The following is a 288,358-nucleotide window of genomic DNA, read 5'->3' on the forward strand; positions in this document are numbered from 1 at the left end:
GTTGGTGCCTCTTACACGGACATTGACACATTTTTTGTCCGATGAGCTTATTTATATATATAAATGAATGTATATATTGTCACGCATATGCGCCTGGGGATCACATGCCTGGCCATGTCAAGGTAAACAGTACCACCCCGGAGTGAGAGGGGGCGCTGTCACCAGCATTATCTTCCTTTTCCTCCCACACTTCCGAGATGCAGCCCAAGAAAGGAAGCCTAGTGCCCACCTTCATACCTGAGCAGGCCCCGCCCCTTCTGGTTAATACACGATAAAAGTGGGTGGTCCCCGGGAAGATGGCGGCTCATTTCAGACCCAACCGGCAATGGAGACGGAGCTCCTGCTGATGCAACCCTTCTTTGCCTTACTGGCTGGCCTTACGCTCAATTTGTGTTCACAGGTAAAGCGACTTTCTTTTTGTCTTTTTCTTTGACTAGTCGCCCACAATTCAAAGGGGTAGCCCGGCTGGCACCCCAACTGTCCTTCCTGGCTCCTTCACTGTCTGCCCACCAGTCGCTACTTGTATTTACACACAGCAGATTCAGGAAGTATTTGGAGCCCTTCACTTTCTCGCTCAGATGCCAACCTGAGTCCCTGCCCTTTCAAAGGGTGCAGCGGTGCCTCCATGTTTACATGCTTCTGAGGGTCTTTATCTCGACGCTCTGAGAGGCTCCCGAGGCCCGTGCTGCGCCCCTAGCGATGTTATCAGCCGCTCTCCCAAATTCCACTCCACACTGTTTATAAAGCACAACACTCGTTACTCTGTCCTACCAGATATCTGATCTCCTGCCAAGCCTCTCACAGTAAGAGGAGAAGATCCTGGATGATAACTTTTATTCAGAGCCCAAACCTGCACGTCCGCAGACAGCTATCAGGCCGATCAGGCGCAAGATTAGGCTGCACGGAGGGCATCAGTGATGGCATCCTGAACGTGCCGCCTACCTCCACGAAACATCAGGCATCACAAGTCTGCAGATATCGTGACCCGGAGAGTCAAGACGGGTGCAAAAATGAGCCAAGCAGATGTAAAGGGAAAAGAAGATGTCACGGGATGGCAGTGGCACCTCCCAGAGCTGCTGGGCTTTATGATCCTGGGACATGGCAGTGCCAGCCAAGACAGGTGCCCTGAAAAGGAATGGAGACCTCAAAGGACATCATGAGACCACCCACCAAATGAGGACAAAAAAGAAGCACAGCAGGGCAGGAAGGGGAAAGCAAAATCGAAATGAAGAAATTCACATTTATAAAACACTTTAATATCAGAAGGCTAATGTTTAAAGTTCTGCTTGCGTAATAAAAACTGGCCCAGAATTAAAGAGGAGCAACCATCAGGACCGAGCTCTGTGGGCTTTAATAGACTGGAATCGGATTTGTGTAATTTATATACTTAAAACGGGTACCAGGGTGGCATGATGACTCAGCAGTTCGAACGTCCGCCCGACTGGCCAGGGGCTGTTTACATATCTATCTATCTATCTATCTATCTATCTATCTATCTATCTATCTATCTATCTATTATATAGTGCCTTTCATATCTATCTATCTATTATATAGCGCCTTTCATATCTATCTATCTATCTATCTATCTATCTATCTATCTATCTATCTATCTATTATATAGTGCCTTTCATATCTATCTATCTATTATATAGCGCCTTTCATATCTATCTATCTATCTATCTATCTATCTATTATATAGTGCCTTTCATATCTATCTATCTATCTATCTATCTATCTATCTATCTATCTATCTATCTATTATATAGTGCCTTTCATATCTATCTATCTATTATATAGCGCCTTTCATATCTATCTATCTATCTATCTATCTATCTATCTATCTATCTATCTATCTATCTATCTATCTATCTATCTATTATATAGTGCCTTTCTATCTATCTATCTATCTATCTATCTATCTATCTATCTATCTATCTATCTATCTATCTATCTATTATATAGTGCCTTTCTATCTATCTATCTATCTATCTATCTATCTATCTATCTATCTATCTATCTATCTATCTATCTATCTATCTATCTATCTATCTATTTTTTGTCTGCTCCTCTCTCTCGGCCTGCAGTTTCCACGCGTACCCCAGCACATCGGCCCTCTCATCCCAGCTCCACGGCCCCAGTTTATTACCACAGGAATAATTACACGCTTGTTTGCTTTGGCCACAGAGCTGTAATTACGCGTTTAGGACGAGCGCTACAAACTGTCGAATCCATTCTTTCATTCCCTGCAGATGGGAACAGATAATCCACTGTAAACATGCAGTGAAACATAACAAGGCGGCCTTGTCCTTAAGTATAATTTGCCGATCCTATTAATGTGCGGAATACGGCGAAATGCGGAGGTTAACTGTCACCCGTAGACGCACGAAGCGCCTCATTGACAGTGAAGGGTGAACCACACGACTGACAGAAGGCCTCTGAAAAGTGAAAGGAAGTAATGGCAGGATTCTCAAAGGCTGGTGGGGCACCTTCTGAGTGATGCGACTCGCCCAGCCGATCAGAGGTAGAAGGAAGCCTTCCTGTTCTAAACGCTTTCTGCAGTCGACGTCGCTGTGTCACACCAAATACAACGCACACAACCTGGGAGTCCAAGGAAGGTACAAGTCAATCTGTCAATGGACTTTGGTTTACAGTACTTCTCTAACGCAGTGTTTCACAACCTTTTGGTGTCGCAACCCACTTTTTCCCATGTAAGTGTCTTTGCGACCCAGCAAGGGGGGCAACCCACCGTGACCCACTGCCATTATAAACAACAGCAGCTCATGGCCCAGTAGTTGAGAAACGCTGCTCTAAAGGATTTTTGCCACAATTGCAGAAGTTGGCTGAACTTTCCTCCGTCTCATGGTCCGTCTGACATCCCTTTCAGTCTCCGCTGCCCCTTCTCCAGTTGTCGCCACTGATCCTCTCAGATTGTCAGATTTTGTTTGTTGCTGTCAGTAGTGGCAGCTGATAGATGATGTGGTCTCATGTTTAAAGAATTTGGCATCACTAGCACCCAAGGTAGGTGTGCTCTTAAGGGCACTGGGTACTGCCAAGGTGACAAAAAAAAAATGATGCGAGGTAGATGTGAAAGTGAAAGGCGCTATGTAATAGAAATAGAGGTAGATGTGAAAGGTGCTACATAATAGAGATATAAATAAATGTGAAAGGCACTATATAATAAAAATAGGGGTAGATATGAATGGCATTATATAATAGAGATACGCATAAATAGATGCGAAAGGCGCTATATAATAGAAACAGAGGTAGATGTGAAAGTGAAAGGCGCTATGTAATAGAAATAGAGGTAGATGTGAAAGGCGCCATATAATAGAGAAATAAAATGATGTGAAAGGTGCTATATAATAGAGATATGAATAGATGTGAAAGGCACTATATAATGAAAATAGGAGTAGATATGAAAGGCGTTATATAATAGAGATACAGGTACATGTTAAAGGCACTACATAATAGAGATACGCATAAATAGATGTGAAAGGTGCTATATAATAGAAATAGAGGTAGATGTGAAAGACGCTATATAATAGAGATATAAAATGATGTGAAAGGTGCTATATAATGAAAATAGGGGTATATGTGAAAGGCGCTATATAATAGAGATACGCATAAATAGATGTGAAAGGTGCTATATAATAGAAATAGAGGTAGATGTGAAAGGTGCTATATAATAGAGATATAAAATGATGTGAAAGGCGCTATATAATAGAGATAGAGGTAGATGTGAAAGGCGCTATATAATAGAATTTTCATGTGTACAAAGTTGCTACTCTCCAGATCCATCATTAGTGACAGAGCAATAGATCTGAAAGGCACAGACAGACATTCTAGCTGGCAGAAGCAGGGCAAAGTGCTGGGTTGCCACCCCGGTAACCACGTTGGATCAAATAAAAATTAAAAGAACAAAAATGGGTGCTGGCGTGCACAACTGAAAAGGCCCTGACGTCGGGTCTCTCACTCCGGCCTCCTCACATTGGCTTCTCTCTTGTAAGCGTCTCTGGCTCTTAGTGGGCTCAGGTCCAGGTAGACAGAAAGACCCCACCTTTCTGTGCCGTCACTGCCTTATGGTGGATCAGCTGGAAGGGGCGGGGCTTGCCCCGGATGCCACGCCCCTCGCTGGGTGTCTTCTCTGGGCTGTGGATAAAGGCACAGCGCCCCCTTTTGTCCCGGAGTGGCATTGCTTACCCCAGTCGAGCTTGTCCTGGGGACCCCCGGATGCACACGTGTGACAGTGTGAAAGGTGCTCTATAATAGGAATGTCGGGTGTACAGAGTCCAGTAAAATTCTAACAAATACGCCACTCAGTAATGGGGTCTGTAATCAGCTTAGTCATCTCCTGGTTTTCTTACCTGCACCTGCTGCCATTGGTACTTTGTGCCCGGCACTTCATTCCTTACAGTACCCTAGTTAGGTGGCTCACTTTGTGGTGCCAGGATCATCTCCAAGCATTCCATAACAAGTGCGTCTGAGCGTGATGTTAGGTCACGAGTGAGTTGGCAGTGCCAGGGTCAGGCAGCGCTGGATCAGAACACGCCAGCCTCTTTTAGGATTCAGGTGTCCTCCGCTTGCCCCTCCATTTTCACGAATCTCTCGGATCTGCATGAGTGGTGACCTCAAGTCACTGCGCTGCCACCCAGGGTCGGTTCCTGCTTTACGAATGCTGCTGTCCAGCAAGGCTCTGGCTTCCCGAGGTCCTGGCCAAAGCCACCCCAGCACAACAAAGGGCTGAATCAGGCCAGGCCTGAAATAAAAAAAAAAAACAAGGAGAAGAAAAATGAGAGCGCAGTGCCAGCCCATCAGGGTCCCCCATTGTGGCGAGAGCCGAGCTATCAGCAGCTGAGCGCTGCGTTTTATTTATAGCCAAGGTAGGTCATCGGATGTCATTGAATTCCCAGCAATCCTCTTCCAAGAACGCAGTGACACAAAGAAGAGGGCCACTTCATCAGGGAAAAAAAGAAGAAGAAAGAAAAGATCAGACGAATCCACTCAAGCAGAATGTGAAGCGTCGCTCTGGAGCTGGCAAGGACCGCCGCCGTGTTAGAGCCCCTCGTTGACTGGGAGAGCCAAACAAGAGCGTCACGCAACTGCCATGTTGGCGTAACCCACTCACCCACCCGGCCATTCGCCACACCCACCGGAAATCAGACCAAAGTGAGCCCTCGAGGTTAGGCTTTGTGCCACCATGCCACCCACCACTGGAGAATCTGAACCAAAGCTCTGCCACCCTCCTGGTGCGTTTGGATGTGTGGACTGCGTGGCGGCTCGGTGACACCTACTATCGGTGGCTTGTCTGTCCTCTCCATGTTCAATGCAGTGTTCCTCAGTCTCCTCCAGGTTAGATTGACTTGTAAATTAACCCTGTAGTGACTGCGGGTGTGTGGGCACATGTGCCCAGCCCGAGAATGGACTGATGCTGTGTGCCCAACGGTACCAGAATGGGCAGCAGATCAGTGGCATCCTCAAGTGGAAAATCGGGTTTTAATAAAAAAATGGAGGTGTGGATTTTAAAATGCAGGCTTTGGAGACGTAGACACTGGCCAATCAATCAGTCAATCAATCAATCAATCAATCAATCAATCAATCGATCAGCCTTCACGTTCTATCATGCCATAGAAGGAGCTTTAAAGAAGAGACCCGATAACCAGAGAGAGAGAAGCACCAAGTGCCGTTCCCGCTCAGCGCTTTAAGAGACCACCACGCGGAGGGGCCGCGCTCCCATAGACTTGACACCAGTGTCAAATATTTCCTTGCAGCTCTGAGCTGGCGCCACTTGACCCCTCAGCTGAACTTTTCTTCATTTTTGTTTTTATTTCTTGTTTTGTTTTGTTGAGGGGTCGGGAGGGGGGGGGGTGCTGGAGATTTGTTTCTGGCAATAATTAAACCCTTATGTGAAAATAAAAACAAAAACAAACAAAATAAGAAATTAAAGTCGAGCAGCAAATTTCAACTCTGAAACCCACCGACTCGAGCCCACCCTCCAGAAAGTCTCCCATTTACTTGAGCAGGGCAGGGCAGGTCAAGGCGGCTCGCTCGACGGTTATCCTTACATCTCCACACAGGCTCTCCGGAACTCAGCCAGAGTGACTGTTGGGGTCCTTGGTCACCCCTCTCAGCGAGACCCTCAGTTTGTGTTGGTGGGCAGGGATAGGAGGAGTGGTGGTTGTTCCAAATTTCTTCCATTTAGGAATGATGGAGGCCACTGTGTTCTTGGGCTCCGTCACTGCTGGACCGTCACCAGATCTGTGTCTCCAAGCTCTGCTGGCAGGTCCCCCGACCTCCTGGTTGGCTTTGTGCCAGGACTGTAAGCATCACATTCAGGGTCCGTCTCAACATCTGATGACCAACTCACGGCGCTGTCACGATGGCTCGAGGCAACTGATGGTTCAGCTTCAGTTTGTTCTAAAACTGGCTTTACGGCTCCTCGTTTACATGCCACTGGGTGTTTAGCTTGAAGGCTCCACCCCACTCATGAATATTGATGAGATTCATACAGTGGCAGCATGCATAGAAATAGTCACCATTTTGTTCAGCATGATGTTATGCTATCCACTAGAGGGCAGTAGAAAGCTCTCCTGAGCATTAACACTGTGTTCTTTACATTTATATAGCACTTTTCAAAGCTCTCTCCATGAAGGGTGGACCCAAGACACAAACCTGCAATCCTCCTTACCACTGCGCCACCTGTGTGATCATAACAACTTAACTCAAGGGATACTCGGGATTAATGCTGTTTACACAGAGCTAGCTGTACTACTCATCTAAGAAATCTAAATAATCAAAGTAAACCTCACAGATTATGTTTGGAGTGCACCATCTGTTGGAATGTATTTTGTAAAGCTTTTAGTAATAAAATTCATTGTGTTTTTCATTTCAACACATGGCACATCACAAACATTTGTAGTAATAAAATACATTGCTACAAATGTTTGTGACGTACCACCTGTTGAAATGACAAATGCAATGCATTTTATTACAACAAATGTTTATAATGCGCCATGACAAACATAATAACTGGACAGACACACAGACATGTATCCTTTAATTATGGTGGATTTTTCACAATACTGGTATTTAATTATGTATTTGTTTGGGTTTGTTTGAAATATTCCTCCAAACAAATCACACACAGATGCTTATGCTTTAATTAAGGTGGGCTAGCTGTTGAAATCTAAGTAATCAACAGAGATGTCAGTGTTAATTTTGCGGTGCAATGTGTCCATCCATTTGCCACGTCTCTGTTAAATACCATTTCGTGTGGTATTTGTAAAAGCAGTGCTTATGTCTCTGAAGCACCATCTGTTGGAATGACAAATTCAATGCATTTTATTACTACAAATGTCTGTGATGCACCATCTGTTGGAATGACAAATTCAATGTATTTTATTACTACAAATGTCTGTGATGCACCATCTATTGGAATGACAAATTCAATGTATTTTATTACTACAAATGTCTGTGATGCACCATCTGTTGGAATGACAAATTCAATGTATTTTATTACTACAAATGTCTGTGATGCACCATCTGTTGGAATGACAAATGCAATGATTTTTATTTCTATAAATGTCAGTGGTACAACACCTGTTGGAATAACGAAGGCACACAGACACTTACTGTGCCACCCGTCTAAGAAAGTTGAAATCTAAGTAGACGTCAGTGTTGATGTTTGCACTGCAGTGTGTCAGTCCAGTTGGCGTGTCTCTGTTGCATACTGTTACAAAAGCAGTGCTTATATCTATGATGCGCCATCTGTTGGAATGACAAATTCAATGCACTTTATTACTACAAATGTCTGTGATGCACCATCTGTTGGAATGACAAATTCAATGTATTTTATTACTACAAATGTCTGTGATGCACCATCTGTTGGAATGACAAATTCAATGTATTTTATTACTACAAATGTCTGTGATTCACCATCTGTTGGAATGACAAATGCAATGATTTGTATTTCTATAAATGTCAGTGGTGCAACACCTGTTGGAATAACGAAGGCACACAGACACTTACTGTGCCACCCGTCTAAGAAAGTTGAAATCTAAGTAGACGTCAGTGTTGATGTTTACACTGCAGTGTGTCAGTCCAGTCGGCGTGTCTCTATTGCATACTGTTACAAAAGCAGTGCTTATATCTGTGATGCGTCATCTGTTGGAATGAAAAATTCAATGTATTTTATTACTACAAATGTCTATGATGCACCATCTGTTGGAATGACAGAAACACTCAAATACACAGACACACAGACACTTGTCCTTTAATTAAAGCCCAAGATAGGCTCAGGGTTAACGCCAAGGACTGGTCACCCTTGGCATGTCTCCTAGTCAAGTAGACTCGCCACTCATTCCAGTGGTCTGTTTGTGTCCCCTCACTTATTTTGTCCGCTTTAGAAGGGTGCACATGTGTAGTTTTGGTCAAACAAGAAAGAAAGAATATACAGGTAAATCAGCTGCAGAATGCCCGGTCAAACCTTCTTCTCTTTTAGAGTCCTAAATGTACTCGTTCCTCCCAGTCCAGGAAGGCTCACAGAATGTAAAGCATCCCCTGCACCCCCCAGCCCACTCTGTTCTGTCCTCTTTCTGCTTGTCATAGATGACAAAGTGCGCTTAAAAAAACGTCCCTGTGTCTAATAACATACGTGTTCAGCAATCACTTCCCTGCATGTTAGACATTACAGGTGTTACGAGCGTCTTATACTTGATATTATTCTCCATGACGCCGTGGCTAAGGTGCTGCCATTCAGACCACTGGGCGGCTACTTCAACTCACACCTCCGACTGCCAAGTTAGTTGGCTTGGGCTGTAAGCAGTTGTAACGTATCACCCCAGATGTGATGTAATATGTAATAATACTCATCATCATCATAATCAAAATAATAATAATCATAATAATAACAACTATAATAATCATCATAATCCCGACTGATCGGAGAGCTGATAATTTTCACAGACTGATCCCACAACCCGAGCAGGTGGAGCAGCAGCTGTAGAAGATCCTCCAGCACAGGCCTTCCCACAGTTCTCCTGCCCCCTTGGTTGATAACTGGTGAAAGGGCGGACCCTCCAAGTGCTGAAGCAGCCATCACGGCTCTTTGTTCCAGCAGTGGTCTGCAGAGGGCGCCAGAGCTCCCCACCTCTCCCTGACCACGCCCCCTCTGGTTCAAGCAGCCAGCACAATGTCCAGGTGTTGATGGCCCCCTTGTCCACTGCGCCACCTCATCGTTCCACCTGCCATCGCTGCTCTTCGTGGAAGTCTTCCTGCCAGGTGACGTCCCCACAGCAGTAACAGCATTCTTCTTGGATGACACAGCGCAGTTCCCGAGACGCTCCTGTGATTCACTTTGCTGGAGGCGAAGTCCTGATCTCCTGACTCAGCCGAGGGCCGTCTTCACCTGCAAGCCGACAAGCCGATCCAGATCAAGGCGGCTCGAGGACCTGCGATTCGGTGCCCTCCACTAGGGGGGGCTCTAACTGAGCGGACGCCTGGACCTCCAGCACTTGTTGTTGTTGTTTTTTTTTTGTAGACTTTAAAAACATTTTGTTCCAATGAGCGGCACACGTCTGAGGAGCGTCCCCCCGGCAGTGACTCAGTGCTCTGCGCGTCGTCTTCTCACGACTTTGTGTTGCCAGTCATCAGAGCCTCACTCTCCGACGTCAAAGGGAACACACTCATTGGGAAACGGCAGGATTGGCATCCGGCTGAGCAGTACGTGTGGTGGTCCGGCTGCCCCTCCTAAGCCTTCAGTGTCTGTTACTCCCTTCCATTCTTTTCTGCTTTCTTTTGCAGAACATGCAGTGAAAGGCACTTTATAAATCAGTTCTTTTGTTAGTTGTGATAATAGAAGGGGACTGACCCTCTCCGCTTGTGGCCCCTTAAGGCAGACGAGTCCACACTGCGGACCTCCAATTAAGAAACTGATTGGCTGACGGAATCAATGACTCAATCAATGGTGACTGAAGAACCGATGGATGAAACGGCTGACGGCTTCACTGACTTTTAAACTCAGTGACAGATGAGCTGTCGGTTTAGTTAATTGATTGATTGATTGATTGACTGATTGATTGATTGATACTTGAGCAAATAATGGGTTAGTACATTCAGGGTCTAACTGACTGATTAATTGAAAGAGCGATTGAAAAATTAAGTATATGAATGATTGACAGACAAGCTGTCTGACTGACAGTGGACAGAAAGACAAAAATGTGAAAGGCACTATATAAAAGATAGACAAAGAGAATGAGAAGTACTCTATAATAGATAGATAGATAGATAGATAGATAGATAGATAGATAGATAGATGTGAAAGGCACTATATAATAGATAGATAGATAGATAGATAGATAGATAGATAGATAGATAGATAGATAGATAGACAGACAGTGGTGTGAGCTTCAAGAATGTGTCTTTTGTCATTTAATACACACAGACACACACACCTTCACAAGCGCACACGCATGCCCGTTACACACTGCACATCCGGCTCTGAGCTCACGTAGTGTTTGCTGCCCTCTAGTGTTCGAATGGCTAAAAGCGCCGGAGTTCTCTTTATTATTGTCATGGTAAATTACGTGAAAGGCGCTACACCGAATAAATGAAATTAACGGGAACATCGTAAAAACACAACTTCTATGCCACGTTTATTTTGTGATATGTGACAAATAAACACGTTAATTTTCTTTAATGTTCTAGCTCGATTGACCTATATGTAAGGCACTATATGATAGATAGATAGATAGATAGATAGATAGATAGATAGATAGATAGATAGATAGATAGATAGATAGATAGATAGATAGATAGATGTGAAAGGCACTAAATAATAGATAGATAGATAGATAGATAGATAGATAGATAGATAGATAGATAGATAGATAGATAGATAGATAGATAGATAGATGTGAAAGGCACTATATAATAGATAGATAGATAGATAGATAGATAGATAGATAGATAGATAGATAGATAGATGTGAAAGGCACTATATAATAGATAGATAGATAGATAGATAGATAGATAGATAGATAGATAGATGTGAAAGGCACTATATAATAGATAGATAGATAGATAGATAGATAGATAGATAGATAGATAGATAGATAGATAGATAGATAGATAGATGTGAAAGGCACTATATAATAGATAGATAGATAGATAGATAGATAGATAGATAGATAGATAGATAGATAGATAGATAGATAGATAGATAGATAGATAGATGTGAAAGGCACTAAATAATAGATAGATAGATAGATAGATAGATAGATAGATAGATAGATAGATAGATAGATAGATAGATAGATAGATAGATAGATAGATAGATAGATAGATAGATGTGAAAGGCACTATATAATAGATAGATAGATAGATAGATAGATAGATAGATAGATAGATAGATGTGAAAGGCACTACATGATAGATAGATAGATAGATAGATAGATAGATAGATAGATAGATAGATAGATAGATAGATAGATAGATATGAAAGGCACTATATAATAGATAGATAGATAGATAGATAGATAGATAGATAGATAGATGTGAAAGGCACTATATGATAGATAGATAGATAGATAGATAGATAGATAGATAGATAGATAGATAGATAGATAGATAGATAGATAGATAGATAGATAGATACTATTTCCATATAGCTTTTTTTCTAAATACTTTGCTGCGTGTCTTCAGTTCATTTCCGGTGCCACAAGGATGTCCTGATCCACAGTTTCTTATTAAGACATTATTATTATGTACTTTATTACTATAAAGTTATTATTCATTCAACAATCAGTGACTTGTATATGAAGAAGTCAGGATCAAGCGATTGTCATTTGCCGCTGTTCTCCATGAAAAACTGCCTGCATTCACATTTGTTGGAGAATGCTGACTACTGAGTCAACTCCAAGCCTTGCCTGTGGCTCTGTGCGATCTCGCTAACCATCGCGCCATTTCAAGATCGCCTGCCATTATTAAATCATTTTAAGTCAGTTCAGGGTCAGAGAGAGCCTGGGCCAACCTCACAAGGTGTAAGTGTCAAGCAGTCTCCATGTCCTCCATCACACACACCAAGAAGTTTAGAGTCGCCGTTTCATCCCCGTTTTCTTAACCCGGCAAATCTCCTCGCAATTTTCTAACACTAGGAGGTCGCTATACCTCAAAGCTCCACAAGAGGGAGACATCACGGCGCTGTAAGTGCGCATCTCAGGGTGTCCGTCAGACCCGATTGGACAAAATCTGCGCAGGCCAGGAATAATCACGGAGTGCTGGGGGAATCACAGACAAAATGAAACAAACAAACAGAAAACAAACAAATAAATAAAAATAAATGTACTGTGAAATAAATAAATGTGAGCGTAAACAGTGTGTTTGGGTTGTTTATTTCTTTATGTATTTATTTTGATGTTTCTTTAATAATTCATTACAGTGACACCACGTGCAACCTGAAATGCCCCTTGAAGTGCAGAGTTGAGTTGGTGGGCTCTAGCGGGTCCTTTGTTTTTTTAGGCATTGGAGCAGACCACAAACAAATCCAAGTACAAACTTCACTAATTACTGAAGACGTAACACACACACACACACACACACACACACACACACACACACACACACATAAAGAGCCGGAGTTGTTTAAGCGCACAGTAACATAAAGCAGCAGTTCCAAACTGAGGAACACGAAGGGGAGCCCAGCAATGTCTGCCATTAACGTTATTGTTGTTGAGCTGTGGCCAGTTGACAACAGAGGAGAGGAGAACAAAAACAGCAGCAACAATGGAGGAAGTAAATCTGGGAGGTCCCTGGTCAGTTAGAACAGACAAAGTCAAAGGTGGCTTCAGTCCTGTAGACCTCGGGCACCTGGCCACTTTGATATTCAAGAACAGAAGAAGAGGAGAGAAGACCACCATAACACCCCTGGTCCACAACAAAAGAAGAAGAGTTGGTTTGATTGGAGATATTTCTTCAACAAACATTCAAAAACAATAATCAGGAGTAAAGAGGAATTAAAAAAATGAAATGCCGAATGCAAACAGAACGAAGCTGAAATCCCAAAATCTCACAGCCAAACAGCAAAAAGCAGAAAACAAGGAAAGGGGCAGTTACAATAAAATAAAATAAAAATCTCAAAGCAGTTACAATAAAATAAAATAAAAAAATAAAAATCTCAAAGTAGTACCATCCATCCATCCATCCATCCATTTTCCAACCCGCTAAATCCACACAGGGTCACGGGGTCTGCTGGAGCCAATCCCAGCCAACACAGGGCACAAGGCAGGAACCAATCCCGGGCAGGGCGCCAACCCACCGCAGGACACACACACACCAAGCACACACTAGGGCCAATTTAGAATCGCCAATCCACCTAACCTGCATGTCTTTGGACTGTGGGAGGAAACCGGAGCGCCTGGAGGAAACCCACACAGACACGGGGCAAAGTAGTTACAATAAAATAAAATAAAAAATAAAAATCTCAAATCAAGTGGAGCGCAAGAGGAGCTGACACAACGCAGAGGTGGAGCCATATATAGACATGTGGGCGGGGCTACCGTGGCTGACTCGTCAAACCACGCCCCTTCGCCTCAACAAGGCACAACAGAGACAGAAGGCATCTGGGCGCTGGCAGTGCTGATGGTGCCACCAGGGTTCAACATAAAACGCCCCCCTTTATTTTCTGCCACATCCTTGCAGGGTCTTCCAACTGATGTTTTGCCCTTTCTTTGAGGTCATGGACTGGTGTTGGGTTGGCGCTAAAGTGTTCACTTTGGTAACAAAACGGTTCTGTAGGACAACTGAAACCGTTCACCCCCCCCCCCCCCCCCCGCCAGCCCCCAACACCTTACTGCAGCCTCCCTGGTGTGCTGCTCAAACGTGTGTCCCCCTAATGTGCCTCGCCATCACACTGCAATCCTTCCCGTCACATCAAACCAATCTGAGCAGGGGGTCCCCCGACCGTGAAATTCCGGTCATGTCAAAGAGTCCAGGGGTCCCCATAAAGTCCCAAACACTTTGAAACAGTAAAGCTTCTTAGAAAGTCCAAATCGCATTGAAGCAGTTGGGGGGGGGGGGGGGCGCCCATGAACTCCCAATTATTCCAATCAGGGTTGGGGGGGGGCACAGATCCCTTTGAAGCAGGAATGCCTGCCAGAAAGCAGGAGGGGGTGGGCAGATCGGGTTGTTGGGGGGTCCGGTCCCATTGAAGTGTGTGCTGTCGTTCTGTGACGGACGTTTCTCCACAACTCCACAGGCTGAGGGGTTTTTAAGGGGAAAGTTCATATTCTGGGACTGAAAATCCTGACATTCTGCTAGCGTATCGTTTTAAATTTGTTTTTTTGTGCTTTTCCAGTGCCAGTGTAGCCCACGACCCCTCCATGGACTTCTCTGATCTCTTCAGCCAGGGCTTCTTCTTTGCCACTCCACCGTGGTGAGCATCCCGTCCAGTGGCAGTCACTGCCTGGTGTCCCCACTGGTGTCACAGTGCCAGCCTTGCACTCGGCCTGACCTGGTGGTGATTTTCCTGTAAACCCCCCCCCCCCCCCATATGGTGGTCTGCTCCGTGACTTTCGAATACGCAGAGTTACCTGCCATCTCTCACCTCCATGTCGGCCTCTGGGCGCAGCTCGGTGGGTGCGGGTGCCACGTCTGTGCTGGCAGGTGCCACCGCTGGACTGCATTGGCGCATCCTCAAGGACAGCACAAATAGCGAAGACCCCACAGCACTTTTAGTGATGAATATCTGTCTTTATCAGCACCCCAGCACATAAACCTGTGATTGAAAATGAATCGCAACAAATCAAAAACACAGACAAAGACAGAGGTGGGCACCGTGAGGGTGAAGGTAGGCAGAAAAAATGAAAATAAATTCAAAGTTTAGAACCTGGAAACAAGAAAGCTGGCAAGCTGGAGACTCACCAGGAAAAGCAAATGGAGAAGAATGTGAGACAGAAGTGGAGAGAGCAGAGGTGAGTGAAAACGTAATTGTAATAATCCCCCCTTTGTCGTTTAATTTTACGTATTATGTGCTAAAGAATAAGCACGAAGAAAAGTCGGAGTGCTGCGCCATGAAATCAGCGACTCGCTGGTCCTCCTTTACCGTCACCTGCCTGTCTGCACCCGTCCGTCGGTACATCAAAACCTCCTTTGAATCCCAAACCAGAGATCATCACCCAGTAAAGTGCACCCCCCAAACTCTTAATGTAATGAAGACTTCATGGAGAACGAGGCGGACAGTTCTTCAAAATTTCGAAATATTTTAAAGCACTTTTTAATGTATGCCACTTGAGGGCACTCTTGTTCAGCTGAAACGCAAACGGGAGGCTGCAGTTCTGCTTACGAACAGATGGCGTCGCTGTTGTCCTGCCGTCCAATTTAAAGGGAAAATTTTTTTTTAAAAAAAACTTAAAAAAAAAAAAGGAGCTCTTCGGGCTTGGGGTGCGCGCGCGCGCGTGTGTGTGTGTGTGTGTGTGAGAGAGGATGAAAATGTCATTTGTGTTGTGCTGGATATTTAATTATTAAAGTGAGAATTGTAACGGATATTATTGTCATTATATATGAAACACAATAAACCTGCCGATCTTCAGCTTTTGCTTCCAAGACGCGCATCGACAGCGCGGCGCACACACAGCAGCACAAAGGGGCCTTTACTTCTTCTTCTTTTTTTTTTTAATATGAACAGATTTACTGACGGCCTGTTTTATGTAGACTCAAGAAAGCGTTCTGCTGCCATGGAAAACACAGCCTCCTGCTAATTACCGCTCAATGTAAATGTGCCAGACACTGCAGTAGTCCTTCATGGCCGAGTCCAAGTCGGAAAGAAAACAGAACCAAAACTGGCACGGCTGCCCAGGGCTGAGCACGCGTCTGCTGAAAGGGCAACAGAAGCTCAGGCAGCAAGAGCAAATACAAAAAGAAAAATACAACAATTAAAGAGAAGAGAAGAAAATGAACAGGAAACAATTAAGTAACAAGTCGTCAGCAAAATGGACTTTTAAAAACGAAAAGAAAAAATAAAAACTAATATACAGATAGACGTGAAAGGCACTATATAATAGATAGATATTAATTTTAGGATAGATAGATAGATAGATAGATAGATAGATAGATAGATAGATAGATAGATAGATAGATGAAAGGCACTATATAGATAGATAGATAGATAGATAGATAGATAGATAGATAGATAGATAGATAGATAGATAGATAGATAGATAGATAGATAGATGAAAGGCACTATATAATAGATAGATATTAATTTTAGTATAGATAGATAGATAGATAGATAGATAGATAGATAGATAGATAGATAGATGAAAGGCACTATATAATAGATAGATATTAATTTTAGTATAGATAGATAGATAGATAGATAGATAGATAGATAGATAGATAGATAGATAGATGAAAGGCACTATATAATAGATATTAATTTTAGTATAGTAGACAGGATAGATAGATAGATAGATAGATAGATAGATAGATAGATAGATAGATAGATGAAAGGCACTATATAATAGATAGATATTAATTTTAGTATAGATAGATAGATAGATAGATAGATAGATAGATAGTGACCCCCTGATGCCCATTTGGAGCAACCAGCATCCAGTGAGAACGGGGGGGGGGGGGGGGGGGGGGTTGTCATCCTTTAAGTATTATTTAGTGTCTTTTATTATTAGGAACGTCTTTATCCATTTATGTTATTTATGTATTTAACTGTATTTTTTAGTTTTGTGCTCTGCTCTTTTGTTGGTTGCTTATGTTGCTGAATCAATGAATTCAATGAATTTATTAACATTGACTTACTGAAGTTGCCTACATACACAATTATAATTTAAATCAGGTGCCCCGTTCTTTGTCAGTTGCTCGTGTTGATTTGTTTCATAATAACGAATTTAAATATTTAACTATTCAATTAATTAATGAGGGCGGCACGGTGGCGCAGTGGGTAGCGCTGCTGCCTCGCAGTTGGGAGACCTGGGGACCCGGGTTCACTTTTCCAGGTCCTCCCTGCGTGGAGTTTGCATGTTCTCCCCGTGTCTGCGTGGGTTTCCTCCGGGTGCTCCGGTTTCCTCCCACAGTCCAAAGACATGCAGGTTAGGTGGATTGGCGATTCTAAATTGGCCCTAGTGTGTGCTTGGTGTGTGGGTGTGTTTGTGTGTGTCCTGCGGTGGGTTGGCACCCTGCCCAGGATTGGTTCCCTGCCTTGTGCCCTGTGTTGGCTGGGATTGGCTCTGGCAGACCCCCGTGACCCTGTGTTCGGATTCAACGGGTTGGAAAATGGATGGATGGATTAATTAATGACTAAATTATTAATTAGTGTTGTTTATGCCCGTAACTGCACTTTAAGTCATGTGCCCTGCTCCGTGTGTGCTGAGCTCTAGGGGGCGTGGTCACCTGATGGTGCCTCTGTCGGCCCCGCCCACAGCACTCTTTCAAGATGTCCACCTTGTAACGGTGACCCTCTGCTCCCTTGTTTGTGCTTTATGATGGGATTTTCCAGGTTTACGGACTCTCACGTGGTTTGAATATATGGATCACCACAGTGTTTTGTCGTTATGTAACTCAGTTGGAATCGCCATTAATTTGACTGAATCAGCCCACAATCTCTGCGTTATCTTTGACTCTAGCATGTCACTTAGAGCGCACATTTCAAAGCTGTCTAAATCATGTTTCTTCCATCTTACAAATGTTGGGAAATTAAGGCATTTTCTAAAAAAGTGGGATTCTGGGAAATTAATCCCTGCATTTATTTCTAGTAGGATTGACTTCTGCAGTGTGGTGTTCACTGGATGTTCAAATTGTTCCTTATAAGGCTTCAAGTTAATCCAAAGAACATGCTGCAAGAACAAGAAAATACGAACACATAACCCCAGTCCTCACGTCCTTACACTGGCGTCCGGTTAAGTTTTCCTCCTTTTAATATATAAAGCCTTAAATGGCTGAGGTCCTGCTTATTTATACCTGAACTTATCTCATCTTGCAAACCACAGCGCATGTTGAGATCTCAAGATGCCGGTCTGCTTCGGATTCCAAGGATTGATAAAATTACAGTGGGAGGTTGAGCTTTTAGTTACAGGACCCCTAAACTGTGGGGTGGTCTGCCTGCTACTATAAGAGATGCCCCTTCAGTCTCAGCTCTTAAGACTCACAATTTCAGTTTAGCACACCCTGACTAGAGCTGCTGATTAACTGTGCAGACTGTCATTAGCACTAAAGTAGAAGTCATGTGATCGTTAGAATTTGATTTGAGAATATGACAGTTCTAATTTGTTACTAATCCTCACCAATTCTGGTTCTCTTCTTGGTACTCGAATGTGGCACTTGGTGCCACTGCCCACCTGGCAAGTTGTTCTGCCAGCCTAAAGTAAAGTCATCCTTCATTGGATTGGCTGGCCCAGCGCTGAGTCATCTGTGGAATGGCCAATAGGGGGAGGCAGCTTGATGGCTGAGGTCTCCAGGACTCTGAACAAATCCAAATTGTATTATGGGATGTCATCTCCTGTTGAATTCTGCTCTGTACTTGTCATATTTCTATTGTAGTATTGTATTGTATTGAGGATGACTTGTGTTCTGTTCTGTGTATTGTGTTGTATTGACCTTTTTTTTTGACACCCACTGTACCCCCAACCTACCTGGAAAGGGGGGTCTCTCATTGAACTGCCCTTCCCGAGAATTTTTTCCATTTATATTTTTTTGGGAGCTTTTCTTTGTCGTCTTGGAAAGTCGAGCTGGAGGGCTGTCAACAGGGCGGGGCCTGCTAAGCCCATTGTAGCCCTCCTTGTGTGATTTTGGGATACACAAGAATAAATTGTATTGTATTGTATTGTGCTGTATTGTATTGTATTGTATTGTTTTTTATTGTTTTGTATTTTATTGCATTGTATTGTTTTTTATTGCATTGTATTGTATTTTTTTATTGTATTGTGCTGTATTGTATTGTATTTTATTGTTTTGTATTGTATTGTTTTTTTATTGCATTGTATTGTTTTTTATTGTTTTTTATTGTATTGTATTGTATTTAAAGAATAGACATTTTGGAATAGTGGGTTGATTTTGTTCATGTTGCTTTATCTCCAGTTTGACTTTTGCTTCTTTTTTGAATTTGTTAACAAGTTTTAAAATCAAAGACCCGTTTGGTTAGGGGTTTGTTGGTTTCTTTCCCCCTTTTTTCATTTTAAATATCTACTCTTTGTTTTATTTTGGAGGGTCCTGTATGGGCCTGATATCCGCCTTTCCATTTCTGCTCATCAGCCCAGCAGATCATCGGGTGTCTCACAAACACAAACACACGACTTCTTGTGCCGTTCGTGACTCCATTTTTGGTTTCTTTTGATTTTTCCGGCTGAGCTCTGCTCTTGCATGCTGGGCTTTGCCCTTGCTGGTGGGGTTGACTTTAGTAAAGACCCCCACTTGTCATCTGGACTTTGATTTCCTTGTCCTCCTTTGCCTTTTCCCACCCGAGCAGATCAACAACACAGCGAGTCGTTCATATTAAAAGGCCAGCAGGGGGCAGCACTGAGTGTCTGATCTCCATGTTTGGCAGAGAGCCTTTCACACATGAAGTTGTCCTGCTGATGGCCGCTGGGTCCCTCACGTCTCACAGATGTCTCTTGGGTAGGACCCTACTGACAAATATTAATCCATAAAAGACCACTCATTAAAGAGGCTGATGGGGGGCTTTCCAACTTCACAGAGTAGAAATGTTCATGGGGGCAAAAAGATGAAGCCCACCAGTTCCCGGCTTGCACTGAACCTTCTTCGCTCAGCAGCTTGAACAGGGCTGACTCACTTCATGTTAGCGCCATACTGGATGCCCTTGGGGGGCCGGTTGGCAGATGTGAAGCAGCTGTTATGTTTAGTGCAACAAGAGCATCGGCACGTGGAGGTGGGAGAGGAGAGGAGAGGAGGACGTCATCACAAGAGGGAATGAGGACACCGGGTACTGGGAAGAGCCCAGCAAGTGCTGCTGAGGACTAGGAATGTGCAATGACTGGCACTGGAAATGTCACTCAGTTACAGAAAGAGGACAGGGGTCTGAAAAATGTCACCCACCACCTGGCAATGGGGACAAAGTGGTGCTGGGAAACATTACTCAGTCAAGGAACAATGGCACAGTCTGCAGTCCAGTAGGTGGCACTGAAGAATACCACTCAGAGGAAAAGTGGCACCCAGCAGCTGGTACAGTGACAAGGCTGGCAGTGGCAAGTGGCACCCAGTTAGTCAGTCTGTTGCCCAGTAAATGCCAGACTGTCTGGTCCTGGGAAATGTCACTCAGTTAAGAAAAGTGGGAACAATCCCAGTCACTTTGTAGGTGGGACTGGAAAATGTCACTCAGCAATTGAGACTGGGCAGTGAGTGACACTGGGAACAGCTAACCAGTTACAGCAACTGGAAAAAAAGTCTGCTGCTCCCTTGGTGAGATTAGATGCCATCACTAAGTGGCAATGGGAAATGTCAGCCAGCAAGTGGGACTGCAGAATGAGTGATACTGGGAAATGGCACCCAGTTAAAGGAGCTGGAAAAGCCTGTGAGTAAATGAAAACGGGGTGGCATGGCATCCAGCAGGCTGAGCGGGGAGCTGCCACCCATTTAAAAGGAATGGGAACAGACTGGCAGCCACTGGGAGGCAAAGGAAAATGTGCAAATGGAGTGAGTGCCACCATACAAAAGACGGGGAATGTCAACCAGTTAATGAAACTGGGATACGGCCCTCACTCGCTAGGCTGGACTGGGAAATGTCAACCTTGAAAGAAACAAATGATAATCAGTAAGGTGAAAAGGACAAAAGCCACCCAAACCAGTAGCTGGAAATTAGAAATGAGTTGGTCTGGAAAATGTCACCCAGTATAGGACCTGCCTAGGAAATGTCACTTACGGAATGAGTGACACCAGAAAATGCCACAATATAAAATGAAACAGGAAGAGCCAACCAGTTAATGAAACTGGGAAGAGCCTCTGACTGACTCTGTGATACTGGGAAACGCACAAGATTAAGACTGGAGAATTTCAAATGTCACCCAGTAAATGAAAGTGGGAAAAGTCACCCATCTGGACAAGACAGGAAAGGCCACTCCACCCAGTTTGGGGAACTGGAAATTGAGTATATATATCTATATAAAAAAATAGGACTGGAAAAATAGGAATAGGCCAACTAGTTAAACTGGGAAGGGTCTCCCCCTCACTCTGTGATACTGGGAAATGCCTCCCAAGTTTTAAAATCTGGACTAGGAATGTCGCCCAGTAAAATGGCTGAATGTTCAAAATCTAATCAGGAAACATCAGCCCCCTGCAGAATTTATTAAAGACCACCTCAGCCAGTGAGTGGGACTGGGAGTTGTGATGGGGTGCAAAGCGCTGGCCACATTTCTTGCTGGGCTTCACGTCTTTATTTTGTACGTCCTTTTTGATTCACCTATCAGCTCCTCTGTTGCTTTCCATGTGCTTTGTAGGAGGTGCCCAAGAGGCGGGGCCACCTGTCAATCACTGCCCAGAACCGCCCTCCTGCCTATAAATCCAGAGGGTCTCCCGCCGTTCCTGGTGGTTCATCTGAAGGTGCCCAGGGAGTTTTGGTGACTTTCTGTGTTTTGACCTCGCATTGGATTTGTGAATTTTGGGATTCTGTTTGCTTGGGATGGCCTTCCTGTCCTGGCAGATCCTTTTGGGCACTACGGGCATGAGGGGATCTGGGGTCACAGGTGGCCACCGTTAGGTCTCCATTTAAGGGGAAGGGGTCACGTGTGCTTTGGGAAGTGTCACCCGATGGGTTACCATGGGCTGCTCTGTCATGACGTCTGGGGCGAAACTCCAAGTGGGGTGCAGTTGGTCACAGCCATCATGAACCGCATCTCGAAAACACTAAGAAGGGTCCCAAGATAATAAAGATTAAGAGACCCTTCTCCACTGCTTGACAGAGCATTTTGTGGAACGTCCTCCTACTTTTAATTTTTATAAAGTTAACTGGGTGGGTTTTCCCCTCGCGTGGCCAGTTTTGGAAAGTGCTTTTAAGGTCTGAAGGGCTTTGGGACCCCTAAGTCTTAACAGGAAAAAAAGGAACGTCAGCATGAAAATGGAAAGAGCGACCTTGGAGAAAGTCGCCAACCCGATGAGCTCCAGGACGGAGATGGTGACTACAGCGCCCCCTGTAGGCGAGGAGGCAGAGGTGCAGGACTCGGCCCGCCGGTCTCCCAGCTCCGAAGCCCACCGTCACCCTTTGTTTGTCACTTCTGTGCTTACCAGACGATGGTGACATGTGCTGCAGTGGGGACCCTCGTTCGCACGCTCGCCGGTGACCTACTTTAGGGGCTTTATTATTATTATTTATTTATTTATTTATTTATTTTTCTTTCTCTCCAAAACGATACTCCGCTGTTTAGTAAGTCATAGATGAATTGCATTTGGCATCTCGAGATCCATTTATCATGAGACACCTCATTTCTAGTGCACTTAGCTCTCTGCTAATAATGTGATGTGATCTGAAAGGGATTTCAAAATGAAACCCCCGGAGAGCCCTGCTGCTCCCGCACGCTTCACGAGAAAAGGAACTAAAAAGTCGTTTCATCAGCCAGCGGCCAAAACGGGCTCACCTGTGACCCCAATGTGCGGGTGGGGGGGAGGACAAAAAGACAGAGGGGGGAGAGGGGCAGGTGGAGCCCACCTGTCTGACATGAATGTGGCACCTCGCTGTCAAAACGTCCATCCACCTGCCCTCTGAAGCCACCAAACGCACGATGCCCCGAGGAGGACCTGCAAGGAGGGACCAAACCCTGGATGGGATGAAGAAAAAAACAAACAAAGCAAGAAAGTCCCCAAAAAAAAAAAACAACTAGAGAGGGGGGACTTGCCATCAAAGGGTCTTCATGAAATACAAAGTTTACTCTCACAAAGCACACCCTGAAGCTCCAAAGAGCACAAACGGCACAAAGGAGATGCCAGCAAGCGTAATGCCAAGTGAAGAAAGTCCCAAAGCGGACAGGGTCACAAAACCCGAAAATCACAAAGTGCAGAAAAACATCACACAACTCGTCAACGCTCATGAAGCGAACCCCCAGGAACGGTGGGAGACCCTCAGGGTCTACAGGGCAGAGTTTCTCATACTACATGCCACTTTAGTTCATTTCATGCGAAACAGTGCCATCTGCTGAGGAGCTGAAGGGCAGTGCACCACTTGGAGATGCCTCCGATCTCGTCATCGTTAACTACAATGGGGGTGTCATCGGCTAACTTAATGATGGAGATGACGGAATTGGGATGTGGGGTTTGACATCTAGTGGGGGGCCTGTAAGACGCCTGTCTCTCAAACTAACACTAATTGGTTCATTTTTGAATAGCAGCGCCATCTACTGGGAGATGGAGGATGCTGTCCCACCTTCCCACCATTGCTCTTGTCATTGTCACTGAGCAGGCCTGTGCTGGTGGCATCATTGGCTTATTTAATAATGGAGGTGAACAATGTCACCAGTGCCATCTGCTGGGGTGCTGGGGGGCAGTGCACCCCTTGCCCTTAATGTGGAGATGCCAGTTGTCTTGTCATCGTTAATAATCAGCCTACAATGGTGGCGTCATCGGTTAACTTAATGATGGAGCTGGGGGGCAGTGCCCTACTTGCTCTTAATGTACAGATGCCACTTCTCTTGTCATTGTCACTGAGCAGGCCTGTGCTGGTGGCATCATTGACTCGTTTAATGATGGAGCTGGACAATATGACCAGTGCCATCTGCTGGAGAGCTTGGTGGCAGTGCACCCCTTACCCTTAATATGGAGTTGCCAGTTGTCTTGTCATCATTAATGATCAGCCGACAATGGTGGTGTCATCAGTTAACTTAATGACGGAGCTGGGGGGCAGTGCCCTACTTGTCCTTAATGTACAGATGCCACTGCTCTTGTCATTGTCACTGAGCAGGCCTGTGCTGGTGGCGTCATATGCTGGTTCAATGATGGAGCTGGACAATCTCACCAGTGCCATCTGCTGGGAGACTGAGGGCATAGATCCACCCGCCCGTCATGTGTCGATGCCAGTGGTCTTCTCGTTGTTACTGTGCAGGCCTGTGCTGGTGGTCTAATGATGCAGTTTGGAGCTGACTCAGGTGCCAGTCATCCAGCGGGCTCATCACACTCCTCCATGGGTGCCAGTGCTGAAGGTGCCCACCCATTGAACTGTGCTCCCGTGTTAACTGCCATCCAGTTTAGTGCTTGGCTTTGATGGCACGACGCCATTGAGTGCCTTGCTTCAGGGGTACTGGTCCTGAGGTGGTAACTGGTTTGGAGCATTTTGTGGGTCGCGTGGTTTCAGGTTTCAGACTGTTTGCTATCTGAGGTGACCCCATTATTAGCGTGGTGGTCCGTCCCCCTGTGCCCATCACGACCGCGCCGCTCCAATCCGTCTTAAGTGCCGGGGTGTCTGTCATCTCTAAATTTAGCTCAAGATTTAAGGCCAATTAGAGAGAAATCGAGGATATCTGCATACGGGGCGAGATTGATCAGCGGCGTGGCCGTTAATTGTCTTCGAGTGCGAGGCGCTTCTTTTCTTTTCTTTATTTCCTTCTTTTTTTCTTTTGGTTTCACATCTCCTCTTTTTTTGCTGATAATTACAGGAGATGAATTTCCACAGGTAATTCCGATGGTAATAGACTGTGGAGCGGCACCTTGGTGCTAGGCGTCATCTCGCCACCTGCAGGTATGGGTGGCACTAAAGCAGGTGACTCCGGCGCAGAGGCTGGCACCGTGTCAACGCACAGATTGCATTTCCCTTGGCCTGTCGCCCGCTTGTTCTTCAATTACTCGGCCGCCTGCAGCCTGTTGGGTTTGTTACTTAATTACTCAGCGGTCAGCTGGAGTTGTAAATTACTGGATAAATGCCTGGCGGGGCATTGCCCTGTCCGGCCGCACGTGGGCACCACTCCACCACAGCGATGGGTCCGTGTGTAATTTGTATTACACAACCACAATACGGAGAACTCTTATTAGACCCTGTGGACCCCCATAAAAAATGTGAGGGGGGGGGCCCAGAAAAAATTGTTACCAAGAAGTGGGTGCAGAGAGCGCTTCACAGTGAGGCGACTTCGTTCTTCATTCTTTTTCTTGTTCATTCCTTCGTTTTATTCGAATTCTGATTTTGTAGTTTCATGCCCTCCGGTGTGTCGCTCTGTTCAGTTTTTCTTGTTTTTTTTTTTTTTTTATGAGCGTCGCCATTTTGTATCCCCATTGCTGTGCCACATCTGGCAGTTGCTAGGGGGCGTGTCCTCGGTGGCTGCTGTCATTATGTCACAGGGGCGACCCCTTTATTGATGGCCGCTGTGTCCCAAACTTTCCAACAAACGTCAGCGGTGTTCGGGTGTGGGGGTCGTTACTGGTGACTCCGTTTTCGACTACGACTTAGGGTTACGTGTTGATCGTAAGATGATCATGTTGGGATGTCCCGGGTCACAAATCCTGAAAAGGTGAAAGGATTTCAAAAATGAAAGTCAGACCTTACATCGCCACACAGGTCTGATCCAAAAGTGAAGCCCAGCTGCAAAGTCAAGGTGCAGGCCTATGGGACACACGGGCCTAAAAGTGAGGCCAAGCTTTTACACTGAAAATAGCCATAAAGGGGGAGAGGAAAAAATGTAGAAACCTCTGGCCCATTAAAAATTTAACAAAGTTCCCTTTGTTTTTGAAGATTTATTCAGAATTCAAAGAAGGAGAACGATGGCAGGAGGAACGATAAACAAACAAGTGTGACAGAACTCAAAAAACAAAACCACACCTTTTAATAAAAGCCGGAAGTCGATAACTTTGAGATAAATGTAACGGTGAGGCGGCCATCAGTTTATAGAGTCCTGTGGGCGGGGCCTCCGCTGCAGCATCAGGTGACTCCGCCCTCTTCATCCAATACAAGAGCACAGGGCACCTCATTTAAATGACAATTAAATCACATGAAAAGAAATAAACAAAAGAACCTGATCAACAGCAAAATACGTCTGTGATACTTCATCTGGAGGTCCTCCTCTGGCCTTGGTTTATGTCTTCTTTCAGGTCAGGTCAGCAACACAAAGTCAAACCAGGGGTACACAAAGACCCCCTAAAGAGACACACATGAAGGAGTCCAGTCTCAGTCTCAGGTCACTGCATAGCGTTCGTGACTCACAGGACTCTAAAGACTTGGGACCTTCGTCCTTTTGCAGAGATATTGGGGGCGGCACACACCCCTTTCCAGTGACCTCATGGCCCCCCGTGTTCTCCCAATCCATCTGTTAAATTCATAGGAATAATTTGATTTATGTTTGTTTGTATTTTTTCTTTGTATTTGGTTGTGTCTGCTGTATGTGTCAGAGTTTTTGTTATTTGCTGTCTGATTTGTGGGTGGTCCCCTAAGAGGCGAGACCACCAGATACTGTCCTCGTCTCTGCAAATGTGAGGGTGTCTCACAGTTTCAGGGGGTTCATTTGAATGCACCAGGACAGTGGTTCTCAAACTGTGGGGGGGGCGCGAAGTAACAAAAAGGGGGATGCGAAGATGTGAAAAAAAGAAAACAAGAATCGAAAATATGAAAAATCCATCTATTGAAACCAAAACAAATGAACTTAAACTACATTCTGATATTAGAAAAATAAAAATAGAGTTAGATAAATGTCGATTAAAGTTAAGTAGGTCTAATAAAATATGCATCTATGATATATCATCAATTAAAAAGAACAAATTGGTATGAGTGGGCTCCTTTCAAAAAAACGTTAGGGGGGGCGCAATTAAAACTGTTATGAAAACTCGGGTCGCAAACATGTAAAGGTTGAGAAACGCTGCACCCGGGAGTTTGGGGGGTTTCGTGATTTTTCAATACGTTTGTTTTTGTGTTTTCCTGGAATATTTGACTTTCTGCTCCCTGTTTTTTTTTTTTTTGGCCTTGTCTCGGATGAGTTTATCGGAACTTTGACCTTGGATTGTCTTACTGGCAACTCGTTTTTGTGTTTTTTGCTTCACAGTAATACTAGGGTGTTGTACCGTGTTAGCCATTATGAATGTAGAGAAAAGCCAAGCAAAATGACACCTTTTATTGGCTAACTAAAAAGATTACAACATGCAAGCTTTCGAGGCAACTCAGGCCCCTTCTTCAGGCGAGATGTAATATTTTTGCATATTGTAATCTTTTTAGTTAGCCAATAAAAGGTGTCATTTTGCTTGGCTCTTGCTTCACAGTGTAATTGTGCATTTTTGTGAAGAATAAACCTTTTATTTAATAAGGATTCTGTGTTTGCCTTAATACTTGCCAGGGTTTAGATGGCAATATCCCCCTCTAGTTGGCATTGTTGGAAGTGTTTAGAACGCTTGTGCTTTGGGATTCTCACTTCAGAACAAGAACAAAGGGAAGATAAATAAAAATACAAAAAAAACATCCAAGCCAGGGACGGAATCAGAATTACACGCCACCACAGGCTGGAACCCAAAAAGTTCACAGTGTGCCTCAGCACTGCTAAACAGCCCAGGCCCAAACTCAAGATGCAGGCTTATGGCCTGTGCAGGTCTAGTAGTGAGGCCAAAAGCTTTCAAAAGATTTTAAAGAGAGAAAAAGCAAAAGACCTTCAGGCCCACAGAAACCAAACAAAGGTTTTGCTTTTTTTTTTAAATCGTTTAGAGATTTGTAGTTTTGTTCTTTGATCACATGGTTCTCAACTTCTGGATTTTGTTCTAAGGCACTGGTGCGGGGGTTTCAGGTCTGCCTGGGTTACCTTCTCCTTCTGTACTCCTGCATTCATTTTTCCTTTTAGCTGATGGATTACTCAACAGAAGTGCGTCAAGAAATGCAACTGCAGACTTACGGCAATACGCCTTTATAGTGCCTCACCGGGACGGCTCTGTGATCCTGAGCCAAGTTTGTTATTCATTGTTAGTGTGTACTCCTCTATCTATCTATCTATCTATCTATCTATCTATCTATCTATCTATCTATCTATCTATCTATCTATCTATCTATCTATCTATCTATGTGATCCTGCCGACTATACTAAAATTTCTATCTATCTATCTATCTATCTATCTATCTATCTATCTATCTATCTATCTATCTATCTATCTATCTATCTATCTATCTATCATATAGTGCCTTTCACCTATCTATCTATCTATCTATCTATCTATCTATCTATCTATCTATCTATCTATCTATCTATCTATCTATCTATCTATCTATCTATCTATCTATCTATCTATCTATCTATCTATCATATAGTGCCTTTCACCTATCTATCTATCTATCTATCTATCTATCTATCTATCTATCTATCTATCTATCTATCTATCTATCTATCTATCTATCTATCTATCTATCTATCTATGTGATCCTGCCAACTATACTAAAATTTCTATCTATCTATCTATCTATCTATCTATCTATCTATCTATCTATCTATCTATCTATCTATCTATCTATCTATCTATCTATCTATCTATCTATCTATCTATCTATCAATCTATCTATCTATCTATCTATCTATCTATCTATCTATCTATCTATCTATCTATCTATGTGATCCTGCCAACTATACTAAAATTTCTATCTATCTATCTATCTATCTATCTATCTATCTATCTATCTATCTATCTATCTATCTATCTATCTATCTATCTATCTATCTATCTATCTATCTATCTATCTATCTATCTATGTGATCCTGCCGACTATACTAAAATATCTATCTATCTATCTATCTATCTATCTATCTATCTATCTATCTATCTATCTATCTATCTATCTATCTATCTATCTATCTATCTATCTATCTATCTATCATATAGTGCCTTTCACCTATCTATCTATCTATCTATCTATCTATCTATCTATCTATCTATCTATCTATCTATCTATCTATCTATCTATCTATCTATCTATCTATCTATCTATCTATCTATCTATTCTAGGTGATCATGCCAACTAATCAGCTGACCGTTATCCTGAACTTGTAAGTCACCTTGGATGAAGGTGTCAGCCGAAGATCTCTAAGAACATATGAACTCTGACACACGAGAGGAGACCACCCAGTCCATTTCTCGCTCAGATGTCCCAACATCCTCTTCAAGGTTCTGAAGGTTTCTGCTTCACCTCCATGGCTCTGTAGTTTGTTTCATTCCCACAGCTCTTTGCAGATGGATGAGCTTCCAGGCTTCACTCCCAAATGCACGTCCTCTTAATTTGCATGGGTGTCCTCGAGTACAGATTCCAGAGTTAAGTTGAACAAATTCTGCTGGAGACCAATAACATTAGTGGTGGCTGAAGGCCCTTGTCAAGTCGGCTGGCCATTTGGTTGCTCCCTCGTCATTGTCACTCCTCCCGTGATCGCCTGCTGCCCCCTCAGATGTTTAGATGTAGTCTCGGCCCCCCTGGCGCGTGGTGGCAGATGCTGGTTGGCCGGTCCCTCTGGAGGTCTGCTCGTGGTTTGTGGTGGTGGTGTGTACAGTAACAGTCCCCACCGAGTCCCTTGGCTCCTCCCCCTGTCGGTGGTCACGTCCTCACCTCAGACCCCCGTGGCGCTCCAACCTCTGCTTTTAGATGCTATATTAAGGAGTCTTATTTTTTTAATTGCCACTCTCAGGAAGTGTCTAATTGTGAGCGTTGGCAGTGCTGATTGCGCCTCTCCCCCGGGACCTCTTTGTCAATGAGTTAATTCATCTCAAGAGCTTTAATGTCACCGAAATACAGTTTTAATTAACACATAAAGAAATAAAGAAACACTTTGTAGATTTATTAACCTCTCGGCGACCCCAAAAGTTCATCACTGAAACTTCACCTCCTTCCTCCGCTGGTTCATTTCCTCTCGGTGACAGGATGCTGGGCGTGTTGGGATGAACATCACTGGGCAAATGACGAACCTGAGACTGAGGTGGCCATTAGGAGTAAAGAAAGTAAAAAACCAAAAAAAAAAAATAATAAAGAGTCGTCTGTTTCCAATTTTACCTTTAAAGTGGCCTCTCTGCACAGGGTGGAGGCAGGTGGTCCGAAGAAAGGGGACACAACGTGTCCTAATGAGAAGGAGACTTTGAAAAGAAATGCAGCAAGTGTTCCGGAACCTTCCTTTTCCTAGTTTTGTGCTCCACATGTCACTTAGGTCACCTGCCAGGTGTTTCATTTCCATGACAATTTTCTGTCTGTGTCCGCCCCCTCACTGAGAGGCCTCTTATTTTGGCAGAGAGTGGGTGGAGCTTCTCATCAGCCAATCAGGTGGAAGGTTCATACACAATGGGAAAAGAAACGCAGCGTGTGGCTCCTCATCTCAATGAGAGGCGACGTCCCTGATGGCACCTCATCCATTTTTTCCCTTTGGTTTGAACCTTGAGATCTTGTCGATGCCTCGTTTGTCTTTTAGTATTTTGTGTCGATGTTGTCATCTGTTCTTTAATTTTAAGGCTAGTAGTTCTATCTATCTATCTATCTATCTATCTATCTATCTATCTATCTATCTATCTATCTATCTATCTATCTATCTATCTATCTATCTATCTATCTATCTATCTATCTATCTATCTATCTATCTATCTATCTATCTATCTAACCCTAACCCTAACCCTATTGTGGATATTTACACTTACAGATTCAGTGTTGCCCCCCCACCTGGCTCCAGGTATGACTCATCATTACTGAAATATTTGACAAAATAAAACGTGTAAAGTCGATCGGCCAAACTTCCAGATGCTCCACTTTTTCAGATGGTTACCCCAATCCCAGGCGTTACGCCGATTTGTTTTCAGAAATGTGTGGCCCTCCCCCCTCGCCCAGAGTCCCTCAGATTATTCACGTGACACGTAATTACCTGGGATCGGGGAGAGCGTCATTTGCGTAATGGCACCAAGCGCTTTATCGTTTAACATTCCTTCTTCTGCAATCGTGCAAAATGACTTTTTTTTTTTTAGAGGAGAACGGGAAACCTCCTGGATGATAAACATCTCGCATTCGGAGGCTCCACTGGTAATTAGTTAATTGTGATGAAAAATTCCTTTAAAGATACAATAAAGAAGCGGGATGAGGGATTGAGATCCGTTAATGACTACGTACGCGGCCGCGGTATCAAGTCACATTAAGGAACGAGGGAGCTAATTAGCGGGCGAGCCGTAATTACGGACTAATAAACACGAGGAATCTCAGAACGGGGCTGTCATCAGAATAATGATGGCCTTTCATGGAGGATGTTCACCCCTCTACTGCTCCCTAGTGGTGGAAACCGTTCAGCTCTTGCTTGTTTCTCTTTCTACTGGCCATCGCAAGGGATGATGGGAGATGAAGAGGTGAGGTTGAGAGCGCCTCCTACTGGTAGCTCAGGGATTCCAGTCTTAAGCTGATCTCTGTATCACGTCAAGGGGTGAACCCAACCAGGATGGGATGCCCTGCACAATTAGAGGGCCAAATTACAGATACCCACCAAAGACTTGTGGAAGGAACCCAGAAGACACCAGAACATCACGAAAAACCCACTCAGACTCGGACTGGGGGCAGAACTTGGAGTTTGCAATGAAAAAGTAAAGTTTGGGAAAATGGAAGGCCAGGAGCCAAAGGAACGATTTAGTGTCCCCACCATAAGTGTGGGTGGCCCCTCTCTGTTTGCATCTCGGGGTCCTGAACCTGACTGTGTCTAAAGCCTCTTAGTTGGTGGGCTTGCCCCCCCTCCCCACCACCACCTTGTACCCTTTAATTGTGGGTCAGGTAGGAAAGTTCTGAGTTGACAGGGGAACATAGTGGGGCAAACGTTTGGTCCGAGCAGAGTCCCTTGGGCTTTTCCAACACAAAATGGCCTCAGTGCCACGCCATGTCTGTCATACACTTGGCCAGTCCATTGCACAGGCTAGTGGGCCGATCCCCTCTCTGCCAACGGCTCAAGGGAGACACGACTGAGGTGCCCAGATAAGTGCTTAAGGTTGTCCACTTCAGGGCTCTCTCTCTATGAAAAGGCGCTATATACTCCACCGTAATTGAGCCCCCCCCCCCCCCCCCCCCCATTATCCAACAGGGACCACTGTACAGTTTTTACTGCGTACATTTTTTTTTCTTGATCCCCAGGACCGGACCCCACATCTTCTAAAACAACGGGAGTCGAGGTGTTGTGGACGAGTCCTTCTCTAACATGCTGAAGTTAACTTGACATCCTGGGGGGCTAACATTGGGCAGCATGTCAGCGCACACATTCAGCCAGACCCCCCCACTGCTGCATGTAAGGAAACACAAACAGGACCACAAAGGGTGTGACGCCTCGGAAAATACCCGCAAAGCAGGACAGGAGCATCACTGGCCTGCCCAGATGTAGCCTCACCCCAGGCAGCCAACCCCCAATCACCACAGGCAGGCTTCACCCAGCACGGGCCTAAAAATGGGGCTCTGGTCTGAAAAGATCAAGTTGCACTAAAGGCCTCACAGGAAAGGAAGGAAGAAAAACAAGACCCACAAAGAATGAGCCTAAGCCGAGAAAATGGTTACATAAAACATAAAAAAGCACAAAAGTAACCAAAATAAGGGAAAATAGAATCTGTCTACAGAGTTAATCCAAGGTGAAAAAAATCCCGATGAGTAAATCCGAAATCCCAAAACAAAATCGAAAATATCAAGAAACTCGAAAAAAAAATAAAAAAAAATAAAGCAAATGACACTCGGTGACAACCTGAGGGCAGCCGCTTCACCCACCAGAATGTAAAGGCAGAGGGCGGTCCCTTGACTGTGATGTCATGGTGATCCCGCCTCTTGAGGTACCGCCCACAGAATACAAGGACATAAATGAACTTAAAGACACAGTACAGTGTCACACACGTGCGCATGGGAGGCAGCTAAAGGGCTCAAAAGAAGGTCATTCCCGGTCAGACCAGGCGGTGGCAGTGTGCAGTAGTCTTATCTTATCTCCCCGCTGACCGCCTGGCTCCCATAACGTCACTTCTGGTTCCACCCCAGAAGACAGAATGCCTGGGTTGCTGGTTGCCGTGGGTTGAAGGCCCATTTCAAGATTTTCCTGGCCTGCTGGCCTGGGGCTCCCCCACCCTCTGCCTCTGAGGGGTTTGGGTGGGGGGGGCCTCTTCCCTCGGAAGGTCATAATAAGTCTCATGCATTTCCCACTCCAGGCATGGCCCTATTCTGTTGGCTTCTGCTGCCCTTTCCCGTTGACCCAACCTTAGATATGCCGTTGCATTTCCCCCGACGTGCGGTACTCTCCCACCTGGACCCGTAAGAATTGAAATTCTTTGGGGTGGCGTGTCAAGGCTTCTCCAAGGTCCGGCTTCTGGTTCTTCAAGGACTCCACCATCCTGCCGACTACGCCAATTGTGGTAAATAATCAACGAGGTTTGGGGCAGCCTTTCCATGTACTTGAGAATTGGCTGTAAATGCAAAAAGGTGGAGACAGAACTGAACAGCTTAGGAAACATGGCGGATATAAAGGTGCAAAGCAGGAAGAAGAGGGACCTTGGGACCGGAACTGGAAATGAGGTCATTAGGAGCTGTTGATATGGAAGTGACACCTTCTGGAGCGGAACCAGAAGTGACGTCATGGGAGTCAGGTGGAATTTTACGCATTTGGTCCGCGAGAGGATAAGAGAAAGGATTAATGCACTCTGCCACCCCCTGGTCCGACCGGGAATTGCCTTCTTTTGAGCCCTATATCTGCCTCCCACGCGCACGTGTGTGATGACAGACATAACAAAAAAAACAGAAATTACATAAACACCTGAAAATGTATAAAATTATTACTATTTATATAGCGCCTTTCGTATAATTCAAAATGAACCAAAAACATCAAAGAAACACATAATCCAGAACCTATTGGCCATACTGACACGGAGTCATCTGTTACCCTAACTGGCGCGTCTTGTGGGCATGTGGGCATGACACTCAGACACAGGGAGAACGTGCATCCCCCACCAGGCAAGGGATTTGAACCCAAGACGCTGTATCCGCCAGGCAGCAGTGACGTAGAATACTTAAAGTTGAGTCAATCCATCACCCCCTAGAGGTGGGGCAGCATTCCTTTGCTTATTTTTGGAGGTCCATATATAGCACCTTGCGCTGCTTCCAACAAACCTCCTCGTCCAGGACTGAGGCTCGGCCCCCGGCAGGCTGTAAAACGTCAGCGCCGGTGAGTTTTAAATCTGCCGTCTCTGTGTCTTTTTAATAATTCACGAAGTGTTTCTTCTTCTTCTTGGGGCTCGTTGGCTTTGTTTGCCTGCCGCCCTGCGTGAGGAGAGCCGTGTGTATAAATTCCCCTCGCTATGAGCGAGCAATAATTGCTCTGACGTCTCATTAGAACAGATGTCTCCAGCCCACGACTCTGCTCGCTTTAATTGAAAATGAACACAAACTTGTTAACACAAATTTCCGATATTAAGGCAGTTGCATTGGCGCTCGAAGAGAACTGTTTGTTTGAGGGCAGCCGCTGGAAGCCGCCTCCAAAGCTGAATTATGGGAAATCGCTCGGCGGGTGAACTCGTTGGCGACGGATTTATCAGGCAGCGCCAGAAGGTTGAATGTTAGAGCCAAACTCTTTTCATCCATCTATCCATCCATTTTCTGCCACATATCGGGGTCCGGGTAGCAAGGGCAGCAGTCTAAGCAAAGATGCCCAGACCTTCCTTCTCGCCACCACCTCCTCCAACTCCTCCAGTGGGTGAGACTGAGGTGTTACCAGGCCAACTGGGGGATACAATCAATCCAGCAAGTCCAGGGTGTGCCCGGTGGTCTCCTCCTGGTTAGACATGCCAGGACCACTCCAGGGGGCGTCCTAATCAGATGCCCCAGACCACCTCAACAGGCTCATTTTGAGGTGGAGAAGCAGCGTCTCCACTTTGAGCTCCTCATTGCATGTCTAAGTCTAAGCCCCGTGACTCTGTGAAGGACACTCAGTTCTGCCGCTTGTATCCATAATTCAGCTCTTCTGGTCACGACAAAAACCCCATGGCCAAAGGTCAGGGCAGGAACAGAAATCCACTGAGCTCATCCTTCACCCTATCTGACTGGAACATCTGCATGAATGTGGGGGCTGCTCTGATCCGTCTGATTCCTCCACTCTTCCTCAGCCTAGAGAGGACACTCCACCCTTTCCAAACTAAGAGCCACGGCCGCAGACTTGGAGGTTCTTCACGCTTGACTGCAGACCTCATTTCATCTCCTGATTCTTTTGTTAAATTTTTTTCACCATCTTCTGTGGAGGCAGAACAATAGAAATCAACTCTTCATTTATAAAGAATTCTGATTGCTTTTGTCTTCACTAGCCAGAGGTTTAATGGTTTCCTCTCTCTTGAAGTGCATTTTTGCACATGTTTGAAGCCTCCATAGCTCCTCTCCCAGTTTTTGAGGCTGATCCTGACACACCCAATGAAGGACGCTCTCTTCCACGGTCAACTTCTACCCAAACTCATGACTGTAGGTGAGGATTGACCAGGAGACGGAGAGCGTTGCCTTTTTGCTCAGTTCCTTCTTCACCTTCTTCACCTTCACCTTTTTCCTTCTGACTGGTATAATATCCGCACAACCAGCTGCCTATTGATCTCCTGTGCCCTTCTGCCCTCACTTGTAAACAGGACCCCGAGATCCTCCAACATCTCCACTGGAGTTAGCACCCCATCTCAAACCTGAAGAGGGTGCTCCACCCTTTACCAGCTGAGAGCCAACACCTCGGACTTGGAAGTGCAGATCCTCATCCTGACCGCTTCACGCTCGGCCGCAAACTACCCAGTGTGCATCTGAGGACAGCACTCAATGAAGCCAAAAGGGCCATAAATGCCAGGGCCTATGCCAACAGCATTGCACTTTGCATTTATTTAATAACCTGCCTTTTTTTTCAACCTCATTGTGAAGGTTCCTTGTGTGAAAGGCACTACATAAAATGGAGACTTTTAGTGCAATCAAAGGTGTCGGTGGTGGCCTCATCTAAATTCTTCAGTAATGTTACTTGTGGCAGAAAATTCTGCCTACTGACACCCGAGACACCTGGCACCTGTGCCACCTCCCCATTAACAGCCATTCCATTCATTGTTTCTGCTAAGTCATGGAGGACGTGCTTTAGCTGTAAGTAGATGCAGATCTGCCAAATTGTCACCTTTCTGCCTCCCTGTCCCCATAATTATGCCTGCAACACTTTCCTAGAAAAGCGCATGGCTGCGATAATTTAGCCAAATGGACTTCCCAGCATAAGGTGACCGTTAGGAAGCCATTTGACAATGTCAGCTAACAGTAATGGCGACAGAGATTGCAGACCCCTGTGTCGGGGCTCTCCAACTAATCGTCTCAGTCTGACACGCTTCGTTTTTTTTCTGCTGTTTTGTTCCCATTCCATATTTCTATTTCACTGACATCAGAGGCATCAAAAGCCACAAACCTATTAGCAAGTTTATTGACCTGCCATTTGACATCCACTGTCATCCCAGGAGCTGACACAATAAAAGCTGAAGCCATCGCCTCAGCTGGAGATCCACACGAGGATGAGAAGAAATGGAAGAAAACGTACAAAAGGAGGGGATCAAAGGACGCAAGGAGAGGGAAATCAGGGAAATCGAGGTTATATAGCGCCTTTGACATCTATCTATCTATCTATCTATCTATCTATCTATCTATCTATCTATCTATCTATCTATCTATCTATCTATCTATCTATCTATCTATCTATCCAATTAATCCTGCCAACTACGCTATCTATCTATCTATCTATCTATCTATCTATCTATCTATCTATCTATCTATCTATCTATCTATCTATCTATCTATCTATCTATCTATCTATCTATCTATCTATCCAATTAATCCTGCCAACTACGCTATCTATCTATCTATCTATCTATCTATCTATCTATCTATCTATCTATCTATCTATCTATCTATCTATCTATCTATCTATCTATCTATCTATCTATCTATCTATCTATCTATCTATCTATCTATCTATCTATCTATCCTGCCAACTACACTATCTATCTATCTATCTATCTATCTATCTATCTATCTATCTATCTATCTATCTATCTATCTATCTATCTATCTATCTATCTATCTATCTATCTTATCCTGCCAACTATGCTATCTATCTATCTATCTATCTATCTATCTATCTATCTATCTATCTATCTATCTATCTATCTATCTATCTATCTATCTATCTATCTATCTATCTATCTATCTATCGAATTGAAGAACGTGAACAAGAACAACACCTGCTGACAAATGAGCACCGTTCTGGAAGGTTCCCTCTCCATTGTGGTCACTGTGACGTTGTGCATTTCTACGTTGAAAACAAAATGGAAACGCTCATCTTGGACTCTGTGAGGCACATCGGAGATCGGAGGTCTGCGTGTTTCCCAGCATTTTTATAAAAGTTCATTGGACTTGATGATGGTGTTTGACACCATCTGCTCTGCTCCGAGCACACTTGGTCCTGAGGTGTCACACTCATCTTTGTCAACGTCTTTCTTCTCCTCCACCAGATCATTTTGCCTTTCTGCCACACAGCCGCTGCACACACTGCATCTTGACACCTTCACGTGACTGGGGTCCCCAGGCGTATCATGGTGGTTTGGTCACATGGTGTCATAGGCGTCGGTTTTCCTTTTCAATAAACCCTCAAACAGTCCAGGATTAGGTTTAAAACAGTCATACAGTTACCTTGGGCGAGCAAAGGGTACGCCAACCACAGCACAGAAGATGTCCTTGTCACCCGACTTGGTCCCTCTGCCAGTGTAAAGTGTCACGATCCAGGGGAACCCAGAGCTTACATCACACAGCACATAGAGCTCGATACCCAGTCGTGCCCGTTTGGAGGTGGTGTGCTGTGTCCTTGGCCGCCTTAACCTGTGAGATTTTGGGCACTGCTCATGTGACGATCGAGGACAAACACCTTCTCCATACGTTTGAGAGCCGCATGATGCACACATCCCACTCGTGGTAGAGTTTTGTTTTCTGGGGGTTGGCATCATCGCTGTCATCATTATTTGTGAAGTGCAGGTACATTAGAACACCAATGTTGGCCATTCTTGCAAGTGCCAGGGGCATGAGTCCCATGGCTTGGCCGTCAATTCAGCTTATTGATTACCTGGACCAGAGGACTACTTCAGGCTGTTCAGTGCCAGGTTAGGAGGTTCTCCTGCCCGCTGCCAGTAGCAGAAACACACTTGGTACCAAATGTCTTTGTCCATCTCGAGTGGCACATTGGGCACAGGTGGACACGTTGCCTGCCACTGGACGTCTGGTCTGCCATTGGCACAGAGCATGTCAGCAGTTGATTTCTGCTGGGTATCTGCTGCCAGTCCGACGCAGCTGCTTGGCAACTGTGTTACGTGGTGCCCGCACCCCCCCACCCCCGCTGCCACCAAACAATCAACTTTGTTTTCTCTTGTCTGACATTACAATTAAAGCCTTCATCTTCATTAGGAGAGTCTTCACCATAATGAGAGTTTGAATGCCTCCTCTGGCAAGATTCTGATTGTCTGCGGCCCGCGTTTGAGCTCATTAGCGATTTTTGTGTTTTAATTTATTTTCTTCTTCTTTTTTTTCCACTTTCTCTTCCCTTCCTTTCCTGGCTTGCTATTCCCAAACACCCCTGTAATTATCCTAATCGAGACCTCCCAGTGATTGTTTCCTCTGATGCGTGCACAACAGCTGAAGTTTGGCCCCTGACAACCTTGATTCCTCCAAACGTCAGGCGCCGGTGATTAGGAAGCAAACGGGTGCCGTCTGAGGAAGACTCCCCACTAATGAACACCTCTGAGGAAAGCCGCAGCGCAGGCAGCCGCCGCGCCGTCTTTGGATTTGTTGATTTGTTTGTTGTGACCGCTGCGCCCCACGAGGTGTCAATCGGCCCACTTCCAGGCCGCCACCCTGCGTCCCCAAGCTGCTCTCTCAGCACCTGTGGCTTCAGTGGGGGAGAATGAGAGGGAATGAGGGGTCTCACTCACCTCCGGGGGGCTTGATCCACTTGGTTTTGACTCAGAACACAAGACCACCACCGCCCCCCCACTCCCGCCTGCTCCCCGCAACAACACGATAAGCACAAATCAAACACGTTCTGCAGCCCGGAATTTGTTATCCACGCCTCGGCAGCCCTTGGACCCAAATTCAAAGTCACTTTCAAGTGGAGGCGTGGCCTTAGCCACATGGGACTAAGCTCCACCCCCCCGGCCAGGTAGAAGCCACAGATACAAACCCCACCCCCTGACCAACTTGATGTTGCAGTCCTAAACTCCGCCCCACAGCCTCATGGGTAAGGCCCACCCTGACCAGCTTGAGGCTCTCAGCGTTAGCGCCACCCTTCAGGCCAGTCTGATGTCCCAGTTCTTGTTTTTATTGACTCTTTGTATTAACAGTCTCACAGAGCCCAAGTCTTACATGGTTTCTGTCCCGCTTCATTTATCCTGTGATGCTGAAGATGGTAAGGACTCTTCTGACAGACGTCTTTGCCTTTCTTTTGTGCCCAAGTATGCCAAAGCCTACTGAAGGTATTGGGACGAGTCCATTCTGAACACTACTCCTCAGCCATTCTGGACCGAGCTTTTGGGACAAGTAACACAACCTCACCACCTTGAGGCCACAGGTCCAAGCTGCACTCCTCTCCCCTCCTTGACCAAACTTAACAGGCCCACTTGTACCCAGTTTGATGCCACAGTTGTAAAGCTCAGTACTCAAACCCAGTGACGAGTGCTAATCCCGTCACCAGCATCTTGGAGCAGTAAGTGTGACCCCCACCCCCTCAACCAGTCACAGCCCACTAATCAATATTGTGTCGTTGTTCTAAACTAAACCCATTTAATGTTAGAGCTGTAAGCCACACCCCAAACCAACTTAATGTGATCGCTGCAACCATTAACCTGAGTCAATTATTGGCATTGCTTTAAGCCCCACCCACTCACCAACTAAGCTCTAAACCCCTCCCCTAATGAATAACAAACTTACTGTCATTGCTATCCCCTCCACCCTGAGTCAGCTTTGTGTCATTCTGTTTAACATGATGTTACAGCACTAAGCCACACCCCTTTATCCAAATGGATGTCACAGTTTTAAGCTCAGCCCACTAATCAACGTCGTGTCACTGTTCTAAACTCCTCCCACTAGACCAATTTAATGTTACAGCTTTAAGCCCCACCCCTAACCAACTTAATGTGATTGCTGCCACCATTAACTTGAGTCAATTATTGTCATCACTTTAAGCCCCACCCACTCACCAACTAAGCTCTAAACCCCACCCCTAATGAACTTACTGTCATTGCTATCACCTTCACCCTGAGTCAACTTTGTGTCATTCTGTTTAACATAATGTTACAGCACTAAGCCCCACCCCTTTAGCCAGAGTGAACTTCCCCTTGGGATTACTAAAGTATCTATTTAGATGGATGTCACAGTTTTAAGCCCAGCCCACTAATCAACGTCGTGTCACTGTTCTAAACTCCTCCCACTAGACCAATTTAATGTTACAGCTTTAAGCCCCACCCCTAACCAACTTAATGTGATCTAAACCTGAGTCAATTATTGTCATTGTTTAAAGCCCCACCCACTCACCAACTAAACTCTAAACCCCACCCCTATTGAACTTACTGTCATTGCTATCCCCTTCACCCTGAGTCAACTTTGTGTCATTTTTTCAAGCACCACCCACTGTTCAACTTAATGTTACAGTTCTAAGCCCCACCCCCTTAACCAGATGGATGTTATTAACAGTTTTAAACCCCACCCACTAACCAACAGTTTTAAACCCCACCCACAGCCAGCTTTTTTGCCATTATTTTAAGCTCCACCCATGGACCATCTTAACCTCACCGCATGCCCAGCTTGATGCCACATTCTTAAGCTCCACCCAGTAGGCAATGTGAGATCATTGTCTCAAGCTCCACCCACTAACTGGGTGTGTATGAGTGGGTGTGTAGATGCATGTGGATGGGGGGGTGAATGTATGTGTGTGTGTTTTTGTGTGATAGTCTGGGATGAGTGTAAGTGCATGTGGATTTGACTCTGTGTGTGTGTAAGTGGGGCTGATGTGTATATACTGTAGGTGTGTGTGTGTGGATGTGAGCGTGATTATGGGTTAGTGTTATGCGTAAATGTGGCAGTTGTGTGTGTGTGTGTGTGTGTGTGTGTGCTTGTGTGGATGTGTGAGTGAGTGGGCCCCTTGCATTGACCTGATTCACTGCCGTTGAATTAAGTGGGTTTGTGAAAGTGCAGTTGCTGTGTGTGTGTGTGTGTGTGTGTGTGTGTGAGGGTGTGAGGGTGCGCTCGCCTGAGATGACTGTATGTTAAAGTGGGGAGGACAGGCCTGTGCCCATGGGGTCGTGAGCAGGTCTGCACACATGGAGTTACGTCTGTGAAGGTGTGTGTGTGTGTGTGTGTGCGACTGCACACGGCCGGATACATCTCTGTGTGGATGCCAGCGTGAGTGTGCCCGCGTGGGTCCGTTTCCAGGTTGCTCCTCTAAATCCCGACACATCTGCAGTGTTCATCTCAAGCTTCACAAAACAAACAGCCTGCTCGGCGCGCGGAGCTCATCAGCCAGCCGCGTTCCCGCAGTGAGAGAATTAGACAGGAATTAAATGGGGCGCCGGAGCATGGCGCTCCGAGAATGACAATCGAGGATGATTTCACGTGGGCGTCTGCATGTGTTTGCTGTCGGAGGGCATCTGAGCCCTTCTGTCCAGGTTTAAGGAGATGAGAGTGAGGAATAGAGCCGAGCCGAGCTGAGCAAGTGCTGCCCACACTCATCATCAGTGACCCAGGTGCAGAGCAGTCCATGCTGTTTCATTTTTAGAATGTGTTAAACATGTTTGCGTCCCTTTGGGGCTTTTCAAAGGGTGAGGAATTTTCCCCTTTGTGACAATTATCATTTAAAACAGTTCCAATATTCTTGCATTATCTTGGAGGCCATTTTGTTTTCTGTTGGTGCTGCCATCATAAGCTGGCACAGCTTTGCTACGGAGAGGCGACCAGAATTGCGCAGCTTTTGTGATTTCTTCATATACAGGCCTCAAAATATCCAAAACCAAACCAGTTTTCACCAAGGCCTCACCCCAGGTGGTCCGATCCCAACTCCACAGGCAGGCTTTTAGGGTTTTATAAATGTTTTAAAAATGCTCAAAAGTACCCCTTTAAGGGGGAGCAAACTGCAAAACCTCTGGCTTGAAAAGACAAAGGCCATCAAGACGTTTTATAAATGGTGAATTTGTCAGCGCAATTAGAGCCGAGTGTGAAGAGAGTTGGGACGAGGAGGAGCACCCGCCAATCTGAGGGTAGCGTTCTCAGCCGTGAAAGGGCAGAGTGCCATCTCCGGGGTGGGGTGGTGGTGATCCCTCGAGGGAAGGAGTTGAAATATCTCGGGGGTCCTGTTCACGAGTCATGGAAGAAGGCGACATGAAGATCGACCAGCAGATTGGAGCAGCGGCAGACGTTGTACCAGTCAGTGATGATGGAGAGCGGGGCAAAGCTCTCAATTTACCGGTCGATTGGCGTTCCTTACGGTGACAAGCTTTGGTGCTGATGATCACAGATACAAGCGGTGGAAGTGAACGTCCTTCGGGGGGTGTCTGGGCTCAGCCTTGGAGACGGGGTGAGGTGCTCAGACATTCGGGAGAAGCTGAGCTTCTGCATTGAAAAGAGTCAGCTGAGGTGGTTCAGGCATCCGACTGGGGGGACGCACCCCTTGTGTCATTGTAGGCTACCTCAGCGCAAGGCTTGGTGACATCCCTGACACGAACACCAACAGTTGCGGTATTGTGAATAGTGCTTAGGGGCCTAACGCCTCTCTTGCCCTTCCGCTTGATCGCAGTCTTTTTGCCCTTTTGCCACCTTGAAGCTTCATGCGACCAAATTCCCCAGGCCTATCACGGCGGTTCGGCCGTACAATGCTGAATGCATCAGCTTCACGATTCATGACAACCTCTGATGACCCATTCACATTGACGTCACTATCGCTCCATTGAACTGAAGGTCCAGCTTCAGTTTGTTCTAAAATGGCCTTCACGCCATTGTGTTTTAATTGAAGGCTCCACCCCCACTCATGAATATTGATGAGTACAAAAAAAAGAGGCGGAAGGCAGTGAAAAATTCAAGATGGTTGGCACCGTGATGTTATTTCATCCATGAGATGGCAGCAGAATTCTGCCCCAAGCATTAGTTGGGCTTAATACTCTACGTGTCTCATCTAAACGTTTTCACGTAGAATTCCGAGCCTGAGAGACTCCTGGGATTAACGCCAAGGAGGTTAAAAATGCACACATTTGTCTCCACGTCTTCGCCTTTCGTCCAACCTGCTCCGCTGCTTATATAAATGTTTCAGAACCGATGGATAAAAGCAAAGATTTCTAAATGCACTGACTCCGTTGAGCTCGGGTTGGCTCGTTCTCATTATGGAGCCCTTCTCTGATTGGATTCTGAAGAAGACATTCCAACACAGCGGGCACAGAAGAATTACTTTCCATGGCACGTGTTGTGTTGCATCTAAATTGCAAAAAGAAATGGCGGTCTACTCACGCCAGTCACGTTCATAGAAACATGAGAGACCTGACGAACGGGAGGAGGCCATTCCGTCCCTCGTTTCTTTCGCTAAGAGTTCGGCTGCCCCAGCATCTCATCCAGAACCTTCTCAAAGGTTGTCAAGGTTACATGACTTGGGAGTTAGTTCTAGAATGTGGGTACTCAGACCAGTGGCATTGCTAAGGTTGTTGTCACCAAGTGTGGTAACCAAGGCCGGATTAAGCCCCCCCCCCCACAGGCCCCTGGGCGACTTGATGAACTGAGCCCCTTAGCAGAGAGTTGACCACAAGCGCGCGGATAGCCAGCCATTTACTGTAATCCGCGCGGACACCCAGACGTTTCATCTGAGTGGGAGGATTGGTGATTTCAGCCCGAAACGATGCACAAAACAGTCAACTGGGTATCGCCCTTTGTGATGGCATCGCCCTGTGACATTCGCCACCCCCTCCGCACTCCCCTAGTGACCCCACCGGCTCACGTGCAGTGTGAATTTGGGGAAAATCGACTCGCAAGGCTACTCACGCTACACGGCGACGACGACTGGGTCCTCTGACAGGGCAGAAATTCTCCAGGCGAATTGCGAGAGGAAATCAGGCATCGCAGCCCCTCATCTTGCCCGTGAAATCAGTCGGCGGCTGCAAATCAGGCCTAAGATCAGCCCAAAATCGTACAGTCTGCGCCCGGTTAAGGACATCTCTTCTGCACGCTTGCCCAGTGTAGGCAGACGACGTCAAATGCATTTTAGTACCCATGAAAACACACTTGTGCACGATATTAAAACGCTAGCGCGGATGGAGATTGTCATTGTTTAAATGCGCCAGTTTTTAAATGAAACCGTAGCAGTATGGCCTGAATACTTTGAGAAACGGCCACCAGAGCTGCCCGGTCACATAACGGACATCCAGTTAAGGAGAAGGAACACGTCAACTCAAGCAGAAAGGGAAACACGCAAGGACCTAAAAATCAGACACAGTGCCGTCCCGTGACAGTAAGGCAGGCGTCTGAGGGCGCTCTCGGCTGGCATGGACTCGTCGCTGGTGCCCAGACGCTAACGGGTTAAACTTCCGTTCCTCCTCCTCCTCCTCCTCCGTAGCCCACTTCGTGTCATGGCGCCTAAGAATACTCGCTCCCTGTAGGTTTGCACAGACAGCTGCTCTACTCTACAGCCGGCGTAGGAATGCCTGCCGCTTGTTGTCTTCACTTTCTAAATGAATTCCTCTCGGTCTGCGGTAAGAAACTTTGCAATACAAAAACTGCTAGAAAGGCAATTTTTTTTTTTTTTTTCCAATGGGAGACAGAAGACATTTCAAAATCGTCCCTCAGGCGCACACCCATGATGGTCCCGTTTCCAGCTCCCCGTTAACTGAACCGACATGGAGAAGGGGACACGGACTGAGATTTGAACCTCGGATGGAGACCCCTGAGGCGACCCAATGTGCAGATCCGAGCGTCGGGCCTGCGTGTTGATGTCTGTGCCATCCAAAATGCACATTTTTATTTTATTTTTATGTTCGTCAGATGTTATGTGTCATGCATTGCGTGTCAGAAGGTCATCCAGGTATGTAATACCACTGCGGGCCGAGAGGGGGCACCGCTGCTGAGTGTGTCATCTTCCTTTGGCTCCACAGCACTGAGACACCACCCACTGATCGCAGCTGACTCCGCCCCTTCCAGCCCCCAGACCATAAAAGCCCCGCTGCCCGGAAGAGAGCTGGAGAGACATGAGATGGGGGGGGGGGGGGGGGTGTGAGTACTGGTGGGGTACTGCTCTCCCTCCACGAGAGTAACAAGGAGCCTCAATAGGCAGCAGCTTTCTGTGAGAACACCAGAGGGCAACATTTCTTTCTATAATTGCGCCACCGGGCACAATTTTGTTTCGTTTTTTTGAAGTACCAGGGTGGTGCCCCAACATTTGTTATTAGTTTGTCATTAGGTCTTCATTTGTGATATGATCTCGTATTGTATTTATTGTTGGAGTCTTTTTTTTTGACTTTCATGCATTCTTTTGAGGTTTTTCTCTCCAATCAGTGCCTCTCAGACCTCACCTGGTCCAGGCTTTGATGTCTGTCACTACTGCAACTCTCTGCTGGCAGGTGTCACCAGACCACTGAAGATCTTACAAAAACCCAATGTGGCACTTCAGACAGCCCAGGTGGGCACACATGGCTCCTCTTTTCAGGTCACAGGCATTGGCTTCCTGTAGCTGCCCACATCAAGTTCAAATCCTTGGTGCCTTCCAACAGAGCGAAACCTGAGGAAAGCCACTGAAGGACGATGGCTCAGTACAGGGGTGAAGACAGCGAAGAGTTAATGAAGGGGTAAGCGAGAAGAACGAGTGAAACCACTGAGGCTCAGTCTGGTCGAACATCCACATCATGCACAGACGCCCACATCGACATGGCGAATGTCTTCATCAGAGAAGACTGAACAGATTACGATGTCCGCTGTTGCCGCACATTTGATTATCAGCTGCGGATGCCACGGTGAGTGGTGACTTGGGGTCCCGTAAAGTTTGTGCAAGATGGGCACCCAAACAGCCGACTGATCTGCACAAGATGGCGTCACTTCAGTGACTTTCCAGGGGTTTCGCTCCCTCTTGCCCAAAGAAATCTCACCGTGGCGCGTTGTTCAACAATGGTGCCATCCCGCATGTTCATTTGAGCTTGGCCTAAAGTAGTCTAACGACAGAGCGCTTTGGAGTACCCATAAGCCACTGCAAATGTATTGTGTTGCGTCAGCTTCTATCCTCTGCGGGTATCTGCGTGATATTCAAATTGCCTTTAGTTTTTGCCGTACCCTCATATTATTAATAACTGTTTCCAGAAAAAGCAGGCATTCCCATAATCTGCCCCCTCCACCCCCATTCATTGGTCAAGAGTCCTGTCTGTAAGCCAAATGCATAATATTTGAAAAACTACACCCAGCAGGAACTTGTGCCAGGGATCAGACCCCCAGACCCTTTCAGGATGGTTTTTCAGCACACAGGCGGTGTAATCCATCCTCGGGTCCAGGGCCACTGACGAGACTTGATGTTTCCTGCTCTGATGAAGGAGGCCCTGGCGCTCAGCCCTCGATAATGAATACATCTTAATTATGTGCCATTAAATGTGTGCCACGGTGACTAATGAATGCCTCCACGCCGCCATTTATTTGGAAAGATGTATTGGAAAGTGGGTTATGTGCTGACGTCGACCGTCTGCCACGACCCCGGGGCTTCATCCAATGAATTAGCCTGACAGTAATGAGTTTATTTATGCGTCCTACAAAAATGGCCAGACGTCGAAATCTTCAGGCCCATCAGTTTCCAAATCTGCTTAAGTCCATTTGGAGGTCCCTTTGCTCCATCACACTGCTTTTGGATTTTTTTTTTCTCGCTTCTTCAGGTTAATTTTAACCCAGCTGTTAATTTTGATCATGTCGCCATTTCATTTCAATTTCTCCACCTTCTCCTTTCCTGGACGGCTGCAGCCACATTGCTGGTGGTGACAGCGCTCTGTTGGCACCACAAGATTACCAGTGAAGCTATCTAAGATGGCAGTGCGTATCTAAAGGTTTCTGGATTCCATTCCAAAAATTGCCAGTGAATAAGAATAATAATAATAATAATGATAATTCTTAACATGAATATATTACCTAAAAATAATAATAATAATAATCTATATATATAATTCACTAAGCCGACAGGGCAAGCAAGACAACCATGGGATACGCACGACATAGCCACGCCTGCCAACTCACAGAGACCCGCTCACCAACGCTAAGACCATGGGATACGACGACAACTCACAGAGCCCCGCCCACCAACAATTCACGCGAGAGCGAAAGCATTTGCCAAGAATGTTTTCATTAATCAAGAACGAAATGTCGGAGGTTCGAAGACGGTCACATACCGTCGTGGTACCGACCATAAACGATGACGACTGGCGATCCAACGGCATTATTCCCATGACCCGCCTGGCAGCCAACCGGGTAACCAAAGTGTTTGGGTTCCGGGGGGGGAGTATGGTTGCAAAGCTGAAACTTAAAGGAATTGACAGAAGGGCACCAACAGGTGTGGAGCCTTTCGCTTAATTTGACTCAACACGGGAAACCTCACCCAACCCGGACACAGAGAGGATTGATAGATTGATAGCACTTTCTCCATTTTGTGGGTGGTGGTGCATGGCCGTTCTTAGTCGGTGGAGTGATTTGTCTGGTTAATTCTGATAATGAACGAAACTCACTCCTGCTAAATATTTACACAACCCCCGAGCAGTCAGAGTCCATCTTCTTAGAGAGACAAGTGGCGAGGAATTCCCAGGAAATGCGGGTCATACGCTCGCACTGATTAAGTCCCTGCCCTTTGTATACACCCCCCTCACTACTACCATGGTCGGGCGGCTTGGTGGATTATATATAGAAAAGCAGCTGGAACTGCAAAGAACAATGAAATGTCAACGTGGCTCAGAGGTGCATGTGGACTGTAGCAGAGACGAAAGCAACTCAGGTGAGGAGTTGGGGGCGGGCACATGAGCAGGCAGTGCGTACTGAACGATGACTAAGAGATGACTAAGAAATCAGCTGACTAGAATGGCGGGGGGGCGGAATGGGTGTCCTTACCCTCTCCCCCCGTTCCGCCCTCTGCGCCCGAGCGCTGTCCAGCCCCGTCCCTCGCTCTGGGAGGTGGAGGCGCGACGGCGGTCCTACAGTTTTCAGTCACGGACAGTTGTATGTTGCCCTCTCCAGAGTTCCATCTTTTCATTCACCTACAGTCGTATCCTCAAACCCACCCCATTTGGACAACTGTGTCTTTGAGGAAGTGTTCACCCATCAATACATGCTAGTAATAATAATAATTCTTAACATTTATATAGTGCCTAATAATAATAATAATAATAATTCTTAATATTAATATATTGCCTAAAAATAATAATTATAATAATTCTTAACATTTACATAGTGCCTAATAATAATAACACAGGGTCACAGGGTTGGACAATGACTGACTGACTAATAATAATAATAACAATAATAATAATAATAATTCTTAACATTTATATAGTGTATATTAATAATAATAATAATAATAATAATAACTGTTAACATTTATATAGATAGATAGATAGATAGATAGATAGATAGATAGATAGATACTTTATATAGTGCCTAATAATAATAATAATAATAATTGTTAACATTTATATGGTGCCTAATAATAATAACAATAATTGCTAACATTTATATAGTGCCTAATAATAATAATAATAATAATAATAATAATAATGTGTTAAAATTTATATAGTGTGTAATAATAATAATAATAATAATAATAATAATAATAATAATTGCTAACATTTATATAGTGCCTAATAATAATAACACAGGATCATGGGGTTGGACAATGACTGACTGACTAATATTAATAATAATAATAATAATTCTTAACATTTATATAGTGCCTATTAATAATAATAATAATAATAATAATAATTCTTAACATTTACATAGTGCCTAATAATAATAATAATAATTGTTAACATTTATTTGATGCCTAATAATAATAATTGCTAACATTTATATAGTGCCTAATAATAATAATAATAATAATAATAATAATAATTCTTAACATTTATATAGTGCCTAATAATAATAATAATTGTTGTTAATATTTATATACTGCCTATTAATTATAAAAATAAAAATTCTTAACATTTATATAGCGCCTTTCTCACTTCTCAAAGCGCTTTACACCGTGAGTGGGGAGCCACCACAACTACCACTAATGTGCAGCACCCACCTGGATGTTGCGACGACAGCCATTTTTGCGCCTGGACGCTCACCACACTGTTAGGTGGTCAACTGATGAGAGACAGTTAGCCAGTGAGAGACACAGGATGATTTGGGGGTCAGAACGACTAGGCCGTGGTGGGCAAATTAGCTTGAACAGGTACCCCCTACTCTTTATGAGGGATGCCAGGGATCATCTATGACCACAGAGAGTCAGGCCCTCGTCTTCACATCTCATCTGAAGGACAGCACGGTGTCCCCATCACTACACTGAGACATTGGCATCTACAAAATGACCACAGGGTAAGTGGTCCCCGCTGGCCTCACCAAGTTTTTCCTATGTGGTCTCCCATCCAAGTGCTGGCCTGGCCTGATAACTTTAGTATGCACTGACCTAAGAATTTCTGGGCTGTTATTAAGACCTGCATGTGCCTTTTGGCTTTGACTTTTGGATATCGTTTTGGCTTTTGCGTTTCATTCCTCTTTTTGTGTTCTGATTTTGACCTCTTCATTCCCATTCATCTTGATGTAACACTCATCATGAAGGACCTTCCCTGAGGACAGCCTGCACTTCTAAGACATGACGTTCTGCATTTCCTGGCAAAGCAATCGAAAGCATCTCTTCTGACTGATCAGAGCTTCCAATCAAGAAGGAAGTCAGCCGCTCCATGTATTTACTTTCTTGGTTTGCTCATCGTCATCTCTGTGACATCCTCTAATTCTATTTGTTTTCTGCAGTTCGCTTACCTCCCACAGCTGTGTCAGCACAGACATTACAACCAGAATTTGACATTTGTAACATAAAAGATGGCGTCTTCTCATGGGATGGATGTTGTTGTGATTAGGAGTCACAGACCTGCTAGAAATGGGGTGTCAGACCTCCAAAATGCTCCCCACCAGCCTGTCCAGAATGGGCCCACCCAGTCCAGCTTGCTCCAACTTGGACCAGGCAGACCTCAAAATGGGAAACTGGCTTAAAAGTTCAAAACGTAAGAAACATTTATCGGAATTTATCAGAAAGCCCCACAAGGAAGGGGATGACCATAAACCCCTGGCTTGTGCACAAAAGGGAAATCATAAAATCTTTATATTATATTTCATATATTCTTATAATCCCCAACTGGGATAATAATCAAGCCCCATCCAAGATGGGATATGCCTCCTCTCATGTTGTCCTTCCATTATGACATCCCCGCTGGGTACGGAGTCAACTTCCATTCCAGTCGGGATGCCAGTCCATCCAGCATGGCACTTACAACACACAGACACTTGTCCTTTGAATATGGTGGATGCTGTTCCAAAATGGTGTGACTTTAGAGCAGTTCATAAGAGTGGAATTGTACTTGAATGTATTTCACTCCCCCTTGAATGTTATTATTATTATTATTATTATTATCTTTGTGGTGAAGCCTTAGCGTTAGAGTCAGAAAATGACAAAGCCTCATCACGGCTTCAAAGGAAACTCCAAGACTCCTTCACGAGTGCCGCCACTGATTGACAAACATGACCTCCTGCTCCGCGCCGGGGGGCGGCTGTGGGACGCTTCATTAGCTGCGTGTCCTTCTTCTTATACAAGTCGGATGTCAAGTGCCATTCCTAGGAGTAATTCTGAGACGCATGATAAGTGACGGGAGCAGACCTCAATCCTAAGGAGAGGTTGTGGCTGGACTGTCCACTCGGGGGTCACCGGGACACCTGGCAGAGCTTGGCGCAGTCTGGAAAAGAAGAATGGAGAGAAATGGCAGAGCTGATGGAAACAGACCCGTGTTCACAGACATGGCCGTCATCTGCTAAACACGGACCTGAAGGGGGCGAATACTTATGGGGGTTTGTTATTTTGTGCTATGTGTGTGTCGTTAATTCGGACCACTTTGCAGAGGCCTGCTTTCACTTTGACATTGAAGAGTCTGAAAGCTGAATGTAATCCACAGACTCAATGCTGATTAACAAGAAAATGCAGGAAGCGGATCTGTTTTATATGCACTTTGTGTAAAAACAACGGTAGAATAACGAAAGACACAGATGAAGATTTGGGGCCCCGTAGAATCGGCAGATTGAAACAAAAAGCAATGGAAAGTAACAAAGTGCCTTGTCAGACGAGAGTCTGGATCCAAGATGGAGGCGGAGCCGGTTTGAACTCTGAAGCACAGGAAGAGGCGGGATCAGGTGTTCAGGAGTAGGAAGTGACATCACTGGGGATGCGACTGTCAATCATTGCTTCTGCAGAAGGAGGAGGAGAAAAGGCGTCACGCAACAGCGCCACCCCTGGTTGGGTGTGCATCTACATGTAAAGGCGTCTCGAAGTGGTCTCCTAAATGCACTTGTTTGACCACACACACACACACACACACACTCGCACACACACACACACAAACACACACACACGCACACACACACACACAAACACACACACACACACGCACACACACACACACACACACAAACACACACGCACACACACGCACACACGCACACACACACTCGCATATACACACACGCCTTCTTGGTTTGTCTTTGTTGGTTTTGTATTGTTGTCAACTGTCCTGAGGAAACATGCATGTGACAATCTGATTATTCTATGCACATGTGACCAAAGTTTTACATGCGTGTGAATGCATGCATGTGTTGGCATCAGACGCCTGGTTTAGGGTGGCCGAATGGGATGGGTGGGGGGGGTGGGGGTTAATGACCGGACCTGAAGACTGGGGTGGGCCGCTCTCCCTCTACAACATGGAAAGCAATGCCGCCTCCTCTGAGTGACGCTGAATGGGCTCAGCCAGCCTCAAAAGAGTAGAAACGGGGCCCCTTTATGGCAAGACGGAGAGGAGCGAGAGAGCCCGGCAACATTTGCCAATTAAATAAATTGCAGGCTATCGAGGAGGGCTCATTTAACTTCTGGTCGAAGAGGGAGCTCATAATTAGAGCATATTGCAAAAGAAACTGGCGAGAGACGTCAGGGAAACAAATTGCACTTAAATGAGGCGGCTCATTGGCACGGCCACGTCCATTACGGGGCCGCAGCTCAACACTTACGTTTTTTGGGGGCGGTTTATATGGGGGGGGGTGGGGGGGTTGGAGGAGCAGAGAAGGCGTTGAGTTTTTTTTTTTTGAAGCAGAAGAAATTAAACAGAAAGACGCACCAGGGGGCCGTACTGAGCTAATCGGGGGCTCATGTGAGCTCTCACACTGAGTCATAGTGCCGAGTCTGTTCACAGCAATGCAGTTCTACAGTATATAGCGCCCTGGTCATTGAGGAGCTCAACACATTTTAACAGATACAGTGGAATGAGAAACTCTTCACACCCCTGACCACTTTATTGGGCTGTAGATTTAATGTTAAAGGGAAACATCTGACAAGCGATAATGAACGTTAGAATGGAAAGTGAAAACAAGTCTTTAGAAAGATTTGCACATCTATGCAGAATCCCAGGTGAAATGACTCATTCCTAGAAGTATTCTGACCCTGATAGATAGATAGATAGATAGATAGATAGATAGATAGATAGATAGATAGATAGATAGATAGATAGATAGATAGATAGATAGGCACTATATAATAGATAGATAGATAGATAGATAGATAGATAGATAGATAGATATGAAAGGCACTATATAATAGATAGATAGATAGATAGATAGATAGATAGATAGATAGATAGATAGATAGAGGACTCCTTGACAGGCTCAGTTCTGGTATGCAACAACCCGCCGAGACGAGAGGGGGGGCTCCTGCTTACTTTATCTTCTCTTTTTTGTTCCCTGACAGTACAGAGACTCCGCCCAGTGAGGTCACTTAACTCCGCCCAGTGATGTCACTTAACTCCGCCCAGTGAGGTCACTTAACTCCACCCCTTCCACCGAGCGCCAGAGAAAGTCACACGACGGAGCACCGAGTTGTGATCTTTATTTCTAAATTATGAGAAGCCCCCCGACCAGGGATTAGTGTGAGGACTCACGTCTTTTCTTTTTTTTTTCCAAAGATTTTTCTTGGTCATTACAGGGGTGACCTCGGTGGTGTCCCAAAACGTTTTTGACTTTGAGGCTGTTGTTCCACCGTCGCTCGCCCACACTGCATATAACATTTTGCGTCTCCTTTCACTTTAAGCTCACTCCATTTCCAAACACTGATGGCTCTTTTTGCTCCGATACATTTTGCTTGTCATATCCATTACTGCAATATTAGCCCAGAAAACAAAAGGGCTACGCAGATACACAGAATGTTTTACTCAGTTAATTATGTGAAACGCACGCTTCCCCCGCTTCAGGAAGAGCCGCCTTAGAAACACCCGCTTATTCAGGGAGTCAGGGACAATCACGAAATGGCCGTCTTCTACGCAGCCTTTCCAAGCCTGGATTTTTAGGGTGGGTGCTGGCGTAGCATAGACGGGGTGGTCTGTCCTGGGCGGCACTTTTTTAGGGGTGGAACTTTTTAATAAACTTTAGTATTAGACCTTTTAGAATCTTTGTAAATACTGATTACGAGTGTCAAGAACATCACGATTTCGATGACATTGACCAGGATGAGTTCCTCCTTGACAGGATAAGACTTCAAAGTTTTGTTGGTGTTGCTGCTACGGAAGAACGTGTGCAGTGAAAGCCCCCTTGAACTTTTTGAAATTTATTAAAAAATTAAATCTTGGAGATTCAGTTCCAAATATCGTAATACTTCTGTGAGTTTTCCTCACAATTGCTATTGGTGTTGCTAGCTGTGAGAGACGTTTCTCCAAACAGAAACCTATAAAAATGATTTAAGACCTTCAATGAGTGCTTTGTGTTTAAGAAACCTTTCCATAGAGCAGCAAGTGACAAAGTCGACTTTGATAATGGCATTGCTTTTGCCAACATAAAAGCAAGAAAAGTAGTATTGTGGATTTATTGTTTGAATAGTTGTAGATTGTAGAGTTTAAATTGTAATTGAATTGTAATTGTAATTGATAATTAAAACTGAAGTCAATTTTCTGGTCATTTTCATTTTTTGTATGATATGTATTATATTTTATTTTGTAGGTTGGGGTGGAGCAAACTCAAAGACCACCCAGGCAACAAAAACTCTAGCAACGTCACTGGGGGGCGGGGCTGGATTTTGGTCATCCCAATCCCAAAGGTTGTGCCGCTCTGTCCTCACACGCTATTGTCACGGCTGCCTACCGAAGGGGCGGGGCTATGTCAGGTAGGCAGGCAGTCAATAAGAGCGTACGGGGATTATGACATCCCATACGCCAGAAAAATTGTTCACGCACGCGTATGTAGTGACAGGCACTGTAAAGGGCGCGGTGAAGTGCAACGTCAGTACGCATGCGCACGTGGATCGGGCAGGTGGCGCGAATCGGGTACTAATCAGCGTGTTGCACATCCGTTCACGTGCTCTGTTGTGCGCCGCTGACCTTGTCACGTGTGTTGCTTATGTCTTTCCCGCACTATTCAGGGGCGTCATAGCTCCGAAGTCTATCGTGAAGTTGTTGGAGAAGGCCAAGAAAAAGAAGTCATAAAGTCCAGGTAGAGCACTTTCTTTATTACATATTTAAATAAGAACGATTATTAGGGGTTGTTTTAACGGCTGATATTATTAAACTAATTATGTCAACCTAAGTATAGTTGAGTGTTATTTGAACGGAAATGGGCTCATTTTTGGCGCAGGGATCACTTTAAAACATTGTCCGTTAGCATTCATTGTAATGAGGTGTTGGCGTTTCAGAATTTCATTTTATAACGGGGTTTCAAGAAACGAATGAGGTTCTTTTTATCGCATGCACCCCACTGATGTCCTCGGCTACGCCACAGAATGAACATAAAATCATCAAGATGTCCGCTCGTGCCGAACGTGGCGGCTTCACGCTGCATGGTTCAGACTTTAGCGGCTGTAATGCGACTGACACGCAAAAAGGAAAAGCCGCCTGAATGATCACGGCAAAGTCGTTTTATTTGGCAATTCTATACAGTATTTAAAATGGAAAGCGTGTTCGTTTGACAGCAGCCAAACCTCTGCGCGGGCAAACCTGAGCTGCAGCCCAGGAGCCCCGAAACTAATCAAGATGTGTGAAAAGTATTTTCTGTTTTGAGTTCTTCCAAAGAAATAACGCTGGCGGTAGACTGACCGTTTGAGTCATCCGTAACCCCGCTGCCGCCACCCCCTCTCGTCCATCGCTAGTGGTGACGGATGGCGGTGGCTCCTGGACCGCATTTGGAACAACAAGAGATCAGAATGTGGGGATGTTGGGACGGCAAGCGAGTGAAAAATAAAATGAATAAAAAGCGCGATTTGTTGTGTTAGCGGCAGCTCTTCACCAATGGCCAGTGACAGCATTCAAGTTCTAGTGATCGTGAAGCGTTTTGCAGGCTCTGCCGTGTGCGTGGTGTCAGTAAAGTGCTCGTCCACTGTCCTCCGGGTCGCAAGTCACATTTGTCAGGCACAGGTAACCAACCCCTTACAGAATTTCAGTTACATAATAAGGTGGCAGTACTAGCTGTGATTGTGACTGACTGTATGTCACTTAGTGGTGGCTCTGAGGCAAGGGATCTGCACTGGCAATCGGAAGGTTGCCGGTTCGAATCCCGTAAAAATGCCGAGGGGCTCTGCTCTGTTGGGCCCTTGAGCAAGGCCCTTAACCTGCAATTGCTAAGCGCTTTGAGTAGTGAGAAAAGCGCTATATAAATGCAAAAAATTATTATTAAAAATTATTTATTAATTGGGAGGAGCTTCTGCCTTTCTTTACCCTTGTCGTTTACTGTATAAGAATTCAAAAGCCTGACGTTGAAATGAAACCGTTACTTGAAGCTGCTTATGGGCCATCCTGCGTGTGGATCACGAGTGTAAACGTTTTTAGCTTACATGTAAGGTGTTTGCATCTTGTTGACAACAACTTACAGGTCATTTCTCACAGAAGTGACAGATCCTTTTCAAAAACAAATTGTTCTTTACTCTCTACCTATTTAGAGGTTTTGAGTACAGGGTTTGAGGTGGTGGTCTGAAATTGAGGTGATACAAGCTGGACATCTTAGAATTACTGAGTTGGCAGCCATGTCTACTAAACAATAGGTAACATTTATTGGTTCATTTTTATTTTTTACATTTACCATATATACTCGCGTATACGTCCGTTCAAAAATATGACTTTTTAATTTTTTTTTACATCATTTTGCCTCCTCCACTTTCACACCAGTTTCTCAGATACATTGAATTTTGTTGCAGCAGCACAGTTACAAATTTCTTTCACCACTTCAACGACTTTTAATTTGAAAAAAGCATCATATTTTCTTCTGATTGAACGCTCCATCGTAGATAAGGGATGCTCTTATGATAAAGGTGTATGAGGGTGTGAGATACAAAAAACACAAAACAGTGCAAATGTCGCTTTGGAATAATTCGGGTATTACTGTGTGGTCACGTAGGCACAATACAAAGAAAAGAAAAGGGCGTGTGCTCCGTGGTTACTCTCTCAGGTGGGCGGGCGTTAGCATATCATAACCTCTTGGACCAATAGCGGGAGTTTACCGCATTCGACTTATATGACTGACATTATAAAGTACAGGTAATTATATGGTAAAATCAAGTCCCGACTTATCCGCGGGAGAATGTAAACGCGAGTGTATACGGTACTTTATCTTTTTTTGTTTTATTTATTTTTTCTTAGTTTTACCTTAACACTTGAAAATATTTGATATTGTGAAATAATTAGGTGCCAGCAAAATGATTTTAAATATTTTTTTCCTCACTCTGTCCTTCTGTCATTCTTTGTATTTTAATAACTTAATGTATGCTGCAGTCACTCATTCCTTTCCTTTTCCAGGGCTGAGAAACTTGTCCCTGCTTTTATGACATCCCTCATCCACCAGTGTAACTCCCTACAGGCAGGTGCCCCCCACACCCCCCCCCCCCCCCCCACCCCTCTCTAATCTGTTATCACGGCTCCAATTGGTTCAGAACTCTGCTGCAGATGTCCTTAGATGGACCATCAGAGCCGGCCTGCTCCACCTTCATTGACTCCTGTGTCTTACAGGATCGACTCTAAAATTCTATTAATAATCCATAAAGCTTTCACATATTATTTTTGCCTTTTATTCTATGTGTGTAACAACCTTTTTTTCTTTATTCTTGTGTGGACTATTTGCTTTGAATTTTCACTAAATCTTTTAAAACAAAAAAAGAAAAAGTAATCCATAAAGCTTTAAAAGGCCTTTCACCAGACTACTGTACTCCATCACCCTGGTCCTGTCCACTCACTAGGTCCACTGTTTCTGGCAAACTAACCAGTGCTCTGTGGGTTAACGGTGCCATCGGCTCTGTAGCGCCCACAGATGGGGCATGTCATTTTATTTTCTTACCCGCTTTGTCCTGAACAGGGTTAAGGGGGTCTGTTGGAGCTTATCCTGACAAGTATAGGGTGCAAGGTAGGGAACAAACCCTGGACGTGGTGCCAGTCCATTGCAGGGCAAACACACATACACACACACACCAAGGGAAATTTAGATTTGCCAAGTCACCTAACCTGCATGCCTTTTGGACTGTGGGAAGGAAACCCATGCAAACTCTACGCAGAGAAGTCCTGGGAAGCGAACCCTCGTCACCTTACTGTGACACAGCAGCACTACCACTGTGCCACCATGCCGCCCTGAGTTGGGACCTTAATGAGATCAATTGATTCAATTCATTCTTTCAAAAAACTACTTGAGAGGCAATTGATCAGGAAGGCGTCTAACCAACCCTTACTTTCTGACCCTTCTTTCAGTTTACCGTGTTTGTCCAGATGCCCAGGAATATTTGTGTTTGTAGCTTGTAGTATTTGTATTTTTGTCTTTTATTCTGGTTTATTGCCTCTTGCTCAATTTCAGTGCTTTGTGTATCCGGCATTTTTCTTTATGTAGTGTTTTATGTAGATACTATTTGTGTGTAGTGTTTTCTGCGTCCAGCTCTTCTTCCTGAATTTCTGTGAAGCTCCTTGAGCATGGGAAAGGCACTATATAAATAGTTGAATATTCTCTCTGTTTTTACTTTTTAACTGGGTAGACTTTTATTTAAGGAGCTTCTTTAAAATACCAAATTTCCCCTTGGGGTCGGTCTGTCTGGTTGCTGTCAAGTAGAATTTTAAGTTAGGACATTGCACACTCTGTTCACACCCCACATACCTCTATATATATTTAAAATCCAATGTATGTCTGTCTGCTTTTCACGAGAGAACTACTTCAAGTAAGTTTATAAGTTGCTTGAACATTCCAGTTGATTTTGCGACTTCTCTCATCGCTCTAAGTATCACAGTTCGTTCGCAGGAGTGATTTATTTGTGCTAATCCAAGAGAAAGTCTGCGAGGGGAGGGGGAAGCCGGGCATTGCCCTCCTCACTCACGCGCCAGCCTCCGTTTGAATGTGTCTGCCTGCCGCCACGTGTTGGAGCGCACCTTGTCTCCACTTAGCTAGCGGTACCTGTGTGTTTATTGATTTTTAAACCTTGTCTTGTTTCACTATGACGCGGGTGGAGCCGTGGGGGGGACAGCTAGTCACTCATAATCTCAGATGCTCTTTCCGTGCCTTTTTTTTTTTTTTTTTTTTTTTTTGCTGCCATTCACACAACTCTTTCATGTTCTCTCACTGCTTGCTGTTCTAGCAGTGCCTGTTGTGGTCGCTGAAGTCGAGAACAACAGAAGGCGGACACCAATAAAAAGTAAAAAGCAATTTCTTTTATTCTTGGTGAGAGGAGGCTACAGACCGTCCGCCGGCCAGCAGGAAAGAGAAACTTCCTTTAAATAATCGAGTTCGTTGACAAGAATAAAAAAAAAAAAACATAGTTCATCTTCAGGTTATTACATGGATTGCTGTAGCCCCTGTCCACATCCTGAATTTGTATATACAGAGAAAACTGTGTTTTCTACAGATAAAAAGTGGTCAGTATTTTCACAATTTTAAGAAATACACTTCTGCTAACTTACACGTACATAGGACAAAACCTGCTATAACTGGTCTTAACGGTTATAGGGTGTATGCAACTCAGCGGTTTTAGACAATGCTCACTTCCTTATACAGTGGAACCTCGGGTCACGACCGTAATTCATTCCAAAACTCTGGTCGCAACCCGATTTGGTCGTGACCCAAAGTAATTTCCCCCATAGGATTGTATGTAAATACAATTGATTCATTCCGGACCGTACAAGCTGTATGTAAATATATATATATTTTTTTAAAGATTTTTAAGCACAGCAATAGTTAATTATACCATAGAATGCACGGTGTAATAGTAAACTAAATGTTTACTTACTTCTTCTGGTCACTCCAGCTCCTTGTTCGCTCAGCTGGAGTGAGCGCTTCCTTCCGCCCCACCGAGTGTCTGCTAAAACACCCCTGCTTGGGCTCTCTCTCTCTCTCTCTCTCTCTCTCTCTCGCTGTACAGGGAACGCACAGGGAGAGACTGAACATGTGCGGAAATCATCAGCGCGTACGAACTGGAAGGGAAACTGGCTTGTTTGTCACCTGAGTGTGTGGTCGTGAACAGATGCAAAAGTTTGGCAAACTTTTTGGTCGTAACCTGATTTGTACGTGGTCCTAGACGTTCATAACCCGAGGTTCTACTGTACTTTTTTTTTTTTTTTTCCACACACATTGCTCATAAAATATCAAGGGTTACATAAAGGTTAGTTCAGTACATTACATTAGTTATAAAGAAATTATATTCTTCTAGCTTTAGTATCTGTATTAGATTACATTTGTTCAGTTAGCTTTAGCTCATTCGTATTTAATACATAAGTGTCACACTTCTCATAGTTCTATTAGCATCATACTTTTATTATTTGGAAAGACTGACGCACCTTAATTCTAAATATTCTTTCTCACTGTTCAAGTTCAGGTGACTCCTAACCTTTAAGCCATCGTTTGTGACACGTTTTGTTTTTTTTCCTATTTTTCTAATAGATAGATAGATAGATACTTTATTAATCCCAATGGGATATTCACATACTAGGGGGCTCCGCCCCCTGCTCGCTTCGCTCGCCAACCCCTGGTGTTGGGAAATTACAAAGAGCGTGATGTATGAATGAGATATAGCATAGTGTGAAGGTGTAGATGACGCAGATAGGAAGCAAACAATAAAGTGTTTGGCACAGTGTAAAGGTTTATTGGAAAATTTCTTTGTAAACAACATTAGTAGTAAAGATGGTGTCTTGTCCTTGAATGAGTTTTCCTTGGCATGGAGCATTTATGACCTTAACTTTAACGTCAGATGAACGTCGAAGTTGTGAGAAGGCCACATAAAGTTGTCCATGTACAAAAACGGGCTCAGATAGGTAGATGCCAACCTTGTCCATGGTTTGTCCTTGTGATTTGTTGATGGTCATGGCAAAGGCAGGTTTAATGGGGAATTGTTTCCGTTTAAGTGTAAAAGGTCAGAACTTGTAAGGTCAATTTTAGGAATTAGAACAGTATTGTTAGCATGTGATCCTGTAAGAACTGTTGCTTGAATAACATTGTGTGTTATGGTGTAGACGACTAAACGTGTACCATTGCATAAACCCTGTTTAGTGTTAAGGTTTCTTAATAGCATGAGTATTGTTCCATTTTTAAGGCTAAGACTGTGTTGTGGTAATCCGGCTGGGTTAATAGTGTTCAAATATGCTAAGGGGAAATTAAGATGGTCATTGTCGTCATCAGAGTCAACTTTGTCAGAGCTTAGAAAGAGGTGTGACTCTCCAGGAAGTAATGAAATGACCTGGTTATTAATGTGATCAACAGTAATATTTGTTGGACATAATATACTTCGTTGTGTTAAAAGGGGCATTTGGTCTAATGAGACCGCTGTTCCAAATATCTCCATAAGTAAGTCGTCGCAGATGAAGGGTTGAGGAATTGTAATAATATCTGGGTGAAGTCCATCTGTATTGGTGAGTGTACAATATTTTAGTTGTAATAACCAATTGTTATATTCGGGATCTGGAAATCGCATGTTTTGTACCAAGTGTATCTTTAGAAAGCAATGGCAATTGCTCGCGTAACATTTTTTGTTCCGCGGTTTTAGAAGCTTGCTGAGGTGAATTTTTTTTTTTGATGCGGGTTCGTGTTTGTGGTCCCGTTACTCGAGCCGTCTAGTTTTGTATCCGTGATCGAGAATTGATGACTTGTTTGATCTTTATCGTTAGGAATATGGATAAGTAATAAGTAGGATCGAACGCACTGTTGATATGCGGACTGTTCATTTCTTCGTATTATCACCAATCAGGTCTCGCGCCTGTATATGTATTGTAGTTCGGTCTCGTGTTGTTTATATGACGTCGTCGCGTATTTTAAAGTGGACTGAATAACAGCTGAGCGCATGGCATGTGGAGCAATAGGTAAGCACTGTCTAAAATCTACTCCTAATAAAAGTACCTTTCCTCCAAAGGGAATATTATTATTCATCAACGCAATGCCAATTGTCCGCGTATTTTAAGGTGGACTGAACAATAGCTGAGCACATTGTAAGTGGAGTAATAGTTAAGCACTGTCTAAAATCTCCTCCTAATAAAAGTACCTTTCCTGCAAAGGGAATATTATTATTCATCAACGTTTGTAGAAGTTTATCAATGGTGTTGAGTAAGTGACTGGATGCCATTGTACATTCATCTATAATTAATAGTGTGGCAAGACGGATGTCACGTGTATTGTTACTGTGCATTGTCATAGTGGATACCGATGTTTCTGTGATTGGGACCGGTATTTGGAATAAGGAGTGACATGTGTTTTTGGAGCCGAGACATTTTTTCTTCCGCGGTTTCAGAAGCGCTTTGTAGGTGCCGATGTGATTTGTGCATATTTGCGTTATTGATTTGTTTCAGGGTGCACTGTTCCAATGCGATGTAATATTTGTCCACATACGCGAAAGCAGTATGGGTCATTGCCTTTTGGTGACCTGATATTTACTCCGGTAGATGCAAAATCAAATGAACTATTGTAGGATGTAATGCAGTTCATAAAGTTTTTACTTTCAGGTACTTCGTTAGTTAGAAGCTTCTGTAGATATGCAGGATATGAATGTAAAGGAGGCAGTGTAATTTGACTTTTTTGACAACAACGTGAAAATTCATTACTTGTATTGCCATTTGTTTCTTCAGGGAAGTTAAGTGAATGACAATGATTGCAAATGACATTCATTAATCCCAATGAATTTCCATGAAAAGTGGACTTATTATTGAACGCGCTGTCAGCTAACTGGCGCAATCGTTAGTGTGGTTGTGGGTCTGAATTGTCCTTTTTGTGTACGTTTCGCGTGCTATGTCCGTAGTCTGTCCCATTTCGTGTCCAATGGGCTTTGTGTGGCGCTCACGGCTTGTTTTTTTTTGTGTGCTGGGGGCTTGTTGCCTGAGTTTTTATTTCTGTTAGTGGAGGGGGTGTTTGTGTGTTGTGGGGCTGAATCGTCCTTTTTGTGTGCGAACCGTTTCGTGTGCTATGTGTGCCTGTGTGTGACTCCTTTGTTTTTGGTGTCCTAGGGGCGCGTGGCCTCATTTCTTATTTCAGTTACTGGAGGGGGGCTTTGGGTGTCGTGGGTCTCAATCCTCTTCTTTGTGTGTGTCCCGTTTCGTGTGCAATGGCTTCGTGCGTTTACGTTGCATTCCATCCGGCCGGTTTCCGTTGCTTGGGGGGGGGGTGGGGGGGCGCCTGCGCAGTACGTCTTTTGCAGCCACGGCCCATGGCCGGATGTCCCTGCGTCCATCCGGTTTAGCATTCTCAGTTAGTAATATGGATATATTCACATATAATACATGTAGGCCGGGCCGTGAAGAAGAGGAGTTTGCCTCGTAACACAATGCCCGGCGTACTCGAGTACACTGGTGAATGAACTCTCAAGAATTTGCTGGATGCTCCTCAAGGCCCTTCTGATGGGCCTGTTATCACTTAAGGACCAACTGGAACACCAGGTGCGCTCACATTCTTAATACGTGTATTGTTTGCTTTATACTCCTGGCTCCTTGTCTTGTTTTTTCCACCTTCTCTTTATTTGTGTGTAGAATTGGTAGATTGAACCTTATGGTATTGTAAGATTCCTAAATATGGTCATTTTCAGTTGTGCTTCTTATTTGAATTGTTTCTTTTTTTTAATTTCTTGTGATTAATTAATTTTCTGTGTGATATTTTTGACGTGTTAATTGTAATACACTATGACTTTTGTGGCACCTCCATTAATATATTTTTTCAACCTTTTTTGATATGCATTTCTCTGTCTTACTTTTTCCTTATGGTTGACACTTAAGCACACTTCATAGCAGACGTCTCCTTGAGTAGTTGGCTCCTCAGAGTTTTTACTTGTATATGAGTCACTTTCCAGATCGATGGCTCTATTTTTACTTGGTGATACAACAGTATAGTACCATCCATCCATTTTCCAACCCGCTGAATCCAAACACAGGGTCATGGGGGTCTGCTGGAGCCAATCCCAGCCAACACAGGGCACAAGGCAGGAAACAATCCCGGGCAGGGTGCCAACCCACCACAGGACACACACAAACACACCAAGCACACACTAGGGACAATTTAGAATCGCCAATCCACCTAACCTGCATGTCTTTGGACTGTGGGAGGAAACCGGAGCACCCGGAGGGAACCCACGCAGACACGGGGAGAACATGCAAACTCCACGCAGGGAGGACCTGGGAAGCGAACCCAGGTCTCCAGGTCTCCCAACTGCGAGGCAGCAGTGCTACCCACTGCGCCACTGTGCCGCCCCACAGTATAGTACAGAGATTGTAAATGCTATAGTGGATGGACTGGGATTGATGGCAGATTCTTACCAGAAGGACTGTTTGTTTGGATGCACAGCCTGACCAAAATGGCTCCTGTTCCCTTTCCCAGTCAGGGTGAGGAAATAATGCATGTATGGGGGACACTGCATATAAAGTACAATTGCTCCCCCAGTAAATTAGGGGGCAGTGTTCTCCTGGGGTGCTGCCAGTTTGGAGACTCACAGGGTTACGTATATAGGACATGTAGTTTGGGAACACAGCCCTGTTGCGTTCCTCGGGGGTGGGTGGTCCCAGAAAAGGACTTCATTACTCTATAGAATGTGGTTATAATCCTAAGGCACCTGTAGTACCTTCTGATCAGATATTAAAGAGCCCACTTTACCTCACTGAAGAGGTGGAAGTGGACAAGGCTGGATGAGATGAGGAGTGAAGGAACAGGGAAGGATGAACAGTATTATGGCTGTTTAATTTTAAGCGCCAGTAAAAGGAACTATGTAAAATAAAAGCACTTTGATTTGAACACAGGAATAAGTTGTTGCAATTGTCTGAGGTTTAGGGCTCTGTGACGCCTCCTACAGGCAGCAAGATATCCAGATCCAATAATATAACACTCATCCTAATGGATGTATAGCACAAATTAAGCCCACCTTCTTCATCAGTTTGTTGATTCGGTGGGTCTCTGTTTTTGTGATGTTATTGGCCATCATGGAGTTCTAGAACATGTACAGGATGTCACTGCTCACTTTAACCCTTGTGTACATGTGACGTTCGGGAAACACTATTCCATACCTCGGGTCTTTAGTGACCCGGCATATATAAGCATAAAAATCAAGCCACAAATAACTGTAACTGTGCAATTTTTTTTATTAAATCCCTCCTTCTTGAATAATATACATGTTTCTACACCATTTTTAAATGTTTTGCTTATTTCTTAGAAAACCTAATTAATAAATTACACAGCCATAAATGTGTACATCACACAGTAATCACAAACCAGTTACATTTTTGTGTTCATTGTAACATGGCTCCTCACACACACTGCAGCGGTCAACTGTTCTGCAGGCTGGTAACACTGGTCATGTGTGGCACCTCCTGCGTTCTTTAGAAACTGTCTCCAGTGAAGCAGCTTGTGCTGTGTCCTTCGCCCAACTCCTCATCTGAGCTCTGCCCAGAACATTCCGGATGTGATGATGTCAGAAGTGTCACTCTGCACTGCCTCACTGTCGTGTCTCCTGCTGTGTATCTCTGACTTATCTGCCATCATCGACAGGACACTTTCAAGGCCTTGCTGTGCTGATTAGCATCACAGCATTTCTGTTGTTATCTCTTACCTCTCTACGCTCGTAAACGCATAAAAACAACAAGACTGAAGGACAGTACTTAATGTGCTTGTAAAAAATACTGACACTTTAGCGCATTTGGGGTTGCTAGTGACCCTATATATTGTAGGCAAAAAAATGATCACAGTCAAATAATTTTAAACCGTTTTGGCATGTTTTTGATAGTAAATTGTTGCAAATTTAATGACTGAGGCATACCTGGTGTTTTGCGTCCACACACTGACCCCTTAAGAACTGTAAACATGACATCATGGCTCGCTAGCGACCCAAGGTATGTAAACAAGGGTTAAAGTGCACAGTCTCCTAAGAAAAGAGACCTTGGGTGCCCTCTCATACTCCTTTTGCACTGCTAGCCAATTGCAGGTTGGCGTACTCCATTTGTGTTCCTCACATTTTAGGACATTGTGATTTCCGGTTGTTTTAGTTTGGGAAAATGGTTCAAAGGTTTTAACAGAAAATAAGCAGGCAAGAATCAGAGAGGAAAGGTCCAATACTTCAATTGTTTACTTGTTCAAATATAATATCAGTTACATACAATATAATAGCAATATACATGCAGATATAGGAATTGTACTATTGACTTACAGTAATATATATAAAGATATATGATTTATACTATTGACTTACAGTAATACAGATATGTGAATTATACTATTGACTTACAGTAATATCAAAAGACCCAGAGCCATCATCCTAGACCAGTAGACTGAGGGAGCCCGCGTGTCAGTCTCGTCAGAGGATCAACTCGTGAGCCTGGTCCAATACCGGGTGGTGTGCACGTTCCCCACGGTTGAGCTTCCGAAGAAACTGAGGGCGGAACCTTCCCTTATATACTAATTGAGTGTCCTTACCCAAAATGGCTTACGTGTAAGCAGTGTATACAGAAGTGATCAGTTTCAGCACACACCCTTCCACGGGATGCAGTATTGTTTTTCTTCTACTTGGCCCTCACTGAGATGGTGCCTAGTATCAGAAGACACACAATAACAAGCGTTGCTTGCAATGAAGCCCCTCGAAGTGAAAAAACAAGTATGTAGCCTTGACTGTATTCCCATAACATTCTGAAACTCTTTATGAGAAACAAGTTTTTGCACATTCTTTCGCTATCATCCCAAACATTCCAATCTTTGTAGCTGGTTTTGCACTGAAGCGACCAACCCCCCCCCCCCCCTTACTCCTTTATTTCATCCCTTCTCCTGTTACAGAGAAAACTTTTTTTATTACACCGGTGCTCCCTTACACTCATTTGCACTGTTGGCAGACCAGAGGCAGGTGCATCCTATGCCACTTTCTAGGCTAACTCAAGGCCGGAGACCTTTTTGGACAGGCACGTGTGGTGAAACAGCCGGTACCCACACACTTTGGCTCTGTTAGGTCTGCTGTGATATTTTGCTGTGTCTTGATTGTCACAGTATGCTGAGTCCTTATCACTTGCTTGGCTTTGTGTTGTGTGCCTTGTGGGCTGCGTTGCTTATGCTCATCTGTTAAAAGTTCAGACATGCAGTGTTACCGATGCTCCACATGCCTTAGTGATTCTTCTATGAGAACCTGATTGTGATATTTCTTGGAAGAAATGTTGTAATGTCCATGGTCTGGATTTAATAGGGACACACAACGTTACTTCTGTGACAGATTAAGAGAAGCAGTTATAGGAGACTGTGCCACGGCTGGCCTATTCAGAGAGCCTTGCTCATTGGCCAATGGGGATTGGAATTCAGAATCGGCTTGCATGTCCTTTCACACCTGGCAAACTGAAGCCAACTGTGCCCACACTTTTTGACATGTCAAAAAACCACCTGGAGCCCATAAGCCGCTCGGATCGGAACATATTTCACACCATACATAAAGAATCCGGTGGGACAACTGGGGCCAGCAAGGCCTGGAGATTTGGCAGTCAGTGTCTTTATAGATGATGGCTGATTTTAGTCAAATGCAAATTCCGAGATTTTCTATTTACAGCTAGGCTGCCGGAATCGGCTGACGAGACACAGGATTTGCACGACAGACCGAGCCTGCGCCTGCAGCCGTCAGACTTCTGCTGGGAGTGTAAATTGCCTATGAATGCAGGTGCAAATAGCGGATCTGGACACCTCGGCGCTTGGGCCAGTCAGCTCTAATCAGCCGCTGGACAGAAGTGTTAGAAAAGCAGCGCAGTGTGGCATCCGCCAAAAAATAATAAAATAATGGGAGAGTGCGGTGAAAGAGCGTAGACGTGACCTGGGTGTCCATCTGTTTAGTGCCTGTCCTGTCTGTCTGTGCTTTATATAGTGCCTTTCATATGTACACAGTATTTCAATAGCTCATGTACAGTGCCTTCTATTTTTCTCTGCATTATATAGTGCCTTTCTTATCTATCTAACTACACCGTATATAGTGCTGTAGCTATCTATGTATTGCATAATGGCTTTTATATCTCTTCCTATCTCTGTTTTCAATCAAACTCAGTTTATTTTTGTATAGCGCTCTTCACTGAGTACAGTGTTGTGACAAAATGCAAGTGTACATTTTAACAAGTTGCTAATACAGAATTAGTATGCAGAAAGACACTGATTTGTTTAAACACACAATTATATGGTGCCTTTCCAAACGTGTTATAGTGCCTTTTATGTGACCTGTTGAATATTACCATTCCTATCTTCTTCTTCTTTTGGCTGCTCCCGTTAGGGGTTGCCACAGCGGATCATCTTGTTCCATATCATCCTGTCCTCGTCATCTTGCTCTGTCACGTCCTTCACCTGCATGTCCTCTCTCACCACATCCATAAACCTTCTCTTAGACCTTCCTCTTCTCCAGTTTCCTGGCAGCTCTATCCTTAGTATCCTTCTCCCAATATACCCCTCATCTCTCCTCTGCACATGTCCAAACCAACACAATCTCACCTCTCTGGCTTTGATTGACCAACCATCCCACCTGAGCCGACCCTCTCATATCCTCATTTCTAATCCTGTCCATCCTCGTTACATTCAATGCAAATCTTCACATCTTTAACTCTGCCACCTCCAGCTCTGTCTCCTGTGCCACCATCTCCAGCCCATATAACACAGCTGGTCTCACTACCGTCCTGTAGACCTTCCCTGTCACTCTTGCTTTTACCCGTCTGTCACAAATCACTCCTGACACTCTTCTCCTCCCTGCCTGCACTCTCTCTTTCACTTCTCTTCCACAATCCCCATTACTCTGAATTGTTGATCCCAAGTATTTAAACTCCTGCACCTTTGCCAACTCTACTCCTTTCATCCTCACCATTCCACTGACTTCCCTCTCATTCACACACATGTATTCTGTCTTGGTGGTCCTACTGACCTTCATTCGTCTCCTCTCCTCTCCAGGGTCTCCTTGACTTTCTCCCTACTGTCACTACACATCACAATGTCATCATCAAACATCATAAACACCATTCCTATCTATGCATTATATAGTGCCCATTGTGTCTTATAGGTGCTTTCTCTGTCTGTCACTATTGTATGGCCCTTTTCTATTATATAGTGCCTTACCTATCTAATAACATATTGTACCGTGCCTTTCTTATCTGTCTAATTACGTCTTACAGTACATATCTGTGTATGTACTAAATAACGCATTTCCTATGTATCTACCTGCGTATTTCGTATTTATGTATTGCTTTCTCTTATGTAGTGTCTTTTCTATCTTTGTATCCATATGTCTGTTGTGAAGTCTAGGAGGCGTACCAGCCACCCTACCCTACCCGACACACACAGACAGACAGACAGACAGACAGACACAATTCCTCTCCAGCACTTTCTGCTTGGGGAACGCTACCCCCATTCCCCACACTCTCAGCCCAGTCATTACAGCACCAACAGCAAAGCGCAGTCCTTTCTCCTCTTCCTCTGCTGGCTTCACTCCTCTCCCAGCGAGCTTCGTCCACCTCCTCCCGATTCCGGCTCCTTGACTGGAGTGAGGCGGCCCCTTTTATAGGCCACCCGAAAATGCTGCAGGTGCTCACAGTTCCTCTTCCACACCTGGAAGTGCTGCAACCCAGGGCTCTGAAGCTGTCCAGGCTCCCCCTGGTGGTGGCCATGGGCCCCAGCAGGGTTGCGCTTCTAAGCTCCAAACCCGTGACTCTGCTGTGAGCCAGGGGGGTTGCCCTTCCATGTTCCAGGGGGAGGTATTGCCCTGAATATGCCCCCTCCCCTGGTCCTGCCATCCCAGGGGCGTCCCGGCCCCTGCCACACTATTATATAATGCCTTTCTGGTCTTGCCAGCTGTCTATATATGACATGGCACGTTTTGGATTTGTGTTGCTATCTCTTATATAGTGCCTTTTCTATATGTCTTTGTATAGTGCTCTCTCTGTTATATAGTGCCTTCTGTCTCTATTATGTAGTGCACGTCCTGTCTCTGTATAGTGCCTTCCCATTCTGTCTGTCTGTCTGTCATGGCAGTAACTGAGTTGATCAGAAGATGTTTATTACCAGTGTGGAAGTTGGGTGCAGATTGGCTTTTAATCTTCAGACTGTCTGCCATCCCTTCTCAAAAAACCAGTCAGACAATGCATTTACAAAGGGAGGGTTACAGGGAGTGTGCAACAGGCGCACTTAGAGTTGCCCCAGCATACTCCCCCTGCCCCCCCCCCCCCCATTTCTTTCCTTTGCAGTGTCCACCGTAAGTACAGTTTGCCTTAAAACAAAACAGCTGAAGGGATGATTAAGGGGAAAGCAGGCAGATCCCAGCACATCCAGTAAGCCTGAGCGGAAGGCCGCGTTCTGATGTGTAGTGCCTGGGAGGCAGAGTCTCTAAAGCCAAGCATGCGGATGCCGCCAGTTGAGCCCGACTTCAAGATTAGACCTCAAAGCGCTCAGCCAAAGGAGAGTGAAGCTGGTGACGGGCATTTTGCTTGTGGCGCCATCAATAATGAATGAACTCGGCTAAATTAATGTAAAGTGACCAGAGGCGAGCCGAGTGCATGACAGGATGTCAATTGGAAATTACAGCAGAGGAAAATGGAAGAAGAGATGAAATATTGAGGATGACAAAAAGAGCGCTTGGCCCACTGGTGCCTGCAGGCCATCCCTTGAAGCACCAGCCAGCCCTGAGTCGCCAAGTGTTTGCGTGGGCACTTGTGCTGTCTGACCAACACATTTTGTTCAAAGCTCAATTTGGTTGGTCTCTGTATTTCATTTTACAGTGCCTTTGATGTAAAGCGCTGAGGTGCAGATCTTTCATTAAGCCCCCGTAAAGCCCACCCTTCTTCTTGTCATCTCCTAAACTGTCCTTCCCTCCTGTGACATCTCAACTGCTGACCTTGCAAAGTTGAAATGATGTTGGCCCGCACTCTGAAGCTCCTTAGTAGATCTGACTAACAAGAGCCCAGTGGCTTCCCCCTCTCTTTAGACTGGGAGACCACTTTGGCTGTTTCTAGATGATCGCCCCCTGGTGACGACTGACAGCACTGCAGCTTCTGTTCAGACGACCACACTTTCTTCCTGTTGTTGGAGGTGAGGCATTTTGTCCCGCTGGGACAAACTTTACCACACACACACACACACACATACGTCACCAAGCAGCCCCCCACACTCCCGCATTGGCATCTATAAGTTCTTTCATGTGTGGAAGGTAACAGTGGAGTTTACAGATACACATCCTTTGTTGTCAATTGGGCACCCCCTCACACTTCATCACTGATGTCTAATTAAACTGCTGTGCCCACCTGTCTGTGTTCTGGGGTCCTCCATAACTAGGCACTTCAGAAAGCTTTGCCTGTCAGTCACAGGCTAGGATGCCCGCCTAGCTAATAATCGGGCAGAGGTCAGACGACATTTAACTGATGACGATCATGATGGCGGTAAATGTCACCAGGAAAAAGTCAAGTGGCATTAACGTTGGAGGAAAAGGACATTAACCAAGAAGAACATATGGGCGCAGAAAGGATTATTACCATAAAAACACGGAGCAAATCCAAAGTGCAGCTCGGGAATTTAAGAGTAGGAAGGGGGGGGGGGGAGTTGACAAAAATATTACAAATAATTAATGGAGGGTGATCTATAAATGGCAGAGAGTATCACCCTGTGCTGGGGCTCAGCTGTAAGCCATTAGGGGGGGGCACCATGTGCTGGGGCTCAGCTTTAAACCATTAGGGGGGCACTATATAAGGGGCAGAGAGGGGCACCCTGTGCTGGGGCTCAGCTGTAAGCCATTAGGGGGCACCCTGTGCTGGGGCTCAGCTGTAAGCCATTAGGGGGCACCCTGTGCTGGGGCTCAGCTGGAAGCCATCGGGGGGGCACCCTGTGCTGGGGCTCAGCTGTATGCCATCGGGGGGGCACCCTGTACTTTGTAGCTGTAAGCCATTGGGGGCACCCTGTGCTGGGGCTCAGCTGTAAGCCATTAGGGGGGCACTATATAAGGGGCAGAGGGGGGCACCCTGTTCTGGGGCTCAGCTCTAAGCCATTAGGGGGGCACCCTGTGCTGGGGCTCAGCTGTAAGCCATTGGGGGGGATCAGCTGTGCTGCTGCTTGGCTGAACTGCCTCTTGTGATTTTTGAATTACAATTCCTCTGAAACAGAAAATCAACTTCAGAAGAAAGCAGTTTGTGATGAGACTGCAGCATGAAAGGCACTATATAACAAAGAAGCAGAGAGCATTTGCACACATTATAACTGGCGCCAAAGGCTTCCAGTCCAGGTTTGAGTGAGCGTTAGTGGGCTTTGCGATGGCCTGGTGCCCTGTCTGGGACACACTTGTACTGCAGCCTCCCCTAAGCCTGAACTGGGTGAACTGAAGCTGAGCGTTGATGGATGGATGGACTGAATGCTAGAAAGAGGCAGACAGTCGTCATACACTACTCAGGTGGTGGAGCAGGAGAGAAAATGAGACCGTTAAAGCTTAACCAACCGCTCTTTTATATAGCACCTTGCAGCACACGGTCAGTGAACACACACTCTCTAAGACATCTATGATGTGCTTGGCTTTGTGTCCATTTAAATCTTGTGTAATCTGTCATTAGTTTATACAGCACCTTGTAGTGTCATTTATGATCAATCAAGCAGTTGTATGTAACGAGACTCTGAAAGAGAGAAGGAGTTGGGATTCTCCTCGAAGGTGAGCTGCCTTGTGTTGGGCTCCGTCTTCCTTAGTTTGTATGGCGCCTTATAGAACTAAAGCAACGGTGCAGTGAGACAGATGAGGCGTCTTCTACTTGGGCCATTACCTGTGTGGCCTTTGTCATGTTAAAGTCACCATAACTGATGGACAGATGTTCACCTCCCAGCTTCAGGTCCCATTGTGCAGTCCGAGTCTCTGACCGCCACTTCCATCCACAGTCTCATGGCTTGTAATGGCCGACTCAGACCAGGCTGTGTTGAATGTGAGTGGGGGCCATGGAGGACGGGCATCCCCTCCAGTGTTGTCACCAGCCTTGTGCTTCATGTAGCAGGATAGACTGCAGCTCAGAAAATGGCTGGCTGGCTGGTTAGTTAGTTGATTGACAGCTGCTGCCAGTACCCTAAATGGACACGCACCCTGTCTCGGTCTCCTGTTCATACTGGTTGGTGATGGATGGCTTTTCGAGTGTTGCTGTAGGTGGGAGTGTTATTGGGGGCCGATACACACTGGTGCAGCGTACTGGTGCCTCCCACTCTGACCTTCAAGGGGGTTCCAGACAGCCTCGCCAACCTATCAAAAACTGCAATGGGAAACTGTGCCCTCAGTGAAGCAGTTGAGTAAAAATCAGGGACATATTTGTTACCACTTTAGTCCCTGAGTGCTCTGATCGTAAATCAGTTTGCTTTCATGATTTCATGACGTAACAAAATTTTAAGATCAACGGTGGAAAAAGATGAATCCCCCCCTTCTGCTGATGTGAGCCTGCGCCTTCCTCTTCCTTCACCTCAACCAGCAGGACTTGGTTATTGCCAGTCGCTGGCGCCACCTCCTGGAGAGGACAGGTATCAGCCTAGTAGACGCCACGTTGACTACACGATCCCACTGCGTGGGGGGGGGGGGGGGGTCCTCAAGAGGTCACGTGCGGCCCTGCATCTTCCAGTTCACCGCTCCCTCACCTCTGTCCTCGACGTTCGGTTTCTCGCTCATTCGAGTGAGAGCCATCAGTCCTCAACACCATGAAGCCCCCCCCCCCCCCCCCGGCCCCCGGGGGCGTTAAACGCCGCAGACCTGTGAATAATGCAGAGCTTGGAGTGAGTGAGCTGATGAGACCGCAAAAGGACGGGGTGGGCGAACTGAGAGGGACGAACCGTGATGGTTGAAAAGCATTGTGGTTACGCTAAGCAAAATGCAGCAGGGGGTCTTATGTCGTCTTAGCTGTTAGTGCTGGTCTGATTGGCAAAGAGAGAAAGAAAGAAGATCCCACTTAAATTAGTTTGTAATATCGAACATTATGATAGGCACTATATGAAAGAAAGCCATGCTGGTTAGTGGCAGCGCTATTACCATCATGAAAGAAGACTGTCAGAAGTCCCCCCGCCCCCACCTATTCTGTCTTTGCACTGCATCACGTTCTTCTTCCCAGAAGCGCTGATGCTGCACACTTCCAGAGTTGGCTTAAATCCCAGCCAGGGTCCATCTGGGAAAAATGTAGAATCACAACCCCCCACCCTCCCCGAAACAGACCATTAGAGTTTACTTGCGGGGCTTGTGTGTCTGTCTGGTTGCCACTTCTCTGTCATTCCAACAGATGGTGCATCACAAACATTTACACTACTTTTATGAACTCCATACCAAATGGCATTGAACAGAGACCGGCACAGGTGTGGTCCAAACGCTGACGTCTCCCTTGAATACTTGGAAGAAAAGCTAGTAAATTAAAAAAAAACAAAAACTTTGTATTGGCCACGTTTATAATCTTAAGTGCGTCTTATGTAAGAAGAAGGCCAGGCTTAATGAATCACGGTTTATAGACCCTTTCACAGTGACCCCCGTAGCAGTTGGCAGTTTGGTGTTGAGGACCCCCAGTCGCATTTCTTGAAACACCTCTGCTGTGTGATTTGTTGTCTGAAAGTCCTCAGTGTTGGTGTGTCACAAAAAGAGGATGTGCAGCATTGTTCATAATGGCACTTGGTTTGGGCTTCATTCTCTTCTCCATGGGTTCCAAAGTGTGTCCCATAACTGAGCCTGCCCTTTTAATTAGCTTGTTTTTTCGGTGGGCCTGTGATGTCACCAGCCCAGCACACCACACCACTCTGGCCAAGACACAGTTGTAGAAGATGTGAAGGAGGTCACTTCCCACATTAACGGAGCTCAGTCCTCTAAGAGAAAAGAAGCTGCTCTGCTCTTCCTTCTCCAGATCCTCTCTGTTATGAGACCAGTCCAGCCTGTCACTGATGTAGACCCCCAAGTACCTATAGGAGTGCACCACCATCATATCCACTCCTTGAGAAGTGACTGGACACAGAGGCTCTTTGGTGTGGTGGATGTCCAGCAGCAGTTCTTTGGTTTTGCAGACAGTTGTCAAAGTTCTTCTCTCCTTTGTCTCGTCCCCCTTTATCAATAAACCCTATAAGTGCAGAATCATCTGAGAATTGACACGGCCTGATGTTACATTTGTAGTTAGACGAACAGAAAGTGAAGACCAGAGGAGACAGAACTTTTCCTTGTGTTGCTCCTCGAGTCTCCCAAACAGATAGTCCATCATCCAGGGCTCCATGTATTTTGTCACAGAGTTACGCTGTTCATAAATAATTCCAGTAAAATGTCAGTGAAAGGCACTATAAAAGTGAAAAAAGAGAGAGAAGAGCTCCAATCCTAATAGTGGAAGGCACTATATACTTGTATGTGTTATGCTGTTTGTCATTAATTACAGTAGCATTTCAATGAAGGACGCTCTCAGACAGACAGACAGATGGAGTGACGTGCGTCGCTTGCTCCCATAACAAGATGTCTGCTTTGATGCCCTGGGCTTGTGTCTTTGGAGGTCTCCTGTGCTGCACATTCGGCTCAGATTGTGATCTTCGTGGTTAATTGTGTGTGATCAGAATGTGCAGCGCCAATAAAAAATGAATCCCCATTAAGGCTAAATTTATGCTCCCTTACAAATGACTTTATTAATTAAAGAGATGGAAAATGACTTAATTGTTCAATTAGGCCTGGCACTGTACTTCATGAAGCTCCTTCAGTATTGTGGATTTAGCCGTGGGGGCCCACCACTCACCCCAGTTCCCTCCAAACCCCCCATGCCAGACACAGTAGGATGGTGCAGCAAGGCAGGCAGGCAGGCTTATCTTTGTGGCGCCCCCTACAGGCCGTCTCCCTGACAGTTCCTGTGTGCCACTGCCTGATTTTCTCACAATGCTCTTCCCTTTTCTTTTCTCAGTTCATTCTTTTATAACTGGCACTACTTGCTTAAACAGTTCTGTATTAATGTTTGCAGTGAAAGGTGCCATATATCACAAAGATATGCTGGCTGTGGACACAGATGCAGAGTGCAGGTGTTCTTCTCCATTGCCTGATGCAGGTATAGAATTCATGATCAGAGAAGTAGGTGGTGCTCACCCTGGCAGGATTTAATGTGCCAATCCATGACAGAGCATGCCCACTTACCCTGCGTCATTAACATATCCATTCACACACCAAAAAGTGTGCAGGTTAATTGGCAGTGTGCAAAACCAGATGCACAATTCAAACTCAGGGTGCATGACCACTGAGGTGGTAGCACTACCCACCGTGCCACCTGGTAGATGAAACCCAATAGTCAGACACTCCCATTACAAAGGTCATATATGCAACAATTAAAAGAAGCCCGGAGCGCTGGCCACAGCAAGCTGTAAACGTTTGTCCAGTCTTTCGACCAATCAGCTTTTACCTCATATAGCACCTTTCATGGAGGTTTCTCTCTTAACACACTTTATAGACCAAACACATTATAGTGCAGTACGAGTCGTGACCAGCAGGGGGCATAATCAGACATGAAAGTGTAAGATTTTGTGAGCTGGCAGGGCTGGCGTCCCAGTTCTGCTTTCCTTTGCGGGACCCCCAAAGCTTAAGTGCAGCATCTTGTATTACCTGTGAGATGCAGAAGTAGCCCCCCCAAGCAAGCCCACTTGGACAGACTGGTCCTGCGATGGGCAAAACAAACAAATAAATTACTGAAAAATGGGCACCCTGCGAGCAATGAGAGAGGACAGCTTTGGGGTGCTGCCCATTGACTTGATGGTGTTCTGTAATGATGTCAGCAGGTAGGTGCCAACTGGGCACCTCAACTGACGCATGATTAACACCAGAATGTGGGTGAGAGGGTGTAGGGGATGGGTGTAGCGTCTTAATTGTGTGCCCTGAGCTGCAAGCTGCTGGAGTCCGCTGGGCAGGCTGGACCTTTCCGTTTGCACTTTTTTGGATTTTTTACAGGGGGTGTCTATTCTAAGGATTATGGCAGCAGCTTATTTTCTCATTTCAGAAGCGCAGTGCTGCATGAATTTTAGAAGAAGACAAAGCAGGGAGCAGTGTGTGAGCGAATGGAAGCTGCTGAATAATTCAGGGGCCAGGGCGCGGGTGCCAGCACACATGGGTTCAGCCAAGGGTGAACGGAGCTGGAAAAAGCGATCTAATGCACTGCTGCCCAAGCAGCCACTGCTATTGTCTCACCTCTCGGCCTGGGGGCTTCTCCATTTTTCTTTTTTTTTTTTTTCCTCTTAACCGCTCACTCGTTTACTTCTCTCTGCAGTCGCTGCCTTTTTGGAATTTATGTTTGTAGTCCTTAAAGCGACCCTGGCTATCCGGTTGGGGTGCACCTCCCAAACTGGGACGATTTTCATCCTGTCACCTGGCCAATTAATTTATGCCCCTCTCCATATATCTTTGTCATCCATTGATACCCGCTTCATGTCATGCCAAGTCTCGTGTCACATGATGACATTTTCAGGTGCTTTATGCCCCTCCCTCACCGTGTCACTTCTGCCCCGCCCCTCATCACATTCTCACTCATGCCCCGCCCCACATCTTCACTTGTCCCTTGTCGGATGTCATTTCTCCTTTTATTTGATGCCATCCCTGTTGTGTATCCTGGTGTCACTTCACTTCTCCATTTCTCTTCTGTCACAAGGTGTTTTTTTGTCTCATCAATACTTTGTCTTCTCCTGCAGGTTACAGTCAAATTAAATTAACTTTGCGCTCTTTTCTTCATATTTTAGTCCCCTTACATTACGGCTCAGCTCAGTGTCCCTGTCTATCCCCCTCTGTTCCTGTGTGCCCCCTGTGCTGTATGGCCACGTGCCACGCTGTCCCCACAATCTCGGTGCGTAAATCGCTCGCCTCAGCAGCTCTGTGCTCTGCCCGCCAGTCTTGGAGGGTCTTGCTGCCGCCGGTCACGTCTAGCAGGTATTTGCTTTTGTTCCCAGCCTGACCGGTGGTCTGAAGACGGTGATAAGAAAACTGAGGGGGAGTGTTAGATCAATTGCGGGTTATTAGTGAAGGTCTGTTAGACCATGTAATGGGTGGGTTGCCGGAGTGGAGAAGAGCTGAAGGCTCGGATAAGCCCCTGCAGTAATGCTGATCGACGATTCGGCAGGGCAAGCCTGCTCAGTAACCCCAGCCCCTCGACTGCTGATCCTTCATCGCCGGCTCCTCTGCAGAGACCACCGTTGGAATAAGGCAGCCCTTATAAAAACACAGATGCCAGTTTAGCGGCCATCGCGCTTAGCAGCGCACTTGGCCTTTATCTCTTTCCGTTATCCAGATGGGTCACTGTGAGTAGGGAGACATGGACCTGTTTGTCACCACGTCAGCTCAGATGTCTGCAGGGATTTGCAGGGTGTCGGTGACAGCATTTGTCCACCTCGGGTCATTCAGCTGCGGCGGAGCCTGCTGTTTGTGACACACATGCGTTCAGAGGGCTCCTGAAGCCACTGATCCGAATCCTACAAGATGAAACTCCTCTCTCTCTGTCTCTCTCACTCTCATAATCCTGTGTTGTTGTGTCCTCGGCAAGACGCGACTCATCCAATTAATAACGATAAAAAAATAAATATACACATGGAAATATCCAGATGATTTCACACCTTCTGCGTGCCTTTTAGCTACAGTACACGGCGTGCATGTTAAAGACGCATCTAACGAGATCTTAGTGTTTTAATTGTTCTGCAGTATAGAGTTTCACGTGCTCTATTAATAAAAATTAAAAATAAATAAATCGGTTAGGATGCTCATCTAGAAGAAGAAATCGCATAATATGACAGCGAAGGAAACCCATAAAGAAGGACTGGCGAGACGCTCGTCACGAGGTCAGAGCTCCGCGCCGTCAACAGTCGGCGTCAATGGCGACGCATTCAAACTGCCGGTCATTTCACGTAAAAAAAGTAAAAATAAAAAGCAAAGCACAAATGAGCTCTTGGAATCAAGCGGACCAGACGTGAGGAGGAGACCTCCAGCATAGAAGGACACCCTGTGGCCAGCTGTGGGGTGAATAGCAGTAGCAATAAGCTGAGGCTGCGGACCCCTTATGAGTGAGCGCTCACATTGATGGGGGGCGTCCCACACCTCAGATCCAGGATATACAGTAACTGTAGCCGCACTTTAATTTAACATACAGCAAGTCCTCCTCCGTTAGAGTTTGTTCACAATACAAGAAATAACACACGCACAGTAATCTTCCTCCTCCTCCGCTGCTACAGCTGTCTTCTTGACTACTAATATTTTGACTTCAGTATCACTAACAGCTTTTAGACCTCAGTGGCGGTACCATAATGGTGTTGCTGGGAATACTGGATAGTACTCCCAAACCCCCCCCGCCCCCAAAATCTCACTCTGGTGTTTCTGGTGTGCCACACAATCACGTACGTTGCCTCTTACTCTGTGTATTTGCACCCCCACTCCTCCACCTTGCTGCACTGCATGTCAATACAAGAAGAAAACCTCTGCTTTCTTCCAGTACTGAAATGCTGGTACCATCCCAGCTCCTCTGGTGGTGAGGGGGCATTTCCAGGTTAGACGGCACTGCTGGTTCATAATGGGGGTCCTCTTTCTCGTAGTTCCCTCCAGTGGCTCTGAAGGACACCAAGATGGCTGCCTGTTAAGACTGCATGTCTCCCAGAGCCAGAGGTGGGCTGCCACCCACTGTACCAGGGGCACACATGGCTTCCCACTGCTCTTCCATTATTCCAGCCTCCCATCTGGGGATGTGCCACAAGCCATATGTATATATACAGTAGATGGAGTACATACATACATACTGTATACACACCACACATATATTTTGCCATTCGCCCAATCACAGCGAGTCTCTTATGGGGTCTGTTTCATGGGTGCACTGGGGGAAATGGAGGAGGTATGGAACTTGGATAAACACCACCAGCAAGAAGTCCACTTCTGCTGTTCTGAAGACTGCACTGCAACAGGAAGCACTGTCACTCCACCCAAGCAGAAGATGCTCTCGAGGGAAGGCTGAGCCCCTGAATGTGACCTGTGACGTTGTATGGGACGTTTAAGCCATCTGCCTCAGCACAACACAGCAGAGCTGGAGCCCAGAATGCTGTTTGTCCTTCTATTTATTGCCCATCCATGTATAACTCCAGACAGCTGACCTGGACACGAGTTTGTCCAAACATCTCAGCTTCTGTGGAGGACAAGGACCGTCACAGATCAGACACCATTCAGAGGCCAGTGACGATATGCTCCTCCATCTTTCCCTTTTCCACTTTTCCTTCACATCCTCCAAACCATCCCGGCCAGGACATCCATCCGTCCACTCTGCCCATCACAATATCACTATATTGAAAATCCAACATCTGTCTGTATGTTTGCCCGCTTTTCACAAGAGAACTATTTAATGGATTTAGATCGGGTTTTTTTCTAGAATTTGCTTGAACATTCTGGTTGATTTTGCGACTTCTCTCATCATGTTAAGTATCCTAGTTCGCTCGCAGTGGTGATTTATTCGTGCTAATCCGAGAGAGAGGCTGCAGGCTGAGGGGAGGGGGAAAGTGACGTCAGGAGTGGGGAGCCGGGCAGGGCCAACCTCACTCATGTGCCAGCCTCTGTTTGAATCGGTCTACCTGTCGCCACGTGTTGGAGCACACCTTGCCTCTGTTTAGTTAGTGATACTTGTTTGTTTTACTGATTTTTAAAGCTTGTCCCATTTCACTATGACGCCAAGGTAGCGGCTAGTGTTTTATGTGTGAAGGAAGATACACACAGATACATACAGTGTGTGCATACGTAGACACACACACACACACAAACTGTTATTTCTGTGTTAAGAATCATGCCAGAATGTACGTGTGTGTGTGTGTGTGTGTGCGCCAAGTACACAGTATCATTGTGTGTACAGGAGAACCTTAGTGAAAAGAGTTTAACATATTTTGCCAAGTGCCATAAAGAAAGACAATTGCTTTATTTTCCTAGTTTGCTTGCAATTTATAGGAAAATACAAAAGGCTCCCGCAGCTGCTTTCTGTGGCCTTGAAGAGCATCGGCTGGAAGTGAGCTGAGAAGGAACTCGGAGGGCAAGAAGGGGGTCTCAGTCTTCATAGTGCTTGTCTTCATGTGAGCAATACGCAGTGGGATGGAGCTATTCATGTGGTCACGTCCCCTACCAATCGCCTATGAGGACACCTAATTAACAGACGTGTCCAGGAAACATCTAGAAAGGCCATCAGCTGCACTCTAAGTGAACTCTCATTGTTTGTCAGCTCTTTCCAGGTCTGAAGGTCCACATCTGTGAGGGGCCAGCATAATGCGGAATAACAATTTCATTTTTGTATGTGTTACTTACCCCCTGTACAGTAATTTGTAGTAGAAGTTGAGTAAAATTTGAATCTCCTGTTTTCACACAGAATAAAGATAACAAGTGTCTGTGATAAAAGAAGAGCCAAAGGTGACCAGAACTGTACAGAGATTAATGACATCAAATCGTCACCTTACTATTGTGGCGTAATCCACGTGTCAGTTAGCCAGTCGTATGGTCAGAAGAAGCAAAACACAGGCATTTGGAGCTGAAATATTATTGAATAGAAAAGATCTGGGAAAAAGCAGCGTGTGTCATAAACGGGAAACCAAAGCCTCATGGGTTTAACTATTTAAATTAAAGATAAAACTCCTGACCGTCAAATGAGGGGAAAGGCAAGACACACTATAAACTACGTCAGGATATTTTATAAATGATATAGTGCCCTTCATATCTATTTAATATAGTTATCTGTCTGTCTCTTATAGTGCCTTTCCCATCTGTCTATCTATCATAGTGCTATCCACATCTCTCTCTGTCTTATAGTGCCTTTCCCATCTCTCTACCTGTCAGCCCCACACTTTACTGAACACACCGTGTGGGACTTCAGGAGGGCCTCGGCCGCCTTTTCCAAATCGTCTGAAGACTAAGTGCCACTTTGAAGGCAGGTGGCGGAGGCTCGCTGCACAATGGCTGACAACGTGACTTTCAAAACAATCTTTTTAAATGCTGATCTCCGCCTTGCTGTGTATGTAATTTACACAGCAGTAAGCGCCATCACACTGTCACTAGAATTAAACACAGTCTTTCTTTCCGAGGTCTTCTGTTCTCCGCAAGCCTGTAATTCCTCATTTTGCTCATTTGCATGGAGCTCAACGGCGGGCTTTTCGGCTTTGTAAAGCGTCTGTGTCTGTCTGTCTGCGTTTTCCCCTTTTGATTCTCCTTCGACTCAGACAGTTCAGATCAATAACTGCACAGTTAAGGAACAGACAAGTGTGAAGAGGAGAGACGAGCCGCCATCAGGGGAGCTCGACTGCGGGCGGCCTCTCAAGCAGAACCGCTCCTCGGCTCACGGAGCAGGCTGGCAGCCCCCTGAATCACGAGACCAGGCGCTCGGTGCAGTTTTGTGAATGAAGGCGCCACAGGCCTGTGTGTTCACTACTGTCTTGCGTGCCGGTTGGCCATCGGCGCCCCTGCCTCCACCTCCCCAGTGTCCCGCTGACCTCATTAACCACGTCCTTACCACACTCGCTTCAGTAAGGCGCTTTAACGCCTCGCGGATTCTAAAGCATCACCTCTGGTGATATCCTGTCAGCCGCCCTGCCATCAATAACCTGCAGATTAAACTAAACTGCCATCAGATCAAACCTCATTAACTCCATCACTGCTGAACAAAGCCCTTTGGTCATATTGATCCTGGCCATTGATTGCAGTGCACGTTATGAACCTCGGATCATCTGCTCAGACATCATTAACCCCTCTAGTCAGACTCACGGTTAATTAATCTCATTAAAATTGTATCAGTCACTTCATGGCTCTCTTAACCCATGTATAGCACCTTACAAGTCCCCTTACTGACACCCTTATTTGTCCATTTCACCACATCGACTGTCCCCATCCCTGCTCAGTTAATTAACAGCTTAGAAGTGACGCCATTAATGTCTTATGAGCCCCTTAAGTAGGTTCTTACCCTTAATGAAGCCATCAGTCTATGTGAAATCCCACATGGTCTCTCATTGAGGCATCATGAAGCTGCTTCTCCTCGACACACTTGACCACAGGCTGGACTGGACTGGGCTGGTCTGGGCTCTCCTCCTATAGCTGTTGGCATACGTTGACATTTTGATCAGATCTGCTTGTTTCCGACATCTCTGAGGGTCAATAAATCAACTTCCAGGAGCCCCTTTCACATACCTGGGGGCTGATAATAAAGAGTGTGCTGTGACTCAGGACAGCACCCTCTAGTGTTCACACAGAGGTTAGCACTTCTCTATCCCAGTCCTGATTTTAAGATGATGGTCTGTTGTCAAGACCATAACCTCTGAACCAAAGAGGGTGTTAACGATGAAAGGTGATTCGCACTTGTGGCCCCACTAAATACCTTAATTTAACCTGTCCCCCCACACTGACCAACAGTCTGCTTAGAACAAAAGCCTTAAAGGATAAACCCTCTAGGTTTTGTTTCGCTCGTTTGCTCTGAGTGGTTAGACGCATGTGCCTGACTGATATTAACTAGCTCCTAAAGAGTTAAAGCTACCACTAGGTGAAAATAAAATAATAATAATAATAAAATAAACTGGGCCAGGGGTCACCAACTCCGGTCATGGAGGACCACCGTGGCTGCAGGTATTCATTCTCACCTTTCCCTTAATGAGTGACCTGTTTTTTTGCTGCTAATTAACTTCTTTTGAACTAATTTTAATTGACTTGTTCTTGAAGACAAAGACCCCTTATTTGTTTCTTTTTCCTTAATTAGCAGTCAAACAATAATGAGATACAAAATAAACCAAAACAAGTGGTGTCCATCTTACAATATCTGAAAATAAAGAAAGATGAAGTTCTCAGAAATGTTGATCTGCTCAGGTCCTCAAAACATTTGACCAGAGCTCTTAGAAAGAGAAAATCAACAATTTCGGAAATGTCTGCTAATGCACCACGAGAGCAGCAACAAGCCACATAATTAAAGAACGTGTTTAATTAACGACAGGAATCCTCATTAAGCATTTGGTTGGAGTTTGAGGCCCTGACTTAGTTGGTCTTCTGTTGGCTCACTGACTTCATGTTTCATTTCTATTTGGGTGCCATTCAAGGAAAGAAATGAAGCAACTCAGAGGAACAATGAAGAAATTCAGGGGAGCAAATCTTAAGAAAGCAATTTGATTAAAATGGATTCACAAGAAGTTAATTAGCAGCACAAACTGGGCACTCATTTAAAAAAAGGGTTAGAATGAAAACCTGCAGCCAGGGTGGTCCTCCAGAACTGGAGCTGGCGACTCCTGAACTGGGCCATTGCTATCACTGTTCCAATTCATTGGTGTCCGATGCTTTACTCACCTACCCCAAAGTGGACAGATGTAAGCTCCTAGCTGTTATTAACTACTTCCTAAAGAGTTCACAACCATAGGTGTCTTTAAACCTCGAAAGCTCCCTAGAGTTGAATAAGAGGACAGTGGATATAAAAATAAAACAAATGATTTGATGTCAGTAGTGACCACAAGACACGTCAGTCAGCTCCAGTACTGTTTTCTGAACAAGGCAACGGGGAAAAAAAACTATTACCAACCGTCCAAAAAAACGTCTTGATTTTCTGTGCCTTTCATTAAACTGATTTCAGGACATTTGAAGTACTGTTAATAGTTTGCCCCACTTCCTCATCCCACATCTGCTGGGAGTATGGAGGTGACCACCGAGAATGACACTGAGACCTAAACCTCAGCCTTTCCTGTTCTCCTTTCAGGTCATCTGCCACTACAGACATGGCTAGAAGGGAGGCCCAAAGGGTCCAGTCCAGTCCGGGAGGTTCTAGGAGGAGGTGAGAAGACCCGACTTCTTGCATCAGGAGTACAAGAGGGTCTGAAGGACACCTGAGCCACAGGTAGGGTTTATCAGTTTATTGTGCCTACTCTCAAAGTCTCTGAAAGGCGATACATTATCATATTCAAGGAACCTCCCCACATAACTCGGGAATAGCAGGTCTTGGCCACCATGAATGTCCCCAAGTGCTTATACTCTTTGTTTGCAGACGCCAGTCAGCCCTGCTGTGTTACAGTCCTACATTTTAAGATGACGGCACTTAATCTGAATTAAGGTGGGTGTGAATGATGAAAGGTGGTTGATGCTTTCGGCCCCTCTAGACACCTTGATGAGCCTGTTGATTCTTTTCTTCTGCCTGGTCCTCAACGACTGAGACCTCCCCGCCCCCTCGCCCTTTGTTCTGTTAAACCCAAAGTCCTTTAAAGGTGGAGCCACAAAAGATTTGTTTCACTCACCTGCTCCCAAGTAAACAGATGCAAGTGCCTGACTGATATTCACTAGCTCCTACAGAGTTAAACCTGAAAAAAGGAAAAAATGGATTAAAGTGTAATAAATAAAATTAAAATACCAGGAGTGTATAGATGAATTAACTTCTGGGAGATGATAAAGTGCATGAATCTAAATGCTGTCCTTCAGTTGGATATGCTTCAAGGGGGTTCAAACCCCAAATCGCCTGTGGGTGTCACATACTTATGAGTGACTCGATGACTCCTTTTAGAGCTGGTCTGGCCTTTATTTCAAGGGGTCGTTACTGGCTGAGGGAGACTGCCGAGAGTTAACGTTCAGTATAGAAATGAGACCTCTTGTGTCCACAGAGGGGCTGAAGATGGAGGAGAGGAGCTCAGGTGACGGGGACCACAGCTGCTTTAAAGGGAGCCATCGTGAGGGAATTGCTCAGCCACCTTAAGTGTCACGTTGGCGTACCTGTGAAAGGCATTGAATGCTTTTTAATGACATGAGACACAAAGATTTGTAACCAAACGTCTGCCTGATCTTTCCACAGAACTCTAAAGAGTAACCCAGAATCCTCGTCCAAGGCCTAAAGGTGTTGACTGAAGCTCAAAACTAAGAATTTGAATGCCACAAGGGAAGTTGTTATCCGTAATCTTGGATGACCCGGATATGTGTGAGCAGCCCTTCATGCAGTCACACGCCGGGCACTCCCGGTCCTCTCGGGTGACTGTTACCATAGCACCCATAAACAAAATGTCACAACATGGCAACAGTGACACAGTGGAAAGTCACCAAAAATAAATTAATTTGACAATTAACCCAAAATTCAAAATGAAATTGGGATATTTCAAAACTACAGTTAGGAAAGATAAAGGGCTTAAACATATAAAACAAGGTCAGAAATATTTCAAAGTGAAACCACAACATGTGTCCATTTGGGGGTCTGGTGGAGTGAGGCAAAAAAATGAACGAGGTGCACTGCGTCAGTCAATAAGCATTCAATAAAGCGCCTTTCAGAACACACAACCCCTAAAGAATATGGGGTATGTCAAGCTGATATGTAAAATAGAAAGACCACCACAGTGAAGATGATGATCACAGCATGGGATATCAAACTAGGTGTCATTTTTTTCTAACCCCCTTAATTCAGATCATTGTTCTAGGGGGGACTGGAGCCTATCCCAGCTAACATAGGGGACAAGGTTAGGAACAAACCCTGGAGATGGCGTCAGTCCATCTCAGAAACTGGAGTGTCCATTCATTTAGTCCAAGGAGCCCAAATGCAGGTCACACATCTCGGACAGATGACGCCCCCATGGCCAAGTCCCTGCTGTCTGAGGTTAGCTCAGTCGGGGCCCATCCAGCATGAGGGGCAGAGTGCCAGAGTTTGAACTTCAGAGAATATTGTGCTAAAGTGTTTATTGATTTTGTAAATCCGTTCCAGAAGTGCAAAGAAGAAGCTTGTCAGCAATGAGTTACTCTGAACTTTAGTCACTATCTGGGTACTCAGCTCCTGAGATGGTCACATTCCTGAATACCCCAGACGCCACGGACAGTTGTGGGCTACTTGGCCCCTGAGTGGGTCCTGCGAAACCAAATGTGGCTGGAGTGGGAAGGAGAAGAAGCACACAGCGTGGCACTGCCACTCACCTTGAGTCACGGTGGGCAGTTAAACACGTAGCAGTGGGGCATCGTGGTAAAGACGCTATATAACAGAAAGAGACGGACCACAGGTAATGCTGCTCACTTGTCGAAAGGCTGGAGGAAGGTGTTGGGTGGGGGAGGATTTCCATCCCAAGTGGCAGAAGTGGGGGCGTCCGGCCCTGCATGGGCGACCCAACATTAGCCAGTGGAGATGAAGCATCGGCACCCCCAGTGGGCGGCTCATTAGCATTTCCATCTGAAACGATCCGCCGCACGATGCTGAAGCATTTGGCGGGCTGCTGTCTAGAGCGACGTGACTTTGATGAATAACATGTGAAAAGAGTGTAAAAAAAATAAATAAAGTGAGTGAAATCAGCGTCTGAAGCGCTATTTGTGGAGGCGAGCACTTGTGCGAGCGCCATATGTGCAGGGCAGGGTCACAGAATTCATCTTCCCTTGCGATGGTCGCCCCGACACCCCTGCTTCAGATCCCCTCGTTTGTTATTCTATTTATAGACCCCACTGCAGCACTTCATGGAGGCTCAAATTAGACGAGGAGTAAGTGACAAAGAATTCATCTCTCGGTAATGAAACTGCGAGAAAAGGAAGATGAGGAAAAGAGGCATGTGGGCACTCGGAGCACAAGCCAATGGCACTAACGCTCAGGTGACCTCCCACTTACACAGCTCAGCTATGCGGGTTCACAGTTTTGTTTTTTTCTTAGACCACTTGTCTTTTTTTTCTCCTGTTGTCACCTTACTTACACATGTTCACTTTTTCTGATTCTTCATCAGGTGGTTCAGGTCGTGTCACGTTCTTAGTGTTAGTTTATTTAGGGGGTCCTTCAGGTGTTAGTATCTTTCTTCACTTGGTGTCAGACGGTGAAACCAGGTTCTTCAGGATTTCTTATCCTTCAGGTGGAGACATCAAGTTCTTCAGGTGGTGTTGTCCTTACACAGTTAGTTTAGGTGTCAGGGGGTGATAACAGGATCAACAAGAGTTCTTATCCTTATTCACGTGGTCCTTTTAGGTGTTGGATGGTAGTATCAGGCTGTTAAGGTGTTCTTATCGTTCTTCAGATGGTTCAGGTGGGTTCTTTATCTGGTTCGTTAGAACTTGGGTCACTTTCTGGCGCAGTTCTCTTCATATTTCTGTCAGCTATGCAGGTTCATTTTAACTCACCTTTCCTAGGCCTCAGGTGACACTTGTTCTATCTCCGTGTCACCTCAGTTGCACGTGTTCACCTGTTCCCATCCATTTGCCTTTTGTTAAATTCACCTCGTGTCTGAAAGTTCTGCCTGCCAAGCTCTGGAACTGTGATCCTCTTGTGGATTTGCTGTGGCCCATTGTGCTTGCCCTTGTCCTCTTGGCCTGCGGGTATTTCAGATTTCTACCTCCCCTTCTTTGCCACCATGTCCCTCTCTTCATCTGTGACGCGAGTCAGGCCTACCTGGCACCTACTGGGTCACCTGCCTCCTAGCGGCCTGGGAGAGCATTGCAGTTGTCCTCTCTTCCCTTCACTGTCTTCTTCTTGAAGCACCTTGTGTATTCACAGGGCACATCGCCTCCTGGTGGTGCCCAGTTGTTCACTGTCAGTGTTCCACCCTTTGCTCATGGGTAGTTCATCCCAGTAGAAATATTAAAGATCCATCAAGTTGGATGAATAAAATGGAGGAGCCCCATCTGAACTGAGCAGTGAAAATAAGAAATCGGTGAGATGGCAGCTTTAAAAATGTCAGCAGAAAACTCTTTGAAATGTGCGCACGTGTGAGTCCTGGCAAAAAGAAAAAGTACACATGAAGCTGGTGGAGAAAGGCGTCCAGACGGCAGGACAGGGAGGCCAGTGCCCGCCTCTGTGAGCCGAGGCCGTACTCTTCACTGCGATCAAAATCCTCGCTGTGCTAATCCTGATGGAAGAGAATGATGTCGTCCTGCTCTGGAATTCATGAAGACCAAAGAAAACGAGAGGCGGGCATTGAAAAGCAGATAAACGGAGGATCGGGCAAGAAAAGGCGGTGATTCACCTCCACAGGAAGAGCCATTAATCACGGTGATTTATTAACAAAGTAAAAGCTCATCTTTAAGGAAGTGCCAGGCATGAGGCTCCTAAGGGTTTGTTTTAAAGACCCCGAGAATCCCCAGAGCCAAAAACAAGAGAGAAGTTTAGAGGCAGCTTCAGGAGTTTATTATACCGACCTATCAAATAGCGCCTTTAGTATCTATTTATTATATAGCGCCTTTCATGTCTAGAAGTCTCTTTTGGAACAATTTGTTATACAGTGCCTTTAAAAAAAAATCTATTTTATATAGCACCTTTCAAGCCTATAAATTATGTAACGACTTTCAGGACCAGGGTGTTGTACCGTGTTAGCCATTATGAATGTCGTGAGAAGTCGAGCAAAATTACCCCTTTGATTGGCTAACTGAACAGATTACAACATGCAGGCTTTCAAGACAACTCAGAACCCCCCCAAACCCCCCCAACCCGGGAAAATTTCACCATTTTCAGTCCGCTGTAGAGTGCCTTTCCCATCTGTCTGTTATGTAACATCTTTCACGTTTACCTCTTACAAGGCATCATATCTATAGCATAGTGCTGTTCTTTAGTGTGTTTCACATCTATTTATTATGTAGCATCGTTCAAACTTAGATTGTAATGGCACTATGCAATAGATAACTATTATATAGCACCTTTCATGTCTGTCTCCTATATAGCATCTGTCACACTTATTTATCTGTTATATAGTGCCTTTCACACCTTCCCATTTAACTTTTATATTTTTTCTTTTGGCTGCTCCAGTTAGGGGTTCCCACAGTGAATCATCTCCTTTCATATCTTTCCCATCTAACTATTATATAGCACCTTTCATGCTTATAATTATATAAAAACTTTTATATTTTGCCATCTATTGTATAGTGCCTTTCACATCTATTAAGGTGGGTTAAGACACTGAATGATTGTATGACCTCAGATACAAAGCGTGAAGGAGTTCAGAGGAGCTCCAGAAGATTACTTGATGTCACCTTAAAGAATAAAAGTCCAAATTCACAGACACAAATATCGGAGCACAATTTTCAAAAACCAAACACTTGTAAAATGAGAGGAAACCAAGCAAGGCGAGCTGAACGACACAAGTGGGGTGACTCACTAGGGCCTCAGCCCTTTATAAAGCTTGGGGGAGGGGGGCTCAGCTGCAGCATGAAGGTGGTCCGACACTCCCTGAGGTTCAACATACGAGGTACATTCAATAAAAACTAATAAATACATAAACAACATAAGGTTATATAAAACAATGTGAAAATTAAGCAGTAACTGCCGGGACTTTTACTGCCTCGTGTCTTCTGCATGCTTGGCGCTGCTCAGGACGAGTGGGTTTAGCAAATGGATGGATGCTTAATCATAATAAACAAACAAACAGGAAGGAAATCAACACATCAGCTACAAAATAACAGCTTGATCAAAACGAGGTTATTCACAAAAAGAAAACAGCAGAGCCAAATTCTGCATGACGAGGTGACAACACAGAGCTCTACTCCACCATGCCATTGTCTTATCAACGGCAGCACAAACCTAAAATAAAAAGAGTGAAAGGAGGAACAAAGAGATGCGCCACCTACTGGTGGCCATCAAGATATCGACTGGCAGACTGGTCCTGCCCATCCAGGCATCAGAGAGACCGTGCGGCTCCATTTAGTGGGCTGGAGAAATTAGATTTTCTGTGATCGGCCCCCTAAAAGATTCACTGCCACTTAACTCTTGCGGTGGAGGCTAATGCAGTTTGAACAGCTGTAATTGAATATCTGAATATTTCACAATATTTTACACCTTCACAAAGTTCAGAGTAACTACGAGATGACGGATGCCAGCTGTCATCTCGGCACTAATTTACTTTTATTCCACTCTGAAGGTTTAACTCTTTGGGCACACTGGATGGCGCTCTCACCCCATCAGCTCTCTGCCAGCTTTTAAAGAATGGGATTGGTTAGTACACACTAGGGGGTGAGGGCTGGTGGGACCGGGCTGAGATTCATTCATTAAAATCTGGTACTCGGAGGGCCGTGTCTTAAAGGTGAACAGACACACACACACACACACCACCTGCCTGTCAGCTGCCATGATGCCTGGCACTCTCTCTCTGTACGTCAGCACCCCATGGTGGGCATTTCATTTGGGATACCACAGAGGACAAACTCAGACAGCACCATGTCACAAACAAGAGTGAGGTGGACGGGACTGAGGAACAAACGAACAAGACTGCTAAGTGACCATTTGAAACTTTAGAGGTGGGCAGATGTCAGAAGGCAACGTGGCAGCTGTGCCAGTGCTACTGTCCTCTGGAAAATGAAGGCTTAGGACAGAATCCATCCATCCATTTTCCAACCCGCTGAATCCGAACACAGGGTCACGGCTGGGATTGGCTCCAGCAGACCCCCAACACAGGGCACAAGGCAGGAACCAATCCCAGGCAGGGTGCCAACCCACCGCAGGACACACACAAACACACCCACACACCAAGCACAAACTAGGGCCAATTTAGAATCGCCAATCCACCTAACCTGCATGTCTTTGGACTGTGGGAGGAAACCGGAGCGCCCGGAGGAAACCCACGCAGACACGGGGAGAACATGCAAACTCCACGCAGGGAGGACCCGGGAAGCACACCCAGGTCTCCCAACTGCGAGGCAGCAGCGCTACCCACTGCGCCACTGTGCCGCCCAATCTGTATATTATATAATGTTTAATGTAAATGTATTACATAGCACCTTCCCTATCTCTCTCTCTCTATCACATAGTGTTTCATGTCTTTCTATTAAATTACATCTTATGTTTATCTGTCTCTCTGCTATGTAGCACCTTTCATACCCATACACTGTATATCTTGTATATCTTAAATTGCACCTTTTAAAACTTACATGCCAGCTAAACAGCACCATTGATTGTCTGTTGTACATATCACATAGTTCCTTTTGTGTCTATCTATTTATTATATAGCGCCTTTGATGGCCTTTTATAACTATATTATACAGCACCTTTTTATATCTGTACATCTGTTATACAATACAATTTATTTTTGTATAGCCCAAAATCACACAAGGAGTGGTGTAATGGGCCTTTTGACAGCCCCCCAGCCTTGACTCTCTAGGACGACAAAGAAAAACTCCCAAAGAAAAAAGCCCTTGTAGGGAATAAAAAAAATGGAAGAAACTTGGGAGTTCAAAGAGAAACCCCCTTTCCTGGTAGGTTGGGCATACAGCGGGTATTAAAAAAAAAAAAAAAAAAAAAAAAAGAGTTCAATATAAGACAATACACAGAACAGAGCACAAGTAATCCACAATACAATACAGAGCAGAATTCAACAGGAGATGATATCCCATAATATGATTCGGATTTGTCCTAGAGTCCTAGAGACCTCGGCCATCAAGCTGCCTCTCCCTGGCTGAGTCGGTGCAGGGCCAGCCAATCTGATGACAGGACCCCTCTACCTGACGATTCCTGCGATCCTCCATCAGAGATGACTTTACCTTAGGGAGGCAGGCGGGCAGTGGCACCAAGTGCCACATTTGAGTACCAAGAACAGATTATATTGCTTCTTTTATGTCTGTTTATCTTTCACACGGATCTGCCAGTTAAATAGCATCTGCATATCATGCCTGTTTATTTATTATCTAATGCCTTGCACCACCTTTCATCACTATATCGTAAAGCACATTTTACGTTGGCTCCCTTTAGTATCATGTATTGAGTTCACATTCTTCAAGGGTCACCACCTACATATATGGAGACACCCGTGAGGTCCTCTGCTCCTTCTTGCCCACTCAGGTCTGCTGATGAACTGTGTCTGGTGATGCCACCTCAGTGTGGTATCAAATCTCAGTCCAGACTCCTTTCCTGTATAGCTCCTGCCCACCTCCATCCGAACTGCAGAATCCTTCAATGTGTTTAAGAATTGCTTGAAGACCCTCGTGTTGAACTGGTGAATTTCTGTCCCATTGATGTTAGCTGTTAGGTTGTTGTAATTGAATTGTGTTCTGAGCTCATCACTTTTGATGGTCAGTTGTGTCACTTTGTCCTTTCACACTTTTTCCCCCAAACAGTCCCCCAGATGGTTGTTTACTCAGTTTTGTTGACCTTTTTGTAAGTAAATGGAAACGTAAATGTAAAACCATCATTCACCTGTCAGATGTAACAAGTTGAGAGAGCTGGCACTGGCGAGTGAGCCGTTTTAATTGTTGAATCTTCAATGGAGTTGGAGTAGATCATCTGTCATCAAGGCTCCACATTTACAGCAGACGCTTCAGATGCAGACACCAGGTGATGAATTCCAAGATTCTTGAACTAACTAACTACAGTAACTGCCCCATGCAGTCGTTCCCCTCACATCCGTCAGACACACAGAGTCACCATTTTGCAAGCGCCTTTGAGCCGCAGGATGCCAAGGGAAGCACAGCTGTGACTCTGTGGGTTTGTGACAGAAGGATCTCAGTTCCTCATTGTCTGAGGAGTCTTCATGTGAAGGGTCCGCTGTTCAGACATTTTCCCACTGCACAGACTTTGTTTTCAGGAGCCACTCTGTTCCTGTACGACAGAGCTGTCTTAATGTATGGGCACAATGGGCACTGGCTGGGGCCCACGATGTTTCCGTTTTGCTATCAAAACGGTGCCCAGTGTAGTACTTTGCCCAAGAGACTATGATGCTTGTAAGACGTCCTTGCTGTACGATGTAAGACCAGGGCTACTTGTGGTCCCTTGGCCACTTTCATTCCCACCACATGACGTGAAACGTAAACTTTATGCAAAATACCTGATGTGGAAAGGAGTGTGATGTGTTTGGGAGTTCACAGGGGAACCTCCCCACCTTCAATGTGCCACTCTATTGTCACCGACGTTTCTCAAGTCCAAACTACTGGCTGATTTGTAAGATGGTGCCAGTGCTTGTTGTCCACCAATCAGCACAGTTCATCGTCCAAGCCACACCCACAAATGTTCTTGGCTGAACGAAAAGTACCAGAAACTTCAAATGGCCCGAGGTCCTATAGTGTCAATGCTACAAAAGTTCCTGAATTTCTTAAAAGTTTCTGAGTTCCTGAAAAAAAAGTGCATGCGGTGGCAAAGCGCTTCATGTGGCACTTGATGGCCGAAGGTTCACACCCACTCAACGGACGATTTAACAATCAAAACACAGCACTCGCTAGAGCCCACCCTCTCAGTTCTGACGGTTCTCATTTCCAGGCGTGTTTCATGTTGGGTGGTGTCACTGAAATAAATGAATAAAGCTGTAATTAAATAAAGGCATAAGTAACAAAGCACACGTATTTTGTGACACATTTAACTATTTATGTTCCTGTGTCATGTGGTTTTCATGTATCTACTATCACATTTCACTAAATGTTGATTTCTTTTTTTGCATATTTATATATTTAATTTTGTGCATATTTGTCAATACAAACCGACAGGTTACTATAACTTGAAGCCAACGTATATTCAGAATTAATAATAATAATAATGACACACAGACAAGTAAATAAGTGTAGCTCAGGTGTCAGCCGTACGTGGTTTGATGCTCCCTCATGGTGACGAGTATCGAGCACGCCTGTCTCCATCACTGGATGTACTTCAACAGTAAAGTTAAAAATAGCAGAGCGCCATTCCATAATGTTTAATAAGTCCGTAGATGAAGATGTCAGCTTCTCATTAATCACTCGAACTTTTGGTCTCCAGTTTTTCAGCCCCGATCCCCAATTTGTGACGGCGAGGAACGCCAGGACCCAACCAGACGCGATTCCGCCGTTGTGTAGATGGATCGCTTCGGGCAAATCCGCGTAAGTCGCACTGACAGGTGCACGGAGTGTCAGGATTCCCGCTCATTTGGGTTTTCTTTACACGACGCGAACAGCACACGTGGCTCGGTGATGACAGCTCTTCTGGGAGAGACTTTTAAAATAAATAACCTTCCCCATATTGTTCATTATGTAAATGAATCAGCCCGTGAATTGCGAGCTGCTGAAGTGAGTGTCACTACCATTAATAGCTGAGAGCAGAAGAAGGAACTCCAGGAGCAGATAACCTCGCTAATGAGACTAGTGGCCCGTTTCACTAATTACTGTCAAACACACCTAACTTTACCCTTGAAAGACCCTCACACGGTCACTCCGTCAGAGATCTGTCCCTCCATAACTACGTCTGCTTAATTTGATTGAAAGGTTAGGGGTGAGCCAGGGGCTGTCCGAACAGCACAGGGCATAAAGCAGGAAGCAGACTTGGAAAGGAGGCCACACACCCAAATGAACTCATCCTGGGTCAGCTGAGGTGGGCGCGACAACATGCAGGTCTCATATGTGCCAAGCTGCTGCCCAGGCAGTAGAAGTTCAATCCTTAGGTTGCTGTTTCAGTTCTGCCGTGGAATCCTGTGCCAATCACTTGACCTGTCAGACCTCCACGTGCGTAAAGACCCCATGATCATCAGAGGTGACTGTGTGCAGAGGGTGCAGACCTATAAATACCTGGGAGTGCAGCTGGATGATAAACTGGACTGGACTGCCAATACTGGTGCTCTGTGCAAGAGAGGACAGAGCCGACTATACTTCCTTAGAAGGCTGGCGTCCTTCAACATCTGCAATGCAGATGTTCTATCAGACGGTTGTGGCGAGTGCCCTCTTCTACGTGGTGGTGTGCTGGGGAGGAAGCATAAAGAAGAGTGACGCCTCACGCCTGGACAAACTGGTGAGGAAGGCAGGCTCTATTGTAGGCACGGAGCTGGACAGTTTGACTATCTATCTATCTATCATATAGTGCCTTTCATCCATCTATCTATCTATCACAAATAATGTGTGATGACTTTGGACACCATCTTGGATAACAGTGTGAGCAAAATAATAATAAGAGAATGTCAGGGAAACGAGAGGGAAAACTCAGTGGGACGAATGAAGAGAGGTGCAAAGTCGAGGACACATTGAGGGTTATTGTCATGTGTAGGCGGCACAATGGAAAACAAGAAACAGACACAGGAAAAGGTTTGGGACAAGTGTGTGACTCCCTGTTTTAAAAAATAAGTAAAAAATGAAACGATCTTATTACAAAGATAAGGGAGAACAACTGGGGTAAAAACAAGAGGTAGTTTGGTTAGTAAGTGGCACGTCACCAAAAGAGCTGGGCACTTATGTGTGTCCAGACGACACCCGCATGTTTGTTAGAGCTGCCGTCAATGAGTCCCTAAGTAGAGAATCTTACGAGGAATATTGTAGAGACTTTGTCTGGATAGGATTGATTGTTGTATGTGTGTGTTCATCTTCAAAGGGTGAGATTAGATTAACCCAGTAAATGGTGATGAGAAGTCTTAACTTCACAATGATACACGTCACCTTCCACAGCTCTGGTACAGTCAAGTGGAGTCCGCTCTAGTGACGAACGTGGGCAGCAAATAAGCCTAAGTGGAGCCACCTCCTGAAAAATTGGTGTTAACCAGGGGATTGAATTGACTCGGCCAGAGTATTACTAGCAAATAAGGAGGAAAAAATGCAAAGCGTCCCTCAATTAATTTACTAAACGAATCAATCTTAAATGAATGACTGAGCTGACATCATGTTTTCTTTAAGATATACAAGATAGCATTTTATTATTAAAAAGAAAAATGAAGAAAAGCAAATTATGAACGAGATGTGGGCACGATGTTGTATATAAAATTAGCCGTCAAATATTATAAATCGGAAAGTAAATGAAGTGAAAGTTGAGCTCTCTGTGAACAATGCACTTGACAGGAAATCAGAAAAGATTTATAGAACAATTAAAGTACATCATGAATCATGTGCCAGGGATGGAGGCACCCAAAACAAACGCCTGGCGCAGAGGGAAAGCTGTGGGACACACCTGAGCCGTCAGGTTAGTACCTGCGGCTGAACTTCAGACCCATCCATGTGCTCGTAGCCAAGGCGTGCTCTTGGGAGTCCGCTGCTCTCATGTTTCGCTGGGTCTTCTCTTCCCGCATCAAGTGGAGACGGCGCTTCTTTGAACCGCACGGCGGTGTTCAGGTGAGTCGCTGCTTTCCGGGGTGTGTGTGCGTGCCGAGGTACAGCGGTGCATGTGTGGGGTGTCCAGCTGTCCCGGGCAGACCACAAAATTGTTTTATCGATGGCTCCCCGCCTTGTATCAGGTGCAGAGTCCCATCTGGGATGCCATTGTTGAAGTTCAGCCCGGACACAGACAGGCAGACACCCATAAGTCCAACCCACACTTTTATTTACACTATGTACAAGTCCAAAGTCTCGCACAACACACAGTGCCCCTGCACCAATCACCCTTCTTTCCCGGGCCTTCCAATGGTCCTCTGCCGCCTCCATCTTCCTTCCCGAGCTTTGTCCTCTTCCTCCCGACTCTGGCTAATGACTGGAGGGAGGCGGCCCCTTTTATTCCCATGCAGATGTGCTCCAGGTGCCTCCTAATGTGCCTCATGATGAGCTTCCTGCGGCACTTCCTGGTGTGGCAGAAGCGCCGCATGAGTACCCGGAAGCACCCTGGGTGTGCCTGGTATTTCTTCCGCCAGCACCTCCAGGTGTGGTGGAAGTGCTGACGATCAGGGCTCCTTACTCGTCCGGGCGCCCGCTGGTGGTGGCCACAGGCCCCTATAGAGTTGAGATTCCATGATCAATTCCTGTGGCTATCTATCTATCTATCTATCTATCTATCTATCTATCTATCTATCTATCTATCTATCTATCTATCTATCTATCTATCTATCTATCTATCTATCTATCTATCTATCTATCTATCTATCTATCTATCTATCTATCTATCTATCTATCTATCTATCTATCTATCTATCTATCCCTGCCAATTACACTATCTAATCTTGCAAAGTACACTGCCTATCTAATCTTGCCAGCTACGCTATTATCTATCTATCTAATCCTGTCAACTATGCAATCTAATCTTGTGAAGTACGCTGTCTATCTAATCTTGCCAACTACACCTATCTATCTGTTACATGTAGCTTAGTGTATATGTCCTACCTTATTATATTTTTCTCCTATTGCGTTGAATATTATTCTTAATATTGCTATTGTTATCTGTGTGCTGCAGCCTTAGCGTTAGTATAAGAAGACTACCAAACAATCACCATTTTGCGTCTTGGGGTCTTGTGTAGTTGTGACATCATCAATTCTCAAATGTAAACTCTCATTCGTAGCTCAGAGTTGGTGTACGTCACTTCATAAACCCCTCTAATGTCCTACTTGGAGGTTGGTCAGATTCTTACCCTAGTTGGACTTTTAATGCATTTTCTAAGAGTAATTTGGAAACACTTGGTAAATTCTGGCTCTGGGTGGAAAAATGAAGGCTCCCCAGAATCCCATGAAGTCCAGGGTAAGAGGAACATTTGGGGCTAAAGTGCCACTAGAAAGAAGCACAATGGCACTTCAGAAGATTTCAGGCACTCAAACAGCACACTGCTTGGGGAGAAGTGGCGTGAACAGTTGCCAGGGCATAAGGGGTCAGCGAGAATGAGATGTGGAGATGAGACACAGAAAGACCTCAACCAATCCTTCTCCTGAGACGGTGGTCTGCTTTCAGTTTGCTCCTTTTTCAGCCACATTCCCTCAATGAAGAATCGCTCATTCGTCTTGTTCTTCTTGTTGTTGTTCTTCTCCTGCCCTCACTCCCCCTCTTTTTCTCTCCCTCTCTTGCCTTTTCTTCCTTTTTCTCTCACTTTCAGAATTCCAGAGTACCTCGGGGACCTCATTATGCTCAAACTTGAAATAAATAAAATAAGAGATCTATAAAAATAACTCAGTGAAATGAGGTTTTCACCCGCTACAGCTTGCTCTCTACAAATCCATTACAAACGCAAACTGCTGCTTGGCGCTTGGCTCTCTTTGCCAGCCCTTCAACAGGCCGCAGCCTTTTTTCCATTTTAAAAATATTCCGTGTTTCTCTGTCTGCCTTTATTCCACCTCGTGGGATTCCAAAAAAATAAATAAGTGGAAGCAGACAGACTGATGTGCTTCTTCCTGTGTCACATTCTCTTTACTGCCACTTCTCAATATAATGCAGTGGCTTAGAGAGGCGAGGGGCCTACAGGCAGGTGCTGTCCTCTCTGCCCTGCACGCCATCTGTCTGCCTGTCTGGATGGAATCGAAAGGATCACAACGGGACCAGAGACTTTATACCACGTCAGTCTCTGGTAGCAGGTGGAGAAGCTTCTGACCTGGGCCAGGATGAGCGTCCAGATATGTGGTGTTGATGAAAGGCAGAGTGGTAAGTTTTTTGGATGGCCTCACTATTTCATCTACATCTGAGATGGCAGTCAGGAGTCTGGACAAAATCTTTAACTGTAGTCTCAGAGATGCAAGTGCCACAAGGAAGAGAACTCCAGAGCTCGAGGGTAGATAAGCCTGGCTTGCCCGACGAGTTCAGGGCCTGGATATACCAACATGGCCTCCTTCCTCAGATCCTTTGATGTACACGGCTCCTGTATCTACAGTAGAATCCTTGGGGAGGATGATAAGCAGCTTTCTTTACAAGTAGTTGGATCTTCCACGCAGACTAAACAGCAGCACTGTCTGTGGGAGGAAGAATAAGCCGAATCAGCAACTTGAATAGAGTTCATGGTCATGTGTATGAGAGAGATACTGCAATACCGAGATTCTCAGGACCCCAAGATCTCTTCAGCTGGCATCCATGTCCAAACAGGCAGGACGTGGAGTGCTAAGGATGAAGTACAACTGAGGCACAAAGAGTTAATGGGACCGTAGCAACTGGACCAACAGGGCTAGGCAGCCTTCCTTGTCTATGATATGACAAGGCCAAAGGTACAGGAGGACGTCAGCTAGTGTAGGGGTCAGCGACGTGCAAACTGGACTGGGCAGTAGGACAAGGTGGGAGAGTCCTCTGGAGAGGTAGATCTCCTGGGCAGATATTTGGCAAGCAGACTTTCAGTGCACCGGGTTCTTGATCCAAACCATCAATGATGTCCAACCAAGGACAGCAGAACTCTCTGGCACAAGAGTGTTGCACCATCTTGTCCTTATTGCCCTGAGGAAGGAATCCCTGAGCACATCCTCAGTAGCTACCCTGGCAGAGATGTCCTAGATAGCTGGTGGCATGATCAAATGTTAAAGGTGGCACCAGAGTCCATCTAACATGGCTATCGGTTACACCAAAAATCATCAGTGGCTACATGCCAGGTTGTCATGATGGAAGTAACAGTACCCTGGGAAGACGGGATTGAGGAAGCCAACAAAAGGAAAATGAGGAACAGGAGCAAGAATGCCACAGTAAAGGATTGAGTTCACAGTGTGACCCCATCAAAGTCAATGGCAGTGAATTCATCGGTCGCTCGCTCAGCACAACTTACGTGCTGCTTGGCATCATGGGGGTAGTAAGGAGCAGAGCCATCAGAGTGGCCACAACAAGCCTCCATGTGCCTGTGAATGAGGAGTAATGACCCATTGGACCAACGCGGCTGCTGGGACACAAGTTGGGGCCAATGCAAGTGTCTGGTGTTGAAGCACCCAATGACCCCTGGTAGCATCACAGAAGATCAACCCCTTAATTCCACTTTCAAGGCTTTAGCGTGGATCATGGACTAACATCTGGAACTTTGAAATATCAAACCAGCTTGGCTAGAATGTCAGTCACGTAATACAGACTTTCCCTCTAGGTGGGCAAAGTGAAGCAGTTGGTAGGCAAGAAGTTTGAATCAGAACAGTGTATGCCACCCAAACCTGAGAGAAGACACCAGATGAGACCTGTGGGTACAACCAACAAAAAAAAAGGAGTCTGCATGGTCACTCGTGGAGTTTCAATTCGAGAACTAGCCTGAACACAGAAAGAGCCTGAGGAGCAGTGAGAGTCTGACGGACGTCTGTTCGGCTGGGCTTTTTATCGTCTTAGGGCACCTTTCAAAGGTGTGACGGCGAGAGCAGTACTGGCACCTGACTGAAGGAGGTGCTTGGCATGAAACAGCCTGAGCCTGTGTGCCAACGTGTCTTCTCTACATCTCCTTTTCATGAATACACGTAGGAAAAGCAAAGTGATGCAGAATTTATTAAAATTAGTGGATGACGGCAGGAGGTGGTCCTCCATATCCTGGACTTTGATGAAGTCTTCCTCTGTCCAAAACACATCAAGAACAACGCAAAATAAAACCGGATAAAAATAAAATGGCCTCAAATCAAATCTAAACTTAGACTTCAAAAAAGAGAATCCTGATATTAATAATAAAAAAATCTAAGGAGAGCAAAATACGCACCCGAATTGTGTTACAATCTGAAACGTTAAGACGTGAAAGCTGAAGGACGTTTTTGATCTTAATGGAGTTGCTGAGCGTAGGAAGCACGGACACCAGAACAACAGAAGAACAGTTGGGATGCCATCCAGGTTGTCCTGTTTAAGGTCCTTTCTCTTCTTTTCTTTAAACTTAAAGTCAATGCTTTCTGGCAACAAAACCACACGACCCCCAAAGGCAGCACAATAACGTGAACAAGAGGCTCCATTTGGCCCAGTCTTTAACAAGGAGCTCTGGTCTCGCCAGGTCTCGGTCTCGCGTCTCCTCTCCTTCCAGGCACTCAGGCTTCTTATCTGGTGAGTACCAGAAGGGGGCGGGGCTAAGTGCCCTCAGTGGGCAGTGTCTCAGAGTTGTGGGGAGAGAAGGAGAAGACACGGTTAGCGCCCGCACCCCGTCTCTCACCCCAGTGGGTTGTCACGTACCTTGAGTGAGCCAGCAAGGAGACCCTCGGACTCATATTGTCACTCTTGGGTCACAGAATTGCACAGAAACACGTGTCAGGAACTTTTATTCAAACACTTCAAATGAACATATGTCCATTTCAAAAAGAAAATGAGAAGACAGAGGGGACAGATCTGTGTCTCTATTTAAAGTTAACAGAAACATCTTCCTCTTCATAGGGGTGCGCGTCGGGAGCGGGACCCCCAGCAGGAGGAGAGGTCACCTGGGGGAGGAGAGAGAGTGTCAAAGCAATCAGCCAAAAAGGACAGGCATTTAAATATATGAAGTGCCACGCAAGAAGAAGAAGAAGCAGTGAACTGTATTTGCTCCCATTGTATCAACATTGAAGGAAGCGACCCCCCTTCCATCCTTGACATTATGCATGATATAATAAGACTGGTGGTCACGTTCAGACGTGCTGAGCTCCGATTCAGAGGGTGCGAGGTGCAAAATGGACTTGTCTGACCTGATTGAGCACCGCAAGCACTCTAAGATGCTCCGACAACATCAGGGATCGAGTGGCTGGCCCGATGGGTCTAACGTGACCAGACTCCAAACCAGTGAACGTGAAAACACATTTAGATGGACGGTAGGCTTCCAGCAATGAAGTGTTAAAGACTCTGCGGGCCAATGGAGAGACCAGATGAACGTTACGACTCTCCCTCACTGCTTAACGCTTTGAGCCCAGCGCCTAGGAAATCCGAGTTATGCTGAACAGGCGCTTGGCCTCGAACAGTCTCCCCTAATTGCCATTACAATTAAGCACAAAAGGTAAAGCAGGTCCGCGCCGACGAGCCTCCCCAGATCAACCCATGTGGGAATCTCATTTACCGTGCAGGCTCGGCTCAGCAACTTTATTTGCAGCTGCATCTCCATATTCTTCAAGTAAATGACTTCATTTCAGCCCCCATTATGACTAATAGATGAGTGGAAAGACGTCCCATTACACCCCCCGCCCCCCTCTCCATTTTTAGACAGCAGGTAACGGTGAGGAGGACCTCGTGAGCTGCAAATGCCGTCTCCCACTAAACTGCTGCAGCCCACATAGTGAGCCAATCACGTCTCAGTTGGCATAAGGTGGCTGTACAGAGCCCCCCCTACTGGATCAATCCTTCACAATCATAACCTTATTCCGATCATTTATTCAGCAGCAGGTCACAGCTTCCCAGTGCTGTGTTGGGGTTCAGGAGTTTCACGTGACGACAGCACGTCATATATTTGCGAAACTTTAATTGGCGGCCGAGTGACGCCCGTCTCTGCAGTTGTACCAAACATCAGTGCAGCGCAGGGGAAGGAGAGAAGAACATCTTGCTAATGTTTCCTCATTTGCTTAAGATATTTGGCACATTTGAAAACAGGTTTTCCAGCAAGAATCTGCTGCATGCTCTTTTGCACTCTCAACTTTCTCACCATTTCATGTCGGGGGGATATGAAAAATATCACAGGGGATTAGTGGATGGCAGAATGGACCGTGGGGGTCTGATCTGTCTGCGTGGGTCTCATGTCTGTGGCTCCATCGGTCCATCTAGAAATGATCAGAGGTGCATTTGGCACTTAACCGGCTCATAAACCGTCCTGCCCATAAGTGTTACATTTGATTCGATTTTTGTTTGATATACTTCGTTAATCCCCGAGGGGAAATTGCCTTTTTGCATGGCCTTTGAGGGGTCAGTGCACAGGGTCAGCCAATATACTGTACAGCCACCCTGGAGCAGTGTTCAGGTTAAGGGGCTTTCTCAAATCTCTCAGTTTAGAAATAAAGCCATTTCTTCAGCATTTTCAAGGAACTTGGCAAGCCATAGAACACAACGTCCTCTCTTCTAACATTCTAGCCATTCAGTGTAACACAGGGCAGAATGAATGAGTAGGTTTGGTCAAAAACAAAAAGTTGGTTACCATCAAGAAGCTTTTAACAAATTGTTTTCATCTCCTGTAGAGCTTTGTAATGCTTTAAACTGCACAAAGGCTTCATAGAGAGTTTTATGGGCTTTTGTCACCATTTTCAATCATTTTGTGGTGTTGTCCGGTTCTGTCCGGCGATCTGCACCACCACCACCTGATCAAAGCACTGTGATGTCCCTCCATTGATGGATTTAAGGACAGAAGTCCACATGACCGTCATCATCAAGTTCTTCCATGTGAACCCTGAATACCATGAGGATTGATTGAGGTCATTGATGTGAGGTAGAATGCCTAGAGGGGACTGGCTGGGTGGTCTCGTGGCCTCGGACCCCCTGCAGATTTTTTTTTTTCTCCAGCCATCTGACGTTTTTTTTTGGTTGTTTGTTTTTTCTGTCCTCCCTGGCCATCGGACCTTCATTTCATTCTGTGTTACAGTTGTGCTTGAAAGTTTATGAACCCTTTAGAATTTTCTGTATTTCTGCATAAATATGACCTAAAACATCATCAGATTTTCACTCAAGTCCTAAACTTAGATAAAGAGAAACCAGTGAAACATATGAGACAAAAATATCATACTTGGTCATTTATTTATTAGGGAAAATGATCGACTATTACATACAAGGGTTGTCTGGGTTCCGCGCGGAATTTTATCGTTTGTCGAGTGTCAGCCTGTCGAAACCTGTTCTGCTGTGTAGAGGGATTATTCAAGTGGTTGCATGTTTTTGTTCAGATGTTTTGCTCCCTCTCTTCCTTCAGAATGAACACGAGAAGCAAACGAACTGAGAGTGCACAGCCGGCGCTAGAGGCGAAGCTCCCGACTCCGTGCGTGCGTGACTTTCGAGTGATGATTTTTTACGACTTTTCTGATGGTTTAATCTGCTCGGTGGAACGCACCATGTTTGCCATCTTTTTCAACATCAATGGCATTGTCGCGTCAATTCCGCTGATGGAGGGGACAACTGTAACCTCTGAGTGGTACACCACTCAGTGCCTGCCTGACGTTTTTTCTGCGATGGCTAGAGGCTGGTCTAAGAACTTGCGAAGGCACTTTTTGCATCATGACAATGCGCCAGCCCACACGGCTAATGCGACGAAGCATTTCATTGAAGACAGTTGTGTCAACGTTTTGAACCCGCCACCCTCCTCGCCTGATCTTGCACCATGTGACTTTTGGCTCTTCCCGAAGGTGACAGAACCCCTGCGAGGCCACAACTTCGAAACTCGAGAGGAACTGATTGCAGCTGTCAAAGAACAGCTGGACAACCTCCCAAAGACAGCCTTTCGCGAGTGTTTTGCGGCGTGGGTCAGTAGAGCCCAAAAGTGCATTGATGTTGGCGGTGAATACTTGGAAAAAGTTTTAAAAAGGATTGAAGTACATGAGAAAAATAGAAAAAAAAATCCTTGGCTACTTATATTGAGTGATTCCGCGCGGAACCCAGACAACCTTCGTACTTGTGTGTGGCAAAAGTATGTGAACCTCTAGGATTAGCAGTTAGTTTGACGGTGAAATTAGAGTCCGGTGTTTTCAGTCAATGGGATGACAATCAGGTGTGAGTGGGCACCCTGTGTTATTTCAAGAACAGGGATCTATCAAAGTCTGCTCTTCACAACACGCGTTTGTGGAAGTGTATCATAGCACGAACAAAGGAGATTTCGGAGGACCTCCGAAAAAGAGTCAGGCTGGAAAAGGTTAGAAAACCATCTCTAAAGAGGTTGGACTCCACCACTCCACAGTCAGACAGATTGTGTACAAATGGAGGAAATTCAAGACCATCGTTACCCTCCCCAGGAGTGGTCGACCAACAAAGATCACTCCAAGAGCAAGGGGTGTAATAGTCAGCGAGGTCACAAAGGACCCCAGGGAACTTCTAAGCAACTGAAGGCCTCTCTCACATTGGCTAATGTTCATGTTCAAGAGTCCACCATCAGGAGAACACTGAACAACAATGGTGTGCATGGCAGGGTTGCAAGGAGAAAGCCACCGCTCTCCAAAAAAAAACATTGCTGCTCGTCTGCAGTTTGCTAAAGATCACGTGGACAAACCAGAAGGCTATTGGAAGAATATTTTGTGGATGGATGAGACCAAAATAGAACTTTTTGGTTTACATGAAAAGCGTTCTGTTTGGAGAAAGTAAAACACTGCATTCCAGCATAAGAACCTTATCCCATCAGTGAAACATGGTGGTGGTAGTATCATGGTTTGGGCCTGTTTTGCTGCATCTGGGCCAGGACGGCTTGCTTTCATTGGTGGAACAATGAATTCTGAATTATATCAGAGAATTCTAAAGGAAAATGTCAGGACATCTGTCCATGAAGTGAATCTCAAGAGAAGGTGGGTCATGCAGCAAGACAACGACCCTAAGCACACAAGTCGTTCTACCAAAGAATGGTCAAAGATGAATAAAGTGAATGTTCTGCAATGGCCAAGTCAAAGTCCTGACCTCAATCCAATCGAAATGTTGTGGAAGGACCTGAAGCGAGCAGTTAATGTGAGGAAACCCACCAACATCCCAGAGTTGAAGCTGTTCTGTATGGAGGAATGGGCTCAAATTCCTCCAAGCCGGTGTGCAGGACTGATCAACAGTCACCGGAAACGTTTAGGGGGGTCACACCAGATACTGAAAGCAAAGGTTCACATACTTTTGCCACTCACAAATATGTGATATTCGATCATTTTCCTTAATAAATAAATGACCAAGTATAATAATTTTTGTCTCATTTGTTTAACTGGTTTCTCTTTATCTACTTTTAGGACTTGAGTGAAAATCTGATGATGTTTTAGGTCATATTTATGCAGAAATACAGAAAATTCTAAAGGGTTCACAAACTTTCAAGCACAACTGTAATTCGTGTTCCCTACTTCTATTTTCTTATTTATTTTGTCTTTTTTTTCTTTCTTCACCATGGGCTATAGAAATAAATGTTGTTGTAACCGTTACCCTCCCTGAAGGTTTTCATCTCAAGCTTTCATGGAGAAGAGCGATCACAAAACTCTCTGCTCCAGTGGAGTTCAAATGGAATCGCACTTTAGAGCTGAAGACTCGCCACTCTCCCCATTCATTGGTTGTTAGGCCACATCGTCGCTACTTCATCGGTGGTTTGTGAAGCCGCGGCGGTGAGCTGATCTTCTGCTTGTTGAAGCTCCCCCGTGATCTACACGCTTCTCACCTGATGACATCTTCACTTGCTTTTTTCTTGAACTTTTAATTTGTAATTGTGCTCCTCTTTCAGATCATAACAGGTCGTACTCTGAAACTTTGCTATGACATGACACATCTTGGTAACCAAAGAATGAGCTGTTAGTGGGCCGGACTGACCAATCGGTGAGGTGGAGGCCGGTCCTCAGCTCAATCTCGTTTGAGTACATACCACTGTTGTTCACGACAGGATTTTCTAGACATATCGCTTAATATCGTACAGTTGTTTTTCACACAGAGAACTGTGGACACATGGAATAAGTGACCAAGTAGTGTAAGTAGACTTTGAGGGACCCTCAAAACTCAACTTGATGTTATTTTGGAGGAAGGAAGTGGATAGGACTCGGCCATCTTTGATGAGCTTAATGGCCTGTTCTTGTCTAGATCGTTCGAGTGTTTCTGCCCGTCGCTTGGATGTTCAGCGGTGACACGCACTCCCATCCACTTTGTCCCTTCACAATCACCACCTGGCTCCACCGAACCCCGTTCACTCAGGGTCAGATGCAACCTGCATATGCCACACAGTCCCCCTTAGCTCTCTGTGTGCCGACCCAATCCCAGGGTCCAGTCCAAGGCTTGCTGGCAGCCAAGTATGCGAGTCGATGATATTTTTGGTCTTGTTCACCACTGGTTGGTCCATATTGAAGTCCATTATGTTAGGAATTTTCTGTTTTTTTCCATTCTCCTTGGAAACATTTTCTCAGCCTTTGCCACAAAAAAACACGGGAAAGCAACAGAAACATAAATGATCATTTTTGGGAGAAGTATTCCTTCAGGCATCTTCCACAGAACTCTGATGGAGTTCGATCAAATGCATCAAACTCTCTTGGACTGGTGGCCAATTTGAGCGGATCAGTCATGACCTTGTGGATCAAAAAAGGTCTGACCTCCTACTCTTAAGAATTTAGTGACAGTTCCATTTGACCTTCTGCAGTTTGGTCTAATAGGACTAGCAGGACTCAAGGTGTACCCAAGGGCTCAACGTGGATCGATCAACTCTACAGTCGTGTGATAAAGTAAGTGCACCCCGAGACATCTTCTTTCTATTTTAAGGTAAGTGGTCATGTCGGGGGTTTTGATCTTCATTTAAACAGCATCTATAGAGAAAGATGATATAATATGGCAGATGTCATGCAAACATCAGGCCACTTTTATATGTTGAAGATTTGAATCAGTTGCAAATGATAAGAACATCATGAATGAAGATCTCATCTGAGCCTCTCTGATTTAAACAATCTGGGATGTTTAGTTTGGTTTGCTCTTTGTTGTTGTGGAGGTTATTGTCTTATCACCAAAACCAAAATCGACAGAACTCTCCGAGACCGGAAGGAAGGAAGGAAGGGATCTAAAAAGATCTCCAAACAATTGGAAATCAACCATCCTACTGTCTAGAAGATCATCTAGAAAGTGGTGAAGATTTCAAACAACTGCCTAGTTGTCCAGGCCAGGGTTCCCCAGTCAGTTCAGATCATAGGATGCTATAAGAAATTTCTGGGAAGCAAAATTTCATCATGGGAGCTCTTGTGCATCTGTTGATGTCAAAGTGTCTACCATTTCAAAGAGCTGTATAGAGGTGTGCCAGGAGGAAATGGAGAGAACATCAGAGCAATATTAAGGTGGTAAAGGCCAGGACTTGTCAAACAGGCAAGGCCAAGATAAAGTTATTTGGCAGAAGATAGTAGCCCCCTGCACCTCAGTCCTCAAGTGGAGCCCATGTGTGTCTCAAGTGGAGGTACCTGTGGTGGGCACACACAGTGCCCACCTGGCTTTCAGCACCACTCTGGACAGACACCTTCACTCAAGAGTTTAGCACTCCCTTTGGGCTAAAGATGGAGGACACGGGACCAGGAGAGCAATTAAGTGGCTGTGCTTAAACTAAGAATTTTTTTATTATTTTATTAAAATAATTGGCTGCTCAATTTTCAAAGATGAGACAATTATCCATGCAAGAATACTACGATATTTAATGAGCAGAGCGTCTGAATGGTTTAAATTGGGCAATAAATTCTCTGCGCTCACATTTGTTCCACATTAATTGAACTTGGACAAGGCTTCTGGTTGTGGGCATTTATAAAAAAAAATAGGAATCCAATATTTCTGTTATTACTATTTTTGGGATCACATTCTGTGTTTTTGTATCCCAAGTACAATTTGTGCAGCAAATTACTTTATTGATCATACTTTTAAAATAACTTCTGAAACTGCCTATATAGTGCCTTTCCCATCTATCTATCTACCATATATACTCACGTATAAGTTGGGTCTTGAAACCCAAAAAATCGATCATAAAATCAGACCCCGACTTATACACCCGTTCAAAAATGTGACACAAATTTTCTTTTGTTCATCTTTTTGCCTCCTCCAATCTCACATCAGTTTCTCAGACACATTGAATTTTGTTGCAGCAGCGCAGTTACCAATTACGTTCGCCACTTCAACGACTTTTAATTTAAAACCAGCTTCATATTTTCTTCTGATCGAACACTCCATCGTAGATAAGGCTTACGATAAAGGGGTATGAGGGTGTGAGATACAAGAAACACAAAACAGTGCAAACGTCACTTTGGAATAGTCCGGATATTACCGTGTGGGCACGTAGGCACAATACATAGAAAATAAAAGGGTGTGTGCTCCGTGGTCACTCTCTCTGGTGGGCGGGCGTTAGCATATCATAATTTCTTAGACCAATAGCATGAGTTTTTGACTTATATGACCGACATTATAAAATACTGGAAATTATATGATAAAATCAAATTCTGACTTATCCACGGGAGAACTTAAAGACAAGTATTTAATATATCTATCTGTCTAATCCTGCCAACTACGCTTATCTATCTATCTATCTATCTATCTATCTATCTATCTATCTATCTATCTATCTATCTATCTATCTATCTATCTATATGTCTAATCCTGCCAACTACGCTTTATCTATCTATCTATCTATCTATCTATCTATCTATCTATCTATCTATCTATCTATCTATCTATCTATCTGTCTAATCCTGCCAACTACGCTTATCTATCTATCTCTATCTATCTATCTATCTATCTATCTATCTATCTATCTATCTATCTATCTATCTATCTATCTATCTATCTATCTATCTATCTATCTATCTATCTATCTATATGTCTAATCCTGCCAACTACGCTTTATCTATCTATCTATCTATCTATCTATCTATCTATCTATCTATCTATCTATCTATCTATCTATCTATCTATATGTCTAATCCTGCCAACTACGCTTATCTATCTATCTATCTATCTATCTATCTATCTATCTATCTATCTATCTATCTATCTATCTATCTGTCTAATCCTGCCAACTACGCTTTATCTATCTATCTATCTATCTATCTATCTATCTATCTATCTATCTATCTATCTATATGTCTAATCCTGCCAACTACGCTTATCTATCTATCTATCTATCTATCTATCTATCTATCTATCTATCTATCTATCTATCTATCTATCTATCTATCTATCTATATGTCTAATCCTGCCAACTACGCTTTATCTATCTATCTATCTATCTATCTATCTATCTATCTATCTATCTATCTATCTATCTATCTATCTATCTATCTATCTATCTATCTATCTATCTATCTATCTATCTATCTATCTATCTATCTTTTGTCAAAGAATAGACAACCAGCCACATAAAGGTTTGGGGCAGCCTCCCATATACTTGAATCCGGGCTGCACAATGGTAAGTTGATTGCACAATTTGTGTATAGAACTGAACTGATTTGGCTGAGGCAAAGATGGCTGTTTTAAAGGAAAGCTGAGGAAGTGATGTCATCAGGCTCGGGACCAGAAGTGACATCATCGGGGTCAGGTGGAATTTCCTGTAATTGGTCTGCAGTGGAAAGAGAGAGAGGATTAGCACACTCTGCCACCCCCTGGTGTGGCGTGGAACTACCTTCATTCAGCCCTTACCTGACTCCCATGCACATGTGTGTGACTCTATCTATCCTTGCCTTTGAAAACACGGGGGGAGGATTTAGAGTAAGCCTTAAGAACTATTTTCACTCTTCTGTTTCCAACTTTAGAATGGAGGGATACCCACAGCAAGACCTCTGATGTCACATCCACCCGCCTCTTCCACCGACATGGCCACAAAAGACCAAATATGACGAATGCAATGTCAGTACTCAGTTTGAATCCAGTCACCCAAGAGATCTGAGCTCCAGGTGGCTTAACTTGGACCCAGCAAAGATTCTCCTGAAGTTGTTCTTCTCCATGTTTGGCACCTTATCCTTCCTTTTTTTTTTTGCTAAACACTAAACAGGGTCTCCCTCCCTCCCACCCTGTCAGAGGTGGGCCACTGGTCCTTGACTGGTTGACTGTCCAGTTACACTTCATGCTCTAACTGCTGCTTGGACATTTTGCACTTTGTCAGCTCCTCCTCACTATGGCGCTCTGCAGGAACATCGTGAATGCCCAAGGCCTGTGTGCGCCCGCAGATGTACTTTATATATAAAAGTTAGAAAGCGAAGCTCTGAAATTTAAAGCCGTCACAGATTCCACGCCCCGGAAATGCGAGCTTATTAAAAGGAGATGCAGTCTTCCGCCAGCTTTTTATTCAAATTCCCATTAATGTCATCCCCGGCAGAAGTGATAATGACTTTATACCGGTAATTAATAAGGAGCGTTGAGTTGAAAGCGTGCGGTGGAGATGTGACAGGCAGCCCTGCAGGGCAATGCTCCCTCGCCAGCCTCTGTCTGCCTGGTGTCCTCAGAGTCGCTAACCTCAAGTAGACTCTTCAACTCACCATTCACCCAGCACACTGTAAGGGGCATAGGGTCAGACCAGCGGTCACGATCTTGGCACTGAGCTCTTTAGTGGGACCATAGAGAGAGACTGGAGAGATCTGGGGTGGGAGGAAAAGGAGCAGAGCAGACATGTGGCTCGGTCGTCAGGTGGGCAAGGCAGACCCGTCACTCCACCACCCTGCTTTACTCCACGCAGCTGAGGGAGTTTGCCTCTGTGTAAAGGTGCCTTTGGTAGGCATAGCACACAATAAAGTGCCTGGATGGCAGAAAATGGTGGGCATGGTTTACAGGCTTGGCATTAAGAGCAGAAGGGGCCAAAGGGCATAAAGGGCACAAAATGAATGGCATATTGCGAGGGCAGATGTGGTAAGGGACAGCATCATGAAGGGCACAATGTAACATCATGGTGTAAAGGGCAAAGTTTGAAGGACAAAATGGGTCAGTGGATAATGAATACGTTGTGAATGGCACAGCGTGAGGGCAGATCCTGTAGGGCACACTTTAGAGGTAGGGCTTGTTTTGCCTCTGAATATTTTCACAATTTCAGTTAATTTGACACAATATTTTCTTATTCCTTGTGTTTTCAGCTAAAGGGGGTGTGGCCTGTGGAATGGCAGCATTGGCACCGCCCCCAGCCTGTATAAAAGTCTCGAGAGCCCTCGCTCACCCTGTTGCTTTGGCATTCACGGTTGCCCGCGTTGCTCGTCTTCCATTCCCTTGAGGATTCTCTAATGCCTTTTCGGTTATTTTGAACCCTCTTCTACTTTTTGATTGGACTGACCTGCCTTTGGATCCCATTTTGAAAGTTGTATTTTAGGGCCATTTTTTTAAGGACTGCTTTTGTTTTGAATTTTTTTACATTTTTTTTTTAATAAATGCCAGTCTTGTTATAAATATAAATTTTTTTAGGCCAGGGCCATTTTCACGGTTCCCCTGTCTCTCTTTTGATGCATGCAGGCCACAAAGCCTACTCCTCGAGTTTCAGAGCCAGGCCTGCTTTGTGTTTTGTGAGGCATACTTAGAGTTTCAGGCCTGTTTAGGAGTTTTGAGGAGTCGGCAGATCATGATAGGTTTGTCAGGAGGGTACCCAGTGGTCAACTGGTTAAAAGCATGATGGTGGGAGAGGTGTGATCCTTTGTCATTAGTCTAATTCTATTCTGTTTAATTTCGTATTAATATGACTTTAAATGAATTTGCTTTACTCTTCCAGTATTTTTCCCTCCTTTTCTATAATTACACAAAGGACTGACCTGAAGAAGTTTCAGGAATATACCAAACCAGTCAAAGGAGGTGCTTTGAATATGTCTGTTCCTACACTCCTTGGTCATTTGTTGGTCAGTCGTCCAGACCTTGTCACACACGTGCTCTCTGCTACCCCAACAAACTCCATTCCTCACTGGCGCCTGCCTCAGCAGCTCATACTTTTGATCATAACTGCCAGATTCGCATTATGGGATGCCAGTCTCAACACATCTTACGGTTTTGGACTGGCCAATTCCCAGCATGCTTTGTTCCGAGCACGCTCTCTGCAAATGGAGGTCAGCTGGGTCTTCAGGCAGATTAAGGCCCGCTGGCCCAAGTGCTCGCTGCCTCTGAAGTGGACTTTGGCGGATTTCCATCTCTGATTCCCCTTTCTGCACTTCTTATCTCTGACTATTAGCCTGTGGAACCCACCCGACGAGTAATTGAGAATACGCTAAGCCGCGTGTTTGCACAAAGTGTAGATTGAGGGGGGAAAAAAAATAATCATAAAAAACGGATGATAGCAGAGCGAGGACTGTTAAATAGCCTTATCTATACATGCAAATGGCATAATTGATTTCAGCGAGTATCATGTGAGATAACCAGGATTTAATTGAATAATCTAACAATGTGAAGACATGAGCAATTATGAGAAGGATTAAGAGCTCCTCAACAAGCTCCGAGTGACTCGATGGCGTGGATTAGTTTGTTATTCGTTTTCACTTTCTGACGGCGGCTAAGCAGGCCGCTCCGTGTGCCCCTCTCCCCACCGGGAAATTTAGAGACGCAGACTCCAGTTAAAGCGAGAGGCACAGCAGATGGTCACCCCCTTAAGATGGCATGCCTGGTGGTCTTTTAAGAACTAAAATTCTTGACCTGAGAGAGAGAGCGAGAGAGAGAGAGTAAAGGGGCAGTCATAGGGGGCAGGGTCTGTGAAAGAGAGGGAAAGGGACTGCCAGAGGGGGTGGAGCCTGGGAGAAAGAAACAGAATGAGGGTAGGGCTGAGCCTGAGATAGACAGAGAGAGAGACCATCAGAAGGGGCTTGAAAGAGAGAGAGCGGATGTCAGAGGGGGCGGAGCCTGAGAAAGGGGGTGTCATGGGGCAGGGCCTGTGAGAGAGATGGAAAGGGGCTGTTAGAGGGGGTGGAGTCTGAGTAAGAGAAAAAAGAGCTCTCAGAGGGGGCAGAGCCTGGCAGAAATAGAAAAAATAAGGGAAAGGCTGAGCCTGAGATAGACAGAGAAGCCATCAGAAGGGTCTTGGAAGAGAGAGAGAGCACCAGGGGAAGGTGGAGTCTGAGAGAGAGATACCATCAGAAAGCCTGGAGGACACAGGGTGGGGCTGTCAAGGGGGTGGAGCCTCAGCAGGAAAGAGGGAGAAAGGGGCTGTAATGGGGCGGGGCCTGTGTGTGAGAGAGAGAAAGTTAGAGTGGGTGTAATCTGAGAATGAGAGAAAAAGAGCTGTCAGAATGGTGGGGCCTGGAAGAAAGAGAAAGAATGAGGGTGAGGCTGAGCATGAGAGAGACCATCAGAAGGGGCTTGGAAGATGGAAAGAGAGAGGGGGGCTGTCAGAGGGGGTGGAGCCTCAGAGAGAGAGAGAGAGAGAGCCTGTGGAAGGAGGAGTCTGAGAGACACCATCAGAAAGCCCTGGAGGGCTCAGGACACAGGGTTTGTATTCTGTGTGCAGAAGGACAGAGGGGCTTTTTAATGATTAGGCCCTGGAGAAGAAGTGTTATCAAAATACAGGCATAGCTGTCATACACAGTGACTATAAAAAGTCTTCACTCATCAGACGTTTTCACATTTTCTTGTTCTTCCACGTGGATTTAATGCTTTATTGACACTGACCAGCAGTATAAGTCTCTTTAAAGTCAAAGCGAAAGTACAAAGTGGTTGTCAATCAGTGACAAATATAAAACATGAACTAATTCTTGTTGTAAGTCGGCACCCCCATTACTGGTGTAGCCCGTTTGGTTTTAGAAATCCCATCAATAATTAAATGGAGGTCACCTGTATGGGGTTTCACGTGAATGTATCCAAAGGTCCACCTCATGGTGGGTCAGTATGGTGGTCTGACAACACAATGCAGATAAAAGAACACACCCAGCAAGTCTGTGAAATGCATAAGTTGGATGTTTTCTTCTCTTCATCCCAAGTCACTGGACATCCAGGTAAGCTGACCATGAAGAAGTGGAAAGAGGGGGGCAGAGCTGTGAACCTGCTAGAGCAGGCCGGCCACAAAGCTGAAGAAGATGAGTGAAGGAGGCCGTCAGGAGACCTCTGAAGGCTTAAACGGGAGAGACTGGGAAGACGACAGCTGTGCCCGGGGGGCTTCACCAGTTGCAGCTTTGTGGAGAGTGGCAAAGAGAAAACAAAAATCCACAGGACATGGAAACCGAAGGGAGACTCTGAAGTCAGGGTGTGTGGCCTGATGGGACCCCAATGGAGCCCACAGACTAAACGCCACTTTACACTGCACATGGCGGGGATGCTTCTCTGCAGCAGACCCTGGAAGGCTTGTGAGGGCAGCAAAAGATAAGGAACACCTGATGGAGTCTTCAAGAAACCTGCACCTCGGCAGAAGAGAAGGAGCTCAAACGTTAAGTCAAAGCCACAGAGGAATGGCTTCAAAAACAACAACGTGGATGTCCTGGAGTGGCCGAGTCCGAGTCCAGATCTCAATCCAGCAGAGAGTTTGTGGCCGGACTTGGCAAAGGCTACGTCCTCACCACCTCCATGACACCTGAGAGAGCAAAGAAGAATGAGGAGAATTGGAGGAGCTGACCGAGAGAGACCCGAGTGCACAAAGACTATCATGGCTGCCGTCTGCCAGACGCTGACGTGAAGGGGTGAATGCTTGTGCTGTCACTTATTTTGTGTTTTATATTTATAATTCATTCTGATGCTTGGCAGAGATCTTTGTTCACTTTGACATTAAAGAGTTGACCAGTGCCAAGAAAGCCAAATGAAATCCACTGGAAGTCAGTGTGGAGAAACAAGAAAATGTCCGGGGATGAAGACTTGTGAATTACCCACCTCTCTCTCTCTCTCTCTGTTGCCCCCCAATTCATTTACACATGTTGGCTCCTACTACATCAAGACCACCCCAGTCCAGACTCTCCTCCCATTCCTAGCCCTGGAGCCCCACCGACTGGCGCACCTGCACAAGATCCTCAGGTCGGTTCAGACCTCCAGCCTTCCTATCAGCCCTCGGCCAGATGGATTTCCAGCACCAGGCGTGCCTTTTTGACATCTGGCAGATCTGCTCAGCTCCCTGTGGCCCACCTAATCATATCTCACCCGGCTTTAATTAGCTGTGAATGTTCTCACTTCAGGTGCTTTCTTAGTAATATCATCTAAACAGTCCCACATGCACATTGCGGAGATGATGGGAGGAGAGTCTGATTTTAATGACTCCTGCACGTCTCTGGACTGATTTTAATATCACATTACATCTGCTTCACGTACGCAACGAGACGGGGGGATAGTGTCCTTGTGAAAAACTGAAGGGGGTGGGAAGACTGACTGGAATGCTGTCAGGAAACAGGAGAAGGAACTGTCCTGGAAATGACCAAAGGAGCCTGACAGCAAGGAGGAGACACTTCAGAGAGTGACACTGACCATCAGGGGGCGCTGTCACATCAATACAGGAGCAGACTAGACCTCCCGTGTTACATGAACAACCCCATTGTTGTGTTTGAGTCTCTCTCTCCAGGACACTAGAGGGCAGTGTGGGCAGCCTGCAGGAATAATCTGTGCCACTGGTGAGGGTCCGGCCCACCTGACACCAGGCACTGAAGATGTCATCTGGGACCCCAATAGGTTTCATTGTGGGGTACCCACAAATCCAGTGGGATGCACATTAAAGGGCCTTCCTTCACTTGATCAAGCAAACTTGGCATCCAGGGGGTCCACTGGTGACCAGTGCTTGGTCACATAATTTAAAAGGGCAGAAAGCATGGCAGGCAATGAACTGAAGTCAAGGAACGACCAAACGCAGGGAGTCAAATGAGCGTTCAAACCAACAATCAAAGTCTGAAAGGACCCCGGCCAGCGATCTGCCACAAAGGCTTTGGAAAGAAATGACTGCGAGGTGGAAGGTGAGAAATGAAGTCTCTGAAAACACAGCAGGAGGCGACACCAGTAGGACGAGCAGTCACACACCTAATCCGAAAAACTAGGACCGGATCTCAGAAGGGCAAATTCAAAACTAAAGGCTTCACTGTAAGTACTGAGAAGAAGACACATGCACTAGTGTCACAGCAATTGAGGATATCTGAAAGCTGAGACAACCAGCCAAGGCACAACGCTGACAGTGATGGCGGCGCACGCTTCCTGTTGTCACAAGGGAGCAACTCCAAACAAAAGTCCACAAAATGGTGACAGTTCAGGCAAAAGATAGATAGACAGACAGACAGATAGATAGATAGATATTTTAGTATAGTCAGCAGGATCACATAGATATTCTTTTTAGTGTAATCGGCAGGAACACAATAACAAAGATAGATAGATATTCATTTTAGTGTAGTCGGTAGGATCACATACATAGATAGATATTCATTTTAGTGTAGTCAGTAGGATCACATAATCACAAAGACATAGATATTCATTTTAGTGTAGTCGGTAGGATCACATACATAGATATTCATTTTAGTGTAGTCGGTAGGATCACATAGATAGATATAGATATTCATTTTAGTGTAGTTGGTAGGATCACATACATAGATATTCATTGTAGTGTAGTCGGTAGGATCACATAGATATAGATATTCATTGTAGTGTAGTCGGTAGGATCACATAGATATAGATATTCATTTTAGTGTAGTCGGTAGGATCACATACATAGATATAGATATTCATTGTAGTTTAGTCGGTAGGATCACATAGATATAGATATTCATTTTAGTGTAGTCAGTAGGATCACATATTCACAATTACAGATTTATGATTTTTTTTAGTTTTTGTAATTTTTCTGCTTTTACTTTTCCCCTTTTTATTCCGTATTTTATTCCATATTGGTTTGATAATTATTTGATATATTTTTGTTATTTTTGCCTTTCCATTTTGTTTCACTGGCACTGTCTGTTTCAGCATCTTTGCCAGTGAAGTCAGCTCAGTGTGTCCACCGCACAATGCACTGGGAGTCAGATGGCGTGATGGCAGCAACTTGCCAATTTAGAGAATAGCAAAGCATTATTAGTCTGTATTCCAGTTTGACTCCAATTTTCAATGAAAGTTTTGCTTTGGGACTTTCCATTTTGTTTGATTCCTGGCTTAGACCTTTGCATGTGACTACAGTGTTCATTACTGTCAGCTTCATTTTCTAGTCCTCATCAATCCTTCGTATCCGTATTGCTGTGGAAAGTTTTAGGTACAACAGACAGATAGGAAAATGCATTATACTATAAAATAGATGTTCATTTTAGTATAGTCAGCAAGATCACAAAATTATGAAGATACAATTGATAGATAGATGAAAGGTGCTATATAATAGACAGGTGGACATATTTAAATGTATTTCTTGTATACAAAGTAGTTTCTAATCACAGAATAACAAAGACTTAAACACTGTATCTGACTTTATCTTTTTTTCAAGGTGAAAAAAGCTGTTGAAGAGTTTAAAACCAGGCAGTTGTGGACTGTAGTCAATTAAGAAAAAATAAATAAAAAGACATCTTAATGTGAGGAAGCCACCAAGGACAGAAGACCTCCATCTCAGACACTGGAGGCCCGCTCACGGCTTATGACCCTCTCTGTGCCGGTGATTCCGTGGGCACAGCAGGCACTGACTCTGGTCATACAGGAGCAGGCCAGACCACCACAGACCTTCCAGGTCCTTTACGTCGAGTTGTTCTTGCCTTGTAATGTTCAGCGTTTATCCACTCCAAATCAAGCAGCAGTTTGTCTTTGCACACGTCGCCTCTCCTCTGGTACTTCCCAGCAGCTGAGCTTGCGTCTCCCAAGGTTTTCGATTATCATTTGGTAGCACATTGTTTTCAGCACCGTGGACAGCGATTTCCTAGTGCTATTGAGCACAAAATTGTAAATGGAGCTCTCAAGCAATTGCAGTCTGGAGCTGCGGCATTTATCCCTCATTAGAGCTCTCATGATTTTGTTTTACTTCACAGTTGAAAACCAAGGATGGAAAATGTTAAAAGATTTATATGTATATTGTGGAAAGCAGCCCGGACACAGACAGGTAGACATGTTTAAAGGCACCACCACATGTTTATTTACACTGTACTATTTACAAATGTGCACACAAACCCCCAAAACTCCCCCAAAGTCCAGGCCTCACAATGCCTCTTTCACTCTTCAGGCCGCCTCCACTCCTCTGCGCTCCCAACTCCAGCCCTCGAATGGAGGGAGGCGGCCCCTTTTATAACCACCCGGATCTGCTCCAGGTGCCTCCTGACAATCTTCCGCCGGCACTCCCCAGTATGGTGGAAGTGCCGGCTGCGCACCCAGAAGCTCTCTGGGTGTCCCTGGTCTTCTCCCCCCCCCAGCACTTCCGGGTGTGGTGGAAGTGCTGAGGTCCAGGGCTCCTCAGCCATTGGGGCTCCCCCTGGCGGTGACCACGGGCCCCTACAGGGTTGAGCTTCAAAGCTCTGTACCCGTGGTTCCCAAAGCCACCAGGACGGTCGCCCCCATGTGGTCTGGAGGAGGCGTAAGCCCTCCTCCGGGACGTCCCGGCTGGGTACCACCCCCAGCCACCTGTGACAATATATATATATAAATATATATATGGTAAAATGAAAATAGTAATGTGCTTTGTACAGAGATAGAGGAATAGAGAAGGGTAGAAAGATATGAAAGGCACTATAAAATAGATAGAGAGATATGAAAGGCACTATATAATAGATTGGAATAGAATGGATGTAAAGGATAGCTGAATAAAAACATTTTCTGAAAGGCACTGTGTGAGATAAAAGATTAAAGAGAGATAAGATTTTAATCTGAAGCTAATTTAATATTCTATTGACATATTTCTGCCCTGCGTTGCACGTCTCCTGCTCTTGGATGGATGGCCAGACAGACGGAGGGCCGACTGATTGCTCTTCTCGTTCTTTCGTTTTCCCAGACACGGCTCTCTTTACGAAGACCACAAGCTCTCTGGTTTTCTTTTTTTTGTCCCCAGCCTTGAGCCGCATGACGAGTTGGGCAGCGAGATTTCAAAATGCTCTAAAGTGAGTCCATATTGTACCGTATGTATATTATTCTACAGATTGTCCAGCGCAATAAACCTTGGAGAAAAGCCTTGCGTTGAGTGGTGGAAACACAATGGCAGTCTAGCAGGACACATAATTAGTCTGCTACAATTTTAGCGTGTTCTCTGAATGATAATCACTTAGCATCCTCTAACTGGCTCTCTCCTGACGGAGTTTCTCTTCTCCTCTTAAATATGAGGAGCAGACTGAGCTGTCCATGTTGGCTGAGGTGTCGTCCTTTATATGCTGTGATGGTCCCACATGTGAGCCTGATGTGGGGTTCCTGGTTTTAATCATTTGTCCCATATTTTAGACAGGACGGACATCTTGCAGGTCCAAACTGAATGTTAGACCCAGGTGATCAATCACTAAACTAGTAAATATTGCAGATGTCAAAATCATGAAAGATGGAAAAATATTTCATTTACGTGCTCACTGAAAAATCCATAAATGTCCAAACAAATCCAAACGAGTCTACAGAAGAAGTGTATTCCAGACAAACAGCATTTTTAATGGTGTCCGAGTTGTAACTCTCCCCTCTTTAGGTGGACACTGTAGGTTTCGCTTCTTCTGGGCCTGCTTCTCGAGTTGGAGTCTAGGCCTACTTTAGGTAAGTCCTGCACAATTTCAAGCCCTAAACGTCACACGCTAATCAGAGGGTTAGCGGCTCCTTTTGCTGATTATCCACAATCTTGGACACCAGTGAACATGCGTCACTCGATGACATCACACCGTGTAACGTGGGGGACCACATCCCCGGCAACAGACCACCGCGTCACACCAACAGAACAACGAAATGGCGGTGCCCATCAACGGCAATAAACAAAACGAGTAATTAATTCAAAAGGAAGACAGAAATGAACCCCATGACACGACACAATAGAACTTGAAAACAATGAAAAGTCGGTGCACAATGACATCACCATCTAGAAGATTCCGGGCTTCAGCAGACCCCTCAAAGTCCAATTTGTCATGTAAGGACAAGAAGAAATGCAAAGTCAAAAAGTAAGCTGAGGTCAGAAACGAAAGTCACTCTTATATTTCAAACAACCTGGGAACAAAATCTAAAAATCAGAAGTCGGAACTGAGGATGAGAGACGAGACGCCGGGAACACGGAAACGTTTCTTACATCAAAACCAAAATTCAATGTCAAGAGTGAGAAAAACTGAACACAACGCAACAGTCCTTCAGATCGAGACTCAGCTCTGGTTAAACCTGAAGATTCAAGTCAAAACCTAACGAGGGCAGGGTCATGACCTCTGTGGCCACGCCCCCAGTAACCAGAGGACGCACCATGGCAACAGGATCCACCCGAGAGAAAAGGTGCAGAAGAATGCAAACACATTTTAGACTTTGCTGAGGGGCACACAAAACACAAAGACAACCCTCAGATTCTGATCAAAAGTCGGGACCCTGTGAGGCCCACTTTTGGGAGTTGAGCCCCCGTTTGGAGTTTTCTGAGCCGAGCAGGTCACAGCAGTTAGCGGTTTGTGTCCTTCTCCTGTTTGTGGCTATTGGATGCTGATACACAACGTGGTAGCTGAGTCTTCCCTGCCCACCCTTCGATCGAATGTTAAAGCAGCCCCCCACTCGCATTCCAAGGGGGCAGCCGCTCTGCGATTGAAACTATAGCATCCAGCCAATCTTGTAAGGAGCGAAGCGGCCCTTGAGAATTTCCAGTTCAAGCACCAGTAGGGCAGCCAGTGTGTGATCAGAATACCAGCATGAGGCTTGGCATGGCTGAGGCGTGTAGACGCGAGCGCAGAATTCTCCAGAATTGATATTCGTGTATTTTTGAGACTCTGTGCTTCCTGTCACTTGAAGCGTTTCATGATTAGGGCTGAAATTATGAAGTCTTGTAGCCTTTTCCTGCTCTGGAAGCCATTCTTGTGTACTGTTGTCAGGGGCGTGCCCCATGTTTCTAGGGGTGTGGCCTCTGGGGTTGTGACCTCAAATTAATCAGCAGACGGGATAAAAGCTCAGCCTTTTGCATCGTGTCGTAGCCAAGCTGTGGGTGAAATCTCAATTTTTCTAAGTTCTTGTCTCCTGTCTTGCCTGGTTTTCGACTTCTTGTGTGTGTTTTTGCCTCTCGTCTCAGTTTCGGTTACTTTGTTTTATTTTTATTTTCGTTGGTTTTGCCTTCTGTGTGCATCTCCCGGTTTAACTGAAGAAACTAGTTATCTGTTTTTGTGCCGAGGACGGACGTGGAGTAGAATTCCCAGCATGAAGCAGGTTCTCCCAGAAGCACTTCCCAAAATTGCCCACTAAAGGGAGGTATCATCACCAAACCCTGGCTGGAATCTTGATCAATAGAAACGTTTATTTATCATCGCCCCATTGCTCCGAACAACACAAAAGGTATCAATGAGTGGCCAGCAAGGCGAAACAAAGTTCATAATAAAAACAAAACACAATCCAAAGGCAAAAAAACAACAAGAAGTCACAAAAGAAACAAAACATAAAGAAGCGTAGTCGACCAAACGGAAGCCAGCTCACCCGGCGGCCAATGGCACACGCGACGGCAAAACTAGACGGAAAGAAAATCCCGTTGGAAACGTTAGCTGTAAAGCAAACCACACAACTTGAGTGCCAACCTTTCAATTAATTCCGAATCCCCATGAAGTAAACAGCAATTAATGACCCGTTCCACACTTTCTCAAACTGACAGCCCCGTGACTCTTCAGAACAATGCGTTCTTTGCTTGTGATGAATTAATGTGAGTTTTGGAGAAACGCAGCGAATGCCACAAATTAATGATCACTCCATAAAACTTCACACGTGGCGCGGCGCACCGGAGATGTTATTTTGACAGCGAGCCTCCCTTTTTTATCAAGCGCCGTTCTTTCGGCTTCCTTTTAGGCGATGCGGATTATCAAAGACCACACACTTAAATCGGGCCCTTTGTGCACCGCCTGTCAATTAAAAGGCTGTTAAAGGAAATTTCATTGATACGGCTTTAGAGCCGCTGAGCGAGTACCGGTGGTGGGCGGGTGGCACAGTGCTTAGCGTGAAACGGGCCGTTGCAAGATTTCTTATGCTGAAATTCATCAACGTGAACTACACTGCAACATAACGCATGTTTACTTATTTTATCATCGTGCCATAATTAAAAACATGTCAGCCACGTTTGATCGCTACTCATGGTGGCACCCAATGTTCATGCCAGTTGAAAACGCGAGACAAAAGCGTATTGCATTGCGGTTCCCATCCGAGGATCACGCGGCAAAGCTGTAAGAAGACAAGCGCATTGCAGTTCATTCGGTGGCTGCTCCGAGTGCGTTGCTTTTCACTTCAAGAATCACGAAAGAAACTGAGGGTAATCAAATGACCAATCAGCATCAAGAGGTGGGGCAGGGGGCGTTGACAGTCCTGGTCAGGGACCTCCCACTGTTTAGACGACGTGGAGTGATGAACTGAAATGGTGAGAAGCAGTGGCCTCATTAGGGGCTTTACCTCCCCCCCCCACCCTGGTCTCAGATCTTTGAGAGCCCCCCCACCCCCCAGCTGTTCAATGCAGATCCTAACCAGGCCAGCCCTGAATTCTTCTGTTTAACAGCAAGAAAACTCCATCGATGTTGCAAAGACTTCAAGGGATACCCCCCCCCCATCCACAACTCGGTCGTCAGGGAGCCCCTAATGAGGGCTGAAGCTACCGACACCCCTGACGAGAAGTATTTTTTGAGGCCTTGCTGAAAACATCTACACTCCTGTTTGTCTCAATGGTTATGTTTCGCATGACTTCGTTCTAATGTCTTGAACGCCATTTTCAGATTCCTTTTTGAGTGCCGGCGTTGGCATCACTTCCCACATTGCTTAGGAGTGTGGCTTCCGGGGTCGTGACCCGCGGGTAATCAAAAGGTCGGCTGGGTGTTCCTTTTGTTATCTGATTTGAGGTGTCATAATAAGAATCGAAAGACATCGGAAAGTGTTGGGGCAGCCACCCGTATATTGTGCCCTGGCTGCAAACGGGGAAATGAGCTTGTGAGACGTTCACAGGTCGGAGTCCAAAACAGAACTGAACTTAGGGCCGTAAATTTGTGAATTTCCCCTTGGGATTAATAAAGTATCTATCTATCTATCTATCTATCTATCTATCTATCTATCTATCTATCTATCTATCTATCTATCTATCTATCTATCTATCTATCTATTATATAGTGCCTTTCATTCTTCTATCTATCTATTATATAGTGCCTTTCATATATATCTATCTATCATATAGTGCCTTTCATTTATCTATCTATTACATAGTGCCTTTCATTTATCTATCTATTATATAGTGCCTTTCATCTATCTATTATATAGCGCCTTTCATATCTATCTATTATATAGCGCCTTTCATATCTATCTATTATATAGTGCCTTTCATTTATCTATTATATAGTGCTTTTCATCTATTATATAGCGACTTTCATATCTATCTATAACATAGTGCCTTTCATCTATCTATTATATAGTGCCTTTCATCTATCTATCTATCTATCTAAAGATAGCAGCTGTATAGGCAGGAAGTAACGTCATCGGGACCGGAAACCGGAAGTGACGTTACCAGTGGGTACTGGCACTACCGGGGGGGGGGGGGGGGGGGGTGTTGAAAAACAATGAAAAGAAATCTGTTGTTCTTGTGCTCATTGCGAGTTTCTCTTCATTTGACCTCGTTGCCTGCTTGGTTCGATTTCCATTCTTGTCACTCGTTAGGATTCGGTTATTTGGATTTTTTTCGGTTCCATTTGCAGTAAATAAATCGCCTGTGCGTTTGAAATGTCTTCTTCTTGTCTTTCTTTCACGTGGCGTCATTCGTCTTTTGATGGTCAGTCAAGTTTAGCGACAGCCGGGATGGTTGCCTCCATCTGCACGTATTTACACAGCAAGCTTAGGAGAGCATTGGTTTGCGGACGCCCCCCAGTTGTTGATCTCCATAATCGTGTGCTGCAGCTCTTCGGGACATTCGCTCCTGAATGATGATACTGTAACAGTCGGACTTTATTCTCCTGCCGTCACTTCTATTCCAGCAGCCCGTCAACGAGCATCGAGAATGACATAGTCATTGGCATCGGCAGTCCAGCTATTCGATGAGACGGCGGACCCCCTGCCTCATCAAGTCTTAGCGCTGGGTGAAGACACTCGCGACTGGAATGCTTCTGAGCCCAGCTGTGGACACCCCTGGCCCCACCCCTTGATGCTGATTGGCTACATTTTGGCAGCTTAGCACATGGATTTCAATCGAAATGCTGTCCCCTCACTGAGTGAAATGCACTGCGTCTGCTTTGTCTTCAGTTACGACACACGACCTGAAAACTGAGGAGCGAAGAGAAAGGCAGTCGATCATTTCAATTTTAAAACAGAAGGAATGTTCCGGGTGCTCCAGGTGCATTGCCTTGCAGTCCACATGTTGGGTTGCATTTTTGACGTGGATGATCTTAAGTAGGCACAGCTACTTGAGTAAGACTTTGACGTTCAGCTCAGATAAAACGTGAACCAACAGCGAACACTTGCTAGAGGAAGTTTGGTGTTATGAAGTCGGCCCCATTGTTCCTTGTTTTTCCGATGGGATACCACTGACCGGCAGCAGAGACAACCATCCATTTATCCTTCAGTAGTACAACTGGACAAAGCGGCTGCTGAACATTGGCAAGGCTGTCATAGCCCATCGTGTCTTATTACCCTCCACACACTTATATTCTGGGAATAACACGGACACCAGCGGTATTGGCAGCAGAAGAAAAGAGGTGGGAGTGACGTGGGATAACAAAAGAGTGTGCGGGTGTGGTGTCACTCCGAGGGGGGGAATTTACTGCAGACCTGCTCAGGCTGCTTCTTCATTCCTTTCTCTTTATTTCTGATCGGTACCTCCATGTACAGTCTAAACTGACCATTTATGATGATGATGATGATGAAGCTCCCTGTGAACTCCATCAAAGGAAATTCTTAAAACCCTGGGCCACCAACAAGTGGATGAGCACAGAACTGAAAGAACTTCATGCTTGTCTGTTCTAGGCCATGACATCCATCTCCAAAATGACCCCAAACTCCCCCAAACCGTCTGCATGGTCCCCCTTTGCCTGTCATTGTATGTTCTCCAAGTGTCCCGTGTGGCACCCCTTCACTTCATGGACTGATGTTTCTTCTCATATCTCTGAATTCACCCAAACCAGTGAATGGTAGAAAGGAAAGCATCCTCTGGTGACCCGGCACTTCCACCCAAAGCTGCTGGAATAAGCGTGGGCACCACACCAGCTTGAACTGGGAAAAATGGGATTCAGAGAGTCTCCGGATGTCTTCACTTTGTCACATCGTGCTATGTGGCAGCCTTCTGCTAAGATCATTTCAATTTGCACACCAAAACCACAGCATGTAAAAGCGAAAATGGGAGTTGAGGAATTTTTCAAAATGTATTAAAAATTAAAACTCACATTGACACAAGTGTTCAGACCCCTTACAGTATTTAGCTGAAGCCCCTTTGGTAGCCTTGCCAGCCTGAGATCTTCTTGGGTTTAGCACAACAAGCTTCACATACCTGGATTGGAGGATTTTCTGCCATTCTTACATGTATTATATAGCATCTTTCACATCTGTCTATTATATAGTGCCTTTCATATCTGTATTGTAAAGGAAATGATTTTATTTAGCCAGTATACTGTATATATATATATATATATATACACACATTTATCTATCTATATATTATATAGCACCGTTCCTATCTATTATATAGTGCCTTTTCACATCTGCCTGCCTATCCATTATAAAGTGCCTTACATATCTATGTATGGTAAGAGAAATTATTCTTTAGCCAGTTTTTATATATATATATATATATATATATATATATATATATATATACACATTGCTGCGGTGGGTTGGCACCCTGCCCGGGATTGGTTCCTGCCTTGTGCCCTGTGTTGGCTGGGATTGGCTCCGGCAGACCCCCGTGACCCTGTGTTCGGATTCAGCGGGTTGGAAAATGGATGGATGGATGGATATACACATTGACCGACATATTATATAGCGCCTTTCACATCTATCCCCCTATCTATTTTATAGTGCCTTTTTTATCTATCTATCTATCTATCTATCTATCTATCTTGTTTTAATCCATTGAGTAACATTTGCACTCATATCTATGAGGGGCTTCTACGTTACCCTCCAATTGCAGTTTTGGTGGTCCAGTGGTCTCCAGTTAAGTTGGGGGCTTTCTTTGGGTTTCAACTGCCAGTCCTCTCCCAGATCAGGAGGTCGTTTCAAGTGTGTTGTAGGGGGCTTTAAGAATTTTGTGTAGTTATGGGGGTGAAGAGCCCCCCCTCGCCTGACGAAGTGGTTATTATGGTGTGTATACTTAGAGCACCGGGGGAAGGCAGCACATGGCACTTGTTTGTTTTTGCACTTTTTTCGTTTTCTCCCTATGATCGTCCCTTGCTTTTGGCCTTTCCTTGTAATAAACTTTTTTTCTGCCTTTCAAGTTCCTCTGCAGCGCCCCCCAGAGGCCGTTGTCATATATAATTAACTCTGAGCTCCCAGTGTGAAGCCCCCCCCATGCCTGTCATCACTTGGTGCCCAGGACTCCCCGACTCCCAAACCAGATATCGCAGCCAAACGAGTGACTCAAAGCCGTCGCCGCTAAGCCCGCCCTGCCAGCAGTTCCTCGTTTGGCGCTAAGGCACGGAGCCTGTTGCTAGGTTACCCTCTCGCAGTTCAGGCTGGGAAATGTTTCAGAAGTGGCGTGGTAGACGACACAGAGGTACACCATATGTAATATCATTTGGGAAAAGAATTAAAAATATAACCATGGAGTTGGAGTCCTAGAGAAGACAAACATGAAGGATCAGTGCCAGGAGCCTCAGAGCACGAGGCACGAGACCCTATTTGACCGACAGCAAGTCTCGATGGGCCGAGGGACCGCCGGCTGTCCGTGTCGTCTACCTCGTGTTTCTTATGGCCTGGCTTCTTCTTCTCAGCTCTTGAACCAGCGTCTCCACCCTGACTGGGCTTCATCTTTATGGTGTCCTCTTTCTGTCGAAAGGGGGACAGGTGAGGTCGAGATGACCCTTACACACAAAAATGATAGGGGGGGGGGGTGACATATGAAATACTAAGGGGGAGGCTCCTAATAAAATCCCAAAAATCCAAAAAGTAACTGTGTTGGGGGGGGGGGGGTAGGTAGCTAAATGACCCCCCCTGGACAGCCCCTTATAAGTGTGTGTGTCCACCTTACATCCAGAGAGGCCAGGGAGGACCCCAGATAATAAACCAACATATATAATTATTGACGTGTGATTAGGCCGTTTCGTATTATCAGCTGAGGTAAGGTGCTATATACTACGGGTTATCCGGCCAGACCTGCTTCTCCTCATTTGGAGTCACAGGGTCCTGGTGGCGAGCGTCCAAGCTCAGATGAGACGTCAGAAGGTCACTCAGCCACCCCAGTCAGCCACACAAGACAATCTTTGGGGTTTAAAAACCCAAAGTCACTTGTGGAAAATCAACCAGAGAGTGAGAGAGATTGAACCCGGGGGTCCTGCCGTGCTAACGCAAAATCACAAGTGGACCTACCAGCACATCATTGGCCACAGGCTCGGCTTAACATCTCGATGGCGAGGCTGGATTAAGACCCCACGGACCCCTGGGTGAGTGCTGACTTGTAATAATGCGCCACGTGGACGCCGGGTTGTGTAATGCAGCTCTTGATTACGGTGAGAGACTCATCAAGCCTTTCTACCCCTGGGGGTGTGGGGGGGGTACCCCCTGGGGGGGTACCCCCTTGGCGCCACAGGTACTCAGTCATTTTTATCGAGCAGGTTGGGTAGGGATTGGAAGAAAAGCTCCCTTGCCATGATGGGTGCCCAGCCACACACTTGGAATGCCCTGATGGTAGATCCGTCCCTTCTCGATGGCCACCGGTGACGAGTGAAACAGCAGAGTGTCGTTCTTCACGCAGTTTGACAAATCACTAAAATGGTGGATGGCCAGGACTGCTGCTCGCTAAGGGGTATTCCACAGCCCACGTCCAGTGTGTCTGCCGCTTTCCCGATCTTCCGTATGCCTCCCCGCAGTCTCACCATTCACATCGCTCCTCTTTTGGGGTCACCCAGGTTCACGGGCCCCCCCAACTCCTTTAACCGATCCCAGCTCGGATTCTCCTGGAGATTCATCGGCGTTCGTCCACTCGCCCAGGCCAATCGATTTTGGACGAGATGAAGCGCATCTGCACGACCTGAGGGTACGAGCTCGCTGTGTGTGTCCGTCCCCCTTGCCGTGTGCACAAAATGGTCATTTTAAAAATGGACGCCGCAGACTTCATTGAGAGTCAGGCGGAGTGAAGCAGGCGATGTCCACACTACATTTTTGTTTAGTCTCTTTTCGCCTTTCGTTCACGCTCCCCAAAGCTGTGAACTTCTGAGGGCACCAGTGTGGCATCGCAGTGTGGATGGGTAAAAAAAAAAAAAAAACACAGACTCTAATCTCACTCTGATTGGTTCATTCTTATTACGTGGCCCTTCTCTGATTGGCTTCTGCTCATTGCGTTTTCTCAGCCGCTTTGTGTATTTCTCTCGCTACCTCACTGTGAGTCCAAACAAAACTCTCTTCTTTCATTTCTTTGTCGTGTTCGCCATTGCTGTTCTCCGTGTGTGAACGCAAACTCCAAGTGAACGTCTAGCGCGGACGACGCGTCCTTTTCACTTTCAACCGATGCACGTCTGCCCAGTGTAGGCTTACGGCTTTATCACGAGTGAGGTCAGTCGTTTTAGTGTCGGCGCAGATACGTTCATAAATGACGTGAGAACTTAGCACGTCCCATTCATGTTTTAGTCAAATTGTGACAAATCCGGTGACGAGTGGCTCGACCAGCGGCGCAGCAAACGGCAGCGAATGACAAACTCGCATTCAGAGTTGGCGGTGAGTCCTTCGCAGGTTCAGCAGTTTAAAGTCTGCGGGCACCGACAGCTCCGAGACACCGAGGTGGGGCACCGAGAGACCCCCCCACCACCACCACCACCACCTGCTGCTCTCACCGCTGCGGTGTGATGGCCTCGAGTGAAAGCAACGCAGCGGGGCGGTGAAGGTTAAGGCAGCGGCGTTGAGACCTTAAATCCTGTTTTTGTTTCTAAAGGAAATCTATAAAGGCTATAAATAAAATCCACCTTTCGTTCTGCCCCCTCATCCGCCTAAGGGAAGCAACTGAAAACAGCTTTGGACATAATTACAGGTTACAGTATTTTTCAGCCGCGTTGCAGCGCCACAAATAAATAAACAAATAAATAAAGCATACATCAGAGCTCCGCGTACTCCATGGTGCCTTGTGTGTTGAATTCTAATGAGACAGATGCTTGATGGCCAGCGGGGGCGCAGCAGGGGGCACGTCCAGCGTGTCCAATGCCAGAAACCAAAAAGACAGATAAATGTGAAAGGCACTATATGACAGATAATAGAAATAATTAGTACTATTTATTATTTATATAGCATCTTAATGTGCTCAAAATGCTTATAGTGTGAAGGCACTATATGATAGATAGATAGCGTAGTTGGCAGGATTAGATAGATAGATAGATGGTGTAGTTGGCAAGATAGATAGATAGACAGATAGATAGCATAGCTGGCAGGATTAGATAGATAGATAGCATAGCTGGCAGGATTAGATAGATAGATAGCGTAGCTGGCAGGATTAGATAGACAGATAGATAGACAGATAGATAGATAGCATAGCTGGCAGGATTAGATAGATATATAGATAGATTGGAATAGCATGAATGTACAGGGTAGCTGGATAAAAACATTTTCTGAAAGGCACTATGTGAGATAAAGATTAAAGAGAGAGGGGCTGGGCCTGGGAGAAGGAAGACGAGAGGGGTTAAGAGATATAGTTTATGAAGGGGTGGAGCCTGAGATAGAGAGGGGACAGAACTAGGGAAAGAAACACAGTCAGAAGGGGCGGGGCCTGGGGAGACGGTGGTTGAAGGTGTGGATTTCTCCTGAGAAGTTCTGCAGAGGGAGATAGAAAGAGAAAGAGAGATGAGGGACTGTTCGAAGGGGCGGAGCCTGAGAGAGAGTGACAGGCTATGGGCCTGATGAAGAAGCTGTCAGAAGGGGCGGAGTCACCCTGAGAAGCCTTACTGAGGGTAGAAGCCTTACTGATAGATTGGAATACTGAGTGTGCCTGTGAGTGTGTGAGAGCTGATATAGCACTTAACACTAGAATTACCAAAACCTACAAAAAACTCGTAAATCCTTAAATCCCTTCGCACCTCTCTGTCAGTGTCTTTTGTCTTGTAAATGTGTCGATAAGCAGCAAGCAGCCTGCTATCACATCCCCCCACTGCCACACAGAGTTTTCTCAGCTCAAGTCTGTTTACCTGCGTGTCACTTGCCTGGAGTTGTATTGAGTAAATACTATATCGTTATTTGGAACGCACGCATGTCATGTGTGTTCCGTATTTACAACAATCTATGTAAACACATCGTTAAAATGTTTTTCATGTTTTAGTAATAAGTGACAAAATGTAGACATGAAGCGTATAATGTGTGAAGGCTGAAGTCCAAATATCAAACAAACACTTTCACAAAAGGTACACGTATTTTGAGAAGTGAGCTGCTCTTATTCTTTTAGAATAAAAACATACATTTGATTTGAGTCTGTAACAGCCGCTGTAAATGTATGGTACTTGTAAAGGTTAGCGTTTCAGTTTTATTCTCCCGGTCACGTTCACGCTCCCCCCGATGTGACCCTGCTGTTTTCACATAAAGAACAGAGTTGAACTTTGATGATGACGAAGGTTCTACATCAGAGAAAGAATGCACGTCGCACGGCAAAAGTGCGACGTGCATTCTTTCTGTGATGTAGAATCCTCGTCATCATCCGCTCTCTCTATACCTTTGTCTCTGTGTTTTTGTAAGTGTGGCTTTGACCTCATGGACCATAAGGTGCGTACTAACTCAGCGTGAGCAGGAACACTCAATAAAACAAATTCAAGTGACGGTGAGATACGAAGAAGGAAGGCCGATTCGCCAGCGGTTATCCCTCCAGATCAGAGAATTTCCACTTCCATTGTCTCAAGGCATCACTCACATTTAGTTATTCCCAGTTTCAAATAAAAACTAATAGCGTCAGATCATTTGGCGGGGGGGTCTGTAGTATGTATCGTGATTGTGACAGAGAATAAAAGTGAATAAAAACGCTAACTTTTACAAGTACTATAAATGTACACTGGCTGTTATAGATCCAAATCAAATGTATGTGTTTATTGTATAATATTAACAATAGGAGCAGCTCACTACTCAAAACCTGCGGTGGGCTGGCGTCCATGATTGGCTCCAGCAGACCCCCATGACCCTTTAGTTAGGATACAGCGGGTTGGATGAAGACTGACTGACTACTCAAAACGGTAAATTCACGAGGCAGTGGGGATCAAACCGGGGGACTCTTGATTACAAGTCAGCAGTCATTACCACTGCAGCCTTGAACCTTTGGTGAAAGTGTTGTGAAAGGCTTCACACAATACACAGTTTATGTCTACATTTGTCATTTATTACTAAAATATGAAAGCGTTTCTGTTTTAACGATGTGTTTACTCAGACTATTGTAGATACAGTACACACATGAGGTGCATACGTTCCAAATAATGATCTACATGCTACATCGATCCCTCTCCCACTTGGACAGAGGCAGTGGTGCAGTAAGAATTATGTTTCTGGACTTCTCTAGCGCCTTCAACACCATCCAACCTCTGCTCCTTAGGGACAAGCTGACAGAGATGGGAGTAGATTCATACCTGGTGGCATGGATCGTGGACTATCTTACAGACAGACCTCAGTATGTGCGTCTCGGGAACTGCAGGTCTGACATTGTGGTCAGCAACACAGGAGCGCCACAGTGGACTGTACTTTCTCCGGTCCTGTTCAGCCATCGGACTTCCAATACAACTCAGAGTCCTGCCACGTGCAAAGGTTCGCTGACGACACTGCTATCGTGGGCCACATCAGGAGTGGGCAGGAGGAGGAGTACAGGAACCTAATCAAGGACTTTGTTAAATGGTGCGACTCAAAGCACCTACACCTGAACACCAGCAAAACCAAGGAGCTGGTGGTGGATTTTAGGAGGCCCAGACCCCTCATGGACCTCGTGATCATCAGAGGTGACTGTGTGCAGATGGTGCAGACCTATAAATACTTGGGAGTGCAGCTGGATGATAAATTAGACTGGACTGCCAATACAAGAGAGGACAGAGCCGACTATACTTCTTTAGAAGGCTGGCGTCCTTCAACATCTGCAATAAGATGCTGCAGATGTTCTATCAGATGGTTGTGGCGAGCGCCCTCTTCTATGCGGTGGTGTGCTGGGGAGGCAGCAGAAAGAAGAGGGACGCCTCACGCCTGGACAAACTGGTGAGGAAGGCAGGCTCTATTATTGTCATGGAGCTGGACAGTTTGACATCTGTGGCAGAGCGACGGGCGCTGAGCAGACTCCTGTCAATCATGGAGAATCCACTGCATCCACTGAACAGGATCATCTCCAGACAGAGGAGCAGCTTCAGCGACAGATTGCTGTCACCATCCTGCTCCACTGACAGACTGAGGAGATCGTTCCTTCCCCACACTATGTGACTCTTCAATTCCACCCGGGGGGGTAAACGTTAACATTATATAAAGTTATTGTCTGTTATACCTGCATTGTTATCACTCTTTAATTTAATATTGTTATTATCAGTATGCTGCTGCCGGAGTATGGGAATTAAGTATCTATCTATCTATCTATCTATCTATCTATCTATCTATCTATCTATCTATCTATCTATCTATCTATCTATCTATCTATCTATCTATCTATCTATCATATAGCACCTTTCACTCTATCTATCTATCTATCTATCTATGATGGACTGGCATGGCATCCAGCCTGGCACACAATGCTGCCAGTGTAGACCTTGACCCACTCATGGCCCTGAGAATGATAAGCCAATGTGTGGTATAGTGGTATTACGGTAGTTCATCCCTTATCTCCTCACTGCGTGACCCCGAGGAAGTCATCTCTGTATATCTCTCTTTCTGTCTGTTCTATAGCTCCTTTCCTGTCTGTCTGTCTGTCTGTCTGTCTATCTAGCTATCTGATCCTGCCAACTATACCAAATTCTTTTCTTTATTTCTTTCTTTCTTGTCTATCTATTATATAGCTATTTTCATATCTATCTATCTATCTATGTAATAATTCATAATGGCTTTCATATCTTCTTTCTATCAATCTATCAATTAATTATATTGTGCCTATCATTCTATGTATCATTTTATAGTGCCTTTTATCTATCTATCTATCTATCTATCTATCTATCTATCTATCTATCTATCTATCTATCTATCTATCTATCTATCTATCTATCTATCTATCTATCATTTCTCGTTACATCTCTAGGTACCTGACCCCCAGATAATCGAGGCTGGAATTGGGAGAACTTTGTGCCCGTTCTGTGCCGGAGCGGGGATGGAATAGCAGGCTGCTTGCTGCTTGTCTCGATCGGCACATTTACAAGACAAAAGACGCTAACAGAGAGGTGTGAACAGATTTAAAGGTGGGATGGGTTTACGAGATTTCTCGTAGGCTTTGGTAATTCTAGTGTTAAAAAGCTGCGCCTACCAGACCCGTTTTTCTACTTAAATCTTTTCCTTTGACCTCCTCACCGAGGAAGACTAAGAAAGGGTTCCCCCTTTCCCACAGGTTTCCTGTGACTCGACGTGTGCCGTGTGTGGCGGAGCAGGCGGTGTGAATGTGCAGGCAGATCACAGAGTTTGGGAGGACCTGTGGACGTTCAGCAGTGACCAGGAGGCTGTGGCTTTGTTTCGAGGGCCAGTATTGGTTGGCAGCTGAACACACCCCAGCTAAGACAGGTGACAATGATTGTGACATGAGGTGTCAGGCTGGTTCTGCTCTAATGCTGATGCTTATCGACTGGACCCGCGTCCCATGACTACACTCACAATGGCCTGCGCCAGACTGGGTGGGCCGGAGAGGAGGATTAGGAGAGGCACAGAGGCCAAGTCTCACACGCACACACACACACACACACTCGTGTACACATGCAGGCCGTCATCAGTAAACTCTTTATGTGCAGATGTGAGTGATCTGCACAACTGAGCAAAACTTTGTCAGAATTAATTTCTCCAGAGGAATGTCACCACTCTCTTTTCTGCCAGTGAGCTGACAATGTGAACAAGTGGGAGTGAGTTCATTTTCTGTTGTTAATTAATCACCGCTCAGCGGGATACAATCGGGGGGTCGGCAGAGAGAAAAACGTACTATTTATTTTTATTTTTTACTGCTTTTTGACTGATTGCACAAGACGCTTGTGACGTTCCACGAGACTCGGGACCCTCTGCTGAAGGCCGAGCCGTCGAGGTTAGCAGCGGGGTTTTGAAGTCAAAGCAAGTGATGAATTGACGTTAAAGCAAACTCACCGGACTACTGAAATAATAAACATCCTGTGCAGCCCCCAAAATGACAAGAAAGGAAGCGGGGAGCAGGCTGTTCCTCTCGTCTTACATGTTACCAAAATCTAAAAGGAGTCAGGATAGCAGGAGTCCGGCACAACTGGCGCATCTGATTTGAACCCTGCTCAAGAGGCCATAGCAGAGGGGCAGCTATGTGCCCCCCAAGCTTACTGACCCAAGTGGCTGCATTGCCAGCAGTTACCTGCTGGTGAGGTGTACTTCACTACTGTCCACCCAGAGCCCCCCCCCCCCCCCCCCCATGCGAACAGACCCTTCACTGGGCTTGCAAATCCTAAATTAAATTCCAAATTGATGTGAAGGCCACCAGGTGGCAGTATTTCCTAGTGCTGAGAATTGGGGATTCTCGTTGTCCCTTTGAGACCCTCCAGCACAATTCCTTTTATTGGTTTTCAAATATGTTAGTTGGGGTGGGGGGGTTACAGGGTGGTGACTTAGCCGTTGAAAGCTTGTAGTGGTCTAAAAACCCAGCTAAGATTCTCGCCGCTTTTGACGGCTATTTATTTTTTTGGTGGAGATCACAGGAACACACCCAGCCTTGGGCCGACTCACACACACTCCCTCACGGAGACAAAAACTAAACGGTAATGAAACAGAAATTGAAGACTGTATTAAACAATAAATACATTAAATCTAATTACACAAACTAAAACGATCGCACCCCAGTTCCCTTTACGATGATATGCAATAAACACGACTTCAAGAAGAACAAACGACTAACAAAAACCCCACGTGATGAACTCCATAAAAACGGCAAGTGTTGGTATTTCATGATGAAGACGTGGGATGGGATGAGCAGCACTCCCTCCTTTCTTCACAGGTTGACAAAAATTTCGCATGCAGCAGGAAGACACCAGACAGTCCATACGCCGAAACAGGAGACGATCCCGGACAAAATCGAGAATCCACAGGTAGTGAAACGGGAAGGCAACTCAAGACACGAAACAACAAAAGACTTCCTCTTCTCTGTATAACTGGCCTCCTTTTAAATCTCGTGTTAGCCTCCTTGTCCCCAGCAGCCCCTGCAACTTCAGTAGACAACCAATCAGAGCCACTGCAGGGACTGCTGGGAATTGAAGTTCTCACTCCCCAGTAGCACTGCTACAAGCTGAAGGGGGTTTGAGTGCATCATGTCACATGACGTCACATCATGTCACATCACGTCACGTCATGTCACGTCACATGACGTCACATCACGTAACATCACATCCTGTCACGTCACATCACATCATGTCACATCACATCCCGTCACATCACGTCACATCATATCTCGTCACATCATGTCACATCACGTCACATCACATCATGTCACATCACGTTACGTCACATCATGTCACGTCACATCACGTCATGTCACATGACGTCACATCACGTCATGTCACATGACATCACATCACGTAACATCATATCCCGTCACGTCATGTTACATCACATCACGTTACGTCATATCACGTCACATCATGTCACATCACATCATGTCACATCACATTACGTCATATCACATCACATCATGTAACATCACGTAACATCACTTCCCGTCACATCACATAACGTAACATAACATCACGTCACGTCACATGTCAGGCATTGCTCGTCCCTTTGAGCTGAGATGATCCTGAATGAAAGAAAAGAAAAAATGTAGTGACACGAGAGCAGTGTGGCCACCTAGTGCCCAAGACCCAAACTGCAAGACTGGCCATCAGCCATCGACTCCCAGCGGTTATTTACTTCATTTTCAGTGATTTATTATCCATTTGTTTGTTTGTATGTAAGTCGTCAGAATCTGACATTTTTATCTCCCAGCACTCCCATGGAAAGCACGAAACAGTAAAGCATCTAAAAAGGGCAAAAGGGACAACATGACAGCTCTCAGGTCATCCCTGTCACTGACGCCAAGTGAATGATTTTACCCACAACATCGCCGAATTGCCAGACCAGTTGTAGGGTAACTTCAGATCACTTTGGAATGAAAAAGGAGCTATAAAAACACGTGAGGTGACAGGGTGACGTGACAGGGTGAGGTGACAGGGTCGGTCCTGTGAATGAGATGCTCTCCCTTTCATAAGTTGTGCCAGCACCTTGGAATGACGTTTTGTATTGAAAGACGCTATACAAAAGCATCTCAGTCAGCATCAGTGACCCCCAACTCTGACTCTGAGTATCTCGAAATGTCACCAAACAGAATCAGTTGTCCTGTCCCCGTGAAGTGCTTTGGAGTGAAAAGGCGCTATACAGAAGTGGAGCAGGACGGGTGCAATCCCCATCTGTGACACTTCTGCGTGACCCACAGCGAGTTACTTTCCCTGCCACACAGTAGAAACATTCAGAGGGTACGTTGCCTTCAATACTGTGACAAGGTGCTATAAAAAATGCAGCTGCCTTTACCAGAGAACCTTTTACGTAATCGTGAGGTTGATGGAGGAGGGCATGGCTGCGGTCGACTGGGCTCCTTTCAGAATTGATTCCTGCCTGGCACCCAGTGCTGCCCAGCCTCCCGTACCCTTGAAAGACTTCAGGTGGGTTGTGTTGTAGCCGCACTCCGGAGTGGACTCTAAACGTGTAAAGTCACCACTCTGTCCACACCGAGCTCAGGGAAGATGTCACATTTGTCACAGGATCTGTCAGACCTGCTCCTCTCCTCCCTGCACTGTGCTGTGTCACCTTACGCCACCGAAAACCGCAGCCCCTGTCACGCCTACTGGCCGAGCGTCGATATGCCCGCCAGTTGTACACGCCTCCTTTTGCTGACTGCCAGTAGTGTGCTGCCTGATGGAGCCAGTGTTGTATGGCATGTGAGACGGCAGACATCAGACTGACGGGTTTCTCAGTGCTGTATGAAGGGTTAATCGCTGTGGTGCCGCCATCTCAACGTCTTATCAGTTACGACATCAAACAGACGAGGCTCTCGTGTATTCGGGGGGGTTCTGAAATTTCTGACGTGAGGGAAATCGTTTGATCGTACGAGAGCCCAATCGGGAATCGCAATGCCCGCTCAAAGTACTGCACGTGAAATGGCGGCCGATGAAGCTGAAATTTGGGCCAACTCACAAAATCCGTCCGGTGACTGCAAATCCAAATCAGGCGGTGTGTGCCCGGCATTAGACGATTGGCATCAAGGGAGCCCCCCCGACCAGCTAAGATTATGGAAACAAAGGCTGGAAACCACTGGAAAAGTCATGTAATGTGACAGCGGCCCCTAAACCTTCACCTTTAGTCACGGACCCCTTTAAGAATCTGAGCAAAGCTATGGACCCCCTTCCCCAGAAATATCCACATAAACACAACTTGGCATGTCATGAATAGAATGCGCCTTATTTATCGAGATTTGATCGTCTAATCTGCGGTGGGCTGGCGGCCTGCCCGGGGTTTGTTTCCTGCCTTGTGCCCTGTGTTGGCTCCAGCAGACCCCCATGACACTGTAGTTAGGATACAGCGGGTTGGATAATGGATGGATGGATGATCGTCTCCTACAGTACATACATGTATGACAGACATACACAAAGTATGATTAAAATTTGTCGGGGGGGGGGGGGGCGTTTTCTTTCATTTCTTTCAATGTGAGACCATTGATTGGGATGGTGGGGGGGCTGTATGTTCTCACATGATTTTTCTCGTCATTAATTTCTGTCGCGAGTATGTAACTCATGAATTAGGATTAGGTCAGATCACTACTTACGAGAAAAATAATACGCGAGAAAAATCATGTGAAGTAGTCTACGTGTGAAAAATCAACAGTACTGGCCGTATAGTGAATATAAATATTCATTTTTTCTCTGATCCTCATGGACCCCCTGAAACCCATCCATGGACCCCCTAAGGGGTCCCACAGTCCTCAGGTTAAGAACCCCTGCCCTAAAAGAAAAGAGAAACGAGCCAAGGTGGAAAGCGCAGCCTTGTTAGTTTGAAATCCTTTTAAAAAAACGCAGAGACTCCCCGTCTGTGCCAGCGGGCATACGCTTTACATGCCCGCACAGGGACGAGAACCCTTCAAAGCCCTGAGCGTGCAGAAGGCCGACACGACTGCGTCTTCTCCATCAGGTCGGTAACGAGAGACGACAGCGGGTTGCTTGTCGGCCAACTTCATTACCGCGTGCAAATTGACCACAAGAATACGATGGCAGAAGGAGCCGATGCGGGCCACACGATGCCCCCCCCCCCGTCATCCCCCCCGCCCCCGCTGTGGAGCTCACGTTTGTCGATTAGGAGGTTTAAGTACACTGTAATCTAATTATAATTAGCGGCGAGGAGTGCGTCAGCTTGACGGAGCGCCGCGTTTGACACTCGGCAGGTGACACAGCAGTTGGAATTCCGACAGCTGCCTCTCCGTTCGAGGGGGGGACGCATCTGCCATCTCCAGCTCTGAGGGGGGCTTCGCGTGACCCTCGCTGGACAGCCTCAGTGCAAGTCGTTCCCAGCCTTTGGGCCACCCAGCTGTAATGCCAGCCTTGGTCATGTCAAGTGTTCAACCTGCATGGCGCTATAAACAAGAAGACTGGGCTCCATGGCAGATCTGGACATTAGAAATATTATCTGATTTGTGAACTGTTACTCATGTTGTAAGGCGCTATATACAGTGAAGGCAACCAACACTGAATTGGCTCGATGGGTGTGGAAACTGAATGAAAGCTGCTGCTCCTGTCAGGTGGGCTTTAGGCATAGTAAGCTGACTAGTGCCCGGGGGGTTTGTGTGCCCAAACTTCAATTTGAGACCCCCCCACCCAAACCCTCTGAGTCTGGAGATGCATGTCAACCCTCCTTATTTTCATGTGTACAATCCCCTCGCCCCTCCCGAAACCAGCACTCTTCAAATGTGATCACCAAGGTGCCAACGGTGGAGGACGAAGCAGCTGAAAGAGGGGCACATCTCATCAAAAACTACAGTGACAAAGGACGAGGGACAGAAAGGGTTTTGAGACGTCACCTGAATCTTCCAACTTCACCAAAGGCAGCACTGATGTTGTAGACCTGCCAGTGTGGAAGTCACCTGCTGTTGAGGTCAGAAGACATAAGACCCTCCAAACGGTGTGACCGCGACGTGTTGTTTATTTTCATTAAGGTTTTGTGTGTTGTTGTAAATATGAGCACAGGAAAGGCGCTCTATAAATACAATGTATTGTCATTAAGGTTGATTTTGTGGACCACCTTGATATACACCGTATTGTAGCACAGCGATTATTAAAGTAAATCAGTTAGTTTCGATAGCGTCGTGCACTTATGACCCTCTGTTCCACCGGACACGCCGTACAGCCCTCTGTCTTTGTGCGTCTCGTTGCCCCCCCCCCCCCCGTTGTGGAGGACGTAACACCCGGACGAACTGCGCACAGTTTACTGCGTTACACCTGACACCTGATGTTCTTCATCGGACACTCCTGCCCTCTTGTGGACGACAGACGACATCATGCCCAGACAGGGACACCCGATGTTTTATCGCTTTATATTTGATATTTCCAGGATTGTTCCACTATAAGCAGGATTGAAAATGGATGGATTGATGGATGGATGGAGTTGCTCCGGGTGCTCTGGTCTCCTCCCACAGTCCAAAGACATGCAGGTTAGGTGCATTGGTGATCCTAAATAGTCCCTAGTGTGTGCTTGGTGTGTGTGTGCCCTGCGGTGGGCTGGCGCCCTGCCTGGGGTTTGTTTCCTGCCTTGCGCTGTGTGTTGGCTCAGATTGGCTCCAGCAGACCCCCGTGACCCTGTAGTTAGGATACAGCAGGTTGGATAATGGATGGATATACTGGATATAATACGCACGCTTTATATAATACACTGTATGTACTAGCCATGGTACTTGATGAAGACGGGTAATTGAATAATTCAGAAGTATTTGCTGTCTCGTGCCCTACGTGTCCCTTCAGCGCTTTTCCTCGATGCCTGTGCGCGTCTCTGTGTGTGAACGTCTCTTAATTGGCACTCCCTTTCTTGAGCGTCAAGCTCGTTGCCTTAAAACCTGCGTTTTTATTTTCGAGCCTCCTGTCCGGCTTCATACCGAAGACGACTCTCAGGGTGCCTCTGACGTCTTTACTCCTCCTCGTGCGTCTCACACTCGCACCTCCTCTCCAAAGCCAAACTGACCAATCACATCGAAGCCAAACCCGAACCAATCAGATTGCTCAGCGGGACTGGACCCATTACAGACACACTGTATCTAGAAAGTCCAATGCTAAGTCATGAACCGAAGGCCTGTCCTTCTCTCATTCTGTTTAGTGACAGCACGGGTTCAAATCAGCACACTGACCCCTCCATCCATTTTGCCACTGTCATACACCTGTGACACCCAAGGGCCGATTCAGCCCTCCCATGCAGATGACAAACAACTGCCCCCTACAGGCCGGCATGTGAAGGGTCCCTCCGCCTGTCACTTGTTATCCAGACCACCGCTGAATCCGAGGGTCCTGCTGGATTTCCCATCTCCCACCGTGCCAGCCTCCGCTGTCGAGGACTTCAATGAATGAGCCGCCGGCTGAATGGAGAGATGTCTTTCAGTCCCTTGATAAAGTCAGCATTAATTTCTTAATCAAAGACCGCAAAGCTGAAGTCATCTTCATCATCCTCATCATCCTCCTCGTCCGCTCCTTGTGCCACATCACAATGCTCTGCAGCCCCTGAGCGCAGCATTAGAGTCTAAGACAGAAAAATGAAATTTAGACCTCGTTGGCGTCGGCTGGGGAGAAAATGGCTGAGAAAAGCTTTCTGTGCTTAAACGTGGTGCGATATTCATGTGGAGGGGAATTAATCAATGAAAAAGCAATATATATGGATATAAGCGCCAAGCCGTCCTTCAGCGCACGCACTTCTTCATTCTGATGCATGGAGTTCGTATTCGCTTCCAGCTGTGCGTTAAGGAAGTTCTTATCGTGAGCGAAAAAGAAAAGAGAGGTGGAAAGGCCACAGAACCTGAGGGGGGCGCCACTGAGCTCAGCAATCTGAAAAAGTCAGGCGGGCCGACATCGGCCACAAGGCAGGAGCCCCCACCCCCCGGATATGGTGCCCGTACATTACTTTTACCTTTGTGAGTGAGGTGACCATTAACAGTGCCATTATAATTAACAAGCCCCCCCAATTAATGTCTGAGGCCAGAGCGGTGGGTCGTCACACCCAACCCGGATGGCTCTAAGCTCGGAGTGCACAGGTGTGGTTACCACCTGCATTACCTGAGTTGTTAGTCTACATGGGCACTTGAAAATGTCAGAGGGGCCATGGAGGGGGTGATGGGATGTGTGTGTGTGGGGGGGTGATGCCAATCTGGGTGACACTGGAGTAACTGCCAGTCCATCACAGGGATTAAAGGCCCAATATAACAAACACTGGCTGATTTGTGAAGAGGGTGTCACGACGGTGCTGCCATCAATATACAAAAAGTTGTGTGAAAAAGTGAGTGCACCCACGGAAATTGAACAGGCAGGCTGTGCCTACGGGTGAAGATGACCTGCCTGAGCAGTGGACGCGTCAAACACACATTCTCTTTATCTACATATACCAAAAATGTAGATTTGTTAGGTGGGAAAAACTGAAGACCCCCACCCTCCATTTATCACCACTTCCGATCCATCAAACTCAGATCAGGTGTTCCAGCTGACAAGAACCTCCTCAGATATCGCAAAACCCCCTCACAGATTTTGAGGCTCTGGGGGTCCCCATTACTACTGACGTGTGGTGTCATCATGCCAAAAATCAAAAGGGCTATCTGAGACCCCCCAGAAAGGTTGTGGAGGCCCAGGAGTCTCGCAAAGTCCACTGCAAGCGGCGCCGATTTCAAAGCACTGGCTGGCCCAGCAAATTCTGCCAAAGAGCTGACTATTTAATATTAAATGAAGTCCAAAACGAACCCCAGAATTTCACTGGCAGATCTGCAGGTAACCCCTGCGTGCATCACAAGGAGACATCTGACCTTCATGTAAGAAGCTTTTGCTGCCCAGAAAGAACATCAGATCATGGCAACAGTTTGCCATTGGTCATTGTCACTCACGTGCCCATGGGAGGTAGCTGAAGGGTCTCAATGAGAGTAATTCCATGCCAGACCAGGGGCTGGCAGAGTGCACTGACCTTTTTCCTCACTTCCCTGCAGACCGTTCACAGGAAATTCTGCCTGACCCTACTGACGTCACGTCTGGCTCCGGACCCTTGGATGGCGTCACTTCAGGTGAAGAACCCACAACCCAAGAGACTTCCTGTCCGGCCCTTTTGATGACATCATGTCCATGGAAGAGGACCCTTCTGCTTCCGCCCTCGCTGACTTCACTTCCTCTTCTGGCCTTTAAAGCCGCCATATCTGACCACCCACTCAGTTCTGTTTTGGACTCATCAGTGCTAGCAGTTTACCCTTCTGCAGCCAGGGAATATCACACGGGTGGCTGCCCCAAACCTTTTTATGACTCGTGTGTCTGCTTTTTGTGACAACATCTAAGGCCAAGACCTTCAGGAGGAGTGTGCTGTGGACCTGTTTGGCCACATGAAGAGTAGACATGCTTGGTCAAACTTCAGGAGAACCTCAGAGCAGCGCTGAAGCCTGGTGGTTGACACATTCTGGTTTGGGGTTGGGCTTGGGCAGTGGGCCGTCATCAAGTCAGCTGTGAGCTCCACATCACGTCCAAGTGGGCTGGAGGAGAATGTGAGACCACATGTCCAAAAGTTGAAACGAACCCTTCAGCACCCAAGTGTTTCCAAAGCACCGTGGCAGATCCACCAAGGTATGGCTCACCAAGAAGACAATGGAGGGTTATGGAGTGGCCTAATCAAAGCCCCCAATTTGAATCCCGTTAAAACGTGGAAAAGGGCAGGAAATGCGAGAAAACCCCAAGCAGGAGTGAGTGGATCAAAAATGGCCCAAGACTGGTGGGCAGTTGTGCAGAACGCCTGTAGGACAGAAGACATCAAGAGGTTTGGGGCAGCCACCTGTATATTGTGCCCTGCCTGCCAAATGGGTTTGTTTCTCGAGTTGTGTTCAGGTTCAAGTCCAAAACAGAACAGATTAAAGGCTGTAAACATGGTGGCTTTAAAAGCCGAGACAGGAAGTGATGTCATCGGGGACCGGAAGTGACATCATCGGGGACCGGAACTGGAAGTGACGTCATTGATGGCACCAGAACTGGAAGTGGCATCATTGGGACTGGAAGTGATGTCATCGGGGACTGGAACTGGAAGTGACGTCATCGATGGTGCCGGAACTGGAAGTGATGTCATTGGGGACCGGAACTGGAAGTGATGTCATCGGGACTGGAAGTGATGTCATTGGAAGTGATGTCATCATATGTGTCAGAACCAGAAGTGACATCATCAATGGCGCCGGAACTCTGCAGGATTTCTCGTGGATTGAGAGGAAAAGTCAGTGCACCTCACCCCCACCCCCCCCACCCTGGTCTGGCGTGGACGTACCACTATTCAGGCCCTCACGTGTGTGACAGAAGCCATTTCTACTAAAGGTGGTGCGGGGGGGGCACTGCCAGCTTCTGGGGCCAACAGTGGATTTACTTGTCCCCCCGTAGACCACACCGCGCCACCTCTTGGAATTTCAGTTGAATACACGACTGAGGAGGCACCCGTGTTTGTGTTCAAGGAGATCCGTTTGCACGAAGACCCCCCCCCATCTGCCTGTTCAAATAGTTTGAAAAAGCCCCCCGTGTCCATGGGGTGCACTCACTTTTTCACACATTTAAAGGCCGAGGCCGCGGTGGCTCGCTGTCACCTGGTCATCCGGGTTAGGTCAACGTTATGAGTGGTCAGAACAGGCAGGCCAGGCTGGAGGGTCTCGAGGAGCCTCAAAGTGCTCGCCCCGCATGAAGGGCCCTGGACGGCTGGCATGTGGACGTCACCCTGGAGAGGCGAGAGCTTTACTCACAGGAGCAGGCTGATGGTGGCCACTTGAGTGGTCTCTGTATTGCGGTGTGCACTTTGTCACTGTGCTTTCTAAGTGTTTCTAATTCAGTAACTGAGACCCCCTGCTCCCCCCCTTTGTTGATTTTTTTTCCCCTCCATTGTAAAGGGAACGTGACGTCCGGGGACAGGAAATGGGGTCTGAGAGCTCATGCAGATGCGAGATGTGACCAAGCATTCATTAGGAGGCAGAGGAGCCTGTTGAGGTCGAGTGCCACGGCGACGCACGGCCCGCCGTTACAGAGATGAAGAAAACAACAAGCGTCAGCGGCCCCTTGGGAACTCGCTGTTCTTAGTGACGATTATTAAGTGATTTTGTTGCCAATGGTCACCTTGTGCAGCGCTGTGCTGTTTCAAAGCCTCCCTTTACCTTCCCAAGATGGCAGCAGAGTAGGTACTGGAAGGGGCGGCCATCTTGGAAAGGTCTGGAATTTCAATGCTGCAATTGTGAGAAACGTGGAACTTGCGATTTCCAATGTGGGACTCTAAAAATGAAAAGGAGTTCCTCCGATTTGGAATCGGCACTCGCAAACTCACCCCAAGTTAGTACGACTTCAGATTGTGACATCAATCCAAAAATGGCGACGTAGACTGTGAGCAGCTTAATTTGTGATTATTAGAAGAACTTGCTATAAAATAACCAACACATAATAGTGAATATTGAGAAGGTACCAGAACAAACACAAAGGGACAGACCGATGTTAGCGTGATGCGTCATGCATTTCGCTCAGTGGTTGTGCAGTTTTCTAATTCTGCACCATATGAATCTATTAAACATCTGACAGCACACGTTCTGCGCCTTCCCTGCTCATCAGCGTCTTCTTCATTCTGGACTTGTTGCTGGAACAGCAGCTTTCACGCTGGTTTTACTTTCCCACTTGGGCAGCGCCAACACGCGGAGGTCACAAATGATGCAAGTGTGACGAAGACCTTCTTTGACCTTCTCAAGATGGCAGCAGAGGCGGTGCCTGCATGGGCGGCCATCTTGGTAAGGTCCGAAGATGCCGTCCGTCAGGTTGACCAACCATGTGATTCGGCCATTTTATTTTGGTCTGAAGGACGACTTTCAAATTTAAAAACGAACGACTCCTCTTGCAGTGCGTGTACATGTGAAATGCTAAGGGTTGTGTGTGTCTGTCACGTGACTACTCGCGATCCAGTGGTGCTACGACCGTTGTCGTGATGGCTGGCAGTAACTACGACAGAGATATCGGGATTTGTGTCTTTCCTGTGGCAAACTGAATAGGAGACACGGCAAAGAAGAGGGGTGACATCTGCTGAGCATCAAGCACAAGTGGCACGCCGTGTCCTGCTGGTCCTCACAAACTACTGGGGTCCCAGAGCTCAGGACGTGACTGAAGCTGGTGGAGCAAACAATGTGGCCGATGGCAGACCCCGTGAAGGTGGTGGGCTTCACTTAACTTTGTCACAGCAAACTCATGGAGCGCCAACTACTTGAGCCTGGCAGGACCAGCGGCCCACTTTCTAGGGTCTCCTAAAATGATTCTGTTTTCATTTTGTCTTTCTCGTAGATGCCACCACATGGCTGCAGCCATTGTGAAAGGGTTCAGACAACACAGGGAAAGGTTTGGGGGCAGCCGCCCGTATACTCGAAACAGGCTGCCGAATGTGATGGTCCTATTAACCGTTTCCACTGAACCCCATCTTTGAGAAAGGTGGTCCATAAAATGACAGCCCTCTACCGGTCAATATCATTCCTTTAGATCCAGTAGCTTGATCTTCTCCATTTCTTCTTCCTGCTCCCCACAGAGACCCCACAAAGCGCTCACCAGGGTCCCGCGTGTGACTACGCGTAAATTCAAATACGTCTTTTAAGAATTTAGGTTGGTGGGCAGGCTGGTCTGGATGGTGGCCAGTCACCTCTGGAAGGTGCCCAGCATGGCCACCTCAGCGCCAGCCCCTTGTGCGCCCCCCTTCTCTCTCTGCTGGAGCGTCGGAGCGCGTAACGCAGGCCCACTCAAGTGTGAGCGGAAGCGTCTTGTCTGAGCCATTAAACATGATTGGAAAATGTCCGGTGACGGAGCGACAGACTTGGATTGAGCGCCGCCTTCAAATTGAACTCCTGCGGCGGGTCGGCGTCTAGCTGGGCTCTTCCAGACGACCGACCCGCGCCCCGGCACAGCGGGGAGGAGGACACCGCTTTATACAGACGAGGGACGCCAAGCCGGCAGGACTGATTCTCACAGCGGCGGGCCGACGACAAGAGCGCTGGGGGCCGTCTGGCTTAAGAAAGCTCCGGAAGGCGCTCGGCTGGCTTTTTCATTACTCCATGATGAGACGTATGGAAAGAAATAAAAGAATAAAATAAAACGAGAAACCGACAAGAGCTGTGCATTCAAGCCGAGTGGGCCGAAACGATACGGCAGACGTCATGTGGAGCTCACCCACCGCGGAGGCCCTTGACGCGAAATGACGAAACACTTCTTCTGTCAGCTACTGGGACTCCTGAGTGTCCAGCGTAGATTTGGATGGGGACCCCTGTGTTGTGATCGGGGGCTGGCCTGAATATTCTGAAAATGAGCCTTAAAATCTAAAGTGGGATGTGAAGATGAGTTCTCATCAAAGAGTGGCCACAACTCCACTTTATAAAGTTCAGTCTGTCCCGATGGCTCTCTCTCCCTCACTTCCTCCATTTGTAACAGCAGACGTGAAGTCACAGAGCGGGTGAAGGGTCCAAATCCCAGGAAATGAGGACTGGGGGGGGGGGCTGATTGTTAAAAAAAAAAAAAAAAAAACACAATAAGAGTCGCTGTCATCTAACGAGCCATTCCTCGGGGTCCCCAACCACGAACTGTGGAGGTGGAGATTGAAATCGCATCCAACGACTTGAAGGAATTGAATACTCTGCTGCCATCTTATATAGTGACTTACCTTCTCAAACTATAAACGAAGCACAGAACGGGGGGAGCAGGCCTCAGAAACACAGACAGACAGATAAGGCCTGACCTTACCCTTACACCAGTCTGGGCCTACTGAGTTACCTCACCCCAGGCTGCCTGGCCCCAAACTCACAAGGCAGGCTTTCTGGCCTACACAGGCCCACAGTGAGGCTAAGGCTTCCAGCAGGCAAATGCAGCAAAGTGTCCACAATTGGGGAAGAGGAAAACCGTTAAAGTCATCTAATCCAAAACACAAAACAAATCCTTTAATGATTAAATAAGTGAGAGAATTTAAAAAGGGAACTCAAAAAGCAAAGCAGGAAAAAAAAAGAGTAAAAGGAAGGCAAAAACTTAAAACAAACCCAATAAAAAAAAATGAAAACCTGGAATCTAAAAACAGAAGAACAAAAATTACACAAAGGAATCAACAGCCACAAAAAGCAAAGCCGAGACTCCGCCATTGGGTGGGCCTGCCTCCTCAGGCTCCACATACAGGAGGCATGGCAGACAACAGCAAACACAAAGCACATAGACAAGGAGACAAAAGACAACAGCACAATGAAAAAACTGCTGGGGGGAGATGTGGTGGGGTCGGTGACACAAAAGTGACATTCTTGAAAGAAAGAAAGAAAGAAAGAGTAAAAGGAAGGAAGGAAAGAAAAAGTCTGGTAACATGCATTACAAAATTCAAAATACAAAGAACACAACAAAGCAAAGGCAGGGATGGAGCTCTGCACACGCCATGACAGCAGGCTCTTCTTTATGGAGAGAGTCATGGAGTGAAGGGGACACCTTGACAGGGGACTCTTAGGACTGCCGGCCCCCCCACAGAACTCAAGATGAAGCCCCTCCGTCCGCGCAGGACTAAGAAACACCAACACTGAGTCAGCCAGACGCCTAAAAACTCGAGAAGTGGGCTCTTCAGCCTGCACGCCTTACACAATGACAGGTACACTTATAATTTAGGGGTGTTAGTTTAATATACTAATTAAAATGAATTGAATTTTAATTAATTAAATTTTAATATACTAATTATATTTAAGCAAAACTCACAGTCAATATATATTTTCTTTAAACAGAATCCAGTCAAGTTAAATTGAAGTAGGCGCAGGGAACAGAAACTTCTCTTACTTGTCAGTCAATGTGCTCAATAAAAAATCCAATGAGAGCTTCACAAAATTCAAAAGAGAAATGAAATCCAAGACAGGGAAGCAAACAACACAAGCAGGGAAACAAATACCTCAGCACCAACGGTGGTCTTTCAACTGCAGCGCCGGCTGGGGTCTCCACCTCTTTAGGTTTGACGTGGAGAGCACAAGGATAAGAATTAACATAAGATACAAAATAATTCATAAGCAAGACAATAGGAATTCACTTTAATAAAAGGGTAAGTGTTTGTGCGTCTGTCTGCGTGTCCATCTGGTTTCTGTGTCTTTGTCATTCCAACAGATGGCACATCACAAACATTAACGCAGCTTTTACAAATCCCACACCAAATGGCATATAACAGAGACATACATATTGCGTTTGTCATTTTAACAGATGGCGCATGACACATAAGCACTGCTTTTGCATGAATCCAATGCCAAATAGCATAAAACGGAGACATCTGCATTGACATTCCAACAGATGGCGCATCACAAACAGTAACACAACTTTTACAACTGCCCTACCAAATGGCATGTAATGGAGACATGTACTGCATATGTCATTCCAACAGATGGCGCATCAGAAACAATAACACAATATTTACAAATTCCTGACCAAATGGCATATAACGAAGACATACGTATTGCATTTGTCATTTTAACAGACGGTGCATCACAAACATTAACACTGCTTTTTCATAAATCCAATGCCAAACAGCATATAATGGAGACATCTGCATTGACATTCCAACAGATGGCGCATCACAAACATTAACACAGCTTTTACAACTCCCCTACCAAATGGCATGTAATGGAGACAAGTACTGCATATGTCATTTTAACAGATGGCGCATCAGAAACATTAACACTGCTTTTTGTGAATCCAGTACCAAATGGCATAATAGAGACATATGCATTGCATTTGACATTCTAACAGATGGCACATCACAGCTTTTACAAATCCCATACCAAATGCCATATCACAGAGACATAGGCACTGCATGGAGCGCTGCGAACATTAGCACCGAGTTCTAAGTTGTTTACTTCGATTTCTTCCCGTCTTCGGTGGGTAGCAGCACTAGTTAAAGAATAAGGCAACACAACAAAACAGAAAGCAAAAATATATTCAGTGCCACTAAACAAATTCACAAAAAATACAACAACCTAAATGAATGTTGAATAAGTAACTGGAGATGACGTCACCACATTAGAGGTCGCGGGACACCAGATGGACTGCTCGTTCTCCTGTCACATCCCAAACTGAAAATCGAGTGAATTCTGAGGGCACTGCCACCCCAGCTTAGAAGTGGCGCTCAGGCCCTGGGACGTCCTGGGTTTGCATTTCTCTTTGTTTTAATTTTGTGTGATTTCATACACAGTAGAACTTTCTTGAATGAATTCAGATATTCTTTGTTTGGGGTTAAAGGTGACACATAAAGGTTCAAGTTAGAAGAAAGCGAAGCCGAGCTAAAGAGGCCGATCTGTGTCACTGGAATTAGACCTTTGTTACAGCTGCCCCTCGGCAGCGGGGGTCCTACTGCATTAAGAGGCAGGTGGAGTGACACGATGCTGAGGCTCTTTGTACTTCAGATTTCACTCCTAGGATACGTAATCATTTCTGGCTTTTTTCACATTCGGTCACCGAGATTAGGCCCGTGGCTTTCAGCACATAAGATGAATCCCAGTTGATCTCCAGTGCAGTGCAGTACTAAATGATGAAGATGATGATGCAGTGAAGAAGAAGAGCACTGGCACTTGACTCCCTGAATTCAGCCCCAAGTGTGGCTGCCTGAGGCTCTGTCCCTCCTTCTGCCTCCATCTTGTCCTGGCCCCTCCCATCTGTGCCTGTTGCTACATATTATGGGGTGGTGGGTGGGTGTTTACGGTGTCTACATTGTCTTAATATTTTGTGCTTTTCTTGTGATTTTTGTCATTTCCTTCCTTTGTTCTTTGCATTGTTTGTAATTTCGCTCCTTCACTCTCGCTGTGTGAGTCCACTGCAGTTCACATTAGCCGCCTCCATGAGAGCATCAATGAGCCAGCGGTCACCAGGCACCTGACGCTGAGGAGCAAACGTCAGCAAGACCTCAGAAAGTGGCAGTGCACCAGCCACAGGTGGGCTAACAGGGACGGGGGGCTCAGCCCTTCCTGCTGTGGTACCTCACACACGAGGTCCAGGCTCAGCTCTTGTTCTGTTTGTGATGTCCGTCAACTCCTGGGCTGGCTGTTTGCTCTCATTGACACCGAGCCACCTCTACGACGGAGTCTGACCAGCTGGGGGGCATCGCTGGGTCTGTCAAACTACACGACCCCCCGAGTCGCTAAGATTACGTCAAGAGATGTGACGACTGGAAATCACTGGAGAAGGCGCCTGATGTGACAGACCCTGTCTAACTGTTTGCTAAGGAAACTGGGAATTAATGGAGGTGACCAGGAGAAGAAAATTTGAGACCACCGGACAAAAGATTGTTAACGAGATTCCATTCTGTTGTCAAAACCAAAAAATAAAACAAAGTCGAAGCCAAAAAATGAAAAGGGCCTAAGAACAGCAGCCAAGAGCAGAGCCGCACACTTGCTGGGGTTTCTGTGAATTATCCGCAAACTTGGACAACGAGTGGCCTTTACGCTGATGAGGCGCCACGACCGCCAATGCAGAGTCCGTCCTACACGGGCAACAAATACAAAGACGTCAGAAATGAATTTGACGATCCCAGCAGATTAATTAAAACAAAGAGCAGCACAACAGGCTCAGGAGAACTTGAAAGAACTGAATAAAGAATCCCACTCAGAACAATGCCCTTGACACCATGCCACTCCACCTGTCCCTTTGCCAGTTGGGGATTGGCAGCCTCAGGTGGGCACAAGTCAAGCACCAAGTGTTGTCGGCCACCAGGCGCACGCCGCCCGGCCATTGATGCACATGCGCGCTGCACATATGAGACGGGCACCAGATGGCACAGGCCCCCCCCATCCCACCACTCTGCCTGGCACACTGCTCTCACACTTCGGCTGCGATTCGCGCCTTTCGCTTCATTCATTTCGTTCGACTTCTCATATCCTGCTTTTCACAGCTGACACGTGTTGTCTCTCGATGTTTTCCTAACGGCTGTGCCTCTCCTCCACTCTCCAGTCCGTCTGCACTTTTTCTTTCTTTCTTTCTTTCCCTATTTAATATTCCACACTTACATTCGCGCCTCCATGTTGTTTGCGACTCAGTGTCCTCCTACCCACCTGTCACGGGCCAGTTAAGCCGTACTGAGGCAGTGGAGAGCAGGTACGTGTGACCCGGGTTCAAGACGGGCATCCTGGGGTTTAGCCAGCTTGGTTTTAGTGGGAAGTGATCATGTGACCCGCACACCAGGGGGTCACGTCTGTGTCACCGAACAGCTGCGGTGTGGGGCTAATAATGCGAATGTCCCTCCTGGGCGAAGAGAAACCCTGCCAAGAGCGTCCACACCCGATACGTTTGGCCAGTCAACCTGAAAGCAGCTGGCACGCCGTCTGCCTTTTACTCTTCCTGTGCCCAAGCAGCGGGCAGGGATTCCTTCACTGAAAGACCATCTGGAAAATAAGTAAGAAACTGTGAGCCAAGCTGGGGTGCTTGCCGGCCACTTAGGGCGGTGGGTTTAGATACGGTGGACTCGGAATATCCTGAGACCCCCTTTCCCTTTTTACACATTTTGCTACACACCCCAGAACGACGCAGCGGGAACGGGACTTTCATTTGTTAAAAATTCAGAACATCTGAAATGGCACATTGACACCACTGCTTTGACCCCGTATGTCACTGAAGCCCCTTTAGGGCGGCCATACCAGCCAGCAGAGCTTTGCACACCTGCATTTGAGGATTTCCGCTCCGTCGGGCCCTTGAGCAAAACCCTTAACCTTAAGAGAAAACTTGGGGGCACGATTGGCACTCCAGCCACCGTAAAGAAAACTCGACAAAGTGTGCTGCTGAGGTGGCCGGCGACGTGCTGTATCAGTGCGCGCTCCCACCCTCAACCTTCTCTGCAGATCCCCTCAAGTTCTGTCAGGTGGGATGGAGACCATCAGCTGCAGCAGAGACAGATTCAGGAACCCGAGACATTCTGAGGCTCCTGTCAACAGCATCTCTGTGGACTCCGCCCCCTTTCCAGAAGCCACTCCCCTTTGACACAGACCTCCCTGCTGCTCAAACTGGTGGACTCCCTAATTTCGAGGCTCGTTTATCTCCGTATTTACTAAACTATCGAGGTCTCTCAGCTCTGCAAACCCACAGGAGGACGTGTCTTTGTTACTGGTTTTATATATTGTGAGGCTGGGGGGGGCGCGTACAGCCACCCTAACCCTGACACACACAGGCAGGACACCAATTGCCACACAGCACACGGCTTATTTACAGTTCGGGGGGCTTTTTCCTCTGCTCCCCATAGCACAACACGGACCCTTCTCTCTCCAGCCAGTCCTTCCACCTCCACTCCTCCTTCACGAGCTTCGTCCACTTCCGCCTGATGGATACCAGCGACTGGCCCCTTTTTATAGGACACCCGGAAGGAGTCCAGGTGCCCAACGAGCTTCTTCCTGCTGGTAGAAGTGCTGCCAAATAGGGCCCAGCAAACGTCCAGGCGCCCCGTGGCGGTGCCCACGGGACCCAGCAGGGTTGAGCTTCTATGCTTATAACTCGTGGCAATAATCCCCCCACCCCCCGTCTGTCCGGGGGAGAAGCGGTCCTGAAAATACTCCCCCTCCCCCAGTCCTTCTATGGTTAGGGCATGCCAGCTGGGTAAGGCCCCGGCCATCTGCCACAATATATATATATATATATATATATATATACACATTTTTTTGTGTGAAAAAATAAAATGAATCGATGTTTTAGGTAAAGCAACACACAGCATTTAAAGTGTCCAGGGAATCCAATTAGTAAATAATTTAATTGCACGGCAAAAAATAAACGTCGCGTTTCTCACACAAATCTAATAAGGTTCTGGGCCTCACAGTGTCTGAAGTGCTCAGATCTGTCCTGACTGCAGCTGGGTCCTTCTCAATGTGGCAGCAACTCTCAGGCCTCTCCTTAAATATCCATTTGGGCTCAGAGTTGCCACCCCTTTGTTCATTTTGCTTGGTCCTGCTGGCCCGAGGGTCCTGAGCAGGTCCTCATTCACGTTCTCCCATTCAGCTTTCCCGCCACCCCGTCTAGTCTCCCAGTCCCTGCTGCTGCCACCACCATACTTCACCGATTGAATGGCACTGCACAGGTGGCGAGTGACGCCCGACATGATGACTCCTCTGAGCACTGAATCGTGTTTGTCACAGACGCCAAGCCTTTTTACAAACTTCACGTGGCTCCCATGTGGGTCATTCCCTGAGGAGAGGCCACTCTGCCGTAACAGTGATGGTTATACTTCTGGAAGTTTCTGCCCTGTCCACACAGAGTGGCCCATTCTTTTAACTCAGAAACAAAAATCCGAGCACATCACCCCAGTCTGAGCGTCACTACACTGGTTACCTGTGCCATTTAGAATTAACTTTAAAATCCTGCTGATGGTCTACAAAGCCTTCAATCATCTGCTCCATCCTATATCTCAGATTGTCTGACACCTTACACTACAAATCGTAACCTCAGATCTTCAAATGAGGGTCTGCTTAGAAATCCAAGAGCTAAACTTAAAAGAAGTGGTGAGGCGGGCGGACGGCCTTCTGCTGTTACGCACCTCAAATCAGGAATAGCTGACTGATAGAAATTCACCAGGCTGATACGGTGGAGCACTGCTGAGAACTCACTACTGTAACATGGCTTTCTCACAGCTTCATCTTAGTCTAATCCTGATGATCTGCATATTCATTTAATTCTCATTACTATTCATGGTATTCAGTACTCACCCCTACTTTCTCTTCTGATCTTTTTCCAGTTTTCTGTGGTCTGCACCACCACCACCTGATCAAAGCACCATGATGTCCCTCCATTGATGGATTAAAAGCCAGAAGTCCACGTGACCATCACCATCAGGTTCTTCCATGTGAACCCTGAATACAATGAGGACTGATGAGGTCATTGATGTGAGGTAAGATGCCTAGAGGGGGCTGGGTGGTCTCGTGGCCTCGGACCCCCTGCAGATTTTATTTTTTTTCTCCAGCCGTCTGGAGTTTTTTTTTTTTTGTTTTTTCGGACCTTACTTTTATTCTATGTTAATTAGTGTTTTTTATTTTGTCTTTTATCTCTTTCTTCGTCATGTAAAGCACTTTGAGCTTCATTGTTTGTATCCATTGGAGCTCCATTGTCCATTGTTGTTCTCCCCTAATTGTGTGGCTGGGCAGGCAGCTCTAGGAAGGGTGGCATTTGTTCCAAACGTTTGCCACGTTTGCCTTCCCTGGTCCTGTGCCTCTGAGCTCTGCTGGCACTTCCTTGGACCTCATGGCTCGATCTTCACTCACCTGTGTGACACGTTATGAACAGGAATTGACTCCAGGTGGGCTCCAAACGAGGCGTACAAACATCTCAATGATGATCCATACAACGAGACGGACCTCAGCATAAAGATCGAGGGTCTGAACACTTGTGCCAAAGCAGTTTTTGAACTGTTAATAAGATTTTTAATTTTCTAGTTTGGTATCCTGGAGTAAAGAGTGTTGTCTGTTGAGGGAAAAATGAGTTTAAACGATTTTATAGCACAAAGGGGAAGACGTGAAGGAGCCCTGAGGACTTTGTGAATGCACTGCATGCGACTCCACAAAACAAAAAAAAAAAACGTAAAACTGGCAAAACGGGCATCAGTGGGCAATACTGGGGAAACAAGAGGAGATCCGCATCTCAGCTTGAATCTTCAAAGGGGTCACAAGCATCTGGAAGTAACTTGAGGCAGACAACGGACACAAGTGGGCACAAAACACGACGTGTCACAAGAAAAAAAATCTTTGAAAAAGAAACAATCGAATGCTGCTGTTGTTCTGCGATGGCCCCTTTACTCTCTGGAGAAGATTCTGGACTGTAGCATCTGTCAGTCTTCTGCAGAGGTGTGATCGCACATACGGCGCTCAAGTTTTCATTGTATTTTATTTATTTATTTATTTATTTATTTTGTTCTCCCTTTGAGATGAGGGGCACGGTTTTCGGCTGCTGTGCATTTCTCCGTCTTGGCAGGGTCCCCTCAGAGCGCGGGGCATAGCGTATCAATCTGACGTGACAGCGCCCCGCTCCTGAGGGGACCGCCGGGGTTTAGAAGGATGACTGTCCCGGAGGCCGGGAGCGCTGGCAATCTGTCAAACGCCGTGACACTCCGGCGGAGGCCGTTCACACGGGGCCCACCGGGGCGTGCGTGCCGCACAGGAGGCGCGCACAAATGGATTGACTCTCCGCCGCACGATCGCATTAAGAAGCAAGTCGCTCCGAGATTCATTTGACACTCGCAGAGCCGCTGGCGCGTGCGCGTTGAGGCGTGAACGTGCGCGCGGGGCGGTGTGTGTGTGTGCGCGCGGGCGCGGGCTCGTATGCGCACCCACACCTAAAGCAAGCTGAGGGCCAAAGCCAGGCAAACGTCTTTTTCAAGGCGCACGGCTTCATTTCATCTTAATTGTGCTTATTACTGATTTATAGAGCCCTGCGCTTGCCGTGGCTGTTTGTTATTCTCCCCGTTTCATGTCTACGGGCCGCTTTTCCAATGAATTCTCCTCATCATTATTTTATAATGTTGAATCCAAAGCCGTTTATTTATTTTTAATAGCTGTCAAGGACATCTGTTTTAATAGTCGCAGGACAAAGGCACTTGAATGTGAAGTCACTGGGCTTTTATAAATTTGAACTGTCACAATTTAAAAGCCACCTCAGAATGAGGCCATGTCAATGTTTGTGACACCTGTCCCCTTCACTCTCTATTGTACGGTGTCTTTCATTTTTGTCTGTTGTGACCAAGGATGTGAGAAAAGAAAAAACAAAAAGGCAACCCCCTTTTAAAAAAATGGATTGGGTACTCCGGTTATTGGACCTTCAAGTGTCAGTGGTGTGGCTCTGTCACCGCTAAAGTCCAGGTCCAAAGTGGACACCTCCTTCTAGGGACTGCCTGCTCTGATGACGTCTGGGGTGGGAGGGCACTGTGGGCGGGGCTAGCGGTAATCCTCGGACGTCTCCTTGGAACTGCAGTGGAGAGAGTGGAGGCGATTAGCGATATAGCGCAAAGCCCCCCATCCCAAGGCAAACATTGCTCACCTTCTCAGAGCCTAGAAGGTGGTCTCCAGGTGTGCATGCATGACACTCTCTATCAGATATTCATATCTATCTAGTTATCGAGCCATCTGTGTGTAATATAGTGCCTTTCACATGGGTCTAATAAAGTAGCTTTCATATCTAATATACAGTGCCATTCATATCTATCTATCATATAGCGCCTTTCACATCTATCTATCTATCTAATACAGGAACTTTGATATTACTCTATCATCGACTGTCCTTCATATCTGTATATGATGAAGTGTCTTTCATGTGTATGTATTGATAGTGCCTCATTTAGTCTCTTTGTGTATTGTATAGTGCGTTTTTTACCTATCTATCATATGTTGCCTTTCATTTTTAAAATTTGATATATTTTATTAATCTCTGAGGGGACATTGTTCTGTTTCATGACAAGTGGAGGGCAGAACGCCAGGTCAGCCATTGTGCAGCGCCCCTGGAGCAATGTTCAGGTTAAAGGGCCCAACAGAAAAGATTACCTTAAGGTAGCAACAGGAATGTAACTGGCAGCCTTCAAGATATCAGCACCGATCCTTAACCACAGAGCCACCGCTGTCATTTATATAGTGCCTTTCATATCTAATTTAGTAGCTTTCATGTGAAAGGCACTATACGATCTCTCTCTAATGCAGTAGCTTTCATATAAATTATAGCATCTTTCATATCTTCTACCTAATATAGTTGCTTTTTTTCTACTATATAGTGCCTTTCATATATATTTATTTCACCGTCTTCATTTCTATTATATGGTGCCTGTCATGTTTGTCTATCTGTCTCTCCACCCATCTGTAGTGCCTTATTTAGTCTCCTTTTTGTATTGTTGAGCGCCTTTCCTGCTTGTCTATCTATCTACATAACGTACCTCGTGATATGTGGCGCCTTGACTTTGGTCTTCCCTCTTCTTGGATACACTGTATTTTTACCATTCCAACATAACCTTTCTTTTGTTCATTCATTTTCTGTTCCCTTCTCCTCCACATGCTGCTCCTCTCATTGATCTTTTTAATGAGACCACCTCAGCCTCACAGGACCCTCTTTTCTTTTTTTCTAAGTTAACACCACAAAATAAGGGACTCCTGGTTGTAAATTCTGTTCAGAAATGTCCGTCTCGGTGCAGCTCATAATTCTTGAGGTGCTCGGTAACATATGCTTTTCTTGTTCATACTAATAACAAGGCGCTATACTCTTTTTGTGCACAGGCCACCTTTCGGATGCAATCCACACGGACCTAAAAATTACATTAAAAGAATACTCCACACCTGAAATATTTTAATATGATGCCTACCTTCTGTAGTTGGCAGTGATGGCACAGAACAGTTTTTAATCTTCCATTTTCATGTAGAAGAGACAGATCTTTGTGATATAATAAATGCTGTACAATGGTAAACATGTGAAAAACACCCACACAAAAAAAGAAAACAATACCTCACCTTCCTCGGGTCGCATAACTCACACGCCAGCCAGCCAGTTGGATGTTCAAAACGCGCTCATTTTTTTCCCCTATAATAGCGTTAAATAGAACGTCCAGTAAAATCTTCAATAGGAAAAGCAGGTCGCATGGGATTGGCTTTTAGAACGTAAGACCCGCCCCTTCCCCGCCTTCATTGGAGGTCAGCGTCTGATTAAGCGAGTGTCGTCGTTCCGACCTCGTTGGCACTGCCAAGGGACACCCGGCATTCTCACAGTTCTGCCCTCCAATTCAATTCGCTTTTCAGTCAAAATAAATAATAAAACCCTTCGTGTTTAAGTGTGTCCGGAGGCGCGCAGACAAGCTCGCGGGGTTTTGTTGCTGTTACTGAGAAAACGTGGAGCCGCCTGCTTGTCAGCGAACTTTCCAGAAGCTTCCCCTCATCTCCAGGACTGTCTACCGAGCGCGGGGTATTTAAAGTGGGGCGTCACGACAGCGAGAGGTCCGCAGGGTGGCGGTGAGGAGGGACTCTGGACGGAGGAGTCGGGAGCTCGGGCGGACACATTTCGGCAGGTGCGCGAATGAACAACAAGTGCACGAGCAGAAGAGACGGTGCGAGGTGAGACGTGACGTGTCCCGGTCTTTAACTGTTGTGAATGGCGGTCTGTATGCCCCCTAACAGGCGCGCTGGAGTTTAGCGATCTGCCTGTTCGGTGCTGTGATGTTAAACAATAAATATGACCAGCGGTCTGATGGCTTCACCCCGCAGATCACATATCGGACGTGTCTTTTCCGTCGCTGTTGCTCGTCAGCACTGCGTGCTTAACGGGGCTTCTTGTTGACCCACTTCAGACCCTTCGGGTGGCAAACGCGCAATGCGCGCCATTTGAATACACGAGCCGGGAGAATTTACCCGGGAAAAGCTGTTCGCGAGAGAGAAGACCGCCCTGTCACCGAAGTCCCGCCCAACGAGCAGGAACGTCACTTCCGCTGTGCCTGCAGAGCCCTCATGCTAAGGATATCGTTGACAGAAGCGGCCGTCACTTTATAAGACCAGCGTGCGAAATGGAGGACACAGTCTGAAGAAAACTTCACATTCCGCTTGTCCTGCCATCACAAGTACCTTTGCCTTTTTTGTTTTATTGCAGTTAAACACAGTTTTCACTTGATGACGTGTTACCTTTCATTACGTTTGTAAAACATTTGTGCTTCCCTGCTAATACAGTTTTATAGTTTACACCTGCAGGTTGTGGTTATTATAAAGCTGTGAAAAGTGTTTAGGACAGTAAAGACACTACGGAAGTGACACATCCGTGCCAGCCTCTTACTGATGTCCTCAGAAACGTTTAGCAGCTCTTGGGAGGTGAAAGTCACCATATATAGAGGGGTCTGCGTCATGGCCTTTACTTGTGGTTCGTGTTGTCCGTATATAATTTAAAGGAGGGTTTAAGACGTGTGCATTGATAAGAGTTGTTCAAAATTCTGAGACTCCTTTCCATGGGCAAAGGCGCTATAAACTGATCTGGCGTGCCCTTTCCTAATTGCTTTCTGTGTCCCATTGGAGGGAAAGGTACACTGCATTCCTGTGCTGGTGCTTTGGGCTTTGTTTATGATTCCTATATGCCCGTCGAATCGCTTAATTGGGTAAAGGCGCTATATATCAACAGAGCTTTCAGTTGTCCGTACAGTCTTTAAAAGGCTCAGACACTGTAGACGGGTGACGCTTTTCCATGTGTCCAGTCACACACGTGCCAGGGCTTAAATAAGAGTAGTACCACGCCATACCAGGGGGTGACGAGCTGCACTAACTCCCTCTCTTTGGCCTCTGCAGATCATCCGCTGGGAAATGCCACTAGGTGCTGGCGCCATTGAAGACTGCACTTCCAGTACTGGCACCACTTCTGGTCACGAAGGTGTCACTTAATAGTCCCGGCACTCCGGCTGAAGTCACTTCCAGTCACGGGCTTTAAAGCTGCCATTTTACCAAAGTCAGATCAGTTCTGTTTTGGACATTGTACCATGCACAACTCTTGGGGGGGAAAAAATACCCATTTTGTAGCCAGGGATATTCTGTGGGTGGCTGCCCCAAACCTTTGATGTTTCCTGTGTTTTATTGTGACAGTGCATGTTGTGCAAAGCTTATTGAAAGGTAAAGGCGCCATATGATGACTGTTGGATATTAAAGGCACTATATGGTAGTCAGAGTGAGCTGTGTGTTTTCTGAGATTCCTATATCCCTGACAAAGGCGCTATATAGTGATACTTTATGTGTGCCACCTCTTCTGTATGGTCCAATACAGACTAGTTGGTGAAAGGTGCTAATTATGTACACACATGTATACAGTATGAGGAAATCGCACCGTGTACTTTAGTTTGTGGCTCCTACATCCCAGATGAAGATGACGGCACTGAATATCAATGCCTGCTTTCTGCTGCCCGCACAGACTTACACTACATAATGATGTGACATGTCGTTTAGGTGTCTGCTGTCTGTGCTTCAGATTGATGTTCAAGTCCCCCTTAGGGGGCTAAAGGCACTATATGGTGGTAAGAGTGGGCCTTCTGTAATTCTTTCTTTCCTGTCACAGCCTTTAGGAAGGTAAAGGCGCTATAAATTTGTATACCTCCTATCCATGCCATTTGCTTTCCGTGGTCTGTACAGGCTTTAAAGGGTCTTTTTGGAGGTGAAAGGCACTATATATAAATTAATTAACGCCATGTGTTTTGTTTCTGATTCCTACATTGCTGGTGAAGGCACTATATATCAGTGGGCATTTCTGTGCCACCCGCTTTCTGCTGCCCATCCAGACTCTGGAATGCCTTTAAGAGGCACCATACATGCACGAGTCTGTGCCACGTGCGCAGGGTGCTAAACACACAGACTTGCGCCATACCTGGAGAAGGGTAAGGGCGCTAGATCAAGAGGTGCCATGCCTGTACCACCTGCTCGCCCGTGGTTCCCACTGAACCGAGAGCAGCAGTCATTGCTCATTCCGGCTATTTGTTTTACCGAGTGACTGGCAAAATAAATAGCGGCCCGCTGCCAGTGTTCCCCGGCTCCGGCATGGCAGCGGCACTTGATAAATGAAGTGTTCTTCATTGAGCCTGAACTCGGCGGCTTAGCGTATCACCTGGGCCCAGGAGAGGCCCGCTGCCTGTGTGTCATTTTTTCCTGTTCCTCTGACACGACTGCTTCCTTTCCTCCCCTTTCTTCATGTCGGCTGCTGCTCTGAGACTCGCTGTCAGGACGAGTGCTCCTGCGGAAGAAGCGTGCCTCCCTCAAGCACATCAAATGATCTTCCTGCAGATACGGCCATAAATCTCAATTTTCCAGCCCACTACTTGAGTCAGCATGCCGTCTGGGGCGACTTTACCACCGGCAGGCACTGCTTTATCTTGTTCAGTCCTCGTGCATCAACCCCTCCACCCCCGCCTCTCGCTTTTTGGGTCGCTTTGAACTGTGGCGAATACGAATGTCGCATGGCGGGCCCGTAGTGGGCGCCAGGCCGTGTCGGCCATGTGGGGGTAGCCAGCTGTGATGAGCTCGGTGCCCCAGAAATGAGGCTGTGCCCAGCTGTCATGTTAAATTAACAAAGACATGTGTCTCTCCCAAGGTGTGTCTGGCCTGCTTTCTGTGGTCCAGATTTACTCTGAAGGGACCCTTAGGAGGTGAGGGGCACCCTCTACATGGATGGGTCTGTGCCATGTGCTTGCCGTGCTTCCAGGACTCGCAGGAGGGTTGAGGCACTCAAGACTGGTGTGGCGCGTCTGTGCCACCTACTTTCATTGGTTTCACAAAATCCCACAGGAGCTTAAAGGCACTATATATACACGGTTTTCTTCCAAGACTTCTAGGAAGCCTTAAAGGCACTATATACTGATGTGGCACGATTGTGCCACCTGTTTCCTTTGGTCCAAATTACCATTAGTGAGGTCCTCTGTGCCATCTGCTCTCTGTGGTTCAGATGTGTTAAGGATGGTAAAGGCACTCCATACTGATGTGGCATATCTGTGCCACCTGTTGGCTTTGCTCCAAATTCACTTTTACACCACCAATACAGCGATGACCCCATGCCATGTGCTTGTTGGGGCTTACGCAGCCAACATGCACAGAGGAAAAGATGCCACGGCACCCTCATCACCCTGGCCATCGTGTGGTGGCAGACACACTCGGCTGCCAGGGTACAAAGCAATGAGATGTGGGGGGGTCAGATGGCCTTCAGTAGTTCTCTGATTTCAAGGTGGTGGCACTCTGTTGTCACCTATGCTGGTTGATGTATACTTTCCTGTTGCTCTCTGCAAAGTGACAAGGCTACCTTATCACCAGCTGCCCGCCATTCTGCACCCTCAACGTCAACGTCTGCAGTCCGTCTGAAATGTGCCAGTCTAGCTGTGACCTGACCTGTGTGCTGCCCGCATGCTCAGTTGTTAATTGGCGGGTGCCACCTGCTCTGAGCTGGTAATGAGGTGTTGGGCATCACAGTCACTTCACCTTTGCTTCTTTGTGTTTGTTTCCTTGCAACCTGATATGGTGGGTGGCTGGCATCTCTAGTGGCGGAAGTTAAGTGTGTTCTTCAAACTCCATGAGAATCCAGTCAGAGTGCTGGGGCAGTGACCCTTTGGCACAAGAATGAGAGAAATGACCCAAATCTAAGGTGACCAAGTGCCTGCCCACCTTACACAAGCAACATCAATGAGGTGGGTTGACATCCTTCTTGCCCCCCACATCACCCTCACCTTCTCTCTGCCTCAACCTCAGCAGCTGCTTCTCCTCTCCTTATGAACTTGTCCCTCATTCTTGACAGAGGATGGCCGCCCATGGGAGTCACTTTTGGGGAGTTTTAAAAGTCCCATGATGTCAACATGATACTGCCCCCTTGTGGCACCTGGGCACAGTACATCCTGACTTCTTCTTACATACCTCACTGATCACCCAGTGTACCACCAATTTGGGTAAGACCTGGGTGGCATCACCTTCTCACTCTCAGGGGGGCTGTGTTTGGTTAGGACGGTGGAAACTGGGCTATTAGATGGGGGTCTTCCAATAAGGAGCTATGAAGAGGGGTCCTCAACTCATAAACTGTTCTCTGAGAGCCGTCACCTGGACAGGTGAGACAGACTGAAAGGTTTGCTGCCACGTGAGGTAACTCTTGAGCCAAGTTAATTAAAAAGGGGAAAAAAATAAATAAAAGAACTGAACTGCAGTTAGTCAAGACAGCACGGGTTCAAAAACCACTCCGGCCAGTTTGACCAGCAGAATCTCCCTGACTTGCCTCTGCCTTGGCACTGGGACCACAGGTGGTGGACCTCCGGGCAGTAAGTGCACCTCACCCACTGCCAGCCTGCCGCTCGGGCCTCATGACAGCTTACTTCATCTTGGGTGAAATTGAGTTTTCTGTAGTTTTGAAAACAATTGCTTTTGTCTCCCACATATTGGCTTTTCAGACAAAGCTCTTTTGTATTGATCAGCTGAGGTTTCATTTAAAAAATTAAAATCCCCAGGAACCGGAGCTGACTCTTTGTGGCTCGCTCTATCTATCTATCTATCTATCTATCTATCTATCTATCTATCTATCTATCTATCTATCTATCTATCTATCTATCTATCTATCTATCTATCTATCTATCATTTGGAGTCATCTCCTCAAGTGATGGTGAAGCTCACAAGCTTTCTTTCTTTCTTTCTTCCTTTCTTTCTTTCTTTCTTTCTTTCTTTCTTTCTTTCTTTCTTTCTTTCTTTCTTTCTTTCTTTCTTTCTTTTTTGTTGATGTTTTATTCTCTTGCTGTCTATTAATATATTTATCATATAGCTTCTTTCATATTATTTGTCTACCATGCGTACCAATCCAAACCCCGCCTTTTGCATGCACTTCGCTGATTATGCCGTGACGATCTCGCCCGTGTTTAATGCGCACGCGCCTTGCCAAGATCCCGTGCAGGTGGGCCTCCCTCACCTGCAGAGCGCTACGGTAGACTGGCGCTACCAAGGCTGAAATGCCAGGGGATACGTGAATGTGAGCGAGTTTCCTGCGTGTCGGCTATACGCAGGTCGCGCGGTAGCCTTCAAACATTTTAAAATGTCGCTCAACAGTGAGCTTTGCATTCATTTCTTTTGTCGATTGAAATATTATCACCTAGGCAATAATGATAATTACACCACTAATAATAACAATAATATTCATTGCTACTTTACGTCTTCCCTAATTAACTCTAACTCAAGCAATTACAGCGATACTAATGATTATGCAACATTTCACATTAAAATTGAATTTACATGATAAATAACGTAATTTATTAATGACACCAAACTAAAATTACTTTGGTGGCATAACTGGAATTTTGCACAGCCACATTCCAAACAAGACCCCGAAATGACGCCGAGCAGCCGTGCAACGGCAGCACATTTCCTCCAGCAGTCAGTCACCCCCGTTATATATGCCGTCCGCACTGCAGGTGACAATGCACGTGTATCTATGGTGACACGTGACCTTTAACTCTTTTATGTATGAGCACACGTAGAGATGGCGCTGCTCATGAAAGGTGCTGTGTCCATAGAAGAGATGAAATAAAAACATTATTTTAGCATTTTTGGAGTGATTATCTATCTATCTATCTATCTATCTATCTATCTATCTATCTATCTATCTATCTATCTATCTATCTATCTATCTATCTATCTATCTAATAGTGGATTCCCTTGTCCGCCAGGCGTCACATTCCGGTGCACTGAGTGGACTCCGTTTACCGCACGAAGAGCCGACTGGCCAATCCGACCTCCTTTATGAGTTTTTGTAACGCCAGCAAGTCGCGTGGCCGACCGGGAAGTCGCCTTTACTCCAGCCACGTGCACGCGCGCGCGGATTTCAGCACCCTGCAGACTTGAACTCTCTATCGGGCACTGCAAACAGAATTGTAACGTTTTAAGAAATATGAACCACAATTAGCCGTTGACCGCCCGCAACAGGTGCATTTTTAATGTCATTTGAGTTATGTTCTCAAGCGTGTTTTGGCTCGATTTTTAAGTTTTATCGTATTAAAACATGTATTCTGTGTTCTCTGGCAAGACGTAACATTATAGCACGTGGGCCAGATACACCATATATGCAGTTGGGCGAAGGCCCGGGGGCAGCAGTACCTGCGGGTTGGTCACACGGGCACCGAGATTCCTGAACTCAAAGCAGACTTGACGTCACAGTACGAGTGTTCACAAACAGCCCCGTAATCGCGTCGGTCTACAGCGGTAAAATATAAATCGAGGTCAGGCATTGATGTAAAATAACTGTTAAATCCACCCGGGCGCTAACTTGCTGGACAGACACCTGCTTTCTGTATGACCTGAGCCGGGGCCAAATACGGAAACGAAACGGACAGGCGTCAGTAAGAGCGGGCGAACGATCTGTGTGTTTGTCACCACGTTATGACACCGGGAGTTCACGTGTCCCCGAACCCTTAATGGCTCACTTATATAACTAGCTGATCGGAAGCAAGCCAGCGCCGTGCGACTTTACGGGTGTCACTTTTGGACAACATTGCGCGATTGCTTGCTGAGATTGTCGGGTGCGACTTTACGGTCCTCTCGTAATCGGACCCCGTGAAGGTGCCGGTGCCATTTCGCTGAGCTCGCCTTCGGTATTCGCTTCATTAGCTGCTATTTCACGACTGCCTTACGTCTCTAGTAAAAGTAAAAACATGATGTGCTACCGGGAATGCGTGGCTGCTGGGAAATGGCCCTCGGAATGTTTTCATCTTTAAAGAGCCGATCGTAATATTTCTCGAAAAAAATAAAAACAAACACAGTGAATGACTTTAAACCCCCCGATTTCTAACTCGACGCTCTCTGCCCCTTCTCTTGCGTCCACAAGCGTCTGGCAGCTCAGCTTACAAAGCATCAACACGAACTCGCCTCCTGATTGGTCAGCGTGACCTGAAACTGTGATACCTGCATGGCGAACTTAACTCGACGTATTATTAGATCTAAGTGGGTTTGGGTGTCTTTGAGGGGTTTGCGTTGGGCTAACCATTATGGGGGTCTCTCTTTCTCACTCATTAGCCCCTGATCTTCCAGTCCTAGAGATACGGGATCAATAGCGGCAAACCCCTAATAACGTCGCCCCCGAGTTATAGTAAACGTTTTTATATAGTTTTATAGTTTTTTATAGTTATAGTTTTTAATATATATATATTTATATAGTTTTTATATAGGCATTTTACACAGTAACGTTTGTTTTCCCATACACTTACGGCTTGCGCAAATCACCGCTCTTCGCATTTTCCTCCGCACTCAACAGCGCGCGATAACCAAGACCCCGATCCGTGCAAATCATACAAGCGCCCCTGGCACAGGCCGTGGGTGTGTCGACTTTACAGCCTGTCGCGACTTTTCGGATGACTTGATGCCGACTTGAAAAGCCAATCCGGATCGTGCAAATCGGGATAAAAAAAAACCGCGTAGAACGTGCGAGGCGCTATAATAAAAAGAATACATTGAAAGAGCGTCGGGATGTCGCCATGTCACAAAATGAGCCTGAAGTTGCTGGATTTGATTTCTTTGGAAAGATGAAGTTTAGTTAAGTATGAGAGACTAGAGGTGGTTGAGCGCGGGCCCTGCTTGATATTATTCCATCCATCCATTATCCAACCCGCTATATCCTAACTACAGGGTCACGGGGTCTTGTTGGAGCCAATCCCAGCCAACACAAGGCGCAAGGCAGGAAACAAACCCCGGGCATGATGCCAGCCCACCGCAGGGCACACACACACCAGGGACACTTTAACCTAACCTGCATGTCTTTGGACTGTGGGAGGAAACCCACGCAGGGACAGGGAGAACATGCAAACTCCACACAGAGAGGACCTGGAAAGCGAACCCAGACGGGTCTCCTAACTGTGAGGCAGCAGCGTTACCACTGTGCCACCGTGCCGCCCGCTTGATTTTATTACCGTACTTTATTTAAAATATGCCCCACTGCTACAGAATTTGGAATAAAACGTGATACCAGCTTCTGATAAAGGACATTTTAAAAAAGAGTTACAACTCCATGGCAGTGGACTTGTACTCACAGGTGGCGCAGTGGTAGTGCTGCTGCTTTGCAGTAAGGAGACTGTGGAAGATTGTGGGTTCGCTTCCCGGTTCCTCCCTGTGTGGATAGCGCTTTGAGTACTGAGAAAAGCGCTATATAAATGTAATTTATTATTATTATTATTACTCTCAATTAAAGACGCTATGCTGAATAAAGGTCGGCCCACCCAAATGCGCTTTTTCAGTTAATTAGCATTTGCTATAACAATCCGTGCATCCATAGGCATGAAAGGCACTATATCACATAAAGGCTGGATGTCTGAGGCCCCTTATGTCCTTTCACAGTGAAATGTGACGACGCCCCCTTTGAAAGGCGCTATGACCCTTTATTCACAGGTCTGCCCCGCCCCCTAAAACTCCGCTCCGGTGCCTTTGCTTTTGGCGTTTGGCGTCAGCTCTTTGACGGCGGGCAGGTTGACCGAAATAGCGTTTCCTAAATTAACTTCACTTTTATTTTGTTGTTGTTGTTGTTGCTTCCTGCATTTTTGCGAAATCCGTGGGTGCGCCATAAAAGAAAGAAGAGTGAGAGAGTGAGTGAGCGAGGGAGCGGGCGACAGAGATGGAAAGTAAGACTTTACGATGATTGAGAGTGGGAAGATGGTGCAATCTGGACTAATTAGGCTGAAGTGTTGTTTTGCAGCTTAACTGGTATCCATGCAGAACTGCCACCCCAGGCGATTTAATGAAACAGACCCGAGTTCAGTGAGCACCAGAGACTCCTGGGAAGTGCCCCAAAGCGAACGAAAGTGACGGAACAAACGGGAAGTGGGAGGGGGGGTGGGGGGGGATTAAAAAAAAATCACAAGTGCCATTTCTGTTGTTTTAACTCAAAAAAACTAAAGAGAACTTTAATCACAGATTGTGAGGCATCTGCCTGCTGCTACTTCATGGGCAAAATGATAAAATCTTAAATTGAAAAGGGGACGCCACGTTGGGGAAGTTCTGAAGGAGGACAGAACAATGGGCGTCACAGCTGGCATCGGTCACCCACCCAGGTCCTTGTTCTCTCTTCTTCTGTGTCCAGTAATGAATACACACACTCCATCCATGGGTTGTGGCTTCACGTGGTTCGCCTTGCTGGAATAGCTCCATTGCGTGAGGATCAGTTCTGTAAGGTCATCTCTATTACTATCCAAAATGGGACCATAATGGCCAATCCTAGTTCATCTAAGATTCTAACTACAAAGAGGACTATTTCATTTATGTTAGGTAGAATGCCCAGGGGGGACTGGGTGGTCTCGTGGCCTGGAACCCCTACAGATTTTATTTTTTTCTCCAGCCATCTGGAGTTTTTTTTTGTTTTTTCTGTCCAACCTGGCCATCGGACCTTACTCCTTTTCTGTGTTAACTAATGTTATCTTATTTTAATTTTGTATTTTGTCTTTTATTTTTCTTTTCTTCATTATGTAAAGCACTTTGAGCTACTTTTTGTATGAAAATGTGCTATATAAATAAATGTTGTTGTTGTTGTTGTAAGAGCAAAGAGATCTAAAAAAAAAAAAAAAGACTGGGCTGTAATGTGGAGGTGGGCTGACCGAGGGGGGTGGGGGGTTGGGTTTGGCGGGCTCCAAATCTTCATGATGGTGTTAGCACTGGGATATCAACTGCCACATCCAAAAAAATGGCAGCTCTTTTGAAGGAAAGGAGACAACCAAAGATGCCAGGACAAACCACACATCCATGTCATGAATGATCCTTCTAAAAGTGCCCATAATGGCAGTGCCCTGTGCTGGCAAAATAAAAGAGAGAACCCGAAAGGGAAATTCTATGTATGTTGCATTGCATTTGGGGTCACCTTCCATTTTGTTGTGTGACAAAAATGGGGTGATGAGAGGTGCTCAGTCACGCTGTGCCCAGGGTTGGCACTTGGCCGTGTGGCTCAGATATGAGCATAGAGGGCTGAACGTCATCCCACGGCTTCAGGGAAACACCCCACTGCTGTCTCGTAACGGGCATCCACCTCAGCCAGTTCTGCTTGTTGGTTGCCCACCCACGCCGTCAGCTGGATGACCTTTTCAGCCACCTGCTGGACGGCATCGTGCAGTTCTGCTGGGTCCATCATCCATCCATCCATTTTCCAACCCGCTATATCCTAACTACAGGGTCACGGGGGTCTGCTGGAGCCAATCCCAGGTAACACAGGGCGCAAGGCAGGAAACAAACCCCGGGCAGGGTGTCAGCCCACCGCTGGGCACACACACACCAAGCACACACTAGGGACAATTTAGGATCGCCAATGCACCTAACCTGCATGTCTTTGGACTGTGGGAGGAAACCCATGCAGACACGGGGAGAACATGAGGGAGGACCAGGGAAGTGAACCCAGATGGGTCTCCTAACTGCGAGGCAGCAGCGCTACCCACTGCGCCACCGTGCTGCCTGCGTCCATCATTTGCCCCAAAATATCCTGCCGACTACGCTAGTTAGACCCGGGAGAATGAAGGGTGCAGGACAAAGCCAAATGCTTGGGGTGCCAACTGGCGAAACACTCCATTTAACTGGAAGAAAAAATGAGTAACGAAATGCAAATGAGGCGCCTTCTTACAGAGCAGAGCTCTTCTTTGTGGATCAACAGGTGAGCCTTTCGGGCTTAAAAGCAAGGCCAGCATCGGGGTGAGAGGTCGCCTTCCGGACCAGAAGAGGCGGGGCTTCTGGACCAGAAGAGGCGGGGCTTCCTTTTGATTCCCTGCTTTCAAGGGGCGGGGTTTCAAGGCTGTAAAGGAGAAAGGAGCCAAGACTGCCAGCGACAGCTCCCCCTCTCGTCCCGGGGTGGTACGGCTTCCTTTAGGCGAACCCGGCAGGTGCCCCATAACCGCGTCTAAACTCTGCACAGCTCAAAAGTCGAGATTAGCGTAAATAACAAGATACACAAACAAACAAGCAGAAGGGGGGAAAAGAAAAGTAAAACTACAAACTGGCACCTGTTGAAAATAAAGAAACGCGACTGCTCAGCGTGAGGAGGGGGCGGTGCAGCCCAGAATTTGGAAGGCCCCCCGTGAAAGACTCTTAAGACCAAACACATAATCAGCCTAATGGGAGTCGGACAGTCGTATTGAATCTTGTGTTCATAAGTCGGGGGTCTGTAATGTTTAACTCCCCCACCCTGATTTTGTCACCCTATGTACAGCTGGGCCTGCCCACCTTCCCTGTCTTTGGGTATATCTGGGCAGTGCCAGTCTTAATTGAGGAGGAGTCCAACAAGGTTACAGGTTTCTCACGAGTCAAGCATTCGAGTTTTGGCGATGGCACTTTCTAAAAACGGAAGCCCCCCCCCCCCCCCCCCCCCCCCCACCGACAAGGCACACTCGACAGCCACCCAGGTACGCCTGTCACTTCTCGGTCGCTCGTTAGGATGCTGTTAATTTGCACTTGCGTGGAAGGCGGAGAAGTGGTGGTGGTGGGGGGGGGGGGGGGGGGGTTAATTGACAAGTGACGCGACAGCTCCTCTTTCCTGAAAGGCCTCAACATCTGCTGGCTTTCCCGTGAGCGGAGCCCATCTGCATGCCAGTCATTCTACCAGCTTAGCTTATCAAGGCTGCTGCCCTGCCATCGCTTGGCTCATTAGAAGAAGCACGTTGGCCGAAGCGCAAGAGGCCCAAGATTAGCGACGACGCAGGCCTTCTCCACGTGGGCACCAGGATGCATGTCGCTGTTCTCGATACTCCTGACTATAAAGACCCTGTAATGACCCGATCAGCTTTTTGGTTTTTTTTCTATGTATGCTTTGTCATGCAGTGCACACCGGGGGGAGGGGGGGGGGTCACCTTTCATTTTGTGGTGTGACAAAAATGGGGTGATGAGAAGCGCTCAGTCACACTGTGCCCAGGGTTGGCACTTGGCGGTGGGCCCAGATATGAGCATAGAGGTCTCTACGTCATCCCAGGGCTTCAGAGGATCAAGTACAGCGCTAGGCCTTGTCAAGGACCCCTCCGCTGTCTCGTAACGGGCATCCACCTCGGCCACTTCTGCTTGTTGGTTGCCCACCTGTGCCGTCAGCTGGATGACCTTTTCGGCCAGCGGCTGGATGGCATCGTGCAGTTCTGCTGGGTCCATCATCCATCCATCCACTATCCAACCTGCTATATCCTAACTACAGGGTCACGGGGGTCTGCTGGAGCCAATCCCAGCCAACACAGGGTGCAAGGCAGGAAACAAACCCCGGGCAGGGCGCCAGCCCACCACAGGGTGCCAAGAGATTTAACCAGGGCGATAAAAGACAAAGAGTAGATGACAAAATAGAGCGTCGTAAAGAATTCAAAAACGTTGGCGCGATACACAGGCAAAGCAGGTTAGAGATAACGGGAGTATGAAAATTCAAAAGTCTCAATAAAAGGATAGGAAAGATCACATTAGCGCAAAGAAACGGAAATTATTACTCTGTGAAATACCAGAACAGTGAAAAGAGATTGAGTATATTGTTCAGATTTAAACTTTAACTCCGAGACTTGTAGATTGTCTAATTCGTGTTGCCATCACAGAAAAGTCGTGTTTCTTCCCAATGAGGAGGCGTATCTGCGAGAATAGAAGATTTGCTGTTTGGTGACAGTGAGGTCCACATACGCGAGCGGCAGAGACGTGAACTGGCTGGCGTGCCCACGGTCAACTCGCTTGTCATTCGTGTGAATGCTATTGTCAGACACACATCCTGCGCTCTCGGCTCCAGACGGGGTCAGAAATAAAAGACAAAGAGTAGAAGACAAAGTCGAACTTTGGAAAGAGGTTCAAAAACGTTGTAGCAATACACAATCAGAGCAGGTTAGAGATTATGAAAGCACGGACATTCGAAAGTCTCAAAAAACTGATAGTAAAGATCGTGAAAGTGACATCCACATACACAAGTGGCAGAGACGAGAAGTGCCAGGCGTGTAGTGCAGGCTGGGGGGTAGGCGAGCAATGCCCCCTAGCACTTAAAATAACTTCCATCCATCCAGTATCCCACCTGTTATATCCTAACTACAGGATCACGGGGGTCTGCTGGAGCCAATCCCAGGGCGCAAGGCAGGAACAAACCCCGGGCAGGGCGCCAGCCCACTGCAGCAAATAGATAATACTGTGTATAATATGTATAAATGTAAATAGAAATGACATTTAGTTTCTTACACCTGAAACTAAAAGGTGCGGGAAATTATAGTCCTGTCATTGTCCAACCCACTGTATCCTAATATAGGGTCACGAGGGTCTGCTGGAGCCAATCCCAGGGCGCAAGGCAGGAACAAACCCTGGGCAGAGCGCCAGCCCACCACAGGGCACACACACTAATGACAATTTAGGATATCCAATGCACCTCACCTGCATGTCTTTGGACTGTGGGAGGAAACCCACGCAGACATGGGGAGAACATGCAAACTCCACGCAGGGGGGAGCCAGGTCACCTAACTGTGAGGCCACCGTGCCGCCCCAGTAGAACTTACTACAGATTATAACAAGTAATGAGGGAATCTCAGAAACGGACTGCTCTGCTAGCCTGGGGGAATACAGGTGGGCTGAGCTGAAAGACCACTAACAGGCCAGCATAGCTTGAAATGGAGGGGATAGGAGGTAGAATTGTTTTTTAATATAATTTTATTGAATTTAATTACAAGCTGATAACATTCCGTACAGTCAAGTCAAAAATGTAACAAATCAAAATTTGACCCCCACACCCAAGAGAAAGAGAGAGGGGACCATCGCTGGAGGCCACTTGGTGGGTAGAATGTAGGCTGGGCCACAAATGGGGGCTGTGAGACGAGTGACTGAGTTGGGGCTGAAAGAACTGGTATGAAGTTGGGAGTCGGGTCGTCCCGTTGGTCCGGGGGGAACATCAAGGAAGTTGGGGTAAGATAAAGGTGGGGGTAGACAAAGGAGTGCGGTCTCTGTCTTTTTTTCCATCCATGGAGGAGGAGAAGACCTTCTCTTGTTGTGGTGGCCACATTCAAACAGGCCATTTCACTGGCGCTATGGAGACAGCACGCTGGACCAAAGAGCAGGCCAAACCAGTCAGCGTGCCACCTGGTAGTCTACACAAGATCAGCTGATTATCACCAAGGGGTTGTGTTGTTACTGTTTTGCCAAAACTCATACTCTGCTTTTGTGGGCGTATTATCTATCTGATATATAAAACTCAAAATCTCGTGTGTGTACAGTGGTGGCCAAACGTTTTGAGGAGGACCCGAGTGTTGGTTTTCTCCAAGTCTGCTGCCTCAGTGTTTTTAGATCTTTGTGTCAGATGTTTCTCTGGTGTACTGAGTAACGCCTCCTTCTGGTGGGCTCAAGATTTATAGGCTGGGGACTGGAAGGGGCAGAGACAGTTACTTTCAGTGGATGTCTTCTCAATACTGCAGCTGGAAAGGAAAATGACGCGATTAGTGCCCCCTCTTGTCATGGAGTGGTACCGCATACTCAGATGAGCCTGGAAGGTGACCCTCTGATGCACATGTGTGACTGTACAGCCGTGGCCAGAAGTGTTGACAATGACCCGAGTGTTGATTTTCACCAAGTCTGCTGCTTCAGTGTTGTTAGATTTTTCTGTCAGATGTTTCTCTGGTGTACTGAAGTAGAATCACAAGCAGTTCAGAAGTTTCAAAGGCTTTTATTGACAATGACATGAAGTTTATGCACAGAGTCCAGATTTGCAGGGTTGGCCCTTCTTACTTTTTCAAGACCCCTCTCTGCAATTCACCCTGGCGGGCTGTCCATCAACTTCTGGGCCAAATCCTGACTGATGGCAGCCACCCATTCTTGTATAGTCAGAATTGGTGGGTTTTTGTTTGTCCGCCCACCTCTTGACCACAAGTTCTCAATGGAATTAAAGGTCTGGGGAGTTTCCTGCCCGTGGACCCCAAATTTCGATGTTTTGTTCCCCGAGCCACTTAGTTGTCACTTTGGCCTTATGGTCTGGTGCTCCATCATGTTGGTCACCAAACTCTTCTTGGATGGTTGGCAGAAATTGCTCTCGGAGGAGCGAAGAGATGGATTCATGTCAGCCTTTGGTCTGTACATCAGATTTCTCGTTGGTCTGACATTTCCATATGTCAAGTTGGATGTCTATGCAAGGGGCTTGGAAGAGTCCAGAAACTGAGCTAATGACTTTTTGAAGACTCTGATTGGCCAGTTGTCTTAAATTAGTTAGTTGGGATTGCGCCTGTGGCTCTATTTATGGACTTAAATGAAGCGCCAGTGGGAAGGTCCAAGTGACTCGGTCAGAACCTTATAGATAAAATTGTGCGCCTCCTTAGGATCGATGGTCCTAACAGCAGAAGGTACCAGAGGCTTCGGTACAAGCAGCTCTGCACAAATATCTGGGGGACCACACAGACACTGAGGCACAAACTGACTTCTAGGGATGAATGATCTTCATTACAAAAGGTCCAAGTGAACCCCAAGAGAAGAACGAAGGAACTGATGATGGAGGTGGAGGCATCAGGTACCCAAGTATCAGTGTCCGCCATTGAGGAAGTCCTTCATCGCCATGTCACACAAGTAAGAAGCCCCCGCTCCGAGGTGGCAGGTACAAAGACGTGGCCTTTTGGTGGGTCAGGTGAAGCAAAAATGGAACTTCTTGGCCACAATGACCACGGTTATGTATGGAGAAAGCAAGGCCAAAGCGTGTTAGGGGTGGTCTCACCATATGGTGGCGGAAAGGGAGAGGACGCACTTCATTATGAGGAAGGAGGATTATCCACAAATTCTGAAGCAACACTTCAGGACGGCAGCCAGAAAGTCGAGATTGAGAAGATCGTCAAAGTTGCACCAAAATGGCTTACAGAACACAAGGCTGAAGTACTGGAGAGGCCATCGGAAAGCCGTAGAGAATGAGGAGCGAGTGTGAGCTAGAAGCCCCACAGACCTACTGGACTGGCACCAGTTCTGACAGGAGGAATGGAAGGTGAAGCAAATAAAAGGCAATGCCACAAAATGCTAGGAAAGCGCATGGGTCCATTAGATAATCCGGACTATGTCCTGGCTGTCATTCTGACATGAGCACTTGTTGAAGTAAAGTGGACCCCCTCATTGTGTGGAGTTGTGCGACTCTGAAAGTGTTTAGCTGAGGTGTGTGGAAAGCTTTGACCTCAAGTGTCCATAAAGTCAGAGTGCCAGATCCCACCACTGCCACCATTAAGCCTGCCTCACCACTCATCTGTAAGTAGTGCTGTCCAAGGCGCTAAATCCATGAATTATTCGTGGACTGACACTTGGACAAGGGCCGCCTCAGACTGGTTCCCCTTGCTGAAGATCCTAGAAAAGTTTTAGAGTTTAATAAACAAAGGGCCTCCAAGATGACAGAAGAAGGAAAAAAAAAAGAGAGAGAGACCCCTAATGGGACTTTCCACCCCAAGCTGTTTCCATAAGCAACTGTAACAAACTCCCAGTGGTGGAAGGTGGCCACGCTTAGCCCGAGGTGTCCCACCCGTTCCAGCAGAGACAAATGATCACATCAGGCCCAGCTGAATGACCCCCCAGCTCCGCTTTTGAAGCGGGCTGCCACAAGAAGACGGATTGTGTTCATTTGCCATGCCACCTGCTTACCGAAAGATGAGCATCAAGATTGTTGTGCCTTCCCGTGAAATTCTGTTGCCTTAATGTTTCGTCTAATGCATGTTTGCCTAAGAATCCATTTAATGCAGATTAATGAAGAAAGATGGGCCAGTTCTACGTTAATTAGGCGTTACGCAGAAAGAATGGATTCATTCTCTACATGATCAACTCCTCCAAATGCACTTTGCACATCCGTGTTGTAACGATGCGCTCGGCAAACACTTCCAGAAAATTCAAGAGCCTGCGCCTTGGCTTGAGGTGACTTTGTGGTGCCAAACCATCCCATCAATGTGTTCTGCTGTGCCAGGTGTTTCAGTGGGCAACACTGCCATCTAAACCCACCCCCCTTTGACCCTCTGTCATGTCACTGCAGCATAATAAGTGCAGATAGGAGGGGCTGGGGCAAGTGACAGGCACAAGAAAGAGGCGGAGCCTTGGACAATCTCCTGATATAAAGGCATGTCTAAGGGCGGAGCCTCATACAATCCTCGATATTTAGGCAGGCCTGGGGGTGGAGCCTCATGCAACCCCTGACATTAAAGTAATCTTAGGGTGGAGCCTCAGAAACCTGTGATATCATGACGAGTCAATGGGTGGAGCCTCAGACACTCCCTGCTGTGTAAGGATCGCTGGGGTGGAGCCTCTGACATAAAGACAGCTCTAGGGGTGGAGTTTCACTTCAACATGGCATAAAAGAAAGTCAAAAGGCGGAGCCTCATATAATCCTTGATATTTAGGCAGGCTTGGGGGTGGAGCCTCATGTAACCCCTGACATAAAAGTAATCTTAGGGTGAGCCTCAGAAACCTGTGATATCATGACAAGTCAATGGGTGGAGCCTCAGACACTCCCTGCTGTGTAAGGATCGCTGGGGTGGAGCCTCTGACATAAAGACAGCTCTAGGGGTGGAGTTTCACTTCAACATGGCATAAAAGAAAGTCAAAAGGCGGAGCCTCATATAATCCTTGATATTTAGGCAGGCTTGGGGGTGGAGCCTCATGTAACCCCTGACATAAAAGTAATCTTAGGGTGGAGCCTCAGAAACCTGTGATATTGTGACAAGTCAATGGGTGGAGCCTCAGACAGTCTCTGCTGTGTAAGGATCGCTGGGGTGGAGCTTCTGACATAAAGGCAGCGCTAGGGGTGGAGTCCCACTTCATCACGACATACAGGAAAGTCAAAGGGCGGAGCCTCAGACAATCCCTGATGACCTCCGGTCCTTGGCTCTCCATTTATAATTTGCCCGCTCGCAGAGAGGCCAGGTTAGGGAGTAGCTTGCCCTCACCTCCTAGTGACAGTGCCATGTCTCTGAGGAAACAAGAGACATGGCAGCCCTCAGCTTACCCGAGTCATCTGGGAGGTCCCCAAGCCTGCATGAGTGACCCTGTCCATTCATCAGCTCCGCTTATTCGAGCATATTCAGTGTTAATATTTGTGATGCACCATCAGTTGGAGTGTAGTTTTTTATGTATGCTGTACAAAATTTATCACATTTTTCTTTCTAACAGATGGCACATCACAAACATTAGCACTGCTATCGAGAGTCCTTTAAAAAAGGTGCAAAAAACAAACTAGGACTAAAACTTAATAAAGGGACATTTTAATAGAAAAGAATATAAGAAATAAAAACAAAATGACAGAGGGAGTGCTCATCTGATTTGAGTCCATTAAACATTCTGATGATCTGTCCTCATTATTATAGCAAAATGTCCATAGGCTTAAACAAGACAAAAATGGGTGTGGGGGCTCCCAAAAAAGCAGGTTGCCTTGCCCAGAAGAGACTCACCTAAAGTCAGCCAGGTCCCAAATGTTACCTGCAGGCTTCAGCCAGCGCAGGCCCCAAAAACAGGGAGCTGGCAAAACAACACAAAATGTCCAAACAGCTATCCTCAAGAGGGAGGACAACCAACAACCCCCAGCTTGTGAATTACAGGACCACAAGGGGTCTTTATAAATCAAAGATTTATTACAAAAAAAAAATAGAATGATACAGAACAGAGCAAAAAAAAAAGACAAAAGCAGTTGCTGGAAAGGCAGCCCTGCAGCAAACACTCAAAACACAAAATCCAAGAGCGGAGTGAGGAAATCAAAAAGAAACCGAAAATGACGCTTACTAAAGCTCTCAACCAGCCAATCATCTCCGGCTCTTAAACAGCCACAGGGAGGAGTCAGGAATGGTGATGCCAGAGTGGCCCCGCCTCCCTAAGTACCACCCACAAAATAAAGAGACATTTTACACACACAAATATGATACCTCATGCATATCAATAAACAAAAAAACAACTCGACATTAGAGCAGCAGTAAATCATCCAATTAAATAATAAATGTTATTATTCGCTCTAAACAGGGCTGAGACCCCCGCGGTCAAACCATCAGTGTGACGGTCAAGTGGGCCGCAATGGGATTCGTTTTTTCTTTACCTGCTTATTTTTAAAATATCCTTTAGTACAGTGTATGCACCATCTGTTGGAATAAAAATCACAATGTGTTTTATTAGCACACACATAACACACACCTCGGGATGGGTGAATTGGCAATGACCGTCTTGAATGAGTGTGCCAGGTGGCATTGTCAGTGTCTGCAGACCCACTCAGTGGAATTCATTTCGATTAGGTGACCCTCCTCTCTCAGATATGTGTGTTAGAGTCCCCGATTTACGGGGCGGTACATTTAGTTCTTGTTTGATTTGGGCCTCCATATCCGGGTAATTTAAGCACAGCAGGGGTGACGGTGATGGCGGGCCAGTGGCACAGCGCAGAGCCTACCAGGCCAGCTCGCCGCACTGTGAGGAACACGGAAGGCAGAAGACTTTTTGAAAGATTGCGCTTCACCTGAATCAAATTTAAATACACAACACAATCCCCAAAGCCTCCCAACGTTTCAGATTTCCAGTAGCGACTTCATGCCAAATAGTGTTAAAATTTAATTATAACCAAGCAATTACACTGTAAGACTGAAGACGCTTTTATCTTAAGGCTATTTACTGAGGCTGTGTGTTAAGCACAGGGTGAAATTTAAACAATTGTTTTTATTGTGGGTGTTTTTTTTTGTTATAATTATTGTAATTGATGCTAATTTATGTTTAATTATTGTATAAATGGCGAGTGTGTTTGAATATGGCAGCTTCCTGCTGGCATTTTCCAGTGTTTGCTGTGCTAATAGGATGGTTAGCAATTTCTTTCTTTGGTTGGGCTCTGCTCGGCCAGCGCAGGGGAGTTTCTCTTGCTTTATGGTGGTCCTCAGTTTAGGGGGCCCACTCCACTCACTTTGCACTTTTGGTCAGCAATTAGCAAATGAAGCACTCGCAATGAAAGGTGCCATTTAATCTAAGCAGTAATCTTGGCTGAAGTGTGCCCCCTAGAGGAGGAGGAGGTTTAGTTTTACCCCCCCAGAATCTCAGGGTTGGGTGTCTTTGTATCACAAAGTTCAAAAATGCATTTGGGGGCTCAGATTTCCATTTTTTTCAGGCGACTTACTGATGAAGAGTCACAAGTCACAGCGATCCGCAGTATCTGAAGGGGCGGAGCCAATCGTGAGCGCCGTCCTGCCACTCGTAATGTTTTCATTCAAGCCGCCCCTTTACTTTGGTGAGCTCAGTGCTGCCCCTGCGTCCTGCAGTTTTAACATCAGCAGCCCCCCCGTTTCAGGGGTGTCACTGAAAACTGAAAAGCCAAACTTTAACTACCACCGCATTTAGTGGATATCAATATCATGGAATCCTGAGGCGCTGCAACTCGCCAGTTTATTATATGGCAAGGACTCATCGCGGGGATAACGCCATGAAGATGCCAGGCCCTACAAATAAGAAACCGGGTCCCCCCAAACGCTTCAACGTAATTATTGTTAATTGGTAATCATTTTAGTCAGGAACCTCCAAGGGACCCCCAAGGCCTTAGAGCAATCGACAACTGACTGACCCCCCACCCCAGGCCCACCTATTTGTGATTTCTGTCTCTTGTTCATTGTTGGCAATTGAGAAGACAGGCTTGATGGAGTGAATGGTCTCACCTCGTTTGTCAAACCCACATACACACATACTGTATATAGAGAGAAAGAGAGAGAGAAAGAGAAAAAGAGAGAGAGAATATTATCTTTAATTTAATAAGCTTACATACTATGGAGCCGTTGGATTTTTTCATATGATGTTAAGTCTGACTACACATTCATGAAGGTAGACTGAGGTGAAGCTCATTAAAATCGACGAATTCACGTGCGCCCAGCGAGTGCACCATGTCCTGCCGTGGCATCGGTCTGAGGGGGTCAGCATTTGAGCAAAGTGAGAGGAGCCCACCAAACGAGTCCTCTGAGAAGGACAATGTGGGCAAAGGCACCTCACAGGAATCTCAAAGTAGGGTTTTCTGTGGCTGTGCTTGTGTTTGATGTCACCTACAGGAGCAGCTCGGCGTCAAAACAGTGCTGGGGGGGGGGGGGGGGTCAGGGTTATGGGACTTTGTCTGCACAACTTGCTGTGTCCCTCAACTTCTTGTTTTCCACTTAAGTATAATTGGGCTGCACCATTAAGGCCAGGATTTTATATATAAATATAATGTCATTTTTTTTTTTTTTTGTGCAAAGTTGTCCCCATTTTACTGATCCATTTTTTGATAATGATGCTTTTTCTCTGCTTCATTACTTCCAATTTCTTTTAAATTAATTCACTGCATTTTGCTGATTTACATCACAGGCATCAATCAATGAAAGAAAGAAAGAAAACTTAAGCAAGTAAGAAAAAACTTCAAACTAAAACACAAACAAACAAAGAAGGAATAAAAAACAAGAGTTTGACATTTTAGAAATGCCTGCTGGGTATTAAAACAGGAGGACCTGCTTAACAAATGGGGGGCACAAATGACCCAAAAGTGAATCTGCCAGGCTGGCACCGCCGCTTAGACGTTCCTCATCCTCACCAACACAGGCTGAAGCACAACAGGCCTGCTGACAGGACGTACCTGACCAACTGACCAACCCGACAGGACACGATGACAATTGTAAAGGGGGGGGGGGCATCAGTGGTGATTAGCAGTTTAACCCTTCTGTTCACTTGGAATACAACAGCCATTTTATACATGTTTGATCCTACCAACTACGCCTATCTATCTATCTAACCCTGCCAACTACACTAATCTATCTATCTATTGTAATATAGGCGCTATATAGCGCCCGACCCGGCACAGACTTACGCAGAGGCACGTGTAAAACAAACAGTTTCTTTATTTTTCTTCAACTAGAGGGCACGTCTTCCCCGTAATCCCTCCAGCCACAACACAGTCCCACAAGCACTTATACAACACAAAACTCTTTTCTCTCCACCTTGGCACCACCACTCCTCCCAAGCAACCTCGTCCTCTTCCTCCCGATTCTGGCTCCTGAGTGGTGGATGCTGGCCGTTTTTATAGCCCACCCGGAAGTACTCCAGGTGCTTGATCACCTGCGGCTAATTGTACTTCCGGGTGGGGCTGCAGAGATGTCCAGGTGGGTTCCTGGCTCCATGCAGCACCCCCTGGCGGCCACCCCAGCTCCCCACAGGGTTGTGGAGAACTCCAACACCCAGAAAACCCTGCAGGAAACTGAGGCACCATCGTCAGCCAGGGAGGCTGCCACCAAGCTTCCCGGGGGAGGTAGTGAGATGTCCATAGCTGCTATCTATCTATCTATCTATCTATCTATCTATCTATCTATCTATCTATCTATCTATCTATCTATCTATCTATCTATCTATCTATCTGTCTATCTGTCTATCTATCTATCTATCTATCTATCTATCTATCTATCTATCTATCTATCTAATCCTGCCAACTATGCTATCTATCTATCTATCTATCTATCTATCTATCTATCTATCTATCTATCTATCTATCTATCTATCTATCTATCTAATCCTGCCAACTACGCTATCTATCTATCTATCTATCTATCTATCTATCTATCTATCTATCTATCTATCTATCTATCTATCTATCTATCTATCTATCTATCTATCTAATCCTGCCAACTATGCTATCTATCTATCTATCTATCTATCTATCTATCTATCTATCTATCTATCTATCTATCTATCTATCTAATCCTGCCAACTACGCTATCTATCTATCTATCTATCTATCTATCTATCTATCTATCTATCTATCTATCTATCTATCTATCTATCTATCTATCTATCTATCTAATCCTGCCAACTATGCTTATCTATCTGCTTATTTATCTAGTTATCATTTGGAGTCATCTCCTCAAGCGATGGTGAAGCTCACAAACTTTAGAATTTTCTTTCTTTCTTTCTTTCTTTCTTTCTTTCTTTCTTTCTTTCTTTCTTTCTTTCTTTCTTTCTTTCTTTCTTTCTTTCTTTAATGGTGATGTTCTATTCTCTTGCCTCATTCCTCCCACATTTCTTTTAAATTAATTTGCTGTATTTTGTTTGATCTGAAACAAACCCGTCAGTCTGTAAACCGGAGGAGCTCACACCTTCTTATCCCGAGGAGATTGGCTTACAGATTTTTTTCCCCGACATTCTGTGATGCTTGACCCCCCCCCCCCAGTCCTTTTAATTGGCTGTCTGTCCATCTCACCTTTTTCTCAATCTTTCTCAGGTGGTCCTTGGTCAGGAGCCCCCCATTTTCAACTCTTTTTTTTTTTTTTGCTGGTTTCCCTTCTTCCTCCTTGAGTTCCTCCATCTTCTCGTACCTCTCTGTCCCCGCCACTCTTCTCAGGTCTCGGTGCCCCTGTGACCCTCCAGTTTCAGTCTACACCGTAATGGGGTGCCATGTGTACCCTCACCTTTTCCCCTGCTTCAGTGGCTCCTTAAGTCCAGTCTGCTGGACACCCCAATGTCCTCCTTGTTCCGTTTGCCCGTCACTGTGATATTCCTTGCTGGCCACTTTGATTGTGATAATGAGGAGCTCACCATTGATTTCCTGCAACGTAACAAAATGTGTAAAAAGTGACGCGCTTTGAGTCCTTTCTGAAGGCACCAGAACTCTTCATTAAGTTCATTTAGTGAGTGACTTGGATGTTCGTGTTTTCATGAATTATTATTTTTGGACATTTTCTTCACCGAGTGTTCTTGCCGGACAACCTGCGGTGATTGTACATTCAGTCAGGAGCCATACCTACAGATTTATTTCAGTAAAGTTGCAAGTTTGTGCTTAATTCTCCAACACCTCCACAACAGGTGTTATGGTTTCCATTCTGAATTTGCGCTTTCTCCTTCTTTGCAGGTTAATTTTGTGAAATATTTTATTTTTATCAAAGGTGATCTGTTTCTTTGCATGTTCTCTTGCTTTTCAATTATTTTTTTTCTTCTTCGTCAAGTAATAATAATAATCATAATACTAATTAATTCTTTACATTTATATAGCGCTTTTCTCACTACTCAAAGTGCAGTCAAACTCCGTTTTAACGAGCTCAGTTATAATGGAAAAAAAAATCTTTTTGGAAGATATTCCAGCTATTCGCATGTAAATGTGCCCGGTTATAGCGAGCGAAATCTCCGTTATTGTATAACACGTGACCACATCCTGGACTTTTGCCAGCCACTGGCGGAATAAATTTCAATATGCAAATATTCAATATGAAATAAGTTTCTTATCTGAGGCCTGGAACAAAGTAACGACTGTTACCATACAGAATCGCTTCAGGAAAGCAACATCTGATATTTTTGAAGAAGAGGATGAATTGCCGTTATCTACATGGGTTCGCCAAAACAATATTGAAATTAATAATGTAAATGATTAAGACTATTAACACGTGGATGACGAATTGTTTACTAGCGGAATTCCTACTGACAACGAAATTATAAACGCGCTGCTTCAAAAACAAGATGACGATGAAGATGACAAGGAGGAAGACGCCGTTGGCATTTTGGATTGACCAGAACGCAGTTTACCGACATTGTTTGGTGCCCAAAACGCCTGCAACAGATCGATGGCATTTATTCAAGGGACTGACTCGAAACAGCAAGCGTTGGAAACATTAAGTGTTTTAAGAGGCAAAGTGCGTGACTGTAGATTATAACGTTTAAAACAAAAACGTATTTTGGACTTTTTTGGAAAATAGTATTTTGTACTTAATGTATGTTTTCATTATGGGCTAAATGCATATTTTTTTTCAATAAATCACTATTACTTTAATAGACCGAGTTAGTTTTTGTCAAATTCGCATTTCCCGGTTATAGCGAATTCCGTTATAACGAGCAAATAGTGCCGGTCCCATCACACTCACTATGACCGAGTTTGTATTTTGTGATTGTGTTCTTATTTTGTTCGTTTAGTTTGTTCTTTCCTTATCCAGACTGTAGGGGGCACTAGTAAGACCCCCCAATCTGGAGTCCAGCGTGCAGTTCTGGTCACAGCAGCGCAGAGGAGAGCAACCAGGTGCATCATGGGAGTCGAGGGGGCGTGGTCAACTCTGGCCGACTCCGAGAATTAAACTGGCTTGGTCAGAGCAGGGGAGACTGCGTGGGGGTCTCGTCCAGGTCCACAAAATCCTCAAAGGCATCTTTAAAGGGGGTGCCAGCAGTAAACGGTGAATCCCATCCTGGAGGACTCCGGTGCATTTAGGACTGAAGCCATTGAAGGACTTCTCTACATAAAGAGTCGTGGAGTTGAAGCAGAAACCTGCAAAACCTTTAAGAAGGACCTGCGTGTGACATTAGGACAGGCCAGCTATTCGCTAAGCAAACAAGCGACGAATGGACCCCATGGTGTCCACTCTCGACGGTCAAATCCCTGAAGTTCTTCTTTATGAACAGATGACGGCCGGCGCCTTCCGTGCTGTTAGCAGTGCCGCTGAGGGGGCTTTCACGAGAGCCTCCATGTAAAGGCTGCGTAGGCTGTGGGTGAGCCGATGAGCCGCCCTTGGTGACGCCGTCCCTAATAATACATTTTATTTCTAAAGTGCCTCTCCAACGTTCAAAGCACTAAGATGTCTTTCAGCCCATTTTGAATCAAAACACAGTACTTGCTACAGCCCACCTTCTTCGTCCCTCTGCAAAAAAAAGTATTAAATATCGTTGCCTAACACAATAAGTTACAAAATAATGGTGTCTACGGAGTAGGAAACCCCCAATCGCAACACATGGGACGAAGCCCCAGCCCTTTCAGATAGGTGACTGGACTCTTCACCCCCCAATTAAAACATTTTTGAGGTGGACTTTCTCCATGGCACGAGCCCGAGAAGGCGTCCAGTGAATGGGAGAGACGAGATCGCGCACGAGGCTGATGAGAACGCGCCCTTGAGCGCAACCCCACGAGGTGTTTAAATGGCTGGGGGCTTCAAAAATCCCACCGCCGTAACACGATTGGAAATCAAAGCGCATTTATGATGTGCAGGGACATCAGGGCGACCCAATCAATTCTTATTTGATATAGCAACTTTCAGAGCGAGGCAATTGACATCGCATTACAGGCGAGAGTCGCGTTTCAGCTCCAATTTGTAATGGCTGAATTAAATTGCTATGAGGACATCATCACGTCCCAGAGGGACTGACAGCTGCAGCGCCCCCCACCCCAACAGCAGCGTGCTTGACTAGACCATGGACTGAGGGATTCTGATTCGGTCCGACTACGTGACGGACACCGGGCACCGCACGGGCTGCATGCCAACCAAGAGCAAGTGAGCGAGAAGGCCTTCTTCAGCGGCAGACAGCAAATCCCACTCTCGTCTTAAAAGCTTAATGTGCAGCCCCGCAATAATGAAAAGCTTAATTGTAACATTCAGACTGCGTCATTAAAAATCCATCAGCAGCCTGCTCGGCGGTACGGCGTGAAGAAAATGAAAGAAAGAGAAAAGAGGCCGCGCTTTATACACTCGTATGCACATGAGGTGCGCTTGTAGTGCCTTACATAAGGAGCCTACAGAGCTCACGTCGAGACCCGCAGACTTGACGTCTTGGGCCAGCTTCCTATAAATGGCTTTCTTTCAGATTTTAAAGCACCGCAGTAAGCGACTTGTACAAATTTAACACTAATTATTAGCTGACCATATTCAATGGATTTCTGTCCAGAAGCGCTAGGAATGAAATGATGGCTGATTCGTAAAGTTCACCAGCACATATAGAGGCTGGGAGCATGCGCAGACAGAGCGCTGCCGTGCTCACTACACGACGAACCACCTGAATCGGGACTGTAACCACAATTTAAATGTCATTTTACTCCTTATTCTGTGAAAGGCGCTATACACGTAATGTATACGTAATGATCCATTTTCCTCAATTGCCGTGGTCCTCTGTTGCGATCAGACAGTTTGGGAAATTAATGAATGAATGCGTTCGATAGCACTTGGTAATAATGTTGAGAGTGAAATGCATTACGTCAAATTATGCTTCATTTAAATATTGTCCATTATTATTCCCGCAGTTCTTTACAATAGTTCTCACTTCGAAAGGATTCGATGGCATCGAAGGGCAAGAGGCAGAAAATTAAAACAGGAGGCGTGCGCAAAATAAAGTGACGGGCGCGCAAAATTAAAGCAAGTGGCGGGCAAAGTAGGAGGTGCCCCCTAGTTAAAATGCATGGAGTGGCAGTCGAGCTCCGTACCTACGTTTTCAACTCCGATTTTGCGCGCCAGCCGTTAACGCTGCCATCTTGATTTTGCGCGCGACACTTTTAATGAGGACACGCCCCATACTTTGCGCACGCGCGGCAGTTGCTGGTCCTTCGGGGCCACCGTAGTGCAACTCTAAATAAATAACCACAACAATGCAGAGTTTGAAAGTGTTTGCTTTCAAAAGTCGTTATATGAAAGTTGATTTATAAAGATTAATTTGTGTTCTTTATGTAACTGCACGACTCTAAATTGAAATTTAGAGAATTAAATCCTTGCTGTCTGCGGTGGGTTGGCACCCTGCCTGGGATTGGTTCCTGCCTTGTGCCCTGTGTTGGCTGGGATTGGCTCCAGCAGACCCCCGTGACCGCGGGTTGGAAAATGAATGGATGGATGGAAATTCTTGCTGTGTGTTAAACCTCAATGGCTGGTGGTATCGTAGGCCTCACCGCCCCTAATGTGTTTCCTACTTCATTTTACGGTGTTACTGTAATAGAAATTGGCAAAAGAAATTCAACATAAAAAGTAAAATGCCCGGAGAGCAGGACTACTGTCCAACAAGACCCCTGATTCTAACTCTTAACAGAGGTGACAATGCTGTGACAATGACTTCTGTTTGTGATCAAGCTGGGTACAAAAGGCAGCTCTTTTATACAAATTGCCCTTTTTGGTATGCCCCTGATGCCAGTGTGCCCGTCACAGAAGTCTCAGACAGTTACTCCTAATCGAGGAAGACTGCAGGTCAATGACAAGCCTGCATAGACAGGGCACCTGGGGATGGTCATCTGTAGATAAGTGTGTCACTTTGTCACCTCAGGAGGACAGTGATGCCCATAGGTGCGGAGTGAGGAACGTCTCACGGATGACCAGAGAGATTTGGCACCTGCATGGGCGGCAGTGCTATCTGTTTATCCAACTTTACATTTCTCCACTCTTTTTTATTAATTGCAGGGTCCAGGGGAGCCACAGCCTATTTTGACAACATTGAGGACAAGGCAGGAACCAACTCTGGACAGGATGCCCGTCTATCACAGAGCACACTCACTCTTACAAAGACAGTTTTAAGCCACCAGTCAACCTAAAGTGCTCATCTCTGGGATGTGAGAAGGCAGTGGAGTACCAGGAGAAACCTCACATGGATTTGGGGAAAAAATGTGTAAATTCTGCCCAGGCTGGATGTTGAACCCATGTCCCTGGACTTGGGAGGCAGTGGCATCAGTCGGGGTACCACTGGGCCTCCCTGGCCTTCTGCACTGCTCTATGCCAGCTCTACTCACAGTGCCCCCTAGAGGCAGGTCACACAAGCGTCACCGTCTCGAGTGGGTGCCCACTAGTGGTCATGTTCTAGAAGGTTTCATCTGGAAATCCGTCATCCCGTGTATCGGCCGCACTTTCACTCAGCCCAATGAGACGTAAAGCTCGTCTTACATTTGTGGAGGCCATCGTTCACTTCGGGCCTGGCACCGGTGATGATACTGCATGTCATAAAGCGTGTGACATATAGTTTATAAGCTTATGTGATTTTCCACAAGAAGACCCCCTGAAGCAGCCTAATCCCCCCCCCCCTATAAATTTATGAATATCCTCCCCACCTTTAGTTCTGCCAGTTCTTTTCCATTTTTAATAGGATCTTTCTGGCGTGCTATTGTGCTGCCAGATTACACTGAAATAATCCTGGGGATTGTCTTTTCATCGCCGTTTAGGATACAGTAAATCCCACTGGAGCGTCTCCAAATCGCAGCAAGACTCCTTTTTTATTATTATTGGATACTAGAGAAATTTTTGCAAGTGTCATCCTTGGACAGAATTGTGAAGGAAAATCTGTGCCATTTAAAATGTGCGATAAGAGTTAATGAGGCGGGCAGGCTTTAGGGACGAACGCAGCCGGGGAACGAGACAAGCCAGGACCAGAAGCAGTAAGGGCTGTGACATTGAACGCCTGCCACCATTCGCTTTCTCATTAGCCCCCTTAACACTAGAGACCCTTCATTGGCACCCTAAGTGGCAAGGGTGAAAAAGAGAAGAACGTCCACTCTGGAGCAGCGCCCGCCAGCTCAGCCCTGCTGGTCATCCATCCATCATCCAACCCGCTATATCCTAACTACATGGTCTCGGGGGGTCTGCTGGAGCCAATCCCAGCCAACACAGGGCGCAAGGCAGGAAACAAACCCCGGGCAGGGCGCCAGCTGGTCATGTGACGTTTATACATAATGTCCTTCCAAGAGCTCTGGCCACGCCCCTTTTCATCAACACTGTCTCCTGTTACTTGGCAACTGTATACAGATTTGTGGCCTGTGTCAAGGTGTTCTGGTCTATCTTTGGTAAGCTTGTTGTATTTGTTACGTTCCCCGTCGTGTTTTATTGATTTTTATAGCCTCTCTTGGTCTGCCAGCCCATTCTAAGACTCATGGTGTCAGATCCATTGGCCCTGCAGTGTCCTCTTTTTTTCCCCTCAGCTATGCGTGTTCATGTGTAGTCCAGTTTAGTGGTGGGGCTTGAAGGCGAGAGACCCTCATGTTATGTTATGAACTGGAGTAACTCCTAAGCACAGAAGTCCCTATGATTACTCATAATGCCCACTAGAGGGGGAATAACCGTCAAACCCCAGCCAGTCCCAAAATGGACAACAAAGAATGTTTATAAGGAAAAGGTTTATTGTCCACAAAAGAAACTCCAAGGAGCACACAAGACACAGAAGACAATGCCTTCAAAAGAGGGAATCCTCACAGCAATCAGCGTCCCAAAATGGGTGGTCAGCAAACTGAGCCGCCGGTCAAAAATCCAGTCATTCACAAAAGGACAGGAATAATCGCAAATCCAACAAAAACCTCTGCACACCACGAGTGCAGTCACAAGGGGTCTCTGGGTGGTCCTCAGCCTTTATAGGACGGAGGGCAGGTCCCCTGATGGGCTTTTGAGGGACCACCCACAAAACACAGGGAACATAAAATGAAATGCACAGGCAAATAGAAAATAAATGACTAACGCAGTTAACATAAAGGAATGGAAAATGGACAAGAAAGACATCAAGTCCGTCTTTACACCCCAGCCAGGGAGCAACAATGGAGGAAATGCAACATTTTCAGCTTTCAAATGAAGACCATGTTCTGCTTTTTTTTTTCACTCTTTTTCTTATTGCAGGGGGACTGCAACACACACAAGTGGCCAGGGCCGACGTCTTACTGGAGCTCAATGGCTCCTGCGGTGGGCGAGGGCCTAGCAAGTCGCTTATTACTCTCAGAGCCGACTTCTTCCAATCCTTAAACTGAGTCTTCAGAGGAAGAGGTGGGACGGCCATAGGGAGAGCCATCAGTGCTCCTTGGGGCGCTGGAGGGGTTCAGCCCTGGAGGTTGTGGATGCTAGGGGTCGCTGTTGCCCCGTTGAACCCGCCAGACAGACGTCCAGGACACACGTTTAAAACACCAAGAATAATTTCTTTAATAATATTCTTCTTATAAAGTGCACAAAGCACCGCACACTCCACAATTCTTCCAATAATATTCAATAATCACAATAACACAAATCCTCACACTCCCTCGTAACTCCGGCTCGTCTTGCTGGTATTCCCAGAGTCCTTTTATAGTCCCTGACCTGGAAGTGTTCCTTCTCCGGGCCAAACGCCACATCCTCCTTCTTCAAGTATCCCGGAAGTACTGCGGGCTTCCATCCTCGTGACTCCGAAGTACTTCTGGGTTGTTGTAACAAGAACAGTCCCCAGGTTCTTGGTGAGCTCCTCCTGGCGGCACCCACGGCATCCAACAGGGCTGATGAAACGGACTCCATGTCCCATGATGCCCTGAGGGGATCCGGGGAACCATTTCCGTCCAGGGGAGCTGCCATCTAGCGTCCTGGGGGACGCAGTGCCCTGAAAAGGCTGCTTTTCCTCCTTTTGTCTGTTGAGGGACGTCCCGGCCAGACTGAAACACCGGCCGTCCATCACAAGGTGAAACAGGGGAAAGAAATTCAAACAGCAACCTGTTCCGCTCTTGGGATGGTACTGCGCTGTGCGTACCCCACAAGTATCTCCCTAATCCCAAGTGGCTGACACCCCAAATGAGCGACGTGAAGAGGAACTGGCGGAGTGAGTGCACAGGCAGGGCATGAGACACCTTGGAGAAGCTACGGAGGATTGGGTTGGTTAAGGAAGGAGACATCAGTAGGGCTGTGTAATAATCCGTAGGGCGCTATATTCCTTACTGCCCACCCCTAAACCTTAATTATAGTTAGTTTTGTGGTTCACATTTGCATGGATACAGAGAGGAAGGAGCCAAACATGGAAGTAACTTACAGCCTCTCAGAAATGAAGTGTGCTGCAGGGGGCATGTGAGATGGCAGCAGTCCTCTGGAGACCAGCAGGGAATGCTGGGAGATGTAGTCCAGCTGGGGACCCTGGGTGTACTCCCTAATAGGTGGGACTCTGTGTGACCCGGTAGTACTTCCATCGGGTGGTGGCCCTGACATCATAAGTACTCCCAGGTCCTTAACAACAACAACAACATTTATTTATATAGCACATTTTCATACAAAACGTAGCTCAAAGTCCTTAACAAATGGGACCACACTACTCTCGTCCAGCCGAGTCGGAGCTGGGAGGACACAGAGCATCACTGGACTGGAGGTGGTGAGGGGCATTGGGAAGAGGAGTTGTGTTTGGTGGGGGGAGTCGACCTGTCTTTGTGTAAACGGTCCATTGTTTGAACCCGGGACTCCCAGCGTGTTTGTGTTTTGGGGTTTGGGGCTCCCTGATGGCCCGGTTCCATCACACATGTAAGGATGAGTTTGGAGGAGGCAGCTGTCTTGAAACTACTAAATCTGAGAACTTTGCTCGTCACAAATGGAGAACTTAGAAAGTGGGACATGACCCCCTGTGGAATGATGGCGGGGGTTCGAGGGGGTGATGTCCTATTTGGGGAGCTTTGGTTCCTGCACTCGGACCCCGTCATGGAGTGAGCGCTCACTCCCCCGCCCCCCCCCCCGTCTCCGGCGCTTTCTCACCAATGCAGGTACATCTTTTCTTTTTGTCATGGAAACTGGCAGTGAGACCGCCGAGATCCCCCCACTCGCCTTGCTGCTCGGCTTCAAATTAGCGGGGTCATCCCGTTTTGCTGTCAGCTTCATTAGCATGATGTGTTACTCCAGTGTACAAATATTCCAAAGGTTAATTACGCTTCCTGACACTGCTTATTCATCCCAAATGTGACAAATGTCATTATTACTGGGCTAAATGAGAAATGTTAAAAAATGATTAGCTCTTAATTGTCCGCGGTCAAATTAAAATGGTCTCCGCAGCTCCTGTGCGCGCCTCCTTAATGAACATTCGAAACCTCCGACTCGGATTGCGGCTCCGGTGAAGTGCGCCTCCTGATTCCTTCTCCTCTGACATCTCCGAGTCTTTGGCCTTCCTCCCTCCACCAATGAACGTTCTGGATGTTCGCAGGAGGGCGGTCTTCCGTTTAGCCCCGCCCCTTGCCTTTTTTTGTGTGCCCCCATGTCCTCCTCCGGCAGTTTGTAGGACGTTTGAGCTTCACTTGGAGGACTTTGGTGTCTCCAGCCGGTGGTCTCAAAGGCAGCATGAGGGGCCATCAGGAACCCACCCACCCATGCCAGGCCAGTTTGGAGTCATCCAGTGACCTTGCTGGCGAGGCTTGGGGTGTCCTGCCATGATCTGGAGACTGGAAGTGCACATCGCCAAGCAAAGAGAAACCTCGCAGTAAAAACACAAAAAACACCCACTTGGCCAAATGAGTTCTTCTCTTTCATTATTCCTGCCTTCTCTGTGGTTTTTAGGAGGATTTTGGGGTTTTAAACTGTGAGGAAATATGGGGGGGGGGGGGACGGGGGGATACAGCCAGGTAGCTCCTTGTAACAAATCAAAAGCGAAAAGAAAAAACGTGCAGAATGGCACCAAGAAAAACGACGACATTTGAGCCCAACAAACAGAATGTTCTCTGATTTAAAAAGGCTTGAAGAGCATGATGGTGCCTGCTTCAGGTCGGCTTCTGGGTTTAAAGTCAGACGCCATCTTCTGGAAACTTCCTGGTTTTTCTGGGCGGGGTCAGCTTTGTGGGCGGAGCAGACGGGTTACCTGCCCTCATTAGGTGGCTGCTCAGAGCCTGCAGCTGGACAAGGATTGACAGTTAGTGTGAGCACCCCCTCTGATCCTGGAGTGCCATCGCTTTCCTGGGCAGAGCCAGGCGTGACCACCACCCAAGTGGTGGGTGGACATTAGTGTAGCTGGTCCTCGAAAAGCAGGCTAGGATAGTTCAGCAGTGTGTGATGCTCTCCACTGTTAACAATCAAAAGTGCGGCCTGCTGATCCAATCTTAATAAAGCGAGACCCCCCCCCCCACCTCCCCGCCCCCCATTATGTGAGTGTCATGTGAAGTTCCACCAAGCGTTTCATTAACTTAAACCAGGACACTTGTCAGAAAGGTTGATAACCACTGGTTTAGACCGACCATTAAAACCAGAAGATGTGTTCTGAATTAAGGAGGCTGCAGGAGGTAACAAAATGTTTTGGGGAACCAGCGGGACCCCCGTTTAGTCAGGTCGGCTTTAGTCAAACAAAGAAAAATGTAATTAGCATAAGAGAGTGCAAACAGTGAAAAGAAACACGCGCTTCAGAGTGTGACGTGCTCGGTGACAGTTGAGTCAATCACATGACCACATCCTTCTGGATTTATGATGCGGACTCATGGAAGGGGCGTGGCTTGGTCAGAGGAGGAGGGGCCACAAGTGCCATCAATCGTCTGTCAGTCGATGTCCCCCTGAACTGTGGATGGAGAAGAAGAAGACTGAGCTTGCAGAGAGCGCCCCCTCTCGCCCCAGGGTGGTATTGCTTACCTGTCTGGAGCCCTGAAACTGTCTCCATCCCTCACATGCTGGATCTCGTCATCAAAAAAGGAGTGACATGGGGAGAACAGGCAAACCCCAGGACTGTGCCACCAGTTAAACATTCAGGCCTCTTCATCCAGCAGCCCTCCAACAGACGGCTTAGCTGCACTTCCTCATCTGCTCCTTACTTCCATCCATCCATTATCCAACCTGTTATATCCTAACACAGGGTCACGGGGGTCTGCTGGAGCCAATCCCAGCCAACACAGGGCACAAGGCAGGAAACAAACCCTGGGCAGGGCGCCAGCCCACTGCAGTCTGCTCCTTACTTTCTATATGAAATTTGTGTTACTCTTAAGCTGCCATCTTTTATTTTGTTAGCAGTTGGTGCTTTCCGCCCTCGCGCTTCAAGTGCTCATTTTCCTTTATGAATTCAGGCGTACTCAATTGTGTTTTTGTCCCTTGTTTTTATTTATTTATTTATTTAACTTAATGAAAGAACCGATGGTGGTATTAAAAATAAAACAATTGTAGGAGTCCCTCTTTGGCAGATCTCTGAACAGAATCGTCCGCTCTGTCAAAGCTCATCTTCACCAACTGGTCAGCATTCAACTGACAGAGCAGGAACAGATGTTACACCCGCTGAGTCCTAGGACAGCGATTAAGTGAGGCAATAAATAACAGATAGATAGATAGATAGATAGATAGATAGATAGATAGATAGATAGATAGATAGATAGATAGATAGATAGATAGATAGATAGTGTAGTTGGCAGGATTACATAGATAGATAGATAGATAGATAGATAGATAGATAGATAGATAGATAGATAGATAGATAGTGTAGTTGGCAGGATTACATAGATAGATAGATAGATAGATAGATAGATAGATAGATAGATAGATAGATAGATAGATAGATAGATAGTGTAGTTGGCAGGATTACATAGATAGATAGATAGATAGATAGATAGATAGATAGATAGATAGATAGATAGATAGATAGAGTGAAAGGCACTATAAAATAGATAGATAGATAGATAGATAGATAGATAGATAGATAGATAGATAGATAGATAGATAGATAGATAGATAGATGTGAAAGGCACTATAAAATAGATAGATAGATGTGAAAGGCACTATATAATAGATAGATAGATAGATAGATAGATAGATAGATAGATAGATAGATAGATAGATAGATAGAGTGAAAGGCACTATAAAATAGATAGATAGATGTGAAAGGCACTATAAAATAGATAGATAGATGTGAAAGGCACTATATAATAGATAGATAGATAGATAGATAGATAGATAGATAGATAGATAGATAGATAGATAGATAGTGTAGTTGGCAGGATTACATAGATAGATAGATGCTTTTGTAGTGTCATTCCCCCCATGTGAAAGGCGCTATATAAAGGTGCTGAGCCTTGCACCTGGTGGGCCGTGACCCAGATACTGACTGAGTTTTTGCTTTCTCTTGTCAGCACACTCGATTATGCAGATCATCTTTTTTCATCGCAGAGGCTGCCGTTTCCGTCAATGTCTCGTTCTTAATTTAGCACTAAAAGCAAAGACACAAAACGGACTAATTAGGAGAAGACGCATCACCAGCGGATGTGCTTTGGAGGAGCAGCTGGTGACAGGAGCCTGAGCTGTAGAAGAGCAGTGGGAGCTCGAGGCCGCCGATGAGTGAGGGTCAGTCTTGGACTCCTGGACTATTAAGTGCGATGGTGCAATGGTGTGAAATATGGTGCTCCACCTTGGACCTCCTAAGTAATCCTTTGGTATCAACTGTTTCCTGAAAATAAATGCTCTAAACATTTTATGAATCACTAGGTTTATGACAAAATGTTGTGACATCCGGCAGAGGGCGCTCCACTGACTGGGCAGCATGTCGTTAATGGGCGGGACCTAAAGGTTTGAGTGGCAGAAGGCTGGGCGGGATTAGATACCGGGAGTGGCGGGAACCCGTCCGGCAAGTAAGAAAAAATGCGCGCGATTTTTATTTTCAAGTCTCGCGAGGATTCCTGAAAGCGGACAGAAGGTTTAGCTCGGAGCTCCAAAGCAGCGTTAGTGGTGCTGAAAACTGAAATGGTGAATTTTACTACTGGTGCTGATACTGGGCTATGAACGGTGTTCACGTTTAAGAGGACCACCTTGGAAATAACTCGTTTGCGCCTTTTATGTAAACAGAGTAGCAGTTCGTCTGGCAGGGTGGCGAATTGTTTCGTTAGCATTTCAAAAAGTGTTTGTTCAACGACGTGCTTCCCAGCTGCTTGTCCCTTCATGCACACCGTCCAACACCGACTCACCTGGGGTCAGAGGCCACCCGAATGTCACAGTATATTCTCCCAGGTCTCAGCGAGCCGACTGAAGTCGGGGGTCCATTCCGAGACTCACCTTCAGTGACACCTCCGAGCCGAAGGGCTTTGGCAGTCGGGAGACAAGTCTGATCCCAATGCTCTTCAGTTGCGCTGCCGCTGATTTAAAGCGACCTTCTCCGGGTACTTCCAGCCCCTGAGCTCGCTACAGTATTATCATCTATTTTTTGTCAAGTTACGGATTTACGTAAAGGGTCTTTCTTGAACTCTCATAAATGGAAGGGCCTCATTAGAACCAAAAATGGTCCCCGTATATGGCATCGCCTTAAATAACCACTCTGGAGTGTGGGTGAAGCTTGGAGGAGATTAAGACACCAGTCTGAACGAAAGAAACCAGTCAATCAATCAATCAATCCATCAGTAAATCACTAAGCTGAATGACCGCAAGCCGAGTGCGAGTAACGGGAGCGTGCAGCGTGCACGAGCACCGGACAGTGATGGCCGCGAGGGGTGCAGGCTGTCGAGGGTGACCCGTTAAAGAGTCGGCGCTGTAGACTCTCTCTGTAATTTAAACGCACCTCCATGGGCTACTAGAGTAACAAGTTAGTGTAATAAAATCAGCAAACCTATGACTTGGATTCTACTTTTGTACTTGTTTGTTTGTTTTGTTGGCTTATATAGCGCCTTTCACGGTATGCAAACAGACAGCGCTATTGTCATTCTGAATGTGAAGGCGCCGCGTTTCATCTTTCCAGCCTCTGATGGCAGAAGAAAAAGATGGACAAGCTGTGCCATCGAGCCAGGCAGAAAATTGCCGGCCGGTTACCATGGCAGGTAATCAAATTCATTGGCACCATGGCAGGTAAATCTGTTTTTTGTTGTTGGGGAGGGCACCTGTGACAAAAACAAAGCCTCACAAATAACACAGTGACCACTTGAAGAAGACATAAGCGGGGGCAAATGAATGGAGGCACATTGAATAATCTGCTCTTATGTAACCCGTCACTGAAAGGCACCGAGCGGCCACCCATCTCCAGATGAAACCGAGCGCGCTGAAACAATTCTCTGTGTTTCATTGATTTGTGACTCCGAGCACAAACCTGCAGCTGGAAGAAGGCGTCAGTCCGCGCGGCCCGAGCCCGAATCGCAACTCCGCATCCGCCGCCGCTCGGTCGACTATTTAATGGCGAACGCAGGTTCGGTCTCAGAACAAAAACGTCGAACGTTGCCCAGAGCCGTGAACGTTTAACGGCTAACGGTCCCGCTGAAGGCGAGCGCTGCGATCCTCATCCACTAGGTGTTGATGACAAGCGACGAAGAATTTCACTTGAAAATGACGGCTCTGTCACGGCATCTTAGCGGGCGGTTTCGGACCCTCGGAGCTTCATTGAATGACAAAGGGACATTTTAGGGTTCTTTGCTTAGAAAGTTTGTGCTTTGGGCTTTGAACAAGTTAGACGGAGAGAAATTTATTTGAACCCGGGGGGCATTGTAGCTGTTTACAGAAGCTTAGACAATAAGTCACTCAATCGAGAGATAGAAGGATGTGAAAGGCGCTATATAATAGATAGATAGATAGATAGATAGATAGATGTGAAAGGCACTATATAATAGATAGATAGATAGATAGATAGATAGATGTGAAAGGCACTATATAATAGATAGATGTGAAAGGCACTATATAATAGATAGATGTTAAAGGTGCTATAGGTAGATAGATAGATAGATAGATAGATAGATAGATAGATGTGAAAGGCACTATATAATAGATAGATAGATAGATAGATAGATAGATAGATAGATAGAAAGGCACTATATAACTGATAGATAGATAGATAGATAGATAGATAGATAGATAGATGTGAAAGGCACTATATAATAGATAGATAGATAGATAGATAGATAGATAGATAGAAAGGCACTATATAACTGATAGATAGATAGATAGATAGATAGATAGATAGATAGATAGATAGATAGATAGATAGATTTTTCTGGGAAAAATCCCAAAAGCGGATCCAAACAGTGAACTTTGAGACTCATGTTTCAACCCAATTCCTTAAAATTAACTAATAAATGTTTCACAATTGATTTCTTTTTAATTTTAAACTTTATTGTCACCTAGAAGCTTACAAATGACTTCTCTGAATTATTCCCAAGCCCCTCATTGCTGGTCATTCATCACACTGTCAAATTCTCCATCAGAAATCCATTTTCTAATATCAGGACCCTCTTTCAATTTCTTTTATAAGACAAAACCAGAAACTTTAAACACAGGTGCCGTCTTTCAATGGGACTTCATTAAGCCAAGATGAACCTGAAGTGAAACAAAGGAGGTCAGATGAAGCTTTTGGCGCCAAGCTGTAGCTTTGTTTATTTTATTTTATTTTTTCCTTCTTTGGCTCTGCTGCCCCACTCACTTATGGGTAGTTTGCCCGCCCTGTCAGCTGATCCGTCAGACACTCAGAACGTTTAACAAAAGGCGTGGAGCTTTATGCAAATATCAGACATAATGCAAATGTGTGTGTGTGTGGGGGGGTACTCATGCATATAAAGCTGGATTATTTTAAAGTAAATTAGCTTAATTCAATTGTGCACGGGGAAAATAAGGGCATGTTTTGAGGATTTTTAATAAGTGTTCATTGTAAGTAAAAGTAACAAAAGGAGTGAGTATTGACAACTGTCGCTAAAGACGGATTATGTCTGAGTTGAAAGACAATAATTTGATTTAATTATAAATAATTTTGTTATTGTGACATCTAAGAAACTTAAGTCAGTGTAATTAGAAAAAGTTAAATGATGGCAGCAAACTGAACTGTTTTATCAAATACCTAAAGTGAATTTCCCTTTTAGCTCATTGGCCTACAGGACGGTATGAGCACATTAAGAAAACGCGAGCTGAGCCCGTGTTGTTACAGGCAGTGAGGGTCCTACAGAGGTTTGACAGATCTGTTATCATTTATTCATTGTGAGTTATGGTCACCGATCTCGACGAAATGTTCTTCCTGGAGTCTTCCAATGTGGATTCTTCTTTTGGAAAAAAAAAGGTTCCACAAGCTTCAGATCTTCTCCGCTTTGGCCCCTTTACTTTGAAGACTGTAGCTTGACTTTCATTCACGGGCACGTGCGTGCGCGGCTCCGAGCTCCCAGCCATGAGAGTTCACGTTTGTGATCGCGGTGTGTTTACGTGCTGTAGTCGCACGCGCTCTAGCGGATGTGTGCGCGCGCGCGCCCCTGCTCGCTCGTCTCGGCTAATAATCACAAATGAAACTCCGCAGACTAAACAACAACTGTTCAGCGCCACTCATTAAACCAAATCGTCCAGATTGCATAAAGTGACCCAGAAAAACAGACGCGCCGCGTTTCTTGTCGTGAGGGCCGGCCAATCTGTAAAGCTGCCAGCGGATTCTTTGTGATTCCGCGCTTCAGACCACACAGACCGCGGCTCTCGGCGGAAGCTGACCCGGCCTTTAGCGAGCGTGCGGCGCGCTGGCTTTGGAGCGGAAAATGCGCTCGCCGTGCCAACTTCTCGCAAAGTGCAGCCCTCGTCAGAGCTCGGCGGAGACAGAAGCAGATCAATTATTTAGCGTTTGCTGTAATACAAGACACGCAGAAACATCTCTTTCTCTTTCTCTCTCTCCGCTGCTCTTTTCTTTATCGATTTCTTATCTCGCGCACACTTTGAGATCCTCGCGCTCGCACGCCATTTCCACTCCGAGCGCCTTTAATACAAAGGCAGGTGGCACATCCAGAACGACCCAGCAGTTTTAATGCATCTTTTCACATCGGGACCCTTTAGCTCCATCATGAAACAGCAAGAGCGCGCTACTTATTTATTGATTTATAAAACACGCCCTGCTTAGCTGCACGTGTCAAATATACAAATATGAATAATATTTGTGATGAATATCGTGATCGTGAAGAAATAACCGCGACTTTAAGTGTGCGTGCGCCTTAAGAATTAACAGACACCCCCAGGGCCTTGTTTATACAGCAGCTTTAAAAATTGTGAGAAATAGTTTCATTGTCAAAGTTTCAAATTTCTGTCAGCGTCCGCGAAATCAAAACGACTCCTTCAGAGTCAGGTGGCCTCATTGTCACACCGTCCGTCCGCCATATTTCAGCATACAGAAGTGCCAGGCAGGTAACGAACTGCGCTCTGCTATAGAGCCACATTCAGATCAAATCAATAAATAACAGGTAAAGGAATCAATGCTAATCATTTTTATCGAATATAATTAATTAATGACAAATGCAACAAGTGGACTGCATATCAATAACTACTAGGAGCCGAACTGAGGGCCGCACAGAGTTCAGAGTCCGGACCACCATGGGCAGAACTCTTTGAATGCTACGGTGGCTTCTGTCACAAATCCCCCCCATTTGTGGAGGCAAATTCACAATACTGTAGGGTTAGGGTTAGGTACGTTTAGCTCTGGGGGGGTTTAATAATCCCCCCCACCAGCCCAAGACAAGCCGCATGCTCTCTCCTCTCTCCTCCAGCACACTCATTCCCCAAGTGTTCACCTCTCTGGCCTCATAACGGACCGTCGACTGTGTGCTGCTTACAGGCTCCTGCCTGGGATGTTCTTGTCCTTATGGCGGACATCTTGATTCTTTTGTTATTTCGTACCAAACATCCGACTCTTACCTCAGGGGTCTCCTAACGCATGGGCTTGTAAATTCTGTCCTTATGGAACCGAGTGGTAAGCCTCTGCAGGGCGTTTCACGCTTAAGGATTTACAGGGTGGGCCCTGACACCAGTTTGCCTCCCTCCAGGGCTGTAGTCGTGTAATTTTGGGCCCACCTAAGGTCCTGTTACTGTTAACAGTGCATGTCGTTCAACTTAATTCCCTCGTCAGTGATGGGGTCCTTCGGGGGACGTGATCCTGGGCCTTTTCATGTGCTCAGGTGAGGTACCCCAATACTCACACAGCTGTTTGTTTAGGGGTCCGACAATTTCTTATAAACAATGGAGCTCAATGTGCTTCAGAAAATGAAATGAAAAGGAAGTTAATTTAAAACATAAAGACACAAGATTACACAATAATAATATACAGTATATAACAATGAAAAAGTAAAAGTCAGGTGGCCAGGAGGACAGAAAAGACAAAAAAAAATTAAGTTTGGCAGGAGAAAAAAAAAAAATCAAAATCTGCAGGGGTTCCAAGGCCAAAAGACCACCCGGTCCCCCCAGCTGGGCGTTCCACCCAACACAGATGTCTCAAATCAGTCCTCATGGTCATTAGGCTCCATGTGGAAGAATGTGATGATGATGATGGTCATGTGGCCATTCAAGCCATAGACACAGGGGGGCAGTGTGGCACCCAGATCAGGTGGTGTAGGCGCAGAAGAACCGGGAAGAGCAGCAGAGAATCGTAAAAAGTGGTAGAGAAGTGCAGGGCTGCATGGGAGGAAAAGGATAATTCAGTGCCCACGAGACTAAGAGGGGTACAACTAAAGTGTAGCAACGCAGAAGCCATTTGTGAATAGCGGGCTTTTAACAGTTTCTTAAATTGTATTAGCCTGGCAAGTTTCTATATTCCACATTTTACCGTTAAAGGCCACCTGACCATGTCCTTTCAGGTTGGCTCTTGGAATTATAAGCAGACCATCATCTGAAGATCTGAGGTTACCTCGGGTGTCCATGCAGGCCGACCAGCCCTCTTGAGCCAATCGGCGTCTCTTTTAGGGATTCACCGTTTCATGGGACCCGCGTAGGAATTTGTATTGTATACCTAGTAGGGTGTGTGAGGTGTGGCATCAACTCGTCTCCCGGCTGGCATTATTTACTGCACTGGCTCATTCTTGGGGAACCAAACACTCAAATATCCCCATCATCGGCATGTTGGACAAAACCAGTTGAGCAAAAGGGGAGAGACGCGGCGTGACCAGGCGTCATAGCTGAATCTGCAGCGGTGGAGCACGAGAGCCAATCACTGTGCCACCTTATGGCCCTCTCTCATAAACGAGTTGTTTTACACACAAATAATACTCAGGTGTTGCTTGGCGTTTCTCGCCGTGTGCTTACAGAGTACGTCGGATTGTTACTGAAGGGACGGCTTCACGGCTGCTAGTCGCGGGGGTTTCCCACCACAAGAAAATGCCGTGGGGTCCGCCTGTGATCCAGGTAATGGAGAATGTCGCGTGCTCGTCCCTGAGGTGGAGATGTTCACTGCGCATTGGCACTTTGGACGTTAATTGTGTCTCTCGGTTTGTAAATCAGAGCAAAAAATCAGAAAGCTGAAATGGTGGGCACTTTTTTTTTGTTTCTCTTTCTTTCCCCTAATGAGGCTGGCACAACACTTAAACTACAGTAACTCTGGATGGCAACTTCAAAAGCCATTGATTCGTACCGTGGTGGTGTGATGAGGGGCTCTGTGTGGCTGCTCCTCGCTGGGGTGTCACCCCACACACAAGTGGTCTGCCGCGCTCAGCCCCCCCAGTACCCCCCCCCCCATTTGCAGTTTGCAGAATGAGGTGAGGGCTAAACACACGGGGCAAGTTAAATGTTTAACTCCGCCCATAACATCCACAGGTGTCATATGCCTAACAACAGCAACTGTGAGGGCGACACGCCGGCTACACTGCGGTTAGGATTGGGATTATGGGATGGAGACCGCAGCTGGGCAGGCGCCAGTCACGTTACATGTGTAACCCCGCCCACATCTAGGCACACCCCATTCCGCATGCTGCAGCGAGGAGCTTCTCCAAACGCAGAGTCACCTCTTCTCCAAACGCAGCTTCTCGATGTCCACCGATGAAGAGTTAAAGACATTGACAAGTCCACGCCAGTCAAAGACCCCAACAGCCCGCTGCCCCTTTTCCCGTCTGAATGGTTCATCAGAAGGCTTCATGTGCCACAAAGAGTTACAGCCTAACTGTGGGGAGTGCTGCCCCCTTGAGGACCCAAGGGTTTAACCCCTCACCTGGTTGCGTGTTCTTCTCGTTCATTCATGGCTCCAGGGTGGGAGTGTGTGAGTGGGGCATGTGGTGAACTGGCATCCTGGCACGAGCTTTTATCCTGCCTTGTACCCAGCACTTCCAGGACAGGCTCAGCTATTCCCTACCCCGCCCCCCCCCCCCCCCCCCCCCGCAGTCCCGTATCTGGATTAAGTGGGTTTGAGTGTGTTTGGCCCCTCACCGTGTTACCCAATCATCTTTGAGCGGCCTGCTGGGAGGTCTTGGGTGCCATTGGATGGCATTCTGCTCTGCCGCTCCCGCAGACCCCCCCCCCCTCGTCCTCCCCCCCGTGAAGCCCCTCTTTCTCAATTTCACACAAGTGCTCCACCCACCGGAGTGAACTGTGCGGAGAGCAGAGACACTAAATGGATTCCAGCCGTCTTATTAAAGCCGTATTGTTGTTCATCAAAAAGCTATCAGCGAGCTTCTCCGCGGAGCTCTTATTAACGTCAAATGATTTCTGGTCGGATCTGCCAATGGCAAATGAACGACTTCAACCAGCTGACGTATGCTCAGTAAAACGCAGAAGAGAAAGAAATGGGCGTCCCTGTGTGTGTGTGTGTGTGTCGATTTGTTGTAATGAGGCGGTGACACTAGTGTCACTTTTTGGTCACATCCACGAGTTCCTTGGGCCACACCCACCTTCTCTCTGGAATGCCAAAGAAACTCGAGTCACTCATCAAGGGGTCTGAAGAAGAGGTGGGAGTGCCAGGGGGCAACAGAGTGATGTCTGAAACAGTCTGGCTGGAGACCTCCAGTGGCAGACCCCTCAGGACCGTGTGATGGAATTCAGGGGCCTGTGGCTGGAGGTGTCCTGGCACAGGGCAATGTGGGCATGTAAAGGCCGAACATAAATAAATAAGTAAATAGTATTTGCTAGAAAGACTGATATCATAAATTAATGAGTGACATTACAAAGTCTCCACATTAAACCTCCAGCCACAGGCCCCCGAATGACATCACAGAGTCCTGTGGCTGGAGCCCCCACTGAGTGTTATGAACTAGAAGCCCCAAATCACGTTGTCCCCCAGTCGTTTACAAAAAACACTTCTCAAAATGCCCAGTAGGGGGAGGAATACCACAAAACCCTGGCTAGAAGAAGAGCAAACACAAGAGTCCTTCTAAAATACAACCCTTCATTATCTCTGAATGTTCAGTGGAGCACAAAAGGGCAAAAGGGAGTTGCCTAAAACAAGAGGCCAGTCCAGAGCAGGCGCCGCCCCAGCACAGAATCCAGAAACAGGGCATGAAGTCAAACATCCAGTAAACCGCAGGAGCTCACCAACTGCAGAGTGCATTCGCAATGAACCGCCAGGAACTGTGGGAGATCCACCAATCATATAGAGAGGAGGGCAGTCCCCGGCATTGATTGGCAGGTGGCTCCGCCTCTTTGGGGGATCACTCACAAAACACATGGAACACAAAGACTAAGAGAATACAGTAACATTAATACAAACAGATGACTCAAAGCTGAACGGAAAAGGACGCCACACATGGGGAAGAAATTAAACACAGAAGGGTCTGCTGCTGGGGGTCTTCATCCAGACCCCTCTCACATGATCACCCGCTCCTGATTTTAATGAACAGGACCAACATGAAACCCTGACCCTGAGTGTCATGGCAGGTAAATACTGGAGGACCAGTGCTGCCACTTAGTGGCATATAAAGTGGCAGGTCCAAACACATTGGTAACAAACATGAAGAAATCTGTAAGCTCAAAGCCTAAGTTTGATGATACAATTTAAACGATTTCTCTTTTTGTTTAATTAATATTTTGTCAATTTTTGTGTATTTTTTTGTGTTATCTCAGCAAAAATTAGAGTAATTTTTTGGAACCATAAGAACTTCCATTTGAATTAATGGGGAAATCTGTGTGTTTTGAAAATCCACTTTATGACGGGGGGCAGCACGGTGGCGCAGTGGGTAGCGCTGCTGCCTCACAGTCAGGAGACTTTGGTTCACTTCCCGGGTCCTCCCTGCGTGGAGTTTGCATGTTCTCCCCGTGTCCCACAGTCCAAAGTCACACAGGTTAGGTGCATTGGCGATCCTAAATTGTCCCTAAGTGTGTGCTTGGTGTGTGTGTGCCCTGTGGTGGGCTGGCACCCTGCCCAGGGGTTTGTTCCTGCCTTGCACCCTGTGCTAGTTGGGATTGGCTCCAGCAGACCCCCGTGACCCTGTAGTTAGGATATAGCGGGTTGGATAATGACTGACTGACTGACTGACTTTATGAAGGGATCTTCAGGATCATGTCACCCTCGTCAAAGCAAAGCTCGCCGTTATTGTGACGATGCCATTTTGCTTCTTTTGTGTAAATGGCTGCTGACATTTTTTTGTAGATATTTACCTGGTGACAGACATTTTTTAACGGTTGCTATGCTAGTAGGCAGTCACATGACGCAGAAGCCACATGGCATATTTTGTCATCTTGACCCACCTATATAAGATGGTGGCACACGGCGTCTGGCATTCAAGCATTCAAATCCCTTTTGTTAAGAAACCATGAAGGTTGTGTTAGTTTGAGGAAGTTACTTTTGATGGTGGCACTGGATTTGATGTTCTGTTCTCCAGCTTTGTTTGGTTTTCTTATCTTTTTTAGATGATGATGATTCCTTCTTCCACTGTTTGATCCTTCCTTGAACTTTTCCTCTGAAAGCTGGGCTTTTTGCCTGGTGTGCATATCAGTTGGTGCCCCATGACTCCATACCCCAATATTGGGCATGGTGCCCCCTACCAATGGTGGCCTGTTATCACCAAAAATGATCTTGTCTCCAAGGTCTCGGTCACCTGGCACCTTATGGCTCGGGTGACTCTGGCTGTGTCTGCCTGCCTGTAACATTTTAAAAATGACTTCAGGCCCAGTTGGACTAACCACAAGTGAAATGTCACACGTCACACCTGAGGACGCACTCCTGCTTTACTGTCGTCTGCCAGCAGGAGGCGCACCACTGGCGTCAAAGTACAGAAACAATTGCGCTCACTTCGTTAAGAGTGGGGTGGCGCTCTATTACTGATAATGAGGGTCGGCCTTTAGCCTGAGTGTGACTGGACACATATGTGAGGTCCTGCCCGTGTCCCAGTGTGCCAGGTTTGACCAGGCTGGAACTCGAGTAGAAGGGCAATGCAGCGGCCATCAAGCGTCCCTTCAGAGCAGATGTTCAGTCAGACCTCAGAATGTACATGTGCTTATCCTCGCTCGTCTCCGAGACCCTCCAGGGTACATCTCGAATACTGCTGAGATGATTAAAGACGCCGCGCCACCTGTCGTGTGTGAGAAGAGGAAAGGCTTCTTAGTTTTTTTTTTTTCTCCTCACTGACACCATCTGCTTTGCTAAATGAAAACATTTTGTTTTCACCCCAACTGCTCCTCTTTGCTGCTGGGACTTTTCAATGACACCAGTGGTGAATGCAGAGGTGGGCGATTTTGTGATGCCTGCTAAATGCCAAGAGCAGCACAAAAAAATCCAAAACTAAACAACGACACTAATCTGGAAAAAAAAACTAGGCCTTTAAATAAGAGGCCACGCCCCCCTTAAATAGGTCACATGCAACGCTGTACCAGGAGGCCACGCCCCTTAAATAGGCCCATGCAATGCTGTACCAGGAGGCCACGCCCCCTTAAATAGGCCCATGCAATGCTGTACCAGGAGGCCACACCCCTTTAAATAGGCCCATGCAACGCTGTACCAGGAGGCCACGCCCCTCTTAAATAGGTCACATGCAATGCAGTACCAGTAGACCACGCCCCTTTAATAGGCCACATGTAATGCTGTACCAGGAGGCCACACCCATTATGATAGGATACAGGCAAAACTATGACTGGAGGCCACGCCCCGTTAAGAAGGCCACGTGCAATGCTGTACCGGGAGGCCACGCCCTCTTATGATAGGATGCAGGCAAATCTATGACTGGAGGCCACACCCCCTTACAGTAGGATGCAGGCAAATCTATGACTGGAGGCCACGCCTCCTTAAATAGGCTGCATGCAATGCTGTACCAGGAGGCCACGCCCCCTTACAATAAGATGCAGGCAGATCTATGATTGGAGGCCACACCCTGTAAATAGGCCACAAGCAAAGCTGTGTCTAGAAGCCAAGCCCCTTAAGTAGATGGCCTCACACTTAAAGAGGCTAAAGACAAAGCAGTATCAGGAGGTCTGGATTACAAACAAAGCTGTCTTGAGGGTTCACACACCATAAATTGGTGGTCACACCCTCTTAAACAGGTCACATGCAATGATGTATCAGGAGGCCCCACCCCCTTAAAGTAGGCCCTATATGCTAGCCGTGATTTTCCATTTTTTATTTTCCTTATTGTTTTCGTGCTTGACTTCATGTTTATTGGATAAGAAAGTTAAGGTCGTGTCCCATTTGTCTCCTTTTCCTTGTGCTGTGTATATGCAGCCCAAGGGGGCGGGCCCTGTGATGTTGCAGCTGTGGCTCCACCCCCTGCTCTTGTGGCTCAGTTCTCCTTCCTTGGGTTCCCTTTACTCTTTCGCTGTTCCAACTTCCTGTTTTACATTTTCCACTTTTTTTGATTCTTGCTTTGGTTTAAAGATTTGATTTTTAGGTTTTGACTCCCCTTTTGTTACTTTGCATATTATTTTTATTTCTGACCTTTTGTAAATAAACTTTTCAAGGTTTCTGTTCTTTTGGGTTGGGGGTTTTCGTGGTTTTCCCTCTCCTTTGACTTTTGGGTGTGCAGCCTGCTCCTTGAGTTTTGTGAGGCCTCCCTGGGAATGCAAGGCCTGTTTTTGTATTTGATGTCATTTTGAATTTCATGGAGGCCTGAAATCCACAACAGTTTGAGCTTGGAAATAAAAACGAATGAAAAACAGCATCCGTGAAAAATGTACAAAAAACAAGCGTTCATGACAACACCCATCCATGTGAGTCCAATGTCCGATATGACAGCGGGCCACAAGACAGGCTGGAGTGGGAGATGAAGACGTCCCTCTACTTTGATTGTCCCCAGAGAAGGCCAAGAGAGACCAGCGGCCATCTTCTTTGGTCCATCAGGTGTCTGTCCGGGTGGCTCACCAGGCCCGGCTTCTGTGTTCAGCGCAGGAGACAAATGGCTTCCCTCTTCTGACGCTGACAGTCCAGCATATTAATTAGACGCTTTGAATTATTTATAGGATCATAAAACATCATCTTGCCAGACAGCAACCGCATGGAGATTAAAGGGCGATTAAATCAACTTTACGATGGCGTTCTCCAAGCGCACATCAGCGGCCGTTACTGCAGCTCCAGTGCACGTGGAGACTCGGAATTTTACACCCGGGCAGTAAATCATCACGGCTGACTAACGGAGCACAGGACATCGGTGACGTGGATCACGAAGGTCCAGGTGACACTCCAGCCTCGAGGACAAAAATCCAAAGGGCACTTTGGAGTGGAGGTAAGAAAATGGAAACTGCAGAAAGTGGAGCCAAGGACACATAAATAAAGAAAGTGAGGAGGAACACAAACACACAAACACACACAAACACACACCCACACACACACACATGCACACACACACACTCACACACACTCAGTCCAATGCAGCACCACCGGTCCACCTGACCTGCATGTCTGTGGACCCCTCGCAGACCCCATGTGAGCTCGACATAGCGAGGACCCGAGACACAAACCCCGCTCTCCTTACTGCACCACCGGGCCTCCCTTTATTCCAATGCAGAATTAAAACATGCGTCCCGACTGGCAGGGTTTTCATTGAAAACAAAATACTCTTTTGTTTCTCAAATTTCTTTTGCAAAAGTCAAATGCTGAGCTTTGTGTGTCACAAATCGACTGTCAAACCACAAACTCTGGACATCCCACCGCTGCCACCATCCTGTCTCACGTTTCCGATGAATACGCCATCAGTCAGTCAACTTCATAATGAATTCTCAACAACATAATGTGACACACACCTGCCGGACCATTCAATATGTCTAGGAGACCCCCCAGGACTGGCCGTTGGATTAAAGCACTTCAGCAATGGATGGATTGGTGAATTAAAAAAACTGCCTGAGAGCACCACAACCAATCATATGGCAGCATTCAAAATAAATACACACCTAAGTAATATGACAAATAGCATATCAGACTGCCAATCAATGCCAGCCATCCATCCATCTTCAAAGTGGGGGAGCAGGGGAGCTGAAACCATGAGCCAGCACCGGGGGTAAGGCAGGAGCAGCCAACAACAGGCCACCAGTCCACGGGCAAACACACAGACCCCCACATCAGGGTCAACCTGGCATCACCAGTCCACGGGCAAACACACAGACCCTCACATCAGGGCCAAACTGGCATCACCAGTCCACCTCACCCCTGTGTCTTTGGAGTGTGCAAGGAAACCTGAGCACCTGCAGGAAATCCACGAGGACGCTGGGCGGACACACCAACGCCGAGCAAGGAGCACCCGGGACTTGAGCCCCCATGCCACGCTCAGTCAGTCAGCTGTTTGTGGAGGTCTTAGTAAGCGCACAACTACTGTAAGTAACATTGTATGTAAAATCCTATAAATCAATCAATCAATCCGATGGAGGTTTTGATAATCTACCATATAAGGTCTTTGTGTCCAGTCCCTCAGAGCAATCTGATTGGTCGGTTTGACTTTGGTTTGATTGGTCGGTTTGGCTTTGCGTGATTTGTCGGTTTGGCTTTGGTTTATGTGCAGTCCCTCAGAGCAATCCGATTGGTCAGTTTAGCTTTGGTCTGATTGGTCAGTTTAGCTTTGGTCTGAATTGTTAGTTTGGCTTTGGTTTGTGTCCAGTCCCTCAGAGCAATCTGATTGGTCGGTTTGACTTTGGTTTGATTGGTCGGTTTGGCTTTGGTTTGTGTGCAGTCCCTCAGAGCAATCCGATTGGTCAGTTTTGCTTTGGTCTGAATTGTTAGTTTGGCTTTGCCTGATTTGTCGTTTTGGCTTTGCCTGATTGGTTGGTTTGCCTTGTGACGAAAGAGGAAGCGCAAGGGTGAGACGTATGAGGAGGAGTGACGGAGGCGTAGGAGGCACTCTGAGAGTCGCCTTCAACGACAGGAGTTGAGAAAGGGTGCCATGACAGAGTCTGAGAAGCGGGCATGAGAGGAATGCGTGAGGAGAGGTTCAGACACACGAGGACATCGAGGAGAGGCACTGAAAGTACACGCGGAGTAAGAGATGTCACAGTTAGCTTGAAATGATTCCATTGCCAGTCTTCGACAGGCACTGTGGCTAATGATATATAATGACATAAGACTGCAGATCAGGCAGGAGAACAACAACCCATGAAACGGCCAATCAGCCAATCAGTCAATCGATCGATCAATTGTGAGGAGGTTCTCATAATGAATATGAAGTTAAATGATATTACAAAAGGAAATAAAAGTAGAAAAATACGTCAAGCTCTGAATCAGTCATTCAGTCACTCAATTAATTCTATAGTGGCTTTCATCAAAGATATGCATATAAATTAAATTACTAACAATACATGAGAGTCAGTAACTCATGAAACTGTCAATCAAATAGTCAGTCAGTCAGCTCTATGCTTGATGTAACAATAAATGTGCAATTAAATAATCTTATCAACATAGAGCATAATAAAGATGGTCACACGCGTGCACATGGAAGGCTACTGAAGGGCTCAAGTGCATGTAATCACCCACCGAGCCAGCAGTTGGCGCTGTCCTCTGATCCGTTCTCTCTTCCTCCCTCTGCAGGTCGGGTGATTGATAGCCCTTCCATCACTGATGTCACCCTCCTGGTCCCGCCCCTTCCTGCCGTCTTCCTTCATAACCCAGAAAACCAGCGACCTGCCGCACTTCTACTTGGACTCGTGTCTGTGAAGACATTTCTGTAACTAAAACTAAAGCCTGGCAGATTATACGGGGTCACCGAGGTGGCACCCCAACGCTTCATCTGTGTACTTGGTGTCATTTTATAACATAGTTAATCAATTAATCAATCAGTTTGGTGGCTTTCATAATAAGCAGTTAATAAAATTATATGGTGAACTGTGCATGTGAGTAGGAAAACCTGTCAATCAATCAATCAGTCAGTCAGTCAGTCAGTCAGTCAGTCAGTCAATTGTATGGATTTTCAGGTGAAAACAGCAAGCATAGAAGAGAATGATAGAAATGTTATCAAATCAGTCATTCCAATTAAAGAGAATTACAAACAATCCCTGAGAGTACAACAACATCAAACTGTCCCCCAGTGTGCCATCACTTGTATGGGGGCTCCCGTAATTAAAATATTAAATGAAATTCTAGAAAATAATCCATAAATATACTAAACAGTATCGGCAAATCCTTCTTTTTTTGCTTTTTCCTTTCTTCTGGTTTGCTTACTATGCCCACAGACAGTGGCAGACCCGAGGACCTGAAGGGGGCGCCGCTCCCCGAGCCCTCGAGCCAGCCGCCCCGCACTCCACTTCCGTGTCTCATCCCAAGTTTCCGGAGGTTTCCCACCCTCGCGGTCTCCAGCCAACACAAAGACACGCGTGGGCGGCCGGCTCTGATGTAGAAGATTGCTTTCAGTGAGCGCCAAGGCGACCCTTTGATTCGCTAAATTGTGGATGGACCCTTCTGAGATCATCTGAAGGGGAGCAAATGGATTTCGGCTCCCGGCGAATTGCGGGGATTGAAGTCAAGCGTGCAGAGGAAAGCAAACTTGCTGGCAGAAAATGAGCAGCAGGGCATGTAATTGGTGGGCCTCGTCAGCCGAGGGGGGCCGTGTGGGTGGTGTGTGCTCACAATGCTGAGTCCATGCAGGTAGAGCATGTGCCCACCACCTCAGGGGGCCTGACTTAGCCGGGTACGTTCACCGCTCATTGCATCGCCCAGTCTCTTTCAGCTGAGCCGGGGTCTTTTCTGTCTAATTTAAAGCTCACTGTTCCAGTACCATGGTGGGACAAACAGAGACGCCGTCTGACACACAGTGACATGCAATGACACGTAAGTGTGGCCTCCACACCACCTGATGCCACACAAACCCCCTCCCATTATGTGATGGGTCCTCCAACCAGGACTCTTGAGATGCGTCCTTAGCTGACCAGTGTAAAGTGGGCAGCAATGAGAGCCTTTTCAGTTTGTCACCCGCCCTGGCATTGCCCAAACTTCCGGGCTAAAGGATGGGTTATCCCGATAGCTGGGATTGATTTTTTTTTTTAAATTAGGGGCCTGTCTAAAGTGCTTCCATCGTCCGACCATCATGCTTAGCTGACCATTGTAAAGTCATCATGTGTCCCACCCAGCCATCTACAAGCCCCAAGTGGCCATCGCCGGCCAGTGAGGTGCCATCCCCGCTGAAAGCCACTGTCTTCTTGTTACTTTATTCCTGGATGGGCCATTAATGTCCACTCCTCGGCTTCCTTTGCTTTTACTGACCTCGTGTTCAGTTTAGTGCTCGTGTTTGGGAGGGCAGTGCCCACTCATGCCAACTCTGGTAAAGCTCTGAAGCTCAGCCTCAGCCACTCGTTTTTCTCCCAGCATGCTCAGCTAACCAGTTGAGATGAGTTCTCAGTATCTCAGTGGCTCACTGTGGCTGAGGGGTCTGTGGGGGCCACAGCAGACCAGGGCTCCCACTTTACCCATACATGCAGTTCAGACAGCGTGGCTGCTCTTGACTGAACTGGCACATCCTAATCATTGTAGTGATACCAGCCTGATGTCACCAGCGGTGTGCCTGCCTCAGCACTGGGGACACGACGATGAAGTGACCGCCTGTTGGAGCCCAACGCCACCGTCCATTCCCAAGTCAGTGCTGCCTCTGCATGCGTGTTTGTATATAGCGCCTTTCACATTCCGGCTGGCGCCACAGAGACAAAAGAACGATGAAACACAAATGAGCAAACGACCCGGTGGTGCCAGCGATGTGCAAAGAGGCCCCGGGATTTAATTAGCAGCCAGTTGCACGCCGGTGACCCCAAAGTGTCCACTAATTTATACAAGCTGTTGAGAAATTGTTTGCCTGCATGCAAATCGTTTCATCTTATGAAACAAAAGTGTGGGGGGGTGGGGAGCGGACTTAATCAAGCGCTTTCCGAATGTCGGAGCTGAAACGAGAATTATTTTCAAAAGGACAATTTGTACAGCAAAAATGTGTTTGCATCGGGACTCCGGCCGCACTAATTGGTGGCTTAATGAGAACATTAATTTCGAGCTAATGTGATGTTATTAAAGACACTCCACTGCAGAGAGAGAAATCGGCAGAATTCAGCATCCCAGGGGAGCCCTCTCCTCGTCTGCGGAAGGATATGGGGGCGTTAAGTGAAATAAAAAAAATAAAATAAAATAATAATAATAAAACAACGCAAAAAAAAATAAAAATAAAATGGAGATCGGTGGTTCAATTCAGGATTGAGTGTTCTCGATTTCAGCCTTGGCAGCACTTTCTCTTTACCTGAGCCTCTAGGGGGCAGCACCTCCACTCTGTCTCAGCCTCTCACCAGTCCCTCGGAGGCAGCCATGCGTAACAGTAGGGGACACCAGAACACGTGACAGCGCTGGGGGGACGACCAGCTGAAGGTGCAGCACCCGCTCTAGAATTGGCAGAAGGGCGCCACCTAGAGGGAGAGCTGGCCGACGAATCAGAGGATCTGGCAGAGGAAACCAGGGACCTGTCAACCACAAGAGAAGCTCCAAAAGAGCAGAGCCGGGATAAGAGACACTGGGTGAGCCTGGCAGCTGGGAAATTGACGACGGGCATTCGAAAAGATGGCGATGTGTTAACGTATTGGAGAAACAGGCGCTTCATGGACAAAAATGGGGTTCTGTCGTCTCAAAGGATGGCCCGTGATTCATACCACTTGGCTGCGGTGTGTTTGCTTAGACGGAAAGGGAGAGCGGCACCTCATGGCTAGCACAAAACATGAGGGGCAAGGAAAATCTGGGAGAAGATGCTGAAAAGGCCCCTCTGGCATCATTGGGCTCACTTGAGGCCCCATCACCTGCCATTTAATTTTCAACTCTCACCTTCACCTTCCTGCTTTGGTTCAAGCTTTCTTGACTATGGACGATCCTTCACGATAGATAGATAGATAGATAGATAGATAGATAGATAGATAGATAGATAGATAGATAGATAGATAGATAGATAGATAGATATTCATTTTAGTGTAGTCGGCAGGATCACAAAATTAGATAGATAGATAGATAGATAGATAGATAGATAGATAGATAGATAGATAGATAGATAGATAGATAGATAGATAGATAGATAGATAGATAGATATTCAATTTAGTATAATCGGCAGGATCACAAAATTAGATAGATAGATAGATAGATAGATAGATAGATAGATAGATAGATAGATAGATAGATAGATAGATAGATAGATAGATATTCAATTTAGTATAGTCGGCAGGATCAAAAAATTACATAGATAGATAGATAGATAGATAGATAGATAGATAGATAGATAGATAGATAGATAGATAGATAGATAGATAGATAGATAGATAGATAGATAGATATTCATTTAAGTGTAGTCGGCAGGATCACAATATTATAGATAGATTTGGTTCAAGCTTTCTTGACTGTGGACATTCCTTCACAATAGATAGATAGATAGATAGATAGATAGATAGATAGATAGATAGATAGATAGATAGATAGATAGATAGATAGATAGATAGATAGATAGATAGATAGATATTCATTTTAGTGTAGTCGGCAGGATCACAATATTATAGATAGATAGATAGATAGATAGATAGATAGATAGATAGATAGATAGATAGACAGATAGATAGATAGATAGATAGATAGATAGATAGATAGATATTCAATTTAGTATAATCGGCAGGATCACAAAATTAGATAGATAGATAGATAGATAGATATTCATTTAAGTGTAGTCGGCAGGATCACAATATTATAGATAGATTTGGTTGAAGCTTTCTTGACTGTGGACATTCCTTCACAATAGATAGATAGATAGATAGATAGATAGATAGATAGATAGATAGATAGATAGATAGATAGATAGATAGATAGATAGATAGATAGATAGATAGATAGATAGATATTCATTTTAGTGTAGTCGGCAGGATCACAATATTATAGATAGATAGATAGATAGATAGATAGATAGATAGATAGATAGATAGATAGATAGATAGATAGATAGATAGATATTCAATTTAGTATAATCGGCAGGATCACAAAATTAGATAGATAGATAGATAGATAGATAGATAGATAGATAGATAGATAGATAGATAGATAGATAGATAGATAGATAGATATTCAATTTAGTATAGTCGGCAGGATCAAAAAATTACATAGATAGATAGATAGATAGATAGATAGATAGATAGATAGATAGATAGATAGATAGATAGATAGATAGATAGATAGATAGATAGATATTCATTTAAGTGTAGTCGGCAGGATCACAATATTATAGATAGATTTGGTTCAAGCTTTCTTGACTGTGGACATTCCTTCACAATAGATAGATAGATAGATAGATAGATAGATAGATAGATAGATAGATAGATAGATAGATAGATAGATATTCATTTTAGTGTAGTCGGCAGGATCACAATATTATAGATAGATAGATAGATAGATAGATAGATAGATAGATAGATAGATAGATAGATAGATAGATAGACAGACAGACAGATAGATAGATAGATAGATAGATAGATAGATAGATAGATAGATAGATAGATAGATAGATAGATAGATAGATAGATAGATAGATATGAAGGGCACTTATATCTAACTCATCTGAGGCCACATCACTTATTGAAGTTGTTTAGGAGGTGCCTGGAGTGCCAAGGACACCCTGACTTTATACTAAGATTGTCAGCAAAACCCTTTGAGGTTCTTGGACCATTTAATTAAATGCCAGTCAGAAGGTCTTCAGAAAGCCCACTTGGATGCCATACCCATATAATCCAATGACTAAATTGACATCCCCCAGAGTAGGTGGGAGGCAGTGGTAAGTCACCCTTTGCAGGTTGGTAAAGGAGGTAAGAAGTTCCCCGAGTTAGTGAGAGACCCCCAACTGACATTTGTCGTTTCCTTTCTTCCCCGCCGTTTGTTACTCTTATTATTTCGTATCGTTCATTCACTTGGTCTTCTCGTAGGGTCAGCTTTGGCTTTCCATGACCCTAAACTTAGTTTACTGTAGGTGGGTTGAGTAAGTAGAAGTCTGTAATGCCAGGATCTGGATATCTCCAGGTGGTGGCGCTGTTCCTGATTAGAGGTTTCGTTTGCCCTTCTGGGTGGAGGTGACCCCTGTGAGTGAATACAATGGGGGCTAACCCGGGAGGCCCCCATGTGGCTCCAATTTATTTTTCATGACGCTTCTCACACCACGTTTCAAACTCATTCGTCATTTTATTCACGTTGTTCTTGGGCACCAGCAATGCCCGTCGAGTCCCTGCTTGCTCACTGATGGGATATCCATGTTAAACCAGAATATCTAAGATCCGATTGGCCAGCACTTTTGATTGAATGTTCCTAACATCTGTCATGGCAATGAGTGTAACATCATCAGTCAAAGTGAAACTAATCAATCAGAGGGCAGAATTGAAGTGGAAAAGGGTGAGGCTGGCACTGGGCAGCTGTTGGCCTACTCCTCAATCTTGTGACAAGGGCAGCACAAGCGACTGCAGAGGTGGCAGATGATTAGATCCTGGTCACTATGGGCTTTTCACAAATGTAAAATATAAAACAAAAAAAATAGACCAGCTGAGCTGCCCACTCCTATAGGTGCCATCCGTGGCAAGTGAAGCCTTTGCCGTCACCAAGTCTACCTTAGTCCCTATTAGAGTCCTTTTGCCACATTTCAGCTCTAGCTTGCCCATTTCTGATCACAGGGTCACCCGGGCACTGCTGGATTAAAGCTGGCATTCAGAGTGGCACACCCAAAGCCATGGAGTCTCTCAGCCAATGTGATTTGGGTTGGGCACCCAAGTGACACACGGTCCCATCCCTTGAATTGTACTGTATGCTTAAATTCAATTCAAGTCACTGTCATTATACCCCATTTGAGTGCCAACCTGCCTCTCATAACATGAACCCGATGAGAACATCAAATCCAGAAGGAAAGCTGAGTGCATTACAGTGAGGGCAACGAGGAGCAACTGGAGAGCAATGCCCGGCTTGCCTTTTGAGCCTGCCAGCTTTTGTCCCTTTTTATTCCTGTGGTTACGTTTGGCCACACATCACTTGTGCTCGACTGCCTGACCTACATTTTGATTTTTCTTTGTCACTTCAGACCACACAGACATTGAGAGGAGATGAGAGACGTTGGTTGTGAGGGCTGCCTCTTGTGATCAGCGTTAAGAGACAAGGGGGCGGCGGGGGCAGTGATGAAGAATTTTTATCGTTAACAAAAGACTCCCACTGACAGCCGGGCATGCTCCCAAGTGCCAACGCTTTTATCACAGAGAGCTGAAGAACAGTCACCTGGGGGCCACGGTGACACCACTCCTTAGGCCCACGAGTGAGAGTAACTGGGACGCCCTGGAGTCAGACATCAAATAAAGATAAAACACGAGTGTCGATTATTAGTCAAGAGGAGGTAAACAGGTGGCACCAGGTGAACCCTGGCACCCATGCCAACACGGCTTAGGGTTTTCTTATATGTAAATGACAGCGCCCTCTCATGTCCCAGACTGGTATTACAATTGATGTAAAAGCCCTGAAACAGCCCCCTGCTCATACGTGTGTGTCACTTGACACACGGACCCCCTCTACTCGGGGGGCTCAGCGGTGTCCCACGACCTTCCAGCGTCACTTCTTTTTTTTTTTGCAAGGGTGTTCAACTTTAATTTTTTGTTACTTTTTTTAAAAAAAAAAAAAGTCGGAGTTGTGTTTGCTTCAGACGCCTGATATCCACGCACGGGTAGCCCCGTCCTTAGCAACCGAAGCTCTTTAGTGCTGATCTATGAAATACACTTCCTTCAGTTTCACGGAGAAAGAATTAAATGTAATTACTGATCAAAAAAGAAGCCGCCAGCAGTAAAAATGCAATTAAAAAGGCTTTGCTCGTTTTTCAAAGTCTCTGCAGCCACAAATAAGATTCTGCTTGGCTACTTTGCCCCGTTGAATCTGCCGAGCAAACTCCGGAGAGGAAAAAACGGGAGGGGGATGGGCAGAGCTGGAGCGTGGGCCTGCGGAGAAAAGAACGAAGGGCGCGAGCGAAGTCTGAGGGGCTTGGTGGACAAACCGGGGGGCCACTGCTTCAAGTCTCAACACTGCTGGGCTGAGCCGAGTTAGGTGTGTGCAGGAGTGTGAGCCCACCATGGGGGACCCCATCAGCAAGGCAGGCAGTCCTTCGATTGGAGTCTAACTTTAGTTTTCATGGCCTGATCCTTCGATTGATGTCTAACTTTAGTCATCTAAGCCTGGTCCTACGATTGGAGTCTAACTTTGGTCTTCCTGGCCTGTTCCTACGATTGTAGTCTAAGCTTTGGTCTTCTAAGCCTGGTCCTTCGATTGGCGTCTAACTTTAGTCATCTAAGTCTGGTCCTACGATTGGAGTCTAACTTTAGTCTTCTAGGCATGGTCCTTGAGTTGACGTCTAACTTTAGTCTTCTAAGCTTGGTCCTACGATTGGAGTCTAACTTTAGTCTTCATGGCCTGGTCCTTCAATTTGAGTGTAACTTTAATCTTCTAGGCCTGGTCCTACGATTGGCGTCTAACTTTAGTCTTCTAAGCCTGGTCCTTGAATTGACATCTAACTTTAGTCATCTAAGCCTGGTCCTACGATTGGAGTCTAAGTTTAGTCTTCCTGGCCTGGTCCTTCGATTGGAGTCTAACTTTAGTCTTCTAGGCCTGGTCCTTGAATTGGCGTCTAACTTTTGTCTTCTAAGCCTTGTCCTTCAATTGGAGTGTAACTTTAATCTTCTAGGCCTGGTCCTTGAATTGGCGTCTAACTTTTGTCTTCATGGTCTGGTCCTACAATTGGAGTCTAACTTTAATCTTCTAAGCCTGGTCCTTGAATTGACGTCTAACTTTAGTCTTCCTGACCTGGTCCTACGATTGGAGTCTAACTTTAGTCTTCCTGGCCTGGTCCTATGATTGGAGTCTAACTTTAGTCTCCTAGGCCTGGTCCTTGAATTGACTTCTAACTTTAGTCTTCTAAGCCTGGTCCTTGAATTGAGTGTGTCATCCCAAAGTGCTGGCCCTGAGGTCTTGGATGATGGAATCAAATGTGATCCCCATAACTTTGTGGTCGAAAGCGAGGCGGTTGGGAGGAGACTTTGATGACAATGGAAGAAGGACGTGAAGGGGCTGCTGCTCATCAGCACAGACATGAGGACATCCAGCCTGGTCAACTCTTTGCTAGCAGATGACCAATTTTCTGAGGTTTCTGCAGATGGAGACCGCAACCATTAAATTCAACGACACTTCTGGAAAGGACAGCCATGGAAGATTTAGCGAAGACACTAAACAACAGAGACGTCACGTTGTCAATAAAGGACCACCTTACTTAAGCTGAGGTGAGTTCAAATGTGATTCATGGCTGTGTGAGGTGGGCTATCACAAGTGTGAAGGAGTCAACACTTTTGGACTTTGGCCCCATCCCTAACCCTAAGCCTAACCCTGGAGAAGGCCGCTGAGAGTTCCTCGGACAGCAGGAAGACCCAATGAATCAACCGAGCAGACCACCCATTGGAAGGCTTCACTGGCAAAGAAAAGTCCTCCATCTACAGCCACAAAATGACAAGAGGGGACACCTTAAATCTCACGTTGGGGACAACTGAAGGAGAAGAAGACAACAGAGACTAAGACGGCATTATGGAGACCACGCAGGTGGCCCTGAAGGAAGTCAGAGAAGCAGTTTCAGGTAGAATGGCGTCCATTGGGTCACAACTGGATGATTAAACAACAACAACCAATAGGAAACATTGGGGTTCCACCTCGAGTGCCCCCTCGAGTGCCCCGCTTCAGGATAGGGTTGGACCGCACTAAACAGACTTCACTCTGCTGCCCTCCAGTGTGCCCTTCTTGCCCACTGTCCAGAACCCAGTACCCACTTTTTCCTGAAGCTCGTGTACCACCCCACTGCAGACACGTGGCACACATGCCCGCCAGCGTGTACATATTTAATTGCTGGGAAAAGCGCATCAGCCTGATTAAAGTTATTTTCTGCAAGGTGACTCATTCCAGACGGAAGTTGGGAGCGCAGGTCTGGAAGCGGTGGCGGCGGCGGAGGATCCCGCCGAGAACTGAGGCTGATTGCGGCACCGAAGTCCAAGTCGTACAATTATCAATTATTTTAATTAAAAGTTTGCATTTTTTCCTGTGTCTTGGCATCAGTGGGGCGCAGATTAGCCGCCTTTAAGAGGCTTTGGATTCCTGGGTGTCCTCGCTGTGCCTGACTTGACATGTCTAATGAGTGCCATGCAGAGGGGCTTTTTGACGAGGTGACAAACAAAAATCTTCAACTCGCCCAGGACAGGCAGGGAGTGAGCAGGACCCCCATAATAAAGAGGTGAGGAGATGTGGACCCAGGAGGGACCTAAACAGGAGGCTCTGGCACACGGTAGAGCTGAGGACCCCTCAAGAGCTTGGGTGGGGGGAAACAACTGTCAACCTGGTCACCCACAAAGTGCACAGCAGCACGGGGGCCACCATGGAAAAGCAGCCCCTTTGGATGATTAATGATGCACAGCCGTTGGCCACCAGAGGGAGCTCTGGGAACTGCAGGGTTTGACAGATTTAAGAAGACCCCAGGATGGAGCATAAATTGCCACCCACTGCCCACCCAATGCAAATGAACTGGGAGGTGGAAAGGAGCGGGCAAAGTTGGACGAAAATGAGAAGAGAAAGAAAGAGGAAAGAGGGCTCTCATCCAGTGGTTGGGGTTGGGCCAAGTGTTGGATTCAGGGACGGCATCCATATTGGTTGGGGGGTAGTTTAGAAAATGGGTACAGAGGGAGACTGATTGCCCCCCTAATCGGGATTAATAAAGTATCTATCTATCTATCTATCTATCTATCTTAGTCGAGGGGTAGACTGATGGATGGGTCCCCATCCAAGCTCCTCTCTGCCATCTGATCACCGATCTGCTTGTTCTTCATCCCACTCCACACCTCCTTCACTCTTCTAATGTCTGACCCCCTCCAGAGTTGGATTGAATTCACTTTGTCAGCCCCTTCCTGTGGTTCAGCTGGTCCTCCAGCTCTCCCCAGTGATCCAGGGTGGTTGGTGGGGTCCTCACTGAGCCGATGCCCGCCTGTCCACTGCAGGGTCTTAGTGGCCACGTTGGCCCACTTCCTGGCACTGCTTCTGATAACACGCTGCATGAAGCTTTTTAGTGTTGAATTCTGGGATACGTCTGGAGGCTCCTAAACAAGCTGACTCTTCTTTGCTTTTTAAAGCTCCTGTTTATTGAGCTCCGCAAAAGGCGCTATATATGTGAACAAGCTTGATTAAGAAACTTTTTGTATTCCACCTTTTTAACATTGCAAAGTATCTTAGTATTTTTTCATGAAACAAAGATTGCTTGGTTAGCCAAGTAATCAACTAATTGATGAACGGATTCAGAAAGCAGCAGTTTCATTTTTTTCTATGGTAAGACCTGAATGTGCCCACCCTGAAGCAAGTGGCTGGCTGCAGCTCACTTTATTACTGATTTGTCAATTGATCAGCTTACAGTTCTTTTATTATCGACAGATTGTTTGATTTGCCTGCAGCTCACGTTATTATTGATTACCACCACTTTGTGCGTTCGTTTCTGCTGCGGACACAATTACAAGGGCGCCCTCTGCTGGTCACATATCATCACTGCACACCATGGGCACTGACAGATTTGGTGTAGGGCACTGGGGCTCGTCATTAAGTGGTCAGGCGAGTTCTAAGGAGCTCAGTGCCTGAGGCAGAGCCAGTTAGTTTCTTGATTGATGGATGGATGGATGGATGGATGGATGGATGGATGGATGGATTGATTGATGGATTGATGGACCACACAGTTAAGTGCCTTTATTTTTTTTACTGTGCTTAGAACTGAAAGTGCGCCCTCTGCTGTGAGGCTCATTTATTAATCAGTTTCTAAGAGTTCTAAACAGCTTAGGACCCATGGTGGTGATGGTGGTGGTGAAAGAGGGACAACTTTATTATTAACTGATTGATTGATTAATTGATGGATCCAACACAACATTGTGCTTTATTTTTCTCTGACCAGTCACTAAAGCACGCCCCCTGCTGGTCTTCTACTCTGAGACTCTTTATCAAGCAGTCACTACCTGTCCTATGTCAGTCAGATGACTTTATTATTGACTAATTGATCAATTGACCTAACACAGAACAAGCTTTAGTTTTCTGTTGTCAGAACTGATAGCACGCCCCCTGTTGGCCAACTTCTGTCAGGCTCAGGCAGTGACAGTGAGCCCACCTTATTGCTGAGTTCAGATTTATCAGTACTCTGACCCTGTAAGCTCGCCCTCTGCAGTGCATGATGGGAGTGTGGAGGCTCGCTGTTAGTCAGTCACTAGGTGGCTGGTGGAGATCAGTGTTGGGGGGGGGGTGGTGTTGGGGGGGTATGGGGGTAGTGCATGTGTGTGTGAGTGTGTGTGTGAGTGACAGTGTGTGTGTAAATGTGAGTGTGTGTGTGTATGTGTGTGTGTGAGTGTGTGAGTGTGTTTTGATGTATGAGTATGTGAGTGTGTGTGTGAGTGTTAATGTGTGAGTGTGTGTGTGAGTGTGTGTTAATGTATGAGTATGTGAGTTTGTGAGTGTTAATGTGTGAGTGAGTGTGTGTGTGTGAGTGTGTGTGTGTGTTTTGATGTATGAGTATGTGAGTTTGTGAGTGTGAGTGTTAATGTGTGAGTGTGTGTGTGAGTGTGTGTGTGCGTGTGAGTGTGAGTATGTATTGATGTATGAGTATGTGAGTGTGTGTGTGAGTGTGTGTGTGTGTTTTGATGTATGAGTATGTGAGTTTGTGAGTGTGAGTGTTAATGTGTGAGTGAATGTGTGTGTGTGTGTGTGTGAGTGTGTGTGTGAGTATGTATTGATGTATGAGTATGTGAGTGTGTGTGTGAGTGTTAATGTGTGAATGTGTGTTTGTGTGGGTGTGTGTGAGTGAGTGTGTGTTAATGTATGAGTATGTGAGTTTGTGAGTGAGAGTGTGAGTGTTAATGTGTGAGTGAGTGTGTATTGATGTATGAGTATGTGTGTGTGTGAGTGTTAATGTGTGAGTGTGTGTGTGTGAGTATGTGAGTATGAGTGTTAATGCGTAAGTGAGTGTGTGTGTGTGTGAGTGTGTGTGAGTGAGAGTGTGTATGTGAGTATGCGTGTGTGTGTGAGTGTTAATGTGTGAGTGTGACTGTGTGTGTGTGTGTGTGAGTGAGTGTTAATGTATGAGTATGTGAGTTTGTGAGTGAGAGTGTGAGTGTTAATGTGTGAGTATGAGTGTGTGTATGAGTGTGTGAGTGTGTATGTGAGTGTGTGTGTGTGGTTGGGGTGCAGTTCACCTTCTCTTTATTGTGGTCCCGGGCTCAGGTGGGGCAGCCTCAGTTCAAGTCCAAGCAGGTGTTGGCATTGGTCCGTAGCGGGCACCGTCAGCACACGTCAGAAACCCAAAGCCCCGCATGAGGAAGTTTCCGGCGCGTAATCCTCGATAATGAAAAATGTAAAAGTCGCCTGCTTTTTGCCACCGTTGTTCTGATTACAAAGACAGATTGTGAATGTAAATGCATTTAATTGGTTTCTGTGTCTGCCTGACATTCTCCGAACGTCGGCGCAGCTGTAAAGCACACGTTGGCACTGCAGCTCTGCCAGGGACCTGTCAGAAAGAATTTTATTTTAACTTTATGCTTTGTATTAGTGGCACTTTTTTCCATGCAGCTATAGTGGCACATTGACATCGCTGATTTGCCAGGCTGCCCTCACAGGTTGATCTCTTGCCACTTTGACCCACTTTGCCCCACTCCCGCTTTCCCTTTCTAATGTATAGCTGGCACTTGGTTGACCACTCCTGAAGATATTTTATTTGTGGTATTTTAAACAACTCTCACGGAAGACCACAAAATAAACAAAAACGGGGCAGCAGTGCAGAGTGAGCACCACAAAAATACCAAAGGACAAAACCAACTGCTGGATATCTGCCCGCTCTCAGCTCATAAAAGTGCAGTGCAGTTATTAGGATGGCCATTAGGTGGCAGACGCTCAGGGCAGTTTGTGTCTTCTCCATTATGTGGTCAGTGGTGACTGACTGACTGCTTATGCCATTCATGCTAATTTTATCTACCGATCAAATGCCCACTCAGGACTTTTAAACTCTAACTACATAGTGTAGCAGGGTCACAAGGTTGAGGGCACCCTAAAATGGTGGAGGGCTAACTAAACGTTGGCTCTCTGCCCACTTCATTCCCAATGAACATAATAGCAAGTCCTGAGACGACCAGCAGGTGGCAGAAATTCCAGACAGTTGATAAGTTCTTGTGGTCCATTAAGTGGTCAGCGGTGAGGGGTCACTGACTGTTAATTCCAGCCATGTCCACTTTATTTACCAATCAAATGCCAGCTGAAGGTTATTAAACTCCGATTAGATAATGACCCGCGGGCACCCCAGAGGTGGCTCTTGTCATATTAAACAGCAGTGCAGTGTTTGGCTGGCATTCTGGACAGTTTGTATCTCATAGGTCGCAGGGTCAATACTGTCACATGACATGAACAGAGCCTCCTCGTGGCCCATTACATGGTCAACAGTCACTGAGTGGTTATGCCAGCTGAGACCACTTTATCTAGTAATCAAACACCTATCCAAAGAGGAAAACACATAAATGGGCACCTGGGTTTGAGGGCACCACCGAAATAATCCAGACAGTTCATAACTCTTCATGACCCATTACATGGTTGGCAGTCAGCGGTCGACCTGTTATGCCAGTCATGCCCACTTCCTATACTGGGCATAAGCTTATTTGATATTTTTGGTTCTGATTAGATCACGCAGTAGGGGCACCCCAAAAACACCAAAGGGAACTTCACATTTTTGCCCTCTGACTGCACCATTCCCAAAGAACTGAAGTGCAGTTTTTGAGAGAACCAGCAGGTGGCAGCCATTCCAGCCACTCTGTGCCTTCTGCTGGTCCATTGGAAGGGTCTTAACTGGACTGGCAGCCTTTGAAGACGATGGAGTTTTGTTTTCAAGTCTTTTACTGGAGTAGCCACTGGGCACGCGGGTGTCCTCGTGGTGATCAATGCCATGTGGACCAAATGGATGCAACTTCAGATGGGCTGTGTGATTCACTGAAGGTGAAGCTGGAATATTCATTCATTCATTCATTTAGGCATCCATGTCCTTCATTATATGGCTGCACAGGGCACAACACGAGTCCATCAGAGGGCACACTTGTCACACAGGGCCATTCTGGAGCCATCGGCCACCCATGTGTGGGATATGGGGAGAAACCAAAGAACCAAAGAGAAAGCCACAATACCACAGAGATAAGACACCAAGCTGATGTTGTGCAACTGAGTCTCAGCCAGCTTGGACTTTGATGGCCTCTCCCCGAGTGACGCTCACCAGCCTGACACTCCCTGGCACTGCCTGGATGCTCCCACCATGTACACTTCAGCAATCTGATGGCAGCCGAGGTGGGGGGGGGGGGGGGTTTCGGAGGTGGACTTGTGACATCGGGCCGTGTCGGGAAGCCCAATGCCAAGCAGCAGGCAGCCATCGGGAGGAGAGACTGGCAGCCTGTGCGAGTTGGCAGCATCAGCTGCGTGGCTGGCAGTCGCATTAACAGAGCGCAAGATTACCTTTCAGGCAGACACTTGTCATTGTTTCCAAAGCATTAGCCGTGGCCCTGGGCTCTGCAATATTTTGCAACACGATGAGAATCCATTAAAACATCAGCGAGATGAGCCTCATTAGGTAGGCTGAAATAATCAGAGCCGTAATTGAGAGGCGAACCGCAATGGCCGCAGCGCGCCGCCGGAGAAAACTCCAAATTCAGCTTGGGGGTCGTAAAGTTCTGGGCTGACTGCAGTTATGTTCAACTTTCATTATCATGTACTTGGAATTCAAATGTCACTAAGTGCGTCGAGCCGAATGTTATATAGCGCCTTTCAGGCTGAGCTGAAGGGACTTGGGCCATGTGGTGAGCTCCAGGGGTACACAGGGAGCAAAGTCGGGGTCTGCCTGCCAAATCCTGAAATATTCACTTTGTCGGTCTGCGGATCGTTAGTGCATTAGCTGTCTACACTTCATATAACGCCTTACATCTGGACATTAAATATACACGTATAGATAGATAGATAGATAGATACTTTATTAATCCCGATTCACATATTAATTATGCAAATCCTTTTACTATCTACAGTCATATGAAAAAGTTTGGGACCCCCTCTCAGCCTGCATAATAATTGACTTTCAACCAAAAAGATAACGGTGGCCTGTCTGTCATCTCCTAGGAGTACTGCGGTGTTTTCTGAACAAAGATTTTTTAGTGACGCAGTATTTAGTTGTATGAAATGAAATCAAATGTGAAAAACTGGCTGTGCACAAATGTGGGTCCCCTTGTCATTGTGCTGATTTGAATGCCTGTCACTGCTCAATGCTAATTGGTTGATGAGCTCGTTAAGCCTTGAACTTCATAGACCGGTGTGTCCAATCAGGAGATATAAAGGGATTTAAGGTGGTCAATCACAAGTTGGGCTTCCTTCCCTTTGACTCTCCTCTGAAGAGCGACAGCATGGGACCCTCAAAGCAACTCTCCAAAGATCTGAAAACAAAGATTGTTGAGTCTCCTGGTTTAGGGGAAGGCTACAAAAAGCCATCTCAGAGGTCTAAACTGTCAGTCAACTGGAAGGAATGGAATCAGGAGATGGAGGCCACAGGCACAGAGCTGTTAAACCAGCAGGTCTGGCAGGCCAATAAAAATAAGGAGCGGCATGTGAGCAGGATTGTGAGAATGGTGACAGACAACCCACAGATCACCTCCAAAGACCTGCAAGAACATCTGGCTGCAGATGGTGTATCTGTACAACGTTCTACAATTCAAACATCTGTATGGCAGGGTGATGAGAAAGAAGCCCTCTCTGCACTCACACCACAAATAGAGTCGCTTGTTTTATGCCAATGCTCATTTAGACAAGCCAGATTCATTTTGGAACAAAGTGCTTTGGGCTGATGAGACACAAATGGAGTTATTTGGTCAGAACAAAAAGCGCTTTGCATGGCAGAAGAAGAACATCGCATTCCAAGACAAACACCTGCTACCTACTGTCACATTTGGTGGAGGTTCCATCATGCTGTGGGGCTGTGTGGCCAGTTCAGGGACTGGGGGTCTTGTTCAAGTTGAGGGTCAGATGAATTCAACTCAATATCAACAAATTCTTCAGGATAATGTTCAAGCATCAGTCACAAAGTTGAAGTTACGCAGGGGTTGGATATTCCAACAAGACAATGACCCGAAACACAGTTGGGAATCTACAAAGGCATTCATGCAGATGGAGAAGTACAATGTTCTGGAATGGCCGTCACAGTCCACTGACTTGAATATCATCGAAAATCTATGGGATGATTTGAAGCAGGCTGTCCATCAAATTGAACTGAACTGGAGAGATTTGGTATGAAGAATAGTGAACAAGACCTCCATCCAGAATCAGACACTCATCAGAGGCTATAGGAGGACAGCGTCTAGAGGACAAGAGGAGCTTCAGCTAAGTATTGATGTCATATCTCTGTTGGGGGGCCCACATTTATACACCTGTCTAATTTTGTTATGATGCATATTTCATATTTTTTGTTAATCCCATAAACTTAACGTCACTGCTGAAATACTACTGTGTCCATAAGGCATGTCAGATATTAAAAGGAAGTTCAGCCAATGAGAAACACATGTCCAAAGAATTAAGATCTATCTATCTATCTATCTATCTATCTATCTATCTATCTATCTATCTATCTATCTATCTATCTATCTATCTATCTATCTATCTATCTATCTATCTATCTATCCTGCCGACTATACCAAAATGAGTATCTATCTATCTATCTATCTATCTATCTATCTATCTATCTATCTATCTATCTATCTATCTATCTATCTATCTATCTATCTATCTATCTATCTATCTATCTATCTATCTATCCTGCCGACTATACCAAAATGAGTATCTATCTATCTATCTATCTATCTATCTATCTATCTATCTATCTATCTATCTATCTATCTATCTATCTATATCAAATTTAATATCTATCTATCTATCTATCTATCTATCTATCTATCTATCTATCTATCTATCTATCTATCTATCTATCTATCTATCTATCTATCTATCTATCTGTTGTTCCTGTCTGTCATATCGTGTCACTCTGATTTATTGTGGACAGAAGAAGAATAAAAAGAAGACGAGTCAAACAAAGTGTGCCAATCCAGCCAATAAGGCAGCCACTGACCGGTGGGTGGCTGAGCGGCTCCTCTGTTGGGGGGCAATTAGAATCAGTGGGAGACACGTCCAAGTAGAGTTCAGAACATAAAGTCGACCCGATTCCCGTGTTTGCTGACTGTGCTCTTCAGTGAAAGAACAGAGTAATTACTGCAGGAAATGAAAAGCCACAACAGTAATTAGTAGAAAAGTGAAAAAAAAAATATCAGAGGAGCAGCAGTAGACTCTGTAGCTGAGAGGACGGGTGAGTCTGTGGCGCCGAGGCCCCTCACAGGTGTGCCACCTGACTGGTGGTGTAGCCCCCTAGTAGCTGGGGGATCAATGTCAAGATATAAGGTTCAAAGGTTTGGTAGCCCACTAAGGTGACTTGGTGTGAGTGAAGCCATCAAAAGGGAATCACATTTCAAAAATGTCTGAATCAAGTGTGTGATGCTTGAAAGGCGCTATAGAGAATCACAAAGCTGCAGGCTCGGCCGCTGGCACAGATTTGCCATTTAATCCTGAATGAGTTGCTTGACCCGTCTGTAATTACACTGTAGACATTTGAAAACAAATCTCCAATGTACTGGGATACTGTCCATAATGAAAGTCACTATATAAAAACTCATTTCTGCTGGTTCAGCTGCCAGCAACTACTTACATATGACAGACAATTAAAAAAGAATGATAACGCGAGTAGGTGCTAAGCCAGAGAGGTCCTCCTTGAGGAGTCAGCCCACACGCTGTCTATACTCCCATTGGCTGCCAGTCTTTAATGTTATCGCTGAGATCTTTGACAGTTGACCCTCAGGTCCTCAGACTTACCTCAATCACTGTACACTCAAACAGCTCACAGGCGCACCTCCTCAATAAGAGTCCAGCTGGAGATCTTCGGAGTTCTGTAATCGAGGAGCTCTGTTGAACAGCCAATCAGATTGTACAATTATGGTTTGCATCAGCGTTTCTCATCTTTTAAGTATTTGCGACCCAAGTTTTAACAGTTTTAATCGTGACCCCTAATGTTTTTTTTGAAATCCTAATAAATTTATTTGTATGTTTTTTGCTGCCGATACACCAATACAAGTTTAAAATTTCCCTATGAATAGCAAAATTACGCCACATATGACAACATTTGAGAACTGATGGTTTACATGCTGGAAAAATCAGAGGCGCCCGAAGCACTGCATGACAGTGACATAAAGAGAGAGAGAGAGAGAGAGAGAGAGAGGTAAGGCATAATACAAGCCACGCCCCTGCAAGGCACGCCTACCGGAAGTCATTACTAGTCATGAGTCAGATAACTCCTCCCACAACCCTAACCTTACCTACAGTGTAAGGATGTCTTATGAGGACAAAGCGTGAGGGACGCCATCAAAATGACCCGGCGTAGCGCATAGCATTGCTGACGTGTAATGGAAAGGGCGCTTGATGTCATAGAGTGTGAACGATTTGATTGGCTCCTCAATAGAGTGGAGCTCTGGAGGTCCGCTGCTCCACTCCATTGAACAGGTGTGCAGTGGTCTGCAGCCGGACCCTTCTCAGTTAAACCCATTCAGAGTGTCCCCCCAGTGGTTATGGAACTGAAGTGAACTGAATTTGACAAAGCTGACCACTGCCTGAGGTAACACTTACTTGCATTATTATTATTATTATTATTATTATTATTATTATTATTATTATTATTATTATTATTGTAATGACAGTTTCTAGCTAAGCGTAACATTCTCAAGCCCACCTGGCCCAGGTCTTCACCCTGGGTGGGACGCCAGTTCATTGCATTGCCGCGATCTCCACGGACATAAAGCCTGGCTCTTCATTAAATGCCCGACTGCAGCGCCTCCCCACCGCTGCCCCCCTCGGACGCCGTGACCCGCGCAGGACAGGCTGTTCCTGTCGTCAGCTCCTCTCCTCACATTTCGGCTCTCCCATTTACCGCCTCTTTGGCCGCCATCGCCTAGCAGATCAGCAAAAACACGCGTCGCCGGTGAAGTGCGGGCGTCCATTATGTGTGACACGGAGCGAAATTCAGAGCGCATTAGCCGAGGCATTCATCCTGCCGGTGAGTGAATTAAATAACGTGCGCAGGGGTGGGATTTTTTTCTCTCTCTCTTCTTCTTCTTCTTTTTTTTCCCATTTTCCGCTAACTCTCATTTATTCCTCTATTACCGACACAGCCGACGGGAGTCAGGGACACAAAGACGGAGGACAAATTAAGTTAGATTTTTTTGTACAATTTTTTTATTCCTGGTGAGGTTTTCTCCAATTGACTTCATTCTGTTTGCTTTGGCTTCTCCGCCTCCCCCTCCATCTCCAATGGCATTAACTTGTCAGCCGGGCGGCCGAGGACCAGGAGGCTCCACGTTCCGCTCCAACTTAAACTCGCTGTGTGTCTCCTTCCTGTGATTACCTTTATAAAATGTGATAACAACGGCATGGGGGCAGACCTTTGGGTGGAGGCACCTTCAAGGCGCTATATATAATACTGTGTGGATTTCAGTGCAGGAGGGTGCGGTTTTGAAGGCGTGACGTCCACCTGTAGCGGGACGGCCTCTGGTTCAGTCTTTGTGTGATCTCAAGTTAAATTCCTTTAGGCTAGCGGTCAATAAGGAAAGGCGCCACATTAAATCTACAAAAACAATATGGAGTCTCTTTGGATCATATGGACAGAGCCTGGCTTTGAACCCAAGACTGCGGGGATGTGACACTTCACTTCACCTCGCTCTTAGTGTGTCAGATTTTATTTAATATCATGTCGCTCACCCTGGTACTACCCATTGTGGGCTCAAAAGTGACCATTTGGCATTGGGAAGTTTGTTACTGGAACCTTTAAAAGAAGGTGAACCTTCTGGGCGTTGTCCAAATGTTTTGCCAAATTTCAAAATCTTGAGGCTGAAATATAATGATGTGATGAGAAGCTCAGCTGCATGACCATGGAGTTTGGCCTTCCAGATGGCACTGATGGAAGATTAAATAGATCTGAGTGAGCTTGAAAGGTGTCAACACCACTTGGGAAACCCTCCTCCATTGACTTGAAGTTTAATCCTGCTGACTACGCTATGGTCCCCTGTCAACAGCCTTGAGGTCTTCTTAATTTTTAGTCATCAACGGTTGCATCAGTTTTCAATCCTCTACACCTTCATCAGCTTTGGATGGCACTGCTGAAGTTCTCATCTATGAGATGGAGGTTTAGACCCCCAGCTGTTGACGTGTCATGTATATGAGATGGAGGTTTAGACCCCCAGCTGTTGACGTGTCGTGTATATGAGATGGAGGTTTAGACCCCCAGTTGCTGATGTGTCATGTATATGAGATGGAGGTTTAGACCCCCAGCTGCTGACGTGTCGCGTATATGAGATGGAGGTTTAGACCCCCAGTTGCTGATGTGTCATGTATATGAGATGGAGGTTTAGACCCCCAGCTGCTGACGTGTCGCGTATATGAGATGGACGTTTAGACCCCCAGCTGCTGACGTGTCATGTATATGAGATGGAGGTTTAGACCCCCAGCTGTTGACGTGTCATGTATATGAGATGGAGGTTTAGACCCCCAGCTGCTGACGTGTCATGTATATGAGATGGAGGTTTAGACCCCCAGCTGTTGACGTGTCGTGTATATGAGATGGAGGTTTAGACCCCCAGCTGTTGACGTGTCATGTATATGAGATGGAGGTTTAGACCCCCAGCTGTTGACGTGTCGTGTATATGAGATTGAATTTTAGACCCCCAGTTGCTGATGTGTCGTGTATACTTTACTCTCCTGGTGTCCATCCCTAAACCTTTTATTGATCACCAAAGTCAGTTCCAAATGGAATGGTGTCACCTCCATCTACAGGCGACACTTTAACAAATTTCTTGCTGTTCTCTGGCGCCCCCACCTGGCTGTTACGGAGTGAAGTGCACGCCGGTTGAGTTTGCTTAATTCAAATTTCAACTACAGTGTGAATATGATGGAGGCCCCCTATAAATAAAGCACATCATTACAGTTGTTATTATTATTAAGTCCATGCTAATGAGACCTAATTACACCTGCTGTGTGCTGTTGCCAGGCGACAGCAAGATGTCGTAAGACTTTGTGACTGACACACTTCCAGTGAAATGAGGAGCTCGGTGGCAGTGGACTTCGACTTAACTCGAGCGCCGTTTCCACTTCTTATATCTCGAGGTCGAGACGTTTCCTCATTTATTCCACACTGAGTTTGATTTGGCCAGATTATGATGGAGACGGGAGAAAAGTTCACACGCACCGGGCACCTCTCAATGCCCCCCCTGCACCACATGTCATGTAACAGAGCGCCCCCTACAGGGACTTCCAACTTGAGGTGAAAGTCCAAAGGAACACAGCAAACCCACCCTTCGGTCTGCCTGCTTCTTCTGGTTTATATTTCAAAAGTCTGCAGCAGTTTGTCACGACGGAAGAAGAAGATCATAAGAGGACATCGGAAAAGTGGCTCTGAAAATGGCGCCCAGCTCCACAGAGAGTCTCGGTTGTCCATTTTTAGAGCCCTACCTCATTTTCTATGACCAAAACCTTTCTTTGCTTCTTCCTTGCTTTCGATTATCTCTTTCTTTTGCCCTCCAATCTCATCTCTTCTTCTACTTCTTCTTCTTCTTCTTCTTCACCATTAGTCCTCTCCCACTCCATCTTGGCCACAGTTACTCCTTGGACTGCTGTCATCAAGGCAGAACATCCAAGTGCCCATTCTAACACACAGTACTTGAGTACAAGAGCTGATGTCATCAGATGATGCCCAGTGTTCCTTGGGTGGGTGTTGTGACCATTAAATTGAATGTTACCCTAACAATGGGTTGGCAGTGGTGGCCAAATCAGATCCTGGCCTCCAGATCCTCTCGTAGCTCCATAACTAGAAAGAGTCTCACTCTGCTTCCTCCCCCAGCCTGACACGTCTCCCTCTCTTTGTCATCTTCTCCGTTCCTGGTAATCCCGAGACTGTAATCCTATTCCATGGCCCTTATTTTAGGAATCCTCTTCATAAAACCCCAAATGAGAATAGCCAGGCCTGACCACCAGTTCGGGATACTTTGTGGCTTTCTTTTCAGGGGACTCATCACTCCCTTCCTCCCATGGGACAGTTCATTTGATCAAAATGATCTTCCTCGCCTGCTCCAGCTGCCACAGGACAGTGTGTGTGTGATGGTTCTCTTAGCGGGGGGGTCCCATTTATCTAGGCACCTTGTGTTCCAACCTCGTTGGGTGAAGCTCTTCCCCCTTCCTCCTCAAGTCTTTTGACTTCATTCTGGATCATGGTGTTCTTTTCTCTAAAAGTGGACTTTGACCACTGTTGGAGATGAGATGTTCCCTGGACCGTGTCTTCCAAGGCAAGGGCTTCCAAAACCCTTGTAAAATTCATTTTGCATGTGATTCTGCAATTCCAAAATGCAAAAATGGCAAACACGATGTTTCTAAAGTCTCTTGGGATGGAAAGCCAGGAGTATTGCTCTCAAAGGGATATCCCACCATTGAGATCGTGGACCCCCCCCGTTCCTTCACTGTCCTACAGTGCTGCTGCTGCTGCCATCTCCATCCTCCATGCGGCTTCACCGGCTCTCTTCTGCCTCGTGCACTGCCTGCACATTCACGCCGCTGCTCCTTATGGTCATCTCACTCTCCCCAACTCTGGATTTCCTCGGAGTCTCTCCTTGGGCACTCAGACTGGTGGATTTCGCAGAGGGGGCAGGTTGGGGTCTTCTATCTGCGTCGCCCTTTCCATGCTCTGCACCAGGAGACGATGAAGACACATGTGGCAATGGCGAGCAAAGCAGAACCCCAAATCTTGCACAAATGCCCAGTATGCATGATCTGTTTGTGTTCATGCCAGTTTAACCTCACCGCCTGGCTAATTGGCATGTGTGCCCAGTATTACTGATGTTTGCCAGGTTCCTAGTTATGGACCGACATTCTCTGTGGGGTCCGTTCCTGCATTGTCTCCATGACCTCAGCGAACGCAGATGAATGTACTAATGGGCACCCAAGGCAGGTCAAGTAAAGCCACCTGAGATCTAAGATGCCAGGGTGCCCATTTGCTCTTCTCTTTTCATTCTTATAGATTTTGTCACTTTGGCATAAAGTTAGCAAATCAGAGGGAATGAACTGCAGAAAGCCCAGCAGACGAGCAAATGCTGAAGAGGATTCTTTTCATTTTGTTCACATTTCTTAGCCATTGTTCATCAAAAGAGGGAACGTGTCACCGAGCTGCTCTTGATTCTGCATTTTGTAAAGGAGGAATCAGAGCAAGAGGGGACCCAATCAGTGTCTGAAAAATTACCGGCTCGTCACAGAGTCGGCCGTCAGCCGCTGCCCCCCGTCGAGCCTTTCTCATATTCTCATATGCATGGCGGGCAGGCGCTCTTCAAATTGCTGCTTGGTGAGAGCTGCCTGCCGCTGCCCCGCTTTTTAGATGGCATGGGCGCAGAGTGCGCCTTAACGAGAGCAAGGCGCCGTGAGAAGTGTCAAGGTGATCTGTCACTCTGAAAAAAAAAAAAAAAATAAATAAAAAAACGGGAAAAAAAAGTCACTCCCGTTGGCTTCAGATGGCAGTGAGACACAGATACACGACAGGAACTTGGACATATTGAGAGCTCCCTCCATACACATCACTGGCATAGGGGATACCACCACGACCTTCGTGAAGTGAGGTCACCTAAACACCCAAAGGGTCCTCTCATCACACTTCCACAAAGCCAACCCCTAAAACAATGACAAACTGTTGTGTCCCATTGCGTGACGTTAAAAATTTACTGAGTGAATTTTGCAAGAAAATTTAGAGAGCACTTTAAAGGCAGGACCCACAGCTGAGAGATGAGAGTCAGGGAACAGGCAGGGCGGGGCTAGACCTTTGAGTGACAGCAGGCTGGGCAGGGTGACACAAGTGTCTTATGGCAGATTGGGCGGGGCTAGGCCTTTGAGTGACAGCAGGCTGGGCAGGGTGACACAAGTGTCTTATGGCAGATTGGGCGGGGCTAGGCCTTTGAGTGACAGCAGGCTGGGCGGGGTGACACAAGTGTCTTGTAGTAGATTGGGCAGGGTTAGGCATTTGAGTGACAGCAGGCTGGGCGGCGTGACACAAGTGTCTTGTAGCAGATTGGGCGGGGCTAGGCCTTTGAGTGATATGAGAGGGACCGAGTAAGAAGAGTGTATGGCAAAGGCTGGGCGGGGTTAGGCCTTTGAGTAACATCAAGGTGCGTGGGGTGACACAAGTGTCTTATAGCAGTTTGGGCGGGGCTAGGCATTTGAGTGACAGCAGGCTGGGCGGGGTGACACAAGTGTCTTGTAGTAGATTGGGCAGGGTTAGGCATTTGAGTGACAGCAGGGTGGGCGGGGTGACACAAGTGTCTTGTAGTAGATTGGGCAGGGTTAGGCATTTGAGTGACAGCAGGGTGGGCGGGGTGACACAAGTGTCTTGTAGTAGATTGGGCAGGGTTAGGCGTTTGAGTGACAGCAGGGTGGGCGGGGTGACACAAGTGTCTTGTGGCAGATTGGGCGGGGCTAGGCCTTTGAGTGATTTGAGGTGGGGCTGAGTAAGAAGAGTGTATGGTGCAGGCTGGGCGGGGTTAGGCCTTTGAGTGACAGCAGGGTGAGCGGGGTGACACAAGTGTCTTGTGGCAGATTGGGCGGGGCTAGGCCTTTGAGTGATTTGAGGTGGTGCCAAGTAAGAAGAGTGTATAGAGAAGGGTGGGGCGGGGTTAGGCCTTTGAGTGACAGCAGGGTGGGCGGGGTGACACAAGTGTCTTGTGGCAGATTGGGCGGGGCTAGGCCTTTGAGTGATTTGAGGTGGTGCCAAGTAAGAAGAGTGTATAGAGAAGGGTGGGCGGGGTTAGGCCTTTGAGTGACAGCAGGGTGGGCGGGGTGACACAAGTGTCTTGTATCAGATTGCGTGGCGCCAGAACTTTGAGAGACGCCAAGCTGGAGGGGGCAGACTGGGTGGGATGAGACAATACATGTGACCACTGTGTCAGTTTATGGGTCACTTCCTGCTTCTCTCCTTCTTCATTACCTGTATTAAACAAGCTGGTGCCATCACCAGCCCAGACACAGTGAGTTCTGTGCCCTTGTTCAGTTTCCACATTGGCACCTGTGCACTGGGCCCCCATTAGGCTTAGCGCTTTGCCTCCCGATGCCCTGCAGCCCTTTGAAATTCACAATGGGAGAAAATAGCAGCCTGCTAATGGATCAGCGCAAAGAAAGCAGCCATTCAGAGGAGGCACTTGAAGGCAGGCTGAGGATTTCAAGCGAGCAGCGCACCTAATGCGAAATCAAGCCTGACTGGAGACAGTAATTCACATGGCCGCTAAATGGGTGGAAGGGCCACTCAGATACCAGAACTGCCACTTAATAAACACATCAAATACAGCAGAGGAGTCTTGGTGACAGGTGCCACTCTGTTTGGGAGGAGTCAGATGGTGAATGTCTGTGGAGGCCAGCATGGGTGGTAATGGCAGGGTTCAGATCTACTGAGCACTGAGGGGCACCGTTTTGGTAACTCAAGGGGCATGTGCTTCGGACTCCAAGGAGACCCCCTTCCCACAGTCCTCAAAGTCTAATGATACTGAAGGTGAACTATGAACACCAGGGGGCAACATTTTGTAAACAGTACAGACACCGAGGGGAGCCCACCTAGGGCTCCAGATGGGTTTTGATGGTCACTGCCTGAATGTTATTGAATGTTATTATGTTGTGGCACTTGAAGCTTCACCAGGGACCCCCACACACTCGTATCCCCATAAACACAGTAATTTGGTTCCACTTCGAGCACTGCCAACTGTACTTGAGCGTTAGAGACCACCATGAAAGAGTAGATGATCTCGTCACTGTGTGGCCAGGATACGCCTCAGCTCCACAGCACAGATGCAGATGGATGGGGTGACCCACTGAAGATGTACTGATGTTTATCAGACCACCAGTCGCCTCTCTGTGGGCACCACCATTGAATCAGATTGGCGAAGATGCCCACCAAACTGACAATGGCAAACAAGGGAAAGCGTCCTCTGTGAAGATGACATGTCCATCAATTCCACCAGTGCTGTGCCAGGCACACAAGGGGGCAGGATGCGTAAAGCCGAGGTGCCCAGAACCCAACCCTGCTCAATTAGAAGAGACCAGCCTGAAGAAGCAGATTTGACTGCGGGGCTCCACGTCACTCCCCGCCATTGAATGAAGCCCCTTAAGACCCCACGAGGCGAAGGGGGGACTTCTCACCTTTTTCTAACTTTTCTTTATGTTCTTTAGGTTGGCGTGTGCCACGCTCTTAATTGAACGCGGGTTCAGGCACCAAGGGTGGGCAGCCAAGGGTGTCTCTGTGCCGCCTGATGATCGATGTCGGTGACAGAACCACCATTAGTGAAGACTGAAGGAGGGGAGAACATTCATTTCATGAAAACAGGATTTGGATGAAGTTCAATTAATTTTATGTTAAAAGAAAAAAAAAAGAAAGAAGGAAAAAATGTTTTGGGAAATCAGCAATTAACATTGCGCGTCATTTATTTACTTTACATTAGCATAGAAAGGTATTTAGAAGAGACTGGCAGGACTGCCAGGCATTAGCAGCTGGCATGTGCCATCCAGCTTGGTGACAAAAAGATGGGCACAGAGCAGAGAGCTTTGAGATAATAAACTAAAACGACTTCTCACTCGTAAGGAGGTGTGACCGCCATAAATGGGGGTCTTGTAACCCCACGACATGTGAAGCTCTGTCAGGGTCTGGCGGGTTTTCTTCCTTTTCTTTCTCTTTTCAAATTACAAATCATTTATGAGACTCGACTACCATCAGGTGTGAAAAGAAGATGAGACGGACCACTGAAACGAGGAAGTCGGCAGAGCGGCAATGCAGAAGGACTGGTGAGGACCCGCGAGAGTTGGGCTGCCCATTTCTCTTTAAATCCCACGTCTCTCGTTGGGCACTGCAGCTGGTGGTCCGCATTTGCTGCCCCGTCTTCAGATGTTTTCTTTCATCCTACTTTTCCCTGCCCACCTTTGTGTTGTTGGGTCACAGGTGTGTCCTCCATCTTGTGCCTCACCCCGGGCACAGACCCCCCCCCCCCACACCTATGGTCTGGGCACTCCCGGTTACGCGCTGCCAGATGTCATGGTGGTGGGCACATGTTACGTGTGAGTGAAGCGGCACTTTCATTCTGAGAAATTAATCTGGGACACCTTGGCGGTCGCACACTGGCCTTTGCATTATTTGTAAAATATTTACTTCATCGCACGTTACGTAAATCCGACAGATTGCTCCCCTCACGTCAGCTCCATCAGTCAATCACTTTAATTACACGGAGGCACCGAAGGTTATCATGATGGCAAGAATACATGAATGAAAGGGAACAAATTGAACGACAGTAAAGAAACCAACGGAATCGAGCAAATTCAAGGCCAGCAGGCACGGCCAGGCCACCCCGAGTGCTGGAAGTTACTGAAAAGTCCAGTTGGCACCGAGGAGCGAAAAAATGAAAAATAAAAAAAGTGGCATTTCATCTCCTCGGCAACAGCAGGCCGATGCGTTGTGCTGGAAAGGGGGGGACGCAACCTGCTGTCACCTCAGAGGTGCTGTGTGTGCAAAGGCTCATGGGACTGAGGGACGTGAGGGCGGGTGGTGGGAGAGATGAAAGGAAGAAAGCAGCATGGGGTGAGCGGTGGAATATCAGAGTGGAGGGAGGGCGGCCGAGGAAGGAGACAGACAACCTCTTATGTTAGAGAGGCAGGAATGAAGGGGAGCGGGCAAGACAACCTAAGGTACCAAACGGGCATTGAGAAGACCTTCTAACTCGAGGGGTCACAGGACCCGCATCACGACAACGGAATCCACAAACTGGTGGCACCCATCGTCAAAACCAAACGTCAAGTCAAGTCAACAGGCTTAATTCTCAACTGTCACCCAGGACTGCAGTGCCACCCAGACATCAGCAGCGGACATGAGCGAGACGAGTAGAGACAGGGTTAATGATAACAACAGGTAATAATAAAGACAAGATGGCAACAGGCGAGCTGCAGATACCTAAACTAACAGGAACAGATCTGACAGCCCAAGAAGATGTTTAATAAGCGATGGCTCAAATCAAAATGAACCCCAGAAACAACACCAAGATGACTCTTATAACTCAAGAAAAGCCTACAAAAAAAAACAAGGAACTCCCCTCATCCTCCTCAAGGCAGCTTGACCCAAAACTCCACTGGCCAGTGTCACACAAGTGCACCAGAGGGTCACCTCCCAGGCCACCCCGGGACGAGAGGGAGCGCTCTCGCTAACTGTCTTGTCTCCTTTTTCCCTCACAGCCTGGAGAAGCCGCCCACTGATGGCAACCAAGCCAAGGAAGCTCCGCCTCTTTGGGTCCACCCCTCATAAAAGGAAGACGCTCCCGGAAGGTGGTGTCTCATTTCAGAGGTGACCATAATGACGTGCAGACTGAGACTGGAGTGTGCTGCCCACTGAGAGCCACAGGGAATTGTCTCTCACAAAGAGCGCGTGTCGACGCAATCCGTTTCCATTGCTTTTTCTTTATCTTTGGCTGGAACGAAACAGGACTTTACCTGGTTGGCACTCCTGGCATTTGGGTTATGCCCTGCCTCATCAGCTTTAGCTTACGCAGTCTATAAAGGTTTTACATAAATTCTTTACAAGGAAGAGGAACTGTACAACCTCCGGCTTGAGTGACAAGTCCAAAAGAGAACAGCACAGGCTGGGCTACCCATCTAAGATGGGTTGAAACGTAACCAATCAGCGCAGACCTCAGTGTTAACATTTGCAGAGCGCCATCTATTGGAAAGTACTTTGTAATGCATGTAGTAATAAAATGCATTGCATTTTTCCAACAGATAGCAAAATGCACCAATCTGTTGGAATGACAAATGCAATGTATGTGTCTCTGTTATATGCCATTCAGTATGGCATTCGTAAAAACAGTGGTAAAGTTTGAGGTGCACCATCTGTTGGAATTATAAATTGAATGCTTTGTATTACTACAATTGTTTGTGTTGCACCATCTGTTGGAATGGAAAATGTAATGCATATGTCTCAGTTATATGCATTTAGTATGACATTTGTAAAAGCAGTGTAAAAGTTTGTGATGCACCATTTTTTGGAACAACAAATGAAATGCATTTTATCAGTGCTAATGTTTGTGATTCATGTAGTAAAAAAATGCATTGCATTTGTCATTCCAACAGAAAGCAAAATGCACCATCTGTTGGAATAACAAATACAATGCATACATCTCTGTTATATGCCATTTGGTATGTCATTTGTAAAAGCAGCATTAAAGTTTGTGATGCACCATCTGTTGGAATGACACATGAAATGCATTTTATTGCTACAAGTGTTTGTGGTGCACCACCTGTTGGAATAATACATGCAATGTGTTATTACTATATGCATTATAAAATAAAATTACCATAGATGTTGCACTGCAAATGTTGATTACTTAGAGAGTGAAGGCTGGGGGGGGGTTTGGGGGGGATCTGTCAAAAAAATGCCCCTTAAGTCATTCCTTGTGTGATTTTGGGCTATGCAGGAAATTAATTGTTGTCACTGTTATTCAAGGTGGAACTGAAAAGTCGAGGCTACACCTGAGCAAAGGTATGGAGAAAATTCTGAGGGTCCACAAGCCACCCAAAAAGAGATTAGTGATGTCAGCTCCACTTGCCCAAAAAAATATACTTTTTGAGATAAGAAATTGCGTTGTGCTTTATATAGAAAATTGGAAAAAGTACTTTCGACGGCTAACTTGAGTTTTCCATAAACATTTTAATAAGTTGTTCAGCTGCTGAGAGGAGTTCAGAACAGTGCCATCTTATGGAGGATGGTGGCAGTGCCCCACCTGCCAATCCCTGACATGGCACCCCTAATTACAAATCACACACTAATAAACACATGGATGAGTTAAAAAGTCGAAGCTTTTCAAACTGCTTGACGTGAACCGCTCTGCTCAGGGCCTCCTCCTCCTCCTCCTCCTCCTCTCTCTCTGTGGCGTCCGGCTTGTCCTTTCCTTATCTGCTTGTCGATTGCATCAGAAATTTGTGATTTGATAATCAGATAAACTGCGAGGAAGAAACAGAGCAGATGAGAGGGGCGCAGATGGCGCGGGGTGACAGGTCCGTCACAAGGACTTTTTCCACAGGACTGAAGGAGCGAGCGAGTGTGGGAGTCTGAAGAAGGTCGAGGCCTGCCGGTGTCTTCCTGGCACACTCACAGCCAACAGCGCATTAACACTCACCTTCTCCAGACGGTGGGCTGTGGTGGGCTTGTGAACAGGTGCGGGGAGCACAAGGGCCAAGGGTACTGGAGGAGGGTGGAGAATAATATGAAACCGATACAAGGGGCCTTGTAAAGGGGTAGGCCGTATGCCATACTGAAGCCCCCTTTACTCCTCCCCACAGATTTACACTTCAGCTAATCCTTTCACTTGTGCTCTTCTCAGAAGGTGGAATCAGGCTGACAAGTCAAATTCTCTCTAGGGCAGGTTTCACGCTCGTCGGGGGAAGTGTGTGCGAAGCAGGACCCCCTCAACCGCCACCTTCACCAAACAACCTGTAGACCAAAGAGATGGGGAAGAAGCCCACACCAAACACCAGCGGGCAGTCGGAGCGCCAAGGGGACAACACGTTTAACGACATTTCATTTGCTGGTCTCTTCATTCAGCCACATATCACTTCATCCTTTCATTCATTCACGTTTGTGAAACCTTTCATTCTCACATTTCTCGTCTCATGCACGGACTCGTTTGTTTCTTCAGTTTTTCATTTAGCCCTTCATTCATTCACTCATTCATTATTTAGTTGTTAATTTATGTTTAACCATTTAATGATGTTCATTCATTCATTCATTTACAGTCACACATTTCCCGTCTCATTCACGTCACCTTCAGCTTCATCATTTTGGTGTTTTTTAGCCCTTCGCTCATCCATTCTTGATGTGTCCATTGGTGTTGTCACATTTCCTGATTTGTTCTTCACTCGTTCATTACTGCACTCGTTCATCTACGCCTTTCTTTATTCTCGTTAACCTCTCCATTCCTACACTGTGGGGCTCGTTCATTCCTCTCTTTCATCTCTTCAGTTTGTCAGCCTCTCATCCCTTCCTTCATCACTTGTTGACTGATATTTCCTTCATTCATTCATAGACTCGTTCATTCATTCGCCTTTGTTAACTCTTTCATTGTACATTTCTTCTCACATGTATGCCCTTTTCTCAGCCTGTTAGTCCTTCAGTCGTCCATTTTTAATTGCTAATTTATTGTCACACATTTAATGGAATTCAATTCATTTCTTCATTCAGCCACCTACCGCCATATTGATTCCTTTGTGTTTTTTTCAGGGTTTTATGATACATTGAATGCTGTTTTAGTCACAAATTCATTCATGCGCTCATTCTTGTTAACCTTTTCATCTCTCGCCTCCATCTTTAGCTTCTTCCATTTGTGTTTGTCTTCCTTCATTCAGTCATCCATTGTTTACTTATTCATTCATTTTGTCTCACTCACTCACTCACTCAGTCATCCATCATCCAACCCGCTATATCCTAACTACAGGGTCACGGGGGTCTGCTGGAGCCAACACAGGGCGCAAGGCAGGAAACAAACCACCGGGCAGGGTGCCAACCCACCGCAGGGCACACACATTAGGGCCAATTTAGAATTTATTTAGTTAATTACTTGGTTAATTCACTCATAAAGTCGTTACAATAATAATTATGTATTATTTATTCTTGTCTTTCATCCACTCTTTTGTTGTGTAGCTCCTTACTCATTTAATCCTCTATAATTTGTGTTTAATTTATTTTACTACTTAAATGAGGTGTAACTTCTCGATGTCTTCATCCAGCCACATATTCACTCAGTCATTTGTTCTTACTAACAAACTCATTCACACATTTCTTGTCTTTTAGTGTCTTCACCTTTTGCTTTTTATTTTACTGTGTGACATTTAGTGACATTTCATTCATTCATTCAGCCACTTATGGCTTCATCCATTCATTTGCTCCTATTCACGTTTCCATTCATGTCGTTCTAGTTTGTTTCATGTATGCCCTCTTTACTTTCTTTAATGTGCTTTGCAGCTTTCATTCAGTATATTCCATTATTTACTTGCTAATTTATTTTGTCACATTTAATGATCTTGCGTTTATAAATTCATTCCTTCACTCGCCCATTCGGATGACTTTTTCATTCACACATTTCTTGTGTGGTTTCTGCACTCCTTCGTTTCTTCACCTTTTCATTCATTTGGCCCCCCCCCGGCATTTACTTTCACATTTGATAATCTTTTATTCGTTTAGGTGGTCATGCATTCCTTTGTATTCATGTTTTCATTCATATATATCTTGTCCCATTCGGGCCCTCTTTGGTTTATTTATTCATCCATACTCTCCCGTATTCATGTTTTCACTCACAGACGTCTCGTCTCACTCGCGTCCCGTTTAGTTTCTTTTTAACTCTTAATTCATTCTGTTATCCTTTGTTATCAGCTGTTCGTTTATTTGCTCTTCATTCTTTCGTTATGATTTGTGTTTTCATTGTCACATTTCTTGCCCCACTTGTGCCCTCTTTAGTTTCTTCACTCGTCTCTCCAGATCTTTATTCACTCAGTCATTGGCTCGTGTATTTTGTCACATGTCCTTCCGGTTGTTTCTCTTCATCACTCCCCCATTTGTTCCCCAGTCCCCACCTGAAGGGTCCCCTTTGAGTCCCAGCCAGCTGCCCCCCCACCCCGCGTTCGCACCGGACGTCTTCACAAAATGGAAGGACGGATAAGAAGTGGAAAGGCTGCGACTTCATCACCACAAGAAGTGCCGTTCGCCATTCACCGAGAGCTTCTTCTTGACGAAGGCCTCAGATGGGCCGTCGTGTGAGACACAAGAAAAGTGAGAGGACGCTGGGGGGCTTCACTCCGCGCACTTTCCATCCATTTTTAATTTTTTTTTTTTTTGCGGGGTGTGTTCGATAAGATACAACACAGCTGGAATATTGCTCTCTGTTCTAAAGGCATTCTTACAAGGCAGTCACGAACAATATATAAAAATCAAGCTGACAGCTTTAAAAAATATTATCTGGAACATCTAAACTGCACTTTGATTGATGGTTTAATATTCCCAGTTTCAACCCTGCTGCCCTCCGCCCACTGCATTTAAAACTCTCACAGACGGCGATATGTTACCATGTGGGCCCGACAGGGGCATTATGCGGTATTAAATTCATGCAAGCGCACAAGAAACAGCTTTATGAAGCACAAATACAATTACGGGAGAGGGGCATGACAGCCGCTCGTGCTCGTGCTCGTGCTCACTCTCGCTCGCCCCCGGTCCTCACTTTCGCCGCGCGCGCGCACACATTTTCGTTCTTTTTTGTATTTTCTTCTTTCTCTCATCTTCAGTATCCCGCCTGCATTTGACTTGTGGCTCCTGCCACATCCCGCTTTGTTTTCGGTGCCCCCCGTCGCACTCGACCCCTTCGCCGTGTCCTTTTTTTTTTCTTTCTTTTTTCATTATCCTTTAGTACACCTCGTCTCATTTAACGAGCCTTCGCCCGAGTCGCCTTTCGCCCCGTTTATAACGAGGCCGACAGCGCCGTAATCAGAGGTGCGGGGCGGGCGGCGGCGGCTCAGCGCCGCGTGCGTTCTGCTCTTTTCGCCGCTCTCCGCTTAATAACGTTTCCCTTTATTTATGCCTCCGTCGTGCTGCATATTTATTTCCGTGCTTGACAGTTTTGCCGATGAAACTTGACTCGCAGGCAAAGCTGGCATCATGCAGACTAATGACAAGGCCCAGGTGTCACATTGGCCTGATTTCATTCTCGCGATCGACTGTTCCCCCGAGCTCCGAGCCGAAGTGCGTCGGGAGAAAACGCACAAAAGCAAATTTCGCATCAACACTCTGACGAGCCTCCGTAAAAAAATGCGTTCATTTGTCACACTAGCTGTGCCAGAACGCTTGTTGAGCATCGCACTTGTGCAATCCGACAAAGGCAAACCTTCAAGATTTGTCATTCGGACGGCTCTGACACGCGACATCCTGCACCTTTGAGCCGGCACAGTCTGGCCAATCCGGAGGATGCCAAGGTCGGGGCGGGGCCTTAATGGGTGGGGTGGGGCGGGGCCTTGAACGTGCCTGAGCCTGACACCCGCAGCACCTGCTAACCAATCGGACGGTAAAACTTCACAGACATTCTATAATTTAATTTTGAACCCTTGTTTCCACAACATTCTTCATAGATTGTGGTTATTTACATATTGGAGCAACTCCAGAGGAAGTGAGAGATGGAGGCATGGATACGACAACCTTACTCCATAAAGGACCTTTGGCTTCTTCAGGGACATCTCCACCACTCCACCATGTCACATTATCACTGTTGTCACACATTATCACTATTCAGGCAGTGGATGTAGAGATGGTGCACTCCTACAAGTACATGGGGGGGTCCACATCACCGTTAAAAAGACTGGTTGGACTGGTCCCGGAATACAGAGGAACTATAGAAGAAGGGGCAGATCATAGTCGTCTTCCTTAGGAGAACAAGCTCCTTTCATCTTTTACAACTCTGTGATGATGAGTGTGGTGTGCTGGGCTGGTGATGTCACTTCAGGAGAGGACAACCAAATAAACGAGTTAATTAATAGGGCACGCTCAGCTGTGGGATGCCATCTGGACCCCTGGGGGTAGTAGAGGAGGACTGAAGGAAGACAAAACCGAGTGCCATTATGAACCACACAGCACACCCTCTCTCTGACACATCAACACTGAGGACGTTCAGTCAACAAATCACTCAACAAAAGTGTGTCAAGATATGCAGTGGGGGATTTATCTATCTATCTATCTATCTATCTATCTATCTATCTATCTATCTATCTATCTATCTATCTATCTATCTATCTATCTATCTATCTATTGTATTCTGCTCATTATTTCAGAGAGGCATTCAGTTGAAGCTGAAATCAGAAGGTTAAGCCACAGACATACTGTATATAGCGCCTTTCCTTGGACAGACCACCATAACGTGCTTTCTCAAGCCACGGGCAGAGTTTCCCCTCCATCGCCATTTGTTTCTCTGCCACCGTCCTCACCAGCTGATCTCCCTGCTGCCTTTGAGCCGCAGACTCAGCACCGCAGATTGTTTGCGGCCATTTCTTGCTGAGTCCGACTGACGGGTAACTCTCTCTCTCTCTCTTTATTTCTCTCTTTCTCTCTCTCTATCTCTCCATCTTTCTTTCCTTTTTTTTCCAGGCTGTCGTATTTTGTGTGGAGGTTCAAGGCGAGCGGCACTGGTGGTGTACACTGACTGCATTTGTCGGTTTCTCATTTCTATTTGATAGAAGGGAGAAGATCATGAAATGGAATGTTAACCATTGGCTGCTCAGTCATAATAACGTTGACAATCGGGGACTTTGAATGAGCGCAGTGTAAAATAAATAAATAAAGTGACGCCATCCATCCACAGATCTGCACACAGTGGACACTCTGGTCAAATTGGTTTAAAGAAAAAAAAAAGGAAAAAAAAAAAAAAGAAACTTCCCCTGGGAAGCCAAATCCAAAATAACTTGCTTCCTGCAGGCAAAAGTAATTATACACAAAGAATCTACAGATTTCATTTCCAGTGTGAGACAATATTTCCCTGATGGATGGTTTTGCAAAGAAGAATGTGAAAGGAAATAAACAAACAGCGAGCAGGTAATCAAATCAGTCTCCTCTCCCTCACTCACTCCCCTAAGGGGGACTTCAGGGAATGGCGACACACACAAACACACACACACACTCCGCACATGTCTGCCCCGATTTGAAGTTTGGGGAGTAAACTGAGATGTCACCGTCACTGTCAGCACATGATGTGTACATCACTGACTTCATTGTTACTCTTACTGCCCTCAACACGTCTCTTCAAAGAGTCACAGGACGCCTGATTTTGGACGTCATCCCTTTATTGTCCTTCTCTGGGACCCCCATGTAAACTACAGCACTGAGGGGCCACTTCATGTAACTAACTCATGCGCTTCTGCCCCATGAAGTTCAATTCATTTGTGGCAGACTACAAGTTCCTCTGTTTCTGATTACACATTCAATCTCAGGGACACAATAAACCAGCCAACCAGGGCAGAAGTCACCGTGACGACCTGCACTCCCCATGAGTGGAGCCCAAAATAGAAAGGCTGGGGCTGGGCCCACCGAGTGACATCACAGTGGCACCGCCCCTTAGGGTTTCATTTATGAAGATACTCAAACAGCGTAAGTAAAATTACATGAGTAATGATAAATATAAATAACCAAAGGAACAAGATAGATAGATAGATAGATAGATATTCATTTTAGTATAGTCGGCAGGATCGCAAAATTAGATAGATAGATAGATAGATAGATAGATAGATAGATAGATAGATAGATAGATAGATAGATAGATAGATAGATAGATAGATATTCATTTTAGTATAGTCGGCAGGATCGCAAAATTAGATAGATAGATAGATAGATAGATAGATAGATAGATAGATAGATAGATAGATATCTTAGTATAGTCAGCAGGATCGCAAAATTAGATAGATAGATAGATAGATAGATAGATAGATAGATAGATAGATAGATAGATAGATAGATAGATAGATAGATAGATATTTATCTTAGTATAGTCAGCAGGATCGCAAAATTAGATAGATAGATAGATAGATAGATAGATAGATAGATAGATAGATAGATAGATAGATAGATAGATATTCATTTTAGTATAGTCGGCAGGATCGCAAAATTAGATAGATAGATAGATAGATAGATAGATAGATAGATAGATAGATAGATAGATAGATAGATAGATAGATAGATAGATATTCATTTTAGTATAGTCGGCAGGATCGCAAAATTAGATAGATAGATAGATAGATAGATAGATAGATAGATAGATAGATAGATAGATAGATATTCATTTTAGTATAGTCGGCAGGATCGCAAAATTAGATAGATAGATAGATAGATAGATAGATAGATAGATAGATAGATAGATAGATAGATAGATAGATAGATAGATAGATATCTTAGTATAGTCAGCAGGATCGCAAAATTAGATAGATAGATAGATAGATAGATAGATAGATAGATAGATAGATAGATAGATAGATAGATAGATAGATATTTATCTTAGTATAGTCAGCAGGATCGCAAAATTAGATAGATAGATAGATAGATAGATAGATAGATAGATAGATAGATAGATAGATATTCATTTTAGTATAGTCGGCAGGATCGCAAAATTAGATAGATAGATAGATAGATAGATAGATAGATAGATAGATAGATAGATAGATAGATAGATAGATAGATAGATAGATAGATAGATATTCATTTTAGTATAGTCGGCAGGATCGCAAAATTAGATAGATAGATAGATAGATAGATAGATAGATAGATAGATAGATAGATAGATAGATATTCATTTTAGTATAGTCGGCAGGATCGCAAAATTTGATAGATAGATAGATAGATAGATAGATAGATAGATAGATAGATAGATAGATAGATAGATAGATAGATAGATAGATAGATAGATATTTATCTTAGTATAGTCAGCAGGATCGCAAAATTAGATAGATAGATAGATAGATAGATAGATAGATAGATAGATAGATAGATAGATAGATAGATAGATAGATAGATAGATAGATAGATATCTTAGTATAGTCAGCAGGATCGCAAAATTAGATAGATAGATAGATAGATAGATAGATAGATAGATAGATAGATAGATAGATAGATAGATAGATAGATAGATAGATAGATAGATAGATAGATAGATATTCATTTTAGTATAGTCGGCAGGATCGCAAAATTAGATAGATAGATAGATAGATAGATAGATAGATAGATAGATAGATAGATAGATAGATAGATAGATAGATAGATAGATAGATAGATAGATATTGGTCAGTTGTGTTGCCAAGTTTGCTCCCCTGCTCCTTCTTCTCATCTAAAGCCCCTGCACCACAACGGGTTACATCTTAGAAACTAAAAGCACAAGACGGTGGGCCTGACGTGGTGGGAGGTGAAGAATGTGTTTATGTTTTTTTTTTTACTTTTCGAAACTTAAGGTCAGTTAATTTTTCATTTGCTGTTTTTTTTTTCCTTGGCGTAATCCCACCCGCTCTCCGTCTGATTCAAGTCTGGGCGGTCAGTCTTCACACCCTGCCAGATGGCACAGCACGGGGGATTCTGGGGGACGTCCAAAATGAAAGACTGTGGGTGTCTTCAAGAGGACAGAGCTTTTTCTTTCTTTCTTTCTTTCTTTCTTTCTTTCTTTCTTTCTTTCTTTCTTTCTTTCTTTCTTTCTTTCTGTTTTGTCATGTCATATTTGGATCCCTAAAGTTATAAGTGTTAAAAAACAAGAAACAATTACAAAATCAGAAAACTCTGATGAAGAGGTGGCAGCTATTAATAAAAAGGATTACAAAGTGACCCATCACAGCCACAAAGCGTTTAAGAGAAACTGATGGGAGAATCACAAGGCAGTATGGGGGTTCACGGGGGGTCCTGGGTTCAAATCCAGGCCTGTGGCTGTCTGTATGGAGCCTGCATGTTCTTCCTAAGTCTTTGTTGGGCTTTCTTCTGGTGCATCAGTCTTCACCTTATAACCCCATTACATATGCAGAATTGACCCAGAGTGAGTGGTCCCTGTGGTCATTTGGGCTCCTGGTCTGGATTTGTTCCTCTTAAACTTGAGATGGATTAGGCAGTTTTAGGGATGTAACATCAACAGGAGGTGTGGGCAGCAGAAAAGTCTAGAAGGTAAATACCAGGAATCCCGGGGCTTTGTCCATCTGTCTGTCTGCCATTAAACATGCTTCAGTCCCACCTTCCGTCACCCTACCCGCCTACATGTGGCTTCTTCAGGGTATCTACAGTATTTACAACTCCCCAAAATGACCTGATGGACGATGACTGGCCTATGTATCTCCATTGACTCCTTGATGGACACCCCAGCACTTCCCTTGCCCAAGATGTGCCTCCTCTTCATTTCACGATTCATCATCAGAAGTTTCACCCAGCGCTAGTACAGTGGGTAACAGTGCTGCCTGGCAGCTCCAGCGTCTTGGGTTCAAATCCCACCCCCAGTTGCTGTCTGTCTGTCATTTGTCTCCTGGCACTCCAGTTTTCCTCTAATGATGAGTGAGTGAGTCAGTGAGTGTGCCAGGTGATAGACAGGCACCCATCAAGGGCTGGCTCCTACCTTTTGCCCAGGCCAGTATAAACAGGCTCCAGCTTCTGAAATCCTGAACTGGTTTCAGTGGGCACTGACTGGCAGAGACTGTGCCCTTCAGCCATTTGCCTTTCTATCAGGGGGAGTACCGAAGTCCATTCTGGGAGGTGACCACCTGTAGTCATGTGACCGTTGGCACTTCCATGACAGTAGGGGTGCAAAGGAACAGGAGCCTGTATCTTGGTGCTTTTTTCTGCTGAGGCAGGTGCCAAGTGGGCAGTCTGTAAAGGATTCATCTGCCCCAGAGAGTGACACTTGAGGGCAGAGACGTTGCTGTAGGCACAAGGCAAGCTGAAGTCAAATCTCATTGTTGCTACACCCCCACAGGAGAGATTAATTAGAATGACATGAATAAAGATAACGCAGAAGGCTGGCACAGCCGCCAAGGCAAAGAGAAGACGGCAAGAACTCCATTTAGTAAGGAAAGCACCAGGCAGCAGCGCCCGCGCCGCCTGACAACAATCTGTTCTGTTACTGCCTGTGTGTGCACACTGGCACACGACTCTTCTCATCAAAAGTCGCCTTTGAAAGCCAATTAAGGGGAATCTTAGGCTTAGTGAAGGCGCTATATGAAAGCGCATTACCAGGTGAGGTTACCCACCCAGCACTGTGCTTTGTTTGACCCACACTTTGGAGAAAGAGCCAAAATGGTGCCAACCTTTAGAAACCAGGGGAAGGAGGAGCAATGACAGCCAGAGTTTGGTGACAGGGACGAGTTATGAACAGTGACAAGAATACTGAACACGGGGCCAACCAGAATCCAAATGAAAGGACATCTGAGTCAGGGTGTATCTGGGACTTCAAGTAGGACATGGTGACGCCAGTTTTACAGTGAGGGGCTGGCACCACACAGTGAGGGAGATACTAGGGGGGCTTTCAATGATGCACACCAAGGGACATTTATTTCAGAAAATGGCAGAAAGTCTTGGAGCAGTTCTGGCAATCACCACCGGCAGCCACCAGAGGGCGCTGATCAATTAGAGTCGCTGCTCCTGACACAAGTGGGAAGCTTCAGGGTTATTCCTTCAAAAAGACAGCCAGGAGTGGCGAGATGAGAACAGGAGGTGAAGGTGTCCATGAAATGGGCAAAAAGGGAATGAACGGGTGGCGGTGGAGTGGAGAATAGAAGCAGGTGAGCGGTGACCAGCATCAGAAAGAGCACCTGGCACCATCTAGGGAAGACTGGCACAATATAAGACTGCCAACTATACAAAATTGAAAATCTATCTATCTATCTATCTATCTATCTATCTATCTATCTATCTATCTATCTATCTATCTATCTATCTATCTATCTATCTATGTAATTTTGTGATCCTGCCGACTATACTAAATTGAATATCTATCTATCTATCTATCTATCTATCTATCTATCTATCTATCTATCTATCTATCTATCTATCTATCTATCTATCTATCTATCTATTTTGCCCCTCATCTGCATCCATCCATCCATCCATCCATTCATTTATCCATCCATCCGTCTAACTTTTGTAGCCTCTTGTCATGTCCATCCATCCATCCATCTTCTCCTCTATTGACACATCACTTCATTTGTTCATCCCTCTTTGCGCCAATGTATTTATTATATAGTGCCTTTCTCATTTATCCTCGTGTCATTACATGGTGCCCATCAGATCTACCTGTCCTTACACAGTGCCTTCATATCTATCTGTACCCTTATATGGTGCCTCTTCCTATCTATCTGGGTTGGACTTGAGTTCAAGAGTTGTGGTACCAACCTGGCAATTCCCCTTTTTTAACATAAAATGACATGATTAACAATAACTATGGCCACGGCTCCTTCTCTCTAGTCAGAATAATCTACACTGGGCAGAGGAGCTCTGTCTCTGTGCTGGTCAGTTCTCTCAATGAACGCCCACTGCCAGTCTACAGTGCCAGGGCATATCGTAGTCAAGGGGTGGGGCTTCTGGATCCCGGATGGAGATGCTGGTCAGGGATGTGCCAATGTTAGAGGGAGAGGGGTGTCAGGACCTCCTCTTGCCCTGGGGTGGAACGGCTTACCTGAACAGAGCCCAGAAGATGCCCCCTAAACGCATGTGTGTGCCACTGTCCTTGTGTAGTGCCTTTCACAGCTACCCCTCTGTCCTTCTATCTGTTCTGTAGCTCTTCTCCGTTTTTTGTGGCCGTCCCACTGTGAGGTTTGTGCTTCTCTGCGCTCCTCTTGCCATCATGCTGTTGTCACCTCACGGCTGATGTGCTCTTTCTGTTCCCTTGCCCACGTGTACAGCGTGTCTGCCATTTCTTGCACATGCCCAGGATGCTGCATAATGTTTTACATAACAGACATGTACGGTAATTTGACTTGCATGGAAAGCCTTTAGTGCTGACTGCAGAACCTCTTTACGTTGACAGCCTGGCACCCAATGTGCCACCTCAACCAGGTTCTGCCCGATGTTACCATCCCCAGTTCTTCTCCGCTGCCCTCTGTCTTCTCTTGCAGGCATCGAGAGAAAGCTGGCACAGTGGGTGACGAGGCCACTCGGCTCTCACTCTATCTGAAGGAAGTTGGTTTGAAGCTGCAGGTGCTGCGTTTGAAGCCCACCACTGTGTCCTACATGACATATGCGGTGTATGAATAAAATATTCAGAACAAAGTGGAAAAAAATAAAAAAACGTTGAATTCTGGCGCTGGCAGGAGTCGTTCTGAGCTGTGAAGTGTCCGTCACTGGCAAACCAAAGCAAACCGACTAAAATCATGGAGAAGAAAGTCAAAGGTGGACAACCTGTGTGGGATGACTCACGAGACTTTGATGTGGGACACCAGCAAGTCGTTGGCAAGGAGCACACGTGGCCCCCTGGTGGTCAAAGTGATGCACTAAACACCATGAGTGCCTTGTGGTCTTCCTCTGTGGGTCACTTCATACCCTACCCAAGATGACAGGGGTCAGGTGTCACCACTCCTGCCCTCGGTGGCCCGAGTCACTTTGCCGGCCAGGACTCGTGTTGCAGGGATAAGAAAATAAGAGACCACCAGTGCTGAAGGACCTGGAATGATGTTTACTGTAGAAGGTGCCACATGCAGTCAGACCACAGGAAGGACCTCACTAGGACCCCAGCAATACCAGGAGACCCCCGAGTAGAGCCAGCGAGTCTGACAGAGGTGCCGGCATACTGGGGGGGGGGGGGGGGATTATATGAAAGACTGGACTGGGAGTGTCTGGGAATTCTATGACAGCGGTAAGGTGGTCTGGTCAGTCAGAGCAAAACACAACGGAAGTGGTGATGATGACGACGATGATAGGCCAACCCCCATCACCCACTCACTCACTATGGCGAGACACAGATGAAGAATTACATCTGCAGCCCCTTGAGATGGCATTCCCTGTAAAAGGCGCTTTATAAAATCAAAACCCATCAATCCGGCTCTTTGGTTCGGCCCATGTCCTGCCTCACTTTATAAAGATGAAGACCTAACTGTGCAGTGGCACTAGCTTGTCTTGGGATGGCGCTCTCTGCAGAAGGCACTAAAGCAGATTTAACAGGTCATCCCCCCTTATTGCTTCACTATGGACCCCCATATCTGAATCACCTCACCATGGTGTGCTCATTTCATACGGCGCCTTGGGGTGAGTCTCCCTTTGAAAGGCACTATATACAATTAAATGGCTCAGCCCCCATCATTGGCTTTCTAAGGGTCCCTGAGCAGCTCCTCTCATCCTGTGGTACTCACACCACCAAAATTAAATAAATGCATCCTGAGATGTGCCCCCTTTCTAAAAGCACTATATACAGTGAAGCTGTTATGGCCCCCATCACTGATTCACCGTGGAAATGAAAATCAGCTCACCTCAGCTTGTGCTCCTGAGGGAACGAGTGCCCTCATTCTCTAAAGTGCCATTAGATGCTGTGCCATGCAAAAGGCGCTATATATATATATATATATATACATTATACATATAATCCAATTGATCACTTCCCATCATTAACGCACTAAGGGGTCCAGAGCAGCTTATGTCATCTTGCAGCACTAGTCCTACAGAAATAAGAAAATCAATGCACTCAAAAGCTCAAGTGTGCTGGGATGTGAAAGGCGCTATATACAGTGGAACTGCTCAGTCCCCAAGACTGACTCACTATGTGACTCTTCTCATCTTGTGGCATTTCAAGCTGTGGGATTCATTCTGTGAAGTCCACTCGCTCCCTAAACTCCACACAGACTTGGACAGGACGTGCCATCTCCGCGCAGACCCACCCAGGATGCCAGACTGAAGAGACAGCAGCCCCCAAATCAATGAATGCTGCAGAATTATCTCTGTTTTTGACTGGGCATCAGAACAGGTGACAGTGGTCATTCGGGTGGCCCCTCCTGTCTGGTCCAATTGTGTTTGCAGGAGTCCCCGTTTGTGATGCAGGGACCACTATAATGGTGTAGCCCCCCATCTCTTTTTCTCTCCTGCCTGTATGTTTGTCCATTGAACAGACAGTGTGGCCCCCTGGTGGCTCAGTTGTCACACTACACAGTGAATTGCTGTTCCTTATCATATGAGGGAGAGGTCAGCACACTACCTGTACAGTGCCATGGCAAAGGCGCTATATACGACAGATCACAATCATGACCACTTAGATTGTGCCCTGGAATGCTGTCCCTGCTGAGTGTCACCTGGCAGTGAAGTAAAGCTAAATGAAGCCACATCAATGGACAGATGACAGTCCAGCCGGGAGCTTCGGATGCCATCTTGACTTCTGAGTTTGGCTTTAATATTGTTCTTTTTCTTTTACAATATCTCATAATAATGTTAGTGACTTGTATTGTCAATACGAGCCAACTGCAGATCGGCACTAATTTAACAAAGGCACGCATCACTCCCACAGCTGCAGTGACAGGCCATTTTAAAGTTAGCTTTGGCAGTGGGCAGCAGGCGGGCAGTGTTGGTAAAGGACGGGCAGGTGGTGGTGTGCCACCGCCTCCATGTTGGTCCTCCCTTCTCCTTCCTTCTTCAGTTTTCTTCTTCACTCCGTGTAGCTCTGTGCCAGGGTTGCCCACTGGGATATTTTTAGAGCACGTTTCACAAAACTGTCTGGTCTGCAAAATTTCCATCATGTATATTTTTCAAAGCTGGTATATTTCTGGGATATTTTTGTGAATACAAAGTTCATGAACATCAGCCATAACATTAGAATGAAAACTCTGGCTATCAAGTAAGCTCTTTCAGTAAACTGGGAGACTGAGGTCTTCAATGTCTCACCATTCCAGTTTTTCAGGTTTTTCGTTAAAATGTTAACTGCATCAGAAATAAGAACAGAAACCAACAAAACCAACAAAATACAAGAAAACGTGATTCAAGTCAACCTGAGCAACATCAGCCACCTTAAGAAAGTGAACATTAAGGTGGGGGGCCACACCCACGTGAGAGAGAGAGAGCGTCATAGGGGCGGGGCCTGAAAAAGAAACTAATTAGTCAGAGGGGTGGAGCCAAGAGGAGAGACACCATCAGTGGGTGGAACTTATGAACGAGAAGCACATTAGGAGAGGCGGAGCCTGGGAGGGAAACACAGTCTGAGGGGGTGGAGCCAAGAGGAGAGGCGACATCAGGGGGTGGAACTTATGAATGAGAATCACATTAGGAGGGGCGGTACCTGGGAGAGAAACACAGTCTGAGGGGGCGGAGACAACAGGAGGGGTGACATCAGGGGGTGGAACTTATGAACGAGAAACACATTAGGAGGGGCGGAACCTGAGAGAGAAACACAGTCTGAGGGGGTGGAGACAAGAGGAGAGGTGACATCAGGGGGTGGAACTTATGAACGAGAAACAATAGCAGGGGCGGAGCCTGGGAGGGAAACACAGTCTGAGGGGGTGGAGACAAGAGGAGAGGTGACATCAGGGGGTGGAACTTATGAACGAGAAACACATTAGGAGGGGGCGGAACCTGAGAGAGAAACACAGTCTGAGGGGGTGGAGACAAGAGGAGAGGTGACATCAGGGGGTGGAACTTATGAACGAGAAACACATTAGGAGGGGGCGGAACCTGAGAGAGAAACACAGTCTGAGGGGGCAGAGACAAGAGGAAAGAGATCCCATCAGGAAGAGGAGCCAAAAAGAGAAACTGGGTCAGAGGGGGCAGAGACCAAGAGGTGAGAGAGATTCTGTCAGAAGGTGGAGCCAGAGAAAGAAACTCAGTCAGAAGGGGTGGAGCCAAGAGGAGAGACACCATCAGTGGGTGCAACTTATGAACGAGAAGCACATTAGGAGAGGCGGAGCCTGGGAGAGAAACACAGTGTGAGGGGGCGGAGACAATAAGAAAGAGCTTCCATCAGGAGGAGGAGCCTAAAAGAGAAACTTAGTCAGAGGGAGCAGAGACCAAGAGGAGGGGTGCCATCAGGGGGTGGAACTTATGAACGAGAAACACATTAGGAGGGGCGGAATCTGGGAGAGAAACACAATCTGAGGGGGTGGAGCCAAGAGGAGAGGGGACATCAGGGGGTGGAACTTATGAATGAGAAACATAGTCGAAGGGGCAGGAGCCTGGGAAAGAAACACATTCAGATGGGGCATAGCCAATAGGAGTTGAGACACTGTCAGTGGGTGGAGCCTATTTGTGGCACATAGCCAGAGGTGGTGGGGCCAAGATGATGGACACCATCAGGGGTAGAATGTGTGAAAGAGAAACACAGTCATCAAGAGGAACGAAATCCCATCAGGAGGAGGAGCCTAAGAGAGAAACTCAGTCAGAGAGGGCAGAGCTTGGAAGAGACAGAGAGAAAGAGAAAGAGGTAGAAGAAGAGGTAGAAAGTAGTGATGGAGCCAAGAAGAGTGACAGTCACAAAGGGGACAGGGTCTGGAAGAGAGACACAGTCAAAGGGGGTGGAGCCAAGAGGAGAGCGACGCCTTCAGGTGGCGCTGCTTGAAAGTGAAACACGGTCAGAGGGGGCGGAGCCTGGGAGAGAGAGAGAGCAGGAAAAGAAGTAACAGAAACAGGGAGGACAAGAAGAAGAGACATAAAGCATAAATCTAACATAATCTAAGGGTCTGAACCAGGAAATCAAAATATCAAACTTCAAATCACCAGCCAAACCCCGCCTGCCTGTAAACCCCTCCCGTGTGTTCACACTTCCCCCTCGTTTATTGGTCAGTCCTGCCCAGTAGCAGCTCATTCATTGGCTACCCTGTCACATGACACATCATATTCCCATTGTACAGCATGGAGTAGAATTGAATTAGAGAGTCGATAAAGAAAAATGAGTGACGAGATGATCCGGCGGAATGCACGCCTCATATTTGTGCAGCAGCTTCAGCAAGAAGAAGGTCAGTTAATGGGTGCAATGTGTGATGTTGATAGGTGACTCTAAACGGGCACAGTGCGAGTGACCAATTGTGCCATGTGACATACTGGCATCCCATTTAATGGCCACTTTAAAACTTTCTCCTGGTGCGGCCTATAAAAATTGGGTTATGTGCATTCAGCAAATGGATGGACAGGCGGACCACAGATAGCTTTTACAGGCCAGTGATAAAAGATCTCATCCCTTGGCCACTAGGGGGCCTCACAGTCTGAAAGTAAGACTCGTTCATCGTCAGCCAGAAGTCCACCAGTAGGAGGAGAACTCTGCATGGACCCTGGAGACGACCTTCAACTGGCCTTGCTGACCTCACAGCAGACCCCCTAATATCATCCTGGTCTTGACCCCCGTGTCCTGGTGCAGCCTGAACTTCTGTTAGCACACCAGGTGATGCACATGAACGCTCCCAGTGAGTGTCCCATTTCAATAACGAGTCACCTAAAATGCACCCTGCAGCTCCAGGACTTGCTTATGGAGGTGACGCCGCCCTCCTTTCTGAGCCACGTGTCGCCCCTCAATGGAAGCGGGGAGCTGAATGGAGAGCTTCAGATGTTTGTGCGCTCAAAGACGCCTGCCATTCACTATTGACTTGTGCAGATGCTAACGTGGCTCAAGTACATTCACATAAAAACAGACCTGACAAAGCCCCGGAAGTGCCGTAACGTTAAGCCATTGAAGCACCGGTTCACAAGTTTAGCAGAGCGGCGTGACCTCCAGCTGCCCCGCTTACCGGGGGCTTCACCGTCTACTGAAGGAGCTACCATTTAGAGTCAATTAGTCGGGCAGGCAGAGCGCAGTCAAGGCCTCACTGGGCAGCAACGGACACCGCCGCTCCTCACATCAACAGATCAGAACATCCTGCTCCATCTGCAGTGAACCACCTGGCTCCGCACATGGCGCGGGCGCCACGCCAGGCACAGGAACTCACTCATCTGTTGCCAATCTGGGGACTGACTCATGTCAGCTGTACACCTCGCCCTTTATGACTGATCCTGTTGCAGGTCCATTTGTTCACTAATGTCTACGCTTGGTCTGCAGGGATGCACAGGCATTGTCACATAAAGTGTGCCAGCGGCCCAGCGCATAGGAGCAAAGGGGTGGAAAAGAGCTGGCATCACACCCAGTAACAGCCAGCCAGTCAATCAATCAATCAATCAATCAATCAATCAATCAATCAATCAATCATTTATAAAGACAGTGAACTTGGAGCATGCTTTTATTATGGTCACATAAAGGAGGATGTCAGCCCTGTTGAAGAGGTGGCCTATGGTCCGGATGGTCCAACCTGGTCATACGAATGTGGTGCCCCATCAGATCCACACTATTGTCGAGGTCCCTGTCGTCACAGAGCCTAAAGGGTCTATCCTTACTAGAAGAGGCAGGCAAATGTAATCCTGAACCCTCTTCCTTGGCCTGAGCATTGCCAGTGGGATTATCCCCAAAATCTGATGGCACTTACATATTTTGTGTGGACTATAAGGGTATTAATGCCAAAACCCACCACAATGCTTACCCCATGCACAGTGCCGGCACCAAAATTAAGGCGAATTAGGCATTGGGTGGGGCCCAGCCTCTCGGGTCAGCTACCAAACATTCGGTTGGTGCACAAATAAACTTGGCCTGTGGTGCAAAATTACCTGGCACTGGCACTGCCCATGCTTTTGGCTCATGATATCCTGGAAACCTAGTTTCACAGTCATGGGCATTAGAATATTTCTTCCCTAATTCAGGACTGTTTATTGAATTGTTTAGCTGTCTTTCACATATTATTATTAATCCATATTATGTTATGAATTCTATTCTTGATTTGGATTGGTTGTATTATCTAATATAATGATAATCATTGATACTGTGCAATATATTATTTTTTTTGTTATTTTGTGTTATGTTAGTATTGTCTATTAGTTTTCTTTGTTCTCTGCCCTGTCCCATTAATGTGGAGCCTAAGGGGGCGGGACTATCTAATGTGTCAGCTGGGGAAAGCCACACCCACTGCTACCTAAACGAAGCAGCTGTTAGAGAAACAGAAAAGGCACTATATAAGATAGATAGATAGATAGATAGATAGATAGATAGATAGATAGATAGATAGATAGATAGATAGATAGATAGATAGATAGATAGATAGATAGATAGATAGCGTAGTTGGCAGGATTAGATAGATAGATAGATAGATAGATAGATAGATAGATAGATAGATAGATAGATAGATAGATAGATAGATAGATAGATAGATAGCGTAGTTGGCAGGATTAGATAGATAGATAGATAGATAGATAGATAGATAGATAGATAGATAGATAGATAGATAGATAGATAGATAGATGTGAAGAGTACAATTTCATTTATTAATATCATTTGCTCGTCCTAACGTACTACTTTTGTGATTTTTGTTTGCTTTCAGCCTCATATTTTGGTTCCTGCTTTTTATTTTTTTTCAATCCTTTTTTAATCTTCAATGACCAATACTTACATTTTGAAGACAATGTGTCTTTGTTCTTTGACCAGAGGCTTTTACGGGTTTCCTTTCATTGTATTTGTTGACATGTAGCATTTATGAAACTTTCAAAGCCTTCACCGCATTTTCCGGGGCCTGTGCCTTTTGACTTTGAGGCCAGGCCGCCTGAGGTGAGGCCTATTCAGTTATTTCGGGTCTCGCCTTTTGTGGTCCATATCTTTTTTTTTATTTTTAACCTTTTGGTGACAGAATCACAGCAGTTATCAGAAGAGGCCTCACGTCTTACAAGTTTCTTACGCTTCTTCTTACTATTTTTTTTGTCAAGGGTTCGATACATAACAAATAAATATATATTTTTATGTTTGGTTATCATTTTATGTACAGTTTGATTAACGTCATTGTTTTCTTACAGGAGTTGCCTTTTTGTGATGCTGTCTCCATGACGTGATAAGATAGTCCTTCGCTACCCAGAAGCCACACGTCATCATGTCACTTAGTGTGACCAAACTGGATTCATTTCTTAGCAGCCTGTTTCTTTTTGTCTGCCTGGTTAGTGAACTTTGGCTGGCGTACTTTGACTTTATTTTTTGTTATCGGCTTGATGTTTGGATTCCTGTCCTCTTGGCTTTGACCCCTGGTTTGTTCTCGACTGCGTTTCTTGTCCCCGTCCAACCTGCTTTCCGGTCAAGGCACAGGGTCATTAAAGACACTATAATTTGAACCAATTGCTATTTGCCGTTGTAGCCCTTGTGCAGACATGGGGTGGGTTACTGGGCCGGTGGGGCGCTATATGGCACCTAACACCCTCCAGTTTGCTGTTAATATTACAGCACATCCACTCATTCCAGATCCACAGATAACGGGCAGCTTTGTGCTGTTAATGAGTGGGGTGCTGACACGGCGCTATAACTTTGACTTTACGTAGTGTGGTGGTCCCCCAAGCTAACGATGAAGCCTTACACCCTGACCCCGATCCCCTCCTAATTTTATATTTTACTCGCCGGCCCCTTGAGTGTTTTTGAGCTTCTTGACGCCTGCTGAATTTCCATTTGTGCCAGCGCCTCCTGCTGGCGTCTTTCATCTTTCTGCCCAGCCTCCTTTATTTTTGTCCGATCTCAGATTCTTCTTCTCCTTCTCTCTTCCTTTGTTGCTCTCTCACTGCGTTCTTTAAACCTCTTGTTTGTATTTTCTGGGTAATGCAAAAGGACAGCGGCGGCCAGGAAAGCCAATTTATAAATTAAAGGCTGATTTAAAGCTTCATGGTGGGATGTAACGATTAGCAGTGGGCCGAGCAGTTTTCAAGGCAGACGTCTTCACTCCGGCTTTCTGAGTGTCAGTAATGAATCTGCGGCTTCCTTAGGCGTCAGGGACCTCCTCGCCTCGGGGCTCTCAGACCGATGATTTGCTAATAAAACAGATGAGTGGCCAGGTGGGAGAAGATGGCCTGTCAGCCCTGACCTTTGAGCCCCCAAAGCGTGGGCCCCAGGTGCTGAACGGGGTCTGGAAGGCAGCGGCCGCCATGTCCTGATGGGTATCATGCTGTTTAAAAGAGAATGTGAGGGGTGGGACGGCACTCGCTGCACAGCTGGAGGCCTTGGCATAAAGTGGCCTAAACAGCTGATGCTTTAATGCCACCTGGCAGGCAGCCAACCAGTCGCAGCTCAGTCGAGGGTCCGTCATTCAGTTTGTTTTTGATTGAGGGTCTGCCCCAAATGTAAGGTAAGATGGGTGTGAATGGAAACAGACAGTCAGAAGATAAAGCGTCCCAGACGGCAACACCATAAGAGCTGACAAGGACGTGAGGGTGAAGAAAAATTTAGAGGAGTCGACCGTCTTTGTAGTTTTGTTTCAGGGTCTCAAATTCGATGGACCATCACCTGCCACAAGCGCCCAAGTGGTGGGCTACAAGTCGGCCTCTGCCTTGAGGGGTGTGCTAAGAAGGAAGACTAGTAGTCCTCGGCCAGCCTTCATCATGGAGTCAGTGTGGCTACGGGTTCCAGTATCCTGGGGGGGGAAGGTGGCAGATTTGGATGGGCTGCTGGATGGCTCATAAAGAAGGGCAGCGTTTAATGCAGAAGAAGCTTGATTCTCTCTTGGCCCTGTTAATCGATGGCTCCATTTTCTTCTGTAACTTTTATTTTTTTGGTTATGGTCACCATTTTGTGATGCCATGTTGCTTACTGCTACTACATCCGTCCTGCTGGTTTCTGATTTCTCCGTTTTGTTTGACCTTTTACTTGTCCTTGCTGTGTTATCGTTGCTGGCTTTATGGTGTTTGCAGTAATCCTCAGGCACACCATTGTGTCCATAACAATGTGGACTTCCCCGGGCTGATTTGCTCCATTCTTGTACATTTTGTGCCGGCGTCCCCCACGTTGCAAATACCTGAGTACAGAAAAAAAGCATTTAGTGTCCATTTTGTCTTAAAAACCACTGGGAACTGAACTGCTTGCTGTTATGGAGCCGAGTCTGGGCTGACGTTTGGACTCACACAGGCTCTGGTCAGCACTTGGTAGTCTTCACAATCTCTCTGAGCACATCGCAAGGCTGCCTGAAGGACTGGGCTGGGCAGGGAGTGGCCTGGGGTCCTGGGCGGGGCTGGAGGTCTGGGGAGGAGCTGAACGGTTAAGGCAGGGCTGGGGATTTGGGGAGGAGCTGGAGGGTTAAGGTGGGGCTGGAGAATTGGGGAGGAGCTGGAGGGTTAAGGTGGGGCTGGAGGTCTGGGGAGGAGCTGGAGGGTTAAGGTGGGACCCTGAGAATTAGGGAGGAGCTGGAGGGTTAAGGTGGGGCTGGAGGTCTGGGGAGGAGCTGGAGGGTTAAGGTAGGGCTGGAGGTCTGGGAAGGAGCTGGAGGGTTAAGGTGGGGCTGGAGATTTGGGGAGGAGCTGGAGGGTTATGGTGGTGCTGGAGGTCCGGGGATGAGCTGGAGGGTTAAGGCGGGACCCTGAGAATTAGGGAGGAGCTGGAGGGTTAAGGTGGGGCTGGAGATTTGGGGAGGAACTGGAGAGTTAAGGTGGGGCTGGAGATTTGGGGAGGAGCTGAAGCTTTAAGGTGGAGCTGCTGTTTTGAAGAAGAGCTAAATGTGTTTGGGGGTCCATTCAGAAGGTGGAAGTCTGGGCTTGGGCTGATGGTGTGCAGTGGAGCTGGAGGTCTTCATAGTTTTTCAACTTCTGGATTTTTGCTTTTCAAATAAATGTTTTGTTATAAAGGATCTTTTATTTGTTGTCTTAGGTCAGAGGTTTTGCCTTTTTCCTTGTTTGACTTCTAATATGGTTTGCACTTCTGATGTTTAAAAACCTGAGCTCTGTTTGTGGGCCTATATAGGTTGGAGTTTGGGGCTAGGCTGCCTTGGTCAGACCTGAGTGCAGGTAGGTCTGGCATTGTGTGTGTGTGTGTTTTAAAGCCTGTTCTCCTATTTGTGCGTTGAGGTGGAAGATTTTCCTAACAGGTGGTCACAACAGAACTCTGGAGATGTTTCCACCAAAGCTGTAGTCCGGTTTTAACAGTTGTGATGGACGACCGGGATGTCCCAAAGAATGGAAGGATGGGGGAAGTCATCTACGTTACTCTGGGACACTGCCTCCCCAAGACACTAGATGGAGACTTCCCTGCTGCATAGCGGTGCCCCAGATTCCTGCAGGGCACCATGGGATCTGGAGTTCGGCTTCACAGCCCTACTGGGTATCATGGGTGCTGCCAGGAGACACTGAAGGGGGACCTGGGAGTTTTTACTGTCTGCATAGCCCGGAAGTACTCCAAAGTCACAGGGACGGGAGCCCCAAAGTACTTCTAGGCTGACAGAAAACTCAAGTTCTCTATCTGACCACATGGACAGAAGGACAGAAGCACTTCCGGGTCAGGGAATATATAAAAGAGCTGGGAGGAGGTGGACAACACTTGCTGGGAGGTGTGGAGGAGAGAGAATTATTATTATTATTGTGACAAGACACTCTTTGGAGAAGAAAAGAATTAAAAACACTTCTCATTGCCTTTACCCGGTGTTAAAGGGACAACAGCGACCCCCTAAACGCCCACACAGTATGGATGATATTAAGAGTGGATAGTTTAGTCGGCAGGATCTGAACTCCAAGGAGACTGAGACAGGCAGTTCATAGTTAAAAATGTCCAAATGCTGGCATCGCCGAGGTGCTGAATGTCATCAGGCTATCGATGGCAAACTGGCAGTAAGGCGCTCTTGCAAGATTTTGTAAAGCAAGCAAAAAATCAAAAACAAACAACAAACACAAAAAGCTGACGACGTCTAAAGGATCAGAGATAAGCCTTGTGTGTCTGCCTTTGGAGCCGCCATCCACTTCCAGGGAGACACTTACAAGAGCAAAGAGAGAGGCTGACATCTCCATATTACAAAGAACACTTCATATTGTGATAAGGACTCGGGCGGCCCACACAGCGTTTAGATCGATATGGCGCAGAACGTGTGTCATCTCTCAAGCAGCTCCATTGCATCACAAAAACACCTTCTGACAGAACTTTTATTACTTATAATATTCCTCTGTGGGATATGTCATCTTCCTAACGTTTAATAAAATTATGGGAGGAGGCAGCGACAGATTCACCCTCAGCCCCGCCGCGTGTATTCATCAGACGCTACCCAGAGGGCAGCTCTACAGACCAAACACCACCAAGACACATCTCTGTGAAAGGCGCTATATAAGAGACCCAGGGGGGCAGCAGTCATGGTGGGCTGATCTCCACCTATCTGTCATGTGCATCCATAAAGACGTTTCATGAGACATTACCCAGATGAACCGTCCATAACTGCTCATTGCTGAATGAGCGCCCCCTGTGGCTAAACTGGAGACAGCGTAAAGTGTTCAAAGCAATGTCACCAGATACACCTGTAGCTCTAATAGCTGGCATTGCCCCTCAAGCTGGCATTTCCTAGATCTGCCTGGCAGTCTCTGACATGGACTAGCAGCTCCTCCGTGCAGCTGTGTGATGGTTGAGGGGTCTCTGGCATGCACTGCCCTTTGCGAATCCCCCCAGAGCAGATCCCGGCTTTGACTTCTTCCTTGGTGGGATTACTGCTGCTTTTAGGGTCATCGTCATGTTGCAAGGTCCACTTTAATTCTCCTCACAGATGGTCTCACATTATCCTCAAGCCCCCTCTGGTGCAATGAAGAATGGGGAGCTGCCCAAGTCCTAATGCAGCAAAGCAGGCCCAGGCCATGACATTCCCACCACCATGCTTTACAGCTGCCATCAGGTTCTCCAGGCCCAGTGGTCTCTTTGGGTTACATAAAACATCTCTCCTGGTACTCTGGCAAAGAACTCCACGTTTGACTCATCTGCTCCAGCAATCCTGGTCCTTGACTTGATGTTTGTGGGCAGAGTTTAGTCTTGATCTCTATGGTTTCATCCTGGCACACCATTTGTGTAACCCCTTTACCTGGAGGTCTCGTGAATGAAATTCTGGGACTAGAAACTTCTTTTGGCATCTTGGGATTGGCTTTCAGGGTGGACTTGCTGGGGTGGCCTGGCCTGGAGAAGTTTGAAATCTGATCTTCTGGACAGTGGCATGATTGACTTCCCGTGGTTTGGAAATCTCCCGAGACTCATAAGCATCCAGAACCTTCTTTCTGAAGACCTCTGAGAGCTGCTCTTACCATCTCAGCATGGGGACTTCAACAATAATGTGCAATCCAAACTTAACGTTGGAGGTTCCCTGTGATCCTCCTAAATGAGGTTCTAATCTGATTTAAGGTATTTGAGGTTGTGATAACCGGTGGGGTCCTCTTACTTTTTTCATGTGTGAATTTTTGACTTATGCTTATTTAAATTATGTGATGGACTACAACATGTAAATGTGGCCTTGTTGCTGTTATATTATATCACCTTTATCTATAGACACCATGTAAATGAAGATCAGTGCTTGACATGTCCACTTTATGGGGGGTACTTACTTTTTCACATGACTGCAATTGGTTGATTTTGGTGTTTGGGTGATGGATTAAGTCAATGGGTCACTTAATGATAACCCTGACCGATTGATTGATTGATTGGCCCCTGACTGACTTTTGACTCCAGCCTACAGCGTTATTAGAAACATCGAGATGCTAATGCCTTCTGTCACATTCTTCTGACTGTGGGTTTCGACCTGGAGATGTCTTCAGATGGCATCCACCTTCAATCAGATGTTTTCGACCCCAAACCACAACGTCCCCCAGCTGGTGGTGCTGGCATCGATGGCTGCTCTCTGCCCATCTTCTCCTGGCTGGCAGGTCAGCCCCTCTCACTTATTTGAAATCCAACAAGTGGCGCTCTCTCTCTTTCTCTCTCTGCTAGTCTTCCCTAACCTTTGAGCTGCCATCTTCCTTTGTCTTTCTGCCAGTCCAAGAGTGGCGAGGGTTCACCACACAAACTGCACCAGGAAGCCCCTGCCACCAACTCGACTGGGAAGAGCCCGGCCTGTCCCCCTCTGCCCCTGTTTTGTTGGACAAGGTCTTAGTACTCGGTGGTCTTCCTTTCAGAGGTCCCTACCTGAGTTCCGATGGCACCGTCGGTTCAAGCAGCATGATTTTCTTTGCCTCCTTCGGCCATGTCATTTTCTTTAGGATGTTTGTTGTTTTTGTTTTTTCTAATCTTTGAAAGTTTATCCAACCCGCTATATCGTAACTACGGGGTCATGGGGGTCTGCTGGAGCCAATCCCAGCCAACACAGGGCACAAGGCAGGAAACAAACCCCGGGCAGGGCGTCAACCCACTGCAGATCTTTGAAACTTTATGATTTTGAAAATACGTTTTTTTTATTTTCGGTTTAAGGGATGTCCGTTTAGTTTTGGTTTTACGTTGAAGTTTCATGTGATGCCAGTTTTTGCTTTTTAGTGGGCACTGCCATTGTGACCTGTTGCTAGGTGGCGTGGCCGCCATGTGACGTCTGATGACATCAGAGACAGTGCTGTTTATTCACACAGCGTCTGAGGGGATGGACGGAAGTCATTTTCAAAACTGTGGGCTTCACTGTGTCCTCCTGCTTTCATCCTCCATTATTTTTATTTTCTGTGACTTCTTCTTGCCAAGAGTGTCCAGGTTCTATAAATCCTCCGTGTTTAGTTTCTGGTGTGGACTGGCACTGGATGGCAGATGACCACTCAGTAAGGTCGGGAGACCCTTTCCTTATTATAGCGTCTTTCACCCCTTGTCCCCTCCAATGGCCGCACCCTCGATGTGCCCCATGCTGTGGCGTCTTGGTCTCATTTTCAGGAGGAGGCCTGTCCCAATCAGTGCTGGAGGAGGACGAGGACGAGGTCAGACACCATGATGCCTCCCTCTTTGCCCCAGTCCTGTCGTTTGACTGTTATTGATGTTAACTAACAAGACTGAATAAAATACTTCATTACGAGCAGAGTGAGCGTTTTTATGAACAGAGATGGAGTTGTTAAGAGGAATCTGTTTAATGGAGTAATTAGTGCCACCTCCCCACTCGCCCTCTTGCTCATCCACTCATGGGCACCACTGCCAAGTCACACATTGGTCTCACTGTGTGAAATGACATTACAGTGGGGGGGGGGGGGGGGGGGGGGACACATGGAGTGACAGCAGGGATTACAGTGGAGACACAGCGCTGCCCTTTTTAATACTGGCAAATGAAACGAGTTGCCCATGATAGGCCAGTGGTCTTGGGGACTGGTGCCTCTGGCTTTATAGAGCGCCTTCCCTTACTCAACACTATGCTGGAGAATTGAATTAATTTCCGTTATTTCTAGAAAGCGAGCACCGCTGGGCCAAGTGATTTCCTGAGATTTAGAGAGAGTCTGACATGGGCACCGATGCCCATGCTGACCGTTTACCCACACTCATCGTGTTAGGACTGAAGCTGAGTGGACTGGGCACCTCCATTGAGGCTGATGAGCAATAAAGTCTCACATGTGGATGACGCTGATAATCGTGAAGTCCTGACAGCAACACTGAGCAGAACAGCAGAAGGTGTGACTGTGCAGGAGGCATAAAGAATGTGGCGGAACACCAGCAGCACTCGTGACTTGAACCCGGGTTCCTATAGAATAGTGAGGCAGGGCTTCTGTTAACACCGGTGATCATTTTCGGGAGCTGACCAACTACGGACTCGATGTTATAGGAGTGTGCGAGACTCTGGGCTGGGGCGTTTCACTGTAAATAATGTCAGTAAATTTAACGGTAAAAATACTGTAAATGGTGAAAGTAAAATACCTTTTCTGAAAAAAAGGAAAGTCATTTTACGTTCTGCTGAAAATTACCTTTAAATCTTAAACAATGCATTTCATTATTTTTTACAGCCAAGTATTTTTCTGCCTTCAAAATATACCGTTTACTAATACACCGTTAACTTTGTAAAACTGTTAAATAGCGAAGGTGTACAGCTGTAATATGTTAAACCATTGTCGGGCAACCGGTGCGCCAGTGCGCCGCGGAAACTGCTAGTGTTTTTGAACTTTTGGTTAATTAAAAAGATGTTTTAAAAATATATTTTATGTTGGAAAAACAGATAACGGTTAATCAGATTGTTGAATAAACGAATGTATTCATTTTGAATGCAAGTTAAAATTTTCGCTGTTCACCATTCATCATAATATCAACACCAGCGGTGTCAAAAACACATCTCGTGAGACTTAAAAAGTCTCGTTGTTAGAAGATCTCGCTCACTGTACGGATGGAAGAAGGCGGAGCAAATATAGAACGAGAAAATACGAACGCTACATTTCGGCTCTTGCCGACGAGAGAGTATCGCTGTACGGAAATGAAGTCTAAGAAACGCGAGAGACTTCAAATGATCGACAAGGAAATGCGCGTCTGTCTTTCGAAAATTGATCCTCGCATCAATCTCATATGTGCTGAAAAACAATCTCAACGTTCACATTAATTAAATTTAAAAGATTTATCCTTTGATTCATTTATTAATAAAATGTCTTTCAAACTTGTAAAATGGACTGTTTCTATTGGCGATTGTCCATAGATTGTGTCGTCACGACTTTATTTATGGGCAGTCCCTCAGGTGCGCCGCAACTCGAAAAAGGTTGCCTTTCATTGTGTTAAACTGTAAAACGCAGTTTCAGCAACGCCGAAGTTACGATATTTGCATAAGGACACGCCCCTTTTAGCGTATTGGTGATCCGCCCACCTTTGAACAGCAGGGAAGAAAACTGAAAATGAGAGGACTTGGGACTCCCTGCGTGCTGAAGGCCTCTGAGGTGATGGACGCCGATTTCTGGTGGGTTTTATTCGATAAGCTGGTACACCAGTAGGACACCACACACCGCAAAAGCAAACTTTACTTCACCACCAGACGACGTGCCGTAACGTTCCTAAACATTGAATTCTTTTCACTGTGTATAATTAAAGGCTACATGTTTGCTGTTGTCACTTTACTGATGCAAACTGTGTACTGGTGTTTGATCCGAACAGTATTTTCTACTGGTTTATTGATCGGCATATTAATGACAGTGCAAAAATATCAAACGTTCACTTCTATTGGAATGTGCGGAAAACAGTTATTTACTATACAAAGTTTTACCGTAGACCAGAAAATATTGTCACCTTCTTTTTTTACGGTAAAATTCTGGCAACCACAGCTTCCAGTACTTTATCGTAAATTTAAGATTTTTTTTTTTTTTTACAGTGTAAGATTTGCAGTTATTAGGGTCTTAGACCCCCCCCCCCCCCCCCCTTTGCGTTTCCCGCGCGTTCTAGAGCAGTTTTCCTCCCTCGGGGTGTCACGCGCTTTCAAACATGGAGATAAAGTCAGTCAGGATCCGTAGCTTATAATGGACAAAACGGTCAGGGGCTTAATTAAACCTTTGAATCCGACCCCCCGAATCCCAACGCCACCGTGCTTGTCAGATATGCACCGCAACGCAGACCGGGGGGCAGCGCGGACCCGAGGCTTTGTGTATCCCTAAACGGGGTATCCCGTGGACCCCAATTCTTCTTCTTCTGCTTCTTCTCGCTGCACTGTTCCCAGGCCCCCTCGAGGTCGCGCACCGACCCCACGAGCGCTGTCCTCACGCTCCGCCGACACGCCCGTCGCTCTTCCGTTATTTTGATTTACTTCTGCCTAATAAGTCCGTAATTCCTGATAATTAAGTACCCGAATAAAAAGTGCAATCGTCCATCAGTAAGCCCTTATTAGAAGCAGAATAGCAGTCACTTGAGTTCAGGGGCGGCAAATCCTCCATTAATTGCCAATTAACTGTCGAAAAGGCTTGTTTGGGGCTGAGAATCCAAAGTACCTGCGAGTGCCGTAATAAGTGGATATCAGTGACTCAGTTAAGCGCTGCTTAGCCACAAATAAACGACTAATAAATGGCCGATATGTGAGGCTTGACGCTAATGACACTTTCTGCTCTTGTGATTTTGGTCTCTCAGCGCCTCTTTGGGAAAAAAAGGAATCGAGTGGCGGCTTTATGGGAAAGCGAAGATGTAATTAAAAGGACTTCTTATCAGGTGAGGACGGGCTGGAGCGCTAAACTGGCACCGCGGATGAAGCCCTGATTATCGCCGTGCTAATAAACTGTGACAAACAATTAAAGGGGGCATTGGGCGGCGCGCTTGAATCGCGAACGTGCCAACGTACTTGAAAGTCAAATGCAAGTCTTCGCGATCTCCTTCAGCATGGCTGCTCCGAACTGCCTGCTTGGCCCGATCAGTGTTATATAGCACCTTTCACAGCGAACGGCGAGCTTGGTGGTCTCTCCTCGTTTGTCACATTTCTTTTGTTCTTATTTCAGATGAACACAATGCAGTTGTTCCCTGCCTTGTGCCCTGTGTTGGCTGGGATTGGCTCCAGCAGACCCACGTGACCCTGTGCTCGGATTCAGCGGGTTGGAAAATGGATGGATGGACAATGCAATTGTGCTGTACGGGTAAATTAAACCGATTCCTTATTCCTGCTTATAGAACCCCCTGCCATCTCACGGGTCCATTGAGTCCCTGGGCAGAGTTGATTACAATCGCCCAGAAAGAGACACCCAAGAGAGAGCAACCCCCCCAGCACCTCGCCCTCCTATTAGATCTGTAACTGAAATTAACGAGCTTTACCCACACCCATGAAACGACGTTTTGGCGCCCCCACCAGGACATGGCACTACTTGAGCTAAGCTTCAAGCCGGCTGTGCCCCGTTTGTGGTCACTTCACGTATTTGTTTTCTGTATTTAGCACCTTTCATAGTGACCACCTTCCTAAACATTCCGCACATTGAGGGGATTCAGACTGGTTAAGTGGATTCATCTCTCGCTGGGCCCTATGATCTTATATAGTGCCATGCACAGTGGGCACTACCTCCAGATTCTTCATGTTTACAGTGAGGTATCAAAGCTTCTGTACTTGCACGATGTAATCACTGGCAGGTGACAGGACAAACTCGGTGTCACGCCAAGATTTGGTGGCAGAGACTTAATTTTCAATTGTTAGCACCTTTCATAGTGGGCATTGCCCCCCAGTACTTCAGATGTGGTGTACCATTGTTTCCATATCAGAACGGTGAATGTAATGGGTGAAAGGATTCACTCGGGGTCCTTCCGGCTGAAGAATGCTTTCTTTTGTGGTTCAAGTGCCAACACCTCCTAACCGAAACACCGGGCAGCCACCTGTGGCACTGAAATGAAGGCGGGTACCCCAGCTGTCCACGAGACCCACTGCATCGAATCCTCCGGGACGACACCTGGAAACCACGAGGAATGGATTGCGCACATTTACGTTGGGTGGAATGTCTGCTGGGGGTGGGTGGTCTTTTGACCCCCATGGACCCCTAGATTTTTTTTGTCTTTGTTCTCTCAGCCATCAAACCTCAGATCTTCCGAGATTTACGATACACTACACTTCCACTATTTTATGTGTCTGTTTTATAAGCTCATATGGATTTATTTATTTATTTGTGTTATTTATTATTATTACTGGGCGGCACGGTGGCGCAGTGGGTAGCGCTGCTGCCTCGCAGTTGGGAGACCTGGGGACTTGGGTTCGCTTCCCGGGTCCTACCTGCGTGGAGTTTGCATGTTCTCCCCGTGTCTGCGTGGGTTTCCTCCCACAGTCCAAAGACATGCAGGTTAGGTGGATTGGAGGTTCTAAATTGGCCCTGGTGTGTGCTTGGTGTGTGGGTGTGTGTCCTGCGGTGGGTTGGCACCCTGCCCAGGATTGGTTCCTGCCTTGTGCTCTGTGTTGGCTGGGATTGGCTCCAGCAGACCCCCGTGACCCTGTGTTCGGATTCAGTGGGTTGAAAAATGGATGGATGGATGGATGGATTATTATTACTTCATTTTCTCTTTTCTTGTAACATTTTCTTTGACATGTTATAAAACACTTTGAGCTCCATTCTTTGTATGTTGTCATTAGAGTTGGTGGTAGACATTAATCCTGTGACCCTATATAGCGCCCCCCCCTACACTCTTGACTCTTGACACCCCCCTTATGTAGACAGAGTGTCGTCGTTTCAGTTTCGAGGAGCCCTGGCAGGTTGAGGCCACGCCCCATTTCACGTCTTTTCCCAGATATTTGTGAACGTAATCTCGGTGCGTCTGACACCCCCAGTGACTCCGTCGAGCCAGACTGCCACTCACCACGACGAGATCAAGCAGGTTTGAAGTTGTCTTCAGTTATAGGGGGCGGGGTTTGTGTGCATGAGAGTGGATGACCAATCAGTGCCCACCCGGAAATGCAATACCCAGAATACAATGACGACGAGGGTTTTGGACCTCACAAACAGAAGAGAGGCTCGTCTGTCTGACGTCTCGAGATTTATGATTCACAATACAATGGGAGTTGAGATGGCGGCTGAACTTGCCATACCTGTGAACCTCGGGACGGTCGTTGGCTCCATCGGGCAGCACATTTATGGGTGTTGGGGAGAAAGGAGTGAGCTTGAGATGCTTTAGAAATGTGAAACGATGCCGGAAAGTCGTCACCGTCGTGTAATCTGACATCCTCGGGCAATAAGATCTGCAACTCTGGTAATTTTTCACACTGGACGCTATCTCTCGACTCCAATTGAATTAATTAATTAATTTATTTATTTATTTTCTGCAGTATCAACACAGGGAGGTGAGGGTCAGTGTCACAGAGGGAACCAGTGACTGCGTGGGACTGAATATAGCACCTTTCATATTGGACACCATCTCTTGACTCTCCACACACTCAGAACAGAATTTTTTATTTTTTATTTTTTTCTACAGTGGCAGGTCCAGATCAATGTCACACAAGGTGCCACTAAAAGGGATTACTCAGTTTTGATTGAATATAGCGCCTTTCATCTCTCAAGCACTCACACACGCTGCAGTATTTCACACAAAGCCGTCCGCCTTGTCGTTTTACGGTGTAACTCTTCAGCCACTAGGGGGCCTCGCTGACTAACAATGATCCACCAGACAATGAGCCGCTTATTAATCATGAATAGATGACTTGTTACACATTTATAACGCGTAAAGTGCAACCTTTCTGCTAAAGTGCTCCCACCCGTCACTTCACATAAAAGATGGAGCCACTGCGGTCGCTTTGCGAGGACGTTTGTCACTGAGGGATACGAATGCGTCACCTCGATGTTGTGTGCTGATGGATCGCCGCTTCATGGAGTCAGCGTCTGGATGAAAGGCCAAAGACGTCACCGGTGCTCACGATTCTCTGGTTTGACCCCGATGAGGTCGCTTCAGGGTGGACTTGACCCCGTGTTCAGAGCTGCACCCCCCTTTCTTCATTCTTTACACCTCACCACTCCGTTGGATTTGTTACGCCGACACAAAGGGCGGCCCACTGCCGTGTTATTTCTCACTCGGCTCCGATGCCTCAGCGTGGCCATGCAGGTCAAGAAGATGACACATTGGAATCTGCACTCAGGTGGTGCCCCCCCAAATGGGGGGAGGTGGTGGGTTTCTGACAATAAACACGTGCTGGCCACCACTTTATGCGCTTCACGTCTTGCCTTTGTTTGGAAAGCTTGTTCTGAAACGGCGGCCTAATGAGATGAGACGCGCTGGGGATGGCCGTGCAGGAGAATATCGAGCGACTGAAGAGTCTTTAATTGCCTCTAAATGACAAGGAAAGCAAAGACGTGGCACTCAGGCGGTGGGAGACAAATGCGTTCACATTGGCCCGGGCACCAACTTCTTACACGCCCGTAATCAAAGCAGCTTGTTACGCCTGCTGCTGCCCCTCACTGCTTAGGGTCCGGGCGGGTGGGCAAAACCCCAGAGTGGATTCAGAGCCCTGGGCTGGCACTACCATTTAGGCAAGAAACTGTAGGGGATCACCTAGGGTATCAAAATCAGAGTGGGATGGGGTGGCACACACATGATATGTGATTGGAACACCAATGACCCCACCCGCCTCAGGCAGGGCTGGTATTATAGTTAGTGAGGCCCCAAGCTGAATAGAAGGTCTCATAAAGGAAGAGGTGTCACTAGGAAAAGGGGTGGGGGGGGGGTCCCAGTGGAGTAATGAGCGTATTGAAGAAAGGTGGGGGGGGGGTCTCCAGTGGAGTAATGAGCGTATTGAAGAAAGGTGGGGGTTCCCAGTGGAGTAATGAGAGTATTGAAGAAAGGTGTGGGGGGGGGGGGTCCCCAGTGGCATAATGAGCATGACTGAATTAAGTTGGGGGGTCCCCAGTGGAGTAATGAGAGTATTGAAGAAAGGTGGTTGGATTGTTGATTGTGATGTAAATGTGAATTTATGTGCCTTGGTGAAATCTGCAGGATTAATGACTGGAGGTTTCAGGGTAAGTCAGGGTGGGTCTGCACTCGATTAATTGGGGGGGGGGGGGGGTCGGTTGGTGACGGTGCTGAAAAAGAAAACTGAGTGCACCCCATTGCTTGATTCACGTGCCTAGTCCTCATTTCTCAACTTTCCACTCCCCATCTTTCCTAATTTCCCAGCACGTTGGGGGCCCCCTTGTGGTTGCAGGACCCCAAGCATTTACTTAATTCACTTATGCCTTGGGCCGGCTCTGCCCCCAGGTGACCCTCATGTTGGACGCGCCTCGATATCCGTAGAGCTGCACATTGTGTCTACCAAGGGGAGCCAGCGACACCCTCAGTTATTCAGATTTGAGATCTTTATGGTCACCATGAGAGCTCGGGGACATTGTTGTGCCACCGTTGATGTATAAATGAATACAGTCAATTAAAAAAGAGTAGCAGAAGACAAATAAAGGAATAAATAAATAAAGATAAGTAAATTAAATAATTAGATTAAATAGTAAATAGATACATTAAAATAATAAAAAAAATAATAAACAATTAAATAAATAATAATTAAATAGATAAATTAACAATTTAAATAAAGTAAATAAGATAAGAGCTGGTAAAGTGCAATGCACAGTCCAATTGCAGATAAACCAGCAGGTGTGTACAGCACACAGGATCAGAGTCCTGGGAGTTCAGTGACCTCATGGCCTGGGGGACGAAGCTCTTCCTGTCCCTTAGGTGGGTGGCGCGAGTGGTGAGGATCCCAGAGGTGACATGAGGAGGTGAGATGGGTGGCTGTCATTCAAGATGATGGATTCAGCTCTCCTCAGACACCTGGTGCACTGCATGGTAGGAAGTTAAGCATCCCTGACTTTCGGAGCTGAACGGTTAGCCCTTGGGAAGTCAGGTGACTAAACCACAGCATGATGCCTCTGGTCAGGGTACTTTCAATGGGGCAGCGATAGAAGTTCCCACCTCAGAGCTCCTCAGCGTCTTCAGGACAAGACGCCTTTGCTGGGACTTTTTGTTGCCTGAGCACAGAAGTGCAGTCGGTGATCAGAGTGTATTTCATGCTGTCCTTATGCTCACGTGTTTTGTTATTTTTATTCATTTCTTGACGTATTTCACAGGGTCATTTACCTGAAATATTCCTCCGTGCTGCAGGGCAACAGAAGACTGGCCACAGTTGTCCCCCTCAGCCTTTCAGCAGTGGACGGTGTGACCTTAACACCTGGTGCCACTTCAAATCTCTCCACTTTGGGTGCCTTTCTTTTTTTATTTTCTCGATTTATTGTTGCAGATAAAAAAGATTTTATTTGCAAGTCAATTGTGAAAGGGAGCCACATTTGTCGTGAGGATTAGACATTCTGTGCGCTCCTCAGGTCAGCTACTGTGCTCATGAATGGCCTGAAAATTGCAATCATCGACTGTCCACCTCCTGCTCCAGCACCGTGCTGCCACCGTTGTTCAGAAACTAAAAGAAGAAGAAGAAGAAGAAAGAGTCCAGTCTGAGGGGCTTTAAGTCTCCTCGGTGGCGTCCTGACATTCTCCTACCTGCTTTTTTATTTTATTCACGTTGGCACCCTACGTGGCTTCAAAGACCATGCCCACCTTGAGATGAATCAAAGGGCTGTCTTTGCCCTTCCCACTCGGTTTTTTGTGTGACGATTCTCATCTGAAATTGTTGCGTTTTTCTTTTTTTATTTTTGGGCAGATGGCACCTCGTCCTTTTTTCCTTAATGCTTTCAAACCTCCGCCCTGTCACACACGTGTGAGTAAGACACAGCTAAAGGGCCTGAATAATCGTAATTCCATGCCAGACCAGGGGGTGGCAAGGTGCACTGACTTTCGTTCTCAATCCCTTGCAGATCATTCTTGGGAAATCCTGCACGGTTCTGATGCCTTTGATGAATCACTTCCGGTTCTGGGGACTCTGAATACGTCACTAATGGTTCCGGCGCCTTCAATGACATCACTTCCGGTCCCGGTGCCGCCGATGACATCACTTCCGGTTTTTAGTGCCTTCGATGACGTCACTTCCAGTTCTGGAGATTTTAAATATGTCACTTCTGGTTCCGGCGCCTTCAATGACATCACTTCCAGTTCTGGCGCCTTCGATGACATCACTTCCTGTTCTGGCGCCGCCGATGACATCACTTCCGGTTTGGTGCCTTCGATGATGTCACTTCCAGTTCTGGGGACTTTAAATATGTCACATCTGTTTCCGGCGCCTTCAATGACATCACTTCCGGTTCCGGTGCCTTCAATGACGTCACTTACAGTTCTGGGGCCTCTGAAGATGTCAATTCCGATTTTGGCAAATCAAGCCGCCATCTTTTACTATCAACGGCAGTTCTGTTTTGGACTCTGACCTGTGAACATCTCACAACAATTTACCCATTTGCAGCCAGGACATATCACACGGGTGGCTGATGCCTTTTGTTGTTTTTGTGACAGCACGTCCAGTTTAATATCAGGAGCTGTTTCTACTCGACATGACACTTCACTCCAAAGTGGCCCTCCGCGTTGCCTCTTGAAACTCCTCCATAAAAGTAGTGAAGTGGAGAGAAAGGTATTTTGTAAAATGGCCTTTAGCCTTTCATTTTCATGTCATTATGTTTCAGCGAGTCCATTTATCAGATAAGCGAGCCACCAAGCCTGCAATTCCAAAGCAGGAACTGACTGGCCAGCTAGCCTGGGGGAATACAGGTGGACTAAAAATGAAAGGCCATGAACAGGACCTTGGAAGGCTTTGCATTGATCTACTTGTTACTGGTTGTTTTGTCATTTTAGGGTCCTGGGATGACCACATTTTCCCCTTTATGCTCTTCTGTTATTTAGACCTGAACTTTATGTCCCCAAATCCCTCCTGGGAGGTATGGGAGGCACCGTGTCTGAGGGCAGATCAAGCAAGTTTGGAGGGAGGTGGAGAAGGTGCTACAAGTGTCACGAGTCACCAGAATGCCGGGTGATAAAGAGGGGGTCACAAGGAGTCATCTGCAGGTGTCCAGTAGGCTATCTGTGGTTTATCTGATGCCTTCCATGCCTGTTTTTATCTCATCGTAGCACACGTCTTCAGAGTGTGTCTTCTTGCCTTCCATATTGAGCCCTGTGCATCAGAGAACTTCTGTGGATTTCGGTGGGATTCCTGAGGATTGGGATAGCATTTTAGACCAGCATATGGAGGAGATGTTCTGGTGACATCATGAGGCTGCAATTAAAGAACTCAGGGGCAGGTCTGGTGACACTCTCCTGTGTGGTGGGCACATCTTCTCTCATTGAGGGTCCACCAAAGGCTCAATGTTCATAGTGACCTCTTCAATCTAAGAAAGTTCTGGAAGGCCCCTTTGTGAATGAGTTGTGCAGTGTGGTGTCGTCCCATTCAGGTCTGACATCTTTTTGGTGTCTGAGTGGGTTCAGGTCAGCATCTGATGCTTTTGAGGAACCAAATGGATCCATGACTTAAGTGGATGAATGTTCTGTTCTTCTCACCATACATGTCCTTGTTTCAAGGAAGGCTGTGAATCCAAAAAGGAAAACAACAGTGTGTGGTGAAACTTTGTGCCATTGCCCCATCACCCACTGACTATGTCAGCTTCTTCTTCTTCTTCTTCATTCTGATCACAAGTGGATGAGACAACATGGCACCGGTAAAAGTTTGTTTTGTGTGCTGGGCTCGACTTTGTGGAGAAAAGAAAGCTAAAAGTATGAGGCGTCTCGTCTGAAGTAAGAAACTCAGAGTCCCGTGGAGGGGATGGAGAGAGAAGCCGCCCTGGGCAGTTTACAAATGTAAGCCTTCTTCACCGTATTTATTTATTTATTTATTTATTTATTTATTTATTTATTTATTCCTTCATTTCTTTGCTTGCTGCTGTCCCAACGAGATCCTGGCAGCACTCTGTGCTCTGTGTGGTACCCTGCTTGTCCTTTCCGGCTCTCCCACGAGATTCTCGCTCATCTCCGCTCTTCTTCTCAAGTCTCGGCAAATGTCTGCCTGAGCGAGTCTGCAGTCGCAAATACAAAAGCTTACGAGAATTCTGAGGCACGCACCCTTCGCTCCGAACTGGCAAGACAGCTTTTTTTGAAAAAGATGCAACGATTTGTTCCTTCCAAATCACCCGATCCGTTCTCTTGGCAGGCATTTAGAGGAGGAGGATCCTCTGATCACAAAGCGGGAGACGTCTCGCTAGGCCCGACCCAACATCTTCACAGGGCTCGCTTCGCCTCGGGTCTCCTCGTTTTGTATTCCGCCTCCTCTTGTGCTCTTCACACCTGACGTTTCCCAGTAGCCTTCACTCTCGAGTTTGAACCCCGGCAAGCGAGCAGGCAGCTGAGTCTTCAGCGGCAGCAGGAACACCGCACCATCTCTGTTTGGCACACCGAGCTCCATGAAGCAGAGCGGAGTCGTCCTACGGTGGATGTGTTCTGGGCGGACTCTCGTTTTATCGATTTCAAGTTTAAACGAATGGAGATTTTTTTTTAAATATTGATTTCAAGTTCAAGCCCACTTGTGGGGATGGGGGGTGGGCAACCTGCTTTCACTGTTCAACACAGAATCCCTCGCACAAAGAGGTCCCTTCAGACGTGGCTGACTCACACGTTTCCTGAAAGTCCGCTCAGCCAGCGAGTCTCGGAGCAAAGAAGGGAAAGTAAAAGCTGGCTGAGCTCCTGTCCTCTTAGAAGTGGGACTTTATTTATTAAAGCGTGGGGGCAGTTTGAAGATTTGGCACGAGGTGGAACTGCCGACGTGTATGTCCAGGCTCAGGGAGGGCCGAAGAAGGAGGCAGCGGGTTCGACCATGAAGGCACTAACGGTACAATGCAATTTATTTTTGTAGAGCCCAACATCGCACAAGGAGGGACGCATTGGGCTTTAACAGCCCCCCAACCTTGACTCTCTAAGAAGACAAGGAAAAACTCCCCAAAAAAACCTTGTAGGGGAAAAAAAAATGGAAGAAATCTCAGGAAGGATTTTCAGAGAGCAAGAGAGACCCCTGTCCAGGTAGGTTGGGCAGGCAGTGGGTGTCAAAAAAAAAGAGGAAATAAATCCTCAATACAATGCGATAGGACAATAGAAATATTACAAGTACATGGCAGAATTCAACAGTAGATGACATCACAACAGAGGATTCTGATTTGTTCAGAGTCCTGGAGACCTCGGCCATCAAGCTGCCCCCCCTTACTGGCCGTTCCATAGATGGGCCAGTCAACCTGATGAAAGGACCCCTCTACCCGACGATTCCAGTGCTCCTCCTGACTTTACCTTAGGCAGGCAGACAACTTGGCAGGAGGGCAGTTGGCACCAAGTGCAACATGCGAGTACCGAGAAGAGAATCAGAGTAGGTGAGGGTCAGTAACCAATTTGAACTCTCATGTTACTTCTGTTTAGTGCTGACGACTAACAACAGAGATGTAGTCTGTACAGTTAATCAGCAGCTCTAGGCAGGGTGTGCTAAACTGAAGTTGTGAGTCTTCAGCCGGGAAACCGAAGGGGCATCTCTTATAGTGGCAGGCAGGACCACTCCACAGTTTAGGTGCCCCCTGTAACTAAAAGCTCGACCTCCCACTGTTATTTTATAATCCTTGGAATCCTAAGCAGGCCGGCATCTTGAGATCTTAATGTGCGCTCTGGTTTGTAAGTCATGATAAGTTCAGAGAAGTAAGCAGGACCTCGGCCATTTAAGGCTTTATATGTTAAAAGGAGGATTTTGAAATCTGCCCTAAACTTAACCGGAAGCAGGTGTAAGGACGTGAGGACTGGAGTTATGCGTTTGTATTTTCTTGTTCTTGCAGCAGCATTTTGGATTAACTTGAAGCCTTATGAAGAACAATTTGAACATCCAGTGTACACCGCACTGCAGAAAGTCAATCCTACTAGAAATAAATGCAAAAATTAATTTCCCAGAATCCCACATATTGAGAAAACATCTTAATTTCCCAACATTTTTAAAATGGGAGGCACATACTGAATGTTGTACAGTTTTGTAATGTGTGCTTTAAATGACATGCTAAAGTCAAAGATAATGGGGGGCTGATTCCGTAAAATTAATGGCGATTCCAACTGAGTTAAATGATGACAGAATATCGTTGGGATCAGCGTCACTCCCTCCAATAACTAGCATCTCTGTGTGTTTAAAAGACAAGTCGTTCTCATCCATCCCCTCCTTTAATTCACTAACAAACGGTCAGTTTAAGGGTTTGCCACCGCCAACGTGGCCGGAATGCTGAGTCCTTCCTTCCATCCGCCACACCAGCCAGGCTGTTACTCACGCAGACTTCACGACCACAAAAGGGATATTTACAGTCACTTTACGCTGATCCGCCACGCCGCGGGTTATGTCAGTATTGTCCTCTCTTACTCTGTAATTTCTGTAAATGTTTTTTTTTCTTCTTATTCTCTTTACAAAAGCAATAAAATTTGTAACAATAAAGGCTGTCATCCTTTGTGATTCCTTTTAATTTACGCTCCGGTTTCAAACGATGTACTGGTAACATAAAAGATGTTTCGTAGCTCTTTAAATGAGATCATCTCTGTGATCTTTCCTCGAGGAGTCTCCGAGATGTCTGCCTCTCCGCACTTGAGCCGTTTGACTCTCTTCATTTGATGTGAGAATATTTGGTTACGTGCGGCACAAGCAGCCCCATGATGTCCTCACGTAGGGGTCTCGCTACTCAAACCGAGCAGAAGCCAACCTGAAAGGTCTGAGAAAGGCCCTGGCTGCAGACCACCAGAGCGCCGCTGAACAGCCAGCTGGACTGCATGGTGATGTCACAGGATTTAGGCAGTAGTGATGGGGGGCTCGCAAATCATTCAATCGGTCTGACTGATTCTTTGCAGTGAATCTTGGGAACGGATTCACAAGGACAAACAAGTTAAGTGGAGAGAAACAGGAGTGCTAAAGTTCTGGTGGGAGGCCGTTGGTCTCGTTGGTTTAGATGCTTAAAGCGCATGTGAAAGTACCACTGGTCTGATTCGTGACACGTTCTAGTAAGGACTAAATCATCACCGGTGACTGAGAACTCTGTCATTGGTCATTCATTGCCTGCATCCCTGTTAGAATAGCATTACTCAACACGGGGGGGGGGCACGGACTGCCATTAGTGGGTCGCTATTCTGTATAATGTTAGTGGGTCGTGGTTAGCTTGCTCATTGGATTGTGGTTCTAATGACTGCGCTTAATTCACCCCGAGAGACCCTCCCCTTGGTGGCTCATGAAGACACTTAAATGTGGGGATAAATGGGGTCAGAATACCAGAAAGGTTGGGAAACCCTTTGTTAGAATGCATCAATTCTTTGTTTTGCTCCACCCGTTGTTAGAATTGCTTTAAAACAAAATAAATAAACAAAATCAAACTAATACCTTTTGTACATTCAATAAATTGGTTGCATGAAACTGAACCATAAAAAATATTATCCTCATAGTATTAATATTAGTAGAATGTTATTATATTCACATTAAATTTTAGCACACATTGAATGCACGGAGCGTATGTCATTCATGGATTCTTTCAAGTTCCAACTGAATCATTACCCGAGAATGAGCTCCACGATTCTCATTCACTTCCAAGTGCTTTGTGTACTGAAACAGGACAGTGTCATATGAAGTATATTAAATATATAAATAATCATATATAAACACACTTCCACATGCACACACATACATATACTGTACATACAGACACAAAAAAATGTATGAATTAATAAATGTGTGAGGGACGGCCGGCAACTCAACCCGGCAGGGACGCCCAAAGAATGGAAGGAATGTGGGAAGGCAGCTACTCTGGGACACTGCCTCCCCCGAGACGCTACATGGCGATTTCTCTGCAGCATAGCGGTGCCCTGGATTCCCGCAGGGCACCATGGGATCTGGAGTTCGGCTTCACAGCCCTGCTGGGTACCATGGGTGCTGCCAGGAGGACCTGCGGATTTCTACTTTCTGCATAGCCCAGTACTTCTGCGGGAGCCCCGAAGTACTTCCGTGCTGAAGAAAATGCAAATTCTCCATCTGACCCAGAAGTGCTGGCAAGTCACATGGAGGGTAGGACTGAAGCACTTCCGGGTCAAGGACTATTTAAAGGACAGCGGTGAACCCAGCAAGGAGTCGGAGTCGGGTGGAGGTGGACGAAGCTTGCTGGGCAGTGTGGAGGAGAAGACATTATGGTTTATTGTGTGTATTTGCTTGTTTATTGGTGGTTGTGGTGCTTAGGGCACTATACAAGAAGAACACTTGAATCAATATCTTCTTGGTGCTTCTAACCTGTGTCCTGTGTGTCTGTCTGTCGGGTTTAAAGGGGCAACAGCGACCCCTAGGGCCTTACAAATTATATATTTTTGTGATGCAAATGCAGGACCCCTTCACGCCAGGGGATGCCACCCTGGACGTTACATAAGCACCAGCCTCCTATAAATGAATCAAACAAATGAGTCAAAAAACTGATTCACTTAGACAGACAGTCTGAGAGAATCGACTCAGTAAAGTGAATCAAAATGTCCGTCACAAACTCGGAGAGGGTGTGGCTACGCCGCGCAGCACTGCATGACTCTATTAATACATGAGACGTGGTTCTAGTGTGTGACACGCCCACAGTGGGACACGCCCATGCAATAGTCGCTATTATTCATGAGTCAGATAACTCCTCCCACAAGCCTAACCTTAACTATAGCAGAGGGATGACTTACAGCAACCAAGTGTCAAGTTCTTGTAAAAATGGGCGTGCTTTTCCGTAGATGCAAATGACTGGGAATGTTGTGTCAGATGTGTGAGATTTGATTGGCTCCTCCATTCCATTCGAACTAGTGCGGTACTGAGGTGTCACCCATGGCACGGCTGCACTCGGGTCCTAATTTGGGATCCTGAGGTGGCTCCCTATCCTCCTCTCTCTCTCTCTCTCTCTCTTAACAAAGCAGTGCTCTGGTGGTCTGCAGATGGACTCTGCTGGAGTCCGCAATACGATCAGAAGCCACGCCCACCTGCTTCCTCACGTTCCTCATTTTCCGAATCCTTCAGCCCAGTGGCACTTTTCCTTGTTAGTTCCTTACATTTTAGTCTTTGACCTTGCAGTGAATAACTGCAACTTAGCGGAACTGAGGGGCGCTATAAAATTTCTGATATTCTTTTAAAGGATCTTATATCTGTAGTATAAAAACAGGTTCGGCCCCATGGGGTCATTTAGTTGGGCTAAGCCCCCACCTCCCTTCAGCTCAGTGTTACAGTTGCCCCCCTCCCTGACTATTATGGTCTGGGGCAGGGGCGGTATAAAGACAAATCCACAAAATTCCTTTTCCCTAAGAGGGGCTCCGACTGCAGTCCAGTGCTTAACCCTTGCAGTACTGGTATTGGTCCTCATCGAAGCAGTAAGCGCACCCCCCCCCCCCCATCAAAAGCGCTTCAGCCATCTCCCCTCTTCAAAGATCTGAAGCAAAGCCATCCATCGATTTTTGTAAAGTGCTGCTCCTGTTCACTGCTGTGGGGCGATGGCGCCCATTCTGGCAGCGCGAGTGCAAGGCGGTGTCCAAACCAAACAGGACCAGTTCATCACACACGGGGTCTCCAGCTAACTCAAGGCTCCCAAGAAGCATTCAACTTCATTTAAAATCAATAACGGCAACTTAAAGCCCTCGAGAGTCACTTCAGTCCTTAACAGCGGGCGCTTTGCGTGGAGACCCTCTCAACGGCTGGATGTGAAAGCTTCTTTTGTGCGGGCTGTCGGGGGGCTCTTCATGCGATAAAGATGGAACAAAGTCCACTGTAGTGGAGCTGAGGGGTTTTGTCGCCTCTCTGGATTGTCTTCTCCTGTGCATTTTCCGCCGATGCACTTTAGCTGCCTGGCGTGAGCGCCTCATCCACAGTGGCGAGCTCTCTCAGTAAAGCCGCCCGCTGCCCTCTTGTCCGTACAGACAGTCCGAGGAACAAGCAGAACCGCTAATTGTCTATCTATCTATCTATCCTATCTATCTATCCTATCTATCTATCTATCTATCTATCTATCTCTATCTATCTATCTATCTATCTATCTACTATCTATCTATCTATCTATCTTCGGGATTCCACTCCTACTTTTTCCTTCTTGTATTTTTCCAAACTTTTTTTAACATAAAATGGACTGGAGAGGAAGGACAAACTTTCTGCCGTTTCGGTGTCGAGTGTCCCCTCATCTTCACGCTGGCTTGTATGAATTCAAGTCCTCCTGCTTCACTCCCACGGTAGTCTGGTGGGCACTTCAAAGCAGCGACCCCTACTTGTTATTAGTGGAACTTCATAAAGATTACACAGAGTAACAGAGGAATGGAGTCAACCTCTTCTGTCGATTACTAAAAGCAACCGTCTGACTTCCTTAATGCCAAGTACGCGATGGCACTCTGGTTGTCGGTGGTGACACTGAATTTTCTGGAAGTAACTTATGGAAGTTACCTAAAGGATCACACAAGAGTCCCGTGAAATGAGATCAGGCACTGGTTGATGGGGCTGCATGGGTGGCGGTCATCGCTCCAGTTTTCGAAACAAACATGCCCAAGTGGGTCTTCAGAACGATGCCAGCATTTCATGTTTGCTGAAGAGCCATCCACATGAAGGTTCAGTGTAAAGTGTTCGTATATGTAGATCTGTAATGAGGCTCATAAATGGCCACGAGGGGCTGATAAAGACTTGTCAAATCCCAGTGGTCTCCTGATTTTAGAAGGACTCGACCACACAGGCTCAGCGCAGGTCTGTTAGTCATCTTCTGGTCTGCTGGAGGTTAAAGATTCCAAGTTTGTCCCAAACCTTTGAAAAGCCAAAGGAGGCAAATTCACCTGCTAGGAACTTGTCAAGCAATGGAGCTTTGAGGAACCCGGTAAAGTGAGGCCCTGCGATGCTAACATTGATATGTGCTGTCACACACAGGTGCATGGGGGACAGTGTCACTTTTGGGCTGGCACTCTCACCAGATCCCCCTCCCTCTGCAGTCCAGCCAAAGACCCTGACTCTTAATGACATCACCATTGATCCACCCACTGGTGACATCACTTCCAGTCAAACCCCGATGATGTACCCAGAATTCCCCTTCCTGCCACATCAGTTCCCATTCCAGCTGTCCTGACTCTTCCTCTTCCTCCCACCCACCTTATTTATCGAGCCGTTCAGTTGTGAACTCCGCTCCTGTAAAGACGAGTTTCTCTTCATTTGCTGATTTTTTTCACTTCACGGGGTGGCCATCCCCAAATCTTTTTCTGCCGGCTGCCTGATTTTTTGTTATCACGGTGCTGAAGCAAGATGGCACCTTCAGACATGTTGTGGCGATGCCCTGTAGGAGAAACGTCCAAGCAGGCCCGGCATGGCGCATCCTGTTGAGCTTCATCTGCCTGTCAGGGAGAGCCCCCCTGGGACACCAACTTCTAGCACCTTTCAGGACCCCTCCATTGGGTTTCTACACTCCACATATGGGTTTGGGAATTTTCAGGTCTGATACCTTCATGGCAGTCACCTAAGAAATCAAAATGAACGGAGGTGAGATAAGGGAGGGTCGTCACCCCAGCTTCTCTTTTTCGTTAATTATCCACCCCCCCCCCCCACCCCCCCCGCCAATCGTGTTAAACACTGGACTTCCCTCTCAGTCTTCTGGGGAACGGCAAGTGAAGTTCTGCCGACACCGCCGGCTTTGATGTGTGCGCTTCAGCGAAGTCCTCTGACAGCTCTTTGAATTGCCGACTCTGAGGGGTTTTACAGTGTGACGGTGAGACCCCCCCCCCCCCATTTTCCAGACGGTCGTCAGAAGTTTCGCTACCAAAACACTCGTTAAAAGCGGGGTGTCAAATCCTGGTAAATACAAACAGGATTCAGGCCTCGCAGCATCGGTAAGGAGAGGGGCTTACGAGGATCAAGAGATTCCCTCCATACAAAGTCCACATTGATTTGTGCGCGGCGCTCGACTCTCGGAGCAGGGTGAAGGCTTTGGAAAAAAAAAAAATAAATCAACAGGATGTTGAGCGCATAAAGGGTCTGGGGACCCCCGAAGTCAAACCCCGTATATTGTAAAGCACACAGACGGCGCTCAAGAAAACACGTCATAGCCCCGCTGTTCCGGTCGCGTCTGCCCCAAGATGGCGGAGGTTTCGTTTATGGTGATTTCTGGGAGGAAGAGGCAGACACAGATGGGCGGGACCTGGAAGTGACGTCATAGATGGTGGCACGTCAATCTTCCTTTCTGCAGATGGCAAAGAAGAGATGCTGTTACTGCTTAGCGCCCTCTGCTGGTCCGGGGTAGCATTGTCATTATCTGTTGTTCCCCAAGCGCAACGCATGTGTGACACCTTCTTGGAGATGACCGCTGGTGGCTCCGACATTTGGTCACTCAGTGTGTCCTGCTGCAGGTGGGCATGGGTAGACATGTGTATTTAGGAATATTTAATGACGTTTAATATCAGTTTTCAATTATTTTTGGCTTTTGTAAGCGGATCACTTTACAGAATGGAAGGGAAGTTTCCTAAAATGGCCGTTCAGTCGGGTTTCGTGTTTAAGTCGTGTACCCCAAAACTGTCCCCCTTGGTGGACATCTTTCACTCTGCGTCTAGAAGACTGGAACCTGTGGAGAGCTGAGTAGGCTTAACCTGAGTCAAAGAGGCTCACCTGGCGCCCCCCGCACCCTAAAGTGTCTGTGTGTGTGTATGTGTGCCACGGACTGGTTTGTGGTCCACGTCCTGCCAGTGAAACACCAAAATGATGAGTTTAACCCTTCAAGTGAATCGATGTGTGTGTGGATGTTAGTTAAACCCAATGCCAGGAAAGCCCCTTGGTGGGAGTGAGTGAGCGGGCACAGGGGGAATGGACTGCCACCCCGTCCGGAGATGTGCCCAGTGCTTCTAGGATAAGCTCTCAATCACTGGGGTCTTCAGTTGGATTACAGATGGATGGAGGAATGCAAAAGACGCTATATGATAGATGGGTGGGCAATGAACTCTACTATAGACACCGTGGCTTCAGAAAGTATCCTGACCCCCATAACATTGTGCCCACTTTGTTGGGCTACAGATCTGACATTTTCGCCCATCAATCTGCACTTCATCGCCCGTACTGACAAATCGAAGACGTGTCAAAACCTGACATCTCTTAATCCTAGAGGTGCTTCGGTTCTCCTTGAGATGTTTCGAGAACGCAATGGGAGTCCACCTGAGGCAAACTGATCTGGTCGGACATCATTTGGAAAAGCCCACCCATGTACCTGTGCTTAGAAGATCCCATGACTCGCACTGCATGTCAGGACATCAAACCAAGGCCTGATGTCCAAGGAGGTCTCTGGAAGTGAATCATGGGCTTGGACAGAGGTGGCCCCAGAGTGAAATTCAGGTGGTCTCAAAGCACAGGCACTTCATTGAGTGCAATAGTTGGCTGGTGAGTTGGGGGCAAACACTCGACCAGCGGTGGGTTAGTTTTAAAAGGAGCATTTTAAAGTGGATTAGAAGGATGGCAAGTTGGGGGGCCACCCTACCTGGATGCCCACCACTGTAGCTACAGCAGAGTGGCTGCAGGTCTCTTCTGTGCTTTTCTCTTTGTTACTTTTTCCCTTTATCCATCCATTCTTTAGGCTT

This window comes from Erpetoichthys calabaricus, chromosome 17 (genome assembly GCF_900747795.2).
Source record: "Erpetoichthys calabaricus chromosome 17, fErpCal1.3, whole genome shotgun sequence".
NCBI lineage: Eukaryota > Metazoa > Chordata > Cladistia > Polypteriformes > Polypteridae > Erpetoichthys > Erpetoichthys calabaricus.